The 245,000-nt window shown below is 47.0% G+C and overlaps 8 protein-coding genes and 1 non-coding gene across 16 annotated transcripts in view; 4 read left to right on the top strand and 5 right to left on the bottom strand.

Annotated features, from left to right (window-relative positions):
• The window catches only part of LOC130125064 (rho guanine nucleotide exchange factor TIAM2), a 60,247-nt gene extending 60,018 nt beyond the window's left edge, over positions 1-229 (top strand). For all 5 annotated transcript variants that reach the window (XM_056294500.1, XM_056294502.1, XM_056294499.1 and 2 more), the window contains one exon: positions 1-229. This exon is cut by the window's left edge and continues 1,321 nt beyond it. The gene's annotated coding sequence lies outside the window, so the exon portion shown is untranslated.
• A 19,016-nt stretch (positions 230-19,245) lies between these two features.
• Positions 19,246-20,094, top strand: LOC130125507 (claudin-20). Its single transcript, XM_056295086.1, has one exon. The coding sequence runs from the start codon at positions 19,246-19,248 to the stop codon at positions 20,092-20,094; it is 849 nt and encodes a 282-aa protein (XP_056151061.1).
• Positions 20,095-38,240: 18,146 nt separating this feature from the next.
• On the top strand, positions 38,241-120,685 carry arid1b (AT rich interactive domain 1B (SWI1-like)). Its single transcript, XM_056294062.1, has 22 exons — positions 38,241-38,995; positions 47,583-47,771; positions 56,220-56,360; positions 68,309-68,419; positions 79,582-79,825; positions 81,355-81,444; positions 81,796-81,951; positions 89,010-89,325; positions 90,110-90,237; positions 90,855-90,964; positions 98,218-98,358; positions 102,657-102,866; positions 103,184-103,403; positions 104,814-104,952; positions 105,913-106,085; positions 107,569-107,719; positions 108,659-108,760; positions 108,932-109,013; positions 109,286-110,060; positions 111,534-111,664; positions 116,597-117,323; positions 118,366-120,685. The coding sequence occupies exons 1-22, from the start codon at positions 38,258-38,260 to the stop codon at positions 119,394-119,396; spliced, it is 6,105 nt and encodes a 2,034-aa protein (XP_056150037.1). The 5' UTR covers positions 38,241-38,257; the 3' UTR covers positions 119,397-120,685.
• An 11,766-nt stretch (positions 120,686-132,451) lies between these two features.
• Positions 132,452-141,097, bottom strand: tmem242 (transmembrane protein 242). The gene is made up of 4 exons (XM_056294061.1): positions 140,819-141,097; positions 138,581-138,681; positions 136,583-136,720; positions 132,452-132,591 (listed from the first exon to the last, which is right to left on the bottom strand). Exons 1-4 carry the CDS (start codon positions 140,907-140,909, stop codon positions 132,478-132,480), a joined length of 444 nt encoding a protein of 147 aa, XP_056150036.1. The 5' UTR covers positions 140,910-141,097; the 3' UTR covers positions 132,452-132,477.
• Positions 141,098-141,867: 770 nt separating this feature from the next.
• Positions 141,868-190,012, top strand: LOC130124728 (palmitoyltransferase ZDHHC14-like). The gene is made up of 9 exons (XM_056294059.1): positions 141,868-142,056; positions 154,343-154,503; positions 159,063-159,215; positions 170,231-170,368; positions 174,006-174,054; positions 176,065-176,167; positions 182,777-182,886; positions 186,491-186,593; positions 189,086-190,012. Exons 1-9 carry the CDS (start codon positions 141,977-141,979, stop codon positions 189,479-189,481), a joined length of 1,293 nt encoding a protein of 430 aa, XP_056150034.1. The 5' UTR covers positions 141,868-141,976; the 3' UTR covers positions 189,482-190,012.
• Positions 190,013-195,806: 5,794 nt separating this feature from the next.
• lgals8a (galectin 8a) lies at positions 195,807-224,212 on the bottom strand. Of its 2 annotated transcripts, XM_056294303.1 has the most exons (9): positions 224,123-224,212; positions 214,212-214,300; positions 213,395-213,605; positions 211,449-211,568; positions 210,057-210,107; positions 209,749-209,775; positions 206,545-206,633; positions 205,691-205,859; positions 195,809-196,983 (listed from the first exon to the last, which is right to left on the bottom strand). In XM_056294303.1, the coding sequence occupies exons 1-9, from the start codon at positions 224,159-224,161 to the stop codon at positions 196,834-196,836; spliced, it is 945 nt and encodes a 314-aa protein (XP_056150278.1). In that variant the 5' UTR covers positions 224,162-224,212; the 3' UTR covers positions 195,809-196,833. The 2 variants fall into 2 exon arrangements, with proteins under 2 accessions (XP_056150279.1, XP_056150278.1); XM_056294304.1 differs by lacking the exon at positions 210,057-210,107 and having other exon boundaries at positions 195,807-196,983.
• Positions 224,213-224,731: 519 nt separating this feature from the next.
• LOC130125123 (ribonucleoside-diphosphate reductase subunit M2) lies at positions 224,732-233,243 on the bottom strand. 3 transcript variants are annotated; one of them, XM_056294584.1, is made up of 10 exons: positions 233,078-233,243; positions 232,896-232,964; positions 230,619-230,762; positions 227,350-227,466; positions 227,096-227,229; positions 226,745-226,839; positions 226,496-226,629; positions 226,303-226,407; positions 225,955-226,068; positions 224,732-225,367 (listed from the first exon to the last, which is right to left on the bottom strand). In XM_056294584.1, exons 1-10 carry the CDS (start codon positions 233,171-233,173, stop codon positions 225,215-225,217), a joined length of 1,161 nt encoding a protein of 386 aa, XP_056150559.1. In that variant the 5' UTR covers positions 233,174-233,243; the 3' UTR covers positions 224,732-225,214. The 3 variants fall into 3 exon arrangements, with proteins under 3 accessions (XP_056150559.1, XP_056150560.1, XP_056150561.1); XM_056294585.1 differs by lacking the exons at positions 232,896-232,964; positions 233,078-233,243 and adding an exon at positions 231,521-231,567; XM_056294586.1 differs by lacking the exons at positions 232,896-232,964; positions 233,078-233,243 and adding an exon at positions 231,473-231,531.
• On the bottom strand, positions 225,483-225,619 carry LOC130125845 (small nucleolar RNA SNORD94). Its single transcript, XR_008811680.1, has one exon. It is a non-coding gene; the product is annotated as a small nucleolar RNA SNORD94 (small nucleolar RNA).
• Positions 233,244-238,932: 5,689 nt separating the features above from the next.
• Positions 238,933-241,086, bottom strand: klf11a (Kruppel like factor 11a). The gene is made up of 3 exons (XM_056294235.1): positions 240,868-241,086; positions 239,670-240,486; positions 238,933-239,399 (listed from the first exon to the last, which is right to left on the bottom strand). The coding sequence occupies exons 1-3, from the start codon at positions 241,084-241,086 to the stop codon at positions 239,104-239,106; spliced, it is 1,332 nt and encodes a 443-aa protein (XP_056150210.1). The 3' UTR covers positions 238,933-239,103.
• Between the last annotated feature and the right edge of the window lie 3,914 nt (positions 241,087-245,000).

Below are 245,000 nucleotides of genomic sequence, written 5' to 3'. Positions count from 1 at the left end.
GTTTTGTGTATTTCGGTCAGTTTCTTCTTTCTCGTCCCATCGAAGAGATGGAGTGAGGACGTTGTTCGGAGCGCCCCGGTAACTCTGCTCAGTGAGGTTACGGATCACTGAACATAGTATGACTGTTTCATACCTGTCATGACTTACTTAATTTATTTTATTAAATATTTGTGTACATCTCGTTGATGACTTTGATGATGAGTCAAAATAAACGTAATATTTAATTTAATCCGTCGAACCACCGGTTTCTTCCTGATTGATGAGATGACGGTGACTCGCTGAGCCACGTGGGGAATTGAACCCTAAACCCTGCAGGTGTTCACCTGATCACTTTATTTCAGACTGACTGAGTGATTATGAACCAAAAGGATCTGATGATGCAACGGCTGGCCTGTCTTCAGAACTGGAACCAAGGCTTCCCTCCTTCCAGAAAAACCTAAAAACTCGCTTCCTCCAAGTTTTCCTTCAACCTTAGATGATCACTTGTGGCACTTTACAGAGAGTATGAGTCATCTAATACTACTTTATTTGTTTTTCTCCCCAACTGTATCTGGCCAATTGGTGAGGAATTTCGGTAACACTTTAGTATGGGGAACGTAGTCACCATTAATTAGGTGCCTATTAGCATGCAAATTAGCAACATATTGGCTCTTAATTGGTCATTATTATGTACTCATTAATGCCTTATTCTGCATGGCCTTATTATACAACCAGTAATCCATGAACTATGAGTTTTCCCTCTATAACCTCAGAAGTATTGCTTATTAGTAGTACCATCTCAATATGCTTTGCTTAGTATGGACTTTATAAGGTGGTAGTACCACAAGAAGAGTTATTCTCCCTTACTAACACTTAATGATTATGGGGTAACACTTTAGTATGGGGAACATATTCTAAGTAAAAAAAACTTAATTACTAGTGAATTAGTAATGATCAAGATGTCACTTTAGTATGGGGACATAGTCACCATTAAGTAGGTGCTTATTAGCATGCAAATTAGCAACATATTGGCTCTTAATTGGTCATTATTACGTACTCATTAATGCCTTATTCTGCATGGCCTTATTATACAACCAGTAAGCCATTAACTATGAGTTTTCCCTCTATAACCTCAGAAGTATTGCTTATTAGTAGTACCATCTCAATATGCTTTGCTTAGTATGGCCTTTATAAGGTGGTAGTACCACAAGAAGAATTATTCTCCCTTACTAACACTTAATGAATATGGGGTAACACTTTAGTATGGGGAACATATTCTAAGTAAAAAAAACTTAATTACTAGTGAATTAGTAATGATCAAGATGTCACTTTAGTATGGGGACATAGTCACCATTAAGTAGGTGCTTATTAGCATGCAAAGTAGCAACATATTGGCTCTTAATTGGTCATTGTTACGTACTCATTACTGCCTTACTCTGCATGGCCTTATTATACAACCAGTAAGCCATTAACTATGAGTTTTCCCTCTATAACCTCAGAAGTATTGCTTATTAGTAGTACCATCTCAATATGCTTTGCTTAGTATGGCCTTTATAAGGTGGTAGTACCACAAGAAGAGTTATTCTCCCTTACTAACACTTAATGAATATGGTCTGTTCTTACATAACACACAAAACTACAAGTGTTCATAGTGTTAAATTACTGTAAATTAAGTTTTTGTTACTTAGAATATGTTCCCCATACTAAAGTGACATCTTGATGATTACTAATTCACTAGTAATTACGTTTTTTTATGTTCCCCATACTAAAGTGTTACCGGAATTTCACCAGGGGGGCGTAGGGCGTGGGAGGATCACGCTATTCCCCCTCCGACCACATGAGGCGCTAGTACAGCGACCAGGACACACACACACACACACACACACACACACACACACACACACACACACACACACACACACACACACATCCGGCTTCCCGCCCGAACACACGTCCCCGCGTTGGTAGGCAACGGAATAGACCGCCACGCTACCCGGACGCCCCATCACCCCCCACTAACTGGTGTAATGGTTTTCCTGTACGATTTGCTGGCTTTTATCCGGAAATCCCGAACCCAGTTGCACGTGTAGCGGATATGGCGACGTGCTGGCGACGCCCGGAGTTTCCGCGGGTTTAATCGTCCGTAATCCCTCAGGTCGGTATGGGTGGTTGTTTTGATCGCTCTGGGCTTCCGTACTTTTCCTGAGTGTGGGGGGGCGGGGCGTGTTATTCGCGCCTAATTCCTTAACGAGACTTCTACAACCCCGCCCATCGTGTGCGCGTCGCTCCTTTGTGTCGCCTCTTACAGGTAAACACGACGCGTGTAAAACGCGTAACTGTGTGGACGTGTTGCCATGGCGACAGTGAACAACGCGCTGATGGTAAAGCACACGTGTCGGCTGCCATGTTAGTAAGCGAAGCCGGTCGGAACGTGAAGGTGTTAGCTCGGCGGTAGCATGCTTGCTAGTTCGGGCGAGGCAGCGGACCGTGATGGGGGCGTGTCCGGGGCCGTTGGGTAAGACCGACTGTCTATTCATCGTTACTGTATTCACACAGTTAAGAACCGTGTCGTGGGGCGTCCGGGTGGCGTGGCGGTCTATTCCGTTGCCTACCAACACGGGGATCTCCGGTTCGAATCCCCGTGTTACTTCCGGCTTGGTCGGGCGTCCCTACAGACACAATTGGCCGTGTCTGCGGGTGGGAAGCCGGGTCCTGGTCGCCGCACTAGCGCCTCCCCTGGTCGGTCGGGGCGCCTGTTCAGGGGGGAGGGGGAACTGGGGGGAATAGCGTGACCCTCCCACGCGCTGCGTCCCCCCTGGTGAAACTCCTCACTGTCAGGTGAAAAAGAAGCGGCTGGTGACTCCACATGTATGGCAGGAGGCATGTGGTAGTCTGCAGCGCTCCGCTGATCAGCAGAGGGGGTGGAGCTGCGAGAGGGGGGTAATTGACCGAGTAAAATTGGGGGGAAAAAGGGGGTGAGAGTGTTACAGTTTCGGGAATGCAGTGGTTGTTAAATGTGTGGGTGCATACCTGCTGCTGTACGTGTGACGAAGTTAAAGTAGGAGTGAAGTAGTCAAGGACCAACGTGTCTACTTATCTCTGCACGTTACAGTATTGTTTATAAGGGTGGGGACACCTGCAGTCAGTGTATTGTTTATAAGGGTGGGGATACCTGCAGTCAGTGTATTGTTTATAAGGGTGGGGATACCTGCAGTCAGTGTATTGTTTATAAGGGTGGGGATACCTGCAGTCAGTGTATTGTTTATAAGGGTGGGGACACCTGCAGTCAGTGTATTGTTTATAAGGGTGGGGACACCTGCTGTCAGTGTATTGTTTATAAGGGTGGGGACACCTGCAGTCAGTGTATTGTTTATAAGGGTGGGGATACCTGCAGTCAGTGTATTGTTTATAAGGGTGGGGATACCTGCAGTCAGTGTATTGTTTATAAGGGTGGGGACACCTGCAGGTAGTGTATTGTTTATAAGGGTGGGGATACCTGCAGTCAGTGTATTGTTTATAAGGGTGGGGACACCTGCAGTCACTGTATTGTTTATAAGGGTGGGGGTACCTGCAGTCAGTGTATTGTTTATAAGGGTGGGGACACCTGCAGTCACTGTATTGTTTATAAGGGTGGGGGTACCTGCAGTCAGTGTATTGTTTATAAGGGTGGAGACACCTGCAGTCAGTGTATTGTTTATAAGGGTGGGGATACCTGCTGTCAGTGTATTGTTTATAAGGGTGGGGATACCTGCAGTCAGTGTATTGTTTATAAGGGTGGGGATACCTGCAGTCAGTGTATTGTTTATAAGGGTGGGGATACCTGCAGTCACTGTATTGTTTATAAGGGTGGGGATACCTGCAGTCAGTGTATTGTTTATAAGGGTGGGGGTACCTGCAGTCACTGTATTGTTTATAAGGGTGGGGATACCTGCAGTCAGTGTATTGTTTATAAGGGTGGGGACACCTGCTGTCAGTGTATTGTTTATAAGGGTGGGGACACCTGCAGTCAGTGTATTGTTTATAAGGGTGGGGACACCTGCTGTCAGTGTATTGTTTATAAGGGTGGGGATACCTGCAGTCAGTGTATTGTTTATAAGGGTGGGGATACCTGCAGTCAGTGTATTGTTTATAAGGGTGGGGATACCTGCAGTCAGTGTATTGTTTATAAGGGTGGGGATACCTGCAGTCAGTGTATTGTTTATAAGGGTGGGGATACCTGCAGTCACTGTATTGTTTATAAGGGTGGAGACACCTGCAGTCAGTGTATTGTTTATAAGGGTGGGGATACCTGCAGTCAGTGTATTGTTTATAAGGGTGGAGACACCTGCAGTCAGTGTATTGTTTATAAGGGTGGGGCTACCTGCAGTCAGTGTATTATTTATAAGGGTGGGGACACCTGCAGTCAGTGTATTGTTTATAAGGGTGGGGATACCTGCAGTCAGTGTATTGTTTATAAGGGTGGGGATACCTGCAGTCACTGTATTGTTTATAAGGGTGGAGACACCTGCAGTCAGTGTATTGTTTATAAGGGTGGGGATACCTGCAGTCAGTGTATTGTTTATAAGGGTGGGGATACCTGCAGTCAGTGTATTGTTTATAAGGGTGGGGACACCTGCAGTCAGTGTATTGTTTATAAGGGTGGGGATACCTGCAGTCAGTGTATTGTTTATAAGGGTGGGGACACCTGCAGTCAGTGTATTGTTTATAAGGGTGGGGACACCTGCAGTCAGTGTATTGTTTATAAGGGTGGGGACACCTGCAGTCAGTGTATTGTTTATAAGGGTGGGGATACCTGCAGTCAGTGTATTGTTTATAAGGGTGGGGACACCTGCAGTCAGTGTATTGTTTATAAGGGTGGGGATACCTGCAGTCAGTGTATTGTTTATAAGGGTGGGGACACCTGCAGTCAGTGTATTGTTTATAAGGGTGGGGACACCTGCTGTCAGTGTATTGTTTATAAGGGTGGGGACACCTGCAGTCAGTGTATTGTTTATAAGGGTGGGGACACCTGCAGTCAGTGTATTATTTATAAGGGTGAGGATACCTGCAGTCAGTGTATTGTTTATAAGGGTGGGGACACCTGCAGTTAGTGTATTGTTTGTAAGGGTGAGGATACCTGCAGTCAGTGTATTGTTTATAAGGGTGGGGACACCTGCAGTCAGTGTATTGTTTATAAGGGTGGGGATACCTGCAGTTAGTGTATTGTTTATAAGGGTGGGGACACCTGCTGTCAGTGTATTGTTTATTGGGGACACCTGCAGTTAGTTGAGACTGAAGAGGTCACTTAGATGAGTGATGAAACGTTTCTGTCAATGAATGAAAAACTGGAGTGGGTACCAAAATCAATGCAGACCAGCTACACTCAGGGGGGTGGGGGTGGGGGTACAGTTACGGTGATGGTAAACGACACAGAAGCGAGTCGAGTTGAGCCGGTACCATGTGGTGGAAAAGGGACATAAGTGACCCCTTCTGTCTCAACTGACTGCGGGTATCCCCACCCTTATAAACAATACAGTGGCATAACGACCGAAACCAACGATCGGTTTCATATGCAAGTATGGGTGCGACCATTAACTGGAGTTTCAGTGGCCAGAGGCAGAGATGTGCTCACACTAAATCTACTCCTCATATGACATGTTGTCTTTGCTGTGACATGATTAGTCTACTACAGTGTTTCTCAACTCAGTCCTCAAGGACCCCCTATCCTGCAGATTTTCATTGTAACCCTGCATAGGTAGCTCTGCTTGTACTTACTCAACCAATCATCTCACATCACTTAATTATGCAAGGTGTGCAAACTCTGACATTCACTGCTGAATTACTACAAACAGGTACCTATTCAGGGTTGCAAAGAAAATCTGCAGGATAGGGGTTCCTTGAGGACTGGGTTGAGAAACACTGGTCTACTATGTCCTACTACTGCTACTTCATATAGTACTACTATGATATGGTTACTACATAGCAAGTGTAGTACTGCTGCTACTACTACTTCATGTAGTACGACTATATGATTATGTAGCACTCTGTGATGCCGGTTAGTGACATTGGAATTGATCTGTTAGCTGCTGACTGGGATGGACGCGTCTGAATGAGTAGATGTCAGGTGAAGGTTGACTCCGTCAGTAGGACGGGCCTGGTTGAATGACTGACTCTCAGCAGCTTTACAAGATGTATGACTGGGTCTGTCTGTCTTTCGGGAGGCTAGGCATTCAGTTCTGTGCGAGCTCGGCTCTTTGGGTTCATGTCTTCGCGACAGGAAACAGCGAAAGAATGGTTCAGCAGAAACGTTCAGTTTGTCAGAACAAAGGAAGGGATTCTGTCATTCATCACCCACCTACTTTTGAATTTAAGCCAAACAGGTTGTTAGGAACCCGGATGTCAGAAAAGCAAATGAATGATTGTGTGGCGTCAGCTGCCCAGACCTGAGATGAAGCTTAGAAACAGAATGAACAGAGATGGCAGATGGCGGGGGGGACTGGCCGCCACACTGCCAATCTTGACTGACAGGAAGTCGGCCGAGTTGTCATGTAAACCAGCACTTCAACATCCGAGTGTTGCTGATGAACCGTTGAGGGAAGCCGCGGTAACATCGCCACGGCAATGCGTCGGCAGTGCAGGTGTGAGTCACCAAAACAGATGGTTAGTGTTTCTGTGACAGAATGACATTTCATCCATGTTGCCTACCAACACGGGAATCGCTGGTTTGAATCCCCGTGTTACCTCCGGCTGACACAATTGGCCGTGTCTGCGGGTGGGAAGCCAGGTGTGGGTTTGTGTCCTGGTCGCTGCACTAGCGCCTCCTCTGGTTGGTCGGGGCACCTGTTCAGGGGGGGAGGGGGAACTAGTGGGAATAGCGTGATCCTCCCACGCGCTACGTCCCCCTGGTGAAACTCCTCACTGTCAGGTGAAAAGAAGCGGCTGGTGACTCCACATGTATGGGAGGAGGCATGTGGTAGTCTGCAGCCCTCCCCGGATCAGCAGAGGGGGTGGAGCAGCAACCGGGACGGCCCGGAAGAGTGGGGTAATTGGGCAAGTACAATTGGGGAGAAAAATGGGGGGGAACTATAATGACATTTCATGGCTGCCATTAAGCAGCCACATGACTGAGTTTCTACACCGCTGGTCTGAAAGTGAATCAACTTTTATTGAGTTCTTAAACACGGTACCCTGCTTCACAACCACACAGACAGACAGACAGACAGACAGACAGACAGACAGACAGACAGACAGACAGACAGACAGACAGACAGACAGACAGACAGACAGACAGACAGACAGACAGACAGACAGACAGGAAGCTTGACCAATGAGCAGAGACACTGACAAGACAGGGAAGCAGACAGACAGATGTTCAGATAGACTGACAGACAGGTGAGCAGACAGAAAAACGGACTGACGGACAGGCAAATAGACGTACTGCAGAGAGACAGAGAACGAGTTCGGGGGGTTCTTGTGATTATGTGCCGTTGCCATAGTAACACCTGTCTGAACAACTGTCAAAAAGCTCATCTATTAATACACACAAAACGTACATCATATACACCACACACAACATAGCCACAAAGTACACAAAAAGTACATTATACACACAATATACACTTAATCTTCATGTATCCAAACATGCATGTACAAAACAAATACATACAATATACTAAGAAGAACCCATTTACACACACACACACACACACACACACACACACACACACACACACACACACACACACACACACACACACACGTTTACGAAGTGCAAAACCAAACGACACAACGTGATGAAGAAAAGTGAGGCAAGGAGAATAAAAGTGAGTAGAGCGTATGAATGTGTATCTACTTTGGTTGTGTTGGGTGTTAGGGTGTATGTGTGTGTGTTGTGTGTGTACATGCATTGCGTCAGCTCCTTTGGTTTTGTGTTAATCACGTTTGATATCGTCCCTGTCGGCAGACATGGCCGACGTGCTGTCGAGGTTTTGGAGGTGTGCTCGAACCAGAAACCTCTCTCTGCTCTGCCCTACACATGAATATAAACTACACACACATAAATATAAACTACACACACATAAATATAAACTACACACACATATAAACTACACACACATATAAATATAAACTACACACATAAATATAAACTACACACACATATAAACTACACACATATAAATATAAACTACACACACATATGAACTACACACATAAATATAAACTACACACACATATAAACTACACACACATATAAATATAAACTACACACATAAATATAAACTACACACACATATAAACTACACACATATGAATAGAAACTACACACACATATAAACTACACACATAAATATAAAGTACACACATATAAATATAAACTACACACACATATAAACTACACACATATGAATAGAAACTACACACACATATAAACTACACACATAAATATAAACCACACACGTATAAATATAAACACACATAAATATAAACTACACACACATATGAACTACACACATAAATATAAAGTACACACATATAAATATAAACTACACACATAAATATAAACCACACACATATAAATATAAACTACACACACATAAATATAAACTACACACATAAATATAAACTGCACACATATAAATATAAACTACACACACATAAATATAAACTACACACATATAAATATAAACTACACACACATAAATATAAACTACACACATATAAATATAAACTACACACACATAAATATAAACTACACACATAAATATAAACTACACACACATAAACTACACATATAAATATAAACTACACACATATAAATATAAACTACACATATAAATATAAACTATATCAACTGAAATAGATGTGGAGTTTCACTCTCAACGTTCTCAGTTTGACTCTGAACCAAACTGAGCCCTTTTTCACATGGCCGACGTACTTTTGCTTCATCTCAGTCGGGGGAAATCGCATCTCATTGTTAAAAAGACAACTTTATGTTGCCCTCGATTCTTTCTGTCATAACTTACTTTGTGTTGCAACGTGATGTATAACACACAGAGGCGTTTTCATATATCTGTGTCTGCTGGCAGATGACTGCAAAACTAAGTGATTTGATTCAGGGGCATAAGTTGCTTACATCATTACATTACATCATTACATCACTACATTACATCATTACTTTACATTATAACCACTACATTACATCATTACTTTACATTATTACATCACTGCATTACATCATTACTTTACATCATTACATCACTACATTACATCATTACTTTACATTATTACATCACTACATTACATCATTACTTTACATTATTACATCACTACATTACATCATTACATTACATGACTGAAAGGGTGCGATTGCGGGTACAAGCGGCTGAAAGGAGTTTCCTCCGTAGGGTGTCTGGGCTCAGCCTTAGAGACAGGGTGAGGAGCTCGGACATCCGGAGGGAGCTCGGAGTAGAGCCGCTGCTCCTTCGCGTCGAAAGGAGCCAGTTGAGGTGGTTCGGGCATCTGATTAGGATGCCTCCTGGGCACCTTCCTTTGGAGGTTTACCAGGCACGTCCAACTGGGAGGAGACCCCGGGGTAGACCCAGAACTCGCTGGAGGGACTACATGTCCAGTCTGGCCTGGGAATTCCTTGGACTCCCCCAGGAGGAGCTGGAGGGACTACATGTCCAATCTGGCCTGGGAATTCCTTGGACTCCCCCAGGAGGAGGTGGAGGGCGTTGCTGGGGAGAGGGATGTCTGAAGTGCCCTACTTAGCTTGCTGCCACCACGACCCGACCCCAGAGAAGCGGCTGATGATGAATGAATTACATTGTATCATTACATTTCGCTAGCTGGTTAGTAACCGGCTAGCGAAATGTAAATGCTAACGCTGTCATGTAACTATTGAAGCGTTTCGATCCACTAAGAGGTCAGGACCACGTAATCTCAGTTGATAAAGTCTGGTTTATTGCCCTTTTGTTTACAGTCACGACCAGCACTAGCTGCTTACCGCTCAATCCCAATCACAAGACCCCCCCCCTCCCACTTCTGCTAAACACCTGCTTAAAAATCCCACCCCTAGTGGTAGCCCACCCCTAGTGGTCGCCTAGTTACCATATCAGAAAGCCGATATAAATGCTAATGAAATGTAAATGCTAATGCTGTAAATGCACCCCTGATCAAATCACTCCCACGCTTACAATCATCTGACAGCAGAAACATAGACATGTCAATGACAACACCTGTATTCTGTTATACTCTATTTTGAAACACAAAAGAAGTGATCACAAACACAATTGAAGATGACAAAAAAAATAATGTTTTTTTGACATGGCCGGCAATATGGAGATGATCTTTTTGTTTCTGTTTCTATTTCCTTATTTTCTTATCTTGTATCATGTTAGTTTTTAGTTATTAGAGCGTGAGTGTCTGTAATAGAACCCAGTTTCCCCTCGGGGATGAATAAAGTGTTCTGATTCTGATTCTGATCTCTTAAGATGAAGTGGCAGTATGGCGGCCATGTTTGTGACAGAGGTCTATTCTCTTCAGAGGTTCAAATGGTTTGCTGAGTACGCTCATTCTTTGTATCACAACTCTGCTTTACATTCCTGCAGTGCCACACATTCACACCTGGGGGCTGACCAGTCAAACCACAGTCTTCTGCTGTTGCTCACTGGGAGCTGACCAGTATGACCCATCCGGGAGTGGAACACTGTGACTGGGAGCGGAGCTGATGGAATGTGCTGTGCTGGACTCAACCTGCATTCAGCGGACAACCAGGCCCCCGTCTCTATACCTGAGGCCCTACACCTGAGAGACAGACAGGCAGAGAGACAGACAGACAGTCTGTCTGGCTTCACGTTGGACCGCTTCATTGGATGCTGACAGTAAGTACGAGAAGCTTCTCAAATGTCTCATTAGGTATTCTGGGTAATATGAATGAAAATGTCACAAAATGCTATAATGACTATAACGAAGGAAAACAATCAGTAGCTAAGTTTGTGTCCAACCATCACCCAGTTTGGTAAAACAACATGTAGTCTGGTTCACCTTTGACCTGCGAAGCGGTGGTGTTCAGCTGATGGGGGAGATTGGGCGGGATGAATTCAGAATGGAAGAATGGGGCTGAACACCGACTTGTTCGTGTTTGTTTTGTATCTGAAATTGTTGAATAAAATGTAAAGGAGCGTTAACCGGGCACTAAAGGGTATAAATAAGAACGTCGTACCCTAATAATATGAAACATACGTACAAATTTAGAAAGCAAAGTCACATTTTGACTTGTTAGAACAAAACGTTTGCTACGGTCAGTCTTCACCCCGTAACAGATGTCGGCTGTTGAAAACACCAGCAGCTAGAGGAGCTATCCGTTTTTACGGTGGCTGAAAACACAACCAGAGGTCTGTCAGAAGCTGCCATCTGGAAAGCAGACGTACAGAGGACATGCAGTTGGAGTGGAAATGTGGCTTGTTTGGGACGGAGGTTGATAAGAAGTCAATTTATATTCCTGTCCGTCTCATGATGGATGGCTGCTGCCGGAGGGCCGACTGCCTCCTGCAGAGACACAATGAGCCCTGTTTAAACCCACATACGCTCTGGTGGTTTGGCTCCGTGTTGCTAGTTTGCATATCAAATGACCCTACGGACGACAGCATTCAAGCGCAATTAATCGACGTTAATTTGCGTGTTAATTTTAGCAATAGACTGTTAAAAGCACAGCCCTTTTGTTTGGCTGTTTGTTCTAAGGAAGTTCGTTATGGTTTAAAGCACAGTCCTGGATCCACATGACGCCCCGCTACCATACTGCAAACCACAGGGCAGGAAGCAGCTGTCACTCCCAGAATGATTGACAGGTGTGTAATACAAAGACTAACGGTAAACAACAACGAAATGTGAGTTTCTCATGTTTTCTCATGCTAGAAGGTTTGTTCACATCACTGATGGTTGTAAAGATGGGAGTCAAACAGACCCGCGTGTTGTGTTTCCATCTGATGAGAAAATCAAATTGTATATCAATATGGAACAACAATATTAATTACAGAATTGTTTCTCTCCAAGTATTCATAGAGATTCGTAGACTTTGGGACCCTCGAAAGAGAATGGACAAAATCTTTTCTAGTCAGAAATGTTCCCTTTCTCTGTAGGGATTTGACCTTTGAGCTTTAATGTCCACAAAGGGCCTCGTCTAAAGACTTTATCTGGAAGCCTCCAGGCAAACCCAGCCACTGAGGATGCACAAGCCAGTGCATTCTTAGTGCCGGTCCCAAACCCAGATAAATAGGGAGGGTTGCGTCAGGAAGGGCATCCGGTGTAAAACCTTTTCCAGATCAAACATGTGGATCATAAATATCCGGCGGCACAGTGGCGCATTGATTAACGTGGTCGCCTCACAGCAAGAAGGTCCTGGGTTCGAGCCCTGGGGTAGGCCAACTGTCGGGGTCGTCTCGGGTCGTCCTCTGTGTGGAGTTTGCATGTTCTCCCGGTGTCTGTGGGTTTCCTCCGGGTGCTCCGGTTTCCTCCCACAGTCCAAAGACGTGTAAGTCAGGTGAATAAGCCATCCTCAATTGTCCACCTGGAAAATCCGCTCAAAGAACAAAACATATTCACCCAGTAGTCAAATGTGCAACCTATGTCTAACTGAACAATATTTTATCATCTGCAAACCAGAAATGTCCACACTGAATAACAGGAAGGAACTGGCCAGCAGTTGCAGACATAGTGCATATAAGCACCTATTTTGTAATTATAAATAAATCATACCAAAAGCAAATACCCAAATACACCCCCCCTGACCCCCCCGGACCATTAGCGATCACGTGTTTTTGAATTTTTGAATGTTGCGCCTCTCCTTTCCCCACGGGACGTCGTGCAGGTGATGAGCATGACAAGGCAGTAGATGGTGTGTTCTTTCCTCCAGTAGCTTTACTGACAGCCGATGGTGCTTATGGCACAAAACAGGCTTGTACCGTCTCATGTGTGTATGTATGTATGTATGTATTCAGGACAAAGCATAGAGACGGAGCATGCATGTTGTGTTCTAAAGTAAATGAGCCGTCATCACACACCCACCGCTATATTAACCTCAAGTCCGACTCCACTAAATCAAAATGTCTGCTTTCCATGTGAAAGAACAGAACGATCTGTGTCACCACTAAACGTCCGGCGCCTGGAGGCGTTGTGGACAAATCCTTTGGGTCCAGTGTAAATAGCCTGCCTCGTCCTCTCGTGTCCCGGGTCCTTCACCCGGGACACGCTGTGTTAATGAACCTCCTCCGGCCATGTGTCGCAGTATTTGGGGCGCCGAGCGTCACGCTGTAGAGCAGGCTGAGAACAGCACCTCAGTCTGTAAAGACCATAAAACAAGCTAGCACTAGAGAACCAGGCTAAAAACACCATCCTGGTCTCACACATGCTGCTCACTCACAGCGGGTCCACCAGAAGGTCCTGTTCTGTCCACCCTGTCCTGCATCTGCAGAATAAACATGTTGGTTTTTATTTTGTTTTGTTCTATCGATTATCAGATTGCTTATTTGGGATTTATTTACACGTTGTTTGCTGTGAAAGGTCATTTAGGTGTGTTACACTGACACCAGTTTTATTTTCCTGGTAACTGTTGAACACACTGCTTATATATATAGATATATAGATATAGATAGATAGCATGTATGTATATATTTTGAAAATATATACAAAATATATATGTATAGAAATGTATGTATGTTTATGTGTGTGTGTGTATGTATATATATATATATATATATATATATAAACATGTTTAAAAATAACTAAAACTGCACACCTTTACTATTGAAAAATACCAAAACATAAGTGTGATTAGCCTACAGTGGTGGAGGTACCCAACGATCCAATCAATCAGTCAGTCAATCAGTCAGTCCATCAGTCAGTCAGTCAGTCGGAATCAGAATTCTTTATTTTGCCAGTACAAGGACTGTGTCTTGGTGCGATTACATTATACGAACAAACACTAACATGTTGACACACTAAATGATGGACATGACATAGAGGATGAGAGATGAGTGGACATGATAGGATTAGAGACGGGTGGACATGATAGAGAGGATGAGAGACGAGTGGACAGAATAGAGAGGATGAGAGACGGGTGGACATAATAGAGAGGATGAGAGACGAGTGGACATGATAGAGAGGATGAGAGATGAGTGGGCATGATAGAGAGGATGAGAGACGGGTGGACATGATAGAGAGGATGAGAGACGAGTGGACATGATAGAGAGATGAGTGGACATGATAGGATGAGAGATGGGTGGACATGATAGAGAGGATGAGAGACGGGTGGACATGATGGAGAGGATGAGAGATGAGTGGGCATGATAGAGAGGATGAGAGATGGGTGGACATGATAGAGAGGATGAGAGATGAGTGGACATGATAGAGAGGATGAGAGATGGGTGGACATGATTGAGAGATGAGTGGACATGATAGAGAGGATGAGGGACGAGTGGACATGATAGAGAGGATGAGAGACGAGTGGACATGATAGAGAGGATGAGAGACGGGTGGACATGATAGAGAGGATGAGAGACGGGCGGACATGATAGAAAGGATGAGGGACGAGTGGACATGATGGAGAGGATGAGAGACGGGCGGACATGTTAGAGAGGATGAGAGACGAGTGGACATGATAGAGAGGATGAGAGACGGGCGGACATGATGGAGAGGATGAGAGACGGGCAGACATGTTAGAGAGGATGAGAGATGAGTTGACATGATAGAGAGGATGAGAGACGGGCGGACATGATAGAGAGGATGAGAGATGGGTGGACATGATAGAGAGGATAATAGAGAGGATGAGAGACGGGTGGACATTATAGAGAGGATGAGAGACGGGTGGAGATTATAGAGAGGATGAGAGACGGGTGGAGATTATAGAGAGGATGAGAGACGGGTGGAGATTAAAAAGGGATGAGGGGTCAGACGGTGTGTATGAAAAGCACCTTAGGAAAGACTTAACATTATATAAGATATTGAGTATAGCAGCGGTTATTGGTGCTGTGGGAATGTCAGTGGGTTGTTGATACTGACAATACAGCCAGTACCATCGTTGTTTGGTCCTGAATGGGGAGTTTGTTGGACAGACAGAGACAGTATGACGTGAGCACAGGAGCTATGAGCTGTAGTGATGTACTGTAATTTATTTAATGTCCACTCTGGACGTGTATTTTTGTTTTTTGGGGGGGGGATCCCCCCCCCCCGTTTCCCTCCCCAGTTGTACCCGTCCAACCACCCCACTCTGTCGGTGATATGGAAGTAGAGGTAGTCCATATGAGAGAGACATGATCAGTTCTGTTGCTTTCGGTGTAAAACAAAAGCCTCATGAAGAAGCGATGGTTTTAACATCGGTTTTATTTCTGCTGAGGGTGTTTTGAACCAGACCGGGAGCTGCAGGACTGATGAGGTCTCTGCTGCCATGTGCATCACGAGGGGAGGCTCTGGGCCTCGTGAGTGTCAGACATGACTCCTCCGTGACTGCTGGTAGGAGGGAGTTTGCAGTGGAGGTTTTTCACCAGGTCTTCAGAGGAGCCGTGGGACCGTCGTCCTCCAGCGTTTCAGTAGACCACACATTGGACTACACAGTAGACCACACAGTAGACCACACAGTAGACTACACAGTTGACAACACAGTAGACTACACAGTAGACCACACAGTAGACTACACAGTAGACTACACAGTAGACCACACAGTAGACTACACAGTAGACCACACAGTAGACTACACAGTAGACCACACAGTAGACTACACAGTAGACCACACAGTAGACCACACAGGCTGAACACAGTGTCGGCAGTCATTCCTCTCCTGGTGATTTTATGATGTTTGGGTCAGGGTGAGATTTTGCCATTTTGGGGCGTAGGGCTAACACAGGCAGGGGGCCTCCACATCCCTTGTTCTCCCCCTTTTTCAATCCTGATTTATCTCAGGAAGACCTTCCTGTAAGGTCTTCTGTCCACCAGTCTTCACACAGCAGCGATGTCCAGCCGTGGAAAAAAACACAACAACATGTATTCGGTTGAACAAATGGACCCACTGTAAAGTCTTGTTGTCATAAACATGTGACCCCTGTCCCATGAGGTTTGACGTTATCGTCCATTCACATGGAAGCTCTGTCGGTGGTTGTCATCATTTGCCAGGATTTTCCGGCAGCTTCTCTGACAGAACCTCCTCGCTGGACCTGCTGGCTGCTGCAGACTGGAGAAGTGGTGCGTGGTCTTCTGTCTTCTGGTCTTCTGTCTGTCTTCTGTCTGGTGCTGCTGAAGTCAGAAGACAACACACAAGACAATAAGAGGTCAGTTATGGAGATGCAAAAATAATAAGCATAAGCGACTGTTAAAAATGTCTTTGTCGGGGGGGGGGGTCCGGGTGGCGTAGCGGTTTATTCTGTTAGCTCCCAACACGGGGATCGCTGGTTCAAATCCCCGTGTTACCTCCGGCTCGGTTGGACATCCCTACAGACACAATTGGCTATTCCTCCCCAGTTCCCCCTCTCCCCCCTGAACAGGTGCCCCGACCGACCAGAGGAGGCGCTAGCGCGGTTACCAGGACACATACCCACGTCCGGCTCCCACCCACAGACACGGCCAATTGTGTCTGTAGGGATGCACGACCAAGCCGGAGGTAACGCGGGAATTCGAACCGACGATCCCCGTGTTGGTAGGCAATGGAATAGACCGCCACGCCCCCCGGGCACCCTGACACCATGTTTATTGAGAGAAACGTGTCGTCACTCAACTAAGTGTGTTTCGCTCTCAGTGAACGTTGTGTCCAGATGGACCCAGTCGTCTTTCTGTGGTTTCTCGCCTGCACTGTGGAGCGTGCGTCAACACGACACAGTTCACTAGAAAAAAGTCGTCCGTTTTATTTGTGTAGTCCAATATCACAAATTACAAATGTGCCTCAGGGGGCTTTACAGCAACACAACATCCTGTCCTTAGACCCCCGCATCAAGGAACAACTCCCTAAAAGCCTTTAACAGGGAGGAAGAACAGGAAGAAAGCTCAGGGAGAGCCGCGAGGAGGCTGCCTCTCCCAAGACGCACAACGTGCAATGATGTTGTCTTTACTCCATCCATCCATCCATCATCCAACCACTCATCCTGCTCTCAGGGCCGCGGGGATGCTGGAGCCTGTCCCAGCAGTCACTGGGCGGCAGGCGGGGAGACACCCTGGACAGGCCGCCAGGCCATCACAGGGCCAATTTACACAGCACAACACTGAAAGAGGATAACACAATTATAATGGAGGTATGAAATACATGAAGAATGTGATGAGCAGGATGCCGAGCCGTGTCCAGACGCCGCCGGAACAGCCCAGCACCCGAGCCACGTGACCACCGCCACCATGTTAAAGAAAAAAAAAGAAACATACTTTCGTACGGGCGTGTTACGGGGCCCTTGGTGGCTTGGGGCCTAAGGCGGTTGCAGTTGCCGACCTTTGCCTCATGGTGGTCCGGCTCTGGTTTGTGCGTCGCTTCACAGAGGAGATATGTTCTGCATGAGGAGAACGAAGCTCAGCCTTGTTTTTCCACTCATGTGGTGTTTTCCAGCAGAGGAGGGGGAGGAGGAGGAGGAGGTGGTGGTGTTGAATGGCGGCAGGCGGGGAGAGGCTGATAAAAGCCGGAGAAAAAGAGGGAAATGATTGTTGTGTGTTTTACGGCCGGTGGTAATTGCTGCGGTGCCTTGCTCACAGAGGGAAGGCAGACAGGCGGAGGATTAGATGGAGGGGCGGCGAGGCGGGCATGTCGGGGCCTTATCAGTCTGCTGCAGGACGCCGCCAATCACGTGACGCACGAAGGGCGACCTCCTCCGTCAGGCTGCACCTGATAAAGGGAAATCAAAATGTGGCTTTTTGTTTTCCGGACACCACGAACAATCCGGTGAAACCATGGCAACGTAAAACAATCCTCTGAAACCATGGCAACGTAAAAGATAACAGCAGCTAAACAGTCTGAATGATGTTCAGTTATATACCGGCCGGTGTTTCCTCAGCACACCTATCTACCTGCATATCTCTCCTGCTAATCTCCCTTTTGGTGTCTCTCCTTCTTCTCAGGTCGTATCTCAAAACGCCAGGGACGGCCACAAATGTCCGAAGGCGCCATTTCCTCACCAAAAACGCATTTTTCCAGGCGAGCGGCTCGTTCCGCAGTGGTTTCGATGACGACGAAGGTAAATGATTTGTCCCGCATGACGCGGCCGCGTCGTGCCCACCCCCCACCCCCCACCCCACCCCACCACCACCACCACCACCACCGCCGCCTGGTCTGATAAGAACGGCGCTCTGCGGCTCTTTCGACCGAGCCGGTGACCTTGAAGGTTTTCAACGAACCAAATTCCGGGAAGCCAAACCGCACAAACGAACACGGGCCGCTTTCAGTGAGTCGCCGGCCCACGACTCGGTTCTGAGTAGCGGCTCCACCGGCCGGAGGGACGCCTGTAGCGTCTTGTACAGGACGTAGCAAGAGAAAGACTTGTACGAGCAGTTGCCAGGGAGACAGCAGGAAGGGGTCGTTGCGGATTGTTAACACGCACACACGCGTCCTACATATGTACACTGTATTTTGTCTTGCAGGAAGCACGTCAGTAGTCGGATGCGACCCTGACCCCGTCCAGACAGCAGCCGAGGTGAGGCGGTCTGTCTGCTGCACAAATGCAGTGATTTGTGTTTGCGGGTAAACTTTGTGCATGCAGTCAGTGTTCGAGGAAAGTGGTTCAAATTTCACACCGCCTGATCCAAGTTTTGGTCCAACGAGGACTTTTCTCGTGCCGTTGTCGTGTGCTGTGTGATGTTTTCACGCGCTGTGTGATTCTGTGTTGCGTTGTGTGGTGTTGAAAGAGTAAACCCACCTTGCGTGGAGGGGCGCTGCCGCTTTAAGTGGACATAATTGAGTGGCAGTGATCACCACATCAGCTGGAATGCAGAAAAACTAAAGCGGGCGATCAATCAGCGAGCTCCCATTCACATGTGCTCGCCCCCCCCTAAAAAACATCAGAGAACGGGGGAGGAAGAGAGAGAGAGAGAGAGAGAAACGCAGCCCCCATCAGCGTTCCCGGTGCGTCAGCTGTGTGATCGTCACGCTTCCCTGCTCAGTTCAATTCTCATTTTGCTTTTATTGCAGCCCACCGGAGCCTGCACTGAGGAATTATCTCCTGTCAGGAGCCAGAGCGACGGGAGAGTTGAGGATCGGCGGCGGCGGTGGGAGGGCGGTGAGACGGTGAGAACTCCGGCCACTGCGAGGTGAGGTGGATGGGCTGAACCATGCTGTCGTCTGCGGTCCAGATCCTCGCCTTCGCCCTGGCGCTCCTGGGCGTCCTTGGAGCCACAGTGGCCACACTGCTGCCCAACTGGAAGGTGAGCGCAGATGTGGGCGCCAACATCATGAGCGCCTTCTCCCAGATGCAGGGGCTGTGGATGGACTGCACCTGGTACAGCACCGGCGTCTTCAGCTGCACGCTCAAGTACTCAGTGCTGGCACTGCCCGCCTATCTGCAGACGGCACGGACCGCCATGGTGCTGTCCTGCATGATGGCATCTCTGGGTCTTTGTCTGGCCAGCCTGGGGCTCAAATGCACCCGCTGGGGGGGCAGTCATCGTGCAAAGGGACACACCGCCATCGCTGCAGGGGGATGCTTCGTCCTGGCCGCCATCCTCTGCCTGGTGCCCGCCTCCTGGTTCACCAAAGAGGTCATCACCACTTTCTTGGACGCCAACGTGCCAGAGAGCAGCAAATACGAACCGGGGGGCGCAGTGTACGTGACGTTCATCTCCGCTGGGTTTCTCCTTGCCGGGGGAGTCATCTTTTGTCTGTCGTGTCCCGGGAAAAGAGCAGGAGCACTGGACTCCTCCTCCTCCTCCGTGCACCCTGATAAACTCCCGCAGCCGCAGTGTCGGGAGCAGCTGGACCAGGATCAGCGGGAGCAGGAGCGGCGGCAGGAGGAGCGCCTGGAGCAGGAGGACAGCGAGGAGACCGGCCAGGACAAAATGAACCAGCCAGAGAAGCGCTCTCAGGACAGTGCCTACCAGGGAAAGGAGCAGCAGTACTACTCTCCGTCTAAACTCCCTCCCAAAGACATCAAGGCTGGGTACAGCCTGAGGCACTACGTCTAACCTGTCTAAACCTAGCTTAGCCTAACTAAACCTAACCCACGCTAACCTACGCTAACCTAATTTACCCTAATCAACCCAAACCTGGACTCAGCCTCCATCCAGCCTCCTGCTGCTGTTGTGAGATGTGGAGTTTCCACTGAGGCTCCGTGGCGCTCTGCCTTCTGTGGGAGGGGGGAGTGTTTGGTGTGTGCGTGTTGTAGTGTGTATGTGTGTGAGAGAGAGAGTGTGTGTGTTGGGGGGGTTGCAGGGAGATGAAGAGGAGGAGGAGGAGGAGGGTAATGACTTTGACAGCCTTATCTCCCGGTGTCCCACGCAGGAAGGTAATTACAGAGTGGTGCAACAGACACGTTGTGCATGGCGGGTTTGCGGGTGGAGCGTGTGAGGCGCTGCTGTGGGCGAAGCAGATAAGCGGAGGAGAGCGCTCAGAGAGAGCGAGCTGCACCGCCAAAATGCAAACGCAGGAAACACTTTAAATCGTTCATAGGCTCCTCTGGAAAACACACCAAAGGTCTGAAAGCGTGAAAATCACTGAGGACTGAGAAACCGGACAGATGGTGAAAAAATAGAAAGATGCTTTGTATGAATTCATCCTGCTTGAAGGGGAGAGTTAAAAGCCATCATTTTATTCACTTTTAGAGACTTCTTGCCGGGTGAGATTAATCCTCGTGTTCACTTTCCAAAACAGACAGGCGGGTTGCTTTCCATTTTCCAGGCCGTGCATGCCGCCACCGCCGCCGTGTTTAAAATGCTGCTTTCTGCTTAGTCAGTACGGTCCAGCTAGCAGGAGACTGTGCCCAGTGTAAAGAAAAACACAGTCACACATGGCTTGCTTTACGATTCAGCCTTTAGGAAAGAAAGAAAAAAAAAAGATACGGATCCAAACAGTCTCCACAAAGAATCCAGTCCGTGTTTTCCCGGGAGCCGGGCTGCAAATCAGGTACAAACAGCGGAGAGGGAGAGAGGTAATGATGCTCTTTACTCTTCCATTATCGCTCGCCACGGATGGTTGCACACCGGTCATTCAATCTACACATGCATGCGCACACGCGTGCACGTTCACACACACACAGTAACACACACCTGCCACACCGCCCGTTCTGCCGTGAGACGTTTGCTGTCATTTTTCTGGTGGTGTGCAGCTTTACATTATGTTGGCGGGGTTAATGTCCTTTGATATGAGCTGACCCGTCAACGGCAGCAGGACTCAAAACGTGTGGCTCTGCATCTCAGGAAGCCTTGCATCCTACACACACTCGTTTATAGAAACACCCCCACTTGATCAGGTCCCAGATAGCATCCGGATGTGGGCCACTTCAGGCAGTGATGCGGCACTGATGGCCTTCTTCTGGTCCTGACAAAAATGGATGTGAGCCTGAAGTGGCCCACATGTATAACAGCAAATATGGCCCAAATGTGCCAAATCAGATGTGGGCCTTTTTTGGCAAAGATGCGGTGCTCTGGGCAACATGTGATCCGGATGTGACCCTGAAGTGGCCGTGTGGTAAATGGTGAATATGGCCCAAATATCACAAAACAAATATGGGCCACCTTTGGCAAATATGTGGCACATGCAGCATTGCTATGGCTTGGTTCTGGCCCAGATCTGGCAAATGGGAGCGGACCGCCCAAGTGCCATCATTCCATGTGGTATGTGGGCCGGATGAAAGTGTCAGGTATGGGGCGGGTCCGCGCCACAGCAATTTTGCTGTCTGGGGTCTATCAGTGCTTTGTTTGGATCTCGCATTCAAAGCGAGGACGGAAAACGGGACATCGATCATGGACCGCTCCGAACTCGTGTTCAGCTTTCCATTTTTGACAAAAGCAGCAGCACAGCACAAACAGCAAATATTTCCTTTGTTCTTTACGGCACACTGTGTACCTTCTGGCTGTGGGTCTACCTGGGGGGTAGTGTGACATGAAATTAATTTGGATTTCTGTCAGAGAGGAGCAAGGAGTCAGTTGATGGAATATAAACATGAAAACCTATTAAAAGGTTTTTAATCTAAGAAATCATAAGTGTGGGCGGCACGGTGGCGCAGTGGTTAGCACGGTCGCCTCACAGCAAGAAGGTCCAGGGTTCGAGCCCCGGGGTAGTCCAACCTTGGGGGTCGTCCTCTGTGTGGAGTTTGCATGTTCTCCCCGTGTCTGCGTGGGTTTTCTCCAGGGGCTCCGGTTTCCTCCCTCAGTCCAAAGACATGTAGGTCAGGTGGGGCAGTTTTCCACAGATAGGTCCCAGAATAGATGAAAAAAAAAAAAACCTTCAAGGGCTACGTCACAGTAAACGCAGGTTTTCATTCCGGCGTGCTTCTTATCCATTCTTGAAAACCTTCTGATGTTCATTCTTCAACATCTTAACTGATGACAGGTTAAGTAATCCTATTACTAAATGTAAATGTTGAGCCTCGCTAGGAAAAGTTTCATCCTGAACGTTATGTTTGTTTTTTTTTTTTTAAATTACTAAGTTTCATTTCACAACAGTAACGTGTTGTGAGAGTGGATATCATGTTTAGTTTCATCTCACTGTGGAATGAAGCCCTTTAATGTCATGTTCATTTATTTATTTTTCACAAAACTGAACTCATTCAGAATCTGAATGTATCGTGTCGAATGGCCTGGTGGTCTTTTCTGTAGTCGTACTACCGCGGTGTTGGCTCTGAGACGATCAGCATGTGTGAATTCAAACAGATTGTGCTTTGCCAATAAACATGCTTAGAGAACATGTGCTCACCTGTGGTTGAACTTTTAAGCAACAGAGTTACTGAAACCTTTACCAGTACAGTTTTGACACCTCTCTTCAGAAATATAGGCATTTTCTTGTTTTTCTGCGGCGGGAAGATGTGATTGGTGCCTTCGAGCACACGATATGAATGGTATTCAAGTGGTAGTGTTGAGAACGATGTGGAGGCTAACGTTAAAGCTAGCTAGCTAGCTTCATAACAGTGGGTCAGTTTCATTGAATTTTACCTAAACTTAATCTGACCTACCTTAACCTGACTTAACCTCAAGCTGTACCTAACCCTAACCTTAACCCAGTGTTTCCCTTAACCTAACCTTAACCGATAGCTAACCTCTTCGTTAGCTAACCCAAAGGGCTGAACCCGGTCAATGCAAAGGCATAACTACAGAAGGAAAGCAGACTGTTTGGGATATCAACATTTTCCTAGAAAATATTATTGAATTACTAAAAAAAAAACTATATGACTTAACTATAATATAATTGTAGTCATCCACTGCAACAGACATTCATGGGCTCTGCCATTTTTTTAAAAATTATTTCTGATTTTTCCCTTTTTTCTCCCAATTTAGTGGCCAATCGATCCCTGTTTTAGTTCAAACGCCCACCCTCGTACTGCATGAGTTTGCCAACTGCGTCTCTCCGGCCGGCAGTCTCAAAGGAGACGCCTCCCCACTTTCGTGACGAGGCGACTCCAGGCTGAACCACTGCTTTTTCCCCACACACACAGAGACGCATTCATGTGACGAACACAAGGCGACTCCGCCCCCTCCCGAAGACAGCGTTGCCAATTATTGCTGCTTCGTCAAGTCCGGCCATAGACAGATCTGACGAGACCGGGACGCAAACCCCGGTCCCCAGTGGGCAACTGCATCGACACAAAGCCGATGCTTAGACGGCTACACCACCACGGACCCAGGCTCTGCCATTTTTTAAGGAAAATGTAATAATCACAAGTTAACTAACAAATCACACTGCTTCCAGTGTGGGAAGATGGCTGCGCGAATTCACATTTGCAGCGGCCTCTCCCAGTACCAGTATGGGAAGATGGCGGCGCGGACTTACTTTTGCGGCGGCCTCTCCCAGTACCGTCTACGCAGTGTCTTTGTCCCCGTCTACATCTAAGTTTGTGTTTTTGGTTTATGGCTGGGAGAGCTGGCACTGGATTGGCTGGGAGAGCTTGGTCTGCTGCGTCATGTGGGCCCAGGGACCACGGCCCTGCCTGGAGCTGCGCCCGAGGAGGAAACACCAAGAGCAGTCTGACAGGATGCGGAAGCGGGGCAGGCTAAGCTAACTGCTAGCCCATGCAAACCGGCAGTTCCGATAACACTGAGGGCGGTCTGGCGGCAGCCTCACCTAGCGTTGACTGTGTTTTTGGTGTCGTTGTGTGGAGTGTGGGGAGGTGTGCCAAAGGTGTTTAGCTGGGGAGCCTGGTCTGCTGGTGCCTGGACCTGCACCTAAGGAGGAAATGCCGAGGGCAGTCTGACAGGACGTGGAAGCAGGGCAGGTTAAGCTAACTGCTAGCCAATGCAGACCGGCAATTCCGACAGTCATCCTGGTGTTCACTCTCTTGGACAGTGAAAAAAAAAAGTTATGTTAGATATATGTATTTTTGTAGGGTTTTTTTTTTTCCCTTTGTAGTTTGGCTATATGTGTTGTAGTTTGGATGTGTTTTTGTGTTTGTGTGCATATGCGCAGGTGCATGGAATGAAATGACAAATAAATGTTCCTGATTCCTGAAATGCTGCCTTCAAATGGAACTCGTGAGTTAGTGGGTATGATATGGTAAGTTGTGTACATGATATGCCTAGCGTTTCAAGTGGTTGAGTCATAAGAACACTGCTAGGCAACATGGACGCCAAAAGACTCCTCGTGTTCTCTTGTCATTCTTCGCTACTTGCCAAGGAATGTTGACCTACTTTGTATTTAAATGCCACGCAGAGAAACAAGAAAGACGACAAAGGTGACGAATTTATATATACATTTATATCCCTCTCACCCTTTTTCAGCTGGTGTGTGTCTTCCTCAAGCTCAGGTCCTCTGCCAGAGGCCTAGGAGGTTGAGGGTTCTGCACAGTATCTTTGCTGTTCCTAGGCCCACACTCTTCTGAACAGATACCTCAGATGTTCCTGGAATCTGCTCTGAGAGGTTCCACAGGATCTTAGCTCTGCCATTCTCAACCACCTTTGGTGGTGTCTCCCATTTGGATTTGGGGACTTCCAATGTGTATTCAGTACAGATATTCCTGTACTATCCCAGCCACTTGGTTATGCCTTTCAGTGTATGCTTTTCCAGCTAGCAATTTACACCCTGCTACTAAGTGCTGCGCTGTCTCAGCCGCGTCTGCACAACATGCATCTTGGTTCATGTCTGGTGTGGTAGAGCCCTGCCTTAATTGATCTGGACCTGAGTGCCTGTTCTTGGGCTGCTATGATCAGAGCCCCTGTGCTGTCCTTCGGTCCAGCCTTTTCTAGCCACTGTCAGAATTTCTTGATCCCATGGAGCGGCTTGATCTTCCATGATACCGCCTCTTCTTCTTCTTCCTCTGCTCTCTGTCTTCTGCTGCCTGACGTACTCACTCAGCAGTTCATCCTTGGGGCCTTCTTGCTGATGTATTCGTGGATGTTCCTTGTTTCATCCTGGATAGTGGCCCTGACACTCACTAACCCTCGGCCCCCATTTTTTCACTTATTGTACAGTCTCAGGCTGCTGGACTTCAGGTGGAAAACTCCGTGCATTGAGAGGAGTTTTCGTGTCCTGGTATCTGTGGCCTTTATCTCCTCCTTTGGCCAGCTTATTATTCCAGCTGGGTATCTGATGACTGGTAAGGCATATGTATTGATGGCTTTGATCTTATTCTTTCCATTGAGCTAGCTCCTCAGGACCTGCCTCACTCTCCGGAGGTATTTGGGTGTAGCTGACCTCCTTGCTATCTCCTTGTGGTTTCCATTTGCCTGTGGAATATCCAGGTACTTGTAACTGTCCTGTGTGTCTGTTATCCTGCCATCTGGTAATTCAACCCCTTCAGTGCTCACCACCTTTCCACTTTTTGCCAACATTAGACCGCACTTGTCCAGTCCAAATGACATCCCGATGTCGTCGCTGTAAATCCTGGTGAGGTGGATCAGTGAGTCAATGTCTTGCTCATTCCTGGCATACAGCTTGATATCATCCATGTATAGGAGGTCGCTGATGGTAACTCCACTTCTGAACCTGTATCCATATCCACTCTTTGTGACGATCTGACCAAGGGGGTTCAGGCCTATGCAGAACAGAAGTGGCGACAGTACATCACCTCGGTATATGCCACATTTGATGGTTACCTGTGTGATTGTCTTTTAGTTGGCCTCCAGTGTTGTTTTCCACTGCCATACTGAGTTCTTGATGAAAACTATTAGCGTCCTTTTGGCTTTGCATAGTGCCAAGCAGTCCAGTAACCAGGTGTGGGGCATTGAATCGTAGGCTTTCTTGTAGTCAATCCAGGCTGTGCCCAAGTTGGTCTGTCTGGTCTTCAAGTCTTTGGGTGACTGCTCTATCAACCAGTATCTGATAATTTGACCTTCTGGTGTTGTTCCCAATCCCTTTCTTGAGTTTTGCTCATGTATTGACTCATATGCCCATTCAGTTTAGCTGCTATGATGCCTGACAGGATCTTCCATGGTGTGGAGAGGCAGGTTATCGGTTGGTAGTTTGAAGGCATTGTACCCTTGTGGGGATCCTTCATGATCAGTATCGTTCTCCCATGTGTTAGCCAGTCAGGTTGAGACCCTGATGTTAGCAGCTGGTTCATCTGTGTCTCCAGGCGTTCATGGGGTGCCTTTAGCTTCTTCAGCCAGTAGGCGTGAATCGTGTCAGGACCTGGTGCAGTCCAGCTCTTCATGTTTGAGACTCGTCGTTGGATGTCAGCCTGAGATGATAACTCAAAAAAGGTTGAATCAGTTCATCTGGATACATCGTTTATTGACAGACACGTTTCATCACTCATCTAAGTGACCTAAACTGACTGCAAGTATCCCCACCCTTATAAACAATACAGTGGCATAACGACTGAAACCAATGACTAGTTTCATATGCAAATATGGATGGGTGTGACCATTAACTAGAGTTACAATGGCCATGTGTACTATTCAAAGAGGATTGGGGAATAGTTGCAATCATAGCATTGTAAGATGGCGACAGGTGTACTGATTCAGGGGCAGTCGTTCCCTCTTCACATATCTGGCCTCTTTGACTCCCCATTCAAACCAGCGTTCCTCCCTATCAAGGATGTGCACATCCTCATCCTTGAAAGAACGGTCGCCATCTTACAGTGCTGTGATTGCAACTTTCCCTAATCCTCTGTGAATAGTACACATGGTCACTGAAACTCTAGTTAATGGTCACACCCATATTTGCATATGAAACTGGTTGTTGGCTTCAGTCGTTATGCCACTGTATTGTTTATAAGGGTGGGATACTTGCAGTCAGTTGAGACTGAAGAGGTCATTTAGATGATGATGAAATGTATCTGTCAATAAACGTTGTGTCCAGATGAACTGATTCAACCTTCTTTGATTTTCTTACCTGGATTATTGAGCATGCATCACGGCATGTGATGATAACTGGTTCTTGTTCTGGGATATGGCTGTGGTCTGCTCTTAGGCCCACCAGCCACTGGGCATTGGTGTTATGTGATGCCTCCTTTTCCCATATATCCTTCCAGTATCACTCAGTCTCTGCCCTGGGTCAGTCTGATGGTTTCCCCTTGTTACTATCGATCTATCTATCTATCTATCTATCTATCTAGATAGATAGATAGATAGATAGATAGATAGATAGATAGATAGATAGATAGATAGATAGATAGGTGTGTGTGTGTGTGTGTAATTTAATTTATTTAATTTTATTATTTAATTTACTCAATGTAGATAGAAACTCTGGCTGTAGGGGATTTTCCTCAGACAAATTGTAAAATTACTAAGAAAAACCCTGTACGACTAAGATACAATATATTAATTTATCCACCAGAAAATTAACCTCCATGGGCTCTGCCATTTCTGAAAATGTCAACTCGTGAACTCAGAGCTTTCAGAAGGTTTCCACTTCAGAAGTCATGAATACCCCAAGAGGGGGGCGTACGGCTTTAGTTCATTTCTACAGGATGTCACACATTCAGTTCTCATTAGTTAGAATATAAATCCTTGATATCAGAAATTCAGTTGTAACAAGTTATAATGTGTTTTTCTGATATCAGAAATTCTATTTTAAATAATTAAAATGCATATGATATCGTACTGAAGTGGTGGCTGCAGGCGCATCAGCCTCTCCACATAAAAAGCTGGCACCCGCAGGCGACCCTCCATTATGCGGCTCCGGGATCGGCCTCTACGCCCACCTGAGGTCCCAGAAGGAGGACGGTCATGCTCAATCCCGAGTGACCGCTGATGATGAGAGCTTAATATTCAAAATGCATAGATGAGCCTTGTGTAGCCTATTTCAGGCTGACATTCCATTTCAAACCATACAAACTGAAGGGAATGTATGTATGTTAAATATGTACGTATGTTAAATATGTATGTTAAATAATCACACTTGCGTTGCTCAACTGTTGGATTGTGACACAGAATGTGACCCATTAGAAAAGACAGAAATCCCTACTTAAGGCCTTAACTGTGGTGATGAATGCTGATATCCTCTTTGGATAAACTGTTCCACATCAGGGTGCATCCAGGTAGCGTGGCGGTCTATTCCGTTGCATACCAACACGGGGATCGCCGGGTCGAATCCCCGTGTTACCTCCGGCTTGTTCAGGCGTCCCTACAGACACAATTGGCCGTGTCTGCGGGTGGGAAGCCGGATGAGGGTATGTGTCCTGGTCGCTGCACTAGCGCCTCCTCTGGTCGGTCAGGGCGCCTGTTCGGGGGGGGGGGCTGGGGGGAATAGCGTGATCCTCCCACGTGCTACATCCCCCTGATGAAACTCCTCACTGTCAGGTGAAAAGAAGCAGCTGGCGACTCCACATGTATGGGAGGAGGCATGTGGTAGTCTGCAGCCCTCCCCGGATCGGCAGAGGGGGTGGAGCAGTGACCGGGATAGCTCGGAAGAGTGGAGTTATTGGCCGGATACAATTGGGGAGAAAAAGGGGCGGGGACTTTTCCACATCAACTAGTTGTCAGGAATCTGACAACACTGACCAAGTGTCTCTGCTCCTAAAGCTGTGTCTTCAGTTCTTGTACTTCACATAAAGGGGGCAGTACTATAGGCAGAAGCATGGGTGTGCTATGGGTTCTCCAGTCTCACCTGTAGTGGCTAACTTGTATATGGAGGAGGCTCTGATGTCCTATCCAGGGACACCACCTAACCATTGGTTCAGATTTGTGGACGACACCTGGGTTAACATTAAATCTCAGGTTGTACCACATTCCACCGACCACATTAACTCTGTGGACACCACATCCAGTTCACCAGGGAGGATGTGGAACATGACAGGTTGGTCTTCTTACACTGTGAAAGTGCAGTTGGTGATGGGGGACATTTGATCGTTGATGTTTACCGTAAACCAACACATACTGATCAGTACTTAAGGTCTGACTCTCATCATCCACTGGAGCACAAACTAGGAGTCATCAGGACGCTGGACCACCGAGCTGACAACGTCCCCACCGACACAGCAGCCGGGGAAGGGGAGAAACCCCACATTAAACAGGCCCTGGTTAAGTGTGGTTATTATCCTAACTGGGCGTTTGTCAAAGCCAGGAAGACGCCCAAACAGTGGACCAGCCGATCGGAGAGGAGAACCAGAGCTGTCTAAGAGTAAACCAGTGGTGAGTCCGTATGTGGCGGGAGTATCGGAACAGTGGAGACGCGTATTTTCCAAACACTGCGTCTCAGTTGCTTTCAAACCCCAAAACACACTGCACCAGAAGTTGGTCCACCCCAAGGATCAGGTCCCCCGGCACAAACAGGGCAATATAGTGTAGCTGTTAAGTGCCAGGAGGACTGCCATGACTTGTACATCGGGGAAACTAAACAGACGCTGGCCAAGAGGATGACACAACACAGGAGAGCTAACACGTCAGACCAGGACTCCACAGTCTACACCATCTACAGCCCAGGACTCCACAGTCTACACCATCTACAGGCCAGGACGCCACAGTCTACACCATCTACAGGCCAGGACTCCACAATCTACACCATCTACAGGCCAGGACGCCACAGTCTACACCATCTACAGACCAGGACTCTACAGTCTACACCATCTACAGGCCAGGACTCCACAGTCTACACCATCTACAGGCCAGGACGCCACAGTCTACACCATCTACAGGCCAGGACTCCACAGTCTACACCATCTACAGGCCAGGACTCCACAGTCTACACCATCTACAGGCCAGGACTCCACAGTCTACACCATCTACAGTTTCTCCTCGTGCCACTTCTAAAAGGTAGTCGTCCATATGACATAGTAGCTCACCGGACCTCTTATCAGACACATGGGCCGCCTATCTCCTTTGTTTTACTTATCTGGCTTCTTGAAACACACGTGCCTCTTGTTTAGACCACCTGTTGATTGACAGGCGTTCAGTTCCCTGTTATTTCCAATTAGACTTCAGCCCCATCTACTGGTATAAATGTGTAATTACGTCTCAGCCCGTCTGAGGCCACAGGTAAGATAAACAAGTTGCTGAGGTTTCCCAAGCCACATAATAATAATAATAATAATAATATATCGTTGTTATTATTATTATTATCATTATTATTATTATAAATTATTATTATAAGAATTAGAATCAAGTTTTCTCTCAGTGTACTTAACATAGAATAACAACACTACAACACAACAATATTCGGATATATACACAAGGATTGACTTATACAGGTGAAATAAGACGTGATAAAGTGCAGTGGTGCAGAGAATATATCCGAGATGTTGAAATACATGTTAGCAGGTTATTTACATGGTAGATGGACATGACAGTGTACCAGTATACCTACAATGTACAGTACAGTGTATACAACACGGTTGGATTTATTTGACAGTGTTAAGCATTCATTTGAATGACAGCCCGCAGAAAGAAACTGTTTTTATTTGTCACCCCCCCCCCCATTTTCTCTCCAATTGCACCTGTCCAATTACTCCACTCTTCCGAGCCGTCCCGGTTGCTGCTCCACCCTGACCGTGAGGACCGACCGATCCAGCTTCCCACCCACAGACACAGCAAATTGTGTCTAGGGACGCCCATCAAGCCGGAGGTAACATGGGGATTCGAACTGGCGATCCCCGTGTTGGTAGGCAACGGAATAGACCGCTACGCTACCAGAATGCCCTATATCTGGTAGTTTTGGAGTACAGTGCTCTGTAGCGCCTACCAGAGGGGAGGAGTTGGAACAGGTTGTGACCAGGGTGTGATGGGTCTGCAGTGATGTTGCCTGCCCGTTTCCTGAGTCTGGAGGTGTATAAGTCCTGAATGGAGGGCAGGTTGGCACCAGTGATTTTCTCTGTAGACTTACCAGTTCATTGTACTCTGTCCCGGTCCTGTTTGGTGGCCGATCCAAACCAGACATTGATGGATGTGCAGAGGACAGACTGGATTATTAGAGTGTAGAACTGAATCAACAGTTCCTGAGGCAGGTTGAACTTCTTGAGCTGGAGGAGAAAGTACATCCTCTGCTGGGCCTTTCTGATGATTGTGTCTATGTTGGATGCCCACCTGAAGTCCTGAAGTCCACTGTCATCTCCACTGTTTGGAGCGTGTTCAGCTCCAGGTTGTTAGGGCCGCACCAGAGGGCCAGCTGATCAACCTACCGTCTATATGCAGACTCGTCACCATCCCGGATAAGGCCAATGATGGTTGTGTCGTCCGCAAACTTCAGGAGTTTAACAGACGGGTCACTTGTGTAGAGGGGAGAGCACACATCCCTGGGGGGGGGGGGCAGTGCTGATTGTCCGGGTGCTGGATGTAATTTTCCCCAGCCTCACCATCTGCCTCCTGTCTGTCAGGAAGTTTTTAATCCCAGATAGCAAAATTGGTGTGACCCGGACCCGTCCAGCACCGACACTTTCATCCAGCCCACATACGACGTGGAATGATGGCACTTGGGCGGTCCGCTCCTGTTTGCCAGATCCGGGCCAGAACCAAGCCATAGCAATGCTGCATGTGCCACATATTTACCAAAGGTGGCCCTTATTTGTTTTGTGATATTTGGGCCATATTCACCATTTACCACATGGGCCACTTCAGGCTCACATCCATTTTGTCAGGGCCAGAAGACGGCCATCAGCGCCGCATCATTGCCTGAAGTGGCCCACATCCAGAGGCCATCTGGGACGGGGGCTGGTACGGTGAGCTGGGTGAGTTTGGAATGGAGGATATCTGGGATGATGGTGTTGAACGTTGAGCTGAAGTCCACAAGCAGGACCCTTGCGTTTGTCCCTGGGGATTCGAGGTGTTGGAAGATGTAGTGCAATCCCGTGTTGACTGCATCTTCCACTAACCTGTTTGCTCGGTAGGCAAACTGCAGGGGGTCGAGCAAGGGGCCTGTGATTTCCTTCAGGTGGGACAACACCAGTCTCTCCAAGGTTTTTATGACCACAGACATTACTAATAATAATGATAATGTAACGTACATGGATAAGAAGACACGCTGGCCGCTGGCTGGCGGGTCGGACCCTTTAGTCGACTGGTTAACGTTGTCGCTTGCGGAGTGGGACACATGGGTTCGCGTCCCGGCTGTGGCGACGGTCTCCCAGACTGCCCCCCGAATTCGCTACATTTGGTGTCAGAAGTGGGATGGAGCGACCGTAAGGCCATCGGAAGCGTAGGCGCCCTGAGGCGTGAAGGAGGGGGGTAGTGTAACGTGCATGGATAAAAAGACACGCTGGCCGTTGGCGCGCGGGTCTGACCCTTTAGTCGAGCGGTTAGCGATGTCTCCTGCGGTGCGGGCGATACGGGTTCGCGTCCCGGCCGCGGCAGTTCCAGTGTTTGCGTTGTCCCCCGAATTCGCTACAATAATAATAATAATAATACCTCTAGAAGACTTCTCAAAACAGAGTTTCAAAGTTCTGTACAGAGAAAAAATGTGAATAATGAAGACAAGTAACAGTGAAGATGCTGTTAAATTTTCCCTCTGTGGAGTTAGAAAACAACGAGACAGGAGACGTGAGAGTAGACGTAGTCGAGGTAGTTTACTAGCTCCAACTTTGCATGTCATACGTTCGACAACGACACTGAACTCTGTACCGGAAGCGGAAGTGCATTATCTGACCCCTCACCTCTTCCCTTAAAGGTACACTGTCCTCTTAGGTGAATGTCTCTAGTTATATAGATGTGGGTCACCACACCTCATTATTTTCCGAAGTACTGAATGACATTCCTTCTAATTTCGGGTCAGTGTTACTGCCTCAGATGATTCTCTCTAAAACTCTTCTCTCCTGCTGCTCTACCTCCTGTCTGGTCTTTATCCTCTTTCGTTCTTTTATCTATTTCTTGTGTTCTTTTATTTGCTTTGCATGTTTTGTTATATATGTTTGAGAGACTTCCAAAGCGTTATGGAAAATAAAGGAAATATTATTATTGTTGTTAAATGGTCATTTAGGCCAATACAGGTCAGATGAACCTTGAATGATCACTATGGGTGACAAACAAATATCCATATTGTCTTTGAATATAATCCATATTCCTGCCTTCCCTGAACCCAAAGGAGTGACGGACCTTACTGTAGGAAAAGACAGGCGTCTGTGAAATAACCCGGTGCCCTTACCAGCTGATCCGCTAGGGGGCGCTGAGAGACAAGCTACGCAGCCTGGCCTGCTGTCGGAGAAGACAACACACATAATAATAATAATAATAATAATAATAACGTCACTCCTCAGGTCTCTGAAACCTTGCTGGCTTGCAAAACAGTGGAGCTGTGATGAAGGAGGGGTATGACGGAGCTCATGTATAGTGAATGTTTTATCTCGTGGTTTCAGCGTGATAGAGAAGGAACCACGACTCTGCTGAAACCTGCTGAGGGCTCACACCACAACATGTGTTAGAGGCAGACTGGCCCACTACAACGACCAAGGCCGTCATTTTGACGGTTTGGGATTTTCAGTGTGTGCCCTGTGATGGTCTGGCGGCCTGTCCAGGGTGTCTCCCCGCCTGCCGCCCAGTGCCTGCTGGGATAGGCTCCAGCATCCCCGCCACCCTGAGAGCAGGATAAGCGGTCCGGCTAATGGATGGATGGATTTTCAAAGTTTAATAACTGAGAAAAAAAGATACGGACTCACCGCTCCCTGAATGCTCCTAAAATTGTTAGTTAAATAAATGAGTTTTAGATCAATTGACCAAAAAAAGTTATAAGATCTACCTGAAACGACCACGGGTGGTCAAAATGACCGTACGTAATTTGCGCGTGATGGTGCGCGTCATGTCAGTACTTATGACGCGTGTTGGTGGCGTCATTTCCTTCGTGAAGTTCGTTGCTCTGTCCCAGAAACACACTCTAGCGCCCTCCAGTGCACAGAAATAGTCCAGACTTGATGTTTCCAACGTGTCTGGTTACAGACGCACCATGACTACCACCGACGCCTTGCGGTATTTACAGGCGTTGGACAGCCGCCATTTTAAATGTTGTTGTTAAAATGTTAATTTTGGTGTCAAGTTAGTTTCATAACAGACATACTAACATATGTAATGCATCAATATCTCAACTGGGTATTTATCTTGACAGAATATAAAGTTTAAAAACCGGCGGTCATTTTGACCGCCCATGGTCGTTGTTGGTAGGCGTGAAATCCCGGTCGTTCTAGTGTGAAGGGTGGAACCTGGTGTACAATTGTGGAGTAAGTAAAATATGATCGCATAAGAACGATCACATGGGACAGTTCTTGATTGCCAACATCAAATGAAAATCTGTCAGGAAGTACTGGCTCCTGGACGAGCAGCAGTCAATTCCCAGATCTGTCTGACAGAAGACACGCCAGCCCCACGATATGTACTTCAGTCACCAGAGATTAGATGCCAAAATAAAAAAAGATGAAAAGGAACAGCGGGTAAAAAGAACAGAAGCAGAAACCGCTGGTACCGGCCCAGTTCTCAGGTTGGTGTGGAATCAGACCATCTTAATAACCGTTATGATGGGCTGCTTTTCTCAGTCTAGTATGGACATGAATTTAAAGCAGATCGCTACCCCCCCACACACACACACATACAGGAAGGTCAGAGGTCAGGATCAACTGCAGCACTGCAACAACTCTTCTCCGGGGCCCCAGTCCCCAGCGGGTCCTGAAGGCCCCGGGTTCACCATATATCAGCTGTTTTGGGATAAGGTGGGATAACGTGACCGTTTTTATTGGACTTCTCCACCTTGCCGTGGTGCAGAAGCTTTTGTATACTAATGATCCCAAGAGCTACGCCGTCCGGAGCTCGGCTCCTGGCAGGGTCACCCAACGAGGATAGGTCAAGGGGGAGGTTCCAGACGAAGCGCGATCCAACAAAGACCTCAGCGGCGGAAGACAGTGGCAGTGAAGGTGGACGAAGGCTGCAGCGGAGGGTGGTCCCCTATCGTCTTGGTTCTCCATGTCGTTGGACTCTGGCCGACCCCCTGCCAAGGTCAAGGACCATGTGGTGGCTGCAGGCACATCAGCCACTCCACATAAAAAGCTGTCCTCCCGCAAGGATACCCACAAGGACCTAGAAGGAGGGCGGTCATACTCGACCCCGAGTGACCGCCGATGATGATTTCTGTCTGAGTTTGTCCGGCTTTCCACGCTGTGCCGTTGTTTGAGGTTGAAGCTCAAGGATACACGCTTTTAAAGTCGAAGGTCTTTTGTGAAAGGATTGCTTTTTAAGTCATGTTTATAACACTTCAGCCTTTGTTAGACAGGACCATGAAGGTAGACAGGAAGCAGAAGGGAGGAGGAGAAGACATGTAGAAAGGTTTCTGTCCCAGATTTGAGCTGTTGGGGCACCACATGACATGAATGTTAGTCAGGAGGTGACCTGTGTTGTGTGTTTAAATCACCATGGTGTTGATAACGTGTTGGGAAGAGGGTTGTTCCATGTTATCCAAGCATGTTGTATTGTAGTGTGTGTGTGGGGGGGGTGCAGCATCATGGTCCAGTTACATGAACAGATGTTCAGGGGGGGGGTCACATGACAGGAGTGTTGATATGAACCCTGATGAGCCCTCGCAGCTCATCCCCGGTCACATGACGTGAGCCCGTGGACACGGTCGTTGTCGTCCTGCGGACACACCGAGGCCTCTCGCAGGCTGATCGCACCACGGGGGCCTCTCGGTCCATTCTCGCAAAACCTATCTGAACATTTGTACTAACATGTCCCTGAAACACGACGGGAGCGGTTGTGTTCGAGAGTCCTCCACCTTCATCCCCCAGCTCAGTCCACGTTAGGAACAGTCCCAGAACCGCGGGTTTGATTCCCGTTAAAAAAGAACCGGCCGGCGGCAAGCTCGCTCAACTCCAGATGAGAAAAGACGTCTACCTACCGAGAACATCTGCTTGTAGGCAGACGGAACAGATGTTCTGTTGTCTTTCTTCTTTTATCGTCACCCTCGTTTTTTCTGTGCAGCCCCCCCCCCATATAGAGCACGCTGCACTTTGATGGTGCAGCCTACAGGTCAAGAATCAATCAGAATCAGAATCAGTTTGCTCATTGCCATCTCGGTACCCAGACCGCATCCGGATGTGGGCCACCTCAGGCAATGATGTGGCACTGATGGCCCTGACAAAACAGATGTGAGCCTGAAGTGGCCCACATGTATAATGGCCCAAATATGCCAAATCACATGTGGGCCTTTTTTGGCAGAGATGCGTTGCTCTCGGCAACATGTGATCTGGATGTGACCCTGAAGTGGCCCCGTGTGGTAAATGGTGACCATGGCCCAAATATCACAAAACAAATATGGGCCACCTTTGGCAAATATGCGGCATTGCTATGGCTCGGTTCTGGCCCAGACCTGGCAAACGGGAGCGGACCGCCCAAGTGCTGTCATTCCACGTGGTATGTGGGCCGGATGAAAGTGTCGGTGTCTGGAAGTGTCGGGACGGGTCTGGGCCACAGCAGTGTTTTGCTATCTGGGTAGGCGGGCGGGCAGCTGTCGGTGTGCTGGCCTGACTGACTGTTTCCACACAGTCCACCCGGCCATGTAACGACAGACTGGCCCGGCGTCATTCAGATGGGCCTGACTCCAGTCCACGCACTGTAAAGAACATGTTTGGACCCTGAACAACACGGCATCACCTGCCACAGCCTCCGGGGAGGGACGGAACCGACGAAGTTTCCAACAAATCGTTCAGAGGTCATCCACAGACGATGGGTTTGAATAGTCTCGAAGGGACAAATCGGTCTTACTTCGACTGGGTTCTACTTTGTTCTCGGTATTCTCCATATTTCCCATCCACACGTGGAGCGCGTTATCCAGCACGCTGCCCTCTGACCAGGGCCCCGGTGCGCCGGCTGCAGCGGCTCCGGGGCCCTGGTCCCACAGGAAGTCTGGCGTTTAGTACCGGACGGAGGTTTCTGTATTTGGACTCCGCAGAAACTGCGCCATCAACGCCTGGTTAACATCTGACAGGGGGACAGAGTTCTGGCCGACAGCTGGTGTGGTTTTCTCACGGTCACCCCCCTCCTCCTCCTCCTCCTCCCCCTCCTTCTCCTCCTCCTCCTCCTCCTTGGGTCCGCTCAGGAGGTGTGAGGTGCCAAACTGCAGTTCACCGGGCGCCCCGGAAGGAACCGCCGCGGAGATGGAGACCTGACCATGGCCACGCTGGTGGCACCAGCCGCGGTACCGCACAGTTAGAAGAGGTGGGCTGTTTCAGCAGCCAGTCAGCACCACCTGAGAACAGGGGTGGGGGTGGGGGGTGGAGCTGTATCAGCGGCAGGACTTCGCAGCATGAATAATGTAGACCACCATCCTCGAGATGCACGCCTCGCCAGCGTCCACCGCTCGCCCGTGGACATGAATCCTGAGCCGCGCCGCGCCGGAGACCCGGACGCGGAAGCGGAGGGGGGCGACAACAGGACGGCTCGTCGCTCGGCCGCGGCTGTTAACGCGGTCGGCGTGGAGACGAGGATGCTCGGCGGTCCTAAGGTGAAGAGTCTCTGCGGCGGCGGCGGTGGAGGAGAGCGTCTTCCTCCTCCTCCTCCTCCTCCTCCTCTTCCTCCTCCATCTCACCGCGCGCCTCCACAGCAGCAGCCGCCGCCGCAGCCCCTCAACCAGTTCCTTCACCAGCGACAAGCGCACAACGGCAACAAGAGCGCTAACAAACAGGGCGAGGAAGGTGGGACTCGGCCACATGGGGGGAAGGAGAACATCCTGCACGGGAGCCAAGCGGAGCGCCATCAGCTACCGCCGCTGAATAAAAGTGGGGAAGTGGGGGAGGAGGAGGAGGAGGAGGAGGGGGAGGAGGAGGAGGGGAGTCGGCGGTTCAAAACGGAGGACCGGATGGACGGCAGGTATGAGCATGCCAGCCTGGGATCAACCAACAACAACCGCGCCAACCCTCCTCCGGGTGGGAGCAGCTCCGTCCTCGGGTTTAATCATTATTATGGGAATGGGAGAGGAGGGCCCTGCTTCGATCAACATGGCGGACAACAAAGCCCAGGGACTGGGATAGTGCGCTCGGTGCACAACACCATGGATCAGGTCCAAAACTCCCACGACGGGTACAGCAGCCCGTACAACCACTACCCGAACTATCGACCCGGCTTCGGGAACAGTGGGTACGGAGGAATGATGAGCCCCTCCCGGCAGGGGAATATAAACCTGGCCGGCCCTGGCAGCAACACGGCAGCGGCTCATCTCGGCAAAGTCGCTACCGCTTCCCCTGCCGGCGGTGCTGGCAACGCCGGTGGGTTCCAGAGATTCGCCGCCCCGACTCAGCAGCAGCAGCAGCAGCCGCAGCCGCAGCAGCAACAGCAGCACCCATCAGGGGCCACCCCGACTTTAAACCAGCTGCTGACCTCCCCGAGCCCCATGATGCGGGGCTTCGGGAGCGGTTATCAGGATTTTAATAATAATCCCGCGGCGCAGCAGCAGCAGCAGCAGCAGCCGGGTATGGGCCCGGGCAAAGACACGGGCTCCCGGTACGGCTCCGCCGCTCACGGCTGGGGAGGAGGGCAACAAAGGAGTCATCCCGCCATGAGCCCCGGCAGCACTGGGCAGGGCACCGGGAGGTCCCAGGTAACGAATAAAACGCCACAGTCTTTAATTAAACGGTAATAAGGTCGTTTGGTTGATCGGTTAGCTTGGAGGCGCTAATCTGTTAGCAAGCGTCGTGTCGCCGTTAGCTGCTACGCTAACCTCGCTAGCTAACGTCAACCGCTACGCCAGCCTGTGTGTCTAACGTTAGGAGCTACGCTAACCTCGCTAGCTAACGTCAACCGCTACGCCAGCCTGTCTGTCTAGCGTTAGCTGCTACGCTAACCTCGCTAGCTAACGTCAGCCTGTCTGTCTAACGTTAGCAGCTACGCTAACCTCGCTAGCTAACTTCAACTGCTACGCCAGCCTGTCTAGCGTTAGCAGCTACGCTAACCTCGCTAGCTAACGTCAACCGCTACGCCAGCCTGTGTCTAACGTTAGCAGCTACGCTAACCTCGCTAGCCAAAACTAGCTAACTCCGGCGATCGAGTTGGTTTATGTCAACGGCGAATTGTCTGTAGGGCGAATTTTAACTGGTAGTCGGGACAAATTTCCGCGTCAAATCTGCCTCGTTATTCTTGGCAGCGATCGGTAATAGCCAAAATAACGTAACGCAAGCTTGGTAAAGTTGACCGGAGTCGTGATGTTGTGTCCAAGGTGACTTGTCCGTTTTTTTTTTTTTAGCTCGCTATGCTAAGCTAACGTTAGCCGGCTAGCCGTTGTAGCCGAACCCAGGCCCGAGCGGGCTGCGGAGGAGCAGATTTGTGCCGAATGGGGGCAACGCTATAATTATGAAGTTATGAAATCATTCAAAAGCTGACACGTTTGAGAATATCCAGACTTGTAACGTAGACGTGCGTTTGTTACCCCCCCCCCCGAAAGCTCGGAGGAGAGGGGCGCCGTTTGACTGGCTCCCCGTCACTTCGGGCATTTTCTCGGCACTAAAGTGCAACCGAGGCGTCACCGTTGGTTGACTCATGTGGCGTTAATGATAATAAACACGCTTTAACTAAGCACCTTTCACGCATGTGGTGGGCATAAAGTGCTGCGCGTTTAGAAAGCATCCGGTAAATTGAAACTGTCGAAAAACAGGAAGATTGTTTAAAAGTGCTTTAGAATCAGTCAACAACTAGAAGCCATTAAAAAGCACATAATACAAGTTAAACACTACAACTTGCGACCCTCTCTTTTGTGGTGGACCTCGTTGCAGAGAGGGATCAAGCCTTGTTAACGTTTTGCATTGATGAAGCCTGCCTCTGATATGGCCTCAACTTTGCTGGCAGGGAGCCCATTATGGTCCCATTTCCACAGGAGGCCTGACTTTCACGCATGCAGATTAGCCATGTGCTTGTTACCACTGGCATTATGCTGGACCCAAACACCCAATCTACACTTGAAGTTGCTCCATACACCCAAGCAGGCTCCATGCCGACTACCATTCTTATCTATCAAACGCAGTCAGCTTGGGCCCCACGTCTGTTAAACTGTGCTGGGAATCCGGATGCTGTCTGTGTTCGATACCTCTGCTCCTCTACAACTGGATGGGTTAAATACATATATGTCATTGTACCCGAACAACTACAATGGCAAAATGAAGTGGCTTTCTTCTTCTTCTTCTTTCGTCACGGTCATTGTTTACATAAAAATCCTGGTTATTCGAAGTCAAGGTTGCAGAGAGGTTGGTGTTACGGAATCCTGGTTAAGCCACTTAAAGTTCTGTCTATCTTTTCATGTTTCATATCAACCAAGTTTGAAGTTTTATTTATCAAATGCACAACAATACGGCGGTGGCAGACATTGCTGGCGATGAAATGCTTAGACGTCAGGCGAACCTCAAAAAGGTAGAAAAGATGACGTATAAATTCAAAGTTAAGCTAAAATCTCAAAATGTTAACATTTACAGGCCAAAAAACTTGAAATCAAACAAAGATCTCAAATTTAAAATCAAATATATAACATTTAACAGTTCTGAACTGTAACAGTATTTACAGAGGTAAGTACTAAAGTAGCAGTGAGAATAACATAAAGATGTATAAGTGAGAAAATGAAAGACCATGTTGCTGGTCTCATGATGAAACCTCTCACATTCTCACCAAAGCTCCTTTCCAGGCCAGATTCCTAGATGGGGCCTGATCCTTTAGTTTATTAAATCAACATCTCGTGGCTTGTATGAATGCTATATTAACCTAAAGGTAGATATTTTCAGAGAGGTTTGAGGTTGAATTTCATCTAATGTAGTTGAGAGGATGGTGAAGGTTTTAGGCTAAGCAGTCACAAAGAGAAAAGTCACATTACCAAAACACAGAGAAGTCTTGCTATGTTACGTATCTTAGCTGGCTAATGTAAGCTTAGTTTTCTGTGTGGTAAGTCACCATTCAGTAGCTGTCCCTGACCTCTACGCCATCAGGTTGTTTGTTTACGTTGACAGGGAAACCCCAATGTCAGTCTTTATGTGATCAGACCTCATGTTGTAGGATTATGGGTAGTGTAGTTCGTCACCAGGAATTTGGGAATAAAACACAATTTCTTCAAAACCAAGATGAAATCAGACTGACTTATGTCTTCTACAGGAGCATTTACCATTATTTCAAAGTCTCATAGCTCATAGTAAGTCTACCCTTTGTACTGTTAATACATTATGGCTATTAAACTGTAAGTGGTACTTCTGGAACGTGACATTTCAGTTCCATTTACCTGCCAACATTACACCCATGCTGATTGATCTGTGCTATAGGTGTGGAGTCTTGAAAACGTATGTGCCAAAATAAACAGCAGAAAAAATGACTAATATCCGGCACATTGATCAGAGAGAGAGTGATCCCAACCAAACCAGCCGCTCCCCTTTTCGTTGACCCGCCCCCCTAAAAAAAAGCTGATAGTGGAGGAGACTCACTAACTTATTGTTTGGATAGAGGAAAAATATTCATTGGATATGCATATTCATATACAGTATGTCTTTATGCATGTTCAATTATCCAGGAAAGGAGATCATAGAAAGTTGAATCAGCTCATCTGAACACAATGTTTATTCACGCATCTCAATAAACGTTGCGTCCAGATTAACTGATTCAACTTTCCGTGATACAAGTCAGTAATTTTAAAACTCTTAAATGCATTTTATATGGCGTTATATTTCTCCAACCAGCAGCACTAGTAGATCTCGTGAATTTTTGTTGTGATATCAAGAAATAAATTGACCTGTCAGCTTGGACTTGTTTGCAGGAAAAGTGGAAAGGAAGACCACTCAAGCCTCAAAAATACCCCTAGTTCTCAGGGATGTTGATGACCATGCTATTTGTCTTTATGAAAATATAATAATATAAATAAATAAATAGAGAGGAAGCGATGTTCAGAATCATTTTTCCTGCGGATCTTCCTGAGGTCATCACTGATCCCCCCCACACACACACACACACACATACATACACATACATACACATTAATATATATCAACTCATCATCAGCCACTTCTCCGGGGTCGGGTCGCGGTGGCAGCAAGCTAAGTAGGGCACTCCAGACGTCCCTCTCCCCATTAACACCCTCCAGCTCCTCTTGAGGGATCCCAAGGCGTTCCCAGGCCAGATTGGACATGTAGTCCCTCCAGCAAGTTCTGGGTCTACCCTGGAGTCTCCCCCCAGTTGGACGTGCCCGGAAAACCTCCAAAGGAAGGCGCCCAGGAGGCATCCTAATCAGATGCCCAAACTACCTCAGCTGGCTCCTTTCGATGCACAGGAGCAGCAGCTCTACTCTGAATGCCCTTTAGATGTACGAGCTCCTCACCCTATCGCTAAGGCTGAGCCCAGACACCCTACAGAGGAAACTCATTTCAGCCACTTGTATCCATGATCTCACCCTTTCGGTCATTACCCAAAGCTCATGACCATAGTTGAGGGTTGGAACGAAGATTGACTGGTAAATTGAGAGCTTTGCCTCCCGGCTCAGCTCCCTCTTCACCACAACGGTCAGGTACAACGTCCGCATTACTGCTGATGCTGCACCGATCTGCCTGTCAGTCTCCCGCTCCATCCTACCCTCACTCGTGAACAAGACCCCGAGGTACTTGAACTCCTTCACTTGAGGCAACAACTCATCCCCAGCCCGGAGGGCGCAATCTGGCACTTTCTGGTAGAGAACCATGGCCTCAGACTTGGAGGTGCTGATTTTCATCCTGGCCATTTCACACTCAGCTGCAAACTGCCCCAGTGTGCGCTGGAGGTTGCGCTGTGATGAAGCCAACAAAACCACATCATCTGCGAAGAGCAGAGATGTAATTCTGAGGTTCCCAAAATGGACACACTCCTCACCTTGGCTGCACTTGAGTATCACAAACAGAATCGCAGACAAGGGACAACCTTGGAGGAGTCTGACACCCACTGAAAATGTGTTTGACTCTGTGTCGAGGATGCGGACACAACTCTCACTTTGGTTATCCAAGGACCGGATGGCTTGTAGCAACTTCCCCGGTACCCCTTACTCCCGCAGTATCCCCCACAGAGTGGCCCAGGGTACACGGTCATAAGCCTACTCCAAGTCCACAAAACACATGTAGACTGGCTGGTCAAACTCCCATGCCCCCCTCAGCACTTCCCCAAGGGTAAAGAGTTGGTCAGTTGTTCCACGGCCAGGACGGAATCTGCATTGTTCCTCCTGGATCCGAGGTTTGACAGTCGGTTGGAGCCTCCTTTCCAGCACCCTAGAGTAGACTTTCCCAGGGAGGCTTAGCAATGTGATGCCCCGATAATTGGAGCACACCCTCTGGATTTTATATATACATACATATATACACTACCGTTCAAAAGTTTGGGATCACCCAAACAATTTTGTGTTTTCCATGAAAAGTCACACTTATTCACCACCATATGTTGTGAAATGAATAGAAAATAGAGTCAAGACATTGACAAGGTTAGAAATAATGATTTGTATTTGAAATAAGATTTTTTTTACATCAAACTTTGCTTTCGTCAAAGAATCCTCCATTTGCAGCAATTACAGCATTGCAGACCTTTGGCATTCTAGCTGTTAATTTGTTGAGGTAATCTGGAGAAATTGCACCCCACGCTTCCAGAAGCAGCTTCCACAAGTTGGATTGGTTGGATGGGCACTTCTTTGAGCAGATTGAGTTTCTGGAGCATCACATTTGTGGGGTCAATTAAACGCTCAAAATGGCCAGAAAAAGAGAACTTTCATCTGAAACTCGACAGTCTATTCTTGTTCTTAGAAATGAAGGCTATTCCATGCGAGAAATTGCTAAGAAATTGAAGATTTCCTACACCGGTGTGTACTACTCCCTTCAGAGGACAGCACAAACAGGCTCTAACAGGTACTATTTAATGAAGATGCCAGTTGGGGACCTGTGAGGCGTCTGTTTCTCAAACTAGAGACTCTAATGTACTTATCTTCTTGCTCAGTTGTGCAACGCGGCCTCCCACTTCTTTTTCTACTCTGGTTAGAGCCTGTTTGTGCTGTCCTCTGAAGGGAGTAGTACACACCGGTGTAGGAAATCTTCAATTTCTTAGCAATTTCTCGCATGGAATAGCCTTCATTTCTAAGAACAAGAATAGACTGTCGAGTTTCAGATGAAAGTTCTCTTTTTCTGGCCATTTTGAGCGTTTAATTGACCCCACAAATGTGATGCTCCAGAAACTCAATCTGCTCAAAGAAGTGCCCATCCAACCAATCCAACTTGTGGGAGCTGCTTCTGGAAGCGTGGGGTGCAATTTCTCCAGATTACCTCAACAAATTAACAGCTAGAATGCCAAAGGTCTGCAATGCTGTAATTGCTGCAAATGGAGGATTCTTTGACGAAAGCAAAGTTTGATGTAAAAAAAATCTTATTTCAAATACAAATCATTATTTCTAACCTTGCCAATGTCTTGACTCTATTTTCTATTCATTTCACAACATATGGTGGTGAATAAGTGTGACTTTTCATGGAAAACACAAAATTGTTTGGGTGATCCCAAACTTTTGAACGGTAGTGTATATATATGTATTGTACACACAATTTGCTTTTAACTAAGGACACATTTTAAGTCAATTCTAGTAGGAATTATTGACCTATTGACAGTGAATCTTCAGAGGGGACATGAAGCATCAGAATGCTTGTTTTTTAGAGTTCTGGGTCCCTGACCTCTCATTGTCCGAGACCGTTTGGCCTCCCTGATATGTTTTGAGTGTAATTGTTGACCTATGTACACAAAGATAAAGATGAAGGCGTGCTGTCAGGTATATGATCCAAATTATTTTTCTGAGCTAGTACTAGAAAGGTGCAGGAAATTGTCCGGGTGACTTTTGTGCAGAGACAAAACATTCTGTTGGGGCATCCGGCTAGCGTAGCAGTCTGCTCTGTTGCCTACCAACACGGAGATCGCCGGGTCGAATCCCCGTGTTACCTCTGGCTTGGTTGGGCGTCCCTACAGACGCAATTGGCCATGTCTGCAGGTGGGAATCCGGGTGTGGGTATGTGTCTTGGTCGCTGCACTAGCGCCTCCTCTTTCCGGTCGGAGTGCCTGTTGGGGGGGGGGGGACTGGGGAGAATAGCATGATCCTCCCACCTGTACGTCCCCTGGTGAAACTCCTCACTGTCAGGTGAAAAGAATCGGCTGGCGACTCCACATGTATCGGTGGAGACGTGGTAGGCTGCAGGCCTCCTTGGATCAGCAGAGGGGGGTGGAGCAGCGACCGGGACGGCTCGGGAAGGGTGGGGTAATTGGCTAAGTGCAATTGGGGAAGAAAAAAAAGGGGGGGGGGACCCCAAAAAAAATTCTGTTGTAGTGGTACCTGCATATGAAGTGCAGGGGTTACATGACAGCTCTCATTCTTCATAAAACACAATCTGTCACTTTAATTTCTCCTGGGAAATACTATTAAGACAGCTAAAGTGTCAGGAACTGTGTTTTGGCTGTGAGGGGATCTGCTTTTGGCCTCTTCGTTCACCAGTGGATTACTAACATCACCCACCGCCAGCCAGTGGAGCTGGAAAAGCTTTGGTCACATTGTTCGTTTGGTTTCGTTTGGGCTGTTGGAAATTCAACATCCTACCCTACTGATTGTGAAAGGGATTTGAAATGTGTGATTTTGATTTTTTATTGTTGCAAAATCCAAAAACTTTTTTTTATAACCATACGTTGATCCCACTGACTTGTTGCTCTCACTTTCTATTATGTCGTAGTTTCAAATAGTGTGTGCGTGTGTGTATGTGTGTGTTAATACTGGATATTGGAGGGAACCCAGGGGTGACCACTGACTCGAGTTCAAAGTGGCCTCGCAGGCATTCTGAACAGCTCACATTTTCTGTAAGTGCTGCCTCAATTGCCCTGAACCCAGTAGTGACATGAGCAGATTAGCCCTAACCGCTGTGTGGGTACTGGAACAGTATGGCCCCAAGAACAAACCAAAACCTAATCCTCCCCAGAGGTTCTGATGGTATATTACATCCCCATATGTTCACATCAGCTGAGACCACCGGCTGGCATCCGTGTGCTTCACTGACAGACTCGCAGGTTGACTCACATACTGACTCACAGACTGATCAGTACTGGATTTCGATGTAAACCCAGAGCCGACTGGGTTTATGAAGTGAAAACAGTAAGGAAGACCACCACAGGAAAATAAATGAACCTACTGCTACTACTTTTGGCTGCTCCCGTTAGGGGGCGCCACAATGAACCTCCACTAAATATGTAGGGCAGCCCCGCTGTTTAGAAAGTTATTTGAATTGAATTACGACCAAGGACCCAAAGAAGAGGGCGGTATGGCGGTACAGTGGTAAGCGCAGTCGCCTCATAGCAAGAAGGTCCTGGGTTCGAGCCCTGGGGTTGTCCAACCTTGGGGGTCGTCCCCTGTGGGAAGTTTGCATGTTCTCCCCGTGTCTGCGTGGGTTTCCTCTGGGTGCTGCGGTTTCCTCCCACAGTCCAAAGACATGTAGGTCAGGTGAATGGGCCATGCTAAATTGTCCCAGTGTGTGTGTGTGTGTCTGTGTGTGTGTGGGCCCTGTGTGATGGCCTGGCGGCCTGTCCAGGGTGTCTCCCCGCCTGCCGCCCAATGACTGCTGGGATAGGCTCCAGCACCCCTGCGACCCTGAGAGCAGGATAAGCGGGTTGGATAATGGATGGACCCAAAGAACAATAGTTTGGACACTGCTGACAGACCCATAACCAGAAGTGGGGCAATAAAGAGAGACAGACATGGTACCAAAACTACACTGAACCCAAACAACTGTTAGAGAAAATCAGAGACTTGTAATAGGTCTAAAAGTTTCAGAATCTCTTACGTCCCATTTCCACCTGGTATTAACATGAGGCGTGTAGCTGGATGATGAACAACCCCATCATATCCTTGGTGTTTACTTTTGGTATTTAAAATGTCTTCTGAATACTTCTAAAGTGTGCATTATGTTGACATCTCATCTTTCAGTTGTACTTTACTGAAAAGTAATAAGGTTTGAAGGCGGAAATTCTGTCTTTTGTCATCAATAACAGTCACAACACTTGTGTGGCAGGTCTGTGTGTTTACACCGTGCGTCACTTTGCCCTTTTCCAGACAAGATATCCGGATACAGATCACTTGTAATCACATAAATTGGTTCAAAAAAGGATTTGGGTTACTCATCCAATCCTCTCTCTCCTAGGTGCCACCAATGGATGCCATGGCAATGAAACGCTCCCAACTCTATGGCATGAGTAGCAACCCTTACTCCCAGCAGCAGGGGGCGCCCTACCATGGCCAGCCCTATGGCTCCCCTTCCGCTCACCGGTATCCGATGGTAATGCCCAGCCGAGGTCAGATGACCATGGGAGGGATGCAGTACCCTCAGCAGGTGGGCTTCCTGTCTTGATGAGTCTTCAGATGAGCTTGTTCATGTAGATCCCCCGCTGCCTGGTCTGTGCTCTAGTCTGAGCTGGAAAAGATGAGCAAGTTTTTGTTGCTCCTCCTATATTATCCGTGACAGTCTTTCTTTCTTTCTCTCTTTTCCCATCTCCCATGATCATCCTTTCCACTCTATCGTTCTCTCTCTCTCTATCGTCCTTTCTCTCTACTCTCATCATCCTTTCTATTTCTCTTTTGCCTCTCTATCTCTCCTGCTTTCTATCATTCATAAATTTTATGCAATGAGAGGATTATTTCTTCTTCTATCTATTGTCTGGGTGCAGTGGTCCTGACCTTTGACCGCTCTTTTTTTTGTGTACTCTAATTGACTCAGTTGTATAGGCTGAGGAGGTTTTCATGCCGTCGTCATTTAGTGAGGGCTCGAGGGATCCTTAAAGTTTAGCTCTTTCTGAAAGGTGTAAACACCCCATACACACTGATGCAGGCAAAACTTCTCCAAAACATTCAGCTGAAAATGGGGATGTTGTTCCCCTTCTCCTTGGATCAGGGCAAAAGCGGTCTCTGGTTTGAAAAGAGTTTCTGAAAAGTTCGCGCCCAGATAAAGATATGGTGACATGGTACAACGTGCTCTTTTTACATAATTTGGTCAAGTGTCTGTCCTTACCTCTATTTTTGCTCACTGTGAGCCTGATGAAAAATGACGAAAATCCTGCACTTTGTCCTCATCCCCGTCAGAGAGTCAGCAAGCTAAGCGGGCGGCACGGCGGCCCAGTGGTTAGCACTGTTGCCTCACAGCAAGAAGGTCCTGGGTTTGAACCCCAGGCCGTCCCAGGTCCCTTCTGTGTGGAGCTTGCATGTTCTCCCCGTGTCTGCGTGGATTTCCTCCGGGTGCTCCGGTTTCCTCCCACCGTCAAAAAGACACGCATGTTAGGGTTGATACTCCTGCCTGTGCCCCTGAGCAAGGCAGTGGAAAGAAGAACTGGAGTTGGTCCCCAGGTGCTGCAGCTGCCCACTGCTCCTGTACAATAGGATGGGTTACATGCACAAAACAAATGTCTTAGTACTCGAATAACTGTACCATGACGAAATAAAGTGGGCTTCTTCGTCTAAAAACAACCAAACCATCTCTCTCTGAACCCACAATGAATTGCGCTTGTATTTTAATTCCCTTGTTTTGGGTCTGACTTAAGCCGAAAGGTACATTTGGTATTTTGTAGTGTGAAGCTAACAGAACCCCTGCAGTCTTACAGAGTTGGGTTTGGACAGAGACTTAAAAGAGAGCTGATGTCAAAAGGTCCTCAATGTACTTTGGCTCACTGTCTGTCTCTCTGGATGAGATGGCCAGCTAAATGACTATGTAAAGTGATATCAGAGACTGAAGACCAGCCACACCCTCCAGTAACAGCTGTAGTTCTGCCATGCAGGACTTCCCCCAGACGTTCTTCTCGGCAGGACACAGCAGACTGAGGCAGGGTCCACCAGACCATTTCACATGGTCCATGTAAGACACTCCATTCAAACCAGAGAGCCACACTTCCACCAGCCGAATGCAGGGAAACCTGGCAGTGGCTGGTAAATAAGTTTGCTGTACCGGCTGTTTGTACGGGTCAACCGATGGACAACAAGTTATTTTCTCACCCGGATTGAAACCACGAATAATTTTGCTCTTTAAGGTTAAGCGGAAGCTGTTTCAGGGTGGGGTGGCCTGTGGTGCTTATCCAGCATTAAGGGCACTGGTAGGGCACCTGGTCACTGTGCAGATGACTGGGGCTCCGCGGATAGCAGAGCCTGGACTGTGACATGCTACATGGCCTTGGCGGAGCTGGCCAAGGCAGGCCGGCCTGGGTCAGACTATTCCTGGTGTAGACTGTGCAGTGGCTATTTTTAGTGTCTGCTGCTGGTTTGGGTCTGATGCATCTTCTGAGAGCAGGCAGACGGTTACCAAGAAGCCAGACCACTGCGCTCCGATGGTTCTGGCTGCATACTTTCCAATACCAGCACAGCCTTTCATAGCTGACATTGAACACTGGTGATGAAACAAATATAAAAGCAAATATTATGGATATATGATTTGTTAGCTCGTGTGTTGAAGCACATGTTTTTTGTCATTTGTATATTTGACCTCTGTGTGATAACTGCACTTCAGACCAGCTTGAACCCCCATACTTGATCAGGTCATGTTCAAGAAATTTTCTTAAAAGGGAACAGATTTAGGGCGTCCGGGTTGCGTGGTCGCCTACCAACACGGGGATCGCCGGTTCGAATCCCCGTGTTACCTCCGGCTTGGTCGGGCGTCCCTGCAGACACAATTGGCCGTGTCTGCAGGTGGGAAGCCGGATGTGGGTATGTGTCCCGGTCACTGCACTAGCACTTCCTCTGGTCGGTCGGGGCGCCTGTCCAGGGGGGAGGGGGAACCGGGGGGAATAGCGTGATCCTCCCACGCGCTACGCCCCCACTGGTGAAACTCCTCACTGTCAGGTGAAAAGAAGCGGTTGGCGACTCCACATGTGTCAGAGGAGACGTGGTAGTCCGTAGCCCTCCCCGGATTGGCAGAGGGGGTGCAGCAGAGACCGGGACGGCTCGGAAGAGTGGGTAATTGATTGGAAAGAAAGAAAAGGGAACAGATTTTAGTGATATTTAACGTTGTCGTTGTTGGAACACATCATTTTAAGCCACGTGATCCGTTAACATCTATATTAGCGTAGCTGTCGAACAGCTTCGGGCGCCCAGGCCTGTGCTCTGGAAAGATGGCTGTTCTGTGCTGCGATTGTCCTCTTAATTCAAGTGAAATCATTGTGTCTTTTTACTGCTGCAGACTGACTGGAACAACGCTGCAGTCATGGAAACTCTGGAGTTGAAACCCAGTTGGTATTAATTCATAGTGTATTGTCCTGGCTTGCCTGCACAGGTCACACACACCCCATCTGTTAGTGTGAGGACTCACAGATGATGGAGGATGAGATAGTGCCGTCTAGATGGAGGGTTGCGATATTGTAATTAAGTTCATTGCATGGCATAAAAAATAACAGGCCATTAGGAACAAAATGGATGGGCGTATTTTTCAGTTCTGGGGATGCTCACGTAATATCCGCAAATCTTCTTCGTTTTCTAACCACATCAGCCGCGCTTGATAAATGACGCTATAATGGTAGTGTTGCTGAACAGGCTGTCTGAGATAATCACATATAGAGACATTCACGACTTAACCTGAGCCTGTGGACATGCTGAAATGTCCAAATGAAACTAGATGGACTTAATTCTCTAGTTTGTTTTATTTGTTGCCCTTTTTGAGTTTGATGTGGATTTAAGCTGATTTTACACAGGCAGATGTTGTGCTAATGGGCGGCGCGGGGGCCCAGTGGTTAGCGCTGTTGCCTCACAGCAAGACGGTCCTGGGTTTGAACCCCAGGCCGTCCCAGATGCTTTCTGTGTGGAGGCTGAATGTTCTCCCCGTGTCTGCGTGGGTTTCCTCCCACTGTCCAAAAGACATTCATGTTAGGGCCCAGACACACCAAACCGACTAGCGGCGACACAGGCCGACTGTTGCGTCACCTCACGTCGCCTGCCGTCTGGGCCAAAAAGTAGCAATTGAACACACCGCAAAGACTACAGCCGACGGCCAACTAACATGTGTGTTCTGCTCTGAGTCACTAAGCTGAACAGCCAATCAGAGTGATCTCTCTCACCGACGGGCTCCGCCGATTCAACACGCTGAATCGGCCAAAAAGCTGCCGACAGGGGTCCGACTAGTGCCGACGGTGCAGGACACACCGCAAAAACTGGGGTCACAGACGCTCACCGACGTCCCGACATGGGCTGGTGTGTCAGGGCCCTAAGAGTTAATACTCCTGTCTGGGCCCCCTGAGCAAGGCAATAGGAAGAAATAGCTGGAGTTGGTCCCCGGATGCTGCACTGTGGCTGCCCACTGCTCCTAGCTACACAGCTAGGATGGGTTGAATGCAGAGAGGAATTTTCCCACGGGGATTAAATGTATTTTGGGGTCATTTGTCATTTGCTTCTGAGGAAAGTACCACAAACATATAACATTTTGATCTTAAAGAGTGAATATTAAGTGAATATGTGAGTGAATGTCGACCAAGAAAAATCTTTTCAACGGGCATCCCAAGCTTGCCCTTCGTGCTCTGCTAAACTGACTAAGATCTCCAGCTAATGTGCAGCAGTGAGCTGCAGGAAGAGGCTTTTCAGTCATCCCCGCAGCCACCGACATTTCAAGTAACTTTTACTTCTCTTGGGTTTTCTCTTCCAAATACATGGTTCAGATAACTGGGTTAAATTGGACTCGTTAGGGCGGCACAGTGGCGCAGTGGTTAGCACGGCTGCATCACGGGAAGAAGGTCCTGGGTTCGAGCCCCGGGGTAGTCCAACCTTGGGGTCGTACCGGGTCATCCTCTGTGTGGAGTTTGCATGTTCTCCCCGTGTCTGCGTGGGTTTCCTCCCACAGTCCAAAGACATGTAGGTCAGGTGACTCGGCCGTACTAAATTGCCCCTAGGTGTGAATTTGTGTGTGTGTGTGTGTGTGTGTGTGTGTGTGTGTGTGTGTGGGCCCTGTGTGATGGCCTGGCGGCCTGTCCAGGGTGTCTCCCCGCCTGCCGCCCAATGACTTCTGGGATAGGCTCCAGCATCCTCGTGACCCTGAGAGCAGGATAAGCGGTTTGGATAATGGATGGACGGATGGATGGATGGACTTGTTGAAACATGTCTGATACTCATATTCCGTTGTCCCATAAGACACCGTTGTAAAGCTGAGTCCAGTGGTGGTCCTGTGTCCAAAATCTACAAAATGAAGCCGGTGAGAGAAATGACATAATATTCAATATGCATGAAGGAAGAAAAAAACTATGAAAATAACACCCAGGTTGTAAAAAAACAAAACAACACTGGAACCACTCTTTAAGCACCTCGCCCAGTTACACATCAGCGATGTATACCGCTGTTGACTTCTCCCATGCTGATTTTATCAGCCAGCCTTCGGATTAAAGTCGACCACCTTTGGGTCTTCAGTTAGCTTTTAGAACGACCCATCTGTGAGTTTGATAATGTTGATGGTCTATTGGAGGCTGAGGGGACCAAATGCCATGACCTGATGATCCAGGACCGGAAATTTCTGTACTTGCTAAGCGTCTGCCGTCCTTTAAATCCCTCCAGTCACCTTCAGGGAGACAGTTCTTTACTTCTGACCTCTGACCTTCAAAGAAAAGGGAAATTTTCTCTTTTAAAAGTTGAATGAAGACGTTCGCTTCATGCCCCGGTGTGGTCATGTCCGTTGCACTTCCACCACACAGACGGCCTGAGATGATAGATGATGACTTTACCCTCCAGAATCTCCGAAAGGAATGTTGTCATTACCAGGTTTTGGTGGTATCGACCAGTAGTCCGGCTGGCCCTGAGAACGTTTGTACACCCGTCATGTCAACACTGTTTACCTCACTTGGTGAGAGCGAGATGGGAATGACTTGTATCTGTGTGACCCCCTCAGGGATTCTTCCATTATTACCTGTCATATTTTGAAGTGATCTGTCTGGGCTGGCCAGGCACCAGGGACCCTGCCAGCTCAGTCAGGTTGTGTTTTCGGTATCCTGGCATGTTGCTTGTTCACCCCAGTACTGCACGCTAGGAACTCTGCTGTGTCTGAAGGGGTGAAGGGGTGTGTAGGGGGACAGTTATTTGGCCCTTAAATGTCCGGTGTCGATTTACACACATTCACAAGTGAGCGCTCCCCCCTCTGGTGAGAAAGAAGTTGCCACGGAGGCCTCAAAATATCCCAAACTCCACCTACAGTGAAACGGTATCTAGAAGAGATGCACCTCTTGTGAGTCTAGATTAATGTCTGTTCAGAGCTGATAGGTCTTAAACACACCTCACCCACCTGCTGAAACATGACGAGCCTCCTCCAACTGGACACCGTCCAGCAGGCAGAGTAGAAGATAATGCTGCTTATTATTCATAAGTCACTGCAGCGAGGGGCTAAGTGCCTTGTTTTTGTTTTTGTTTTTACAAATTTATTTCTGATTTTTCCCTTTTTTCTCCCAATTTAGTGGCCAATTGATCCCTATTTTAGTTCAAACACCCACCCTCATACTGCATGTGTTTGCCAACTGCATCTGTCCGGCCGACAGTCTCGAAGGAGACGCCTCGCTACTTTCGTGACAAGGTGAATCCAGGCCGAACCGCTGCTTTTTCCGACACACACAGAGACACATTCATGTGACGAACACAAGCCGACTCCGCCCCCCTCCCGAAGACAGCGTTGCCAATTATTGCTGCTTCATCGAGTCCGGCCATAGTCGGATCTGACGAGACCGGGGCGCGAACCCCCGGTCCCCAGTGGGCAACTGCATCGACACAAAGCCGATGCTTAGACCGCTACACCACCGCGGACCCAAGTGCCTTGTTAAAGGATACCTTAATGTAGGGGGGCGTCCAGGTTGTGTGGCGGTCTATTCCACTGCCTACCAACACGGGGATTGCTGGTTCGAATCCCCATGTTACCTCCGGCTTGGTCGGGCGTCCCTACAGACACAATTGGCCGTGTCTGCGGGTGGGAAGCCAGATGTGGGTATTTGTCCTGGTCGCTGCACTAGCGCCTCCTCTGGTTAGTCGGGGTGCCTGTTCAGGTGGGAGGGGGAGGGGGAACCTGGGGGGAATAGCGTGATCCTCCCATGCGCTATATCCCCCTGGCGAAACTCCTCGCTGTCAGGTGAAAAGAAGCGGCTGGCGACTCCACATGTATGGGAGGAGGCATGTGGTAGTCTGCAGCCCTCCCCGGATCGGCAGATGGGGTGGAGCAGCGACCGGGACGGCTCGGAAGAGTGGGGTAATTGGCCGGGTACAATTGGGGAGAAAAAGGAGAAAAAGGATACGGTACTATAATTAATCTGTACGGAATGTTAGTCTCTTGCTCAGGTTCTCTGTCTGAACAACCTTCAAACCAGCAATTTTTCAGTCACAGGCATATGTTGCTAAGCTCTCACGTACTTTTACTTTCATGAGAAGTTGTAAATTTTAGAATCGTCAACATTATTTTTTTTCTAATCTTGCCTAAATTGAACTGCACAAAGCTTGATTGTTTGGCAGGTTGAGGACCAGAAGAAGAGCCACGTTGTGTTATCATTCAAATAGTTCCAGGGAACTGCAGCCAGTTATGCCAACTTGGAACTGAGTTTGTCCAACATATTTCAAAACCAAGTTGCCAAGGTCTTTCCAGGCGATGAAGAAAAATAAATGGAAAGCAGTGGGTGTAAAGTCAGGTTGTTAATAGCTGAGGTAATCCTTAATGTTCGGCACGCCGGAATGCTGGATGGATTGTGTGTGTATGCCGGGATGCGGTTTAGGTCACTGCTGCCTGTGAATAGAACGGGTTAGAGATATGAGCTCATCTTCGATCATTTCCAGTCACATTGCTCCTCCTGGAGTCGTATTTCTCAAGCTGCATACTTTCAAGTTACGTATATATATTGTATGTTTACAGCCTTAAATCCTAGGTCCTATCTCGGAGAGCTTTATACCCGCGCAGAGAGAAAAGAGTAGATACAATAGATGGCAATGGACAACACCCCATGTTGTCTTCTGACTTAACACCCTGCAACCTTGATTTACTTTACTATCAGGGCCATTCTTTTTTTTTTGTTTTTGTTTTTGCTTTTTGTTGGATTCCCCCCCCCCCTTTTTTTTTCTCCCCAGTTGTACTGGGCCAATTACCCCACTCTTCCGAGCTGTCCCCGGTCGCTGCTCCACCCCCTCTGCCGATCCAGGGAGGGCTGCAGACTACCACATGCCTCCTCTGATACTTGTGGAGTCACCAGCCACTTCTTTTCACCTGACAGTGAGGAGTTTCACCAGGGGGGGGGGGGGCGTAGCATGTGGGAGGATCACGCTATTCCCCCCAGTTCCCCCCCCCCCCGAACAGACGCCCCGACTGACTGACCAGAGGAGGCGTTTGTGCAGCGACCAGGACACACCCACATCCAGCCTCCCACAGACACGGCCAATTGTGTCTGTAGGGACTCCCGACCAAGCCAGAAGTAACACAGGGATTAGAACCAGCGATCCCCGTGTTGGTAGGCAACGGAATAGACCGCCATGCTACCCGGACGCCAGGACCGTTCGTATAGCCTAATGCCCTTCTCCAGAATACAACAGTAGAGTAAGCCTCAGGTCATAAATCATACACATTACCACTTAGTAATAGGTCAAAGTTCAGAGTAACAAGACCCTGATAAATAACAGTTCCTGTGACCCTGGAATGAACACGGATGATGTCGTAGTGACAGGGAGAAAGAAATAGATGATAGGTGAGTGACAGGTAATGCAAAATGACCCAAGTTTTCCAAAAGTTAAAGGTAAGATTTGAAACAGCATCTTATTTGGAAGGGGAACATCTGTACACATCTGTATCTTGTTTCCTCGCTCTGGACAGATGACGTCCCAGTATGGACAGCAGCAGGGCATTGGGGGATACTGCCAGCCGGGCCAGCCCCCTTACTTCAGCCCTCCCCAACAGCAGCCTGCAGCCCCCAGCCAGCCGCCTTACATGCAGCCTCGCCCCCTGCCCCAGCAGGTAAGACCATGACCCCACCATGCTGCCCCAGTCAAGGACATTCAGGACAGGTGGCAGGAAAACCTGTGATTGCATGAGTCACTTTATGGGTGGTACACAAGCAAGTCTGCAGCCTGGTGAAGGGCTGAACCACAGTTTTTATAGTAGAATTGTTTGTTACAGATATCACAGGTTTCAGAGCAGTGTTTGGCTGTGGGTGGGAAGTCTGTGTGGGAAACACCAACAGAGAATGATCATCGTCTCACCGATGCCTATTAAAAGCTAGTATATTACCCAACCTGTAGGGGTGTTGGTGAGATTTTCCCCACGTCATCCTGACTGTCATCCGTTTGCATCAGACTTCACACCCAAACATAAGTCCTCATGAAAACACGCGTATACACCCGCAGATGAGACTTCTCTCCTGTTTTCCTGGTGAAACGATTCCCCAGATGGAGCCGGCTTTTCCTGTGTTTATATGACTCTGCTGTTTAGTAGGTGCCATTCAAGAACTGGGGGAACCTGTGCGTCATTAAAATGTGTCCTGCGGGAAATGTTTATTATAGTTTCTGCTTCCTGTCTTAAAAGTTAACTTGTATGATAAGGTCACCAGGTAAATTACTGTGTAAGTAGAAGTTATTTGATGTTTTTAAGAGTAGATTTAGATTTGCTCACATTGTACACTCCATACTGATGAGCGGATGAACAAGAGTAGGTTATCTTTCAATGAAACCGTGGCCAGCGGTAATGTGAAAACACGTGGTCCTTTGTTTGTCGTCGTATTCTGCAGAACAGGCATCTAAATGCTGGTGGGTGCATGGTCCACAGCGAGAGAGGGCCCATTTCAAATCCCCCGCGGTTTTATGGGCGAAATATCATTACTGGATAGAGTATTACTGTAACCTATATTATTACAGTGTATAGCGAGACGGTGGGTGGAGATCACTTATGAGGTTGAGCAGGGAGTTATGGGTATTGTAGTCCATGGGCAGTGTTGGTCCGTACACTCTCGTCCAAATACAGTCACGTCCGGTTTCAAAAAACCAAGATGGCGATGGGAAACTCGAGCAAGTATACCTGGCTGCAGCCTGCAGAATGGGGTGGGGTTCAATGTCGAGCGTTTAATCCCACCCACTGTTTGATTTGAGTGGTTTAACTGTTGAATTTGGGCGGGATTAAACGTCGATTTGGGCGGGGTTAAACATCGATTTCATTGGTTTGGACTTGGCTTTGGGTGGAGGAAAAGAGAGTTAGGGTTAGGGTTAGGGATGGCTGAGTGGGAGTAAATGTTCAGTGTTGAACCTCGCCCCATGCTGCAGGTTGTTCATTCATACTGGGCCTAAACATCATTCTCCAGTGCTGGGTGTAGATGTCCACACCATTGGGAGTACTAAGCAGGTGTATATACACAAACGCCCTCAGTTCAGGTCGTATCGTTGTGGTGTCGCCGTGGTGTGTGATCGTATTTGTTACAAGCTGAAAAAACATGCTCTACTATTAACTCGGTACGGTGTAGCACTGTTGCCTCACAGCAAGAAGGTCCTGGGTTCGAACCCCAGGCCGTCCCAGGTCCTTTCTGTGTGGAGTTCTCATGTTCTCCCCGTGTCTGCGAGGGTTTTCTCCGGGTGATCCGGTTTCCTCCCACCATCAAAAAGACATGCATGGGGCATCCAGGCGGTGTGACGGTCTGTTCCGTTGCCTACCAACACGGGGATCGTCAGTTCGAATCCCCGTGTTACCTCCGGCTTGGTCGGGCGTCCCTACGGACACAATCGGCCCTGTCTGCGGGTGGGAAGCCGAATGTGAGTGTGTGTCCTGGTCGCTGCACTAGCGCCTCCTCTGGTCAGTCGGGGCGCCTGTTCGGGGGGGAGGGGGAACTGGGGGGAATAGCGTGATCCTCGCACGCGCTACGTCCCCCTGGTGAAACTCCTCACTGTCAGGTGAAAGAAGCGGCTGGTGACTCCACATGTATCGGCGGAGACATGGTAGTCTGCAGCCCTCCCCGGATCAGCAGAGGGGGTGGAGCAGCGACCGGGGCAGCTCGGGGGAGTGGGGTAGTTGGCGAGGTACAATCAGGGAGAAAAAGGGGGGAAAAAAATCCACACAAAAAAAGACATGCATGTTAGGGTTAATACTCGTGTCTGTGCCCCTGAGCAAGGCAGTGGAAAGAAGAACTGGAGTTGATCCCCCGGTGCTGCAGCCACCCACTGCTCCTGTACAGTAGGATGTCTTACATGCAGAGAACACATTCCTTGTAAGAATACACTTCGTTGTAAGGTATGATGACAAAATAAAGTGGCTTTCTTAACTGCCGACTGTTACATGTGACCCCTGGCAGGTGTAAATGTGTAAGGCTCCATGTAAGAACTAGTGGATGCATTGAAACCTGTTTGATTTTAGTATGGTGTAAGTCTGGACTTGCTAAATCCTTTCCTTACAGTTAGGAAGGCTTTGTGCTGAGCAACGGAGGGTGCAACTGGCTGCAGGTACGACGGATTTGCAATGATACCAATGTAACCGTGGCATGCCAGGCATATAACATTTATATTTCCTCATTCAGCAGACACTTACAAGAGAGTCAGCCATTAACAGATAAGTTTAACTGTTACCGGGCAGCATCATGGGGCTACATAGTAATCATATGATAGTGGCGTTATATGAAGTAATAGTAGAGCTAGTAGTAGTACATTTGCTATATAGAAGTCATATAGTAGCACTATACGAAGTAAATAGATAATGACATCTCCTTTATTATTATTATTATTATAGCAGTCAGATTGCATATATAAAATATATACATAAAATCACATGAGTATGATTGCTAGGGTTGGGAACCGAAACTCCGTTCCAAGTTAGAACCGAGTAAAAATGCCGGGTACCGGGTACCCATTAAAAAAAGTTGAATTTCGGTTCTGCTTATCGGTTCCTAAGAGAGATGTAAATCTTTATCATTTCAAACAGCAGCTACATATGTCTGCAAGGACCTGGCGGCTTTTTTATATATATATATATATATATCTGCCAGGACCTGTCTACTTTACGCATCACCGCAGCCGCGCCTGCGTGTCCGTGTCCATTTATTCTGATACGAGCTAGCGGTTAGCATGTTTGACTAGCATCGCAGCAACAGTTTGAAAGATGGACCGCAGTAAACGGTCCAAAGTGTGGCTGTACTTTGCCAAAGAGAGCGACAACAAGGCTGAGTGCAGTAACTGTGGGAGGTTTTTTACTGCAAGGCAGGCTGCACCTCACATCTCACACCTCACACAAGGCAGCACGGCATCGATGTGAAAGAACGTACAGCGTTTGACGTCCTGCGGTCTCCGACCGTGAGTGTGTCAGACTCAGACAGCGCCAGCACGTCAGGAGCACCTCCAGTAGAGCCCAGGAAGACAGCAAGCACTTCCAGTAGAGCCCAGGAAGGCAGCAAGCACCTCCAGTAGAGCCCGGGAAAACAGCAAGCACTTCCAGTAGAGCCCGGGAAGGCAGCAAGCACCTCCAGTAGAGCCCAGGAAGACAGCAAGCACCTCCAGTAGAGCCCGGGAAGACAGCAAGCACTTCCAGTAGAGCCCGGGAAGACAGCAAGCACCTCCAGTAGAGCCCGGGAAGACAGCAAGCACTTCCAGTAGAGCCCAGGAAGGCAGCAAGCACCTCCAGTAGAGCCCGGGAAAACAGCAAGCACTTCCAGTAGAGCCCGGGAAGGCAGCAAGCACCTCCAGTAGAGCCCAGGAAGACAGCAAGCACCTCCAGTAGAGCCCGGGAAGACAGCAAGCACTTCCAGTAGAGCCCGGGAAGACAGCAAGCACCTCCAGTAGAGCCCGGGAAGACAGCAAGCACTTCCAGTTGAGCCCGGGAAGACAGCAAGCACTTCCAGTTGAGCCCGGGAAGACAGCAAGCACTTCCAGTAGAGCCCGGGTAGGCAGCAAGCACCTCCAGTAGAGCCCGGGAAGGCAGCAAGCACCTCCAGTAGAGCCCGGAAGACAGCAAGCACTTCCAGTAGAGCCCGGGAAGGCAGCAAGCACCTCCAGTAGGCCCGGGAAGGCAGCAAGCACCTCCAGTAGAGCCCGGGAAGGCAGCAAGCACCTCCAGTAGAGCCCGGGAAGACAGCAAGCACCTCCAGTAGAGCCCAGGAAGACAGCAAGCACTTCCAGTAGAGCCCGGGAAGGCAGCAAGCACTTCCAGTAGAGCCCGGGAAGGCAGCAAGCACCTCCAGTAGAGCCCGGGAAGACAGCAAGCACCTCCAGTAGAGCCCGGGAAGGCAGCAAGCACCTCCAGTAGAGCCCGGGAAGACAGCAAGCACCTCCAGTAGAGCCCGGGAAGACAGCAAGCACTTCCAGTAGAGCCCGGGAAGACAGCGAGCACCTCCAGTAGAGCCCGGGAAGACAGCGAGCACCTCCAGTAGAGCCCGGGAAGACAGCGAGCACCTCCAGTAGAGCCCGGGAAGACAGCAAGCACTTCCAGTAGAGCCCGGGAAGACAGCAAGCACCTCCAGTAGAGCCCGGGAAGACAGCAAGCACTTCCAGTAGAGCCCGGGAAGACAGCAAGCACTTCCAGTAGAGCCCGGGAAGACAGCAAGCACTTCCAGTAGAGCCCGGGAAGGCAGCAAGCACCTCCAGCAGAGCCCGGGAAGGCAGCAAGCACCTCCAGTAGAGCCCGGGAAGACAGCAAGCACTTCCAGTAGAGCCCGGGAAGGCAGCAAGCACCTCCAGTAGAGCCCGGGAAGACAGCAAGCACCTCCAGTAGAGCCCGGGAAGACAGCAAGCACTTCCAGTAGAGCCCGGGAAGACAGCAAGCACTTCCAGTAGAGCCCGGGAAGACAGCAAGCACCTCCAGTAGAGCCCGGGAAGGCAGCAAGCACCTCCAGTAGAGCCCGGGAAGGCAGCAAGCACCTCCAGTAGAGCCCAGGAAGACAGCAAGCACTTCCAGTAGAGCCCGGGAAGACAGCAAGCACCTCCAGTAGAGCCCGGGAAGAGAGCAAGCTGCAAGACGCCGTTCTCTTTGGCAATAAAAGGAAGTATGACCAAGGAGAAAAGTGAGGAGTGCCACAGAGCGGTAACGGCTTTTGTGGTGAAAGGGCTACACCCATTCTCGGCTGTCGAATCCCCTTCATTTATGTACGAAAGGTCTAAAAAAAAAAGTTTGATGATGGTAGATTACTTGTGCAGTAACAGTTACTGTCAATTTGAAGTTTTATTTGCAGGGAGATGACCAGGGCCCTAAATTCAAAATACACTCCTCCCTCCAGATAGTTTGAGCAGTCAGCTGACTCCTGCATGGTCCAAGGTTGAAAAGTCCCAACATTTTAAACATCTGAGCTCAGTGATGTTAGAAGAGTTGCCTTAACCAGTGACAGCTGGACAAGCATTTCCCAGGATCACTGTCTTACAGTGACAGCACACTGTCTCACCGGGGGACAGATGAGACACAAAGTACTCAAAACAGAGGCGGTCTATACGTCACAAGAAGCACCAGCGATGGCTGAAGAACTTAGTGACATCTTGCAAGAATTTGGCATCTTGGATGAAATAGTGGCTGTCACAGCGGACAACGCCACACACATGGATGTGGCAATAACAAGGCTACAACTCCTAACGCTGGGCTGTGTTGCCCCACACTACATCTCGTCCCTGGCGAAGCCTGTGCTCCGGGAGAAGCTGCAAGTCCTGAGTAAGCATCCTACAGTTCACTTCATCTGACCTTTTTACCGGGCAGCTCATTTAAACTGAGCTATTATGTACATTTTACAGGAAAAAATACATTTGCTCAACATGTAGTTATCCACAGATGTTCAACTGGTCCTGCTCTCCACTGTGTTGCTGTCAGGTGGAAGGTACGAGAGATTACAGCATGTTCCACTACGTCAGGGGTCTCCAATAGGCGGCCCGCGGGCCACGTCCAGCCCGTGACGGTTTGATTTATGGTCCGCGAGAATTTTTGGAGAAATGCCAGAAGGAAGGTTTTTTTTTATTTCCCTACCAAAAAATTTTTTTTTTAAATTTCTTGGTAAAAGTAAGACTAGTAATATATCGAAAAATAGATGAAAAATCTCTCTTTAAATTATAATACCTGCAACGTATCGACACCAAAACAAACTAACGAACAACATGCTGCTGGAGGTTGAGTGGCCCGTGGTTTTAAAAGTGGCCCTAAAAGTGGCCCGCTATGAAAAGTAATTGGGGACCCCTGCACTACGTTATCTGCAAACGTGACTGTGTTGTTCCGACACCAGTATTTTCCTGGGATGAGGTGTTTATTTATATGTATTTACATCGTTTATGTTCAGTTAATGCTTAAAAAAAATAAAGATGCTTTTGTTATCTAAACATTTGACCTCTCTTTTTTTTTTCTTTTTTTTTTTTTTACCATATTGGAACCGAAACCGGGAATCGATAAGAGGCGGAATTGTTCAGCAGAATCTGAATCAGAATTGATGAAATACTGCTGCCTGTGTTATATAGCCTAGTCGTATGTGATCCTTTTATAATCTTTACTAGAAGAACCCCGCTACAATGCAGCGCTTTGGTTCTCCACCCGTCTAAATCTCCCTCCTCTTCATCCTGCCAGCTTAACCGCCTTCCCCCTGCCCCTAAACCCCCCCCACTCCAACTCCCTCCCCCCCAAATGCTCAGAATCATCTGAAATGCCGAGAAAAGTGGTTTTTAGCCATTTTTAGAAAAATGCATATTTTGCATATTTATGCGTAATTATGCATAATTTTAATTTTCTGGGATTTTTCCCCTTACTCTCTGAGACAATACCTACCACCTCCAAAAAGAATTAGGATCATAAGTGCTTTAGTTTTCGGTCCCGCTATCTACACTAACACCACACACACACACATTACGAAAATATATGAGTAGATTTACTGCTACTACTACTACTACTACTACTACTTTCGGCTGCTCCCGTTAGGGGGCGCCATAGCGGATCATCCATTTCCATCTCTTCCTGTCCTCTGCATCTTCCTCTGTCACACCAGCCACCTGCATGTCCTCCCTCACCACATCCATAAACCTCCTCTTTAGCCTTCCTCTTCTCCTCTTCCCTGGCCAGATCCCTTTATAATCTGCATTTATAATCTTTATTTACAAACTTGGATTTTTTCCATCTTGCCTGTGTAAATAAAAACCGGAGCCTCGTTGTGTGTGTGTGTGTGTGTGTGTGATGTCACTGTCCTACATTGTGTATTGTCTCTGTATATCTGATGTGTTAAGGCTGAATGTTGTCACGGTGTGATCAATACATGATCAATATATATGTATCTGCATTTTCAGTCAACCACCTGCTGACACAACTGTCAGAACAGCTGGTTGTCCTGTAGGTAGGAATTCCGTGGCAGGGCTCCAGACTACGTGTGTGAGTTAAGATTTCACGTGGTCGCATTTGTGCAGGTGGTACGAACGCCAGACACGGGCAAATCTGCCAACCGTCCAAATAGCTGTTACCATGTTACCATGTTCCAAAAATGAAACGGTTTATAGCTGACCCCCCTCCCCCCCCCGCCGCCGCCGCGATTTTTCTCCCCAATTGTACCCGGCAAATTACCCCACTCTTCTGAGCCGTCGCGATCTCCGCTCCACCCCCTCTGCCGATCCGGGGAGGGCTGCGGACTACCACATGCCTCCTCCCATACACGTGGAGTCACCAGCCGCTTCTTTTCACCTGACAGCGAGGAGAGGGGGACGTAGCGCGTGGGGGAAAAAAGGGGGGAAAAGAAAACCAAAAAGTTCAGCGCTGCCTGTAACATAGTGAAAGAGGAACTACAGTTCACAAAGTCAAATCCCAGGTCACACTGATGAAGAAGAACGGGTTGAATGTGAATCCAACCCACACCAGCGATGTGGCCTGTGCCCAGTTTGTAGTAGCGATATCAGACTGGTGACAAAATTGCCTCCGCCCTCTACCTGTCATTTTAAAAACTGATTATTGATTGGTTTAAAAATGGATTAATACCACGCTGTACCCCAAAAACAAAAAAAAAGGGCTACCAAGTCACGTGCTGGTGCAACCAGTTGAGAAAGCTGGTGGCACCAGTGCTACCAGTGGAAATGTTAGTCTGGAGCCCCGTGAGTTGTTCTGCAGCTTTTCACCTCCTCTTGCTCTCTTTCTCCAAAACAAAATCCATTCTGCACTCACACTGGTGTTCATTTATGTTAAAATCAAGTGTCACTTGGTTGTTTGGTTGTGAAGAGATTTCAGTTCCAGACTGAACCAAAAGTCAGATTGCTGCACAACAATGACACCGAATGTAAGGAAGTGATTGGTACTCAAGACTGGAACTTCTAAAACTAAGCAGCAATAAAAAAATAGAGAAGAATAGTTTCTAAAGTCCACTCTGAAAGTCTCTAGATGGACAATGGTGCTGCACTCCCAGGCAGAGCTGCAGCTCAGCAGCTGGTCCAGTGTGGGGCTGGACCAGCTGTGTGTGTGTGTGTGTGTGCACACACATGTGGTGGGCTGCATACCTTATCTCTGACATGTTTCCTTTGAGAACAGCACCGTCTGTGTGCTCCCCGGTGTTTGGGCGGAACAGCCCTTTATCTGACCACGGCGCTGGCGTCATAACAGACGGAGAACACTCACCTGGCCCCGAACGGGCCCTGATGTGGCCGCAACATGGCCCCGATCTGACCCAGATCTCCTAGCCTCTCTGCTCAGCCTCCACACACTCTTCTCCACTGGATTACTCTCGCTGTGTATGTAGTATATGTGTGTGTGTGTGTGTGTGAGCACACTGCAAGCTTTCTTTCCGAGTCATTTTGATAAACGAACTTCTGCAGAATAGTGTCAAATCTTTCAGAAGTAAAAAAAAAAACCCGGACTGGCTGGTATCTGACTGGAGATGGTATCATTCTAAAATGTCAGAATCAGTACTTATTGAAAATATGATATTAACAGCCCTGGTACGTGTGTGTGTGTGTTGGTTTATTTGTGAGTTTGTGAGTGTGCGTGTGTGTCTTGCACACCGTCTCTCACATAGCGCTGGTTAGCCACAGGCTGTTTTGGCGGAAGCTGAGATGCAGTCGAGAGTTTTCAGGAATTTTTTAAACTGCCTTCTACCCCTTCTCAAACACACACACACTAGAAAACACACTTTAAGATGGGTAGAAAGTACTTCTAATACACACACCAACACACAGTAGCGGTGGGCTCTGAATTCTTGTCTCTTCAGATGGCATTCACACAAAACCCAGTAAACACACATGTTGTCTGAGCTGTAGGTTTTGAGCGAGCGGTCAGTAGGGCTGGGGGATATGGACCAAATCAAATATGATGGTAACACTTTAGTATGGGGAACGTAGTCACCATTAATTAGGTGCTTATTAGCATGCAAATTAGCAACATATTGGCTCTTAATTGGTCATTATTACGTACTCATTAATGCCTTCTTCTGCATGGCCTTATTATACAACCAGTAAGCCATTAACTATGAGTTTTCCCTCTATAACCTCAGAATTATTGCTTATTAGTAGTACCATCTCAGTATGCTTTGCTTAGTATGGCCTTTATAAGGTGGTAGTACCACAAGAAGAGTTATTCTCCCTTACTAACACTTAATGAATATGGTCTGTTCTTACATAACAACACACAAAACTACAAGTGTTCATAGTGTTACATTACTGTAAATTAAGTTTTTGTTACTTAGAATATGTTCCCCATACTAAAGTGACATCTTGATCATTACTGATTCACTAGTAATTAAGTTTTTTTATGTTCCCCATACTAAAGTGTTACCGATATTTTTGATCATGATGATGATCCATTGCCAATAATCTGAAGCGACCAAAAAATCCCCACATCAACCTCAGCGAACAAATCTCCGTATGCATCAGATTACTTGTTACATGTTGGAAAAGGAGTAGGAGGAAGTATACACTTTTTTTTCCCTACCCCTTCTCACCTACTCTTAAGTTACTTCAGCTACTATACATTACAAACTCAATCCCCACTGTACTGTGTAGTTCACATTCAATGCAAGTTGTGCTGCACAATACAAACTCGTCTACTGTGAACAATAAGAGAAAAAAAATACATCAAAACACGTGAAAGAAAGAAAAACCCCTCCTAATGTCATGTACCAAGAATAAATTTAGAGATAAATAAAATTTGGTTAACTCTTTATCATCCCTATATCTCTTGATAGTCAGTCCTTTCTACTTCTTCTTGAACTGCGTAATGTTTGCACTTTGAGTTCCATGCTCAGACTTTTCCACAGTTTTACCCCACAGATTGAAATGCCCATGTTCATCAAAGGTGTTGGAACACATAATTTCTTGGAAGTTTAGTTTCCCTCTCAAATTATTTCCCCCTTCTCTATCTGAGAACAGTCATTCATTCATTCATCTTCAGCGCTTCTCCGGGGTCGGGTCGCGTTGGCAGCAAGCTAAGTAGGGCACTACAGACGTCCCTCTCCTCAGCAATGCCCTCCAGCTCCTCCTGGGGGATCCCAAGGTGTTCCCAGGCCAGATTGGACGTGTAGTCCCTCCAGCGAGTTCTGGTCTACCCCGGGGTCTCCTCCCAGTTGGACGTGCCCGGAAAACCTCCAAGGGAAGGCGCCCAGGAGGCATCCTAATCAGATGCCTGAACCACCTCAACTGGCTCCTTTCGATGCGAAGGAGCAGCGGCTCTACTCCGAGCTCCCTCTGGATGTCCAAGCTCCCTCCAGATGTCTGAGCTCCTCACCCTATCTCTACAGCTGAGCCCAGACACCCTAAGGAGGAAACTCATTTCAGCCGCTTGTATCCGCGATCTCACCCTTTTGGTCACTATCCAAAGCTCATGACCATAGGTGAGGGTTGGAACGAAGATTGACTGGTAAATTGAGAGTTTTGCCTTCCGGCTCAGCTCCCTCTTCATCACAACAGTCCGGTACAACGTCCGCATTACTGCTGATGCTGCACCAATCCGCCTGTCAATCTCCCGCTCCATCCTACCCTCACTCGTGAACAAGACCCCGAGATACTTGAACTCCTTCACTTGAGGCAACAACTCATCCCCAACCCGGAGGGAGCAATCCACCATTTTCCGGTAGAGAACCACGGCCTCAGAATTGGAGGTGCTGACTCTCATCCCGGCCATTTCACACTCAGCTGCCAACCACCCCAATGTATGCTGGAGGTTGCGTTGTGATGAAGCCAACAAAACCACATCATCTGCAAAGAGCAGAGATGCAATTCTGAGGTTTCCAAAACGGACACACTCCTCACCTGCGCCTTGAGATCCTGTCCATGAATATCACAAACAGAATCAGAGACAAGGGACAACCTTGGCGAAGTCCGACAGCCACCGAAGATATGTTTGACTTTGTGCCGAGAATGCAGATACAGCTCTCACTTTGGTTAAGCAAGGACCGAATATCCGAGAATATTTTGTGTATTTTACTCGATAATAGATTGTTTCTTGCTTTGAACATTATTTGTGCTGTGTTAAATTCTGTTTTTGTAGTACACATAATGGTTGTAGGTTGGTGTTGTAGGTGTTACCTCCACACAGTAATTCAGAAATGGTAAAATAAATGAACAATACAGAGTGTACAATGATTTATGATCCAGAATGTGTCTTGGTTTTCCCATGACCGCAGTGCTTCTTGCCAGCTTTGCTCACACACACATGTTATGTGAGGTTTCCAGCAGATTTTGAGGTCTAGTATCACACCTAGGAATTTATTTTCATATCCTCTTTCTAGTTGGACACTGTCTATCACTACTTTCATTTAAGGATAATTTGTTTTTATCAAACTACCATTTTCATTTTTCCATTTCTATTGTGGTCACCTCCAAAAGCTGCTGTAAATTCTGAGACTCTGTTTTACAAAACAGCCAAAACCATAAAGATTACATTGTTGTTGTTGTTGTTGTTGTTATGGGGACAGTGATAATAGTGATGATGATATCTTTCCAGTGTTGGTCATCTGATGTCCCTTTTACCTTCTCTCTCATTTCCTTCCTTCGTTCCACCTGGCTTGTCAGGAGGTGCCCCAGGAGGCGTATGGGGGCAGGGGGCAGTCTGCTATGACCCCGGGCAAACCAAACCATGATGACGTGGGACTGAGCCAGCAGGAGAGACCCTCCAGTCTGCCTGTAAGTCCACCTCCACCCTGTTTCAACACAACCGCACTTTCAGATTCAAATGTTCTTCCATCAGCGGGTGTCAAACCAAATGTGTCCTCATTCAAGTACAGCAGATGTTTGGTTATTTTCCTCGGTGACACATGAAACGAAGGATCACAGGACTTAGAATGTGACGGATGGGACGTCCGGGTAGTGTAGCGGTCTATTCCGTTGCCTGCCAACACGGAGGTCGTTGTTTCGAATCCCGGTGTCACCCCCGGCTTGGTTGGGCGTACCTACAGACACAATTGGCCGTGTCTGCGGGTGGGAAGCCGGATGTGGGTGTGTGTCCTGGTTGCTGCACTAGCGCCTCCTCTGGTCAGTTGGGGCCCCTGTTCAGGGGGGAGGGGGAACTGGGGGGCTTAGCGTGATCCTCCCACGTGCTACGCCCCCCCCTGGTGAAACGCCTCACTGTCAGGGGAAAAGAAGCGGCTGGCGACTCCACATGTATTGGAGGAGGCATGTGGTAGCCTGCAGCCCTCCCCAGATCAGCAGAGCGGGTGGAGCAGCGACCGGGACGGCTCGGAAGAGTGGGGTAATTGGCCAAGTACAGTTGGGGAGAAAATGGGGGGAAAATCCAACACAAAAAACAATGTGACAGATGACTTTTAACACAGTTTTTTCTGAAATACTACCATGTTCTGCAATTTTTCACATTTCATTTACTTGTTGTCATCTCACATCAAGCTCACGCATGCTCCTGTCAGTCCTGCTGTCAGTCCTACTGTCAGTCCTACTGTCAGTCCAACTGCCAGTCCTACTGTCAGTCCTACTGCCAGTCCTACTGTCAGTCCTGCTGTCAGTCCTACTGTCAGTCCTGCTGTCAGTCCTACTGCCAGTCCTACTGCCAGTCCTACTGTCAGTCCTGCTGCCAGTCCTGCTGCCAGTCCTGCTGCCAGTCCTACTGCCAGTCCTACTGCCAGTCCTGCTGCCAGTCCTGCTGCCAGTCCTACTGTCAGTCCTACTGCCAGTCCTGCTGTCAGTCCTACTGTCAGTCCTACTGCCAGTCCTGCTGTCAGTCCTACTGTCAGTCCTGCTGTCAGTCCTGCTGTCAGTCCTGCTGTCAGTCCTACTGTCAGTCCTGCTGTCAGTCCTGCTGTCAGTCCTACTGTCAGTCCTACTGCCAGTCCTACTGTCAGTCCTACTGTCAGTCCTACTGCCAGTCCTGCTGTCAGTCCTACTGTCAGTCCTGCTGTCAGTCCTGCTGTCAGTCCTACTGTCAGTCCTGCTGTCAGTCCTGCTGTCAGTCCTACTGTCAGTCCTACTGCCAGTCCTACTGTCAGTCCTGCTGTCAGTCCTACTGTCAGTCCTACTGCCAGTCCTGCTGTCAGTCCTACTGTCAGTCCTACTGCCAGTCCTGCTGTCAGTCCTACTGTCAGTCCTGCTGTCAGTCCTGCTGTCAGTCCTGCTGTCAGTCCTACTGTCAGTCCTGCTGTCAGTCCTGCTGTCAGTCCTACTGTCAGTCCTACTGCCAGTCCTACTGTCAGTCCTGCTGTCAGTCCTACTGTCAGTCCTACTGTCAGTCCTGCTGTCAGTCCTGCTGTCAGTCCTACTGTCAGTCCTGCTGCCAGTCCTGCTGTCAGTCCTGCTGTCAGTCCTGCTGCCAGTCCTGCTGTCAGTCCTACTGTCAGTCCTGCTGTCAGTCCTGCTGTCAGTCCTACTGTCAGTCCTACTGCCAGTCCTGCTGCCAGTCCTGCTGCCAGTCCTGCTGTCAGTCCTGCTGTCACTCCTGCTGTCAGTCCTTGTAAAAGGTTTTTCACACATAGATCAGGTTTACTCCACATTTTACCAGGAGAATCTTGCTCCAGATGGCAAGAGATTAACACACGTCCGTTTTTACAACTTTGTTGTTGTCAACGTCCTAGAGAAGGGGAAGTGGTGCGTCAGCAAAACGTGTTGTATGTGGAACTTGAGTTCTAGTTTCTGTTCCTCCCATTTCACAAGTGTGGCAGAACAAAATGCAAACCAAACGGGCCTGTTGATCAAGATAGGGTGTAGTTACTGTTAAGCTGGATTTCAGAGGCCTAACAGCAAGGAATCTATCTATCTGTCTGTCTGTCTATCGATGTCTGTCTGTCTATCAATCAATCTGTCTGTCTTTCTGTCTGTCTGTCTGTCTATCAATCTATCTATCTGTCTCTCTGTCTATCGAGCTGTCTGTCTGTCTGTCTATCGATGTCTGTCTGTCTATCAATCTGTCTGTCCGTCTGTCTGTCTATCAATCGATCTGTCTGTCTGTCTGCCATTAGAATCACTTTTTGACTGTTTTGACTTGTCAGAAATTTACTTAAAATTAGATTCATGGAGTTATGTGTCCGTGCTCTCTTATTTTTTGATCGTGTGTGTGTGTGAGTGAGAGACAGACAGACAGACAGACAGACAGACAGACAGACAGACAGACAGACAGACAGACAGACAGAGACAGCGAGACAGAAACATGACAAGTTGAAAGTTGGTTGTTTGCATGTTGTCACTTTGTGCACGATAAGATAGAATTCTACAGGTGTCTGATTGAACTCCTATGTATAGATATATTGTTATCAATATATATGTATAGATATGTTGTTATCTATATACGTATGTATAGATATGTTATCTATATGTATATCTGTAGATATATTGTTATCAACATATATGTATAGATATGTTGTTATCTATATATGTATAGATATGTTATCTATATGTATATGTATAGATATACTGTTATCTATATATCTATATATATATATTGTTATCAATCTATATGTATAGATATGTTGTTATCTATATATGTATAGATATACTCTTATCAATATATGCATAGATATGTTGTTATCTATATATGTATAGATATACTCTTATCAATATATATGTATAGATATATTGGTATCAATATATATGTTGCCTTTAATTGACATTGGTCACCTTGTTACTGAACTATGAACCATCAGACAGTGTCTTCCCATCAGTTACCATTACATACACACAGTGCATTACTTGCTACATACTACAAGTCTTGCAGATGTAGTTCACATTAGGACAAACTTTACCTACTTCACAGTATGAATACACTACATACTGATTTCACGCCATTGACAGTAATAGTAAAATGGGTTGTTTAAGTAGTATTTGAAGTATGGTGAGTCTGTTTAGTAGTATGAGTAGTGTTAGTAATAGAAGTAGTATGACTAGTATGTGGTTTCAGACATGGCCTCTGTCTCCCTCTCTCTGCTGGCGTCCCCTCTCTGTGTACGCCAGCTGAGTTGTCAGTACAGGATTGGAAGTTAGGAGTGTCAGTCAGGGTGGGCCCATGCTCCTGAACCAATCACAGGCCTCCAGTTCTACCAGGTTATCTTGTGATTCATAGAACTACAGTTTGATGTTTTATGATACACATGGTACACAAACAACAGTACCACTAACAGACTAACCTAGTACCACAGTACATACTGATACACATGGTACACAGACAACAGTACCTCTTACAGTATTACCATAGTACCACAGTACATACAGGTAGACATGGCACATGGTACACGAACAGCAGTACCTCTAACAGTACTAACATAGTACCACAGTACATACTGATACACATGGCACACAGACAACAGTACCTCTAACAGTACTAACATAGTACCGCGGACAGAAACAAAGCTGTGATGAAGTGCCGAGCATCATCAGTGTGATTGCTGTTTGCTCTCCTCTCCTTCCTCCTCCCTCAGCCAGCTTCTCCATTCCCTCATTTCTCTCTGAGCCTCCCACTAAAATTCCCCCCTCTTTCCCTGTCTTCCTACCTCACTTGCTCTTTTCCTTTCTCTCCCTCTCCTCCCCCCTGTTCTCTCTATCACACAATCTTCTCCCTCCCTCTCTCACCCACCTTCTCTCCTTCTCTCCTTTTTCCTCACTCTCTCTCTTCCTCTTTCCCTCCTTCTCTCTCTACGTAAGTTCCGAGGCTGCCTGTAAAGTGGCGGTGCCGATAGTGTTGCCATGGTGACAGGCGGAGGAAGGAAAAATCAAGCAGTGGATGCTGAAGGCAGCGCGGTGGCTGTGATCACAGCCTTATCCCTCCTTATATTCAAGGTTAGGTTTAATACTGCCCGCCTTCTCCCCAGACCCCACCCCCCCACCTCCCCGTCTCTTCTTTTTAAATGCATCAGAAAGCCTGTCCAATCCATCTGATTGATTGGTTAGCGTTTGTTTTTGGGGGTTTTTTCGGGATCCCCCCCCCACCCCTTTTTATCCCCAATTGTACTTGGCCAATTACCCTTTTTTCCGAGCCGTCCCGGTCGCTGCTCCTCCCCCTCTGCCGATCCAGGGAGGGCTGCAGACTACCACATGCCTCCTCCAATACATGTGGAGTCACCAGCCGCTTCTTTTCACCTGTTTCACCTGACAGTGAAGAGTTTCGCCAGGGGAATGTAGCGCGTGGGAGGATCACGCTATTCCCCCTTGTCCCCCCCCCCCCCGAATAGGCGCCCCGACCGACCAGAGGAGGTGCTAGTGCAGTGACCAGGACACATACCCACATCCGGCTTTCCACCCGCAGACACGGCCATTTGTGTCTGTAGGGACGCCCGACCAAGCCGGTGGTAACACAGGGATTCGAACCGCTGACCCCGTGTTGGTAGGCAATGAAATAGTCTGCTAAGCCAAGATTAGATAGACCGCCAGCGCTTGTTTCTGGACGTTCAGGTAAATGTCCCTTTAATGTGACCCGTGGCTTACAGGAACGATGTGGGGAGGTTTGGGGGGGGGGGGCGCACACTGTTTTGGATATTGGCTCCAAATCTGGTCACTTGATGAACCCAAAGGTTTTAATGAAGATGTTACAACCAACCATATAAACCTCAAAGAGGATCCTTACGATGTGTCTCCTGGCAGAGCAGTTTGGCATAAACTGTCGATAAATCTGAAGCAGGTATAGAATAAAACCACTTATTCATCACGTGGCCCACAACCACAGCTACATAGATGGCTTTAGTAGCAAATAGATATTTTACTGAAATCACAGCTGAGGGTTTCAAGACTCTCTCTCTCTCTCTCTCTCGCTGGGTCTTTCACTTTCTCTCTCTCGCTCTTTATCACTGTCTCTCCCTCTCCAGGTCTTTCACTTTCTCTCTCTCGCTCTTTATCACTGTCTCTCCCTCTCCAGGTCTATCACTTTCTCTGTCTCGCTCTCTCTCGCTGTGTCTCTGTCCCTCTCTGTCCCTCTCTCTGTCTCTGTCAAATTCAAATTCTCTCGTTTGGTTATTACTTCTCTCTGCGGGTGCATCTCTGTTTAATGAGAACACACGTCCTGGGCAAGAAGGAGGTGAGGAGGAAAGGAAACGGGGGGTAGAGAACGAGAGGTGTGGGGGAGGGTTGATACTGCAGGCAGAACCAAATCTGATTGGCTCAGCAGTTTCGGTGGGGGTGGGGGGGGGGGCTTCTATCCTCTCATTGGCTAGCCCAGGAGCTGATGGGAGCGCTCAGCACACTGCCTTCTCTTCTCTTCTCTTCTCTCTTCTCTTCTCTTCTCTTCTCTTCTCTTCTCTTCTCTTCTCTTCTCTTCTCTTCTCTTCTCTTCTCTTCTCTTCTCTTCTCTTCTCTTCTCTTCTCTTCTCTTCTCTTCTCTTCTCTTCTCTTCTCTTCTCTTCTCTTCTCCTCTCCTCTCCTCTCCTCTCTTCTCTCTCCTCTCCTCTCCTCTCCTCCCCTCTCATTAGTAATGTTCTAACAATAGCATTATGACGGTGTGTGTGTGGTAGAGCTGGCTATGTAGCGATCCATTTCTCTATCCATCAGTCCGTCTATCTGTCTGTCTGTTTATCTGTTTATTTATGTCTGTCTCTATCTAGGCATAAGGATGTCAGTGAGATGCACTGTGGGTAGTCTGCGTCCTCTCCTACTCCCTATTCCCCAATATCTCTGTGTTTTAATTGGAGGCGGGGTGCATTTCTCCTTCCGTCACTCTGACTGCAGTTGTGCACGTTTGAAACTTGGGAGTGAGTGATGGATGAAGCCGTAAAGTTGTATTCGTCTGTGTCTGGCTCTGATGGCGAGGATTAATTAGAACCATAAATCACGTGCGCTGTTCAGAGCGGCTATGAAAACACTGAAACAGATCCGGTCCAACCCATCATTGTTTTCCCAGAACCAAACCTTCACATGTGTATTTTAGAAAACCATCAGGTTTGGGTGTCTGGGTAGCGTAGTGGTCTATTCGGTTGCCTACCAACATGGGGATCGTGTTGTTCGTGGGTTCGAATCCCCGTGTTACCGCCGGCTTGGTCGGGCGTCCCTACAGACACAACTTGCCATGTCTGCGGGTGGGAAGCTGGATGTGGGTGTGTGTCCAGGTTGCTACCTACCCCCTCTGGTCGGTCGGGGCGCCTGTTCGGGGGGAAGGGGGAACTGGGGGGGAATAGCGTGATCCTCCTTGGGGAGAAAAGGGGGGAAGAAATCCAAAAAGAAAAAAAGTATAGACTTAAGAATTAAGGTGGCGGGCGTCCGGGCGACGTGGCAGTCTGTTCCGTTGCCTACCAACACGGGGATCGCTGGTTTGATGCCCCGTGTTACCTCCGGCTTGGTCAGGTGTCCCTACAGACACAATTCGCTGTGTCTGCGGGTGGGAAGCCGGATGTGGTTGTGTCTTGGTCGCTGCACTAGCGCCTCCTCTGGTCGATCGGGGGCACCTGTTCGGGGGGGAGGACTGGGGGGTTGGAGCTCCTCACTGTCAGGTGAAAAGAAGCGGCTGGCGACTCCACGTGTATGGGAGGAGGCATGTGGTAGTCTGCAGCCCTCCTCGGATCAGTAGACTAGTTGATGCCGTATGCGCACTAGGTTTAAACCGAGTGGTTCATTGAGGTGAGCCTACTGTACATCTCATCGTCAGAGACAATTAATCAATGCTGACACATCTTTCTAGCCAACTCCAGCGTCCTGACTAGGCTGGCTTTTGTGATCTGTGATTGCGTCGTCCTGGTATTATTGCTGCCGACATGAATAACAATGTTGCTGAAAGTAGTGGTCCTTCATCATGTGAAGTCTGTACATGGATTTGCTGTCTGTGGTACACACATCCCATCTGGCCTTCACCTGTACACTTGGTGTTGATTTATGTTCTTTTTGCTTTCTGTCCACGCTGGGATCTCTCATCTCTTGTGTAATAAATACAAACCAGGCAAGGTGGAGAGAGAGTCTGTCCATCACACACAAAATAACATCTGGTGCAGATTACCAGCCAGGATGCTTCTGCAGAGCCCTCCTATTTTTACCTCCATGAAGTTGTCATCTTCTTCTGTCACTCTCCATTAAGAGGCACAGGTGGTGTTTGTGTCCACAATCTGATCTTTCCACCCAGTTTGAAGAGGCACAGGTGGTGTTAGTGTCCACAATCTGATCTTTCCACCCAGTTTGAAGAGGCACAGGTGGTGTTAGTGTCCACAATCTGATCTTTCCACCCAGTTTGAAGAGGCACAGGAGGAGTTAGTGTCCACAATCTGATCTTTCCACCCAGTTTGAAGCTCCTTCAGTGCTCCTTGTGAAGGAGCAGGATGAAGGGAGTCGTGACTCAGACCTGTCTTCTCCTCACACCTCATTGCTTTGCATTATCTTGTGTTTTTTTTTTTTACTCACACCGTTAAGTTTTAAATATCAGATGTAAACAGAATCTTTAGTTGAGGGAAGGGGAGGTTGTTGGTTCACTGGGTGGTAGGTCAGAGGTTACAGCCTGTCCCCCATATGGCCGTCAACTTAAAGTGGTCCCTTCATTCCAGCCAACTGTACATCACTGATGCTTGTTTAGACCACAGGGTTAGATGGTTCATATGCCTGAATGAATATGGAAACTGTTAATTAGTTGGAGATTAATACTCCACCTTTCCTCAGCAAATCCTACTGAGAGGTGCCCTTTAGCAGTGTTGTCACTCTACAGTGACGACACGGTCGGGGGGGGACCGGGCAGAGATCTGGCACAGTATCTGGCCTGGCTCAGTCTGGCCCAGTGCTGATGTGGTTCATAATGTTTCTGGTCTAATGACTGTAGGTTGCTGGTTAGCTTTCCATGGCAGGAGCAGGGCAAGAAAACCACTCCATCCACAGTAAGTCAAACCACCCCTGCCTCTTATTCTGTTTTACCCACCAAGAGGAAAGTTTGATACAGACAAAATGGTTGGTAACCATCCTCCATTACTGGTGGTGAAGACAAGGCAAACCTTTCCTGGCACGGACCGGTGATTTCCTAAACATCAGAGAACCAGTTTCTACTGTGGTCTGAAGATAAGAGCGTGGGAGCGTTGGCTCGACACGGTGCCAGTTTGAAAAACGGCTGCCTGGCATTTTTACCAACACTGGCTTGGCTGGAGTGGAACCGCTCTCCCTGGAGAAATTTAACATGTTAGACGGTTTTTCTTCCAGTGTGAATTCTGGGTAGTTTTACTGATAGCTGTTAGTAATGAAGTTCTTTCCTTCACTGTACTGTCTGCAGAGACTGATCATGTGTAGTCTATTGTCAGTATGTAGTAATACATTTAGTCTGTCTATATATAGTAATATCCAGCCATTATCCAAACTGCTTATCCTGCTGTCAGGGATGCTGGAGCCTATCCCAGCAGTCATTGGGCGGCAGGCGGGAAGACACCCTAGACAGGCCGCCAGGCCATCACACGGTGCCGACATACACACACACACATTCATACCTAGGGGCAATTTAGGCCGATTCACCTGACCTACATGTCTTTGGACTACCCCAGGGCTCGAACCCAGAACCTTCTTGCTGTGAGGCGACCATGCTAACCACTGTGCTGCCTTATATAATATGTATAGTCTATATGAAGTAGTACGTGAAGTCTGCTGTCAGTATCTACAACATCCTGTACCACGTGTCATAGTAATGTACTGTGTTACTGTGTTAGTTGTCATCATTTGTCTGTACCGGTACATCAGGACTAGCTGGTTGAACTGATTTAGATTCTGTCGGCGAGTATTGAGTTGTTGCCATGGCGCTGAGCAGCCCTCTGCCTCAGCACCAGTCCTGGGTGGAATAAGTGGGTACATTCTGGACTCCCTTATAACATTTTCCATCTCTTTGTTGCTGTTGGTCGGGCTGCTAATAAGCCTCGGCTCGGGCTAATGCAGACGGCAGCTTTCCACATGCCTCGGCTGATTTAGGAGCTGCTGAAAGCTTCACTAGACATGTCTGAGAACGAGTCAATGAGCTGCTTCACAGAGTGTGGCTGTGACATCATGTGTTTGGCTTTGGTGCCAGATTAAATACCTGATTGGACGTGCAGTTGGAACTAAAGGAGAGTTTGCCACCTAAAGCAATAAAACCTCAAGGTTCTGAGATTTCATTCCAAAACATATTTTATCTAATTTGACAGAAAATTTGCCGAATAAAGTTTAACCATCAGTATTTCAAAAGCATTTCAAAAGGACTGCGTCCTTTTAAGATGCTGAAGTTTTTAAAGTTTACATCTGTTAAGATCAGTCAGTCATTCTTTTTTATTTATTGGACCCCCCCCCCCTTTCTCCCCAATTGTGTCCGGCCAATTACCCCACTCTTCCAAGCCATCCGGTCGCTGCTCCACCCCCTCTGCCAATCCGGGGAGGGCTGCAGACTACCACATGTCTCCTCTGATACACGTGGAGTCACCAGCCGCTTCTTTTCACCTGACAGTGAGGAGTTTCACCAGGGGGACAAAACACATAGGAGAATCACGCCCCCCCACCATTCCCTGAACAGGCGCCCCGACCAACCAGAAGAGGCGCTAGTGCAGCGATCAGGACACATACCCACATCCGGCCTCCCACCTGCAGACATGGCCAATTGTGTCTGTAGGGACGCCCGACCAAGCTGGAGGTAACACGGGGATTTGAACCAGCGATCCTCGAGTTGGTAGGTAACGGAATAGACCGCTACACCACCCGAACACCCGGAGGATCAGTCATTCTATAGAAAAACATTTTATTTGATGTTTTTCAGATCGGCTGCATGCCTAATCAATTTCAGGATTTAAAAAAAGGGTCATTATGAAGCAAGAATCTAGATAATAACATACTTCCATGTCTATGACTGTGTTACCTCCAGCTTGGTCGGGCATCCCTGCAGACACAATTGGCCGTGTCTGCGGGTGGGAAGCCGGGTGTGGGTATGTGTCCTGGTCGCTGCACTAGCGCCTCATCTGGTCAGTCGGGGCACCTGTTCAGGGGGGAGGGGGAACTGGGGGGAATAGCGTGATCCTCCCACGTGCTACGTCCCCCTGGTGAAACTCCTCACTGTCAGGTGAAAAGAAGCAGCTGGTGACTCCACATGTATGGGAGGAGACGGGTTGGTCTACAACCCTCCCCGTATCAGCAGAGGGGGTGGAGCATGACCGGGATGGCTCGGAATAGTGGGATAATTGGCCAAGTGCAATTGGGGCGGGGAGGGATACAATTCGTTACAACAACACAATGAGGAAATAAAGTGGCTTTCTTTCTTCTTGGAGCCAGGCAACAGTTAAATAATATCATTTGTCATCTTTCACTGGTATTGTACCGTGATGGAGTTCGGACATTATAACATTATGATGTATAATTTTGTTGCCCAAACTAATGATACTGAGAATCTGTTACTTAAAATTTCTCCCAGAATGAGGTGTGAAATATTTGAATGGAGTATTATTTGAAAATTAGGCGGCGCGGTGGTGCAGTGATTAACACGGTCGCCTCACAGCAAGAAGGTCCTGGGTTTGAGCCCCGGGGCAGTCCAACCTTGGGGGTCGTCGCGGGTCGTCCTCTGTGTGGAGTTTGCATGTTCTCCCCGTGTCTGTGTGGGTTTCCTCCAGGTGCTCCGGTTTCCTCCCACAGTCCAAAGACATGGAGGTCAGGTGAATCGGCCGTACTAAATTGTCCCTGGGTGTGAATGTGTGTGTATGTGTCCAGGGTGTCTCCCCGCCTGCCGCCCAGTGACTGCTGGGATAGGCTCCAGCATCCCCGTGACCCTGAGAGCAGGATAAGCGGTTCAGATGATGGGTGGATGGATGGATTATACGTTACGTTGCCAGACACGTCAGTGTGATGAACCTCGGTTGGATTGATAAGCGGTATTGTCACAGATGGGAGTAGATATCATGATATGTATTGATATTGTGTATTGATCATATTTTCTATATCTCCCCCCTCTGTGTGTTCAGGATCTGTCTGGTTCTATTGATGACCTACCCATGGGCACTGAGGCAGTAATCAGTTCAGCGGTGAGTGGTTCAGGCTCCAGTAGCAGCCAGGGGGAGCCCAGTAACCCCGCCCAGTCCCCCTTCTCCCCCCACGTCTCCCCCCGCCTCCCCGCCATGCGCAGTGGCCCCTCCCCCTCTCCTGTTGCCTCCCCTGTGGGGTCCAACCAATCACGCTCCGGACCCATCTCTCCCGCCAGCGGACCAGGTAACACACACACACACACACATCATAAACTCATACGTACTTAATAAACATATACACTAACACATTCATATTCAGACATAGTTGCACAAAAATGCAAACATGTGGGACACATCAGACACACACACACACACACACACACATACACTTAAATCCCCCCCCTTCCCCCCAATTGTATCAGGCCAATTACCCCACTCTTCCGAGCCGTCCTGGTCGCTGCTCCACCCCCTCTGCCGATCCGGGGAGGGCTGCAGACTACCACATGCCTCCTCCCATACATGTGGAGTCACCAGCCGCTTCTTTTCACCTGACAGTGAGGAGTTTCACCAGGGGGACGTAGCGCGTGGGAAGATCACGCTATTCCCCCCAGTTTCCCCCCCCCCCCGAACAGATGCCCCAACCGACCAGAGGAGGCGCTTGTGCAGCGACCAGGACACATACCCACATCTGGCTTCCCACCCGCAGACACGACCAATTGTGTCTGTAGGGACGCCCGACCAAGCCGGAGGTAACATGGGGATTCGAACCGGTGATCCCCGTGTTGGTAGGCAACGGAATAGACCGCCACGCCACCCGGACGCCCGCACACACACTTTAATGGGGGTCTGTAAAGCGTTGGAACAGCTCTGTCACGCTCTATCTGTCTCCGCCCACTCAACTGCAGAACTCTGCCCCCTTGTGTCATTACCTACAAGGGCGTGTGCATGCATAAGTGTGTGTGTGTCCGTGTGTGTGTGTGTGTGTGTGTGTGTGAAAGGCGGCAGGGAATCATTAAAAGTTACTTAAGTCTTCTTGGAGTTTGTTGGTTTAATTTTCCAACACAGCTGCTGTCCTGCTGTCCTGTTGGATTGTTGTTGGACATCTTGGTTCCTGAGCTTCTTTTCTTGATAGTTTCTCCTGCTGTTTTTCTGTGTGTGTGTGTGTGTGTATGTGTGTGTGTGTGTGTGTGTGTGTGTGTGTGTGTGTGTGTGATAACAAGACCAACAGGGGGTTGTTTAGTCCTGTGGCAAGGTGAGCGGGCAGCCATTAGTCTATCACTACGGCAACAGCATCCCCTTGCCATGTGCTGCAGACACACACACACACACACACACACACATACACACAAGCACACACTCCAACCTCCGTGGCCTCATTACAGGGGTTAAAAACTGCTCCCAGGAGGAGGTGCGTATGTGTGTGATATTGTTTGTGGCAACTCTCTAAGTAAGAAAGTCTTTCCGTCTGTCTGTCTGTCTCTCGCTCTCTGTCTTTCTCTCTGTCTCTCGCTCTCCCTCTCTGTCTCTGTCTTTCTCTCTGTCTCTCGCTCTCCCTCTCTGTCTCTGTCTTTCTCTCTGTCTCTCGCTCTCTCGCTCTCTCTCTCGCTCTCCCTCTCTGTCTCTCACTGTCTCTGTCTCTCTCTGTCTCTTGCTCTCTGTCTCTGCCTCTTCTCTCTCTGTCTCTCGCTCTCTCTTTGTCTCGCTCTCTCGCTCTCTGTCTGCCTGTCTGTTTGTCTGTCTGTCTCTGTCTCTCTCGCTCTCTCTCTCTCTCAGGGCCACAGATGAGTGCCCAGGCCCCTGGAGGTGTGTCCGACGTGGGCCCCCACGGCTCGCTGACTCAGTCCCCCATGTCTCAGGACAGAGGTGAGCCCAGAGTCAGGATGAGCTGATGATATAGATCACCGGGCTGATCAAACATTATTACTAGTCTTCAGGATGTGAGTGCTAAAAAACATTTTATATCTTCTCAAAGTGACAAATCAACAAGAACAGAACTAAAACTTCATCTCCCAGAATCGTCCTCTGTTGTTTACACTGTTTGTGAGTCTTGTGTTTGTTTGAAGCTGAGATGATTTCCTGTTTTTATGACTTTTGTGTAAATACACTTTGGGTGTTTATTGATTGTTTGGGGGGATTCTCTCCCTGTTTATTCCAAGTAGTAGCGTTGTGTTCTCCTGCCTTGCCTCTGGTCACATGGCTGCTCCGTATTTGCAGGATTTCCTCCTGCCGTGCAGCGGAATGCCTCAGGCTCCCAGTTTGGCCCCCAGCCGCCGGGGCCCCCCATGTCTCCTCACTCAGCCCCAGGGGGACCGATGCACCACAGCTCCTATCAGCAGGGAGGCTCCTCCTACGGCCAGTATGGACCCCCAGGTACCAAATCACATCTGCTGCCACATGATCTAAACCCATAACCCGCCAGTACAACCACATTCTACTGGGAACTGTCTAGTACAACCACATTCTACTGGGAGCTGTCCAGTATAACCACAGTCTTCTACTGGGAACTATCCAGTATAACCACAGTCTTCTACTGGGAACTGTTCAGTATAACCACAGTCTTCTACTGGTAACGGTCCAGTATAACCACAGTCTTCTACTGGGAACTGTCCAGTATAACCACAGTCTTCTTACCCCCTCCCCCTCTTTTCTCCCCAATTGTATCTGGCCAATTACCCCACTCTTCCGAGCCGTCCTGGTCACTGCTCCACCCCCTCTGCCGATCCCGGGAGGGCTGCAGACTACCACATGCCTCCTCCGATACATGTGGAATCGCCAGCCGCTTCTTTTCACCTGACAGTGAGGAGTTTCACCAGGGGGACAGAGCACGTGGAAGGATCACGCTATTCCCTTCAGTTCCCCTTCCCCTCCCGGACAGGTGACCCGGCCGACCAGAGGAGGTGCTTGGTCATACGGTGCACAGTGTTGGGCCAGAGATATACTATATATTTTAACTACGCATTCACGTGCGCATGATGGCTGCCTCGCATATCCTGGGTCCGTTTGGAGCGTCGGTTGTACATGTCCTCAGGAATTAACGCTACGCGTCCGCAAGATGCAACGTGCACATGAACAGGAGGGGTAGCGTAGGGGCAGTATGGGGTCAGTAGGGATGTTAGCAGCAACAACAATAGCAGAAAGTTTTGACGAAAATAGGTCCGCAGTTACCCGCATCTGTATGATCTGCATGATGTGTCTTTGCCACTCCACAGTGACAAACAGCTGGTGTGAGATCAGTACCATTTTAGAAGGTGACGTGGAAAACCACAAAAATAAATGGAAACCAGTCTTATTTTTGCGTGTTTCTCTCATGGATCTACTTTTTTTGTCAGTTCTGATTCTTTGTCTGTATTGTGTTACTTTGCATTGAAGAAGATTGATTCCCTAAGAAAATCGCGTTGTGTTTGCAAAATGTATTGTTAGAAAAAAAATTTCTCAATAAAGTAAAAAAAAATATTCCAAGACCATTACGTGCGTGCATGGCGAAAAATGAAGTGTAGGGATGATGTGGTGCTGATGGCGTGTTTTGTCTAGTTCTCTGGTGTGCCATCTAGTGGAATCCTCCAGCAACGCTTCTACTACTACTTTTGGATGCTCCTGTTTGGGGTCGCCACAGCGGATCGTCCATTTCCATCTCTTGCTGTCCTCTGCATCGTCCTCTGTCACACCAGCCACCTGCATGTCCTCCCTCACCACATCCATAAACCTCCTCTTTGGCCTTCCTCTTCTCCTCTTCCCTGGCAGATCCATATTCAGCATCCTTCTCCCAAAATACCCAGCATCTCTCCTCCACACACGTCCAAACCATCTCAATCTTGCCCCTCTTGCTTTGTCTCCAAGCTGTCCAACCTGAGCTGTCCCTCTGATATGCTCGTCCCTAATCCTGTCCTTCTTCATCACTCCCAATGAAAATCTTATCATCTTCAACTCTACCACTTCCTGTCTTTTCCTCAGTTCCTCCGTCTCGAAACCATACAACATAGCTGGTCTCACAACCATCTTGTAAACCTTCCCTTTAACTCTTGCTGGTACCCTTCTGTCACAAATCACTCCTTACACTCTTCTCCACCCACTCCACCCTGCCTGCACTCTCTTCTTCACATCCCTTCTGCACTCCCCGTTACTTTGAACAGTTGACCCCAAGTATTTAAATTCATCCGCCTTCTTCACCTCTACTCCTTCCATCCTCACCATCCCACTGTCCTCCCTCTCATTCATGCATATGTATTCTGTCTTGCTCCTACTGACTTTCATTCCTCTTCTCTCCAGCGCATACCTCCACCTCTCCAGGCTCTCCTCAACCTGCACCCTACTCTCGCTCCAGATCACAATGTCATCCGCGAACATCATAATCGACAGAGACTCCTGCCTGATCTTGTCCGTCAACCTGTCCATCACCACTGCAAACAAGAAAGGACTCAGAGCTGATCCTTGATGTAATCCCATCTCCACCTTGAACCCATCTGTCATTCCAACCGCACACCTCACCACTGTCACACTTTCCTCATACATATCCTGCACCACTCCTACAAACTTCTCTGCAACTCCCGACTTCCTCATAGCTCTCTACCACACCTCCTCTCTCGGCACCCTGTCATATGGTTTCTCTAAACCACAGACACAATGTAACTCCTTCTGGCCTTCTCTATACTTCTCCATCAACATTCTCAAAGCAAACATCACATCTGTGGTGCTCTTTCTTGGCATGAAACCATACTGCTGCTCGCTGATCATCACCTCTCCTCCTCTTAACCTAGCTTCTATTACTCTTTCCCAAATCTTCATGCTGTGGCTGATCAACTTTATATCTCTGTAGTTGCTGCAGTTCTGCACATTGCTCTTATTCTTGAAAATTGGTACCAATATGCTTCTTCTCCACTCCTCAGGCATCCTCTCACTTTCCAAGATTGTGTTAAACAATCTAGTTAAAAACTCCACTGCCATCTCTCCTAAACATCTCCATGCCTCCACAGATATGTCATCTGGACCAACCGCCTTTCTACTCTTCATCCTCTTCATAGCTGCCCTCACTTCCTCCTTGCTAATCCACTGCACTTCCTGATTCACTATCCCCACATCATCCAACCTTCTCTCTCTCTCATTTTCTTCATTCATCAGCCCCTCAAAGTACTCCTTCCACCTTCTCAGCACACTCTCCTCACTTGTCAGCACATTTCCATCTCTATCCTTCATCGCCCTAACTTGGTGCACAACCTCTTCCTCTGTATACGTTGCTGTACTGCGTCATTCCGCCACCAAGTCTCCTTGTCTTCCTTCCTCTGTCCTGATGACACACCAAGTACCTTCCTAGCTGTGTCTCTCACTATTTCTGCAGTGGTTGCCCAGCCATCCGGCAACTCTTCATTACCACCCAGTGCCTGTCTTAACTCCTCCCTGAACTCCACACAACAGTCTTCCTTCTTCAACTTCCTCCATTTGATTTTCAGCATTTCCTTCACTCTGTTCCTCTTCTTGGTCTCCAAAGTCATCCTACAGACCACCATCCCATAATGCCTAGCTACATTCTCCCCTGTCACCACCTTGCGGTCTCCAATCCCTTTCAGATCGCACCTCCTGCATAAGATATAGTCCATCTGTGTGCACCTTCCTCCACTCTTGTACATCACCCTGTGTTCCTCCCTCTTCTTGAAATATGTATTCACCACAGCCATTTCCATCCTTTTCACAAAATCCACCACCATCTGTCCTTCCACATTCCGCTCCTTGACAACATACCCTACCCATCACCTCCTCATCACCTCTGTTCTCTTCACCAACATGCCCATTGAAGTCCCCTTCAATCACCACTCTCTCTTCCTTGGGTACCCTCTCCACTACTTCATCCAACTCACTTCAGCATTCTTCTTTCTCCACATCTAAATTTTTCCATCTCACGCCCAACTGGTGGGGCATATGCGCTGATAACATTCATCATCACACCTTCGATTTCCCGCTTCATACTCATCGTGTCTGATGCTCTCTTCACCTCCAGCACACTCTTGACATACTCTTCCTTCAGAATTACCCCTACCCCATTTCTCTTCCCATCCACACCATGGTAGAAGAGTTGGAACCCACCTGCGATGCTCCTGGCCTTACTCCCCTTCGGCCTGGTCTCTTGCACACACAGTATACCTACCTTTCTTCTCTCCATCATATCAGCCAGCTCTCTCCCTTTACCAGTCATAGTGCCAACATTCAAAGTTCTGACTCTCACCTCCACACTCCTACCCTTCCTCCTCTCCCGCTGCCTCTGGACATGCCTTCCCCCTCTCCTTCTTCTTCGCCCAACAGTAGCACAGTTTCCTACGGCACCCTGCTGGCCAACGGTACCAGTGCTGGTCATTGGTAACCCGGGCCTCAGCTGATCTGGTATGGAAATCTGATTTATGAGCCACATGTTTGATTTGGCAAAGGTTTTAAGCTGGATGTCCTTCCTGACACAACCCTCCCCATTTATCCGGGCTTCGGACCGGCACTAAGAATCCATTGACTTGTGTATACTCAGTAGCTGGCTTGGAATCCTCCAGTAACACACGAAGTACATGGGCAAGTATGTGAACAATTCTGTTGACGACACAGCCGGTTGTCGATGCAAACGCGTGGTTAAATATCAGCTATATCTCCAGCCTTATTTTGACTGGCTCAAGGACAGAGTCGCACTGCCAACCTCATTCATCAGTCTTCTGTTATTTCAGCTGACTGTGTGTGTGTGTGTGTGTGTGTGTGTGTGTGTGTGTGTGTGTGTGCGTGCGTGCGTGCGTGCGTGCGCACACATCTGGAGCATTGGCACATGGTCCCACTAGTACTTATGTTATGGTAATCCATCTTATGTTAGTTAGCATGCCTGTATGATGAATGCCGTGTGTGTGTGTGTGTGTGTGTGTGTGTGTGTGTGTGTAACTTTAAGCAGCCTGGAGCTGGGACAAGGCTCTGTTTAAGGGAAGCCTTGTGGTTAGAGAGACTGTATTGTATCAGAAAGGTCACAGGTTTGATTCCTGGTCACAGTTTATAACAGTGTGCTGGGGATCATGGCTAGTATCTGCACTTGGACAGCGTTTATAAATCATGTTTTTAGCTAGCCAGCTGTAGCCAGCTGAACAGGCGAGTCCAGTAAAACTATGAGGCCTGATTATTTTCACTTGTTTGTTAATTCCTCTTCTGTCATAACAGTTTGAAATTACATCCTACGTACTAACTACTACATATGTGTTCCATCTTCCAGCATGCTATTAGTATGTAAGTAAAAGTATAGTAGCGCTTCCGGGTAGCGTAGCAGTCTATTCTATTGCCTACCAACACAGGGATCGCTGGTTCGAATCCCCGTGTTACTTCCGGCTTGGTCTGGCGTCCCTACAGACACAATTGGCCGTGTCTGCGGGTGGGAAGCCGGGTGTGGGTATGTGTCCTGATCACTGCACTAGCGCCTCCTCTGGTTGGTTGGGGCGCCTGTTCAGGGGGGAGGGGGAACTGGGGGGAATAGTGTGATCCTCCCACGTGCTACGTCCCCCTGGCGAAACTCCTCAATGTCAGGTGAAAAGAAGCAGCTGGCGACTCCACATTTATGGGAGGAGACATGTGGTAGTCTGCAGCCCTCCTCGGATTGGCAGAGGGGGTGGGGCAGCAACTGGGACAGCTTGCAAGAGTGGGGTAAATTGGCCAAGTACAACTGGGGAGAAAAGGGGGGAAATCTCTGTAGAACCTGATAATGTAATAAATTCCCAATAATATAATAACCCCGTTATAATAAAAATCTGCTCTTGAGTCCATTGAAAATGCAATAAAACCTGATAATGTAATAACTTCCTGATAATGTAATAAAGTGCATTTCCCAATAATGTAATAAACTTTTTACCAATAATGTAATAATGTGTTACATTAACGGGACGTTATTACATTATCAGGTTAGCCTTCATTTCCCTGGTCCTGATAATGTAATAATTCCCCAATATTGTAATAATTTAACAGCAGACCACCCATAAATGGATTCAAGTGGTGATACTGTTTAAGCAACGCGAGCTCGAGAGGTCTAGCGCCACCGACAGGTCAAAGCTGGACGTGCATGAATGCTCTACTCTTCCTCAAAGCTACCTCCAAGCTACTTCCACACGTTTTTTCTCAGTTGGATCATTTTATTACATTATCAGGAAGTTATTACATTATCAGGTTTTACTGCATTTTCAATGGCCTCAAGTGAAATTTTTTATTACATTATCAGGGTTATTACATTATCGGGGTTATTACATTATCGGGTTCTACAATCCCCCCCCCCCAAAAAAAAGTATAGTGGCGGTTGGGATATACTACATACTTCATCATAGAGCTTCCTTTCAGCTGTTTGCGTGTTAATGATGACGTGCTATATATGAACTTCTACTTGTGTGGTGACCCACATCTTTTTTAAAAATGTGAGAAACAACTTTATCTACTCATTGCGTAGCCTAGTGAGAAGTGGTACTTACATTTAAACTGTTCCTCCGTTCTCCCGGTTTGGTTTTGTATCATCCTCTGCTATTGTTGGGTGCTATCGATAAGGATCACAGTGTATTGTGGAATATTCACGCCAGCATAATCTCCAGTGTTTCCGTACTTGGGTATTTTTCAGGATGTAGTGTGATGGCCGGGTACTTTTCGCGTACTACTTGATGCATACCATGGTTTCAGACAAACTAATTACACTCACATACTAGTTTGGTGTATCAAATAGTAAGCTAAGGTGGCACAGTGGCGCAGTGGTTAGCGCGGTCGCCTCACAGTGAGAAGGTCCTGGGTTCGAGCCCCGGGGTAGTCCAACCTTGGGGGTCGTCCCGGGTCGTCCTCTGTGTGGAGTTTGCATGTTCTCCCCGTGTCTGCGTGGGTTTCCTCTGGGGGCTCCGGTTTCCCCCCACAGTCCAAAGACATGTAGGTCAGGTGAATCGGCCGTACTAAATTGTCCCTGTGTGTGTGTGTGTGTGAGAGAGTCAGTGTCCTGTGATGGCCTGGTGGTCTGTCCAGGGTGTCTCCCCGCCTGCCGCCCAATGACTGCTGGGATAGGCTGCAGCATCCCCGCGACCCTGAGAGCAGGATCAGCGGGTTCGGTTAATGGATGGCTGGATGGAAATAGTATGCTAGTATGCGATTTCAGAAGTAGCCAGGGAGAATTTTACAATTCACAGGAAATGATGAACCTGGAGAGGAAGTCATTATTCATAAATCATTGTTGTCATTACATGTAACCATGACAACAGGGGAGAATGATTCACTTCCATAAACAAACTAGTTATTAGACTTGAATAAGTTTCCTAAGTGACTGTTGGCTAGCTGCCTTTTGTAGCTAACCTAATTTAGCAGTTAGCTAGCAGACAGGTACATTGTTAGCATTGTAGCTGGTGCTCATTTTCCCACTGTTTATTTTTGTAAACCCTACCTGACATCCAGTTTCTCTCCTCCAGGGAACTACCCCAGGCCCTCTCACTATGGCGGAGCCGCCAGTGCCAACTACAGTGGCCCGGGGCCCGGCCCTGGCCTCGCCAACAGCCTGGGGATGAATGCCAGCAGTCCCATGCATGGCCAGGGGCCCTCCACGCCTGCTGGCCGGGGCCTGGGTCCTGGGACAGGGGGTCGTCCTTTTCCTGGCGGCGCTAATGCCATGGCCCCCACCTCTCCGGGCATGCCACAGTCTGCTGGTCAGGGCATGGGGCCTCCGGCGCCCAACACCAGCCGCAAACCCCCCGAGGCAAGCCCCAGCAGCTCCTCCACCCAGGTCAGGTGAGTCAGGGTGAGGCCCTGAGGGGCCTGGACAGTCCCAGGGTTAACACACTGGGCTGGAAGCATGAAGAGTCTAGAAAATTATTATGTCAACAATTCCCAGGTGATTAAACGTCTGTAAAACCTCACTGTCCAGTCCTGATGATCACCGTCACTTCGCTTTCATCTGATTTGTTTCGAACGATGTTTTGTCTAGCAAAATCTTAATTTCATAAGATAAACTTTATTTATAGTGCGCTTTCCATAACCAGTTACAAAGAGAAATAAAAATATAAGAATAGATTTATACATATTGAAATGTGTTTCTGTGATAAATACTGAAAACGTTGAACTGAATTGTTATCCAAAACCTCCCAGGATCCCGGGCGGTTATCCAAAGGATAACATGGTGTGTGTGTCCTAGGGTGTGTTATTTTTTAAGGATCATTCAGAGTTTGACTCCAGTGCCTCCAGACCTCCTTACAGGTGCTCCCCCGACCAGTGCAGGTCTTCTCCTCTGTCCCAGCAGGCAGACGGTGGTGGTGTGTCTGTCCCAGTAGGCAGACGGCGGTGGTGTGTCTGTCTCAGCAGGCAGACGGCGGCGGTGTGTCTGTCTCAGCAGGCAGACGGCGGCGGTGTGTCTGTCTCAGCAGGCAGACGGCGGTGGTGTGTCTGTCTCAGCAGGCAGACGGCGCTGGTGTGTCTGTCCCAGCAGGCAGACGGCGGTGGTGTGTCAGACTGCAAACTGTGGCCGGAGCGTATTGAATTCTCTCTCATTAAATCAACCTTCTTCTGTTGTTTCCAGACAGGGCAGCTACCCAGGTATGGGGCCAATAGGAGCACTGGGTCCCTCAGGCCCCTATAGCCAACAGCCGGGGAACAACTCTGGGCGGATGACCCCGCAGAGCCTCCCCTACAACACCGCGCCACCAGGTAACATTCCTCCTGACAGGGAGGCCACACCCTCATACTAAATAATCAACAGCGCAGGGCTCTGGTGGTGTTGGTGTTGTTCAGTTACTGAAAGAAAAGCCCCCTGCTAAAGCTGGCTGACAGCATAGCTGGCAGTGCTGTTACAAGAATAGAGGTAAGGGCGTCCAGGTAGCATAGCGGTCTATTCCATTGCCTACCAACCAGGGGGTCGGCAGTTCGAATCCCCGTGTTAACCTTCGGCTTGGTCGGGCGTCTCTACAGACACAATTGGCCGTGTCTGTGGGTGGGAAGCTGGATGTGGGTAAGAGTGGGGTAATTGGCCAAGTACAATTGGGGAGAAAATGGAGAAACCCCCCCCCCCCAAAAAAAAGAAGGATAGAGGTAACTGAAGTTCTTGTTTGATAAATCATTTTTATTTTTGAGACATTATATTAAAGTCAACAAGTATCTACTGTTTCAACAAAAATAGGCAGTCCATCATCCTTAGTGAAGGGGACGGGACCGACAGTTCTTAGTCCACTTCAGGACTCAACCATTTAAGTGTCTGGTCAAATCCTCAGTTTATCTCCTGTCAACTCCTTCAGCTTTAAGACTCCGCCCCCTTTTATTCTGTCCAGGTCTCGTGATGATGTCATCAGAGGGTATTGGCGGTCCTCCTGATGCCAAGCAGAGGGCGGAGCTCAGCAAGGAGGGTGCCCCTACCACCACCGAACCAGCCAAGTCCAAGGTACACTTCATGGCTTCATTAACCAATCAAAATGGCCCTTCCCGCCGTCAGTCACCCCAGCTTCCTCCCCGCCGGTTTGCCCGTTGAGCATGCTTTAACAGAGCACGAGTGCCGAGAAGAGCGCAGGAATGAAGCATCTTAACGAGAGAGTCTCAGCGTGTCATATGTAAGGCCGTGTGAGGCCTCAAAATAAACCCCCCCCCCATCTCGGTTCCAACCATGAGAAGCTTCAGAAAGATCCCACGCCACCACTGGTGTTCTTTCCAGCACACACAAACTCCCGTCTACACTGTTGATCTGTTTGTTTCCGTACAGGTGTTCATTACTCCTGTCAGGGCTTCTGCTGCTTTCTGACTGGTTTGAGAGTGACGCAGGTCTCCCAAAATAACACGTTCGCTCCATTAAGAGTTTGGTGTCGCTCACAGCTTCTGTTTGTTTCCCGTCTCGTCCTCTCCTCCTCATCCTCTCCTCCTCCTACCATGTGTGCGAGTTGTTTTTTTTTCTTCTTTTTTTTTTTCTTACTGGGATTCCTTCCACGTTCCCTTCATCCTCAGTTCTGCAGAAGAAGTTTTGAAAAAAAGCGTTCCGACTTTCCTCCTCATTGCGTTGCTTTGACTCGCGCCTCCTCGCTACCTGGTAACGAGGAGGCGGCCTTGATCTGCATTGAGGGATGTCTTGTGTTTTGTCCCAGCGTGATAAGAGCTGCCGTGTGTGGCTGCTGTGTCGCAGCAGGACTTCTGATGCTCCCAAGAACGCAGAAACTGGGCTGTTGATTCCTGCAGCTTCCTTAAGCTTCCCGCTGGTGTGTTGGTGCTTGTCATAGCTGTGCTGGTCTCCACATCGCTCCTTCTGTCACAAAGCATCTGGCTGTTTTTGTTGTTGTTGTTTTAATGTCAGCTGGCTGGCTTCAAAACACCATCTGAACCTCAGTCTAAATATCAGCAAGGCAGAAACTTAAAGCTACAATCCTGAATACTGTGGGTGTAGCAGGGTTGTCAAATCAGTCTCATAGAATCAGTCATTACATTACCATTAATTTTGGTGTTCAATACTTGATAATTACACGAGAAAAATTGATGGCATAATCAAATCAGTCTCATGAGTCAGTCTCATAAAATATACTAAAATATCAATGTGGAACTCCGATTGATAATTAAATTAATAACTACAACCAAATTGACCATAGCAATAGCCATCAAAAGTTGGAGGTATTTGGAGTTGTCAGTAGTAGAGGTTAGCAGCATTCACTCTTGTGCAACTTTAAATAGACCAGCAAGTATAATCAGAAGCATTTATTTACAAAATTATTTATCTATAAACTCATCAAAATTAAAAACACATGAAATTTAATCTAACTAGGTGTATCTAACTGATGAACTATAAAGGGGAGAGAGTGTGTGTGTGTGTGTGTATAAAAGAGAGGAGTGTGTGAGACTCCAGCCCAGTTGGTGGCGGTAATGCGCCTTTAAGCTGGTTTGCCAACCGCCAACACTGAAAGAAGAAGAAAAGTCACGTGCACGCCAGGAAGAATTTGTGTTTCTTTGTGTCTTGCTGCATGCTCAATAATCCATGTGTGGACATCTCCGACACTTCAATCAGTTCATTTGGACACAAATGAAACCAGTCGTTGGTTGTAGGCATTCTGCAGCTGCTGTTTATAAGGGTGGGGGTGCCTGCAGTCAGCTGAGACTGACGAAGTCACTTAGATGAGTGATGAAATGGTTCCCCCATGGGCGGCACGCTGCCGCAGTGGTTAGTGCGGTCGTCTCACAGCAAGAAGGTCCCGGGTTCGAGCCCTGGAGCAGCCAACCTTGGGGGTTGTCCTCTGTGTGGAGTTTGCATGTAAAGTAACACACATCACAAGAATTATACCCAGTGTTACAATATTCAGTTGTGAGCGGAGTGTTGTTTGAGCTCTCTAAACAACTCTTAAGCAGAAACCCAGCAACACAAATATTCCTGCTCCCACTTCACCCACTGTCACCCAGAATTCCTCCCACACAACGCAGCCAGGTGTAACCACCGCCGGTCGGGAGAGAATCCAGACTTACAGCTACAGTCCTTCATAGCGTTATTTGGTGACTTGTGTCCTGTGGAGATGTTGGCAAAGCGAGACTTGTTTGGGTCCTACCAGACACGAACCATCAAATCAACGTCTGGTGAAGTCACAGACAAGCGTGCACGGAGACATTCTGCTGACGCCTTCATGGTTTGGATTTTTGTGGATTAGCTGTTGTCTGGAATACACAAGCGATATTTCTTTACATGGAAATCTTCAGTACTGAAACTAACTGTTCGGTTCACAGTGGTCGATCCCCATTAGTTCCCAACTCACGGGCCACTTTACAGAAATTACTTCCCAGATGATTGTGTTTGTTAAAAAGCGAAGAGTAAGCGGGTTGGAAGGGAGAGGATGACATGCAGCACAGCTCATGAGCTCAGTTCACACCCCTGACCTCGAGGTTAGCCTTGGTTTCAGCCTGTAACCCTTCTAGTTCATATCTTCTAGTTCAAATGTTCTAGCTAACCCTTCTGTCGTCTTCTGGGTAAAAATGACCCACAACAGTGTGTAACAGCAGAGAAAAGACTCTAAATGACCCACAACAGTGTGTAACAGCGGAGAAAAGACTCTAAATGACCCACAACAGTGTGTAACAGCAGAGAAAAGACTCTAAATGACCAACAACAGTGTGTAACAGCAGTGAAAAGACTCTAAATGACCCGCAACAGTGTGTAACAGCGGAGAAAAGACTCTAAATGACCCGCAACAGTGTGTAACAGCGGAGAAAAGACTCTAAATGACCCACAACAGTGTGTAACAGCGGAGAAAAGACTCTAAATGACCCGCAACAGTGTGTAACAGCGGAGAAAAGACTCTAAATGACCCGCAACAGTGTGTAACAGCGGAGAAAAAGACTCTAAATGACCCGCAACAGTGTGTAACAGCGGAGAAAAGACTCTAAATGACCCGCAACAGTGTGTAACAGCGGAGAAAAGACTCTAAATGACCCGCAACAGTGTGTAACAGCGGAGAAAAGACTCTAAATGACCCACAACAGTGTGTAACAGCAGGGAAAAGACTCTAAATGACCCGCAACAGTGTGTAACAGCGGAGAAAAGACTCTAAATGACCCGCAACAGTGTGTAACAGCGGAGAAAAGACTCTAAATGACCCGCAACAGTGTGTAACAGCGGAGAAAAGACTCTAAATGACCCGCAACAGTGTGTAACAGCGGAGAAAAGACTCTAAATGACCCGCAACAGTGTGTAACAGCGGAGAAAAGACTCTAAATGACCCGCAACAGTGTGTAACAGCGGAGAAAAGACTCTAAATGACCCGCAACAGTGTGTAACAGCCGAGAAAAGACTCTAAATGACCCACAACAGTGTGTAACAGCGGAGAAAAGACTAAATGACCCACAACAGTGTGTAACAGCAGAGAAAAGACTCTAAATGACCAACAACAGTGTGTAACAGCAGAGAAAAGACTCTAAATGACCCACAACAGTGTGTAACAGCAGTGAAAAGACTCTAAATGACCCACAACAGTGTGTAACAGCAGAGAAAAGACTCTAAATGACCCACAACAGTGTGTAACAGCAGAGAAAAGACTCTAAATGACCAACAACAGTGTGTAACAGCAGAGAAAAGACTCTAAATGACCCACAACAGTGTGTAACAGCAGCGAAAAGACTCTAAAGGACCCACAACAGTGTGTAACAGCAGAGAAAAGACTCTAAATGACAAACAACAGTGTGTAACAGCAGAGAAAAGACTAAATGACCCACAACAGTGTGTAACAGCAGCGAAAAGACTCTAAATGACCCACAACAGTGTGTAACAGCAGAGAAAAAGACTCTAAATGACCCTCAACAGTGTGTAACAGCGGAGAAAAGACTCTAAATGACCCACAACAGTGTGTAGCAGCAGAGAAAAGACTCTAAATGACCCGCAACAGTGTGTAACAGCAGAGAAAAGACTCTAAATGACCCACAAAAGTGTGTAACAGCAGAGAAAAGACTCTAAATGACCCGCAACAGTGTAACAGCAGAGAAAAGACTCTAAATGACCCACAACAGTGTGTAACAGCAGAGAAAAGACTCTAAATGACCCACAACAGTGTGTAACAGCAGAGAAAAGACTCTAAATGACCCACAACAGTGTGTAACAGCAGTGAAAAGACTCTAAATGACCCGCAACAGTGTGTAACAGCAGTGAAAAGACTCTAAATGACCCACAACAGTGTGTAACAGCAGTGAAAAGACTCTAAATGACCCACAACAGTGTGTAACAGCGGAGAAAAGACTCTAAATGACCCACAACAGTGTGTAACAGCAGAGAAAAGACTCTAAATGACCCGCAACAGTGTGTAACAGCAGAGAAAAGACTCTAAATGACCCACAACAGTGTGTAACAGCAGTGAAAAGACTCTAAATGACCCACAACAGTGTGTAACAGCGGAGAAAAGACTCTAAATGACCCTCAACAGTGTGTAACAGCGGAGAAAAGACTCTAAATGACCAACAACAGTGTGTAACAGCAGAGAAAAGACTCTAAATGACCCACAACAGTGTGTAACAGCAGAGAAAAGACTCTAAATGACCCACAACAGTGTGTAACAGCAGAGAAAAGACTCTAAATGACCCACAACAGTGTGTAACAGCAGAGAAAAGACTCTAAATGACCCACAACAGTGTGTAACAGCAGAGAAAAGACTAAATGACCCACAACAGTGTGTAGCAGCAGAGAAAAGACTCTAAATGACCCACAACAGTGTGTAACAGCAGAGAAAAGACTCTAAATGACCCACAACAGTGTGTAACAGCAGAGAAAAGACTCTAAATGACCCACAACAGTGTGTAACAGCAGAGCAAAGACTCTAAATGACCCACAACAGTATGTAACAGCAGAGAAAAGACTCTAAATGACCCACAACAGTGTGTAACAGCAGAGAAAAGACTCTAAATGACCCACAACAGTGTGTAGCAGCAGAGAAAAGACTCTAAATGACCAACAACAGTGTGTAACAGCAGAGAAAAGACTCTAAATGACCCACAACAGTGTGTAACAGCAGAGAAAAAGACTCTAAATGACCCGCAACAGTGTGTAACAGCGGAGAAAAGACTCTAAATGACCCACAACAGTGTGTAACAGCGGAGAAAAGACTCTAAATGACACACAACAGTGTGTAACAGCGGAGAAAAGACTCTAAATGACCCACAACAGTGTGTAACAGCGGAGAAAAGACTCTAAATGACCCACAACAGTGTGTAACAGCAGAGATTAGACTCTAAATGACCCGCAACAGTGTGTAACAGCAGAGATTAGACTCTAAATGACCCGCAACAGTGTGTAACAGCGGAGAAAAGACTCTAAATGACGCACAACAGTGTGTAACAGCAGAGAAAAGACTCTAAATGACCCACAACAGTGTGTAACAGCGGAGAAAAGACTCTAAATGACCCACAACAGTGTGTAACAGCGGAGAAGGAGAAAAGACTCTAAATGACCCACAACAGTGTGTAACAGCAGAGAAAAGACTCTAAATGACCCACAACAGTGTGTAACAGCAGAGAAAAGACTCTAAATGACCCACAACAGTGTGTAACAGCAGAGAAAAGACTCTAAATGACGCACAACAGTGTGTAACAGCGGAGAAAAGACTCTAAATGACCCACAACAGTGTGTAACAGCAGAGAAAAGACTCTAAATGACCCACAACAGTGTGTAACAGCGGAGAAGGAGAAAAGACTCTAAATGACCCACAACAGTGTGTAACAGCAGAGAAAAGACTCTAAATGACCCACAACAGTGTGTAACAGCAGAGAAAAGACTCTAAATGACCCACAACAGTGTGTAACAGCAGAGAAAAGACTCTAAATGACCCACAACAGTGTGTAACAGCAGAGAAAAGACTCTAAATGACCCACAACAGTGTGTAACAGCAGAGAAAAGACTCTAAATGACCCACAACAGTGTGTAACAGCGGAGAAAAGACTCTAAATGACCCGCAACAGTGTGTAACAGCAGAGAAAAAACTCTAAATGATTATTTCAACCTGAAATTTGGTGACTTTTCCTACAGTGACCCCAACATTAGAAAAAGTGAAACATGGTTTTTGTTCATATTTCCATGAAAGCTGTACACCACCAGGGTACTAAGATTGTCTTCGGGTCATGTCTGGGTCATGTGACCTATAAAAGCGAGTGTTGTCCACTGATTAAATGCAGTCTTTCTGCACTGTGAAGAGGGAAAACCCAGATAGTCACACAGTTTGTGATGAATGACAGGTTGTTTCTTCGTGCAACATAGATTTGGGGTTTAAAATTAAATTAAGTTCGTCCGGGTGGCACAGTGGTATATTCTGTTGCCTACCAACACGGGGATCGCTGATTCGAGTCCCCGTGTTACCTCCGGCTTGGTCGGGCGTCCCTACAGACACAATTGGCCGTGTCTGCGGATGGGAAGCTGGATGTGGGTATGTGTCCTGGTCGCTGCACTAGCGCCTCCTCTGGTTGGTCGGGGCGCCTGTTCAGCGGGGGAGGGGGAACTGGGGGGAATAGCATGATCCTCTGATGTGCTACGTCCCCCTGGTGAAACTCCTCACTGTCAGGTGAAAAGGAGCGGCTGGGGGACTCCTCATGTATCGGAGGAGGCATGTGGTAGCCCGCAGCCCTCCCCGGATCGGCAGAGGGGGTGGAGCAGCGACCGGGACGGCTCGGGAAGAGTGGGGTAATTGGCCGGATACAACTGGGGAGAAAAAGGGGGGGGAATAAAAAAAAAGTTGTTTTAATGTAGAAGTTTAATGAAGGCGGGGCATAAATGACCCTTCAGACAAGGGCAGGAAACACAAGGGTGAAGATTTAACAGCCACCAGCAGTAGATGGCAGCAGGTGATGTGTGAACGGACCTGTGGTAAAAGGTGAGTATAGTCCAGCTGGTGACCAGTCACCAGCTGTCCCCACTGCTCCGGCGGAGACCAGCTGAAGCTTTACACAACTGTCAGAGCACCTCTGTGTGTGTGTGTGTGTGTGTGTGTGTGTGTGTGTGTGTGTGTGTGTGTGTGTGTGTGTGTGTGTGTGTGTAACTCAGTAAGTACAATAAGTAAAAGAAAGTTTTCTTTCCCCAGCTCTGCTGTCTCTCACCTCATGGCTTTGGTGTGTGGGTGTTTATGTTTGATGGTGTGCGTGTGTGTATGACATTTCTGTGTGTGTGTGTGTGTGTGTGTGTGTGTGTCTTATTCTGTGTCACAGGACAGCTACGGCTCTCAGTGTCTGTCCCAGCCCCCCACCCCCTCCCCCCTGTCCCCCAGTCCAGCTAGTCTGTCCTCCTGTCACGGGGAGGACAGTGATAGCATTAGCAGCCCCGCCTGGCCCAAGACACCTGCCAGTCCTGTAAGTGGCTCTAAGCACGAAGCGGTTCCCGTTGACGCCGTTCATTGTCAGGGCTCTGCGGTGCTTGTCGTTGTGAATCACACAAATGCCACAAACAAACGTAGATTCCTTTGCTAGTTGCTAGCGATTGCTGCTGGTGTATTTATTAAGGAGGAATTTGAGTTCTAGGGACTACTCACCGCAGAGTCCTGACCATGGCTGTCCACTGAAAACCTGCAGAAGCCTCATCCTGCAGATATAGACCACTTTCTGTCCATCAGTTTTCTGCAGTCATCCTGTATCTGCAAGTAAGACCCCGTCAAACCCTGGAGAAACGCTACGATTTGAGTCGTCCCTCAAGTTTGAAGTATTTTTCTTATCATGAAAAGTGAATAATGACTGTTGGAGATGCAGGATTTCACTGGACCAGCGATCTCTGGCTTGTGTGTTGTTGTATTGGTTTATCTAGTCTGTGTGGTACAGTATTCAGTCCTGAAACTGTTACCCCGTCCTGTCCTTGTCCCTGTTCTGTGTCTCAATGTAATCATGAATATTTTTGATGTCATCAAAGAGCAAAATGTCCTTCAGGTTTAACGCTAAACCCTCTGGAGTGTAACTTCACTCATCCACGCTGGCCTTCTCAGTGCCTGATGGGTACAGCTAAGTGGCTAGCGTTACCGTTACTAGCCAAGTGACTAGCGTTACCGTTACTAACTCGTAACTTCCACCACTTCTTTCCAGTCTGAGCACAGTAGACAGACATTCATCCATCTAACAGATACTTTTATTCAAAGTGACTTAGAAAAGAGTCCTCAATTCAACACAGTGATCCCATCATAGTAGCACAAAGTGAAGTAGTAGTAGTAGTAGTAGTAGTAGTAGGGGTGGGACAACACTGGATCGAATTCCGAATCATTTGATACAGTCGTCACGATTCGAGACGCTCCCCATTTCGTGAGATCATGTGTTATTAACACTAGAACGACCGGGATTTCACTCCTACCTAAAACGACCATGGGCGGTCAAAACGACCGCCGGTTTTTAAACTCTATAGTCCGTCAAGATAAATACCCAACTGAGATATTAATGCACTGCGTATGTTAGTACGTCTGTTAGGAAACGACTGACACCAAAATGAACATTTAACAACTTTAATACTGTAGCGAAGTCGGGAGGCAGCCGGGAATCCGCTGCAGCCAGGACGCGAACCCGGGTCACCTGCACCACGGGCGAGTACGTTAACCAGTAGACTAACAGGTGCCTTCTGTTAGCTAGCAGGCTAGCGAGTCTACACATCCATGATCGTTACACTACTATTTTTTCAAACAATTTAAGTTGGCGGCTGTCCAGCTCCTGTAAATACTGCAGTGCCTCGGTGGTAGTCGCGGCGCGTCTGAGACGGCGGCTGTGCCCAGACACGTTGGAAATAATAACCTGAAAAACAAAATGGAAAACACATGTTGCTAATCTGACAAACGTAACAAGGCCGATACAACGTGACACGTAAAAAAAGAACTGAACGTTGCGAAGGAAATGACGCGACAACACACGTCATAAATAGCGACACGGCGCGCATGATGACGCACAAATTACGCACGGTCATTTTGACGGCTCATGGTCATTTTAGGTAGGTAGATGTCCTCGTAATGGGTTTTTTTTGCGCAATTGATCTAAAACTAATTTTAATACAAATATATGCAGTTTTAGTAGCATTCGAGAGCAGCAGGTCTGTATCTTTTTTCACAAAGTTATTAAACTTTGAAAATCCAAAACGGTCAAAATGACCACCTTGGTTGTTATAGTAGTTTTTTAAAGTTTTAAAGTAAAGCAGTTGTGTTACACAACCAGAAGAGACGGCACAAAATGTTGTTAGAACTTTTGCACTTGCATTACGTTTGAATACGTGCCTTGATAATGCCAACGTGCTGGGCCTGATTCTTAGAATAAAGGAAAACTCGAACTGCGGTGGTGTTTTGTCTCTTACCATTGCGTCCACTGTGTCGCGCTGAATCGAACTCACGAGCCCCAAGTCATGAGACGTATCGAACCGTGAGATGTGTGAATCGTCCCACCCCTAAGTTGTAGTACATTTGCTATGTAGTGATAATCACAGTAGTACTGCATGAAGTATTGATAGTACATTTGCCACTATCATATCACAGCCAGGAGTGTGTGTCATGTTGGTGTGTCTTCGATCATCAAGAGGAGGAGACGAGGAGAGTCAGAGTACACAGTAGATTTACACTGACACACGTCAGTAAAACAGAATCATGTCATCACTATAAATGTAAATCACATCCAGTACAGGTACTTATGACAGTACACAGCCAAACATGTCACCGTATTTACATGATCATAGGCTTACTTGACTCCCTGGTAGATGTTGCGGCTTGATTTACCAACAGTCTGGCCAAACAAAAAAAAAATCCATTGGATGTTGAGCTATGATTGGACATGGGTGGGGTTTTTTTACGCAGAGAGGCGGGGCTTAGGGGGAAACCACGCCCAGGTAATTTGTGTCGATGAGAACTAGGTTCTAGTATTCTGACCTCTGCTCATATGGCCGACCAACTGCACCTTTTGGTGTCCCCGGCTAAATTACACCAAACATGGGCTTCCCAGGACACTTGAAAACCTGGAGAAATCAGGGAATACTTCATCCATGTTTTAGGTTTTAGGTCTGTAGATGTTCAGGATTGGAGTCCAGTGAAAATCCAGTGCAGCGAAAGCCGGCTGTGGTTCTGTCACACATCATGGAGCCACATGAACAGCTGCTCCTCTTCTCCATTCAGACTGGAGCTGCATGGTGTGGCCAGCCCTCTGGCTCGGCACTGCTTTTCCCAGTAATGCCACATGGGAATGGGAACCCCTAAAGCCTCCTACAGACTGTGCGATTTTAGCGGTCCTGTAAGTTTATCGCAAGCCACACTGTGCGATATGGCTCTAATAAACTTGGGTACGACATCAAGTTTGATGTATGTAGACTGTACGATGACAACACCTACTGAATCGCAGGCTACGACACAAGTCCATAAAAACGTCATCAGCGTGTGTGCTGCATCAGCGCGAGTAATCGGTCTACGCTGCTGGTAGAGCAACATGACGCCAAGCAGGAATCGAGTCCTTTCAATAGTCGCCGCAGCTCGTTTTGGTGAATCCACCGCATTTGGGTCACAGATGCTAACAGTCTGTTTGTTTGTGTTTAGCGCCAGCAAAGATTGTGCGTTGCGTTGATCAGTTCGTCACTCCGTGCTGCATTTCTATTGGTTGGTTAGTAGACGTAGGTCGTAGCAGCAGTCACATTGTGAGATGGTCATCCTAAATTTCTGACACTGTCAGACTTTTGTCCCAGATTGTCTTCGGTCGCAAGACCGTAATAACGGCCGTGTCTGAACCTGTGTCACAGTGCGACGTAGGACCACCGTTTTGGAGCCACGACCAAAGATATCGTCACATTTAATCATCTTTCGTCTGGGACGGCCCACATCACACAGTCTGTAGGGGCCATAGCGCAGGCGGCGTCAGTGCCTTGCTCCACTCATCAACCTCCGCAGAACCAGGCTTGGCTATAAAAAAGCTGTCAGAAGGGTGATGATGCTTTAGACAACTCTAAGCAGATCCCCTGTTTAGGAGAGCTTGAGATCATGGGCCGAAACCAGAGAGAAGCATCATGAAACCATTTAGTCCCACTGGACTGAGTGCTGTGAGGTGTTTATTACTCTCCATGTGTGGAGAGAGATGAGCATCAGGTAACACTGATGTGTTGTTGTCATGTTGTGATGTGTTTTGTGTGCTGTGTTTCTTTGTGGTGTGACTAGGTGATTATAGCTGTTGTAGTGCTGCACAATACGGACAAAAACAACCATGTGTGTTTTGATGTCCTTGTCCGGATGTTATTTTAGTGCTCTGAATTTCATCACACGGAATGATTTTCCATGGATGTAAATGGGCATGTTGAAGGGAGTGACATTTAAACCTTCAGGTCCAGTGATCTCTCATAGAACAAGCTGTTGGGAACATGTGCCCCTTGTTGAAAAACACCTCCTTTACCCAGACGCTGTGAGGCTGGTTAGCTGGCCTGTGCTAGCACGGAGGTTAACAGATAACCAGCGGTCATTCAGAAGTCTCCTCTGGTTGGTTAATCAGTGGAAGTGGAAGTTTCTCTGGTGCACCAGACACTGGATGGACAGGTCACTCTCCTCCATGTTAGTCAAAGATCTGTCAGGGTTTTTTGGATGTATTGTGCAGCGCTGCTGTTGTACAGATAAAGCAGCAGTGTGTGGACACTCTGATTGCTTTCTTTGTTCCCGTTTCTCCAGAAGCCCAGTGTGGCCACCATGACCAATGAAAATATCACACGGCTGTACGAGATGGGCTCGGAGCCGGAAAGGAGGCTGTGGGTGGACCGATACCTGGCCTTCATGGAGGAGAGGGGCACACCTGTGCCCAACCTGCCCGCCGTTGGCAAGAAGCCTCTGGACCTATGTCGACTCTACCTGTGTGTCAGAGAGATAGGAGGCCTGGCCATGGTGAGTATGTCTGGAAACGAGCTCAAATGTATGACATGATGGGTGTGGCGCCTGTTACTCACGGCCTGGCGGGTGTGTAGATTCCAGTGTCCAAAATCCAAAAGGAATTCGTACACCAGGTGTGCAAGTTCCTTTTAGATTGACTAGGTCTGGAAACCAGCCACTGGGAGCTGACCAGCACAACCAGTCCTCTACTGTAGGTTACTGAGAACTGACCAGTACAACTACAATCTTCTGCTGAAGGTCATTGGGAGCTGCCCAGTATAAACACAGTCTTCCACTGGAAGTCGTCCATGACTGTGTGGCTTGTCTCTCAGGTGAATAAGAACAAGAAGTGGAGGGAGCTGTCCAGTCATCTGAACGTGGGGACATCCAGCAGCTCGGCCAGCTCCCTTAAGAAACAGTACATCCAGTATCTGTTTGCTTATGAATGTAAGGTGGAGAGAGGAGAGGAGCCTCCGCCTGAGGGCCCGGGGCCCACAGGAGACACCAGGAAACCAACACCTCACCAGGCCAAGATTCAGCCACCTTCTCCTGGTGAGCACCACACCTCCACTCTGTCAACCAACTTGTCTTTCCATCTAGCTGACCTGTCTTTCTGTCTGTCTAGCTGAGCTGTTTCTAACTAGCTATCCTGTCTGTCTTTCAAGCTGACTTGTCTGTCAGTATAAGAAACCACTATGACTGTATATCCAGCCAACGTATCCATCTAGCAAACCTGTTGTCTGTTTCCGTCTGTCTTTCTGTTGGTTTACAAAGCTAATCTATGCAGTTGCGCTGTCAGACAGGCTGGTGGTTGGAATCCCCAGATACACATGCACGCACACACGCACACCAGGAATCAGGAACGCTTTATTTGTTATCTCATTTCATGCACTTGCGAACATGAAATGAAGCGAAATGCCGTTTCCCCCAGCGCACAGCAGTGCAACACAAAGACACAAACACATCCAAAAGCTACAAGAGCACACATATCCAAACTAACACATATATCCAAACTAACACACATATCCAAACTAACACGTATATCCAAACTAAACAAAAATCCCTGTCCAAGAGAACGAATGCCAGCCAGGATGACTGTTGGAACCGCCGGTCTGCATGGGCTAGCAGTTAGCTTAGCCCGCCCCGCTTCCGCGTCCTGTCAGACCGCCCTCGGCGTTTCCTCCTTGGGCGCAGCTCCAGGCTGGGGCCGTGGTCCCCGGGCCCACCGGACGAAGCAGACTAAACTCTCCCAGCCGATCCAGCGCCAGCTCCCCCAGCCAGTCACCCTCGACACGCCTCCTCGCACTCCTCATGATGACATTAAAAACACCACAGTCAACACCAGGTGAGGCCGCCGCCAAACCGCCCTCTGTGTTATCGGAACTGCCGGTCTGCATGGGCTAGCAGTTAGCTTAGCCTGCCCCGCTCTCCCAGCCGATCCAGCGCCAGCTGTCCCAGCCATCAAACGAAGACAAAACTTAGATGCAGACGTGGACAAAGACACTGCATGGACGGTACTGGGTGAGGCCGCCGCAAACGTGAATTCACGCCGCCATCTTCCCGCACCGGCACTGGGTGAGGCTGCTGCAAATGCGAATTCATGCCGCCATCTTCCCACACCTCCGCCATTCAAGAGAGAGAGAGAGATGGCAGGGGGCTAATGATGATGAGAACAGAAGTAGAAGTGGGCTCAATCTGACCTACTTTGACACCACACACACACACACACACACACACACACACACACACACACACTATTACATATAACACACACACACTAATACATATACACTAACACACACACACACACACACATACACTGTAGTTGCAGCAACCCACCACAGACCTTACCATTACAAAAACCCGTTTGTCCTCTCTGTTGACTTGCTTATCATCAGTTGGTCTCCCCCCCACCTCCCTCCCTCTCTCTCTCTCTCTCTCTCTCTCTCTTGCTCTCTCCAGCCAACTCAGGTTCCCTGCAAGGGCCCAACACCCCCCAGTCAACAGGCAGTGGCTCGCTGACTGAGGCCCCTGGTGACCTCAAGCCCCCTACCCCCGCATCCACCCCCCACAGCCACATGACACCCCAGCTGGGCAGCAGGTAGGAGAGACGCATCTACTGACCGGTCTCCCTCGGTGTTCCTGCTTGACATCTTCTGTATGACTCGTTCAAAGCTGCAATCCGAAATATTCTCACCGTTTTTGATACTTTGAGTATCTGGTATAGTTAAAACAATTACCACTGTCCACATCCTGCAGATGATAGCAGTATGAGATGTGGATGGTTGGTGTCTGGTAGTACTTTGCCAGGAAATTATAGGCTGCATAGTGTTTTCCATCTTCATCACAGCAGCCAGATGAGGAAGAGGAAGGCAGGTAGTGTTGAGTTAGAAGAAGTGAAGTTGTTGTGTCTAACCAACAGATATGACAGAACAAGCTGGTAGACCTTTACCAACACATAGTACTACATCAGTAAGTACAACTCAGGTTCGGCCATGCCATTACCAACATCTACAGAAGAGAGGGTGAGTTAAATAATCATCTTCAGGGTTGGAGCTTGCAGTCTAGATTCTCTCCACACCAGTGGTGGTTACACCTGGTGGCTTAATGTGGAATGATGGTTCACGGTGAGAGAACTGGGGGCAGGAGGATTTCTGCTGGGTTTCCAGCTCCTCGAGGGAAGGGATGAGCAGGGTCATGTTTAAAACACGATTTTGGAAATAGTAAGCTGTAGAGATAGTGCTTAGAAGGAAACTTTCTGTTTTTAGAAAATATCCAAAGAACCTTGTTTTCAGACCAGTAGCCTGAAGCAGAACCAGAATTGGGACCAGAACAGGGAAATGATGCTAGACTCCAGTCCCCAAACACCAGAACATGGTGACAGGACTTTTAAAACTCTAAGGCGTAAGTCATGTTGTATTCATACAAGTTACTCTACACATTTGTTATCAGAGAAACACAAAGTTCAACTGAACCAAAAAACCCAAAGAAAAAGCAAAACTGGAGTTCCATCCCATTGTGCCCCAGTTCTGACCGGGTCTTGACTCGGTTTGTCTTCCAGGACCAGCGGAGTGAGCGTCCAGGATCCTTTTTCAGAGGGCAATGATCCCACGCTCCATGGAAAACGTGGCCCTGGGCCTGCCGGAGGTCCCTACCAGCAAGGAGTTGGTCCAACCGAACCCTCCATGAGGATGCAGTATGAGGTCAAAGACCCGTATGGAACACCCCGGAAGGGTGAGGAGGAGGCTGAACACATCAGTGTTGTTGACTGGACAGATCAAGGACAAGATGCTGCATAATATTCATCTATTTTTCATCCATACCCCTTGTCTTTATTGAAAATTGTTTTATGAATGATGAATTCTAACTTTAGAGAAGAAGCCATGATGGGACTGTTGTTCAGAATAGATTCAAAGTGGTGCTGGACATCTCATTTGGCTTTGGAACAGTCACTTCCCAAAATGTTCTCTGAAAGGAAAACATTTCCAGCGTTGTCTTTATCGTGTGGGTCATATGATTGGTGTGTGACCCATAGTGGTGTGAATGTGACTCACAGGAAAAGAGGCTCTGTTCTGAAAAAGTTATGGATCTAATTTAGATGTTTGTTTGTTTTTTATTCAGTGCAGTATTTGCATTAATAGCAGAATAAAATCACAGCTAGCAGGCCACAGTGCAGTATTTGCATTAATAGCAGAATAAAATCACAGCTAGCAGACCAACAAGGTTGGGCAGCCCGGTGGCACAGCGGTTAGCACGGTCGCCTCACAGCAGGAAGATCCAGGGTTCGATCCCTGGGGTTGTCCAACCTCGGGGGTCATCCGAGGTCGTCCTTTGTGTGGAGTTTGCATGTTCTCCCTGTGTCTGTGGTGGGTTTTCTCCAGGTGCTCCGGTTTCCCCTACCATCATAAACACATGCATGTTAGGGTTAATACTCCTGTCTGTGCCCCTGACCGAGGCAGGCAAGACGAACTGGAGTTGGTCCCCGGGTGCTGCACGGCGGCTGCCCACTGCTCCTAGCTACACAGCTAGGATGGCTTAAATGCAGAGCGTAATTTCCCTGCGGGGATCAATAAAGTATCTCAAAATCAAAAAGGTGATTAGGAAACTACCAGACTTGATCAGTCCTTCTTATTGATCAGTCCTTCTTATTGGCTTTTTCACGGCTGTCAGAGAGGATTAATCCACTCCAGATGGAAGCCAAAGCCGACAGTTGTTTCTGGTATTGGACCCTCTCCTGCTGCGGGCGGTTCAGTGTCTTGTGGCTGTTCTGCCTCCCAGTGGTCAAAACACAAACTGCCTCGTTATCAATCTCAATAAATCACCAGGGCAGGAAGTTGCAAAGGGGACATCACACTAAGCTCAGGACTTTTGACATGAACTCTGATAATGGCCATCATGGTTTGGCAGGAATTGGCCTGTGTAAAAAAAGGAAAAATCACTGTTTCCCTTCCCCCCCTTTTTTTCAGGCCAACTCCTGCCAAGTCATAATGGCCTGTTTGAAAAAAAAGGGGGGGGTTAGGCTTTTTAAAGGATAGTATGGGGTTTAGAGTAACTCTTACTTCTTTTTCTTAGAAAAAGAGAAAAAACCCTGAACCATCCCTTTAGGAACTAGAACTGCCATGATCGCTAAAGCATTCAGAGATTTAAATGGTAGCTGTGAACCCTCCATTATCCTGGACTTGTCTGCTAAAGAAGCTGTTGCGCCTTCTCTCTGCAGGTCCAGGGCCCACGGAGTCCTACGGGCCAGGCCAGATGCCTAGCGGAGCCATGCAAGACATGTACCCCTGCGGGCCTCCCTCCGGACCCCTGCCTGGGATGGGGGTGGGCCCCAGGACCCAGTATCCCTATGGTCCTGGGTACGAACGCAGGTGGGCGTTGACTCTGCCACTCGCTGCTCTGTCTGCTTTGCCTCAAAACAAATCCGAAGTATCTAAACCCTGTCTGTACCTGGACCTGTTCCAGCACTGAGGATGGCACGCTGTAAGACTGGAGAGGAGAGACAGATGGCTCTCTGAAGCCCAACTGTCATAATTGTTTTTTGGAGGGGGTGTTTTGTATGTAGTGTGTATGTGTTCCCATGTATAAAGCAATGTAGGGTTGTTCCGTTTATGTTTAAAAACGTTCTCATATGTGTGTAGCTTGATTGATTGATTGAAACCTCCCTAAGTGGTTTGTTATGTCCGTCTAGTTTTACTGTCTTCATAAAGAGGACAAAGAAGGTGATTGGCTGGGTAGCGTAGTCTATTCTGTTGCCTACCAACATGGGGATCACCGGGTCGAATCCCCATGTTACCTCCGGCTTGGTCGGGCGTCCCTACAGACACAATTGGCTGTGTCTGCGGGTGGGAAGCCGGATGTGTCCTGGTCGCTGCACTTGCGCCTCCTCTGGTCAGTCAGGGCGGCTGTTCGGTGGGGGGAGTGGGGGGAATAGCGTGATGCTCCCACGTGCTATGTCCCCCTGGTGGAACTCCTCATTGTCAGGTGAAAAGAAGGGCCTGGCGATCCCACATGTATCAGAGGAGGCATGTGGTAGTCTGCAGCCCTCCCCGGGTCGGCAGAGGGGGTGGAGCAGAGACCAGGACGGTTCGGAAGAGTGGGGCAATTTGCCTGGTACAACTGGGGAGAAAAAGGGGGTTAAAAAAAAAAAGGTGATTGGTTACTGAGGTGAGATGTGAGGAGCAAACCAGAGAACCAGTCAGAGCTGTTGGTTCGGTTCAGCAGTGGAAATAACTTCTCCAGTCAGATTCTACCAGGATTGTGTGTGCGGGACCGTCAAGCTTACCTGTACTGTGTGTTCCTGTCCTCAGGCCCGACCACGTGTTGGGACCAGAGGGAGGTATGGCGCCTCCCAGTGGACCCTCTGGAAATGACCCCAGCATGTATCCCAGCACCAGATACCCACCTCAGAGGTAGACAGCTTCCTACTGATCTAAAACACCAGTATGGCAAAGTATGATCAAGTCTTTCTGCAGTCCGTGAAACGCAGTAAAACATTCCAGCTAGAAGTAGTTTTTTGTTAGAAGACAGTAATAGGCTCTGCTTCTCTTCAATTCTTTTTGTTTTGTCTTCCTCATTCTCAGACATGGACATGATGGCTACGGACAGCAGTACCCCCACAATATGCCCTACAGCCCCCACCAAACCCCCATGTACCCGCCTCAGGTCAGCCAGACCACAGGGGGGTGCTACCACTCATCCTCACACGCTTACCAGTCCTTTTTATCAGTTTATGGATGAACTTGATTCTTGATCTTGAATCTTATCACAGTGCTAATACATTTAATATTGCACTAGAGGGGGTTGTTGCCCTTTTCTTATTGTCCGTTCTGTTTCATAATGATTAAAAGTTTGAGAACTGTAACTGTGGCTCTCTCTGACAAGTCTCCAGATGACAAGATGTTTGATATATGCTGTGCTTGTGTTTGTGTTGGCAGGGTTATAAGCGGCCTGTAGAGGGGATGTACCCACCGGCCAAACGCCATGAGAGCGATGCTTCATGGCTGCAGCAGTACAGCGGGCAGCAAGCTGACCTGTACGCTCAGTACGGAGGGACGGGAGGGTACATGGGCCCCGAGCGCCGGCCAATCCAGGGCCAGTTCCCATACCCTTACAGCAGAGACCGCATGCCCCCCGCTGCACAGGGCCCCACCCAGCATGCCATGATGAGCGGGGGGCCTCCTGCTGTCTCTGGGGGCTCGGGGGAGGGGCCCCCGGCCAACATGTGGCACCCCAGGACAGACGTCGGCTACCCTTACCCTGTCCGGCAGGGCCAGGGGCCGCCCTACCCCAGCCTGAGCAAAGTAGAGGAACCAGAAGGAAGGGCCCCTCTGGACTCCCAGTGGCCCTCCAGTCACCCGGGCCAGCGCCAGTCCCCCTACCCGCCCCCATCCTCCTCTTCCTCCCCATCTTCCTCCTCCATACCTCCCCTGCCCTCCCGACCGCCCCTCTCCTCCTACCAGTCCACCCCTCCCATCTCTAACCACATCTCCCGAGCGCCCAGCCCCTCCTCTTTCCCCCGCCCCATGGGAGGCTCTCTGTCCCCCAACGGCGCCACCTACATGGCCTCTGTGAAGAAGGTGGGTTTGGCTGGCTCTGTGCCCGCCCAGAGCCTCCCCCTCATCCAGAGAGACGTGGTGTTCCCGCCCAGCTCGGTGGAGGCTACCCAACCCAAACTGAAGCCCAAACGAAGACTCACCAGCAAGGATACAGGTCTGAATCCTGTCTCGTCAAAACACACATGATGGTCTCCATAGAACAACTCATCACCCCATACAAACCTTGTGACAACACATTGATGGCACTTGGATGAAAATTATATTTGTTAAAGGGTGATAAAAGAACACCGACTGTTATTAAAATGAGCACTGAGTGCACTGAAAGTGAGGATCTTAAGAGAGTTATAGATCTGTTTTACCAGGAAAACTGATGTTGCACTGAAAGTGAGGCTCTTAAGAGAGTTATCGATCTGTTTTACCAGGAAAAGTGATGTTGCACTGAAAGTGAGGATCTTAAGAGAGTTATAGATCTGTTTTATTCAGGAAAACTGATTTTGCACTGAAAGTGAGGATCTTAAGAGTTATAGATCTGTTTTGCCAGGAAAACTGATGTTGCACGGAAAGTGAGGATCTTAAAAAAGTTATAGAACTGTTTTACCAGGAAAACTGATGTTGCACTGAAAGTGAGGATCTTAAGACAGTTATAGATCTGATTTACCAGGAAAACTGATCTTGCACTGAAAGTGAGGATCTTAAGACATTTATAGATCTGATTTACCAGGAAAACTGATCTTGCACTGAAAGTGAGGATCTTAAGAGAGTTATCGATCTGTTTTACCAGGAAAACTGATGTTGCACTGAAAGTGAGGATCTTAAGAGAGTTATAGATCTTTTTTACTCAGGAAAACTTATTTTGCACTGAAAGTGAGGATCTTAAGAGTTATAGATCTGTTTTGCCAGGAAAACTGATGTTGCACGGAAAGTGAGGATCTTAAAAAAGTTATAGAACTGTTTTACCAGGAAAACTGATGTTGCACTGAAAGTGAGGATCTTAAGACCGTTATAGATCTGTTTTACCAGGAAAACTGATCTTGCACTGAAAGTGAGGATCTTAAGAGAGTTATAGATCTGTTTTACCATAGAAACTGATGTTGCATTGAAAGTGAGGCTCTTAAGAGAGTTATAGATCTGTTTTACCAGGAAAACTGATGTTGCACTGAAAGTGAGGATCTTAAGAGTTATAGATCTGTTTTACTCAGAAAAACTGATGGTGCACTGAAAGTGAGGATCTTAAGAGAGTTATAGATCTGTTTTACTCAGGAAAACTGATGTTGCATTGAAAGTGAGGATCTTAAGAGAGTTATAGATCTGTTTTACTCAGGAAAACTGATGTTGCACTGAAAGTGAGGATCTTAAGAGTTATAGATCTGTTTTACTCAGAAAAACTGATGTTGCACTGAAAGTGAGGATCTTAAGAGAGTTCTAGATCTGTTTTACTCAGAAAAACTGATGTTGCATTGAACGTGAGGATCTTAAGAGAGTTCTAGATCTGTTTTACTCAGGAAAACTGATGTTGCATTGAACGTGAGGATCTTAAGAGAGTTATAGATCTGTTTTACCAGGAAAACTGATGTGAGGTCAAACGTCATCCAACTGTTGGTGTTTTTATTTGAACCACTCCAACCAGGAACCCCGGAGGCATGGCGTGTGATGATGTCACTGAAATCCGGCCTATTGGCAGAGAGCACATGGGCTCTGGACACCATCAACATCCTGCTGTATGATGACAGCACTGTCGGCTCGTTCAGCCTGTCGCAGGTCAGTCCCTCGTAACGCAGCTGGCCTCAACGCACTGCACGACATGTTAACACAAACACACATCCCCTGTCTCTTGTCATTGCTGTGCGTCCACTGCTGTCTAAGTGGGTCTGATGACTTCCTGTTAGGAGGACAGGTCATCTGGACTCACTGTTATACAGCTTGAAGAACCCAAAATTGTTGAAATTGCTTATGGTGATCACATCCGTCCAGGCTGATATGACCCCACAAGCAGGCAATCATTTTAGGCAAGGTCAAGGGTTTTGGGGGGGGGTTTTTTGTTGTTTTTTTTTTGGATGACCATCTTACTGGACATGTACACTTATGTGATAAAAAATGTCATTAAACAGAAAACTTGTCTCTTTTACCGTATTGATTAAAAGTCAGTACTGTACTGTCGGTTATTGTACTGTAATAAAAGATCAGCTGCTTCAAACAGGAATTTAAAGATAGGCTAAGCGTTGTCTAAAGTACATTTTAGGGTTAGTATTATTAGGGTTAATACTCCTGTCTGTGCCCCTGAGCAAGGCAATGGAAAGAAGAGCTGGAGCTGGTCCCTGGGTGCCGCTGTACAGTAGGATGGGTTACATGCAGAGAACACGTGTCGTTGTAACCTGTACAGTGACAAAGTAAAGTGGCTTTACTTCTTCCTTCTTAATAACTGTAAAACGAAAGTCCGTGACACGTTAGACTGTCTGTGATTTCAGAGGCGGCTTTTCAGAGCAGAGGCGCTGCTCAGTATCTTGGGAGTGAGTGAGGAAAAAAAACATTTGAATGTGAGATTTCCTGCATTACGTTGGCTCAGAAATAGTTTTTAATTTCACGTTGAATGAGTTGAAATTATGTCTTCGTGTAGACCAGATTTCGCCTGCCAATGCAACATGACTTGAGAAATACCTTCACACTAATCAATAGTGGCGGTGTGTGGCGCAGTGGTTGGCGCGGTCACTTTGCGGCGAGTGGGGGGGGGGGTCCTGGGTTCGAGCCCCAGGGTGGTCCAGCCTTGGGGGTCGTCCTGGGACGCCCTCTGTGTGGTGTTTCCCTGTGTCTGCGTGGGTTTCCTCCGGGGGCTCCGGTTTCCTCCCACAGTCCAAAGACATGTAGGTCAGGTGAATCGTCCGTACTAAATTGTCCCTAGCTGTGTGTTTGTGTGTGTGTGTGATGGTCTGGCGGCCTGTCCAGGGTGTCTCTCCGCCTGCCGCCCAGTGACTGCTGGGATAGGCTCCAGCATCCCCGCGACCCTGAGAGCAGGATAAGCGGTTCGGATGATGGGTGGATGGATGGATGAATGTATAAAAGTCCGAAAATTATCACTTTCAGCAGTTCGTTTGATCACATGACCAGATTATTTACACAGCGTTTGAATAGGACTGATTCCATGTGATGACTTGCGATCAGCATAAGCGATTCCTGCTGTGTTTTGTCTTTTGTCTGCATCGGCTCGCACAACCTCAGATGAACTTCAGTGTTTGAGCTGTCACACTGTCTGACCAGTAAATAAACAACAGGTCCAGTTTAACACCATATTTACTGTCTGTGGTGGTTCTGATAAAAGTGGCTTTAGAAACACTATGGTGACATCTGAACCATGTCTGAAATCAATAAAACCCTCTTATGGATATCAGTTGTTTTTGCCTGTGGAGTTCAGAGCAGCAGCGTAATATAATTAATGGCCCCGGGCAAGTTTAATGTGGGGTTTCTCCCCTTCCCCGGCCGCTGTGTCGGTGGGGACGTTGTCAGCTCGGTGGTCCAGCGTCCTGATGACTCCTAGTTTGTGCTCCAGTGGATGATGAGAGTCAAACCTTAAGTACCGATCAGTATGTGTCGGTTTACGGTAAACATCAACAATCAAATGTCCCCCACCACTGACTGCAATGTCACAGTGTAAGAAGACTACGCTGTCATGTTCCACATCCTCCCTGGTGAACTTGATGTGCTCGTTCACAGAGTTAATGTGGTTGGTGAAATGTGGTACAACCTGAGATTTAATTTTAACCCAGGTGTCGTCCACAAATCTGAACCACTGGCTAGGTGGTGTTCCTGGATCGGACATCAGAGCCTCTTTTCCACTTCCTCCATATAAAAGTTGGCCACTACAGGTGAGACTGGGGAACCCCTAGCACACCCATGCCTCTGCCTGCAGTACTGCCCCCTGTATGTGAAGTACGTGAACTGGAGACACAGCTTCAGGAGCAGACACACTTGGTCAGTGTTAAGGGTGGTCCTAGGGCTGCACGATAATGGGCAAAATGATAATCACGATTAGTTTGATCAATATTGAGATCACGATTATTCGTTGATTTTAGGGACAAAATATATTTTCTTTTAAAATAATTCTCCTGTGTGGTCACCATCGCTGTAATGAATTGCCAGGTTCAAGTGCGGCTCCATTGTTCTGCTTGACCGTAGGTCAGTGGTAGTCGCAAAGTACTCGACAGCTGTGACACCCCTGTCTATTTCCCCTCGACGTTTTGCATACAGCGCAGGTAATGCCACTTGGGGAAAATAGTTGCCTGAGGGGATCACATATCTTTTGTCCAGTGTGTTGACCATTTTCCTGAAGCCTCCATTGCTCAGTGTTTAATGGACACATATCTTTGGCCAAATGTAGTGCGACTGCATTGGTTATTTCAGTCTGTCTTTGGGAGCTGGATGGATGCGGTGACGTGCTGTACAGGGTTGCTGTTATGGATGTCTGAGTTGACGTTGTACAGGGACAGGGATTCAGTGAGCTGACGTTACCAACGTTACTCCTCTTGGCTTTCGTGCATTCATCGTACTGCAGTTTGTGGTGTTTTTTCAGGTGGTTGAAAAGATTAGTTGTGTTGCTTTGTGGCGCACACACAACTCTACGGCACTCTTTGCATATGACTTGTTCTTGGTTGACATCACTTGCCCTAAATCCACACTATTTCCAAACAAGGGATGATGATCCGTTTCGAGGGACTAGCTCTTCGCCTTCTGCTCCAGACATCTGATACTTGTTTTGCCCTTACTCGTCTACTCTGGACTGCAGCCGCAGCAACCAGAACATTTTTGCACAGGCTGTTACTTCAGGGTTGCCGCTTAAAGGGAACAGCTGTGATTGGTCAGGCAGGTAGTTTAGGAAGTGCTTGATTTGATATGCAGCAGAGTGTTCCATGAGCGGAGCACGCATTTTAAACGTCAGTATCGTAGTCGATCATGTTCATTTAATTGCGGGAAGCCAAAATTGCGATTGCGATTAATATTCGATTAATTGTGCAGCCCTCGGTGGTCCTATTACTAAGGGTGGGGTCATTCTGTAATTTCATACGGACTACGTCCACTGCTTCATCACCATTAATACACATGAAGAGAGACTTCTTTGGCAGTCCATTGAAATTGATGATGACTGTGACGCAGTTTAAGCTCGGCAAGCATGCAAGCTCTCCTCGCAAGTGCTTTTCCCCTCGAGCTCTCCTCACATCACGCCTTGCACAGTAGTTAAGACAGTCGGTGTCGTGCCCCCGCCAGTCTCTCTGGACCTCAGAACCCATTCCTAAGCGGTACACCGTAGTGCAGCGGGCTCAGTAGATACAGAGGTTGCCCCGCAGTGACAGTGTACTTGTCAAGTGATGCCATCCATAGACCAACAGAGTGGTTCCTCTGCATGCCTTCTGATGTTTGTGCCATTGGTCCGATAGGGCTCATGATCCTATTGGGCTCCTCTGCTGCCAGCGCCTTCTTGCATTTGAATTCGGAGTTAACTTCCCCTAGCCTTTGCCTAAAGAGGCAGATCTACAAGGCAGTAGAAACGGATAGTGCCATCTACTGTCATAATGGTAGCAGCAAAGACTGCCCTAACTTGGCACCATTTAACCCGTAGCTGGGGCTGGTTCGTAGGCATCAGGGAATATCCACACACCGGTGGGCCTGCGTACTGCACGTCTAGGGGCCAGACCTCCTCCGAGTCCCTTGTAGTTCAACCAGGGTCCAAGATCCCATTTACCGTTTGTTGCCACGAGGAGGCACTACATAGCAATTGCTGTTGGAGAGGCTATGTACTGGCAGGGAGAGACTTGCGTGCTCAGGTCTCCTGTTCACACTTCTGCTAGCCAGCGGTGTGGTTTGAGAGTGAGACGTGACCGACACAGAAGTGAGACCTAACATAAGAGACCATTGGGCACCGCAGTTTGCATATGAAACCGGTCGTTGGTTTGGGTCGTTATGCCACTGTATTGTTTATAAGGGTGGGATACCTGCAGTCAGTTGAGACTGAAGAGGTCACTTAGATGAGTGATGAAACGTTCCTCTCAATAAACGTTGTGTCCAGATGACCTGATTCAGCCATCTGTGATTATGCTGCTAACTTATCGTCCATTTACTGAAGAACTTCCTTGCTAAAAGGTTGAGAAAAAAAATTGACGTCCAGCAAGTTTAACACAAATGACAGGGAGCAATGTCATTGGACAAATTAGCATTTCCCAGCAAGCTATATGTGGTGGGTAGAAATTATATTTATTTTTAGTAAAACATGCAGTTTTGGAACATATCAATAAGGACAATAAAAATATGACTCAAAACCATAGGGGTTATACACAAGGTGGGAGGGTGGTATATATAGCTGTTATAATTATACATAATTTTTTAACGTTATCGTTGGTTACTTTGAAGATTGCATGAAATGGTCAGTGCGCAAGAGGGCCTACCTACAATAGTTAATCAGCAAAAAAAAGAAAGAAAAGGCCTTCCTTCATGGTTCAGAGCAAGGCATTAATACCACCAGGGTTACAGGTTCCATTCCCAGTTGGACCATCAGCGTTAAGACTTGTTTCCATTCAAGGTGCTGTAAAACACTTAAGATAAAAGAATCAACAAAACATCAGCTGTTAATGCCCAAGATAGAGAAACGTTTTCCTCCACTGGGAACCAGTTTAAGTGAAGATGGTTTTTGTTTCTGTCTCTTTCTAGCTTTCTGGTTTCCTGGAGCTGATCGTGGAGCACTATCGTCGCTGTCTGATCCAGATCTTTGGGATCCTGGAGGAGTATGAGGTGGGCAACAAGGGCCAGCGGACCCTGCTCGGGCTGCAGCACCACCCTGCCAGGGACCAGACACCAGGTGAGGAGCAACCGGGGAGTCCCCAGCCCGAGACCCAACGGCAGGAGGAGCAGAGTATACCCAGCAAGTCTTCAGAAGAGAAGGAGGAGTCACTCCTCACAGCAACACCTCCCTTCAAGAGCACAAAGGAAGAGGAGAGGGATGGAAAGGAGGAAGCTGCTACTGTTACAGAGGAAGAGTGTGGAGGGGGAGAAGAGGAGGAGGAGGAAGAGGTGTGGGGGGGGTTGTCCTCAGAGCAGCCCGATCCTGACCAGAGCCGGGAGCTGGCGGAGCCTCCGCCCCAACAGGCCAGTAAGTTTGACAAGTATCCAATCAAAGTGGAGGAAGGGGAGGAGCGGTGGGCGGAGCTAAACCTGACGGTGGGCTTTACCAGTGGCCTGCTCCACTGGCAGGCTGGCGGAGGAGACTCCACCACTCACATCCAGACTCACCTGGAGCTCCGCAGTGGGGGCGCCAACCTCCCCGACCCATTAAGGAGAGGACAGAGCCTGCAGGAGGAGATCAGGGAGCTGCTGGAGGGAGAAGCAGAGAGCCTGACGGCCCCCCGCGATGACGGCGTCCGGCCCGACTCCCAACAAGGTAACCAGTGCCTCCTGTTGGGAGCATTCAGTCTTTACTGACAGTTACACCTCACTTCAAATCATTTCCCACATTTCACTGCAGACACATTACAGTTTGTAAATGTTACTACGCCTTGGTCACAACTTTACGTACTGTCGGTTTGACGGAAACCGGCTGAACTCAATGTCTGACCCTGGAACAACACCGTAACGCTCAAATTCTGGTGTTGGATTTCTACGAAGCTCGGATTTCATGTCGGAGGAAACGTTCCTCTCAGCGGAGTAACACAACAAAATGTTTACTGGCATGACAAATACACCTGAATTGGTAACTGTGGTAGGCAGGTATGAAAGGCTCACTGTCTATCAGAATTTAATTAAAACGTAGGCTTATCATCAATCCCATTCAGGTCGATAATCAGAAAAAATTCCCAATGATTATTGATTTATGTATCAACAAATTTCAATGAAAATACTGCTTATGACTGGAAACCAGTGTAGCGCATAAACTTACTAACTAGCCAATATTCTGGTTTATATAATTATAAAAAGGAGACAAATCCTCATGTCATAAAAATGTTTTATTAAAATAAAATAAGTTGGGCATCTAGACTGCATTTTGCCCCACATGTGGAGTGCACCATTCGTTTTGTTTTTATATAAATGAAACAAGCCGATTACCGACTGAAGCAAATCCACTGAGTTAAGAGACGTGTACAGGTGGCGGTTGGAGGTCCCGAAATGTATGAAATTACACAAGCGAATGGACTGAAAAACAAGGCATCAAAAAATGTGGTTTTAATGTAGCGATGCATGAAGATGTTCTGGTTACAGCCATGTGTAACTCAGTAGTCAGTGTACTGATAGTCTATGACATACCTATTAAAAAGACTAGCAGGCTACTGACAGTCCAATCTCGCACCCTCGAGGGTGCCACTGCTGTACTGATGAACAACCACTCTGATCTGAGTCTCCACAGATGCATGAGGTTCAAATCTGTGAAAGTAGTGAATTAAAGTGAAATTAGCCACAAAACTGAACTTCTTATTTCCTTTTGTCAGGTCCGCTGTGGGGTGGTGGCTCCACCCTGAGTCCACTCGCCCAACTGGAAGATGAGCCGCGGTGCAGCGACCAGGCGCCGCTCTCCACTGCCGAGGCCTGGCAGGATGAGCTCGCCCGCCGCTGCGTTTGCATTTCCAATGTGGTGCGCGGCCTCTCCTTTGTCCCCGGAAACGACGCAGACATGTCGCGCCACCCGGGCCTGGTTTTGATCCTGGGCCGCCTTATCCTGCTGCACCACCTGCATCCCCGCAGGAAAAGGACACCTCCTAGCTACCAGCAGGAGGAAGAGCAGGGCCTGGCCTGCAGCAGGGATGAGTGGTGGTGGGAGTGCCTGGAGGCGCTGAGGGAGAACACGCTGGTGACACTGGCCAACATCTCGGGTCAGCTGGACCTGTCACTCTACCCGGAGAGCATCTGTCTGCCCATCCTGGACGGGCTGCTCCATTGGATGGTCTGCCCCGCTGCCCGGGCCCACGACCCCTTCTGCTCAGCGGGGGGCTCCTCCTCACTCACCCCCCAGAGGCTGGTCCTGGAGTGTCTGTGCAAGCTGAGCATCCTGGATGCCAACGTGGACCTGCTGCTGGCCACGCCCCCCTTCAGCCGCCAGCAGAAGCTGTTTGCCACACTGATGCGCCACGTGGGTGAGCGTAAGAGCCCAGTGTGTCGTGAGATGGCGGTGGCCGTGCTGTCCAACCTGGCGCAGGGTGATCCCATGGCAGCACGCGCCATCGCCTTGCAGAAAGGCAGCGTGGGAACTCTGATCGGCTTTCTGGAGGACAGCAAGGCCGCGGCGCAGTACCAACAGAACCCGCACAGCCTGCTTCACCCAGCGGCTGGACCGGAACCGCCCAGCATTAGCATGATGTGCCGTGCGGCCAAAGCCCTGCTGGCGCTGGCCCGGGTAGAGGAGAACCAGCCGGAGTTTGTTCTCTATGAGAGCCGCCTGCTGGACCTCTCTCTGTCCCCAGCACTCGACTCCTCTGTGGCTGCCATCTTGTGCGAGGTACTGTTCAAACTCAGCCGCTCGTGACACGCACACAGGCACAGAGCGCGCTCAGTAGGCAGGGTTCGGAAGAGCCCCACCCACCTGCAGCGAGCACTAAGGCACCGTCTGGTATTATATTTTTATTTAAAGAAGAGAACAGGAAAATGTTTTTAAATACAAATGAATATATAGAGAATATATATGGTTCCTCTGCTCCATCCACAAAGGTTTATTTGGGATTTTTAAGTAATTTTAATACAAAAATATTTAATACTTGGTATTTTTAATTTTTTTTCTATTTTTATTTTGTTGGTTTTATTCATTTTGTTTGGTTTTCGCCAAAGTCGGCTCATCGGCGATGGAGAACGCTGGTCTTGGGAGCTCTCTGGGTGTTTTTAAACGGATGTGGCGGTTTGGTTTCTTTCTTCGTTTTTCTGTTTCTGCGGTTCTGTCGGCTCTGGTGTTCTGTTTCGGGGACTGCGGGGTTCATCCGGTTTATTTAAATAGCGACATGTGTTGTACATAGACCTCCTCTCTTTTCATGTGGTATGGCAGGAAACACTGAGCTCCTCACAATATTCAGTCCAGGTTTCTTGTTCTGGGTAAAATCAACTGCTGTGCAATAGGGTTTATTAGGCTCGGGTTGTTTTTCTTTTGTTTGTTTGTTTGTTGGGGGGGGGGTACTAAATGTGAATCATTTGACCATCAGCAATTAGACCATCAGTATTGGCGAAGCATACCAGTGTGAGGTGAAGGAGAATCCCTCACTCTGACTTCAGATCAACGTCTAAGAGGCAGTCCGGTAGTCCACTTCTCTACCGGTCTCTCATCAATCTGGTTGTTTTGTCATCGTCTTCGTCTCAGCCCGGCGTGTAAATACAACTTGTACATTCAACCGCAAAGTTTGTTTTGCTCGGAGGGACGGTGGCAGGACCGTACCATCCTCTGTGACGGTAGTGGATCATCCAGATCAACGGTCGTCTTCAGAATCACGATACTGTTCGTCTGGATCGGGATGTTTGGTCACGCTCTGCAGAGGAGGCGAGGACTGTTTTCTGTGTCGGATGAGGGGTTTGTGGAGGTTTTGGGGGGGGACACCTCAGCTGTTTTTATCACGAGGACGAACACGGGATAAACTTGTTGGACAGAAAAGAGGTCACCTTAACTGACGCAACTTAAAATCAGTTGTAACGCAATTATTAAAAAAAACAACAACTATCTCCATCCAGCTCGTCTCCGGTTTACTCTGACGAACATGGTTTCTTCAGTATCAGATGTTTATACTCGATGTGCCACAAGAAAACGAATAAAACATACATGAAATCTGGTCGAGCACTGGGAACGCTGCTTTCAACTCTCTTTGTCCACATGTGGGATGATGGAGGTGGGCTGTTGTCAGAAGGACCGGGCGCTGGGAAAGTACTGAAAGTGTTAAAGGTTCAAAATGTGGCAACCTCAAGACCCTGTTTACACCTGGTGTTAATAATCTGGATCCAGATCAGTTATCTGGCTGAGGGAAAGCTGGAATTAATTCAAGGTGTAACAACACAGTACGCAGATCAGAAGGTGGGATGTCTGCCAGCAGTCTGAGTCACACTGTGGTCACATCCAAACCAGGAATCTGGTATAGCGTCCGGGTGGCGTGGCGGTCTATTCTGTTGCCTACCAACACAGGGGTCGGCGGTTCGAATCCCCATGTTACCTCCGGCTTGGTCGGGCGTCCCTACAGACACAATTGGCCGTGTCTGCGGGTGGGAAGCCGGATGTGGGTATGTGTCCTGGTCGCTGCACTAGCGCCTCCTCTGGTCAGCTGGGGCGCCTGTTTGGGGAGAGGGGGAACTGGGGGGAATATCGTGATCCTCTCACATGCTACGTCCCCCTGGTGAAACTCCTCACTGTCAGGTGAAAAGAAGCGGCTGGCGACTCCACATGTATCGGAGGAGGCATGTGGTAGTCTGCAGCCCTCCCTGGATCGGCAGAGGGGGTGGAGCAGCGACCAGGACGGCTCGGAAGAGTGGGGTGATTGGCCGGATACAATTTGGGGAGAAAAAGGGGGACCCCCCCCCCAAAAAAAAAGTAGGGATAAATTCAAACAGACCTTGCCTTTGGTAAGACAGAACCATCCAGGAAGTTGAAACAAAGTGAACATGGGCTTTATGACCTGGTTTTCTCATTTCTCCATCATATTATGCTCCTATTCTACAACTTGTGCCAAAAAGTAAATCACAAAACTACTTTACTTGTTTTACATAAAAACCTAATCAGCTTAACTTCCTCTAAAACAGAAACGTTTTTGTGATTGCGTCACCAAGTCGGGCAGGCCAGCGACATTCCAACCAATCATATCGTCAAAGGTTTTGCACCGTCCAATCAAATCACATCCCTCCCTGTTTAGTCCCGCCCTAATATCCTGTTTTACTTGGAAATACGTCACATGACAGAAGCGAGGTATGACGTTTCATGTTGTCTCAAACTATAAAACATATTTCAACTCGTTCTATAGTTCGTCATTTACCCATATTCAGCTGTCAGTAGTTACATTCAGCTGTCTGTAGTTACCTTCAGCTGTCTGTAGTTACCTTCAGCTGTCTGTAGTTACCTTCAGCTGTCTGGTTACCTTCAGCTGTCTAGTTACCTTCAACTGTCTGTAGTTACCTTCAGCTGTCTGGTTACCTTCAGCTGTCTGTAGTTACCTTCAGCTGTCTGTAGTTACCTTCAGCTGTCTGTAGTTACCTTCAGCTGTCTGTAGTTACATTCAGCTGTCTGGTTACCTTCAGCTGTCTGTAGTTACCTTCAGCTGTCTGGTTACCTTCAGCTGTCTGGTTACCTTCAGCTGTCTGTAGTTACCTTCAGCTGTCTGGTTACCTTCAGCTGTCTGGTTACCTTCAGCTGTCTGTAGTTACATTCAGCTGTCTGGTTACCTTCAGCTGTCTGTAGTTACCTTCAGCTGTCTGTAGTTACCTTCAGCTGTCTAGTTACTACCTTCAGCTGTCTGTAGTTACCTTCAGCTGTCTGTAGTTACCTTCAGCTGTCTGTAGTTACCCTCAGCTGTCTGGTTACCTTCAGCTGTCTGTAGTTACCTTCAGCTGTCTGTAGTTACTACCTTCAGCTGTCTGTAGTTACTACCTTCAGCTGTCTGTAGTTACCCTCAGCTGTCTGGTTACCTTCAGCTGTCTGTAGTTACCTTCAGCTGTCTGTAGTTACATTCAGCTGTCTGTAGTTACATTCAGCTGTCTGGTTACCTTCAGCTGCCTTGTTACCTTCAGCTGTCTAGTTACCTTCAGCTGTCTGTAGTTACATTCAGCTGTCTGGTTACCTTCAGCTGTCTGTAGTTACCTTCAGCTGTCTGTAGTTACCTTCAGCTGTCTAGTTACTACCTTCAGCTGTCTGTAGTTACCTTCAGCTGTCTGTAGTTACCTTCAGCTGTCTGGTTACCTTCAGCTGTCTGGTTACCTTCAGCTGTCTGTAGTTACCTTCAGCTGTCTGGTTACCTTCAGCTGTCTGTAGTTACCTTCAGCTGTCTGGTTACCTTCAGCTGTCTGTAGTTACCTTCAGCTGTCTGTAGTTACATTCAGCTGTCTGTAGTTACATTCAGCTGTCTGTAGTTACCTTCAGCTGTCTGGTTACCTTCAGCTGTCTGTAGTTACCTTCAGCTGTCTGGTTACCTTCAGCTGTCTGTAGTTACCTTCAGCTGTCTGTAGTTACCTTCAGCTGTCTGGTTACCTTCAGCTGTCTGTAGTTACCTTCAGCTGTCTGGTTACCTTCAGCTGTCTGTAGTTACCTTCAGCTGTCTGTAGTTACCTTCAGCTGTCTGTAGTTACCTTCAGCTGTCTGGTTACCTTCAGCTGTCTAGTTACCTTCAACTGTCTGTAGTTACCTTCAGCTGTCTGGTTACCTTCAGCTGTCTGTAGTTACCTTCAGCTGTCTGTAGTTACCTTCAGCTGTCTGTAGTTACCTTCAGCTGTCTGGTTACCTTCAGCTGTCTGTAGTTACCTTCAGCTGTCTGTAGTTACCTTCAGCTGTCTGTAGTTACCTTCAGCTGTCTGGTTACCTTCAGCTGTCTGTAGTTACATTCAGCTGTCTGGTTACCTTCAGCTGTCAGTAGTTACCTTCAGCTGTCTGTAGTTAGCTTCAGCTGTCTGGTTACCTTCAGCTGTCAGTAGTTACCTTCAGCTGTCTGTAGTTACATTCAGCTGTCTAGTTACCTTCAGCTGTCTGTAGTTACCTTCAGCTGTCAGTAGTTACCTTCAGCTGTCTGTAGTTACCTTCAGCTGTCTGGTTACCTTCAGCTGTCTGTAGTTACATTCAGCTGTCTGTAGTTACCTTCAGCTGTCTAGTTACTACCTTCAGCTGTCTGTAGTTACTACCTTCAGCTGTCTGTAGTTACCTTCAGCTGTCTGTAGTTACCCTCAGCTGTCTGGTTACCTTCAGCTGTCTGTAGTTACCTTCAGCTGTCTGTAGTTACTACCTTCAGCTGTCTGTAGTTACTACCTTCAGCTGTCTGTAGTTACCCTCAGCTGTCTGGTTACCTTCAGCTGTCTGTAGTTACCTTCAGCTGTCTGTAGTTACATTCAGCTGTCTGTAGTTACATTCAGCTGTCTGGTTACCTTCAGCTGCCTTGTTACCTTCAGCTGTCTAGTTACCTTCAGCTGTCTGTAGTTACATTCAGCTGTCTGGTTACCTTCAGCTGTCTGGTTACCTTCAGCTGTCTGTAGTTACATTCAGCTGTCTGTAGTTACCTTCAGCTGCCTGGTTACCTTCAGCTGTCTGTAGTTACCTTCAGCTGCCTGGTTACCTTCAGCTGTCTAGTTACCTTCAGCTGTCTGTAGTTACATTCAGCTGTCTGTAGTTACCTTCAGCTGTCTGGTTACCTTCAGCTGTCTAGTTACCTTCAGCTGTCTGTAGTTACCTTCAGCTGCCTGGTTACCTTCAGCTGTCTGTAGTTACCTTCAGCTGTCTGGTTACCTTCAGCTGTCTGTAGTTACCTTCAGCTGTCTGTAGTTACCTTCAGCTGTCTGTAGTTACATTCAGCTGTCTGGTTACCTTCAGCTGCCTGGTTACCTTCAGCTGTCTGTAGTTACCTTCAGCTGTCTGGTTACCTTCAGCTGTCTGTAGTTACCTTCAGCTGCCTGGTTACCTTCAGCTGTCTGTAGTTACATTCAGCTGTCTGGTTACCTTCAGCTGCCTGGTAACCTTCAGCTGTCTGTAGTTACTACCTTCAGCTGTCTAGTTACCTTCAGCTGTCTGTAGTTACTACCTTCAGCTGTCTGGTTACCTTCAGCTGCCTGGTTACCTTCAGCTGTCTGTAGTTACCTTCAGCTGTCTGTAGTTACTACCTTCAGCTGTCTAGTTACCTTCAGCTGTCTGTAGTTACTACCTTCAGCTGTCTGTAGTTACCTTCAGCTGCCTGGTTACCTTCAGCTGTCTGTAGTTACCTTCAGCTGTCTGTAGTTACTACCTTCAGCTGTCTGTAGTTACATTCAGCTGTCTGTAGTTACATTCAACTGTCTGTAGTTACATTCAGCTGTCTGTAGTTACATTCAACCGTCTGTAGTTACATTCAGCTGTCTGGTTACCTTCAGCTGTCTGTAGTTACATTCAGCTGTCTGGTTACCTTCAGCTGTCTGTAGTTACCTTCAGCTGTCTGGTTACCTTCAGCTGTCTGTAGTTACCTTCAGCTGTCTGTAGTTACATTCAGCTGTCTGTAGTTACATTCAACTGTCTGTAGTTACCTTCAGCTGTCTGTAGTTACATTCAGCTGTCTGTAGTTACATTCAGCTGTCTGTAGTTACATTCAGCTGTCTGTAGTTACATTCAACCGTCTGTAGTTACATTCAGCTGTCTGGTTACCTTCAGCTGTCTGTAGTTACATTCAGCTGTCTGTAGTTACCTTCAGCTGTCTGGTTACCTTCAGCTGTCTGTAGTTACATTCAGCTGTCTGGTTACCTTCAGCTGTCTGTAGTTACATTCAGCTGTCTGGTTACCTTCAGCTGCCTGGTAACCTTCAGCTGTCTGTAGTTACCTTCAGCTGCCTGGTTACCTTCAGCTGTCTGTAGTTACCTTCAGCTGCCTGGTAACCTTCAGCTGTCTGTAGTTACTACCTTCAGCTGTCTAGTTACCTTCAGCTGTCTGTAGTTACTACCTTCAGCTGTCTGTAGTTACCTTCAGCTGCCTGGTTACCTTCAGCTGTCTGTAGTTACCTTCAGCTGTCTGTAGTTACTACCTTCAGCTGTCTGTAGTTACCTTCAGCTGTCTGTAGTTACATTCAGCTGTCTGTAGTTACATTCAACTGTCTGTAGTTACATTCAGCTGTCTGGTTACCTTCAGCTGTCTGTAGTTACCTTCAGCTGTCTGTAGTTACCTTCAGCTGTCTGGTTACCTTCAGCTGTCTGTAGTTACCTTCAGCTGTCTGGTTACCTTCAGCTGTCTGTAGTTACCTTCAGCTGTCTGTAGTTACCTTCAGCTGTCTGTAGTTACATTCAGCTGTCTGTAGTTACATTCAACTGTCTGTAGTTACCTTCAGCTGTCTGTAGTTACATTCAGCTGTCTGTAGTTACATTCAGCCGTCTGTAGTTACATTCAACCGTCTGTAGTTACATTCAGCTGTCTGGTTACCTTCAGCTGTCTGTAGTTACATTCAGCTGTCTAGTTACCTTCACTGCAGGTAGACGTGACGGCAGAACTACTGGCTGCTGAATCTAAAACGTGAAATGGTTCTATTGTTGGTTCTGATCATACTTTGTCTTCCCATCCACTGGTTTCCTTTACATAGTTCCACTGAAACATGACACCTGATCACAACACGACACACACACACACACACACACACACACACACACACACACACACAGATAGATAGACAGACAGACACATAGACAGATAGATAGACAGATAGATAGACAGACAGAGGGATAGACAGATAAAGGGATAGACAGACAGACAGACCTCTCTCTCCCTCTGTCTCTCAGAAAAGATGGAGGGAGAGACAGAATGTTTTCAGCCTCCCATCATGACAGTTTCAGATCGGGAACAACGAGTGACTGTAATGAACTACTGGTAGGATTCTGTCTGTCTGTCCATCTGTCTGTCTGTCTGTCTGTCTGTCCATCTGTCTGTCTGTCTGTCCATCTGTCTGTCTGTAGTTACCTTCAGCTGTCTGTAGTTACTACCTTCAGCTGTCTAGTTACCTTCAGCTGTCTGTAGTTACTACCTTCAGCTGTCTGTAGTTACCTTCAGCTGCCTGGTTACCTTCAGCTGTCTGTAGTTACCTTCAGCTGTCTGTAGTTACATTCAGCTGTCTGTAGTTACATTCAGCTGTCTGTAGTTACATTCAACTGTCTGTAGTTACATTCAGCTGTCTGTAGTTACATTCAGCTGTCTGTAGTTACATTCAACCGTCTGTAGTTACATTCAGCTGTCTGGTTACCTTCAGCTGTCTGTAGTTACATTCAGCTGTCTGGTTACCTTCAGCTGTCTGTAGTTACCTTCAGCTGTCTGGTTACCTTCAGCTGTCTGTAGTTACCTTCAGCTGTCTGTAGTTACATTCAGCTGTCTGTAGTTACATTCAACTGTCTGTAGTTACCTTCAGCTGTCTGTAGTTACATTCAGCTGTCTGTAGTTACATTCAGCTGTCTGTAGTTACATTCAGCTGTCTGTAGTTACATTCAACCGTCTGTAGTTACATTCAGCTGTCTGGTTACCTTCAGCTGTCTGTAGTTACATTCAGCTGTCTGGTTACCTTCAGCTGTCTGTAGTTACCTTCAGCTGTCTGGTTACCTTCAGCTGTCTGTAGTTACATTCAGCTGTCTGGTTACCTTCAGCTGTCTGTAGTTACATTCAGCTGTCTGGTTACCTTCAGCTGCCTGGTAACCTTCAGCTGTCTGTAGTTACCTTCAGCTGCCTGGTTACCTTCAGCTGTCTGTAGTTACCTTCAGCTGCCTGGTAACCTTCAGCTGTCTGTAGTTACTACCTTCAGCTGTCTAGTTACCTTCAGCTGTCTGTAGTTACTACCTTCAGCTGTCTGTAGTTACCTTCAGCTGCCTGGTTACCTTCAGCTGTCTGTAGTTACCTTCAGCTGTCTGGTTACCTTCAGCTGTCTGTAGTTACCTTCAGCTGTCTGTAGTTACATTCAGCTGTCTGGTTACCTTCAGCTGCCTGGTAACCTTCAGCTGTCTGTAGTTACCTTCAGCTGCCTGGTTACCTTCAGCTGTCTGTAGTTACCTTCAGCTGCCTGGTAACCTTCAGCTGTCTGTAGTTACTACCTTCAGCTGTCTAGTTACCTTCAGCTGTCTGTAGTTACTACCTTCAGCTGTCTGTAGTTACCTTCAGCTGCCTGGTTACCTTCAGCTGTCTGTAGTTACCTTCAGCTGTCTGTAGTTACTACCTTCAGCTGTCTGTAGTTACCTTCAGCTGTCTGTAGTTACATTCAGCTGTCTGTAGTTACATTCAACTGTCTGTAGTTACATTCAGCTGTCTGTAGTTACATTCAGCTGTCTGTAGTTACATTCAACCGTCTGTAGTTACATTCAGCTGTCTGGTTACCTTCAGCTGTCTGTAGTTACCTTCAGCTGTCTGTAGTTACCTTCAGCTGTCTGTAGTTACATTCAGCTGTCTGTAGTTACATTCAACTGTCTGTAGTTACCTTCAGCTGTCTGTAGTTACATTCAGCTGTCTGTAGTTACATTCAACCGTCTGTAGTTACATTCAGCTGTCTGGTTACCTTCAGCTGTCTGTAGTTACATTCAGCTGTCTAGTTACCTTCACTGCAGGTAGACGTGACGGCAGAACTACTGGCTGCTGAATCTAAAACGTGAAATGGTTCTACTGTTGGTTCTGATGATACGTTGTCTTCCCATCCACTGGTTTCCTTTACATAGTTCCACTGAAACATGACACCTGATCACAACACGACACACACACACACACACAGATAGATAGACAGACAGACACATAGACAGATAGATAGACAGATAGATAGATAAAGGGATAGACAGACAGACAGACCTCTCTCTCCCTCTGTCTCTCAGAAAAGATGGAGGGAGAGACAGAATGTTTTCAGCCTCCCATCATGACAGTTTCAGATCGGGAACAACGAGTGACTGTAATGAACTACTGGTAGGATTCTGTCTGTCTGTCCATCTGTCCATCTGTCTGTCTGTCTGTCCATCTGTCTGTCTGTCTGTCCATCTGTCTGTCTGTAGTTACCTTCAGCTGTCTGTAGTTACTACCTTCAGCTGTCTAGTTACCTTCAGCTGTCTGTAGTTACTACCTTCAGCTGTCTGTAGTTACCTTCAGCTGCCTGGTTACCTTCAGCTGTCTGTAGTTACCTTCAGCTGTCTGTAGTTACTACCTTCAGCTGTCTGTAGTTACATTCAGCTGTCTGTAGTTACATTCAACTGTCTGTAGTTACATTCAGCTGTCTGTAGTTACATTCAGCTGTCTGTAGTTACATTCAACCGTCTGTAGTTACATTCAGCTGTCTGGTTACCTTCAGCTGTCTGTAGTTACATTCAGCTGTCTGGTTACCTTCAGCTGTCTGTAGTTACCTTCAGCTGTCTGGTTACCTTCAGCTGTCTGTAGTTACCTTCAGCTGTCTGTAGTTACATTCAGCTGTCTGTAGTTACATTCAACTGTCTGTAGTTACCTTCAGCTGTCTGTAGTTACATTCAGCTGTCTGTAGTTACATTCAGCTGTCTGTAGTTACCTTCAGCTGTCTGTAGTTACATTCAGCTGTCTGTAGTTACATTCAACCGTCTGTAGTTACATTCAGCTGTCTGGTTACCTTCAGCTGTCTGTAGTTACATTCAGCTGTCTGGTTACCTTCAGCTGTCTGTAGTTACCTTCAGCTGTCTGGTTACCTTCAGCTGTCTGTAGTTACATTCAGCTGTCTGGTTACCTTCAGCTGTCTGTAGTTACATTCAGCTGTCTGGTTACCTTCAGCTGCCTGGTAACCTTCAGCTGTCTGTAGTTACCTTCAGCTGCCTGGTTACCTTCAGCTGTCTGTAGTTACCTTCAGCTGCCTGGTAACCTTCAGCTGTCTGTAGTTACTACCTTCAGCTGTCTAGTTACCTTCAGCTGTCTGTAGTTACTACCTTCAGCTGTCTGTAGTTACCTTCAGCTGCCTGGTTACCTTCAGCTGTCTGTAGTTACCTTCAGCTGTCTGTAGTTACATTCAGCTGTCTGGTTACATTCAGCTGTCTGTAGTTACATTCAGCTGTCTGTAGTTACATTCAGCTGCCTGGTTACCTTCAGCTGTCTGTAGTTACATTCAGCTGTCTGTAGTTACATTCAGCTGTCTGGTTACCTTCAGCTGTCTGTAGTTACCTTCAGCTGTCTGTAGTTACATTCAGCTGTCTGTAGTTACATTCAGCTGCCTGGTTACCTTCAGCTGTCTGTAGTTACCTTCAGCTGTCTGTAGTTACATTCAGCTGTCTGGTTACCTTCAGCTGCCTGGTTACCTTCAGCTGTCTGTAGTTACCTTCAGCTGTCTGTAGTTACCTTCAGCTGTCTGTAGTTACCTTCAGCTGTCAGTAGTTACCTTCAGCTGTCTGTAGTTACATTCAGCTGTCAGTAGTTACCTTCAGCTGTCTGTAGTTACATTCAGCTGTCAGTAGTTACCTTCAGCTGTCTGTAGTTACATTCAGCTGTCTGGTTACCTTCACTGCAGGTAGACGTGACGGCAGAACTACTGGCTGCTGAATCTAAAACGTGAAATGGTTCTACTGTTGGTTCTGATCATACTTTGTCTTCCCATCCACTGGTTTCCCTTACATAGTTCCACTGAAACATGACACCTGATCACAACACGACACACACACACACACAGATAGACAGATAGATAGATAGATAGATAGACAGACAGAGGGATAGACAGATAAAGGGATAGACAGATAAAGGGATAGACAGACAGAGGGATAGACAGATAAAGGGATAGACAGACAGACAGACAGACCTCTCTCTCCCTCTGTCTCTCAGAAAAGATGGAGGGAGAGACAGAATGTTTTCAGCCTCCCATCATGACAGTTTCAGATCGGGAACAACGGGTGGCTGTAATGAACTACTGGTAGGATTCTGTCTGTCTGTCTGTCCATCTGTCTGTCTGTCTGTCCATCTGTCTGTCCGTCTCCCCGGTGAACAGAAAACCAGCAGCGTTGGTGGTATCTGAGGACCTGACTGAGAACCACTGCCATGAGCCGTGTCTGCAGTGATGGACGGTGTAAACGACAGACCAGGTTTTGTTCAGCTCCCGTCAACATAACGCGTCTCGGCGGTTTCTCAGAAAGCGGCGCCACCGTGTGCGGGCTAGCGGCTGCACACCCTGGCGGACTTTTCTCGACCCGGCGAACAGAATTCAGTTCAGTTGGGCCGACTCGGTTAAGATAACGGGTGGATGGATGGATGACTCGTGTGTTTTTAGACCTCCCGGGCCGAGGGGGACCGTGCGGCATCGGTCCCCAGTTCTGACCCGAGAGGTGTGACCACGTCAGCCCCCTGACATGTTCGGAGAAACAAAGACTCACACAGAAAACTTGTGACTTTACGAGTCAGGCGAGAGACTGACACGCCGTCTTTATTCCCTGCTGGGACATCCGGCTGGCGAGGACCGTTTTAATTCCCAGCACCATCAGCCAACACCACGAAGAAGAACCCAACTCCTTCATGTGGGCAAAACAATTGTCTTGATGAAAGTCTCTGAAAGTGAAAATACAGGAAGTCCAAGACAGACATCTACTAAAGGACACCAAGTCTGTCTCCAGTCTCTCCAGACGCCCCGTCAGTCGTGAAGCTTTCCAGGAAACGGCAGCTTACAGTTCATTTCCCGTTTTACACCACTTTTAAAGCTACACCCTTTCACAGCCAGAGTCTGTCGACACGTCATCTTTCACAAACATTCTTCGTTAAGTCGTTCCTCTCCCTCGTTAAGGCCGAGGACCTCGTCCCTGTGTCTTCACCTCTGAAGAGCCCGTCTCTTATTCAGAGGCCTCGAAATGTCCTGCGTTCAGCAGACGGATGAGGACAGAGTCGTATGAGCCTCTCGGACAGTCAAACTGCAGCAAGTCCAGATCCAAACGGGGGTCCTGTCGTTCGTGGATCTGCTGCTGGGAAAATAGGACCAGTAAAGAACCGGTCTTACTGGTGTGGCGGAGTCTCCCACCTCCGCCACACTCACTGACACTGCCGGTGATGGTGTTCAGCAGCAGCGTGGAGGAAACGGCAGCCTCCACCCATGTTCCAGCTGACCTGCGAGAACACTGGTCTGAAACCAGAGACCAGCTGGGGTGAGTCTCTCTCAGTCTCTCTCTCACCAGAGACCAGCTGGGGTGAGTCTCTCTCAGTCTCTCTCTCACCAGAGACCAGCTGGGTTGAGTCTCTCTCAGTCTCTCTCTCACCAGAGACCAGCTGGGGTGAGTCTCTCTCAGTCTCTCTCTCGCCAGAGACCAGCTGGGGTGAGTCTCTCTCTCACCAGAGACCAGCTGGGGTGAGTCTCTCTCAGTCTCTCTCTCACCAGAGACCAGCTGGGGTGAGTCTCTCTCAGTCTCTCTCTCACCAGAGACCAGCTGGGGTGAGTCTCTCTCTCACCAGAGACCAGCTGGGGTGAGTCTCTCTCAGTCTCTCTCTCACCAGAGACCAGCTGGGGTGAGTCTCTCTCAGTCTCTGTCTGTCTCTCAGCTATTTCACAGACAACTGATGAGGTGCTCTTGAGCAACGCTGCAAACCAAAAACTGCTCAGTGGGCAACAGTAGCTATGTGTGTGTGTGTGTGTGTGTGTGTGTGTGTGTGTGTGGTAGGGTGGGTGACTGTGTGTATGTGTGTATCTATGGGACTGTGTGTGTGTGTTTGTGTGTATCTATGGGACTGTGTGTGTGTGTGTGTGTGTGTGTGTGTGTGTGTGTATCTATGGGACTGTGTGTGTGTGTGTGTGTATCTATGGGACTGTGTGTGTGTGTGTGTGTGTGTGTGTGTATCTATGGGACTGTGTGTGGATGGACAGCCGTGTGGCTCTGAAACACAAAGCTGCACGGCAAAGCTCCGCTGGATGAATCAAAACGAAACAATGGTCTGGTTCTGATCAGCTGGCCAGTCACGTGACTTCCTGTTTGGTCGAGGCGGCGGCGAGCTGGCTGGGCTACTTGGACCTGAACAGAGATTCCCAGTCCAGAGCTGCCGCGTCACTCTCAGCCGGGGTGTTCTTTGGGATGGATGGGAAGAAAGACTGCATCTTCTGGCGGAATTCAGACAACTGAAAGGAACCAGAATCACAAATGAGAAGTTTTTCATTTTTAACCCCCCCCCCTTTTTCACCCCAATGTACTTGGCCAATTAGCCCATTCTGCCGAGTCGTCCCGGTCGCTGCTCCTCCACCCCCTCTGCTGATCCGGGAGGGCTGCAGACTACCACATGCCTCCTCCTCCTCATGGGAGGAGACATTTGCTTTTCACCTGACAGTGAGGAGTTTCACCAGGGGGACTTAGCGCGTGGGAGGATCACGCTATTCCCCCCCCCCCCGAACGACCAGAGGAGGCGCTAGTGCAGCAACCAGGACACATACCCACATCCGGCTTCCCACCTGCAGACACAGCCAATTGTGTCTGTAGGGACGCCCGACCAAGCCGGAGGTAACACGGGAATTCGAACCAGCGATCCCCGTGTTGGTAGGCAACAGAATAGACCGCCACGACACCCGGACGCCCTCATAAGGCATTTTTAATTTGACCAGTTGTCACTTATTGCCCTGGATTACAGGGACACCAAGCCACAAAAAGTAAGTGATACGAGGTGAAGTGTGTATTTACCTTCTGTAACCATGGTAACAAAATAAACAGAAGTCAGATTTAAATTATTACATGATCATTATAACACGTGGCCAGGCAGTAATTCAGTGTCATCATTTATCATCTTATTCAGGTATTGTCACATCATGATTCAGTGTTGTCTAAATGATGATGAGAATCTGTGACCTACAGCGTCTCAGTAAAGGAGGTGTGGACAATGTGAGGGAGTATTGTGGACCATGTGAGGGAGTAATGTGGACAATGTGAGGGAGTATTGTGGACCGTGTGAGGGAGTATTGTGGACCGTGTGAGGGAGTATTGTGGACCGTGTGAGGGAGTATTGTGGACCATGTGAGGGAGTAATGTGGACAATGTGAGGGAGTATTGTGGACAATGTGAGGGAGTATTGTGGACCATGTGAGGGAGTAATGTGGACAATGTGAGGGAGTATTGTGGACCGTGTGAGGGAGTATTGTGGACCGTGTGAGGGAGTATTGTGGACCGTGTGAGGGAGTATTGTGGACCGTGTGAGGGAGTATTGTGGACCATGTGAGGGAGTAATGTGGACCATGTGAGGGAGTATTGTGGACCATGTGAGGGAGTAATGTGGACAATGTGAGGGAGTATTGTGGACCATGTGAGGGAGTATTGTGGACCATGTGAGGGAGTAATGTGGACAATGTGAGGGAGTATTGTGGACCATGTGAGGGAGTAATGTGGACAATGTGAGGGAGTATTGTGGACCATGTGAGGGAGTAATGTGGACAATGTGAGGGAGTATTGTGGACCATGTGAGGGAGTAATGTGGACCATGTGAGGGAGTAATGTGGACAGTGTGAGGGAGTATTATAGACCATGTGAGGGAGTATTGTGGACCGTGTGAGGGAGTAATATGGACCATGTGAGGGAGTAATGTGGACCATGTGAGGGAGTAATGTGGACCATGTGAGGGAGTATTGTGGACCATGTGAGGGAGTAATGTGGACCATGTGAGGGAGTAATGTGGACAGTGTGAGGGAGTATTATAGACCATGTGAGGGAGTATTGTGGACCGTGTGAGGGAGTAATATGGACCATGTGAGGGAGTAATGTGGACCATGTGAGGGAGTAATGTGGACCATGTGAGGGAGTATTGTGGACCATGTGAGGGAGTATTGTAGACCATGTGAGGGAGTATTGTGGACCATGTGAGGGAGTATTGTGGACCGTGTGAGGGAGTATTGTAGACCATGTGAGGGAGTATTGTGGACCATGTGAGGGAGTATTGTAGACCATGTGAGGGAGTATTGTGGACAGTGTGAGGGAGTATTGTAGACCATGTGAGGGAGTATTGTAGACCATGTGAGGGAGTAATGTGGACCGTGTGAGGGAGTATTGTGTGAAAACAAGTTCTGGCTGATAATATACTTTACATACTTTGCCTCACACTTCAATGGGATGAACCTCAGCTGGATTCTTACACATGGTGTTTTACATAAGAAAGCAGATATGATAGTATGTACAGATGAGCCAAAACATTAGAACCACCTCCCTAATATTGTGTAGGTCCCCCCTCATGCTACTAAAACAGCTCTAAGTCTTCAAGGCATGGACTCCACAAGACCTCTGAAGGTCCTGTGGTATCCGGTACCAAGACGTTAGCAGCAGATCCTTTAAGTCCTGTAAGTTGGGAGGTGGGGCCTCCATGGCTCGGACTTGTTTTTCCAGCACATCCCACAGATGCTCGATCAGATTGAGATCTGGGGAATTTGGAGGCCGAGTCAACACCTTGAGCTCTTTGTTGTGTTCCTCAAACCATTGCTGAAGAGTGTGTGCAGTGTGGCAGGAAGCACTATCCTGCTGAAGGAGGCCACTGCCATCAGGGAACACCCCTGGCATGAAGGGGTGTACCTGGTCTGCAGCAATGTTTAGGTAGGTGTCACGTCTGAAAGTAACATCGGCATGAATTCCAGGACCCAAAGTCTCCCAGCAGAACATTACCCAGAGTCTCACACTGCCTCCACCGGTTTGCCGTCTTCCCATAGTGCATCCTGGTGCCATCTCTTCCCCGGGTAAATGACGCACACGCACCTGGTTGTCCACATGATGTAAAAGAAAACGGGATTCATCAGACCAGGCCACCTTCTTCCATTGCTCCATGTTCCAGTTCTGACACTCATATGTCCATTGTAGGCACTTTCAGCCATGGACAGGGGTCATTATGGGTACTGTGACCGCCCGGTGGCCACACAGCCTCTAACATACCAGCGCTGTGTGTTCTGACACCTGTCTATCATAGCCAGCATGAACTTTTTCAGCCATTTGGGCTTCAGTAGATCTTCTGTGGGATCGGACCAGACGGGCTAGCCTTCGCTCCCCACACACATCAATGAGCCTTGGGCGCCCATGACCCTGTCACCAGTTCACAGGTTGTCCTTCCTCGGACCACTGTGGTAGGGTCTGACCACTGCTTACCAGGAACCCCCCACAAGACCTGGAGTTGTGGAGATGCTCTGACCCAGTCATCTAGCCATCACAATTTGGCCCTGGTCCAAGTCGCTCAGATCCTTACGCTTGCCCAGTTTTCCTGCTTCCAACACATCAACTTCAAGAACTGACTGTTCACTTGCTGCCTGATATATCCCAGCCCTTGACTGGTGCCACTGTGACGAGATAATCACTGTTATTCACTGACCTGTCAGTGGTTTTAATGTTTTGGCTGATCGGTGTATATACTGATATCATGTAAAATTGCTTTTGATTATCATCATATTTTCCATGTCGCTCAGCACCACAACATAAAACATTACATAGGCAGAACTTTCCAGAATGTCCCAGTTTAGTGCTACAAACACAAAGATGAGCAGTTATCTTCTACTGACTGTCTTACTGGATGTGTTCAAACAACAACACTTAAAGACCTACTGACCAAACTCCCAGTACTCTGACTGGCTGTCCGTATGTTCAAACTCCCAGTACTCTGACTGGCTGTCCATATGTTCAAACTCCCAGTACTCTGACTGGCTGTCCATATGTTCAAACTCCCAGTACTCTGACTGGCTGTCCATATGTTCAGAATCCCCCCTGAACAGGTGCCCTGACTGACCAGAGGAGGCACTAGTGCAGCAACCAGGACACATACTCACACCCAGCCTTCCACCCGCAGACATGGCCAATTGTGTCTGTAGGAACACCCGACCAAGCTGGAGGTAACACGGGGACTTGATCCGGCGATCCCCGTGTTGGTGGGCGGCGGAATAGACCGCCACACCACCTGGACGGCCCCTGCTACACCTTGTTTGTAGTCCCAGAACATCAGAGTCAACAGGTCTGTTTCTCTTTGCCTCCTACGTCCACTATATCACAACACTGTCCTACTAGAAGACTGACTGTCTGTCCAACACCACCTGTAGAATGGATAGAATAACAACTTATAAACAGAGGAAAGTCTCAGAATGCAGCTTTAGCAGGAATACATACATTGTGAACACCGAGGGCCTTCCATACTGTGAGGCTGAGCAGGCCCACCCCACACCAGGCGTACAGGGACCCCCAGCCAAGGGCCCGCAGAGCCAGAGAGGCCCCACTCTCCGGGACCGCCGCTGTGGGCAACATTCCCTGAGGAGACAACACCAGTTAAACGTCTTTCAATGAGAACTTTCATCATTTCATCCTTTTTACTGGCTTAACGGTGTGGAAAACGGTTTAGTCCCAACAGCAATGCTTGCAAACTCCCACAGAGTCCACGCTCATTAGCCTCATGTATTTTCATACTAAATGTAGACTGATGTTTGGCTGTACAGTGATATGAAAATCACATCCGTGTTGTAAAAGATCATGGGTTTTAAAAATGTGTTTGGGGCTTCTGAAGAAAAACCACCATTGAAGGTTTACTTCCTGTTTGAAATGGCAAACTCATCGCCCAGCTATCTTCAGAGACAAAGAATCCATACGTCCATCCTGCTGGACAATTCCTGCCCCCAGTACTCCTGTCACATGATCATTCTCCGGTCACATGACTATTTTAATACGTCTGTCGGGGTGCTGTGGTTCTGACCCTTGACCCCTTGTGGCTTGTTGTAATGTTGGCTCAAGGAAGCGCCGCTCATCCTCCTGTTTTTCCCCTGTGCTGAGTTCTGCTGGACAAGAGATTCAATCAGAAGCCTAAAATGAACATTTAAATGCTGCAGACTTTCTCACTTCAAGTTCAGCTTCTTTCTGAACGTGTCTAAAGTGGAGAAAAGGGCAGAAATGTGTTTGTCTGTTCCTTGACCACGCTGACCTCAGAACCCCACGCCCCTCGGCGCTAAATCTAATCACAGCGTTTTTTCACGGCCTGTTTGGATGCCGCAATGCCGACATCAAAGAGATGCCCTGTGATAAAAATAGGCTGCGGAGACAAACGCTCCTTTCAGCCGACACGCCGAGTATAGCTACCAAACACAGCGCCTGAAAACGCCGTCGTCCATGTGCGTCATTTTAATTATCTCCATTTAGGACTCAATAAGCAGGCAGCTCCAGGCCAGTTAGCAGAAAGAGAAGCGGACCAGCTCGCATGCGTTTGCTACCAGAAATAAACAGGGAAAAAAAAGAACATGGAAAATTCAGACTAGATGTGCCTTTAAGCACCAAGATGTTTCATTAAAGCTACAATCCTGAAGATATTCACACGAAGACAAATGTCCTTTATGACATTTTCTGTCTCTGACGTATTAAAGACAAGAACTAATCTGCAAATATCAGATCCTGCAGACTGCAGCGGGATGAGATGTGGATGTCTGGTGTCTGGTAGGACTTCACCAGGAAAAATGACAGGGTGCATGGGGTTTTCATCTTCATCACAGCGGCCAGATGAGGGAGAGGAAGGCAGGTAGTGTTGAGTCAGAAGACGTGAAGGTGTTGTGTCTAACCAGCCGATATGACAGAACAAGCTGGTGGAAGACCATTACCAACACATGGTACTACATCAGTAAGTACAACTCAGGTTCCAGCGGGTTCTTTGGTTTGTTTCTGACACCACAGCCCTGCTGACCCTCATTCAGTCTGGATGGAGCTCACACGCCACTGACATGTTAACATTATCACACCAGGAGTCACTGAATTAAACAAGTGTTATTCTATAGAAACAGATTCAGTCCACACCAGAGCCTTTAAACGAGATCTGGGACAGCGTCTCTGCTGTAGTAAATTAGCCTTGTCCTCATTGAAACACCTCGTCTTTAGACCAAAATGTCCTCGGTCGCTGTACATAACGCACCGAAGCAGCTGTTCTCATTGAAACCAAAGCCGAGCTTACCACCTGGTACTGCGCAAGCTAATGGGCTGGTTCTGGGCTTCCGGTTCCTGAGACCACCGCTAAAATGCATTTACAGTGAAATGAAGCATCGCCACAAAAACCTTTTTTTCCCAACGCTGAAGAGGTTTTTGAAGTAAGTAAATCACTGGACGAGCACCGGAAATGTCAGTCCACCCCAATACCTTATTAAACCAGCCTGGGCTTTTCTTCTTGGCCAGCGCCAGTGTTGAGCCAAATCCTGCGAGTATCCCGGCCGACGCCACCGTGGAAAGGAAGGCTGCACCTGGAGAGGAAGAGGAAGAGACACGAGGTGATGGAACGTCATAAGACATACAACACGCAACCAGTGTCTGTCTGTAGAGACCAACATGTCAGGGCTGCAGTCAGACAACGGAGCAACATTTCACATGTCCATCCATCCGTTATCCCAACCGCTTATCCTGCTCTCAGGGTCACGGGGATGCTGGAGCCTATCCCAGCAGTCACTGGGCGGCAGGCGGGGAGACACCCTGGACAGGCCGCCAGGCCATCAGCAAGTAAAATGACATCACTTAGATGAACACTTAACATTTTATTCTTTTAGTTTATTAATTATATATAGCCTGTTCTGTACATACAAGTTTAGGCCATTCTATTCTGTCTTTCAACAACCAGAACTGAAGCTCAACCCTGTGATATTAACAAGCTGCTGCTGTGGAGGATTTGTGGGGGAGGATGAGGATGACGGAGTGATCTGCTGGAACGGGTCTGAAAACGGGAACAAGCTGAGGCCGAGTATGGAAACTCAGTCAGAATAAAAAAAACACTTTATTCACCAATAAACATGATTATGAGCTGCACCGGTACACACATGTTCTGTGCCCCCATCTTTCTTGGTGTCACTGATGCCGTGGGACAACAAACAGTTTACACACAAATGACACTGATTTGTTCCATTTATGTTGTTTGATTGTGTCTCCTCTGTGTATTGTCTAGGGTTTGTCTTGTCTGTTATGGACCCTGAGTCTGCAATAAAGTTTTGAATTGAACTGAATGGTGCAAAGACAGGGAGCGCTTCACAAGGCGCTTTCAACAGCCACACCAAGTAAAGCTGGGCAGTAATTCAATACCGCCGCGTATCTTCTCCCAGCGGTACCGTATTGGGATGAAATTCATTCACGACACAATTTTTATTGTCTAAATTAATGATGAGAACCTTTGACCTAACATACTGTAACGACCACGGGAAACTACGTCATTGAAGGGTCCGACCCGTTAGCCAAGGACTCGCGGGTCTGGTCATCGGTGGTCGTTACACCGCCCCCCTTCCTTCGGCCTCGGCACATCCGCTTCCTATGGCCTCACGGTCTCACCATCCCACTTCTGACACCAGTGTGGCGAATTCAGGGGGCAGCCGGGACGCGAACCTGGGTTAACCAGTCGACTAAAGGGTCCGACCCATTAGCCAAGGGCTGGCGAGCCTAGCCATCGGTGGAAGTAAGACATATTTGAGGGAGTACCATTTGAAAACTAGTTTTGGTTTGATATTATACTTTACATTACCAAACAGTTCAACATGATGAAGCTCAGATGGAGTTTACGCATGACAGCAGCGTATCATTACACTGGTCAACACAATTTTTCTTGCATGGGGTTTTTCAACAGATTCTAGCTCACTTTTGGGTGCTGAATCCAAATCTGGCATTAGTTTTTGCCTATCACATCAGGTTTTTGAGCTATGAAAAATCATTATTTTTGAGAAAACAGCAAATTTACTCTCGAAGTTAAAAAAAACACTGTTGCGTTAGAAGATCGATAGATGCAAAAATGATCACAATGAATGAATAAACACTCAGCCTAGCATGAAATTACTTAGGAAATGAATAGGGGTCATTTTTATCCCCACCAAGATTGCCAGACTAGATGGTCAACTTTTGTAAAATCCTGAATAAGGAGCGTAGAGATAGCACACAAACTTGATGTGACAGAGCAAATCTGAGCTCAGGTTTGGATTCAGCAGCCCAACTTTAGCCAAAAACAGTTTCCAAAGTACATGCAAGAAAAAAAACTATATTTTTCTAGACCAGTGTTATCAATACTGTGTAAAATGCCCCACGGTTATATTTTCCCTATCACCAAGTGCTAAAAGGTGGATGGGTGGATGGATGGATGGATTGATGGATGGATGGATGGATGGATGGATGGATGGATGGATGGATGGATGGGTGGGTGGATGGGTGGAGAGAGGACGACAGATAATCCAGAGTCCTCTCCTTATAGCAGTAAACTCACCAAGGGTCAACACACAACAGTCATGATGTGACCGACATGAACGGTTCAGAACTACCCGGAGGTCAAACCTGCGTTAAAGACACGACGGAGACAAAACGACGACAAAGACCTCCGCCGGGTTCGGACGACAGACTATTTCCTTCTCTTGCCTTTCAGGATCTGCAGTCCGGCCTCGGCGTCGTTTTCCCTCGCGGTCACAGGGGCGACATTCAACCCGGCGTCTTCTCCCTCGGCCGCCATCGTTGCGCTGGTCCGTCCGCCTAAAGTGACCGGGCGGAAACAGCGAACGTAGGAACGTCGGAACGTTACGAATATCTGAAGGGATTCGTTTGAAAATAACGTCGGTGTTCGTGCGGAGGTGCGTGGGGGTTTTAAAACGGCGTCTGAGGAGACGTATGAAACGTCCTGTGCGCCGTGTCGACGCACCGGCTTTATGGACCCGCACACAGAACCGTCCGCCGAGTTCGGAGAGCGCTTACGGCACTGGACGTGCGCCAAGCCCCGTGTTAACGAGAGTGCGCGTCCCCGCGGAGCGCGTCCCTGCGGAGGAGGGGGTGGGGGGGGAGGGTCGGCGCTGTAGTATCAGTACACAGACGTGGAGGGAAGAGGAGGAGGAGGAGGAACTCCCCCGGACACACACACACCCGAGCCTGCAGCACGGAGTCCCAGCACCTCCTCCAAACCGGCTCCAGACTTGGTGGAGACCCGGTCGGTCGGAGGTCTCGGTACTGCGCCGCGGCGGACGCGGCTGTGCGTAATTTGCGAGGCCGCTTTCTGGTTTCCTCGCCGCGACGCGTCTGTCCGCGCGTCCCGCTGGCGTTACCGGAGCACGTTTTGTCTCTCGGCCGGTTTCGGCGGGGGGCGCTGAAGGACGCGGACCCTCCGGTCCGCCCCGCTCGGAGCGCGGCGCGCCGCTCCTCCGCAAAGCCAAGAGGCTGCTTGTGTTGGAGACGCAGCGAGGGGAGGACCGAACGCATGGCTGAGAAGGAAGCCGCGCTGCGGTTGGGATGTGCGGCGTGAGGGATTAGTTCGCCTCGCTACGGTTCGCTGTTGGGAAGCCGCCGCCGCCAGAGCGCCGCTCCCTTACTTTTCCCTTCCTCCGCATCCTGGTTTTTGGTTTTTATATATATTCTTTACTGTTCCTGTCGTCGCTGCTTGTCGGACCTCATGTCGGTATGAACGTGGGGGCGGAGGCGGACTACCGGCAGGTGTGCGCGGCGGACGGTCCCGGCAGGAAGCGGAGGAGCGCCCGCCGGAAGTGGCAGGTTTTCCCCGGGAGGAACAGATTCTACTGTGACGGCAGACTCATGATGGCGAGACAGACGGGGGTGTTTTACCTGACCCTGCTCCTCATCCTGCTCACCTGCGGCCTCTTCTTCACGTTTGAGTGAGTCAACACAGAGTTAAACCCAGGTCTAGAAGTGAGTCGCCACAGAGTTAAACCAGGTCTAGGAGTGAGTCAACACAGAGTTAAACCAGGTCTAGAAGTGAGTCAACACAGAGTTAAACCCAGGTCTAGAAGTGAGTCAACACAAAATTAAACCCAGGTTTAGAAGTGAGTCAACACAGAGTTAAACCAGGTCTAAAAGTGAGTCACAACAGAGTTAAACCAGGTCTAGAAGTGAGTCAACACAGAGTTAAACCCAGGTCTAGAAGTGAGTCAACACAGAGTTAAACCAGGTTTAGAAGTGAGTCACCACAGAGTTAAACCCAGGTTTAGAAGTGAGTCAACACAGACTTAAACCAGGTTTAGAAGTGAGTCAACACACAGTTAACCCAGGTTTAGAAGTGAGTCAACAGAATTAAACCAGGTTTAGAAGTGAGTCAACAGAATTAAACCCAGGTTTAGAAGTGAGTCACCACAGAGTTAAACCCAGGTTTAGAAGTGAGTCAACACAGAGTTAAACCCAGGTCTAGAAGTGAGTCAACAGAATTAAACCAGGTTTAGAAGTGAGTCAACACAGAATTAAACCCGGTTTAGAAGTGAGTCAAGACAGAGTTAAACCCAGGTTTAGAAGTGAGTCAACACAGAGTTAAACCCAGGTTTAGAAGTGAGTCAACACAGAGTTAAACCCAGGTTTAGAAGTGAGTCAACACAGAGTTAAACCAGGTTTAGAAGTGAGTCAACAGAATTAAACCAGGTTTAGAAGTGATTCAACACAGAATTAAAACAGGTCTAGAAGTGAGTCAACACAGAATTAAACCAGGTTTAGAAGTGAGTCAACAGAATTGAACCAGGTTTAGAAGTGAGTCAACACAGAATTAAACCAGGTTTAGAAGTGAGTCAACAGAATTAAACCCAGGTTTAGAAGTGAGTCAACAGAATTAAACCCAGGTTTAGAAGTGAGTCAACAGAATTAAACCAGGTTTAGGAGTGAGTCAACAGAATTAAACCAGGTTTAGAAGTGAGTCAACACAGAATTAAACCAGGTTTAGAAGTGAGTCAACAGAATTAAACCCAGGTTTAGAAGTGAGTCACCACAGAGTTAAACCAGGTTTAGAAGTGAGTCACCACAGAGTAAAACCAGGTTTAGAAGTGAGTCAACAGAATTAAACCCAGGTTTAGAAGTGAGTCAACACAGAGTTAAACCAGGTTTAGAAGTGAGTCAACACAGAATTAAACCAGGTCTAGAAGTGAGTCAACACAGAATTAAAACAGGTCTAGAAGTGAGTCAACACAGAATTAAAACAGGTCTAGAAGTGAGTCAACACAGAATTAAACCAGGTTTAGAAGTGAGTCAACAGAATTAAACCAGGTTTAGAAGTGAGTCAACACAGAATTAAAACAAGTCTAGAAGTGAGTCAACACAGAGTTAAACCAGGTTTAGAAGTGAGTCAACACAGAATTAAACCAGGTTTAGAAGTGAGTCAACACAGAATTAAAACAGGTCTAGAAGTGAGTCAACACAGAATTAAAACAGGTCTAGAAGTGAGTCAACACAGAATTAAACCAGGTTTAGAAGTGAGTCAACAGAATTAAACCAGGTTTAGAAGTGAGTCAACAGAATTAAACCCAGGTTTAGAAGTGAGTCAACAGAATTAAACCCAGGTTTAGAAGTGAGTCAACAGAATTAAACCCAGGTTTAGAAGTGAGTCAACAGAATTAAACCAGGGTTAGAAGTGAGTCAACAGAATTAAACCAGGTTTAGAAGTGAGTCAACACAGAGTTAAACCAGGTTTAGAAGTGAGTCAACAGAATTAAACCCAGGTTTAGAAGTGAGTCAACAGATTTAAACCAGGGCTAGAAGTGAGTCAACAGTATTAAACCAGGTTTAGAAGTGAGTCAACACAGAGTTAAACCCAGGTTTAGAAGTGAGTCAACACAGAGTTAAACCCAGGTTTAGAAGTGAGTCAACACAGAATTAAACCCAGGTTTAGAAGTGAGTCAACAGAATAAAACCAGGTTTAGAAGTGAGTCAACAGAATTAAACCAGGTTTAGAAGTGAGTCAACAGAATTAAACCAGGTTTAGAAGTGAGTCAACACAGAGTTAAACCAGGTTTAGAAGTGAGTCTACAGAATTAAACCCAGGTTTAGAAGGGAGTCAACACAGAGTTAAACCAGGTTTAGAAGTGAGTCAACACAGAGTTAAACCAGGTTTAGAAGTGAGTCTACAGAATTAAACCCAGGTTTAGAAGGGAGTCAACACAGAGTTAAACCAGGTTTAGAAGTGAGTCAACAGATTTAAACCAGGGCTAGAAGTGAGTCAACAGTATTAAACCAGGTTTCGAAGTGAGTCAACAGAATTAAACCCAGGTTTAGAAGTGAGTCAACACAGAATTAAACCAGGTTTAGAAGTGAGACTAAAGGACCAGTCTGATTGTTTGGCTCTCATTGAATACTATTGTGCTAAAGTTGAAATGATCTTTTATTTCTCTGCTGTGACGCCGCAACCATTTTCTCTTTAACAGACACTTTCACCCAAAGTGCATTACAAGAGGCAGTAATTAAAAGCTAAATTCAGTAGCAGCTGGGATCATGTCGTAATCACATCGTAGTACTGTATGAGGTAGTACGTAGTAATCGCATCACAGCATCACAGCTAAGAGTGCATCTCATGTGTGAGTGTCTTAAATCATCAAAAGGCGGTGAATTATAATTTACATAATCTCACTCAGCGGACGCTTTTTTCCGTCTGTTTCTTTCTCTTCTGTCTCCACACACATCCATGCGCTCTAATGTCACAAAGGCCAAAGTCAATACGAAGCCACAGGCTTTCTCCCTGTCTGCTATAGCGAATTCGGGGGGGGGGGGGGGGGCAGTCGTGAACTGCTGCAGCTGGGACGCGAACCCAGGTCTTCCACATCATGGGTGACTACGCTAACCAGTCGACTAAAGGGTCCCACCCGTTAGCCAGGGGCTAGCAAGTCTATTCATCCATGGTCGTTACACTACCCCCCTGCTTCAGCATACCAGCTCCCTCACGCCTCTGGGCGCACGCACTTCTGATGGCCTCATGGTCTCACCATCCCTCTTCTGACACCACTGTAGCGAATTCAGGGCGCAGCCCGGGAACCGCCGGTGCCAGGATGGGAACCCGGGTCTCCCGAATTCGCTACACTTGTGTAGCATTACAGTTGTTGGCTAACGGGTCAGACTTTAAGTGGACTGGTTAACGTAGTCGCCCCTGGTGCAGGAGACCCGGGTTCACATCCTGGCTGTGGCAATTCCTGGCTGCCCCCCGAATTTGCTGCTATATATATATATATATATATACACACACACACACATACATCAAGTTGTGGCGGCACAGTGGCGCAGTGGTTAACACGGTCGCCTCACAGCAAGAAGGTCCTCGGTTCGAGCCCTGGAGTAGTCCAACCTTGGGGGTTGTCAAGTCAAGTCAATTCCATTTGTATAGCCCAATATCACAGATCACAGATTCGTCTCAGTGGACTTTGCAGCAAGACAACATCCTGTTCTTAGGCCCTCGCATCAGATAAGGAACAACTCCCTAAAAAAACCTTTAACAGGGAGAAAAAATAGGAAGAAACCTCAGGGAGAACAACAGAGGAGGGATCTCTCCCAAGATGGACAACGAACAAAGGATGTTGTGTCCCGGGTTGTCCTCTGTGTGGAGTTTGCATGTTCTCCCTGTGTCTGCGTGGGTTTCCTCCCACAGTTCAAAGACATGTAGGTCAGGTGAATCAGCTGTACTAAATGTTCCCTAGGTGTGACTGTGTGTGTATGTCGGCCCTGTGATGGCCTGGTGACCTGTCCAGGGTGTCTCCCCTCCTGCCGCCCAATGACTGCTGGGACAATGGATGGATGGATGGACATCAAGTTGCTTCCTCTGTTGTGAAGTAGCCTGACCACGTGTCTAAATGATATCCATCCATCCATCCATCCATCCATTATCTGAACCGCTTACCCTGCTCTCAGGGTCATGGGGATGCTGGAGCCTATCCCAGCAGTCTTTGGGCGGCAGGCGGGGAGACACCTTGGACAGGCCGCCATGCCATCACAGGGCCGACATACACACAACACCCACAAATTCACACCTAGGGACAATTTAGCACGGCTGAGTCTCCTGACCTACATGTCTTTGGACTGTGGGAGGAAACCAGAGCACCCGGAGGAAACCCACGCAGACACGGGGAGAACATGCAAACTCCACACAGAGGACGACCCAGGATGACCCATGAAGGTTGGACTACCCGGGGCTCGAACCCAGAACCCTCTTGCTGTGAGGCGACCGCGCTAACCACTGCGCCACTGTGCCACCCATGACATATTAATTATTAATGAGATGTTGGTCTTTACAGTGAAGAAACAGAATATTTAGTGTCTTTACATTTTTTTTTTTCTAAATTTATTTCTGATTTTTCCCTTTTTCTCCCAATTTAGTGGCCAATCGCTCCCTATTTTAGCTCAAACACCCCCCCCTCGTACTGCATGCGTTCGCCAACTGCATCTCTCCGGCCGGCAGTCTCGAAGGAGTCGCCTCGCCACTTTCGTGACAAGGCGACTCCAGGCCGAACCACTGTTTTTCCCGACACACACAGAGACGCATTCATGTGACGAACACGAGCCGACTCCGCCCCCCTCCCGAAGACAGCGTTGCCAATGATTGCTGCGTGTCTTTACATTTTAAACCCTCAGATCCTCAGGAGAATTATCTGGAAGAACACTTAACATGGCAGATGAACAGTCTTCCTAGATGGAGAGAGATATTACATTAGATAGATGATTGATAGATATTACATTGATCCGGAGGAAAACGCATTTGGACGTTAAACTCGTGTAAGAACACAAAGTCTCATTCCAGACGACGCTGGTCTGGTCAGCAGGCTCTAACTTGCGTGGTGGCAGTAATAAATGTAATGTAATAAATAGGAAGTACAGTTGTTTAAAAAGAGCCATCAAGTAACTTTAATATCTACAGTAAAACATCACTAACGTAAGAAATGTGCATGGTTAAGATACATTGTTCAGTCTTTCTTCATTCACTCCATACCGTTGATCCTGCAGGGGGTCTATTAATCGACCCTGCCCGCCGTTACTGATCTTAACTTCACATTCTAGATGGGAATCATCCGCTCCATCACAGCCGTCATGTTTCCCAGAAGTGGATATCTGAAGTTAGATGTGTAGGTTGAGGAATGACCAGCAGCCCATACACTCCTGAAACACCGTCACCATATACTCCTGAAACACCGTCCCCATACACTCCTGAAACACTGTCACCATATACTCCTGAAACTCTGTCACCATACACTCCTGAAACACTGTCACCATACACTCCTGAATCACTGTCCCCATACACTCCTGAAACACTGTCACCATACACTCCTGAAACACCGTCCCCATACACTCCTGAATCACTGTCCCCATACACTCCTGAAACACTGTCACCATACACTCCTGAAACACCGTCCCCATACACTCCTGAATCACTGTCACCATACACTCCTGAAACACTGTCACCATACACTCCTGAAACACTGTCACCATACACTCCTGAAACACCGTCACCATACACTCCTGAAACACTGTCACCATACACTCCTGAAACACTGTCACCATACACTCCTGAAACACTGTCACCATACACTCCTGAAACACTGTCACCATACGCTCCTGAAACACTGTCCCCATACACTCCTGAAACACCGTCCCCATACACTCCTGAAACACTGTCTCACCATACACTCCTGAAACACCGTCACCATACACTCCTGAAACACCCTCCCCATACACTCCTGAAACACTGTCTTGCCATACACTCCTGAAACACTGTCCCCATACACGCCTGAAACACCGTCACCATACACTCCTGAAACACCCTCCCCATACACTCCTGAAACACTGTCCCCATACACTCCTGAAACACTGCCCCCATACACTCCTGAAACACTGTCTCCCCATACACGACTGAAACACTGTCACCATACACTCCTGAAACACTGTCACCATACACTCCTGAAACACCGTCCCCATACACTCCTGAAACACTGTCACCATACACTCCTGAAACACCGTCCCCATACACTCCTGAAACACCGTCCCCATACACTCCTGAATCACTGTCACCATACACTCCTGAGACACTGTCACCATACACTCCTGAAACACTGTCACCATACACTCCTGAATCACTGTCACCATACACTCCTGAGACACTGTCACCATACACTCCTGAAACACCGTCACCATACACTCCTGAATCACTGTCACCATACACTCCTGAGACACTGTCACCATACACTCCTGAAACACTGTCACCATACACTCCTGAAACACTGTCACCATACGCTCCTGAAACACTGTCCCCATACACTCCTGAAACACCGTCACCATACACTCCTGAAACACCGTCCCCATACACTCCTGAAACACCGTCCCCATACACTCCTGAAACACTGTCACCATACACTCCTGAAACACTGTCTCACCATACACTCCTGAAACACTGTCACCATACACTCCTGAAACACCGTCACCATACACTCCTGAAACACCGTCCCCATACACTCCTGAAACACCGTCCCCATACTCTCCTGAAACACTGTCTCCATACACTCCAGAAACACCGTCCCCATACACTCCTGAAACACCGTCCCCATACACTCCTGAAACACCGTCCCCATACACTCCTGAAACACTGTCGCCATACACTCCTGAAACACTGTCTCACCATATACTCCTGAAACACTGTCCCCATACACTCCTGAAACACTGTCTCACCATATACTCCTGAAACTCTGTCACCATACACTCCTGAAACACTCTCACCATACACTCCTGAAACACTGTCTCACCATAAACTCCTGAAACACTGTCCCCATACACTCCTGAAACACTGTCTCACCATATACAGCTGAAACTCTGTCACCATACACTCCTGAAACACTGTCCCCATACACTCCTGAAACACTGTCTCACCATATACTCCTGAAACACCGTCACCATACACTCCTGAAACACTCTCACCATACACTCCTGAAACACTGTCTCACCATATACTCCTGAAACACTCTCACCATACACTCCTGAAACACTGTCCCCATACACTCCTGAAACACTGTCCCCATACACTCCTGAAACACTGTCTCACCATATACTCCTGAAACACCGTCACCATACACTCCTGAAACACTCTCACCATACACTCCTGAAACACTGTCTCACCATACACTCCTGAAACACTCTCACCATACACTCCTGAAACACTGTCACCATACACTCCTGAAACACCGTCCCCATACACTCCTGAAACACTGTCACCATACACTCCTGAAACACTGTCCCCATACACTCCTGAAACACTGTCCCCATACACTCCTGAAACACCGTCACCATACACTCCTGAAACACCGTCCCCATACAGTCCTGAAACACTGTCCCCATAATGTCTTTTCAAAAGAAGAAGTACAACTACACGTAACATCCCGTCATGTCTGCTGTCAGAGAATCTCCAACTTTCATACCAGACAAAACCTTTTCTTTTCATTCAGTCTTCACATTGTTTAGAATGGTTTGCGAGGCGTGAGTTCATATGAAATAGAACACACACTCAAAACCGAGACGGTAACATCAGACACCTAATGAACCACAACATCTCTCCCAGTGAGCTGGGTTATATTCTTGATTTTTTGTGGTTCAGATTTTTTTAAATACGTAAAACTGGTTTCAGGTTTGACGGCGGTTTACACTGATGTAAATTCAATAGTAAGGCTACTGTAAGGGAGGGGAACATGGAGCCCTTCCCCCACGGCATCCCGGTGTCGCTGTTTCCACGGTAACCTCTCTTCCTAGCCTCTGTCGCCATGGTAACAGGAGGGGGGGTGGCCCGGTGCCGTCCCAGCGCGGGTCTGACCGTCGGCAGGGAGCGAGGCGTGACGTGATTGATGTTCTGTGTGCGGCGGATGTAGAAACGCTCCAGCGTTTGCCTGAAGTGGATTTCACTCAGTGATTTATTTCATATTCAGCTAAAAGGACGGCGAGTGTTTGGCTGGAGATTTAACCAGAAAATTCACCATCGGGAGATTTGGTCAATGTGTGTAATGCAGAAATTAACAGGAAGTTACACGAAAGTGCAAGTTAAATGAACAAAGATTAGCAAAATATAAAATAAGTTGGTTTAACACACCAAAACAGCTGTGTGTGTGTGCGTGTGTGCGTGTGTGTGTGTGTGTGTGTGTGTCTCCTTATCCTCCTCCTCCATCACCTGCAGGGTGTTTGAGTCGTGTGTCTGTGTCCTCATGACAACACCTCTTCATTATTAACACACAATTCAAATAGGTTGAACACGTTCTTTCAGACTACATGAATTAATGGCAGATTCATTTCTGACAACACAGAAAACCTGCAGAATAGACACACCTAGAATAGACACACCTAGAACCAACACACCTACAATAGACACACCTAGAATAGACCCACCTAGAATCAACACACCTAGAATAGACACACCTAAAATAGACCCACCTAGAATCAACACACCTAGAACAGACCCACCTAGAATAGACACACCTAAAATAGACCCACCTAGAATCAACACACCTAGAATAGACACACCTAAAATAGACCCACCTAGAATCAACACACCTAGAACAGACCCACCTAGAATAGACACACCTAAAATAGACCCACATAGAATCAACACACCTAGAATAGACACACCTAAAATAGACCCACCTAGAATAGACACACCTAGAATCAACACACCTACAATAGACACACCTAGAATAGACACACCTAAAATAGACCCACCTAGAATCAACACACCTAGAATAGACACCTAGAATAGACCCACCTGGAATCAACACACCTAGAATAGACACACCTAGACTAGACACACCTAGAATAGACACACCTAAAATAGACCCACCTAGAATAGACACACCTAGAATAGACACACCTAGAATAGACACACCTAAAATAGACCCACCTAGAATCAACACACCTAGAACAGACCCACCTAGAATAGACACACCTAAAATAGACCCACATAGAATCAACACACCTAGAATAGACACACCTAAAATAGACCCACCTAGAATAGACACACCTAGAATCAACACACCTACAATAGACACACCTAGAATAGACACACCTAAAATAGACCCACCTAGAATCAACACACCTAGAATAGACACCTAGAATAGACCCACCTGGAATCAACACACATAGAATAGACACACCTAGAATAGACACACCTAGAATAGACACACCTAAAATAGACCCACCTAGAATAGACACACCTAGAATCAACACACCTAGAATAGACACACCTAGAATAGACACACCTAAAATAGACCCACCTAGAATCAACACACCTAGAATAGACCCACCTAGAATAAACCCACCTAAAATCAACACACCTAGAATAGACCCACCTAGAATCAACACACGTAGGATAGACACACCTAGAATAGACCCAGCTAGAATCAACACACGTAGGATAGACACATGTAGAATAGATCCACACAAGCCCACTCACAGAAATGGCTGGGCCCCTGAAAAGGTCCAGTTAAGCAACATGCGTGTGCTCTCTCTCTCTCTCCTACTTAACGCATACGTTTAAATTGACAGAGACTTACTCAGTAACGGGGTCTACATAGGCATGGGCACAAACACACCATAATATTCCTCTTAGACGCACTTAAACACACCAAGGTCAGCAAAGATCTGCTACACTTACACCACACATTTCTCAGTAGGAAATGACTGATGGGAAGGTGGCACGGGTGGCCATAGGATGACAGGAATCGGCGAACTTTAATGTGTGCACTGGAGTGAGGCAGGGGTGTGTGCTGGCACCAATACTCTTTAACATTTTCCTCCTGTGTGTCACAAAGCTTTTTAATATAGATCTGGAAGGCAGTAGTGGGATCACAATAAACTAGGCCAGATGGAAACCTCTTCAACATTCAAAGGTTCCAGGCAACTACCACGTTGTCAGCAGTGCAGATTCTTGAGGTGCAGTACGCTGATGACTGCACTCTTGTAGCTCACACGCCAGAAGACCTGCAAACCATCCTTGTCGCAGTTGTGAATGCCTACAGCGGTCCGGGTCTATCGGTCAACAAGAGATTCAAGATTCTTTATTTGCTACACGTGACGTGGCGTGACCGTGTTCCCCATGCCGAAAATCTCACTAGGACAAACTGCGAGAGCATAGAAGCCATGGTCACTGAACCCCAACTGCGCTGGCTTGGGCATGTCATCTGGATGCCTCAAGAACGCCTGCCGCGTCAACTCCTGTATGGACAGCTTCACCTGGGCCGCCGGTCTGCAGGTGGTCAGAAGAGGCGATACAAAGACCAGCTAGAAACATCGCTGAAGAAGTGTTGTATCGACCCCTTGAGACTGGAGCAAGCTGCCGTCAACCGTTCCAACTAGCGGGACATCTGCCTAAGGAGACACACAACCATGCCGGCCTCCACTAACTCAGACTTCATATGCCCAACGTGCCATAAAACTTGTGGATCAAGTAGTGGCTGCTGGGCCCCTGAAAGCATTTCTCTTCTTCCCCCCTTAAGGGTGGCCCTGGACACACCTAGAAGAGACACACATTGATTCATATCTACAGAATAGACACTTGGCAGTGTTGGAACTGATCCCGTCACAGTTTTAGGTCTTTCCCAAACTTTTTCAAATCCCATCAGTTAAAGAAAAGGTTAATTTCTTTCGTCATGGGTGTATTTTGTAGTCTGCAAATGTTTCCTGTAGACGTTGTGAACAAACAGAACTTGGTCATAATGGACGTAAATGGGTTGGAATAGAACAGCGGGGTTCAAAGTGGGTCTGAGGATCCCCGGGGGGTCCTGAACAGGTCCCTGTACAGTCAGTTTAATTATAATTGAATGTAATACTATAATTAAGCAGAAAAGATCATATTTAGGGAATATGACATGTAATTATTCTTATCACAGTTTTCATCCCTATCACGTCCTCACGTACAGCGTCAACGGTTTTCTACTCAATACACAAACTGAAAATCTTTACAAATTGGACTTAACGTACTAATGAACTTTGTATTAAGAGCAATTTTAATATCACTGTTTGCAAATGCTTGAGAAATGGATAAAGTATATGGTTAAAATTATAAAAGAGTATGTGTCCTGGTCGCTGCACTAGCGCCTCCTCTGGTTGGTTGGGGCGCCTGTTCGGGGGGGGGGACTGGGGGGAGTAGCGTAATCCTCCCACACGCTACGTCCCCCTGGTGAAACTCCTCACTGTCAGGTGAAAAGAAGCAGCTGGTGACTCCACATGTATGGGAGGAGGCATGTGGTAGTCTGCAGCCCTCCTGGATCAGCAGAGGGGGTGGAGCAGAGACCGGGACGGCTCGGAAGAGTGGAGTAATTGGCCCAGCACAATTGGGGAGAAAAAAAAGGGGGGGGGGACCCCCAAAAAAAAAAAGGAAAAAAGATTGGCGGCCCTGTGATGGCCTGGCAGCCTGTCCAGGGTGTCTCCCCACCTGCCGCCCAGTGACGGCCGGGAGAGGCTCCAGCATCCCCGCCGCCCTGACAGCAGGACAAGCGGTTCGGCTAATGGGTGGATGGAAATAGGAAACCAACTCGTGAAGTAGTCGACATGAGGACGTCACATTTATCTGCCGGTGTTTCAAGATCGTGTGACGTGGCCGGCGGGATTTATAGAGCGATGAAATGACAAAGGTGAAGATTTACATTCAAACAAAGAAGCGAAGAAGATCAGAGTTTTAATCTGCGATGTTCAGATCAGGAACACGTGTCTGTTGGGTCGTTTTCATCCCGTAGTCGCTCGGGGATGGTTGGGTTGAGACTCGTCCGTAGGAAACAACAGGGACACGGAGCGTTTTTGCGGGTCTGCAGTGCGACTGAACACACGCCGTCTGCTGCGAACACGCCAACATCACCGACGTCCGTAACATCGCTGACACTAGTAACACCAGACGGCGTGTGTCTGCTTATTTCTGTCTGTTAACCACAAACAGCCTCTTCTTTCAGCCTCGTCACAGCTATTACACACAGTGTGTGTGTGTGTGTGTGTGTCGTTAGGTCCCAGTCTCACATGGTTAAACTTATTTTTACACACATATATATTCTCATTACTTAAAGTTAATGACGGGTGTGTTTACCAGTCCAATGGAACACTGTGTGTGTGTGTGTATGTATGTTCGCTCAATGAATGTTTGTGTGTTCACTCAGTGTGTGTGTCTGTGTGTGTGTTGTATCTGCCTTGCAGCTGTCCATTCCTGGCGTCTAACCTGACCCCGGCCATCCCGGCCGTTGGGGGCATTCTTTTCTTCTTCGTGGTTGGAATGCTGTTCAGGGCAAGTTTCAGTGACCCCGGTGTTCTCCCCCGCGCCACGCCGGACGAAGCGGCAGACCTGGAAAGACAGATTGGTAACCATGACAACACACCCACACTTACACTGATAAACACCCTTGCTTGCTGGTTGGTAGTCCATCGAGTCTGATCATGACGTTCCTCCTCTTTAACGGTGTGTTCTCTGACGACTTGGGCATGTGAAGTCTGATTTAGTGGGGCGGGCATTGTTGTGTGTCTCCTTGCTCTTTTCTGTTGTCCTTTCACATTCCTCTCCATTTCCAGCTGTTCTATACATTTGTGGCAGATCTCTTGCCAGTCAGAACGGTTGACGGCAGCTTGCTCCAGTCTCAAGGGGTCGCTGCAACACTTCTTCAGCGATGTTTTTAGTTGGTCATTGCATCGCTTCTTCTGACCACCTGCGGACTGGCGGCCCAAATGAAGCTGTCCATACAGGACTTGTTGCTGTAAAGCCCACTGAGGCAAATTTGTAATTTGTGATATTGGGCTATACAAATAAAATTGACTTGACTTGACTTGACATGACATGGCAGGCATTCTTGTGGCAGCCTGATGACACGCCCAAGCCAGCGCAGTTGGTGTTCGGTGACCGCGGCTTCTATGCTCTTGCGGTTTGTCCTAGCAAGAATCTCAGCATGAGGAACACGGTCACGTCACGTGATCCCCACGATTCGCTGCAGACACCTTATGTTGAACCGCTCCAGCAACCTTAGGGGGCAGCTGTATGTGACTCAGGCTTCACGGCTGTATAGGAGAGCTGTGATGCAGACGGCTTTGTAAATGGCAATTTTGGTGAGCATGTGGAGGTGTTTGTTTTGGAAGACCTTACATCGGAGTTTGCCAAAGGCTGCAGAGGCTTGTTTGATTCTATTGTGAATTTTGTGATCAGTGTTGCAGCCCTCAGTAAGGATGCTGCCCAAGTATTTGAAAGATGGAGCAACTGAGAGTGGCTTGTGTTCTGTGGTGAACACAGGCGTAGTGGGTGGGGGGCTGGACCTCCACTGGCATAACACCTCAGTCTTGGTGGTGTTGACTGATAGACCCAGCCTGCTGTAGGCATTCACAACTGTGGCAAGGATAGTTGGCATGTCTTCTGGTGTGTGCACTACAAGAGCGCAGTCATTCTATAGTGAACACAGGCATAGTGGGTGGGGGGCTGGACCTCCATTGGCATAACACCTCAGTCTTGGTGGTGTTGACTGATAGACCCAGCCTGCTGTAGGCATTCACAACTGCGGCAATGATAGTTTGCAGGTCTTCTGGTGTGTGAGCTACAAGAGCACAGTCATTAGCATGCTGCAGCTCAAGGACCTGCACTGCAGACAATTTGGTGGTTGCCTGGAACCTTTGGATGTTGAAGAGGTTTCCATCTAGCCTAAAGTCGACTTGAGATCCCACTACTGCCTTCCAGATCTATATTAAAAAGCTTTGTGACACATAGGAGGAAAATGTTGAAGCCTGCCGGTGCCAGCACATACCCCTGCCTCACTCCAGTACATACATTAAAGGGTGCCGATTCCTGTCCTCCTATGGCCACCCGTGCCACCATCCCATCATGGAACTGTGATAGAATGTTCACAGATTTGCTTGGACAGCCAAACTTTCTCAGGATTTTCCAAAGTAGCTGTTGATTTACAGTGTCAGAAGCTTTGGGAGAGGTCGACAAAAGCCATGAAAAGGTCCTGATGTTGTTTGCAGCACTTTTCTTGTAGCTGTCTGTGAAAATCATATCCATAGTACTCCTGTTCTTTCTGAAACTGCACTGTGACTCTGGCAGCAGATATTCTGTCAAGTGCATCGCCATCCTGCATAGCATGACTTTTCCTAGGACCTTACCTGCAACAGCTAGTAGGGATATGCCTCGACTGTTGCCGCAGATTGACTCATCACCCCTGTTTTTATACAGGGTGACAATTTTAGCATCCCTCCATTGTTGAGGGACACTCTCCTGGTCCCAGACCTACAGGATGTACTGATATATCATTCAGGTGCACAAGTATCCTCCTTGTTTTAGGAGTTCTGCTGAGATACCATCACTGCCAGGGGACTTACTGTTCTTAGGGGAGTTAATGGCTGCAAGTACTTCTTGAAAAGTTGGTGAGTGGTCAAAGTCTGGCATCGGCGGATGAATTGGCAGCTCTTCTAGGATGGATTGGTCGGTTGGTGAGTGCTGGTTAAGTAGGGCTTCAAAATGTTCAGTCCATCTTGCCAGGATCTGCTTTTGGCCTTTCAGGGTTGTCGGTCCATCCGCTGACTTTAAGGGTGTGATAGAACAGTTCCTAGAGCCATATAGAGTCTTTATAGAGTTGTAGAAGTTGTGCATGTTTCTGGCACCATAAGATTGAATCTCGTGAGATTTGTTCATCCACCATGTATTTTGCAGAGTGCGCAAGGTTGTTTGTACCTTCTTACATGCTGTTTGCCACTGCTGCCGAAAGATAGCAGATGCAGGGCAGTTGAGAGTAGCCCCGTGTGCCCTACACATGGTTTCCAGCAGGGATGTGATGGTGTCAGAGTTCTCGTCGAACCAGTCCTGGTGTTTTCTGGTTCTGTAAGCCTATAGAGTCGATTGCAGCTTGATGTAGCAATGAGGTGAGGGAGGTCCATTTCTGATCCATGGAACTGTCAGAACTCAGAATGGCCTCAAACTGTAGTGCCATCGTGCCTACAGAGCAACAGAACTCATTCCGGGCTGGGGCTGACTTCAATTTAGCACAGTTCAGTTGCTTTTTTATGGGTTTCTTGAGACGCTGTGGGGGGCTCATTTTGATGTGGAGCCTGGTCATGATCAGGCGGTGATTCGTCCAGCATTCTGCACCTCTAAACACACACACACACACACACACACACACACACAGTGACTTATCCATTTTGCTTTTCTTTACAGTCCTGTTTCAGTGAAAAACATGATTTTCCTGCTATCTGGGAGGTTTTGAGTTTTTGGGCTGAATATCATTAACACAACAAATCAAACTGTGCAGCTTCAGATACTTAGAAAAAACAAAAGTTTTGCAGTTAAACCACTGCCAAACACAAGCAAGTTGATGTTGAACCTGAAATAAGTAAAAGCTCTGGCTAGATTCTTGGCCAACAGACTCCTCCCAATATCAGAGGAAATTCTGCCAGAATCCCCGGGTCGTTTTCATCCTAACAGCGGCACCATGGACATGATTTTTACCGCTCGCCAACTCCAGGAAAAACCCCAGGAACAGAATCAACCATTGTACATGGCCTTTATAGACTTAGCCAGCTTTTAATTCCATAAACTGCTAGGTCCTGTGGCTAGTTGTGTCAAAAATAGGCTGCCCTGACAAATATATCAGAGTACTATGACTACTACATGACAGTATGTCAGCTAGAGTACTCAGCAGTTATGGAGACCTTCAAGGTCCACACAGGAGTTAAACAAGGCTGTGTCATTGCCCCAACCCTTTTCTCTGTCTTCATTACCACCATCCTCCACCTCACATGTGCCAATCTGCCTCAGGGAGTCAGTATCATGTACAGAACTGATGGGAATCTTCTGAACATTAACAGATTCAGGGCTAAAAGTAAAACCACCACCACCTCCATCAACTGATCAGCAGTACGCTGATGACAACATCTTAGAGTCCCTTGTAGAAGAGGAACTACAGAGCAGACTGGACGTCTTTGCAAAGGCATGCAAGCAGCTTGGCCTGGGCCTTAACATAAAAAATACACATATCCTCTACCAACCCCCACCCAACAGAAATATGCCTCCTCTGCCTCCATCCATCTCTGTAGATAACATCAGACTCCAAAATGTGGAACAGTTCCCATATCTTGGCAGCCTTCTCTCCCCCACAGCCAACATTGACATCGAAATACACCATCGTCTCAGTTGTGCCAGCCAGGCCTTCTCAAGATTGAGAAAAAGGATTTTTGAAAACTGCGACCTTTGGGCCAGAACAAAAATTCTGCTGTACAAAGTGGTAGTGCTGCCCACCCTACTGTATGGGTCAGAAACATGGAACACATACGTATAGCAGGCACCTGAAGGCACTCAAGGCATACCAACAGCGATGCCTCAGAAAGATCCTTAAGATCAGCTTGGAGGATAGGCACATCAACTTGGGGTGATAGAAAGATATCATCAAGACCCACATCAAAAGGTTTGGTATTGACCTTAAAACCTGGGAACAAGAAGCAAAATACATGGAGACCTGGAGACTGGCTGCCCATAGGGGGGTTGCATGCTACAACCATGACATCCACCAGGCTGCTGAAAACAAGTGCAGACTCAGAAAGGCCCAAACCACATCCTCAACCATTCCTTCACACCCTTGCCAACATTGCCCCAAAATATTCACCTCCAGGGTTAGCCTCTACGCCCACCTGAAGACCAATAAGGACTCAGAAGGACAGTCATACTCGACCCCGAGTGACCGCCGATGATGATAATGGTGTGTGTGTGTGTGTGTGCGTGTGTGTGCATGCATGCGTGTGTGTTTGTGTTTGTGTGTGTTTCATAATGCCAGCAAAGCAAGGCCCGTTACTGGAGTCCAGCAGTTTCTATTAGCATCTAATCTATATGTCTATTCTCTGGTCTCTATTGAACTCTTGTCTTAACGTGTCTCTATTCTCTGGTCCCTAGACGTGGCTAACTGCCCCGGTGGGGCTAAACCTCCGCCCCGGACCAGGGAGGTGCTGATCAACGGCCAGACTGTCAAACTAAAATACTGCTTCACCTGCAAGATCTTCAGACCACCGCGTACGTCGCACTGCAGCCTCTGTGACAACTGTGTCGGTGAGAGATCCACTGGACATTTATCCACTTCACCTCTACTGGAGGGGAAATCTGTCTCTCTTGGGCAAGAAACAGAAAGTGACATAAAACATGATCTAAAGAAAATGAAAGACTTGTAAAAGAGGCCTTGGTCCGGAGTCCAGTCAGAAAGCCAGATGGTTGTGTGGTGGTCCAGGTCAGAGTAAGAATCATGTTTATTGGCCATGTAGGTTTGCACATACATGGAATTTGACTCCAGTTTCGTGGCTCTCTCAGTGTACTTAACATATAATAACAACACTATAACACGACGATCTTCACATATATACACAAGGATGGACTTATACAGGTGAAATAAGAGGTAATAAAGTGCAATAGTGCAGAGAATATATCAGAGATGCTGAAATAAATGTTAGCAGGTTACTTACATACATGCCTGAGGTAGATGGACATGACAGAGTGTACCAGTATACGTACAATATACAGTACAGTATATGGTTGGATTTATTTGAAGGTGTTAAGCCTTCATTTGAATGACAGCCCACGGAAAGAAACTTTTTATATTTATTTGTTTTGGGGTACACTGCTCTGTAGCGCCTACCAGAGGGGAGGAGTTGTGACCAGGGTGTGATGGGTCTGCAGTGATGTTGCCTGCCTGTTTCCTGAGTCTGGAGGTGTATAAGTCTTGAATGGAGGGCAGGTTGGCACCAATGATTTTCTCTGCACACTTAACTGTCTGTTGCAGTCTGTCCCTGTCCTGTTTGGTGGCCGATCCAAACCAGACAGTGATGGATGTGCAGAGGACAGACTGGATTATTGCAGTGTAGAACTGAATCAACAGTTTCTGAGGCAGGTTGAACTTCTTGAGCTGAAGGAGAAAGTACATCCTCTGCTGGACCTTTTTGATGATTGTGTCTATGTTGGATGCCCACTTTAGGTCCTGAGAGATTGTGGAACCCAGAAATCTGTAGGTTTTCACCGTATACACCATGCTGTTGAGTATGGTGGGGGGGGGGTGCAGTGTTGGGGGGCTCCTCTTGAAGTCCACTGTCATCTCCACTTTTTTGCGTGTGTTGAGTTCCAAGTTGTTGTGGCTGCACCAGAGGGCCAGCTGATCAACCTCCCATCTATATGCAGACTCGTCACCATCACAGATGAGGCCAATGATGGTTGTGTTGTCCGCAAACTTGCAAGAGTTTAACAGATGGGTCACCTGAGGTGCAGTCATTTGTGTAGAGGGAGAAGAGTAGAGGGGAGAGCACACATCCCTGGGGGGCACCGGTGCTGATTGTCCGGGTGCTGGATGTGATTTTCCCCAGCCTCATCAGCTGCCTCCTGTCTGTCAGGAAGGTTTTAATCCACTGGCAAACTGAAACTGGTACAGTGAGCCGGGTGAGTTTGGAGTGGAGGATATCTGGGACAACATGTTCAACATGGCATTATGTCTTGGTGGCCTGCAGGACATGAACTTAACTTTTTACTATAGTAATAAAGTAAGAATAATGCTGAATCTTGGTTAATGACCTTTAATGTCAGTTAGTTTACCCTATCTACAAATGTGAAATTGCCTCGGGGGACACGTCCCCCCCAATGTACGAAAGAGAGGGAATTTGAACCCCCCAAAAATTGTCATCCATCGATACAGGTTCATGCTTATGAAACTGCACTATGTCAGTTACTTTTCTGTGTTTAAATACACTTGGGTGGAGGCAGCATTGAGTCTAAGCTTACCTAGTGGCGTAGCCCAAAAGGAAGAAATGAAGATACTCCACGCATGTGCATGTTTGCGCATACCTTTTGGTACAGTGTGATCAGAGCGAATGTGCACTGATGGGGGGAAATTGGAATTGTACTACAATTTTTACATTAGACAGAACAGGAGAGGAACCCCACTTACAGTCATCCACCATTTTATCACAGGTGATTTCAGAATCAGGTGTAGTAGATGTATGGAGGGTCAAACATCCCCAGGTTAGGCGGTATACATGGGTTAAGGTGCTAGATGGGAATGTGAGTGCAGCCAGGCTGGATAGGGTTTACATATCGCATGGGTTTGAAACAGGTTATTGAACAGTCACATTCACCCAGAAGGTTTCACTGACCATCACTTACTCATTATAGACTTTCACATCTCACCAACCACTAAATGTAGCTCATACTGGCACTTTGATGTTAAGCTGCTTCAGGACAGTGATTTCTGTCAGAAATTTTGAGACGTTCTGGGGAATCTGGAAAGAAAGGAAGAGGGACTTTGCATCCCTGAGTCAGTGGTGGGAAGTGGGCAAGGCACATATACGAGTTTTCTGTCAACAGTATATAAGTCATTCCACAGTGAGAGTCAAAAGAGTAATTCAGGATTTAGAAAAAGAAATCAGGGATTTGGACGTCTATTCACTCACAACAGCACAGATAGTCCCAGGCTTCAACTAAAGAAACAGGAATTAGGTTCTTTTTTACCTGAAAGAGTTAAGGGGCTTTGGTCAGGTCAAGGTTCAGCAGCGTTAGCGACATGGGTGCTCCCACCTCTTCTTTAACCGGGAGAAGTCTGTCTCTCACACCAAACAAATGGTCTGCCTCCGCCTCCCTGGTGGCACAGTGACGACTGACCTGGTCGAGATGAGACAACATGCCATAGAGTTCTACAGTGCCCTCTTCAGGATGGAGGACTGTAACAGAGTGTGCAGATGAACAGCTGCAGGGGCTTCCTCAGTTGAGCCCAGATGACAGAGCCGTCCTGGATGCCAACATCTCTCTGAGGGGGCTGTTTTCAGGGTCCAGCTCTTGGATTTTTAGTGCTTTGAATGGAAGTGTGTCTTTTGGACTTGAATTTAGACGTGTCCAAAATAATAATAATAATAATAATAATAATCATTACATTTATATAGCACTTTTCTAGACCAAATCAATGAAACAAGCAAATATTTCCCCTTCCTTTTTGTGGTGGACATGGTTGATAATTAAACCGTGTAAGGTACGTATATATTTGATTGGCGGTTGGGTAATTTTGAAGAAAGCCAATTTGACATTTACTAATATGTTTTTTTTTTTCTTGAATAAAGGCCTTCATCCCTAAATTATTTTTATCCTGGAGTTCAGGAGACTACAGAATATTTTCCCAAGGTTGCTGCTGACGCAGATCCCTCTGTCGTTGTTAGGGTCTAATTTATTTCCGTTTTTATAGATTGCAGTGGTCAGCCCCTTATTCCAGATACCAGATCTGTCAACTCTTTTTGTGTAATTGGGTAATATAATGGATTTTGGTTATTCTTGATGGCTGATTCAGGGTTGTCTAAATTTGTTTTAATTTCAGTTTGATTTAGGTTCAGATCTTTAGGTGGGATACTTTTATAGAGGTCATTAAAATAGTTTTCTCAAATGTCACCATTTTTTATGGCTAATTGGGCACAGTGGTCCAGTGGTTAGTACTGTTGCCTCACAGCAAGAAGGTCCTGGGTTCAAACACCAGGCCGTCACAGGTACTGTCTGTGTGGAGTTTGCATGTTCTCCCCGTGTCTGTGTGGGTTTCCTCCGGGTGCTCCATTTTCCTCCCACCATCAAAAAGACATGCATGTTAGGGTTAATACTCCTGCCTGTGCCCCCGAGCCAATGGAAAGAAGAACTGGAGTTGGTCCCCGGGTGCTGCAGTTCCCCCTGCTCCTATACAACAGGATGGGTTAAATGCAGAGAACACATTTCATTGTACCTTAACAACTGTACAATGACAAAAATAGTGGCTTTCTTTCTTTCTTGTCGTGGCTTTGTAGTTTCTAAGCTGTTCAGCATGTCCCAGAACCGGCCCTGATCTACTGCGTTTTCAATCTCCTGAAGCGTTTCGTTGGTGTGGTGGAATTTCTTTTGTGTAATGGTCTGTTTATACTCACAGAAAGGTGAATCAGTTCATCTGGACACAAAGTTTATTGACGGATACATTTAATCACTCATCTAAGTGACTTCGTCAGTCTCAACTGACTGCAGGCATCCCCACCCTTATAAACAAGACAGTGTTATAACGACCAAAACCAACGATCAGCTTCATATGCAAATGGGGGTGTGACCATGAATTAGTTACAGCGGCCATGTGTACTATTCACAGAGGGTTGGGGAATAGCTGCAATCACAGCACTGTGAGATGGCGACAGATGTACTCTTAGCCCCCCCCCCCCGGTTCAGGGATGGTCGTTCCCTCTTATAAATTGGTGGATGAGGTGAGGGTCTGTTTATACTGTTTTAGAGGTTTAAAATATTCATGTATTAGTGTTGGGTCATGTTGGTGTCTGCTTTTGGTTTGACAGCTGTCTAAAGTGTTTTGTCATTTCTTTACATTCATTGTCAAACCCTTTTTTTCCTGTTTTTTTTTTCCTGTTTCAATGGTGGGGTTTCTTTGTTTTCCCAAGCTTTGTATTTAATGCAGCTTTTAGGAAGATATGGTTAATATCGTTCATCGCTTTATGAACGCCTTCAGAGTTATTTTGGCAGTGTGAATTGTTGAACGTGTTAATTGCATGTTTTATTTAATTTAAATTCAGAGTTTGCATACATTGTTCAGCGCTGTTTGGAGCCCATCTATATGACTGGTTTTGATCGTACAGCTTACTGGGCTGGTTCTTAATAGTACCTCTAGTGAGTTTTCTCAAGTAAATATCAATCTGGTTGGCTGTGATCTGAAGGGGGGTTTGTGCTCGAACACTGAACGCACTGAAAGAGGAGGGGTCCATGTCTGAGACGGCATAGTCCACTAACTCCACTTGTCCTGAGTTGAACAGTATGTGAACTGTCCCAAACTGCCTCCTCTTATCCTCCTATTTATCATATACTGGCCTGAGGCTCTGCAGAGGTGCACTAACTCTTTCCCATTTCACTTTGTTGTTTTCTCAAGGTTGTTCCTCACGGCTGTGGGTAGAGATGGAAATGTGCTGACAAGTGAGGAGTGTGTTGAGGAAAGGTGGAAGGAGTACTTGAGGGGCTGATGAATAAAGAGAGAGAGAGAGAGAGAGAGAGAGAGAGAAGGTTGGATGATGTGGGGATAGTGAAGCAGGAAGTGTGGTGGATTAGCAAGGAGGAAGTGAGGGCAGCTATGAAGAGGATGAAGAGTGGAAAGGCGGTTGGTCCTGATGACATATACCTGTGGAGGCATGGAGATGTTTAGGAGAGATGGCAGTGGAGTTTTTATTCAACATAATCGGTTGATGTTCTGCATTAGGTAGACACGGTCACTTTAAGAGTTTCTGCAGGAAATGGAGCTACCCATTTTACACCAAAATTGGCGTGTATAAGCGGGTTTAAAAATAGGCAATTGACTCCTTTCACAGTGCCAGCAGACTCGGGTCTGACTGCCAGCAGACGAGTTTGCCTTTCTTTTCTTTTTTTCTTATGTGGCGTCATATCTGACGTCATCACGAACGTGCCGGAAAACAGGGAAGTTTTTTTAAAATATATTTTTATTGAACATTGTTCATATTCATGTACAGATTCTTGAAGAAAGTTCATTATAAAACAAACATGGCAAATATACATTCCATCCAAAAATACATAGAGATATCCAAAGTGCCAAAGGGAACAGTATGTAAACATTTCTATACAGCATATCAGGAAGTGCATAGAGATTGAATGTCACATGACAAATATACGGTAATGTATTATGAAAATAAGGGTACAAACAATAATAAATTAAATACATGACATACACTAATTGAAAATAATAAAACATAGTCCCTCATGCAAGGGGGAATTAATAAGGATATCAGTCTTCTGATTCAGTGGGAAAATGTCTTAACGCCTCATAAACCTTCAGAGCTTTTGTATCGGTCATTAGTTTTAAAGATTTCGAGTATGATCTAAATTCATTTAAAAAAAAAACCAACACATTTGGGTGATGACTTAAAGTATCTATTTTTATGAATAAGCTGTACCCACAAACACAATACATGGTTTTCCTCAGCTGCCGGCGCGATTTGATGACGCACGGACGACGGCGCCACGTCATCGCGCAAATTAGCGCGCCCACCCGGGGTGTCGCGTTTACGCAATGCCGATGGGGGGGGGCGGAGCCGATAAATACCCGTGACTGCTGCCGAGTCATGTGACCCGGGAGTGAACGCGGGTCGCACCCCTTTACGTTGAGCGCCGAGGCGGAAGTTGACGGGTGTTGGCGGGCTTTTTTTTGGCCGGTGTGAAACTGATCGTCGGAGCGGCGCCATGTTGCTCTCGTTGTTTTGTAGGACAAAAAAAATGAATGACGCGCGTTCGTGTAGTCAACGAGAGACATTACTGGTCTCTACTCTCCTGCAGTCCCGGCACTGTGTTTGTTCATTTGGAGCCAAATGTGGGTTTTGCTGGGTTTCGCGGTTGTGGTGTGTTTGGTGAGCGCCGCTTTGAGCTAGCTAGGTCGTCAAGTCTGTGGCCCGGTGCACCGTGATGCCCCTGTAGCCTGAGGGACCCCGCCCGCCGGGACCCCGCCCGCCTGGCTGGCTATCAGCTCCGCCGCACCTTCTTCTAGCACAGTGGTTCTCAACCTTTTTGGGGTCCTGGACCCCCTGCGTATTTTTGATCTACCCTGAGGACCCCTCCACCTGATCTTGGGGGAGGGGGGTTGCAATTTGATAGAAACAGTAGAAACTGCATTTTAAATTGCATTATAGCATTTATTCACTCTTTGGGGCAAAAATAAGAGCTTTCAGTTGTAACTTAGATATAGTTAACGAAACAGAATATGTATGCAGTAACTTTCAGATATATGTAACAAAACAGAATATGTATTCAGTAACTTTCAGATATATGTAACAAAACAGAATATGTATTCAGTAACTTTCAGATATATGTAACAAAACAGAATATGTATTCAGTAACTTTCAGATATATGTAACAACAGAATTTTTATGCAGTAACTTTTAACAATGCAAACGGGAGCGAGATCTCTTATTAAAATACAACAAATTACACTTGTGAAACAGATGTAATTAGAGAAAAAAGTCCTGTCGCCCTTTATAGTTTAGGTAGATAAAGGTCTCAGTCACATTTGAGTAAAATAATCCTATTTCTATAAATGTCATAGGATCTTTTTTTTAAAAGATATTTTATTTTCACGGACCCCTTGCAATTACACCACGGACCACTAGGGGTCCGCGGACTCCCGGTTGAGAAACACTGTTCTAACACAACCAAGACATCAGTATCCTTCATGTTACCGGAGGAGTCAAGCCCTGTGGTCTCAAGACCAAAAGGGCTAGAGTACAAACTCTGGCTAATCCAAAAAAACCTTTCGTGAAAGATTTCATTTCTGAGAAAAAGAAATAAATTCAGCCAAAACATGAACCAAATGAGACAGAAGAAAGACCAACCCGGTGCAGCCAATTTGCAGGAAAGTTAATACATTTACACTAACCTTGTATTTGTGTGTGTGTTTCGCTCTCCCTTTCTCTCTCTCTCTCTCTCTCTCTCTCTCTCTCTCTCTCTCTCTCTCTCTCTCCCCCCCTGCCCCCCTCTGCTTTTTGTCAGTGTTTATGTTCCTAATATTTGGCATGAGAGAGTTCTGTTTTTAGAAACTCTAAATAACTGTAACTCTGCTGATTATTTATACATGGGGGGGGATTTTAATGGCACCCAAAATGATAGTTCAGGCAGGAATCATATTGAGCCCTCATTGTCCTTCGCAGCTGGGTGAGTTAATTCAAACACATGACTTAGTAGATATATGGGGAGGATTTCACAGCAATAACAGACAATATACATGGGCTCATACTAGGGATCGCTTCATTTCTTTGGCTAGGTTAGATAGATTTTACTGTTTCAAACATCAGTTCAGTGTTTTGAAAATGTGTAAGATCGTACCTGTAGGTTTCACTGATCGTTCCCTGGTTATTTGTGATGGTTTAATTGTAAACATAAAACCAAAGAGTGTGTACTGGCGTTTTAACACCGCTTTGACTTGTTCTCTTAATTTCAAGGCTGTGTTTAGAGTCTTGGAGTAATTTCAGAACAAGAAAACAAGATGTCACATCATTGGGACAGTGGTGGGACTATAGTTAAGTAGAGATAAAGCAGCTCTGTCAGCTCTGTCAACAGTACACTCTCAATGTTGCTAGAGACATTACCCGGTCTTTGAGTAATCTGGAGATAGAAATAGTGGAACTTCAAAGAATAGTAGAATCCACAGGAAATCGAGGACATATTGAGGTCCTCAAACAGGAAAAAAACTATTCTTGCAGATCTACTGGGCACTAAGGCTCAAGGCGCTTTAGTCTGATCAAGATTTCTGAGTATGAATCAGATGGATGCGCCATCCAAATTCTTCTTTGGTCTTGAGAAGAAGAATTTGTCAGAGCAGCTTTATTCATGCACTTCACTCTGACACAGGAAGGGAGTTAACAGAGCCGAAAGAAATACGGTGACAAGCAGTGGAGTTTTACTCAAAGCTGTACAGCAGTGAGTGTGAGGAGAATGAGGAGATGTTTGCCTCTTTAGCTGAGGGCTTGCCAAAGATCTCCAAAGAAGATCATGTTCATCTGGAAGAACCGCTGGTGTTGCCAGAACTGCATGCAGCTTTGCAGGGGATGGATGGAGGCAACGCGCGCCTTACACTGATCATCTTTCAGTGGGATTTTCTAAAACTTTCTGGAATTAAATTAGACGAGACTTGTCTGTGTTGAATGAAGGTTTTAAAAATATGTTGTTGACTTTAAGCTGCAGTAATAACTTTACTACCAAAGAAAGGAGACCTTCATGACATTAAGAACTGGCGTCCATTTTCGCTCCTGTGCTCTGATTACAAGCTCCTGTCCAAAACTCTGGCCAATAGACTGAAAGAAGTGATGGATCAAGTCGTTCATCAGGATCAGACGTACTGTGTGCCTGGTAGGTCTATCTCAGATCATGTGTTTTTAATTCGAGATGTTTTGTAAGTCTCGGTTTCATTGCATTTTGATATTTGTCTCGTTTCATTGGATCAAGAGAAGGCATTTGACCGGGTTGAACACCTCTGCCTCTGGAAGACTATGGAGCATTTTGGCTTCAGCCCAGGTTTTATTGCCATGATCAAGGTTTTGTGCCAGAATATTGAGAGTGTACTGAAGATAAATGGAGATTTGAGTGCCCTTTTCAAAGTAAACAGGCATTTGTCAGGGCTGCTCTCTCTCGGGAATGTTATATGCTATTTCTATTGAGCCATTGTTGTACAAAATTAGGAATTGTGTTGAGGGATTGTCTTTACCAAACTGTGATACAAAACTGGTTTTGTCAGCTTGTGTAGTAGTCCTTGTAAAAAAATCAAGCAGATGTTGACAGTCTATATAAGGTTGTTAATGATTTTGGTATGATTTCAGCTGCAAAGGTTAATTGGGAAAAACGTGAAGTTAGTAGCTGGAAATTGGAATGGTGGGTTTTTTACGCCTGCCAGGGAATTTGCCATGGAAAAGAGGTGGGTTTAAATATCTGGTAGTCTTCCTTGGTAATGAGTTAATGGTAAAAAAAAAAGTTGGGAGGGTGTGCTAGAAAAAATTGAGAGGAGACTGAAAAAATGGAGGTGGACATTGCCTCAGATGTCCTTTAGAGGCAGGGTGCTGGTAGCTAATAGTTTAGTAGCCTCTGCAGTGTGGCATAGGTTGGCTTGCTTGGAACCACCTGCTGGGTTTATACAGAAACTTCAAGTGTTCTTAATAGATTTTTTTTTTGGGACAGACTACATTGGGTACCCCAAAGTGTGTTTTTCTTGCCCAAAGAAGATGGAGGTCAGGGTCTGGTGCACTGGGCAAGTAGAGTGGTGGCTTTCAGGTTACAATTTGTGCAAAAATATCTTACAAGGTCTGTTGATATTGTGTGGAAAGGAGTAGCAAGTGCTATTCTGAGGAGAACTAATGGTTCGGGTCTTGATACAGGTTTGTTTCTGATGGATTCTAAATGTTTAAATTTGTCTGAACTTCCTGTTTTCTATCAAGGAGTCTTCAAAGCATGGAATCTGTTATCATGGAAAAGAAAGGGACCTACTCTTTCTCTATACTGGTTATTGAAGGAACCTCTCATTCATAGAGCCAGGTTGGACATACAGGACAGTTCAACACCAGGCCTCACTCTAACACTGTGCAGCACTGTAACTGTAACATTAAAAGACATAGTGGATGTGGCTGGACCTGGTCTGATGGGCACAAAGTCTGGCTTCTCATCCGAGGCAGAAGTCTCTTCGTAACACTCGGACGATACTAACTGGTTGGGTTGAGAGACAGACGGACACTGCACGGGAACTGTTGCAGGACTACTGTGCAAAGGTGGAAACTCCTGATCAGGATGATCCCTTTCCAGATTTGGAACTTTCTCCTGAGTGATTGCACTGGAGATTTTTTAAATGTTAAAAATACTGATAATCTGGATTTATATTCAGTAAAATGCAAAGAAGTTTACAAGTGTTGTGTGAAAGTGTTGAACAAATACACACTAAATGGGAAGACTGACACAGTGTGGAGGGAAACATTAACTGTTAATGATGATGTTAAACCTGTATGGACAGAAGAGTGAATATGACAAAGTGGACACTTCTAAACTTCATAATAGGAGAAGCAGAAATGTCCATATCCATCAGCAGAAGGAATAAAGCAGAAGGAAGGGCAGGACAGGACGTGATCCCGTTGCTTCCATGGTGAGACCAGAGTCTGGGTCGGTTTCAGGTTTGTTTCCTTGGTGAGACCAGAGTCTGGGTTGGTTTCAGGTTTTATAAAGTGATGAGGAATCTGGATGCTGTTATTCAACAGTGGTGTGCAATGATGTGGTGTGTTGTGTGCAGGATGATGATGATGGGGTGTTTAATAATCATGTTTTATGATGAAATGTGTGAAATCAAGTGGTGGGTGTTAGTGAGTGATGACTACACATTCTTTTTATGGAAATTGTCTCTGTATAATCACAGAAGTCATTTAATTTTTTATGATCACTCTGGGATCTATTTTTTTAAATAAAATGGAATTTTAAAATTCAATTCTCTCTCTCTCTGGCTCTCTCTGTCTCCCTCTCTCTCTTTCTCTGTCTGTCTCTCTCTCTCTCTCTGTGTGCAGAGCGGTTCGACCATCACTGTCCGTGGGTGGGGAACTGTGTCGGACGGAGGAACTACCGCTTCTTCTACCTCTTCATTCTGTCGCTCTCCCTCCTCATCATCTTCATCTTCGCCTTCGTCATCACACATGTCATCCTCAGTGAGTAAGGGGTCCGGGTTGTTCACGCCTCTCCACGACATACTGGTTCACACTTTCTGAGTTTTATGTCTGAACGTTCGCCCAAAACCAGGTGTCCCAGCCTGGTGACCAGTGGGACTGGTGGCTGATGTGAGAGCGGTTTCATTAGGGTCTGGACTGAATGAAGGAAGTGATGAGGTGATGCGGTGATGCGGTGTAGGGTTGAGTCGCAGCAGGATGCTTTGATTGGTTCAGACATCATGAATCTACAACATCAGAACCACAAGATGGGATGGAGCGATGCTGGCATTTTAAACTAACTATGTATTTTTACAGTCGCTTACATTTAATCTCAGGACTCATGATGATAAATTGTTATTTTTTTAGTGGATTTTTCCCCATTTTCTCCCCAATTGTACTTGGCCAATGACCCCGCTCTTCTGAGCCATCCCAGTTGCTGCTCCACCCCCTATCCCCTCTGCTGATCCAGGGAGGGCTGCAGACTACCACATGCCTCCTCTGATACATGTGGAGTCACCAGCCGCTTCTTTTCACCGGACAGTGAGGAGTTTCACCAGGGGGACGTAGCACATAGGAGGATCACGCTATTCCCCCCACCCCCCCACCCCCGAACAGGCGACCCGGCTGACCAGAGGAGCGCTAGTGCAGCAACCAGGACACATATCCACATCCGGCTTCCCACCCACAGTCATGGCCAGTTGTGTCTTTAGGGACGCCCGACTGAGCCGGAGGTAACACGGGGATTCGAACCGCCGATCCCCATGTTGGTAGGCAGCATCTATCTGTCTGACAAACTCTTTCTACTCTGTGGCATAAAAGCAGCTGAAAAACTCTGCTTTCTGGGCATCCAGGTAGCGTAGCGGTCTATTCCGTTGCCTGCCAACACGGGGATCGGGGCTTCGAATCCCTGTGTTGCCTCCAGCTTGGTTGGGCGTCCCTACAGACACAATTGTCCATGTCTGCGGGTGGGAAGCCGGATGTGGATATGTGTCCTGGTCACTGCACTAGCGCCTCCTCTGGTCGGTCGAGGTGCCTGTTCGAGGTGGAGGGGGAAATGGGGGGAATAGCGTGATCCTCCCACGCGCTACATCCCCCTGGTGAAACTCCTCACTGTCAGGGGAAAAGAAGCGGCTGGTGACTCCACATGTATGGGAGGAGGCATGTGGTAGTCTGCAGCCCTCCCCGGATCAGCAGAGGGGGTGGAGCAGCGACCGGGACGGCTCAGAAGAGTGGGGTAATTGGAAGAGTGGGGTAATTGGCTGAACACAGTTGGGGAGAAACCCCCCCCCCCCTGTTTTCTGCTACCCACAATGCATTTCCTTCACCTTTTCATTTCCTGATTTTGTGTCAGATTGAACCCAGAACCTTGTCTTGGTGTTTTTCATTGTGAGAGGAACTGGACCGATACCACAACACATCGCTGTGGATTCTGGTTTGGGCTTTTAAAATAGAGTCACATGAATATGAGCGAGTTTTAAAGGGTTGTGTGAATGGAATTGACTTCTTTAAGAGCGTTATATGAATATACCAGAGTGCTCTGCACCGTTGTTCACTGTGTGATAGATTCAGATCTGCTCCTCTCTGCAGAACCAGATTGGAGTCCATCAGGGTTCTTTTTGAGTGTGTAGGTTATTGTGACTATAAAGGTGGTTCAGATGGACAGTAGCCTGCTGGTCACATTCAAAACAAAAGAATTGTTCCCAAGGTCACAGTACTGAGTATGTAGTACTGCGGTAGACGGTGTGCTGTAGTTTTAGCAGTAGTATCTTGGACAGTTTGAGGTCCTGTGGCTCCACAGAAGAGCCTTTCTAGATCCTGTAAATTTACAGCCAGCTCAAAACCCTCATCTGTTTAATGGAGGAGACAATTGATCACGCATAAACAGACACACACACACACACACACACACATACACACAGCTCTGCCCCCTCCCTGAGTAACAGCCTGTCAGCAAACCTGCTGACTTGAGCTGGTAGATGGAGGCTGTGTGTGTGTGTGTGTGTGTGTGTGTGTGTGTGTGTGTGTGTGTGTGTGTGTGTGTGTGTGTGTGTGTGTGTGTGTGTGTGTGTGTGTGTGTGCGTGCTACTGCCTCCCCCTTTCCTGTCATCAATTAATCAAAACTGGAATAAAACAACCTGAGAGACAGTACTTCTATAAATATTTACTACCATGTATGTATTGTGGTACTGTGTTAGTACTGTTATAAGTACTGTTGTCTGTGTACCATGTGTATCAATATGTACTGTGGTACTGTGTTAGTACGGTTATAGGTACTGTTGTCTGTGTACCATGTGTATCAGTATGTACTGTGATGCTATGTTAGTACTGTTAGAGGTACTGTTGTCTGTGTACCATGTGTATCAGTATGTACTATGGTGCTATGTTAGTACTGTTAGAGGTACTGTTGTCTGTGTACCATGTGTATCAGTATGTACTGTGGTACTGTGTTAGTACTGTTAGAGGTACTGTCTGTGTACCATGTGTATCAGTATGTACTGTGGTACTGTGTTAGTACTGTTAGAGGTACTGTCTGTGTACCATGTGTATCAGTATGTACTGTGGTGCTATGTTAGTACTGTTAGAGGTACTGTCTGTGTACCATGTGTATCAGTATGTTCTGTGGTACTGTGTTAGTACTGTCAGAGGTACTGTCTGTGTACCATGTGTGTCAGTATGTACTGTGGTGCTATGTTAGTACTGTTAGAGGTACTGTCTGTGTACCATGTGTATCAGTATGTTCTGTGGTACTGTGTTAGTACTGTCAGAGGTACTGTCTGTGTACCATGTGTATCAGTATGTACTGTGGTGCTATGTTAGTACTGTTAGAGGTACTGTCTGTGTACCATGTGTATCAGTATGTTCTGTGGTACTGTGTTAGTACTGTCAGAGGTACTGTCTGTGTACCATGTGTATCAGTATGTTCTGTGGTACTGTGTTAGTACTGTCAGAGGTACTGTCTGTGTACCATGTGTATCAGTATGTACTGTGGTACTGTGTTAGAGGTACTGTCTGTGTACCCTGTGTATCAGTATGTACTGTGGTGCTATGTTAGTACTGTTAGAGGTACTGTCTGTGTACCATGTGTATCAGTATGTTCTGTGGTACTGTGTTAGTACTGTCAGAGGTACTGTCTGTGTACCATGTGTATCAGTATGTACTGTGGTGCTATGTTAGTACTGTTAGAGGTACTGTCTGTGTACCATGTGTATCAGTATGTTCTGTGGTACTGTGTTAGTACTGTCAGAGGTACTGTCTGTGTACCATGTGTATCAGTATGTTCTGTGGTACTGTGTTAGTACTGTCAGAGGTACTGTCTGTGTACCATGTGTATCAGTATGTACTGTGGTACTGTGTTAGAGGTACTGTCTGTGTACCCTGTGTATCAGTATGTACTGTGGTACTGTGTTAGTACTGTCAGAGGTACTGTGTAGTTCCTTCATGTGGTCTCTGGGGGTCATGTTTGTCAGTATGTTCTCTGGGTTTTGTGTCTCTGTGATGATTGTACAACGACATCTTCAGTCCAGTTAAATGTGTTAAGTTGTGCTCCTGGGTGTTCTGAATCACTTTTACACAAATCACCTGAGCTGAACTGAACAGTAAATCAACCAAACTTAAAAGTCCTGTGTCTGTCCTGCAGGATCCAACCAGACGAGCTTCCTCAGCGCACTGAAAGACAACCCAGCAAGATATCCTTTCACTGTGTGTCTGTGTGTGTCTGTGTGTGTCTGTGTCTGTGTGTCTGTGTGTTGGAGCAGAGTTATGGAGTAAATGGTAAAAACAAATCCTTTTTTGTGTCCTTTTGTAGGACACACACCTGTCACTCGACTCCGTCGCTGCTCATTTGCATAAAGTTGAAATCGTTCAACTTTACTGCCAGGCGACTCGCCGCGCCACGTACACAGAGACCGTCGGAATCGACTCTGTGCATAACTGTAGTCCACCGGCTTCCGGTTTCTGCTGCAGTGGTCATACCAGTTTCCTGTTTGTTGGCGTGTGCTGTTGATAATGGCATATTTTGGCGATGCCTGCAAGAGTTACCATGGATACATGTCGACACCATGCACACAACTGTCCACAGCTATGTCCACAATTATGAGGATGAGGATCCTCATCCTCATAATTGTGGACGTAACTTGATATGTACAACGTGAAGCTTTTCACCGTGTGCTGGTAGGTGCAGGTGGAAGTGTGTGGACAGTTGTGTGCATGTGGTTGACATGTATCCATGGTAACTCTTGCAGGCATCGCCAAAAGTATGCCACTGTCAACAGCACACGCCAACAAACAGGAAACTGGTATGACCGCTGCAGTAGAAACCGGAAGTCGGTGGACTACAGTTACGCACAGAGCGGACTGACTGACTTCCGGCTGCTTTGTCGCTCGTTGTCGCTGCCGGTCCATGGTGTGAGTACAGGGTTATGCAAATGAGCAGCACCGGAGTCAACGACAGCCAATCAGAGGACAGATGTGTTCCTCTTTTATTCTTTCAGTGTGAAACGTTGTTCCCATAGCCGACATGGAGGAGGAACTGATGGCAGCTGTTGCCATCTTTCCTGTCACGATATGTTGAACGTGAACCTTTTCAACCACAAGTTGGATCACCTGATATGTTTTAATTGGAAATGCATTCATCACGGTGTGACTTGATCAGGCAGTTGGTGGTTGTTGTGTTCTGTACAGGCGAACTGCTGGTGCTTCATTAATATATATATATATATATATTATATAAATATATATTTATTTATTATATATATTATTTTTTATATATATATAATAAATATATTCCGCTCCTCATTTGTTGAGCACTTACACCATTGATGGTTTCCGAAAAAAAACTGCTATATATATATCCTTACACAGAAGGACACACATAGAAAGAAACACACATATGTGCATACATTCACACAGACACATGTAAGTGCAGACACAGGCTGACCTGCAGACACACACAACACTGACTGCTCGGGGGTCAACAGAAGGGACTGCCAACCCACTGGGGCTAAACCATGACCTAGAATAGAGAGACAGATAGATGGATGGATGCACTGAATTCTCTTTCTGTTCCCCTCTCTCCTCTCCCTCCTCCCTCTCTCTCTCCATCTCTGTTAGGAAGATGTGTTGTCAGTAGTTTGGTATGTTTGCTAGCAGGCAGGTTGGAAGACCGTGTAGAGGACACGGTATTAGTATGATCCATGTCAGATCAATCCCTCCAATTCAGTCAGCATTCAGCTCTCAGTATATCCCACAATGCACTGCCAAGATCAACCTCAGCCAATATCAGACTCAGACAGTGTGTGTGCATGTGTGTAGAGCAGTGTGTTTTACTTTACAGTCATGTTGTGATATTAGTTGTAGAATAAAGGCAAGAAGTGATGCTCTGAATAAAAGGGAATTAGGAAAGGACAGCATTGTATATGTACACCACTATCAACATGTTTTAACAGAGATGTACCCAGTCCTGGATAAGCATCAGTACTGTGTTTATGGGTCTTAATGGGTGTTCATGGGTCTTGATGGGTGTTCATGGGTCTTGATGGGTGTTCTTGGGTCTTAATGGGTGTTTATGGGTGTTCATGGGTCTTGATGGATGTTCATGGATCTTGATGGGTGTTTATGGGTGTTTATGGGGCTAGATAGGTCTTTATGGGTCTTTATGGATCTTAGTGTCTTGATTTCCCCTTGACGGCAGTCTGAACCGTGTTGGAGGTGGTGGTCTGTTTCTTCTCCATCTGGTCCATTGTGGGACTGTCTGGTTTTCACACCTACCTGATCAGCTCCAACCAAACCACTAATGAAGACGTGAGTACAGCACCGCCCGCCTGGATGGTCAGGACTCATTTTCACACACACCTGTTTTTCTGTAGTTGTTGTGTTGTTGTTTAAGCTTTTAAGCGTTTTAAACTCAGCTTGTCTTAGCGGAATATTTTTTTCTGATACTCATAAAGTCATTGGATACTTACTTACATACAGCCAATCAGGTCAAATCATCAAAATATGAAACCCCGCCAACCCTTGCTTGTATCTGTCACTCAAAGGTGAGCTCATGAATATTAATAAGGACTATGCCACACCTTCACAGTTCTAGAGACAGTTGAGAGCAGTTATGGATGAAGGAATAATAACACAACTTTTCACTTACTGTAAAACCCTCTAAGACTGGAACTTCCGGTGACACCATGTTCGAGGCAACAGCCTAAAAGTTGAGCTCCATCCATCTAACTAATAATTTCCTAACAAAACTACTAAAAACTCGGCAAAACCGCAAAAATTCAACATGGCATCATTTGTCAAGAGGTAAAAGTACAAGTAAACAGGATAAGAACGAAAATTTGAAGCAACAAATTCAAACTCCTGTAAGCGATACAGCTAATGCTAGGCCACACGGTTCAGAATCCAAAATATTAGCTGAGCTGAAGAAACTTAAGGAAAGAAAACCCGGAAGGACACAGCCAGACCAAGTTAAGGCTGACAAGGCTGGAATCATCAATGCAAGAATTGAAAGGCAAAATGGCAAAACTTGAGAAAATAACCACAGAGGCGGAGGGACGTATTAGTGCCACGGAAGACAATGGGAGGAGACATGAGGAGACACGAGATAGCAATCCGATACCTGCTGCACCGGGAGATGGATCTGACGGCCAGATGTGAAGACCTGCAGAACAGGTCTAGACGAAACAATCTGAGAATTTACCAAGTACCTGAAGAGAGTGAAGGAAAGGATATGAAGGTGTTTGTGAAGGAGCTGATTCAATCAGTCCTTGAACCAGTGCCCGAAGTGAATCTACAAATGGAGAGAGCCCACCGTTCTCTTAACAACCAAACCAAGAAACCACACAGCTCCCCCGAGGTCCATAATTGTTAAGTTTGTGGACTATTCGGTGAAAGATGCGATCCTAAGACAAGCATGGAGTCAAAAGCAAAAGAAGAGAGCACAGGTACGGGATGTAATCAAACAGCTAAAGCAGAAAAACATCAAAGCCAAACGCATGTATCCAGCACAGCTAAACATGTTCACGGAGTCTGGTGAGAAGACCTACCCGATGCTAACGGATGCTGTGCAGACACTTCAGGAGTTCAATATCCAGGTCCGGGTGGACAAACGGGAACAGATGGAGAGGGAGCTATCCCGCTGCAGGTGGAGCAACGCAGGAGGAAGACGAGGGAAAGACCCAGCGGTACTGTCGGGCACGGATGTCAAGGCTTTCTTCAACGGAGCTGAGTGATCTCAGCGCACGCCCAGTTTTACTTGTGGAACTCAAAACAACCAACATTAGGATCGGGACGACAACTCCAAGTCTTAAATATAATACCCGCATTTCGAGCAGCAACCGCTCCATGAGCCGGACGACACTAGCACCGACACAGTGTGCCAGGCTACACCGGGAACTGGTTTGTGCTTAAGTTATAAGTAATTAACAACAAAAAGTAATACTGAAAAACCAGTTGGGTGTGTGGAAGTTCACTTTACTTTGTTTGTTTTACTTTACTTATATTACTCTATATTATCTGTTCTGTTTAGTCTACCTTGTGATTTTTATTTGGCCGCTGTCATGCTGTCAAACTTCTGCCTTACTTGACTTTATATGTCTTTGGATAAACCTAAGAGGGGAGTATACCAACAAATTTACACCAACAATACATGGATAGTCTAAATTGTATTAGTTATAATGTTAAGGGTATAAGCAGTCCAGTTAAGAGAAAAAAAATATTCAGTCAACTTAAAAAACTGCATTGCTCTATAGAAATGATCCAGGAGACCCAGTTGTCAGAAAAGGAACATTTCAAACTAAAAAGAGAATGGGTGGATCAAGTGTATAGTGCTTCTTTTAAAAGTGGGAGGAAAAGGGGAGTTGCCATCCTATTCAATAAATCAGTCTATTTCAACCATGAAAAAACAATTGATGACAAAGATGTGAGGGTAATAGGGACTATTGGAGGTACTAAAATAACAATGCTCAATTTGTATGCCCCAAATGAAGACTGTATGGATTTCTTTAAAAACGTAGCATCTTTATTAGCAGACAAATCAGAGGGTACTATTTTGATAGGGGGAGATTTCAATTGCATTTTGAGACAAACTATGGATAGGCTCGCAGCAGAAGTAGGCCGCTTGTCCAAAAAAATCTACTACTCTGTTAGCAATGATGGGTTAACTGGGCTTGGTGGCTATCTGGCGCCACTTCCACCCCAGAGAAAAAGACTTCACCTTCATGTCACAGGTGCATGGCAGTAACTCTAGGCTGGGTATGTTTTTGATATCTGGAACAGACAGCTACAGGACTAGTGACTGTAATATAGAACCAATTACCATATTAGACCACGCCCCTGTCACCTTAAAAAAATAAAGATAGGACCAAATAAACAGTTTAGATACTGGAGACTTAATGTCTCATTGTTAAATGACGAAGCAATTCAAGAAGAAATACGTAAAGACGTCACAGAATATCTTGCCTCTAATGATGATGACAATGTCTCTCTCCCTCTATTCCCTGGGAAGGGGCCAAAGTAGTGATGAAGGGTAATATTATTGCAATTTCTTCAAGATTAAAAAAGCAAAGGCGGAGAAGGTGAAGGAAATCAAGAAACTAGAGACAGAGCATCAACTATCAAAAAATATTGGACTTATTAAAAGAAAAGAGACAAAAACTGAATGATCTATTAACCTATAAAGCAGAGGGGGCACCACGATTCATAAATAGGAAATACGACAAAATGGGTAACAGAGCAAGCCGCCTACTGGCTTTCCAGTTACGTAAAGCTCAGTCCAACAGAGTAGTGCACAAGGTAAAATGCCCAAACAGTGACCAGATGCTCACCCAACCAAAAGATATTGCAGAGGCATTTGCTACTTACTACAGAAAGTTGTATAAGGAGTAAGATGAGCCTCGTAAAAGAGAAGAGATTGAATCCTTTTTTAATTCAACCAACCTGACTAGATGTCTGTGAATGTTCTCATTCATCCAGGTCACGGTTATCCAAAGGAGTTGAATCAAGTGCAACTGGACGTGGTATATATACCAAGTCCAGTTGCACTTGATTCAACTCCTTTGGAAAACCTGACTAGATTAACAGCAGATGAGGCCGATATGATGACATCTCCTATTAAAGAAGAAGAAATCAAAGCGTATTCTCAGACTTAAAAATAATAAATCTCCAGGGGTAGATGGCGTTCCTGGAGAATACTACAAAACATTTGTAAACGAGTTAACCCCAGTTCTACATTGAGTCTATAACTATGCCCTAACAGAGGGGAATCTGCCTGGGTCATGGTCAGACGCAGTAATAAGGACAATAAAGACCCGACTCAATGCATGTCCTACAGGCCAATCAGCCTCCTCTGTGGATTTAAAAGTTTTGACCTCCATTATAGCAAATAGAATACAAAAACACATCAATGAACTTGTAAAGCCAGATCAGACAGGTTTTATTAATAACTGACAGGGAATTGATAATGTCGGAGGAGCCTTGAACTTACAATCAGTTGCAGCCAAGAGGAACACCCCGTCAATGCTTCTCAGCTGAGATGCTGAGAAGCATTTGACAGGGTTGACTGGACCTTCCTAGAACAGACTCTTAGCTATATGGATTTTAATGATACATTTGTTCAGTAGATTAAAATATTTTATAAAAACCCTAGAGCTAGAGTTAGGGTAAATGGACATTGCTCTGAATTTTTTCCTCTGAGAAATGGGACACGCCAGGGGGACGCTCTATCTCCATCCTTGTTCGCACCCAGCATCGAACCACTGGCTGAACTAATAAGAACTAATCCCCACATACAGGGAATATCTGATGAAGGTAATCTACTACTACTACTTTCGGCTGCTCCCGTTAGGGGGCGCCACAGCGGATCATCCGTTTCCATCTCTTCCTGTCTTCTGCATCTTCCTCTGTCACACCAGCCACCTGCATGTCTTCCCTCACCACATCCATAAACCTCCTCTTTGGCCTTCCTCTTCTCCTCTTCCCTGGCAGCTCCATATTTAGCATCCTTCTCCCAATATACTCAGCATCTCTCCTCCACACATGTCCAAGCCATCTCAATCTTGCCTCTCTTGCTTTGTCTCTAAACCGTCCAACCTGAGCGGTCCCTCTAATATACTCGCTCCTAATCCTGTCCTTCTTCGTTACTCCCAGTGAAAATCTTAGCATCTTCAACTCTGCCACCTCCAGCTCCACCTCCTGTCTTTTCGTCAGTGCCACTGTCTCCAAACCATATAACATAGCTGGTCTCACAACCATCTTGTAAACTTTCCCTTTAACTCTTGCTGGTACTCTTCTGTCGCAAATCACTCCTGACACACTTCTCCACCCACTCCACCCTGCCTGCACTCTCTTTTTCACCTCTCTACTGCACTCCCCGTTACTTTGGACAGTTGACCCCAAGTATTTAAACTCAAATGCCTTTGTCACCTCCACTCCTTGCATCCTGACCTGATGAAGGTAATGATCAATACAAATTAGCACTATTCGCAGATGATATATTATTATTCTTGGAAAACCCTGTTACCTCTGTCCCCGCCCTCTTACATAGCCTTAATGAGTACAGTGCAGTGTCAGGGGATAAGGTCTGTACAAACAAATCCGAAGCCATGATGATAGCTGGGGATTGGCCTTCCCAATTAGATGACCTGGTCTCTTTCAGAAGATCCAAACAGGGATTCAGATATCTTGGTGTAGTTATCACACCTAAAATTGCACAGCTATTCTCCTCAAATCACAACAAATTGATTAAAGAAATTAATAAAGACTTAAACAGATGGGATATACCGCCTCTGTCTTTTTTTGGCAGGATAGAATCGGTGAGAATGAATATTCTACCAAGATTACTTTTCTTATTTCAATCCCTCCCTGTATTAGTACCACAATCCACATTTAAGCTGTTAGAAAAACGAATATCAAAATTCCTTTGGCAAAACAGGAGACCAAGAGTCAGCTTAAAAATACTTATGTCAACAAAAGGGAGAGGAGGTCTGGTTTTACCCAACCTAAAACTTTACTATTGGGCAGTCCAGCTGAGAGCAGTAGTGGCCCGGGTTTTTAAGGATCTAGAGACTGGATGGGTTTCTATTGAACAAAACTCATTACCAGGAGCATCGTTATCTACTCTTCCATTTCTTAGCCAACAGTCTCAGAAAAAGATCAGATAAATAATGTATGGATTAAACATACACTGAAGGTCTGGACTTCAGTCCAAAAGCAACTAAAGGGAGCTGCAGCTTTGTCAAGGGCCATGCCCATAGTAGGAAATTTAGAGTTTCTCCCATCTATGTGGGACAATGCTTATAGAAGATGGGCTGAAAGTGGATTGAAGACAATTAATCAACTGTTTGATGGGAATACATTTAAATCTTTTCCACAACTCCAAGACAAGTTTCCTCTACCCTCAAGTGACCTATATAGAGATTTACAAATTAGACACCATATCATAGAAAATACAGACCGGGATGATAGTAAGAGAACCAATAAATATAGAAACCCACTTCATACAGCTGTTTGAACACCCTGTATTAACAAAAAAACAAATATCCCATAGAAACAAAAAGCTAGTACTAGACACATCAGATACCACTACACATATCAAAGGACGATGGGAACTGGAGTTGAATACAATAGTGGACGATGACGATTGGGAAGACATATGCTCAAGTTGTCATAAGGGGATTGGGAGCCAGTTATGGAAAGAATTTGACTGGAAGGTTAAAATGAGGTTCTTTAGGACCCCACTGACAGCTTGTGCCTTTAAAAACAACTCCACCAACAAATGCTGGAGAGACTGTGGTAAAGGTCGGAGACCATACTCACATATTCTGGGACTGCCCGAAAATACAGACATTCTGGAAAAATGTCAAAGAAGAAATGGAGAAAATCCTGGAAACGGACATTCCCTGGGACCCGCTGTTGTTTCTATTGGAAATATCACATAAGCACTTGTTTACCACAGACCAGTGCTATATACTGCATATTTTGTTGATGGTTGCAAAAAAAACAATAAATTGGATGAAGCCTACCCCCCCCCCACCACAATGACTCAATGGTCGCAAAAAGTCAAACATGTCTGCATGATGGAAAGCATGACTGCCCAGCTACAACTTAAACTGCCTATTTTTACAAGGAGATGGACACCAGTTATTAGCTGCCTTAGCTAGGAAACTTGTACTGTATAGTACTGTATTGTTTTGATGTATAATTTATGTAGGTATATGTATGTGTGTGTTCTAGCCATGTATTGTCTCTCTCTCTCTCTCTCTCTCTCTCTCTCTCTCTCTCTCTCTCTCTCTCTCTCTCTCTCTCTCTCTCTCTCTCTCTCTCTCTCTCTCTCTCTCTCTCTCTCTCTCTCTCTCTCTCTCTCTCTCTCTCTCTCTCTCTCTCTCTCTCTCTCTCTCTCCCCCCTCTCCCTCGCTCCAGATTAAAGGTTCCTGGTCAACCAAGAGAGGGAAGGATAACTACAACCCCTACAGTTATGGAAACATCCTGACAAACTGCTGTGCTGCACTGTGTGGACCCTTACCACCCAGGTCATGACCTCTTCCTGTCTGTCTGCCTGTCTGTCTACCTGTCTGTCTGTCTATCTGCTTCTTTCAGAAGTGACAGAGATAGAATGATGAGGCATGATAGATGTGAAACTGAGATAGAGGAGAGGATTTATTTGTGGGTGAACATATGCAGACAGAATGTCGTCACATGAACTGTTGTCATGGGGCAGGCGGTACCTCTTATTCTTTATTCGCAAGAGACGGTGTTTTTGGTAAACAGGCGGGGCTTGGGTTTGCCGAGTTCCTTCCCTATCTTCTAGTCATTCCTTTATCGGCACCCTAGTGTAAGGTCAACAATATCAGCTGAATATTATTCTAGTTATTTAGTTGTGGCTCACTACCCTCTGGTTGTGGGGTCGGGTAACTTTTGGTGTTTAATCCAGGCCGAGGTACACTTGTGCAGGGAGAGGTCATAAACCTCTTGTTACTCATTCTAGCATAGTCTCTTTTATGGGTATGATATAATCTAGTAGGAGGAGGGGGGCTTGAGTGGTTAATCAGAATAAGTGGTTTGTGGTTGCTTGAGCTTTAATGCTTGCCAAGGGGTGGCTGCTTTTAGGCCTACTTGGGTGGTATACCTTGAGGTAAAGAGATTGTTACCCTCCCAGGAAGGTTGTATCCCTTTCAAGAAAGCTGAACCTCTCCTGACTAACTCCCCTATAGCACCTGGCACTAGTTGGGTGTGATTTATTCTAGCGGGGGTGGGTAGGGGGCTGAACTAATATTCATTTCCTAGATAACCAGCTATTACCAGGCTCAGTAGGTTTGTTGCCTCTACTTGGAGATCTTCCCACTCTTTTGCCACAGAGATGGGTTAGCCCCGTATTGGGCGGTCTCAAAGTAGCTCGCCTAGTTTCGGGGTGTCAGACTAAAGGGCGCTTTGCCTGAGTCTATCTAGCGAGATCATGATGCAAGAGGTACGAGGGGGTGACTCTGCTGTTCCTTGCTTGGATGGCTGTTTCATATCTCTTTCAGCCTTCTCTTGCGGTGCTATCTCTGTTGCTCTTGGTTCTATTTCTGCCGCCTGTACTTGAGGGGGAAAATGGTTTGTTCTCATTTTTAGGGGGTGTTTGGTTGTGATGATATTTGTGGGTAAGAATGTTGGGCTAGCTGCTTGGCTCAGGGCTCAGGGTCAAGCTACTCGATTTGCACGAATAGCTTCTCGATGTAGGGGAGATGCTTGATTGTTTAGCTTCACCTTGATTTCCCAAGTTCACCTTCTGGTAAACTTACCTTGTTACGACTTGCCTCCCCTAGGCTGGTGCACTATCTCTTAGGTAGTTGGGCGTTGCGGGTGCTTGGGGAGAGTGACGGGCGGTGTGTGTGCACCTTAGAGCCGGCTTCAGGGGAACACTCTGCTTTCCCCTTACTGCTAAATCCTCCTTTAGGGGTATGTTTCAACACACCTTTCGTATATTCTTGGTTAGAGAATGTAACCCATTGCTTCCCATCCCATTCGCTACACCTCGGCCTGATGTTTTTGGTTATACCATTATACCAGCGTACTCTTAGCCCCTCACGGGGTAGGCCGATGGCGGTTGAGGCTAGGGGTGGTGAGGTTAGACGGGGAGCATCAGTTCTAGAGCAGGCTCCTCTAGGGGGGTCTAAGGTACCGTCAAGTCACCTCCTCTCTCGGCACCCTGTCATATGCTTTCTCTAAATCCACAAAGACGCAATGTAACTTCATAGCTGCCCTCACTTCCTCCTTGCTAATCCACCACACTTCCTGATTCGCTATCTTCACATCATCCAACCTTCTCTCGCTCTCATTTTCTTCATTCATCAGCCCTTCAAAGTACTCCTTCCACCTTCTCAACCCACTCTCCTCGCTTATCATCACATTTCCATCTCTATCGACCTAACTTGCTGCACATCCTTCCCAGCTCGGTCCCTCTGTCTGGCCAATCGGTACAAGTCCTTTTCTCCTTAGTGTCTAACCTCTCATACAACTCACCATACGCCTTTTCCTTTGCCTTTGCCACCTCTTTCTTCACTTTACGCTGCATCTCTTGTACTCCTGTCTACTTTCTTCATCTTTCTGACCATCCCACTTCTTCTTCGCCCTCTTCCTCCGTATACTTTCCTGTACTTCCTCACTCCACCACAAAGTCTCCTTGTCTTCCTTCCTCTGTCCTGATGACACACCAAGTACCTTCCTAGCTGTCTCCCTCATTATTTCTGCAGTGGTTGTCCAGCCATCCGGCAACTCTTCACTACCACCCAGTGCCTGTCTTAACTCCTGCCTGAACTCCACACAACAGTCTTCCTTCTTCAATTTCCACCATTTGATCCTTGGCTCTGCCTTCACTCTCTTCCTCTGCTTGATCTCCAAAATCATCCTACAGACCACCATCCGATGCTTAGCTATGTTCTCCCCTGTCACCACCTTGCAGTTTCCAATCCCTTTCAGATCACGCATCCTGCAGAAGTTAAAGTCCACCTGTGTGCACCTTCCTCCACTCTTCTACATCACTCTGTGTTCCTCCCTCTTCTTGAAATATGTATTCACCACAGCCATTTCCATCCTTTTTGCAAAACCCACCACCATCTGTCCTTCCACATTCCTCTCCTTGACAACATACCTACCCATCACCTCATCAACTCCGTTCCCTTCACCAACATGCCCACTGAAGTCTGCACCAATCACCACTCTCCTCCTCAGGTACACTCTCCATCACTTCATCCAACTCACTCCAGAATTCTTCTTTCTCTTCCATCTCACACCCAACTTGTGGGGCATATGCGCTGATAACATTCATCAATACACCTTTGATATCCAGCTTCATACTCATCACTCTGTCCGACACTCTCTTCACCTCCAACACTCTTGACATACTCTTCCTTCAGAATTACCCCTACCCCATTTCTCCTCCCATCCGCACCATGGTAGATGGGTTTGAACCCACCTCCGATACTCCTGGCCTTACTCCCCTTCCAGCTGGTCTCTTGCACACACAGTATACCTACCTTTCTTCTTTCCATCATATCAGCCAGCACTCTCCCTTTACCAGTCATAGTGCCAACATTCAAAGTTCTGACTCTCACCCCCACACTCCTAACCTTCCTCCTCTCCCGCTGCCTCTGGACATGCCTTCCCCTTCTTCACCCAACAGTAGCATAGTTTGCACCGCCACCCTGCTAGCCAACAGTATTGGAAGCGGTCATTGGTAACCCGGGCCTCGGCCGAGCCGGTATGGAAATCTGATTTATGATCCGCATATTTGATTTGGCAAAGGTTTTATGACGGATGCCCTTCCTGATGCAACCCTCTCCATTTATGCGGGCTTGGGACCAGTACTAAGAATGCACTGGCTTGTGTATCCTCAGTGGCTGGGTTGAAGTACTACAAGTTGTAATCATCATAAATTTGACAAATCAGAGAAATAAATGTGTGGATCAGATTCAGACATTTTAATAATTCATGGAACAAAAAAAAGCAAACTAAAGATGAGTACAAGGTGAACGTAACCGAAAAAAAGCGGTTCATCAAATGAACAAATATTTTCTCGTTCATGTCAAACAGATAGCTGCCTCTCTGTCTCCACACTAAAAGTCTGTCTGTCTCTCTTTCACTCTCTCTCTGCAGTCTGATTGACAGAAGAGGTCTCATCCAGTGTGACACCCCACAGACCGTGTTGCAGTGTAACGGATCCACTTCATACACACCAACACAGCTGCACACACGCATGGTGAGTCCATCCACCTTCACTCTGGCTGGTCCTGTATGAAAGTACATCACTCCACACAGAAAAACAAAGTGGTGTGTCAGAATCATGTACATGGAATTTGACTCTGATTGCAAAAAGGGCCCTAGCTGGATTCGAACTCTGCGTTAAGGACTCAGCCTTATGTGGTACGCACCCTCCAGGTGAGCCACCAGGGCACCCTGCCTGTAGTCATTTAATCCTGTGATACGGGGTTTCTTGGGGACTGGGATGATAGTGGAGCTGTTGAAGTAGGAGGGGACTTCACACAGCTCCAGTGACCTGTTGAGGATCGGTGTGAAAATGGGGGCCAACTGGTCAGCACAGACTTTCAGACAGGAGTGTGACACGCCATCCGGGTCCAGTGCCTTCCTGGTCTTCTGTCTCTGGAAGAGCTGGCACACGTCCTCAACACAGATCCAGAGTGCGGGTGGGGGTTTGGTGGGGAGGGGGGAGTGGCTGGCAGGGGGTGCAGTTGGTTGTGCATTGTGGCTGGAGAGGGTGGGGGATGTGAAAGTTTGCTTTTCAAACCTGCAGTAAAACCCATTTAGGTCGTCAGCCAGTTGATGGTCCCCTGCAGGGTGGGGGGATGGTCTCCAGTAGTTGGTAATGTCTTTCAAACCTCTCCAGACTGATGATGGGTCGTTGGCAGAAAACTGTTTTTCAACTTTTCAGAGTAGCACCTTTTTGCCACTCTGATCTCCTTTGTGAGTGTATTTCTAGCTTTTTTGTACCGGATCCTATCTCCACTCCTGTAGGCTTCCTCTTTGGCCTGACGAAGCTGCCTGAGTTTAGCTGTTTTGTTGTTGTATTGTTGTTGGAAGGTACAGAAGGTTTTGGTGGACACACACATGTCCTCACGAAAGCTGATGTAAGATGTCATGGTGTCAGTTATTTCATCCAGGTCTGTAGCTGCAGCCTCAAAAACACTCCAGTCAGTGCAGTCGAGGCAGGCCTGGAACTCCAGTTTTGACTCATTGGTCCATTTCCTCCCAATTTTAACCACAGGCTTTGCAGATTTTAGTTTCTGCCTGCAGGTTGGGAGATGAATCAGACAGTGATCAGAGAGGCCCAGGGCTGCCCAGGGGACAGAGTGATAGGCATCCTTTAATATTGTGTAGCAAAGATCCAGAGTGTTTTTGTCTCTGGTGGGACATTTGACATGCTCTGTTAAAATCCCCAAGGATAATGAGTAGGGAGTCTGGATATTTGCTCTCCTTGTGTGTAATTTGATCAGCCACCAGAGTAAATGATGAACATTCCCACAGTGAATGGAATGGTTTACAGTCAATGAATAAGGTCTCTAAGTGAGGGCTGCATGATTTCCTCAACACTCTGACAGCCGTACACCCACCTTCGTTTATGTAGAAGCATACACCGCCACACCGCTTTTTTCCCTGATAGCTCCATATCATGGTCCGCCCAGAGGAGTTGGAACTGCAGCAGATGAAGTGTACTGTCCATGATATGCTCACTTAGCCAGGTTTCAGTAAGACACAAAGTGGCAGATCTGGAGAAGTCCCAAGTTTTTCCTGTTTAGGAGTAGCAGTTTGTCCATCTTGTTGGCCAGAGAGTGGACATTCACCTGGTGAATTGAAAGGAGCGAGGTTCTAAATCCCCGCTGCCGCAGTTGAACAAGCGCTCTGGTTCGCTTCGGCGTCTTCGGCGTAGTCCGCACAGGGCTGTACCGATCAAGACCTCGGCAAGTCGGTAAAAAAGTCTGTTCAGATTGTCCAATGGACAGTTAGAGACTTAAAGGTTCTTCCCTGCTGTATGTGATCCGTGAGTAGGCGCTGGAAATTAAAAAAGTAAACAGAAACAGAAAAAGTACAAGAGAGCACCGAACCGAGGCTACCGTCCATCACGGCGTGATCTTGATGAGAAAAGATAGGTTACTCAAACCCATCTTTCTGGAACAGAAAACCCAGAATTTCCCTCATCTCAAGGTTAACAAAGTTTGACTAAACACTTTCTGGAAAACACCCAGCTGTTTTGGAAAACGTGTTTTTAGCTGTATTCAGGTTTCCTGTTTGGAGCAGAGGTTAACTTCACCTCGTACACGAGAACATCTGGAAAGAATCTGAACATTACCTTCACAAGCGAACAGCATAGCATGCGAACAAATGGCAGTGTGCGATGAATGTTAATTATGCTCTAATCAGAATCTATGGTAATGTGGTGTAATTGTAGAATTGTAGTTTAATTTTTCAATTTTTAAAGGTCTGTGTCATGTCCTTTGCATGACAAGGTGAAACAAGGTTAACATTTATTAAACCACATGGTACATACTTCATGAAACTACATTTTTATGAAGTTCTTCTTTTATTGTTTACAGTATTTTAATGAGTATCTCTATGATTTCATGGCATTTTTTGGATTATTTTATGAAGCGCTTTAACAGTTGACACATGCTTTATAAATGCAGTGTATTATTATTGCTTTAGCTGACAGTCTCTCTCTGTCTCTCTCTCTGTCAGTGTGATCAGGACCAGTGTATTCAGAGCACCAAATTCGTTTTGCAGGCGGCTGCCACTCCTCTGCTCCACAGTGACCCCGTGGTTTTAGCTCCGCTGCCCGGGAAGGGCTCTCTGGGCGGCCCCTGCGCCTACCTGGCCCCCGGCCAGCCCTCCCCCCTCCCCAGCCTCACCTGTGGTGGTGACGCACTCACGCTGAGGGACTCCGAGGGGCGTTGTCAGCACCACCACTTCAGCCCACAGGAGACCCCGCCCCCTCCGCTGCCACCGGGGGCCCTGCCATGCCCTGCCCACATGCACCCCCCACACTTCCTTCCTCCTCCGCTGTATGATCCCGCCAGTCAGGACTCCCTGCACGAGGACTCGGTACGAGGTCTAGTCAAACTCAGCTCCGTTTGACCTCCGGTTGACCCCTGCTCAAGAAAGGACAATTCTGTGATTTTACAACAACCTGGGTCTTATTGTCATAGTTTTTTCCACCATGCATTTCAGTTATGATGTGATTTTACTCACCAGCTTCATTTAGTAGATTTTGGACATAGGACCGTCACTAGACTCAGCTTTGCAACGGTGTCTTATGGGACAACTGAACAGGAGGGTCAGACATGTTTCAACAAGTCCAATTTAAGCCAATTATCTAAACCACGTATGTGGAAGTGCAAGTTAAAAGTCATTATGTGAGATGTCCAATGTGATCAATGGTGGATGACATGGCTGATCCACTTAACTGGGATTACATCAAGGATCGGCTCCGAGCCCTTTCTTGTTTGCAATGGTGATTGACAGGTTGACGGACGAGATCAGGCAGGAGTCTCCGTGGACTATTATGTTTGCGGATGACATTGTGATCTGTAGTGAGAGTAGGGTGCAGGTGGGGGAGAGCCTGGAGAGGTGGAGGTATGCACTGGAAAGAAGAGGAATGAAAGTCAGTAGGAGCAACACGGAATACATATGCGTGAATGAGAGGAAGGACAGTGGAATGGTCAGGATGCAAGGAGTGGAGGTGATGAAGCTGTATGAGTTTAAATACTTGGGGTCGACTGTCCAAAGTAACGGAGAGTGAAGAAGAGAGTGCAGGCAGGGTGGAGTGGGTGGAGAAGAGAGTGCAGGCAGGGTGGAGTGGGTGGAGAAGAGTGTCAGGAGTGATTTGCGACAGAAGGGTACCAGCAAGAGTTAAAGGGAAGGTTTACAAGATGGTTGTGAGACCAGCTATGTTGTATGGTTTGGAGACAGTGGAACTGATGAAAAGACAGGAGGTGGAGCTGAAGGTGGCAGAGATGAAGATGCTAAGATTTTCACTGGGAGTGATGAAGAAGGACAGGATTAGGAACGATTATATTAGAGGGACAGCTCAGGTTGGACAGTTTGGAGACAAAGCAAGAGAGGCAAGATTGAGATGGTTTGGACATGTGTGGAGGAGAGATGCTGGGTATACTGGGAGAAGGATGCTGAATATGGAGCTGCCAGGAAAGAGGAGAAGAGGAAGGCCAAAGAGGAGGTTTATGGGTGTGGTGAGAGAGGACATGCAGGTGGCTGGTGTGACAGAGGAAGATGCAGAGGACAGGAAGAAATGGACACGGATGATCCGCTGTGGCGCCCCCTAACGGGAGCAGCCGAAATTAGTAGTAGTAGATTGCTGATCTACTTCCTGGTTCACCTAGCAGCCTATACTCACCGTAGGTAGTAGTAACCATCCATAAACTAGCCAGCCAGCCATAGAGAAGTCATAGATGATGGACAGTTATGGACACAGTCTGGCGGACACACTAGGGGGGGTTTGTTGTTTAAACACTCCTGTTCACTTGTCCCATAAGACACCGCTGTAAAGCCAAGTCCAGCGGTGGTCTATGTCCAGCATCTACTGAATGAAGCTGGTGAATAAAATGATATTATCACTAATATGTATGATGGAGAAACTATGAAAATAAGACCCAGGTTGTAAAAAAAAATCAGAAATATCCTTTTTAAAAACCCAGACGTTCTCCTCCTGCCTTGGTTGAGAGCTCATACACTTAATCAGCTGGACAGACAAGTCCAAAGTGGGCTTCCTACAAGTATCTTTAGACCTGAGTTCAGCGAGGGGGCGTATCCCATAGTGAGACGTCTCACTCATGCTACTCAGAACCGGGGTTACGGAAGTAACCTAAAGTTCATCTTTGTCCTGTAGAGAATGAAAGTAACATGGAAAGGATTTGGGGGTTAAATGTTCAAAAAGGCCCCTATTTTTAAAGGTGTCCACCAGACGTTGTCTTAAAGAGCCTGTTTACACTCGGTGTTTTATGTGACTTGTATCTGGATCCAGTTCATCCAAGCTGAGTTGACACCGGTTAACAAACAAAACTTTTCAGAAGCTGAATAGAAACCTGACTGCACTCCTGCCATATACAACAAATCCTCTTTCTGAACATCTCTTTTTTACCCGTCTGGGATCAGAGACGTGCCATCCGAGGTTAAACACATCCGTTTACACTCCTCAGGAGGTGCAAGTGTTCAGATTACAGTGTCCCCGATGCATCTCAGGTGAATGTACACCTGGATCTTTATGTAAATGAGCAAAAGATCAACTCACATCATTCGAAACACATTTTAAATGTGAACGGGGCCAAACGGGCATCGAGACGCTGTCGGGGAAGCCCAGCCAACGAGACGACAGGATGTTGTTTACATGGTGTGATGTATCCCAAGTCTGGCAATGTTTCATCGTAGCCAATCAGCACACGCTGTGGAGGAAGACTTCCTGTTCCTGTGCTGCTAACGTTCCGATTCAGATGTAATTAAAACCATGTGCCAAGAATCTGTTGTCCCCTTCAAGCTGTTGTATAAAATACTGTGGATATGAATAAATTCACAAATTTCTATGTACAAGTCTGTTACTGGTTCATTTCCTCCGATTTGGATTAATTAAGTTTTCGCCTGACATCTTTAATAGGTGTCTTAGCAGCACCAGATTGTTTTGTCATTGCGTGGTTATTAAGTCCCCATGAGGAACAGGGTCATTTCTGGACTAGCGGATGGACAAGGTTGACAGTAGCGGACGGTGCATTTCAGACCTAGGCCTTCGGTGAGACGTCACCTCCTCATAATGACCCAAAGACAGCCGTCATATCGCCACGCTGCAACGTTTTAGTCGCAAAAGTGTTTATCATCACCATCATCATTATTTGATACTTTTCACTTTCACAACAGCGACATCGTGTGGCGACATGGTGTAACAGCCTTACTGAAAGTAATCCCGCTGGGCATATAAACATGCTGTCAAGAAACTCAACAAACACGTCCCCGCCGGGCCGCTGGGCAGGACAACAATCAAACAGTAAGCAAAGCACATTTGACTCAGCAGTGTTGTCTATTTGAAGACAAAATCCGTTCCCCTTTCTTTCAGGATGAAAGGGTCCATCCCACGGCCGTACAGCACTCCTTCGGCTTTGAAACGAGACCAGCCAGGTTGTGGAAGCCTGTGTGGCTCCACGAGCCCTTCCCTGACCAGAACAGCAAGCAGGCCCAGCAGCAGCAGTTCTCCGCCTGGCTCGGATCCAGGGAGCCACGGGTACCTTTCGGAGGTGCCTGCCTGGAAATGCCGCACATCCGTCTTCCCCGGTGGGGTCAGAGCCGCTACCTGTGGGGTCGGTCTGCCCGTCTCCACAATCCTTTGCTTTCCCCCAAACGATCGTCTTGAAAATGGCGTGACTAATAAATCTGCCACCGCATCGTTCACCACTTCTCCTTGAGACATTGTTCTCGTTCACGGCTAGCTAGCTTAGCTAGCTAAATCAAAACCACAAATGCTAGCTAACGTTAGCTGCCACCCACCGCGACCTAGACGCTGCTGCTGATTGGCTGAACAATCGGTCACGTGGCTATATGCAGCGAAGGTCCTTTGACGCTGTGTAAGAATACGCCCATTCGCTACACATCCAATCTGATTGGTTGGGTAATCTATCAATCCCGTATTGACGCCTAGCTTATTTAGATAGCGGAGAGCTTCACCCGAGGCGCTGGCAGGAGGAGTCTTCTCACACGGTTACAACAGGGGGAAAAAGCTGATTGGATGATTTTTTTTGGCCGAGACAGCAAGCAGAGCCTCCCGAATTCGTATGTGTAGTTGAAATCGAAATGTAATGCGATTAGAAGATTAGAAGATCGTATTATATTTACGAAAGTGTTTTCCTTTTTTTGTGGAGTCTTGGGCCTTCACCGAAGGCCTAGAAGGCCCTGACGGTTCGCCACGAAGTATTACCCCTGGGTTTATGGTTTGGCTTGGATCTAGTATTAAATCTGAGCATTAGAATGTGACTCCGGGCTGTCCGGGTAGCGTGGCAGTCTACTCCGTGGCCTACCAACACGGGGATCGGTGGTTCGAATCCCCGTGTTACCTCCGACTTGGTCGGGCGTCCCTACAGACACAATTGGCCGTGTCAGCGGGTGGGAAGTCGAATGTGGCTGTGTGTCCTGTTCGCTGCACTAGCGCCTCCTCTGGTTGGTCAGGGCATCTGTTCAGGGGGGAGGGGGGAATAGCGTGATCCTCCCACGCGCTACGTCCCCCTGGTAAAACTCCTCACTGTCAGGTGAAAGGAAGCAGCTGGCGACTCCACATGTATGGGAGGAGGCATGTGGTAGTCTGCAGCCCTCCCCGGATCGGCAGACGGGGTGGAGCAGAGACCGGGACGACTCAGAAGAGTGGGGTAATTGGCCGGATACAATTGGGCAGAACCCCCCACCCCCCCAAAAAAAACCAGAACACACCACCAAGCTTCTTTTACACATGCACCCGTTCTCCAGCAGCTCTTCGGTCTTTCCTCCTGGACTCTTTGAAATTTAATGAAACGGGACTCAAACCTGTAAGTTCAGTTCCTTTGTGTGAATGTTCGACCCACTGAGCCAATGAACTGAACCATCTCTTTCTGAGGCTTTTCCAAGCGCCGCGTCTCGGTTCTTTCAAACCCCAAAGCACGCCCCACTTCCAGTTAGTAAGTTTTGGCTCGTGTGACATCTGTACTTTGGCATTTACCATTAACTCTCTGATGGCCCACTGGAGAGTTTTAGTGACGAAGCTCCAGTTTTAACAAACAGTCATTTAAAGACAAACAGTGGAGAGCGGCTTGACCGACCAGAGGAGGCGCTAGTGCAGCGACCAGGACACATACCTACATCCGGCTTCCCGTCCACAGACACGGCCAATTGTGTCTGTAGGGATGTCCGACCAAGCCGGGGGCAACACGGGGATTCGAACCGGCGATCCCCGTGTCGGTAGGCAACGGGATAGACCGCTACGCCACCCGGACGCCCCCAGAAAATGGCTTCTAATCACACCAAGTAAAGCACTGACGCGTTTCTATGTTGGAAATGTTTTGACGTTTTACGAATCATTTATTGAAATCGATGATTTATTAAAATAATCAGCACGACACGGGACACGGCCTTCCATGACAGCTTTACTCGGTGAAGTCAGAACAGGAAGTCCGGCGTTGCCATGGATACTTGGTACAGGTTGGAGGACTTTACTCATCCTGCTCCCGTGAAGGATCTGACAGCAGATCGGGTTTAGGTCAGGGGACGGATCGACAGGAACTGGGGCTCCGGGGCGCTCGCGTCCATGTAAAGGCCGATCGGTTAAATAAGATCGTTCTTCGTTTCCTGCTTTACACGCGTCACACGCTAACGGACCAGAAGACCAGTCACTCATTATTTCAACATTTTCTTACCATCAGGGCCCGTGTGGCAACTGTTAATCGAGAGTTTAAGTCCCACAACTTGGATTTCACCCTCAGCAGTTTACTGAATACACAGAGAAACGTCTCACATCTAAAATAAACTACTTCCTGTCTGTGACAGCACCGAACCAGCCGCAGTGAATTTACACATCACACATTTAAACCAAACATCTGACAATAAGACGCTTTAAAGCTTTTCTTTACTCTCCCTGCTCATTTTAATTGCCGACATGGGGGTCAGGGGTCAGAGGTCAAGTCACCAGGAGATGTGAACTTTCAACAGATCACGTTGATTTTCTGTTCATTCGCTAAACACAGCATCAAGCTAGTTTAAGTGCACATATGCTTTTAGATTTGCAACAGACAAAAAAATAGAATTATATCTTGGTTTTCATTTAGTTGTAAGAAAAAGCAGTTAGAAATATTTATGAAAAACAGCAAAAACAGATCAAAACCTTCTTTCTAAACAATGGATATTAAAAGCTTGTTTCAAGACATTCAACGTACAAAATTCACCTCCCGTCAGAAGCAGGAACAGCTTTTCTATTTCACCACAACATGCCATGTTGGGGGGGGGCTGGGTTTGAGGGGGCTGGGTTTGAGGGGACTTGGGGGTCAACTGTCCAAAGTAAAGGGGAGTGGAATGGAATGGACAGTGGAATGGTGAGGATGCAAGGAGTAGAGGTGACAAAGGCGTATGAGTTTAAATACTTGGGGTCAACTGTCCAAAGTAACGGGGAGTGCAGAAGAGAGGTGAAGAAGAGAGTGCAGGCAGGGTGGAGTGGGTGGAGAAGAGAGTGCAGGCAGGGTGGAGTGGGTGGAGAAGAGTGTCAGGAGTGATTTGCGACAGAAGGGTACCAGCAAGAGTTAAAGGGAAGGTTTACAAGATGGTAGTGAGACCAGCTATGTTGTATGGTTTGGAGACAGTGGCACTGATGAAAAGACAGGAGGTGGAGCTGGAGGTGGCAGAGATGAAGATGATAAGATTTTCATTGGGAGTGATGAAGAAGGACAGGATTAGGAACGAGTATATTAGAGGGACAGCTCAGGTTGGACGGTTTGGAGACAAAGCAAGAGAGACAAGATGGAGATGGTTTGGACATGTGTGGAGGAGAGATGCTGGGTATATTGGGGGAAGGATGCTGAATATGGAGCTGCCAGGGAAGAGGAGAAGAGGAAGGCCAAAGAGGAGGTTTATGGATGTGGTGAGGGAGGACATGCAGGTGGCTGGTGTGACAGAGGAAGATGCAGAGGACAGGAAGTAGTAGCAGTAGTAGTAGGGTTTGGGGGGGACTGGGTTTGATGGGGAGACTGGGTTTAGAGGGACTGGGTTTGGGGAGACTGGGTTTGATGGGGGGGGGGCTGGGCTTGGAGGGACTGGGTTTGGGGGGACTCAGTTTGGAGGGACTGGGTTTGATGGGGGACTGGGTTTGATGTCTGGCTCAGACAGTAATGGAGGTCTGGACCGAGGGGAGAATGAATGAGTGATTTTACTGTAATTCACAATAAAATACTCTCAAGGCCAAAGTCAGGAGCCTCCCCGTGTTTACTTCTATATCCCTCTATGGCTTTCTGTGAATAATGAACATGGTGAAGTGTTGTTTGTCAGTATCCCAGATTTAAAGAAAAACTTATTCAACAACATAAATCCTGTCGTCAGTTTGGTAAACATGCAGTCTGATGCAACACACTGACATGGAAGTATAATTCTGTTCTAGAACCATTTTAAAACATGAACTCAAAATAAAACCAAACCTCCACTCACCTTTTAGTTCAACATTCACAACAGGAAGATTAGAAGTGTGACAAAACATCACACACACACACACACACCTGTCCGTCTGAGACATGTGCGACAGTTAGACAGGGGTCATACAGGGGTCACGCAGGGGTCACACTGGGGTTAACTCTGGGAGCTGACTTGTTTCAATGACACCGTCCTCTTCTTCATGTCTTCTGTCCATTCCAGTTCTGCAACATCGCTCTGCCTGAGGAATGTGTGTGTGTGTCGGTGGGGGGGGTGCTGTAGAAGGTCAGAGGTCACCACTGCTTGACGTCGAGCAGCTGCACGTCCCCGAGGACCTCCAGCTCGCTGACTTGCTTCAGATCCTGAACACGGTGCTTATACACAAACTGGTGCAGACCGTTCACAGCTACTTTATACTGGCGCGCCTCACACAGGACGATCATCTGGGGACAGAGAATTGATTTTTAAAATTCCGTTTCATTTAAAAAAATAGATCTCATACTGATCATAACAAAATCAAATGACTTCCATGATTATGCAGAGACAATTTCCATAAAAACAATGTGTAGACATCACACACTAACACCCACCACTAGATTTCACGCGTCATCATAAAACATGATTATGAAACACCTCATCATCATCATCCTCCTCCACACAACACACCACATCATTACACACCACTGGTGAAGGACAGCATCCAGATTCCTCATCACTTTATAAAACCTGAAACCAACCCAGATTCTGGATCTCACCAAGGAAACGAACCTGAAACCAACCCAGACTCTGCATCTCACCACGACACTAACCTGAAACCAACCCAGACTCTGGATCTCACCACGGAAACGAACCTGAAACCAACCCAGACTCTGGATCTCACCACGGAAACAAACCTGAAACCAACCCAGACTCTGCATCTCACCACGGAAACGAACCTGAAACCAACCCAGACTCTGGATCTCACCAAGGAAACAAACCTGAAACCAACTCAGACTCTGGATCTCACCACGGAAACGAACCTGAAACCAACCCAGACTCTGGATCTCACCAAGGAAACAAACCTGAAACCAACTCAGGCTCTGGATCTCACCACGGAAACAAACCTGAAACCAACCCAGACTCTGGATCTCACCATGGAAACGAACCTGAAACCAACCCAGACTCTGGATCTCACCAAGGAAACAAACCTGAAACCAACTCAGACTCTGGATCTCACCATGGAAACTAACCTGAAACCAACCCAGACTCTGGATCTCACCACGGAAACTAACCTGAAACCAACCCAGACTCTGGATCTCACCAAGGAAACAAACCTGAAACCAACACAGACTCTGGATCTCACCACGGAAACAAACCTGAAACCAACCCAGACTCTGGACCTCATCACGGAAACAAACCTGAAACCAACCCAGACTCTGGATCTCACCACGGAAACGAACCTGAAACCAACCCAGACTCTGGACCTCATCACGGAAACAAACCTGAAACAAACCCAGACTCTGGATCTCACCACGGAAACAAACCTGAAACCAACCCAGACTCTGGACCTCACCATGGAAACGAACCTGAAACCAACCCAGACTCTGGATCTCACCACGGAAACGAACCTGAAACCAACCCAGACTCTGGATCTCACCACGGAAACGAACCTGAAACCAACCCAGACTCTGGATCTCACCAAGGAAACAAACCTGAAACCAACCCAGACTCTGGATCTCACCACGGAAACTAACCTGAAACCAACCCAGACTCTGGACCTCACCACGGAAGCAAACCTGAAACCAACCCAGGCTCTGGATCTCACCACGGAAACAAACCTGAAACCAACACAGACTCTGGATCTCACCACGGAAACAAACCTGAAACCAACCCAGACTCTGGACCTCATCACGGAAACAAACCTGAAACCAACCCAGACTCTGGATCTCACCACGGAAACAAACCTGAAACCAACCCAGACTCTGGATCTCACCACGGAAACTAACCTGAAACCAACCCAGACTCTGGATCTCACCACGGAAACAAACCTGAAACCAACCCAGACTCTGGACCTCACCATGGAAACTAACCTGAAGCCAACCCAGACTCTGGACCTCACCATGGAAACTAACCTGAAACCAACCCAGACTCTGGATCTCACCACGGAAACAAACCTGAAACCAACCCAGACTCTGGACCTCACCATGGAAACTAACCTGAAACCAACCCAGACTCTGGATCTCACCAAAGAAACGGACAGACCACATCCTGTCCTGCCCTTCCTTCTCTTTTATTCCTTCTGCTGATGGATATGGACATTTTGCTTCTCCTGTCATGAAGTTTAGAAGTGTCCACTTTGACATTTTCACTCTTCTGTAACATACCCCGAAAATAAGGGCTGTTTTCCACCACCTTTCATCAAAACACTGGAACAAAATCCCCTACACATCAAACACATCTTTAAGTCTGTTGCAGTCCATAAAACAGTGAAAAACTGTTTACATCATTCCACAAAACAGACCTGTCCTGGAAACTGTAGGATGATTCCACAAAACAGACCTGTACTGGAAACTGTAGGATTAATCACGGATAGAAAGGCATTCACAGCAACAGCCCCGTGTAGGATTCTCCACTGACTGTCCCCTTTTTTTTTTTCAAGGGTGGCTTGTACAACACTCTCCATACAGGTTTAACATCATCATTAACAGTTAATGTTTCCCTCCATACTGTGTCAGTCTTCCCATCTAGTGTGCATTTAAACACTTTGATACAACACTTGTAAACTTCTTTGCCTTGTACTGAATATAAATCCAGATTATCAGTATTTTCAACATTTAAAAAATCTCCAGTGCAATCGCTCAGTCTAGGAGAAAGTTCCAAATCTGGAAAGGGATCATCCTGATCAGGAGTTTCCACCTTTGCACAGTAGTCCTGCAACAGTTCCCGTGCAGTGTCAGTCAGTCTCTGAACACAACCAGTTAGTATCTTCCTAGTGTAACGATTTACGGATTTACGACAAATCCGTAAACTAGAACGCTTCCACCAGCAAAAACTGAGAAGTATTCTGGGAATTTCCTGGCAAGAACGGGTCACCAACAATCAAGTTCTCGAAAGGGCCGATCTCCTTTCCATCGAGACAACTGAATGTCACCAGCTGTCCAGAGGATGCCAAACGACAGACTCCCGAAACCAATTCTACACTCCGAACTGACTGACAACAGAAACAAAAATACCTCACCTACTGGAACACAAAACCACAAACACACAAAGTAAAATGCAATGTTATCTGGCCCTAAAAAGACAGCACACTGTGGCAACCTACCTGAGCACAGCGACTGACGTGAAACACAGACACACGTGAACACAGTACAGACTGAGTGTTCATAGCCTGGCCATACAGACAGGCCGGTATCAGAAAACATGGCTGCCAGAAGAGGGGCGACGGTGCCACCAGTGTGGAGGAGCTGCTGTAGAGACGCAGCAGCACTTCCTCACACAGCGCCCAACACTTCAACTTATTAGGGAACAAAATTCAGCAATAAACACCCACATTTTATTAAACCAGATAAGGAAAAGTGATAAAAAAGTGATACTGGGGGAAATGGAAGGAAGTTGTGTTCCCGCAGGACAGTTTATCTCTGCATGCCACCACACGAGGGACTCAGCATGACCTGCCGGTCTACATCAGGCCTAACTGATATTACTGTCTTCTTCCTGTATGTATACTTGTTAACGTTTGTTATTTGTACAACGCTCTGGCAATACTGTATTGTGTTATGGTCATGCCAATAAAGCCATTTGAATTTGAATTTGAGAGCGAGACAGAGAGAGACAGAGAGAGAGAGAGAGAGAGTGAGAGAGAGACAGAGAGTGAGAGAGAGCGAGAGAGAGCGAAAGAGAGCGAGTGTGCGAGAGAAAGCAAAAGACAGAGAGAGAGAGACAGACAGAGAGTGAGAGAGAGACAGAGAGAGAGAGACAGAGAGTGAGAGAGGGAGAGACAGAGAGTGAGAGAGAGCGAAAGAGAGCGAGAGAGCGAGTGTGCAAGAAAAAGAAAGAGAGCATGCTAGAGAGCATGTGAGCGGAAGAGAGAGCATGAGAGAGAAAGAGAGAGTGTGCAAGAGACAGAGCGAGAGACAGACAGACAGAGAGAGAGACCGACAGATAGAGAGACAGAAGAGAGAGAGAGAGAGAGAGAGAGAGAGAGAGAGAGAGAGAGAGAGAGAGAGAGAGAGAGAGAGAGAGAGAGAGAGAGAGAGAGAGAGAGAGAGAGAGAGAGAGGAGACAATTAACAATTTCCTTTAACAGGTTTTTATCCATATGAAGTACGTGTGAGAGCTGGTACAACAGCAGCCAGGATGTGGGCAGGACAGAACACCACCAGTAAGGGCCATGAAGCTGAGGTGGAGTCCAACAGGATGCAGATGCAACAGGCAGTGCACTGAGTGCATAGAATGCACGGAAGCAGACTTTTTTTTTTCAGTCCATCGAGTGCAGAGGTGTTCAGGAAAGAGCTGGGTGTCTTAGTGTTTTCTTACAGACCGACAGAGAGAAAATAGACCTTTATTTACAATGCACTCATTCATCTTCAGCCACTTCTCCGGGGTCGGGTCATGGTGGCAGCAAGCTAAGTAGGGCACTCCAGACGTCCCTCTCCCCAGCAACACCCTCCAGCTCCTCCTGGGAGATCCCAAGGTGTTCCCAGGCCAGATTGGACATGTAGTCCCTCCAGCAAGTTCTGGGTCTACCCCGGGGTCTCCTCCCAGTTGGCCGTGCCCTCCAAAGGAAGGCGCCCAGGAGGCATCCTAATCAGATGCCCAAACCACCTCAACTGGCTCCTTTCGACGCGAAGGAGCAGCGGCTCTACTCCGAGCTCCCTCCGGATGTCCGAGCTCCTCACCCTATCTCTAAGGCTGAGCCAAGACACCCTGAAACTCATTTCAGCCGCTTGTATCCGCGATCTCACCCTTTCGGTCACCACCCAAAGCTCATGACCATAGGTGAGGGTTGGACGAAGACTGACTGGTAAATTGAGAGCGTTGCCTTCTGGCTCAGCTTCCTCTTCACCACAACAGTCCGGTACAACGTCCACATTACTGCTGATGCTGCACCAACCTGCTTTTCAATCTCCTGCTCCATCCTACCCTCACTCAGAAACAAGACCCCGAGATACTTGAACTCCTTCACTTGAGGCAACAACTCATCCCCAACCCAGAGGGAGCCAAAGCTGCTACAATGTGCTCATGCTATCCAAACCAAAGTGCCTGTATTTAAAAGAAAGAAAAAGGAAAAAAAACAAAACAAATAAAACCAAAAATTTTTACAAAAATGAACGAACAACAAATCCTCAACAGAACACACCTCCCCAACACCCCAGATGTTCATGGAGACATCTGTGTTGTCTTGTCACTTTATAGAAGCTAAACTCCACTCCGAGTTGTGCAGCCGTCGGTCCAGTCGTTATCACAACAGGGCCCACTGACCCTGACCCCTGACCTGGTTATTTCTGCTTTTCCAAACTGACAGTTTAGCCACTCCCAACACCATGTTAATAGGCACATGCACGGAATTTTTGGGTTAAGGGGTTAAGTATAGGAGTAGTACCTTTCCTAGGTGGCCTTTCGTGGCTTCCTAGACTGGTCTCCATACACCCTAGCATCATGTGAAGCACAAAATATAGCCTCTCCATGATGAATGACCGTCCATGCATGATGAAGAGCCACACACCCCTCGCGGTAATCCTGTTCACATTGTCAGGAGACAACAGAGCAGAACACGGCGGATCTAGAGGAGTAAACCTCGATAATAAATCCTGCTGCTCCGTATGGGTAGCAGTAGTCCTCGGTGCATTCATCGATAGACGGATGTTATGGACCGGGGGACATTGTGGCTTTGCAGATGATCAGTGCAGCTTGACAACGGAAAGGCACAAAATCTCCAGTTAGCGGAGAACCACAGAACTGCATGTGGAGTAGCGCCCCATGCTTTAAACATGAGCAACCGAAACCCTTTGGGGCATCCTGATGGACGACCTAGGTGAGGAAGAGGCGAGATGAAAATTGTGGACCATAAATAATATCCAAAAAACAAACTGTCCCCTAGACCCTGAATCCACGAAACTATTCGACTAAATAAACCCTGAAGTCTAGGACGCCAGACGAAGAGGTGCTGTAATGACTCGCTGCTAGAAGAGGAAGGACATCCCTCCCCTATGCTAGGATCCACGTGCACCTTTGTAGCTATAGCCCCTCGTACGATCCTCCCCCGGAGCCCCCCCATCCGCTTGTCAACGGGGGGCTTGTACAACACAGCCAATGGCCCTTTGGGGAAAAGTCGGGGCCAAAACAACTCAGTCCACCTCGATGCCTTTATCTCTGCTAGAGAGCGAGACGCTTTAACCAGGCATGCAAACCAGTTAGCATGCATGAGCAGAGAAAAACACAGACCCGCTGGGGGGGTCCGGGGGTCTGTGCCCCGTAGTTTTTTTGTTTTTTTTTAATAAGCTACTTAACGCTAATTTCTGATGTCTTTTAGTATTACTCTGGTGCTGGTCACAAGCTAACGGCCCTGACACACCAGGCCGATGGTCGGCCAATGTCGGGCCGTCGGTGACCATCTGTGACCCTAGTTTTTGCGGTGTATCCCGCACCGTCAGCACTAGTCGGACCCCTGTGGGCAGCTTTCGGCTGACTCAGCATGTTGAATCGGCGGAGCCCGTCGGTGAGAGAGGTCACTCTGATTGGCTGTTCAGCTTAGCGACTCAGAGCAGAACGTACATGCTAGTTGGCTGTCGGCTGTAGTCTTTGCCGTGTGTTCAAGTGCTACTTTTTGGCCCAGATGGCAGGCGACATGAGGCGATGCAACAGTTGGCCTTCGTCGCCGCTAGTCGGTTTGGTGTGTATGGGCCCTAACAGAATTACAAGATTGAGCAGAATAAACTACAAAATATTAATTTATTAAGTGCAAATGTACCTTCACATATGATATGATCATGTTCACAAAGAAAATCAACAAAGGGCAGCCCCAACAGGTACACAACTAACTACAATTACTTTCAGAATTATTACTGCCCATATCCGCTCTGTGCCAGAAGCCATGTTAAAATGTGAAATTACAAATGTCAGTATGAAAGAGGATCCTATGCGTTAGGACTGGTGGGGGGGGCAGAGGGGTCTGTCCTTGTTGTTTCTTCTCAGCCTGGGCCAGTGTCTCAAGGGCCCACCGTTGCTGCTTTCCGCATGCCTCGGCCTTGCCCTCGTCTCTTCAGCCGTCAGCCTTTTGCTCTCCTGAGCTCGGCCAGGCGGTTGGCAGACATACCTGCTCCGCTCCAGTCGCCTTTCTAGCAGACTGGCGTCTGTCGGTGGTTCCTGCTGGCCGGATGTTCTTACGGAGTGTGCGGTCCACGTCTCTGTACCTGATATCCTCCCTTAACAATGCTAGCTAGCTGGCTAACAACTCATGTTTCCTCCAGTTTGATCTCTTACCTCAGGGCTTTCCGACTGGCATTTCTGTTTTCAGGCGGTGCCTTCTCTGTAGTTTTTCTCCACAAAGCCGGTCATGGACCAACGGTCTGGTCTCGCGCTCTACTGCGACTAGAGAATTGATTGGCTGCTGCCTTCTGTTGGCAGTTGATGCATCTGCATCCGCAGCATCAGATGTTAATGCTCCATTGTCCTTCTATGGAAGTCACTGAGTAGGCAGGCGTTCGACCCCCCCCCCCCCCCAATTATTTCTCAGCGGATCTGCACGAATCACGTAGCGGACTTATTTTGGGTTCAAAAAGGCGAATTTTGCTGAAAGGTGACAAGTTTGCACACCTGCTGAACACAGGTGTAGTAAGCTGCTTTCTAACTTCCATGACACACTGACAGATAAACACACATGGCTCGTGACAAAGTAAAAGAAGGAGCCCATGTAGGATACCTACAGGAAACCTGTTTAAACGATAAGGAGCATGGAAAACTAAAGAGAACGGCCTCACTAGTTGTTCTTCTTCTTCATACGAGTCAGCACACAGGAGAGGAGCTGCTGTTCTCATTTCCAGCACGCTACATTTTGAAACAAGTATTTCAAATGAGCGATAAGGAGGACAGATATATTCTAGTAAAGGGGGGGGGGTATAGATGGGAATCCAGTTACTCTATTGAATATATATGCACCCCCAAGGGGCGATATTAGTTTCTTCCAGAAAAATCTCTAATATTATGACGATGGAAACAGAAGATGTCCTGACATGTGGGGCAGATTTAAATCTACAAATAACAACCACCGTTAGACTAACCCATGAAGTAAAACCCATGAAACCAAGTCCCCACATGAGAACGGTAACACACTTTTTGAGGATGTTGGTCTGATATATGGAGACTCGTTCCCTAACAGAAGGGATTACACCTGTATTCTACCCCCCCCCACCCCCGTATATACAAGAATACACTACTTCATAACATCTGGACAACATGAAGACAAAATAACACCTGTGGAACTGGGACAGTAGAGTCAAGTGACCATGCACCTATATATTTATATATTTATCTGTTGACCCCCCCCCCTTCCTCCCCAATTGCACCTGACCAATTCCCGGTCTCTGCTCCACCCTCTCTGCCGATCCGGGAAGGTTGCAGACTACCACATGCCTCCTCCCATACATGTGGAGTCGCCAGCCACTTCTTTTCACCTGACAGTGAGGAGTTTCGCCAGGGGGACGTAGCACGTGGGAGGATCACGCTATTCCCCCCAGTTTGCCCCCCCCCCGAACAGGTGCCCCATGACCAGAGGAGGCGCTAGTGCAGCAACCAGGACAACTGGTTTTCCACCCACAGACAGGGCGAATTGTGGCCGTAGGGATGCCCGACCAAGCCCGAGGTAACACGGGGATTCGAACCGCCGAATCCGCTACCCGGATACCCATGTGTGCCTTTCTAAAAACTTCTACAAACTCAAAGTTGAATGAAAATATCTCACGGCTTGTGAAATTTTAAAAACGAGAAGAAAAAAAAGACTTTTGGCCCACAGGAAGTGGCGTGGTGAAAAAGAGACCATACATCCTGCTGACGGCAACCAGCCCATCAGCTGACTCGGACACATCTACATCCGTTTCTAATGTTGACTAAGGTACACTGTCCCTTCCCAAATAAACGTTTAACCTACACCAAACCTGCGTCTTCCAGGACCCACCTCGAAGTACTGGCCGGGGCAGAAGGGGAACGCAGAGGGCAGGCCGGTCTCCTCCGGACCCCAGCCCTCCGACAGGAAGGAGTTCCTCACGAAGACCGCTGCCTTCAGGCGGGGGTTCAGGTGCAGCGCGATGTCGCTGCTTTGAGCCACTCTCAGGTTCACACAGAAACTAACACACACAGACACACACAGACACACACAGAGACACACAGACACACACACACACACACAGTGTTAGACGGTTGTTTTGCTTAAGCAGCATGCTAATGCTAATTTCCTGGAGAAAGTGTGTGTGGTCTGACCCCATCTCATCTGTGTTCAGCCTTCACATACTACACCCGATGAGGAGTTTCCCCAGGGGGATGCAGCGCGTGGGAGGATCACGCTATTCTCCCCCCCCGAACAGGCACCCCGACCGACCAGAGGAGGCGCTAGTGCAGCGACCAGGACACATACCCACATCCGGCTTCCCACCCGCAGACACGGCCGATTGTGTCTGTAGGGACGCCCGACCAAGCCGGAGGCAACACGGGGATTCGAACCGGCGATCCCTGTGTTGGTAGGCAACAGAATAGACCGCTACACCACCTGGACGCCAACATCAAAAAGATGGTGGGAGGAAACCGGAGCAAACCCACGCAGACACGGGGAGAACGTGCAAACTCCACGCAGAAAGGACCTGGGACGGCCTGGGGTTCGAACCCAGGACCTTCTTGCTGTCAGGCAACAGTGCTACACCACGGGGCCGCCGTACCGCCCACACCATGCCGCCCATGTACCCCCCCCCCTTCTCTCTCCCCTTCCCAATCCAGAGGCTTCTTCCACCTGAAAGTGTCCTGACTGGTCTGCCGTACCTGTGTGGGAACAAACTGGTCTTCCCTTTGATGGTGATGGTTTGTCCAGCACGCAGCCCCTTGGTCAGCTGACCTCGAAATGGAAGAGTCTGGAAAACAGTTAAACCCAGAACATGTATGTAAAGGCCTGCTGTCTGTGTACCATGCGTATCAGTATGTACTGTGGTACTGTGTTAGTACTGTTAGAGGTACTGTTGTCTGTGTACCATGGGTATCAGTATGTACTGTGGTACTATGTTAGTACTGTTAGAGGTACTGTTGTCTGTGTACCATGGGTATCAGTATGTACTGTGGTACTATGTTAGTACTGTTAGAGGTACTGCTGTCTGTGTACCATGGGTATCAGTATGTACTGTGGTACTGTGTTAGTACTGTTAGAGGTACTGCTGTCTGTGTACCATGTGTATCAGTAAGTACTGTGGTACTATGTTAGTACTGTTAGAGGTACTGTTGTCTGTGTACCATGGGTATCAGTATGTACTGTGGTACTATGTTAGTACTGTTAGAGGTATTGTTGTCTGTGTACCATGGGTATCAGTATGTACTGTGGTACTATGTTAGTACTGTTAGAGGTACTGTTGTCTGTGTACCATGGGTATCAGTATGTACCGTGGTACTGTGTTAGTACTGTTAGAGGTATTGTTGTCTGTGTACCATGGGTATCAGTATGTACTGTGGTACTATGTTAGTACTGTTAGAGGTATTGTTGTCTGTGTACCATGGGTATCAGTATGTACTGTGGTACTGTGTTAGTACTGTTAGAGGTACTGTTGTCTGTGTACCATGGGTATCAGTATGTACTGTGGTACTGTGTTAGTACTGTTAGAGGTACTGTTGTCTGTGTACCATGTGTGTCAGTATGTACTGTGGTACTATGTTAGTACTGTTAGAGGTACTGTTGTCTGTGTACCATGGGTATCAGTAAGTACTGTGGTACTGTGTTAGTACTGTTAGAGGTATTGTTGTCTGTGTACCATGTGTATCAGTATGTACTGTGGTACTATGTTAGTACTGTTAGAGGTACTGTTGTCTGTGTACCATATGTATCAGTATGTACTGTGGTACTATGTTAGTACTGTTAGAGGTACTGTTGTCTGTGTACCATGTGTGTCAGTATGTACTGTGGTACTGTGTTAGTACTGTTAGAGGTACTGTTGTCTGTGTACCATGTGTATCAGTATGTACTGTGGTACTATGTTAGTACTGTTAGAGGTACTGTTGTCTGTGTACCATGTGTGTCAGTATGTACCGTGGTACTGTGTTAGTACTGTTAGAGGTACTGTTGTCTGTGTACCATGGGTATCAGTATGTACTGTGGTACTGTGTTAGTACTGTTAGAGGTACTGTTGTCTGTGTACCATGGGTATCAGTATGTACCGTGGTACTGTGTTAGTACTGTTAGAGGTACTGTTGTCTGTGTACCATGTGTATCAGTATGTACCGTGGTACTGTGTTAGTACTGTTAGAGGTACTGTTGTCTGTGTACCATGGGTATCAGTATGTACTGTGGTACTGTGTTAGTACTGTTAGAGGTATTGTTGTCTGTGTACCATGGGTATCAGTATGTACTGTGGTACTATGTTAGTACTGTTAGAGGTGCTGTTGTCTGTGTACCATATGTATCAGTATGTACTGTGGTACTATGTTAGTACTGTTAAGAGGTACTGTTGTCTGTGTACCATGGGTATCAGTATGTACCGTGGTACTACGTTAGTACTGTTAGAGGTACTGTTGTCTGTGTACCCTGTGTATCAGTATGTAATGTGGTACTATGTTAGTACTGTTAGAGGTGCTGTTGTCTGTGTACCATATGTATCAGTATGTACTGTGGTACTATGTTAGTACTGTTAAGAGGTACTGTTGTCTGTGTACTATGTGTATCAGTATGTACTGTGGTACTATGTTAGTACTGTTAGAGGTGCTGTTGTCTGTGTACCATATGTATCAGTATGTACTGTGGTACTGTGTTAGTACTGTTAAGAGGTACTGCTGTCTGTGTACCATGTGTATCAGTATGTACTGTGGTACTGTGTTAGTACTGTTAGAGGTACTGTTGTCTGTGTACCATGTGTATCAGTATGTACTGTGGTACTGTGTTAGTACTGTTAGAGGTACTGTTGTCTGTGTACCATGGGTATCAGTATGTACTGTGGTACTGTGTTAGTACTGTTAGAGGTATTGTTGTCTGTGTACCATGGGTATCAGTATGTACTGTGGTACTATGTTAGTACTGTTAGAGGTACTGTTGTCTGTGTACCATGTGTATCAGTATGTACTGTGGTACTATGTTAGTACTGTTAGAGGTATTGTTGTCTGTGTACCATGGGTATCAGTATGTACTGTGGTACTATGTTAGTACTGTTAGAGGTACTGTTGTCTGTGTACCATGGGTATCAGTATGTACTGTGGTACTATGTTATTACTGTTAGAGGTGCTGTTGTCTGTGTACCATATGTATCAGTATGTACTGTGGTACTATGTTAGTACTGTTAGAGGTACTGTTGTCTGTGTACCATGTGTATCAGTATGTACTGTGGTACTATGTTAGTACTGTTAGAGGTACTGTTGTCTGTGTACCATATGTATCAGTATGTACTGTGGTACTATGTTAGTACTGTTAAGAGGTACTGTTGTCTGTGTAACATATGTATCAGTATGTACTGTGGTACTATGTTAGTACTGTTAGAGGTACTGTTGTCTGTGTAACATATGTATCAGTATGTACTGTGGTACTATGTTAGTACTGTTAAGAGGTACTGTTGTCTGTGTACCATATGTATCAGTATGTACTGTGGTACTATGTTAGTACTGTTAAGAGGTACTGTTGTCTGTGTACCATGTGTATCAGTATGTACTGTGGTACTATGTTAGTACTGTTAGAGGTGCTGTTGTCTGTGTACCATATGTATCAGTATGTACTGTGGTACTATGTTAGTACTGTTAAGAGGTACTGTTGTCTGTGTACCATGTGTATCAGTATGTACTGTGGTACTATGTTAGTACTGTTAAGAGGTACTGTTGTCTGTGTACCATGTGAAAAAAAAGAAAAAAAAAAGCACTTGACTTGCAGAATATATTTCCAACAAATATATTTTGTTGTTATGAAAAGGTTTGTTTTTGCTGGAACCCTCCAGTGGGTGTGTCACCTTGGACACAAAGGTCCAGTCAAAACAGCACGGCCCATAATGCACCGGGACAACTCACCAGGTCACCGTACGATGACAGGATCGCCTGGGGAGAAAACAGAAGAGACGTTTCTTTAAAGCTTCAAAATACAAAATCCACCATCTGACCCACATATTTTCAGATACCTAACCCCTGAAAACACTTCCTTCAGCCCCCAAATGAACCATCATGCAGGAGTTTGCTGAGAATTCTTCATATGTCTTACAACGACCCGAAAGCCCGGACAAAACCGGGTCGAACAAATACAGCAGTGAAGCAACGTCGGTAGCTGAACACGTCTCCCTCGGCCCGGACAAACCGGGCCAGACGGTGGAAGTGATGCTTACGCTCGGCTGTGCGTCTCTCTTGGGGATGCTGGGTGGAGAGGGCGCTGCAGCCTGGAGCAGAATAACAAACAGAATCACATCTTTAAACCGAACACCGGCCGCACACCCTTCTGGATAAACCCACATGTTACACTACCGTTGTTTGTTTCTTAGGCCAACGTCATGTTTCCACTGTCATGTGCAACTCAAGCCAACCAATCATCTGCAAGGGGAGGGGTCTATGTGAAAACTCCAACGATATATGAAGACACGCCCTCTGCTGTTTAAACGGGGTATCTGCATTGAGGGGGAAGTCCATCAGGTGCTAGGGACCTGGTCACACTGACCCCTAAATATGAGACGGAGGATCCACCTGCATGAGATACAGGAAGGTAACCTCCAGTGGTCTCCTACCTGACAAAACCGCCTTCATATATAGCAGAGAGGAGAATTTAGTTATCTGTTGAGACAAGTTCTGTGGCCTTCGCCAGCATCACCCAGCGTGTCACATGTCCCTCCTGACTCTTCCTCTCCCTGCCTTCATCAAACCTACGTCATGTGCTGTCACAGCAGTACCAACTGCTGACACTTCATGTTATTATTATTGATTTAAAAAAATGTTGGGGGGGGGGGTTCCTCTCTTTTCTCCAAATCGTACCTGGCAAATTACCCCACTCTTCCGAGTCGTCCTGGTCTCTGCTGCTCCTCCCCCTCCGCCGATCCGGGGAGGGCTGCAGACTACCACACGCCTCCTCCCATACACGTGGTGTCACCAGCCGCTTCTTTTCCCCTGACAGTGAGGAGTTTCACCAGGGGGTGCATAACGCATGGGAGGATCACGCTATTCCCCCCAGTTCCCCCTCCCCTCTTCAGCAGGCCCCCCCGACCGACCAGAGGAGGCGCTAGTGCAGCGACCAGGACACACACCCACATCCGGCTTCCCACCCGCAGACACGGCCAGTTGTGTCTGTAGGGACGCCCGACCAAGCTGGAGGTAACACGGGGATTCGAACCGGCGATCCCCGTGTTGGAATAGACCACCACGCTACCCGGACACCCCCGTTTCACATTAATTTTAAAGACAACCCACTGTGTGTCCCGGCACATAGGAAAAGGCAAAGGGAGGGTCTGTCCAACAAGGTCAGTGTATTTCATCTTTCAAGAGACGAGGAACCTGAGGGACCTTTTTCAAAGGACTGAGGCTGATGTCGTCACTTAAGAGGTCTAGGCTCTTTATTTTTCCATAATTATTATTTTCATTTGCACATATACATATTTTTCATCTGACACCAGTGAAGAGCAGTATTAATACCACACTAACATCACTGTCTCAGAAAAATACTCCCAACTTGAATCCGAGCACGGCATCGCCTACCCAGATAAAGGTACCAAAGCAGAGGAGTAGTTACTCACAGGGTTGGGGATAAAGGCGATGGCTTGAACTTTGACCTTTCCAGATATGGCCAGGGTGTCCACTCGGTACAGGTCCAATCTGTGTTTATACTGCAGCAGGTGAGCTCCATTCACGGCCACCTTGAAAGGAGACAAAAACAAAAACAAGTATTTAAGACTAACGCCAGCAGCCATACCAACATGGACCCCCGGCTCTGCCAAATGACGGACGCTAAGCAGGTGTGGGCTTGGCTAGTACTTGGATGGGAGATCTCCCGGGAAAACTGAGTTGCTGCCGGAAGTGGTGTTGCTGGGCCAGAAGGGGGCAGTCTTCCCACCTAATAAAATCAACAATATCAAATCCCAGTGCAGTGACGGCGGCACTGTGCTGTAGGAGATGCCGTCCTTCGGATGAGACGTTAAACCGAGGTCCCCGGTGTCCTGGCAACACTCCCAACCTGGCTCTCTCCATCTGGCCACCTGATCATCCCCCCACGTAATTGGCTCAATGACTCCTCCCTCTCCACCTCAAGCTGATGTGTGGTGAGCGTTCTGCCGCAAGATGGCTGCCGTGCATCACTCAGGCGGTGCTGCACATGGGTGGTGGTTGAGGTGAGTTACCCCCTTCACTGTGAAGCACTTTGGGTGTCTAGAAAAGCCCTATATACATGTAATCCATTATTATTATTATTATTATTATTATTATAATGCTAATACATTATCTTACATGAAGCTTCTCGAGCTACTCAAAGACACCATACAGAAAAGCCAGAACATCTTACAAGCAAATACATAGAAGTTGTGTGCAGGTATCAGCGAGTTAAATATGATACTTACAGATTTTAAGACCAAATATAAGGAAGTTTAAGATCAGTTTTGGGACAAATAGGTTTTCGTAGACACGTATCACAAGCACAGACAATTCCAAGATATTTTAAAAATCGGGGGCCACAAGTGCTTTAATTTTTGTCAAGCGGGCTCAACTTGTGTTACCGCCAGCTGCACACTAGGGCTGCACAACTAATCGAATATTAATCGCGATCATGATTTTGGCTCCCCACAATTAAATGAACACGATCAACTGCGATACGGACGTTTAAAATGCGTGCTCCGGGGGGTCCGCGGTGGTGTAGCGGTCTAAGCGTCGGCTTTGTGTCGATGCAGTTGCCCACTGGGGACCGGGAGTTGGCGCCCCGGTCTCGTCAGATCCGACTATGGCCGGACTTGATGAAGCAGCAGTAATTGGCAACGCTGTCTTGGGGAGGGGGGCGGAGTCGGCTCGTGAGTGCGTGTCTGTGTGTGTGGGGAAAAAGCAGCGGTTCGGCCTGGACGAAAGTGGGGAGGCGTCTCCTTCCAGACTGCCGGCCAGAGAGACGCAGTTGGCGAACGCGTGCGGTACGAGGGTGGGGGTGTTTGAACTGAAATAGGGATCGATTGGCCACTAAATTGGGAGAAAGAAGGGAAAAATCAGAAATAAATGTAACAAAATTTTGACAAAAAAGGCCCGCTCCACTCGTGGAGCGCGCCACTGCATATCAAATCGAGCGCCTTTTATCGACCCGCCTGACCAATCACAGCTGTTCCCTTTAAGCGCCAACCCCGCGGCGGCAGCCGGTGCAAAAAAATGTTCTGGTTGCTGCGGCTGCAGTCCAGAGTGGAGGAGGAGGAGGTGCAAAACGAATATCAGATGTCTGCAGCAGGAGGCGAAGAGCTAGTCCCTCGAAACAGATCATCATCTGAAGACCATAGGTTTCATTTAATGTATTGTTCATTCATTCATTCATTCATTCATTCATTCATTCATTCATTCATTCATTCATTCATTCATTCATTCATTCATTCATTCATCTCAGCCGCTTCTCCGGGTCGGGTCGCGGTGGCAGCAAGCTAAATAGGGCACGCCAGATCTCCCTCTCCCCCAGAAACACCCTCCGGCTCCTCCGAGACCCGTGAAGAACTCCTCTTACCTTGAACATGTCTTTCTGAACCATGACAATGACTTCGAAGGAGGCCCCGGGGGTAAACGGCATCTCGCGGTGGATCTCCTCCTTCCCCCAGCGCTCCTTCTCCAGGGTGTTACAGACGATGTACGGTGAGCGCTGAAAGCGTGGGTTGAAGTGAAAAGCCACGTCTGCTCTGGGCTTCACACTACTGCCACATGTCAGGTCAATCTGGAACCTGCAACACAGCACACGGGGGAGCCATTTCAAGGTGACTTATTCCCCCGAGCAGTAGGATTTTTCAACAAAAAGTACATAAATAAATACAATACCAGAATAAATTGTTGTGTAGTGTGTGTGTGTGTGTGTGTGTGTTTCTGATAGCCAACTAAACCACCTCCCTCATCCCATCCCCTTCTCACAGTTCAAACAGATCTGGTCAGGATCTGGACATGATATAGATATGTTGATGGATGGATGGGTGGGTGGATGGGTGGATGGTATTTATATAGCGCTTTTCTAGCACCAACAGCCCTCCACTGAATACCATATTTGATTTTGTCACGCTCACCTAGTCCTAAGTCGAAAATCTAATGTTCCCATTTTGTAAACCACACAGACTAATAACAGACGGCAGCCTCAGGGTGAAGCCGGTCAGCTGCCACAGTAGCTGACCGGGCCACAAGCTACTCAACACGTGACGTCGCTAACGGACGAGTCATTTCCTGCCTTTCTACGGACAGTCAAGATAACCTTACATGTAGATCATCTACTACCTATCACCTTTTATGACGTCATCTTCCGTGAAAAGAGGATGACCTTTGACCTCTGCTCCTACACCCACCTATCAGCATCGCTGGGGACTGAGCCTTGAACGATTACCATCTCTCCCGGTAGCAGACCTCCCAGGATAGTCCCGGCAAACGGGATAACCTGAGATAAATATTGAAAATGCATTAGTGATGCAAGCAGAAAACGTTGGCAGGCAGGAGGAGGGAAGAAGGGGGAGGAGAAGACACCTCGTCACCAGTTTTATTATATCACCCAGGAACATTCAGACAAGCGAGGGACACTGGTTAGAACGGGAAGTGAAAGAGGACATCTACACTACCGTTCAAAAGTTTGGGATCACCCAAACAATTTCGTGTTTTCCATGAAAAGTCACACTTATTCACCACCATATGTTGTGAAATGAATAGAAAATAGAGTCAAGACATTGACAAGGTTAGAAATAATGATTTGTATTTGAAATAAGATTTTTTTTACATCAAACTTTGCTTTCGTCAAAGAATCCTCCATTTGCAGCAATTACAGCATTGCGGACCTTTGGCATTCTAGCTGTTAATTTGTTGAGGTAATCTGGAGAAATTGCACCCCACGCTTCCAGAAGCAGCTCCCACAAGTTGGATTGGTTGGATGGGCACTTCTTTGAGCAGATTGAGTTTCTGGAGCATCACATTTGTGGGGTCAATTAAACGCTCAAAATGGCCAGAAAAAGAGAACTTTCATCTGAAACTCGACAGTCTATTCTTGTTCTTAGAAATGAAGGCTATTCCATGCGAGAAATTGCTAAGAAATTGAAGATTTCCTACACCGGTGTGTACTACTCCCTTCAGAGGACAGCACAAACAGGCTCTAACAGGTACTATTTAATGAAGATGCCAGTTGGGGACCTGTGAGGCGTCTGTTTCTCAAACTAGAGACTCTAATGTACTTATCTTCTTGCTCAGTTGTGCAACGCGGCCTCCCACTTCTTTTTCTACTCTGGTTAGAGCCTGTTTGTGCTGTCCTCTGAAGGGAGTAGTACACACCGGTGTAGGAAATCTTCAATTTCTTAGCAATTTCTCGCATGGAATAGCCTTCATTTCTAAGAACAAGAATAGACTGTCGAGTTTCAGATGAAAGTTCTCTTTTTCTGGCCATTTTGAGCGTTTAATTGACCCCACAAATGTGATGCTCCAGAAACTCAATCTGCTCAAAGAAGTGCCCATCCAACCAATCCAACTTGTGGGAGCTGCTTCTGGAAGCGTGGGGTGCAATTTCTCCAGATTACCTCAACAAATTAACAGCTAGAATGCCAAAGGTCTGCAATGCTGTAATTGCTGCAAATGGAGGATTCTTTGACGAAAGCAAAGTTTGATGTAAAAAAAATCTTATTTCAAATACAAATCATTATTTCTAACCTTGTCAATGTCTTGACTCTATTTTCTATTCATTTCACAACATATGGTGGTGAATAAGTGTGACTTTTCATGGAAAACACAAAATTGTTTGGGTGATCCCAAACTTTTGAACGGTAGTGTATGTCACCATCTTACAATGCTGTGACTTTTCTGCCGACGAGATTATAGCCTATAGATTACGACTAATCGATGACTTAACTGATTATGACTAACGACCATCGCAAACTGTTCTCTTCTCTCGCATGTCTGTTCTCTCTCTGGATGATGTTTTCTCCTTTCTCTTCTCCTGTGTGTGTAAATGGTGTGATGTGAGTCTCCCTTGTGTGCCCGCGCCGTCGGTCCTCCTACCAGGTCTCCATGGTGACGGTGGTCGCCGCCTGGACGCTGCTTGTCATTCCCCTTGTCACGTTTTCTTTTTATATATATCTTATAAATCCATATAATTTTGTTATCCTGTTTCGTTTTGGGTTTTTTTTTTAAACATGGCGGTCGCGTGGCTCGAGTCCTGGGCTGTTCCGGTGGCGTCTGGGCACCGCTTGGCATCCTGCTCATCACATTCTTCATATAGTCTCTAATTCCATGATAATTGTGTTATCCTCTTTCAGTGTTGTATTGTGTAAATTGTGTGAACACAACATCCATTGCACGTTGTCCATCTTGGGAGAGAGATCCGCCTCCGGTGCTCTCCCCGAGGTTTCTTGCTGTTTTTTCTCCCCGTTAAAGGTTTTTTTTAGGGAGTTGTTCCTTATCCGATGTGAGGGTCTAGGGACAGGATGTTGTGTCGCGGTAAAGACCCCTGAGGCAAATTTGTAATTTGTGATATTGGTGTATACAAATAACATTTACTTGACTGCAACTATCAATCTTCAACAGTCAGTCTTGGTTCCAGCCCTCCCCTATGGTCATGAGCTTTGGGTAGTGACCGAAAGGGCGAGACCGTGGATACAAGTGGCTGACATGAGTTTCCTCCGTAGGGTGTCTGGGCTCGGCCTTAGAGATAGGGTGAGGAGCTCGGACATCCGGGGGGAGCTGGGAGTAGAGCCGCTGCTCCTTCACGTTGAAAGGAGCCAGTTGAGGTGGTTCAGCATCTGATTAGGATGCCTCCTGGGCGCCCTCCTTTGGAGGTTTTCCGGGCACGTCCAAGTGGAGGGAGACCCCAGCACTCGCTGGAGGGACTAAATGTTCAGTCGGGTCTGGGAACACATTGGGATCCCCCAGGAGGAGCTGGAGGGCGTTGCTGGGGAGAGGGACGTCTGGAGTGGCCTACTTAGCTTGCTGCCACCACGACCCGACCCCGGAGAAGTGGATGATGATGAATGATGCAACTATTCCCCCAATCCTGTTAATAATACACAATGCCATTGTGACTCTAGTTAATGGTCACACCAGTATTTGCATATGATACTGACCGTTGGTTTGGGTCGTTTTGTATTGTTTCTAAGGGTTTTTGTATTGTTTCTAAGGGTTTTGTATTGTTTCTAAGGGTTATGTATTGTTTCTAAGGGTTTGTATTGTTTCTAAGGGTTTTGTATTGTTTGTAAGGGTTTTGTATTGTTTCTAGGGGTTTTTTATTGTTTCTAAGGGTTATGTATTGTTTCTAAGGGTTATGTATTGTTTCTAAGGGTTTGTATTGTTTCTAAGGGTTTTGTATTGTTTGTAAGGGTTTTGTATTGTTTCTAGGGGTTTTTTATTGTTTCTAAGGGTTATGTATTGTTTCTAGGGGTTTTGTATTGTTTCTAAGGGTTTTGTATTGTTTCTAGGGGTTTTGTATTGTTTCTAGGGGTTTTGTATTGTTTCTAAGGGTTTTGTATTGTTTCTAGGGGTTTTGTATTGTTTCTACGGGTTTTGTATTGTTTCTAGGGGTTTTGTATTGTTTCTAAGGGTTTTGTATTGTTTCTAAGGGTTTTGTATTGTTTCTAGGGGTTTTGTATTGTTTCTAAGGGTTTTGTATTGTTTCTAGAGGTTTTGTATTGTTTGTAAGGGTTTTGTATTGTTTGTAAGGGTTATGTATTGTTTCTAAGGGGTTTGTATTGTTTCTAAGGGTTTTGTATTGTTTGTAAGGGTTATGTATTGTTTGTAAGGGTTATGTATTGTTTGTAAGGGTTTTGTATTGTTTCTAAGGGCTTTGTATTGTTTCTAAGGGTTTTGTATCATTTCACTGTATTGTTTCTAAGGGTTTTGTATTGTTTCTAAGGGTTATGTATTGTTTCTAAGGGTTTTGTATTGTTTCTAGGGGTTTTGTATTGTTTCTAAGGGTTTTGTATCATTTCACTGTATTGTTTCTAAGGGTTTTGTATTGTTTCTAAGGGTTATGTATTGTTTCTAAGGGTTTTGTATTGTTTCTAAGGGTTTTGTATTGTTTCTAAGGGTTTTGTATTGTTTCTAGGGGTTTTGTATTGTTTGTAAGGGTTTTGTATTGTTTGTAAGGGTTTTGTATTGTTTCTAGGGGTTTTTTATTGTTTCTACGGGTTTTGTATTGTTTCTAGGGGTTTTGTATTGTTTCTAAGGGTTTTGTATTGTTTCTAGGGGTTTTGTATTGTTTCTAGGGGTTTTGTATTGTTTCTAAGGGTTTTGTATTGTTTCTAGAGGTTTTGTATTGTTTGTAAGGGTTTTGTATTGTTTCTAAGGGTTATGTATTGTTTCTAAGGGGTTTGTATTGTTTCTAAGGGTTTTGTATTGTTTGTAAGGGTTATGTATTGTTTGTAAGGGTTATGTATTGTTTGTAAGGGTTTTGTATTGTTTCTAAGGGCTTTGTATTGTTTCTAAGGGTTTTGTATCATTTCACTGTATTGTTTCTAAGGGTTTTGTATTGTTTCTAAGGGTTATGTATTGTTTCTAAGGGTTTTGTATTGTTTCTAGGGGTTTTGTATTGTTTCTAAGGGTTTTGTATCATTTCACTGTATTGTTTCTAAGGGTTTTGTATTGTTTCTAAGGGTTATGTATTGTTTCTAAGGGTTTTGTATTGTTTCTAAGGGTTTTGTATTGTTTCTAGGGGTTTTGTATTGTTTCTAAGGGTTTTGTATTGTTTCTAGAGGTTTTGTATTGTTTGTAAGGGTTTTGTATTGTTTGTAAGGGTTATGTATTGTTTCTAAGGGGTTTGTATTGTTTCTAAGGGTTTTGTATTGTTTGTAATGGTTATGTATTGTTTGTAAGGATTATGTATTGTTTGTAAGGGTTTTGTAATGTTTCTAAGGGTTTTGTATTGTTTCTAAGGGTTTTGTATCGTTTCACTGTATTGTTTCTAAGGGTTTTGTATTGTTTCTAAGGGTTATGTATTGTTTCTAAGGGTTTTGTATTGTTTCTAGGGGTTTTGTATTGTTTCTAAGGGTTTTGTATTGTTTCTAAGGGTTTTGTATTGTTTCTAAGGGTTTTGTATTGTTTCTAAGGGTTTTGTATTGTTTCTAGGGGTTTTGTATTGTTTCTAAGGGTTATGTATTGTTTCTAAGGGTTTTGTATTGTTTCTAAGGGTTTTGTATTGTTTCTAAGGGTTTTGTATTGTTTCTAAGGGTTTTGTATCATTTCACTGTATTGTTTCTAAGGGTTATGTATTGTTTCTAAGGGTTTTGTATTGTTTCTAAGGGTTATGTATTGTTTCTAAGGGTTTTGTATTGTTTCTAGGGGTTTTGTATTGTTTCTAAGGGTTATGTATTGTTTCTAAGGGTTTTGTATTGTTTCTAAGGGTTATGTATTGTTTCTAAGGGTTTTGTATTGTTTCTAGGGGTTTTGTATTGTTTCTAAGGGTTTTGTATTGTTTCTAGGGGTTTTGTATTGTTTCTAAGGGTTATGTATTGTTTCTAAGGGTTTTGTATTGTTTCTAGGGGTTTTGTATTGTTTCTAGGGGTTTTGTATTGTTTCTAAGGGTTTTGTATTGTTTCTAAGGGTTTTGTATCGTTTCACTGTATTGTTTCTAAGGGTTTTGTATCATTTCTAAGGGGTTTTGTATTGTTTCTAGGGGTTTTGTATTGTTTCTAGGGGTTTTGTATTGTTTCTAGGGGTTTTGTATTGTTTCTCTTAGGGTTTTGTATCGTTTCAATGTATTGTTTCTAAGGGTTTTGTATTGTTTCTAAGGGTTATGTATTGTTTCTAAGGGTTTTGTATTGTTTCTAGGGGTTTTGTATTGTTTCTAAGGGTTTTGTATTGTTTCTAGGGGTTTTGTATTGTTTCTAGGGGTTTTGTATCGTTTCAATGTATTGTTTCTAAGGGTTTTGTATTGTTTCTAGGGGTTTTGTATCGTTTCAATGTATTGTTTCTAGGGGTTTTGTATTGTTTCTAGGGGTTTTGTATCGTTTCTAAGGGTTTTGTATTGTTTCTAGGGGTTTTGTATTGTTTCTAAGGGTTTTGTATTGTTTCTAGGGGTTTTGTATTGTTTCTAAGGGTTTTGTATCGTTTCACTGTATTGTTTCTAAGGGTTTTGTATTGTTTCTAAGGGTTATGTATTGTTTCTAAGGGTTTTGTATTGTTTCTAAGGGTTATGTATTGTTTCTAAGGGTTTTGTATTGTTTCTAGGGGTTTTGTATTGTTTCTAAGGGTTTTGTATTGTTTCTAGGGGTTTTGTATTGTTTCTAAGGGTTATGTATTGTTTCTAAGGGTTTTGTATCATTTCTAAGGGGTTTTGTATTGTTTCTAGGGGTTTTGTATTGTTTCTAGGGGTTTTGTATTGTTTCACTGTATTGTTTCTAAGGGTTTTGTATCATTTCTAAGGGGTTTTGTATTGTTTCTAGGGGTTTTGTATTGTTTCTAGGGGTTTTGTATTGTTTCTAGGGGTTTTGTATCGTTTCACTGTATTGTTTCTAGGGGTTTTGTATTGTTTCTAAGGGGTTTTGTATTGTTTCTAGGGGTTTTGTATTGTTTCTAAGGGTTTTGTATTGTTTCTAAGGGTTTTGTATTGTTTCTAAGGGGTTTTGTATTGTTTCTAGGGGTTTTGTATTGTTTCTAGGGGTTTTGTATTGTTTCTAGGGGTTTTGTATTGTTTCTAGGGGTTTTGTATCGTTTCACTGTATTGTTTCTAAGGGTTTTGTATTGTTTCTAAGGGTTTTGTATTGTTTCTCTTAGGGTTTTGTATCGTTTCACTGTATTGTTTCTAAGGGTTTTGTATCATTTCTAAGGGGTTTTGTATTGTTTCTAGGGGTTTTGTATTGTTTCTAGGGGTTTTGTATCGTTTCACTGTATTGTTTCTAAGGGTTTTGTATTGTTTCTCTTAGGGTGGGGATACCTGCAGCCAGTTGAGGCTGAAGAGGTCACTTTTAGACGAGTGATGAAACGTTTATCTCAGTAAAGGTTGTGTCCAGATGACCTGAGTCAGCTTCCTGTGATGGTACCGGTACCAGTGTGTGGCAGAAGGCCATTCGGTGTGTGTGGGAGCATCCAGTACAGTCCAGTTCGAAAGACACCCGAACTCTTTTGTAGACCAACTACTTTTAACAGTCAACACCGAGTCATGTTAGTGTTTGCAAGGGAACATCGTGGAAATGCCCAGGCAGTTAACCTTCTCCGTGTTTCTGGGGTTGATCCATCACAGCAGTTATATACACCCCCGTTATATACACCCCAGTTATTTATATACACCCCAGTTATATACACCCCAGTTAGTTATATACACCCCAGTTATATACACCCCAGTTATTTATATACACCCCCGTTATATACACCCCAGTTATTTATATACACCCCAGTTATATACACCCCAGTTAGTTATATACACCCCAGTTATATACACCCCAGTTAGTTATATACACCCCAGTTATATGCACCCCAGTTAGTTATATACACCCCAGTTATATAAACCCCAGTTATATGCACCCCAGTTACAAGTGGGGAAAATAATTATTTGACCCCTTGCTGATTTTGTAAGTTTGCCCACTTACAAAGAGTGCAACAGTCTATAATTTTAAGCGTAGGTTCATTTTAACAGTGAGAGACAGAATATGACCAAAAAAAGTGGAATAAGACGTTGTATGAATTTTATGAATTTATTTGCATATTTTTGGTCCAAAATAAATATTTGAACCCCTGGACGAACACTATGTTAATACTTAGTAGAAAAGCCATTATTGGCCAGCACAGATGTCAAACGGTTTTTATAGTTTCTGACAAGGTTTGTGCACATTTGGGCAGGGATGTTGGCCCACTCCTCCCTGCAGACAGCCTCCAAATCATTCAGGTTTCGAGGCTGTCGCCTGGCAACCCGAATTTTAAGCTCCCTCCGAAGATTTTCGATTGGATTCAGGTCTGGAGACTGGCTAGGCCATTCCAGAACCTTGATGTGCTTCTTCTTCAGCCACTCTTTGGTTGCTTTGGCGGTGTGCTTTGGGTCATTGTCGTGTTGGAACACCCATCCACGACCCATCTTCAGCGCTCTCACTGAGGGAAGGAGGTGCTGGTCCAGAACTCCACGGTACATGGCCCCGTCCATCCTCCCCTCAATGCGATGGAGTTGTCTGTCCCCTTGGCTGAAAAGCACCCCCAAAGAATGTTGTTGCCACCCCCGTGCTTGACGGTGGGGATGGTGTTCTTTGGGTTGTACTCCGTGTTCTTCACCCTCCAAACATGGCGAGTTGAGTTGAGCCCGAAAAGTTCTATTTTGGTCTCATCCGACCACATCACCTTCTTCCAGGCCTCTTCTGAGTCGTCCAGGTGTTCATTGGCGAACTTCAGACGGGCCTGTACATGTGCCTTCTTCAGCAGTGGGACCTTGCGTGCGCTGCAGGATTTTAATCCATGATGGCGTCGTGTGTTACTAACCGTTTGGTTTGTAACTGTTGTCCCAGCTGCCTTCAGGTCATCAACCAGTTCCCCCTTGTGGTTCTGGGATGATTCCTCACCGTTCGCATGATCAGGGACACCCCACGAGGCGAGATCTTGCATGGAGCCCCAGACCGAGGAGGGAGGTTGGCGGTGGTGTGGTGTTCCTTCCATCTCCTGATACCTGCACCGACAGTTGTTACTTTCTCTCGAAGATGCTTTCCAATTCTCTTGTAGCCCATCCCAGCCTTGTGCAGGTCTACACTCTTGTCCCTGGTGTCCTTAGACAGCTCTTTGGTCTTGCCCATGGTGGAGATGTTGGAATCTGATTGATTGGGTGTGGGCAGGTATCTTTTGTACAGGTAACAAGGTGATGCAGGTGTATTTTATGTGGGTAATTAGTTGGGATTGGGGGTGCATCTTAAAGAAAAACTAACTGGTTTGTGGGAGCCAGAATACTTGCTGTTTGGTAGGGGATCAAATACTTATTTTTCTAAATCAGGTGGTTATTAATTTTTATAAATTCATATGATGTGATTTTCTGGAATTTTCTTTGGGATTCCGTCTCTCACTGTTAAAATGTATATATGATTAAAATTATAGACTGTTGCATTCTTGGTAAGTGGGCAAACCTACAAAATCAGCAAGGGGTCAAATAATTATTTTCCCCACTGTATATACACCCCAGTTAGTTATATAAACCCCAGTTATATACACCCAAGTTATTTACACCCCAGTTAGTTATATACACCCCAGTTATATAAACCGGTTATATACATCCCAGTTAGTTATATAAACCCCAGTTATATACACCCAAGTTATTTACACCCCAGTTAGTTATATACACCCCAGTTATATAAACCCGTTATATACACCCCAGTTAGTTATATACACCCCAGTTATATAAACCCCAGTTATATACACCCCAGTTAGTTATATACACCCCAGTTATATAAACCCAAGTTATTTACACCCCAGTTAGTTATATACACCCCAGTTAGTTATATACACCCGTTATTTATACACACCCCAGTTAGTTATATGAACCCCAGTTAGTTATATGAACCCGTTATATACACCCGTTATTTACACCCCAGTTAGTTATACACACCCCAGTTAGTTATATGCACCCCAGTTAGTTATATACACCCCGGTTAGTTATATGAACCCCAGTTAGTTATATACACCCCAGTTAGTTATATGAACTCCAGTTAGTTATATGCACCCCAGTTAGTTATATACACCAGTTAGTTATATGAACCCCAGTTAGTTATATGAACTCCAGTTAGTTATATGCACCCCAGTTAGTTATATGAACCCCAGTTAGTTATATACACCCCAGTTAGTTATATGAACCCCAGTTAGTTATATACACCCCGGTTAGTTATATGAACCCCAGTTAGTTATATACACCCCAGTTAGTTATATGAACTCCAGTTAGTTATATGCACCCCAGTTAGTTATATACACCAGTTAGTTATATGAACCCCAGTTAGTTATATGAACCCCAGTTAGTTATATACACCCCAGTTAGTTATATGAACCCCAGTTAGTTATATACACCCCAGTTAGTTATATGAACCCCAGTTAGTTATATGCACCCCAGTTAGTTATATGAACCCCCGCATGCCACCCTTACGGCCCGCTCGTCTCACCCAGAACGGCGACAGGCGCGCTTCTGGGGCGCGCAGCGTCAACACACAAGGCCACGTTATTGGTCAGCAGTTATGTGAAAGGCGCCTCGCGGTCTCTGACTGACACCAACACATAAATAGGATAATAAAAACACACAAGTTTAGTAACTACGACACAACACAGAAAGCCACCTTACCGGGCTTGGAATGGTCTGTTTCGCGCTGGTGAACGACATGTTGAACCGCAACGTCCGGTGTGTGTGTGTGCGTGCGGAGTGTGGAGGGGGCGTGGCCTAAATAAAGTTTACTTCCGCTACGCCCACGTGTGCGGCGCCCAGCTGACCTTTCTAACTAGGTCAGCGAATGAAGTCCGTATAATCTTTAATCACGTCCTCCGTTTATCAGCCGCACCCACGAGTGTAATAGTCTAATATCCTGATTAGTTCAGTGTGCTTATCCATCAGAGGCGCTGAGCACTTTGACACAATTTACGGTTCTGTTTGTCCGCTTCAAACTGGCCACCACCCTAGGCTCCATTGGGAGTGATTCGATTTCATTCACAATGACGTAGCGCCGGCTGCGCATGCGCCCCTCACAGCCCAGCTACATACCACACCAGTCTTGTGATGATGTTTGTCTCACACACACACACAAAACCCAGTTAAGAAGCTTGGAAAACAAACATTTCACCTCAACAAAAGCATGTCATCCCCCCCACCCCAAACAGACCCTATTGACCCTCCTTGGCACCTCAAATGGAGGCAAATTGAAATCTAACCTGTACTAATGAAACGCAAAAGGCACATATAATAAAACTTTAATTACAAAGATGGTCTTAGAGAAAAAAAACAACTATGTATATCAAAACAGGTAACAGACATGCTAAAAAAAAAAAGAAGTCATTTACAAGATAGTAGCATTACTGTTAAGACCGAATATTTGAGCCGTTGCCGTTTCAGTTAGTCTCCATCGCCAGCCACTGGTTAAAAGGTCCTGCTTCTGTGAAATGCTTTGAGAGAATAAAGTAAAAACAGTGATTTGTAGCATTTAGCTGATAGAAAAAGTATTCCTCCCGTTGACAAGCCCACATCTTGGCTTTGCTTACACCATTTCGTACCAACTAAAAACCTGTCTCAGAGTGGCACAAAATGGCTGCCACCAAATGGTAACCAGATGTAAGACTTCATCTGATGAGGAGCACTGGAGGATGGGCCAAATGGATACAATGGGCTGCCATCCCCTTCAAGTGTTCAATTTTATTAACCCCCGCCCCAAGGTCCTGGCGCCCCTCAAAAGTCAGCATCTAGCCTGAAGGTGTTGTCTGTAGCACCAGACATCACCCCCATCCTCTGGTACTCTCCAACGCGCTTCTCAAAGAAGTTGGTCTTCCCCTCGAGAGAGATGTTCTCCATGAAATCAAAGGGGTTCTCCACTTTGTAGATCTATGATAAAACAATGGAGAAATCCAATCAAATTAACTGCACACTTTAACTAGCTGGTTACATTATTTTAATTTGATATCGACCGCCCCATTGCTGGTTCAGCTTATTTCAGTCTCAGGCTCAGACGGGCGTCTTTATCGTGTCGGTGCCTCCCTGCCCGCAGGCCACACGCCTGCTGAACAGGACCAACACCAACACTCAGCCCCCATTGCTGGCTGAGGTCCGTACCCCTGCGCCTCTCATCACAGCCCACATTACATTCACTCTCGAGGCCCACATCACATCAGTGATTCTCACAGCGGCATCACACACACTTGATTTACTGTTTTCTCAAGTATGTTGACAATAGCAAATCGGTGGTACTCAAACATGTGCAGAGGTCCATGTGTTTAAATGTTCCCTTTCCTACCAGCTGATTTCTACTCAGTACACCTTTAACAGGACAGGATTAATTGGTAATATCACCTGGTGTAGTCTTTGGTTGTAGAGAAAACAACACACATGGCCATCCAAGGCACATGACTCAGTACCACCAATGCAAGTTTTTTTTGGGAAAATCGTATCCATCTCAAAGAGGGGAAACATACCTTGTCAAAACCGAGTTCCAGCATCAGTCTGTCAGCTACAAACTCGATGTACTGCTTCATGAGGTCGCAGTTCATCCCGATCAGCTTCACAGGCAGGGCCTGGGTCAGAAACTCCTGAGGAAGAGAAATCATCTTTTAAGGAACAGAACTAATGCAACGATGACAGTTTCATTATCACATGACGCCTAACCCTGCAGACGCAGATTTTGCAATATCCGTTTGTTCCATGACTAAACCCCTCATCAGAAATGTGGTCAGAAAGGACTACATCTATCTTTTGTGTCTTCACAAGTTGGCTAAGAACCTGCTTTCTGACGATAGATTCCAGTTTAATCACCATCAACCAACCTGTTCGATCGCCACAGCGTTCTTAATGATGTTTTTCACATTCTCCTCAGAAGGCTTGTTCACCAGGTGTTTGAACATGAGGCAGGCAAAGTCACAGTGAAGGCCCTGGAGAGACCAAAACAAAGCCAATGGTTGACTTGAAAATAACTTATATTTATCATAGACACAGGACACAGTGGAGACCTGCTCTTACCTCATCTCTGCTGATGAGCTCATTCGAGAAGGTCAGACCGGGCATGAGGCCCCTCTTCTTCAGCCAGAAGATGGCAGCAAAGGAACCAGAGAAGAAGATGCCTTCAACTGCAGCAAAGGCCACCACACGCTCTCCTGGAACACAAATGTAAAAACATGTATTCAAGACCCCACCATGCAACAAGTGCCCCCAAATCAGCCGGGATGACCAAACATCGGTTATCTCAACAGGTGATAAGATTGGATTTACCATAATTAGCTTTTTTGTTGCCGATCCAGTTGATTGCCCAGTCGGCCTTCTTCTTCACACAAGGCAGAGTCTCAATAGCATTGAACAGGTACTCCCTACAGAGAGGACACCAAGGGGAAAAAAAACTAAGTCTGATAAAACTCTTCTTTAATTAAAAAATATAGTCACGTAAAGATGTCAACACACCTTCTAAATTTCTATTGTAATAGAATACAATAGTTCATTTTAATATAGCATAACCGATGTTATACCACAATAAAAACAATCAGCATATTTCACAGCTTGGGGATAAGACAAAATTAATGTGATTTCAGCAGTCTCAGATAAGAAGAGTTTGCTGATAGAACTCACCTCTCTTTGGGGTCTTTTATGTAGGTGTCGATGAGCAGGCTGTACATCTCAGAGTGGATGTTCTCCATGGCAATCTGGAAGCCATAAAAGCACCGGGCCTCTGTCACCTGCACTTCCTGTGTGAAGCGCTCCACCTAGTAGTAAGGAGGAAAGATGTCAAAGATCATGTCTGAACATGGTCCTGCCCAGATAGAAACTGCAACAGGGGATTCAGTAGCTGAATCAGGATCTCAATCGAGTAAAGTGTCACTCACCAGGTTTTCATTGACAATGCCATCACTGGCAGCAAAGAAGGCCAACACATGAGAGATAAAGAACCTCTCCTCATCCTTCAGTGACTCCCAGTGCAGCAAGTCCTTTGACAGGTCAACCTGAAGATGATATAAAACCAATATTAACACATTTACAACAACATGTAACCCACATGATTACATGTACCCTGTGACGTATGTAAGTTCCACGAGTTGCCTCTAGGAGGCACACGAGCTACAGAGTTTAAACCATGCAAACAACCGTCGACAATAGAGAAGAGAAATACGGATATTTAGAAATACGGACAACTTTGACTAGGGATACCTGAATTATTGATATTTGAACTACGGATATTTGAGCTACAGGACATTTGAACTACGACAAAAAAGATCCCTCCCACGAAGCTTCCTTAACAGATGATCTCCTGTTGAAGGAAGACTCTTTTCTCTTGTGTTTTGTACGCTGCTGGAATCCTGACTGGTTTTTTTAGTACCCCGAACAACCCCCCTTGCTACACCGTTTGGCACCCTTGGATACCCCCTTTGGATTGCCCCCATCATCGCCCTGGATTTGGATTCATCATCATCGCCTCTACATTAACTTGCCCGTGATTGTGGTAGGATCTGGACATTGCACCTTGCACAGATTGGAAGACTGAATCATTCCTTTTCTTTATTATTTTCTTTGAGTGCATTCATACTTTATTTTGGATTATTTTCTTTAATTTGTTAGTGTAGAATATGGCTGCATAAGTAATATATTAGAAGGGTATAAAATAGAATATAGATAGATATAGACAATAAATAGAATATTAGGAAGAACTTTTAAAAAGTATAATAGAGTAATATATATATATATATATATATAAAACACATCTAATTTAGTATTGATATTGAAATAACTTTACTTCGAACTGTTGAAATAAATTGGTTTTTTTTATTGTAAACTATACCCACGAGTGTGTGTTGTCTTTGGGGTGAGTACTAGAATCTGGTCTAGAAAAAAACCTACACCAATCTCCACTGAACTTAGACATTAAGACTGTAAACTGTCCCTGCGCAAGCATAGGCCCATTCCCCTGTCGTGCAGGTTACAAACACATGATGGAAATGTTCATGCAAGTGTTTGACATACCAACAAGATACCAATTTTTAATATTTCCATTGTTGAACGATTTATACTAAACACCATTATTCATTCTTTGTTTTTGTATCTGCAACCCACCAAGAACAGTTTCTTCTATATATAAACTTGTGGTTAATCTACACCAGGGGTCTCAAACTCAACTTACCTGGGGGCCGCTGGAGGTAGTTTGGGTGAGGCTGGGCCGCAAGTATTCCAAAAAAAAAAAAAAATAAATAAAAAAATACAACCGATCCAATGTTGTCTTTTTTTAAATTTTATTTATATATACAGGTGATCAAAACAAGACAGGTAACAGTACAAGTGCAGGAACAAAAACGAACAGTATGAGACAAAAAGGGGACACCAGGTTCTGTTATGACAAGATGGAATACTAATAAGCTAAAAAAAAAAAAAAAAAAAAAAAACAAACAAACAAGCTATCAAATAAGCTCATTGACCTGCACTGCAAGTCAATGAGCTCCATTTGAAGCACAGGAGGGGCATCTTGCACATCAAAGGAGAAGGGGCCAGCAAAAATTTGTCAACAAGGAAAGCCAAGTCCATGAGCCATTTGGGATCACTTAGCACAGGAACAGCCATCCCAGCCTTCTCCATGAAGGCTTTCACTTCTGCTCTCAACTCAAAAAACCTCTTCAAGACGTTTCCCCTGCTGAGCCAACGTACCTCAGTGAAGTAGAGCACATCCCCATATGCTGACTCTATTTCCTCCAAAAAGGTGCAGAACTCCCGGTGCTTTAAACCCCTGGATCTGATATGGTTGATGCATTTCACAACGACAGACATCACATTGTCAAACTTCAGGCATTTGCTGCAAAGGGCCTGCTGATGGATAATGCAGTGCAGAGCAATGGCCTCCTCCACACACCATTTCTCCTCCCTGTCACTGATGGCGCGCCGTCAGTTGTTATTCCAGCAAACCTATTCCATGGCAAACCCGCATCCACAATGGCATCACACAGCTGGCGGAATATCTCCTGAGAGGTGGTCTGGCCATGCATTGGAATCACTGTGAGCAACTCCTCCATCACTTCAAAACTGTCGTCAACACCACAGACAGACTGCGAGCTGCGCAGTGTCAATGATGTCTGTGCTCTCATCAAGAGCAACTGAGTATGCACAGAAACGTTTGGCTTTCTCACGCAGTTGATCATATATGTTACCTGACGGGTCAGAAATGCGCTCTGCCACTGGGTTGGCTGCAAGGCCGATGTTGCTAAACTGACCCTTCTTTTCCGGACAGACTATACTTGCAGCCTGTAACATGCACTTTTTAACAAACTCCCCTTCTTTGAATGGCTTTCCCGACTTGGCAATCATCTCACTCACCACGTAGCTAGCTTCAACTGCTGCATCATTATCTTTGCTAGCTTTCTTGAAGAAATCTTGTCGCTTCAGTAAACATGTTTTAAGATTGGCGAGCCGTTTCTCTCTCTCTCATCTCCCTGGTATTTTGTATACTCATCAGCAGCAGCATGTCTAGTCGAGCAATGACGTCTGATGTTGTATTCCTTGTGCACCGTAACTTTCTCGGTGCATATAAGACACGTCGGGCTGCCTCTGTGCTCAACAAAAAAATATGCCGTCTCCCACTTTTCCTGAAATTGTCTGTGCTTGTCACCAACTTTTCTCTTCACGGCAGGTTTTGAGAAAGACATAACTGGGGCTTGCTGACAGGATATATTTTCCTTCCACTCGGTGTCGCTCCGGAATCAAGTGTCAACCGTTGCTAATTCGCGCTGCCCATTATGGTGCGTTCAAGTTGTGCTCGGAAGTCGGACTTTCTGAGCTCCGAGTTGGACATTTCAACTGGAAGTCTGAAATCCGAGTCGTTCCAATTTACAACTTCCAACGTAACGGGAACGCACCATGACTTGACAACAAACGCGACACCGGAAGCTGTCATGAGCCTGCGCTATGGTAGCTCACAAGTGAAAAATAAAAGCCCAGGGAAAGCGCGGGCCGCACTAACACTAAACTTTGATGTCAAGTAAGGGGCCACAAAATAACGTCCCGTGGGCCGCAATTGGCCCGCGGGCCGCGAGTTTGAGACCAATGATCTACATAAAGGGAGATTGTCGTTCAACTTGCAAATTAAACATCTATAAGAAAAGGCGTGTCACTGTACCTCCTCAGCAGTCCAGAAAGAGGCCTCGGCCTTTTTGTACATCTGCCAGATGTCATGATACTGGATAGGAAAGATAACGAAGCGCCTGGTGTTCTCCTTAAGGAGTGGCTCCTCCTCTGTGTTGTCTTTCTTCGGTGATTTGGGCTAAGTAACATGAAAACATAAGAAATGTCATCTTTGAGATTAAATTGACAAAATTAAAACGTCAACGTTCATCTTCATATCAAGTACATGTTGTCCAAGCTGACCACATCAGCATCTATGCTACAGAAAGGAATGAACAACCGAACTGGGGACAGATGGCACACACATTCCACACACCAGTGCAGAAGTTTTGACCAAGCAATGTGCTTTTGACAAATGAACTCCAAAAGCAAATATGTGGTCTGGTTGCATCACCTGATTATGAAAAATCTACCCTGCTGTTACCCTGTGATGGACAACCCCAACTTGCAGCGCCCTGTACAGAGAACCTGTGGGCACTCACCGTCTTTAACCAGGACTAGTACTCGATCTCGACCCCACACCACATTAACAGCTTGATGAAGCTGAATAATCAGGTATAGATCACCTAGTTTGTATAATTCATACAAATTACAGACGAGTAACTCTGCAGAAATCGTCAAGTCAGTTGAATAATGTATAAATTACTGAGACAACTGCAGAAGAAGAAATAAACTGCGTGCAGATGAGTTTGTCAGGTAACAACTCGGCAGCCTTGTGTTGGACAAACGAGGTGAGTCCGTGTGGACAGGAAGTCGTCCGAGGCGGTTCCGTTGGCGCCAGATTTGCAGAGGACGTTTCACGTCCCTCGCCGGCTTTTAAACACACTGTCATATACTAGACTTTATCACCTTAGTATAGCTGTAAAATAATAACGAGGCCAGAGACGAGCGCCGTACGTTTTCAACTCCTTTCTTCGTCATCTATCACTTCTTCCTCACTCCCAGCACCGTATTACACTCAGCAACAATCATTAGGCTACTGCGCCCTCTGGTGGCGTGGCGGTATTGCCATGCGTGAACAATGAATGGACTGACTACACCAGTGTTTCTCAACCGGGGTCCGCGGACCCCTAGTGGTCCGTAGTGTAATTGCAAGGGGTCCGTGAAAAAATATCTTTAAAAAAAAAGATCCTACGACATTTATAGAAATAGGATTATTTTACTCAGATATGACTGAGACCTTTATCTACCGAATCTATAAAGGGTAACATGACTTTTTTTAATCTAATTACATCTGTTTCACAAGTGTAATTTATTGTATTTTAATAAGAGATCTCGCTCCCGTTTGCATTGTTAAGTTACTGCATAAAAATTCTGTTGTTACATATATCTGAAAGTTACTGAATACATATTCTGTTTTGTTACATATATCTAAGTTACAACTGAAAGCTCTTATTTTTGCCCCAAAGAGTGATTTGGGGTCCTGGACCCCCTGCGTATTTTTGATCTACCCTGAGGACCCCTCCACCTGGTCTTGGGGGAGGGGGGTCGCAATTTGATAGAAACAGTAGAAACTGCATTTTAAATTGCTTTATAGCATTTATTCACTCTTTGGGGCAAAAATAAGAGCTTTCAGTTGTAACTTAGATATAGTTAACAAAACAGAATTCTTATGCAGTAACTTTCAGATATATGTAACAAAACAGAATTTTTATGCAGTAAAAACTTTTAACAATGCAAACGGGAGCGAGATCTCTTATTAAAATACAATAAATTAACACTTGTGAAACAGATGTAATTAGAGAAAAAAGTCCTGTCACCCTTTATAGTTTAGGTAGATAAAGGTCTCAGTCACATTTGAGTAAAATAATCCTATTTCTATAAATGTCGTAGGATCTTTTTTTTAAAAAAGATATTTTATTTTCACGGACCCCTTGCAATTACAACACGGACCACTAGGGGTCCGCGGACCCCCGGTTGAGAAACACTGGACTACGCAACACCCGCTAAGAAAATAAGATACACAACATAATGCTGCACGTGTTCATTATTCGTCGTTGTGCTGTTTGGATTTCAACTCCTTTCTTTGTCATCCATCACTTCTTCCTCACTCCCAGCACCGTATTACACTCAGCAACAACCATTAGGCTACTGCGCCCTCTGGTGGCGTGGCGGTATTGCCGTGCATGAACAATGAATGGACTGACTACACAACACAGACTAAGAAAATAAGATACACAACATAATGCTGCACGTGTTCATTATTCGTCGTTGTGCTGTTTGGACGTGTGTTAACTCGACGTTACAGACGGGCACCAAACGTCAAACTCACCGTCGGGTCGTCGAAGATTTTCCGCGCCGTTTTCGACGCCAGAATCCGGGAGGCGTTCAGACTGGGAGGCTGGACCCGACCAGTTCCCCAGGGCACATTAGAGACAAAAGAGAAATGAAGGTCAGCACCAGCCGCCGGATCGACACAGCAACCAAGCTCCGTTAACCTGGGCGCCGCCTTACCGTGTTCTCTTTGTTCACTTTGAGGGACAAGCCGCTGATCTGGGCGCTGAGGACGTTTTCATTCTTCTTGGCGAGAGGGGAGCGAGCGGCCAGCATTGTCGTCGGAGGTCTGAGAAAATAAACAAATTAGAAATACAGAAATAAAGCGCTAAAATGACGGACGAAGACAGACTGAAGCGGCGGGAGGAAAGAGAGAAGGCGGAGAATGGCAGCGCGCTGCCGGCTCCTCGGTTTTATTCGAGCGTTGGCGGCAGATCCCACCGACCACTGAGAGCGAACTTCCGCCGGCTATTTAACTTCCGCCGGTGCGCTTTAGCCAATCAGATCGCAGCCCTCGTCCGACGTCACTCCGAGGATCGCGGGAGATTCAAAAGCTGCGTTTCTGCCAGGTTACAAAACCCAGGAGCTGGGGGGGGGGGGGGGGTGGTGGTTACAAAACGCCGAAAGGGCGCGTTTACCTAAATACACGTTTGCAACCGCAGTTCCGGTCACATTTAAAACCACTTCAAAATAAAACACGACTTAAAGTCGTCGCATTAAATAAACCCACGCGCGGAAAGCCGAATCAGCTCATCCGGACGCAAGGTTCCATCACTCAATCTAAGTGACCAGCAAAACTCAAGTCAATTTTATGTGACTGGGGGTGCCCCCCCCCCGCCCTTATAAACCACGCTGCGGCAGAAGGAGCGAAAAATGCCCTCATTTGCATATGCAAATCGCCGCGACCATTAACGAGTTTCAGCGGCAAGGTGCGCTGTTCACAGAGGGTTGAGGAATAGCTGCAGCCGCAGCTCAGTAAATGCTGTGTGTCCAGACGAACTCATTCAACTCCCTGGCAGAGGTGGGAAAAACCCGGTCCAGAAAGTAAAAATCCTAACCGGGTCTTTAATCCATCCATGTATTAAACCAGCTGATTTGGGAAACTAGTCGGCGCAATCTGATGGTTTAGTAAAGACACGGTTATTCTGGACCGGGTTTTTTCCCACCTCTGATTATTGGGGCACGTGTCAAGGCATTAAATCGACGACAATATAGACAATAAGTACACGCGAATGTATTAGTTTAGTAACAGCGCCGACGAGCTTCTTCTGGATGAGACAACATCCAACATGCCGCTGAATGACAAGAGAAATCCTGCATAATTCACTTTTGGGTGTAGTCGCCGTCGCTGACGAACGCAGCGCGGTTCCTGCTCTTTAAACCAACCTTTCCCGCCGCCGCCTCGGGTCAGTTTAGCGCCAAAATCCAATGACGTCACGCAATATTTGAATTTGATAATAAACGTAAAATGCGTCTATTTAATTAATAGCACTGCCGTCAGCTAATTTGGCAGCTCCAATATGTTGGATAAACCAACGAAATGATAGTGTAGCGAATTCGGGGGGGGGGGGGGCGGCAGTTCCTGCGGTTGCGTTTGCCCCCCCCCCCGAATTCGCTACAATAGTAACAAGCTGCGATGGTGACGTAAGGCGGGTTCACTTTGCCTCGGTAGTCGAGCGAAGGCAAGAGCTGTCTCGACGAAAGCGGGGTCCTATGGCCTGCTGACCACGTCCGAACCAACGTTCGGTTCGGCCACTTTACAGACCAACGTCACCGTCAGTATTTCCCCCTGTGACACGTTTGGTGGCGTCGAGCCATTCTCTGACCAGGAGCAAAGTGGCTTTTTCAGCTGTTTCCGCTTTGGAACAGCTGAACAAAGACGACCCGGATGCATAATGAAGGGTCAACGTCCGCCTCCGCTGACAAGGTGCGCCATCTAGCGGCTGGACGGAGCAACACGCTGCATTCAAACATACAGAGCCGGCGCTCCCGTCCACTCTCAGGCACCGCGTACCAGCTGCATTATTTTAGCCAAATTCTATATTGGAAGAAGTTACCAGCTTATATAACATTTAAACAGACAGATCTAAGCTCTACTACGGTTCTTCAAACTCTACTACTTCAAACTCTACTACTACTTCAGACTCTACTACTACTTCAGACTCTAGTACTTCAAACTGTACTACTACTTCAGACTCTAGTACTTCAAACTCTACTACTACTTCAGACTCTACTACTTCAAACTCTACTACTTACTTCAGACTCTACTACTTCAAACTCTACTACTACTTCAGACTCTACTACTTCAAACTGTACTACTACTTCAAACTCTAGTACTTCAAACTCTACTACATTTAAATACCTGTAATAAGGAATTAACAAAAACTATCAATGTATGCAAACTCTTCAGGATTATACCCGATTAAGTAAACCCCTTGTGTGGGTCCATATGTTATTGTTTTTGTTTGTTTTTTGTTTGTTTGATCTTGTTTTATTGTTTGTACATTTCGGGTATGGAACTAATTACCCTGGTCTTTGTTCTGTTCTACTTTTTGTCAAACCGAAATGTTAGAAAATATTTCTCAGTAAAAAAAAATTTTTTTAAAAGAAGAAGAAGAAAAAGAAGAACAACAACAACAGGTAGCAGCTGCACTGCCGGGTCAGTCCAGGTCTAAAACCTTCCCAGTTGAAGGCCGAATAAGTGGAGCAAGAGATGAACGTAATGAACTACCCGGAAGAATAGATAATCAACAGTGGTGGTTCAGCTGAGGACCTGAATGAGACCAACTCGTCACTTGCCTTCAGGTGAAAGTCAGCTGTGTCACAGCAGGACCGGCGGCTTAAGTCTGTGTTAATTATCGATTCCAGTCTTTTCATGCAAAATGCATGAACACTTTCTTGAGACTGACAACGTATGCAAATTTCGTATCTATATAGCGTTAGTAAATTAGTGATTAGTGTGAAACGTATAATAGAAATAATATATCAGTATAATTCATTAGTAGATTCCATCCATTACCCGAACCGCTCATCCTGCGGTCAGGGTGGCGGCGGGGGATGCTGGAGCCTATCCCAGCAGCCACTGCGCGTCAGGCCGCCTATCCCAGCAGCCCCTGCGCGTCAGGCCGCCTATCCCAGCAGCCACTGCGCGGCAGGCCGCCTATCCCAGCAGCCACTGCGCGTCAGGCCGCCTATCCCAGCAACCCCTGCGCGTCAGGCCGCCTATCCCAGCAGCCACTGCGCGTCAGGTCGCCTATCCCAGCAGCCACTGCGCGGCAGGCCGCCTATCCCAGCAGCCACTGCTTCTATCCCAGCAGCCTCTGCGCGTCAGGCCGCCTATCCCAGCAGCCACTGCGCGTCAGACCGCCAGGCGCTCACGTTTACATTTCATCATCATGTTTGTATAGTCTGTTATGCAATATAGTCAATAAGTTTGATTTATAATTTATGTAACTTTAAAAGCATGTTTTGTTTATTTGCTTCTAACTGGCTGCTACATGTAAAGTTCGCTGCGGAACCACGCGGTGTCCTATTCTAGTTTCCGTCGTGTAACGTGTGGTTTCTGCTTGTGACCACCAAACGGCGCTGTCGTCACGGTTTTAGCGGCGCTTTATTTTCCTCCTGCGTTGAATGTCGGTCAGTAAGGCAAATGGGCGGGTCCCCCGTCAGCCTGCTTCCAGTTCAATGTCGGCGTCTCCCATTGGTCACACCCCCTCAACGCTGCGCTGCGATTGGCCGAGCGTTGTTACCGGGTGGCGTGGGGAGACCGGCGAGGCCAGCCTTTTTTCTTTCCCTTTTTTTGTTTTTTTAATCCTTTTTTTTAAATGTTGAAGCTTAAAAAGTCCGCGGCTTCCTGGGAAGCTTATCAAAGACTAATTAGAAGACTGGGCACAGTCAACATGGCGGACAAGCTGGAATAAGTAAATAAAACAGGACGGTATGTGTATTTATATAACCAGCGCTTTGCGGTTGTATAATGCCCCTTTTCCACTGCATGGTACCTTATGCCCCTTTTCCACTGCATGGTACCTTATGCCCCTTTTCCACTGCATGGTACCTTATGCCCCTTTTCCACTGCATGGTACCTTATGCCCCTTTTCCACTGCATGGTACCTCATGCCCCTTTTCCACTGCATGGTACCTCATGCCCCTTTTCCACTGCATGGTACCTCATGCCCCTTTTCCACTGCATGGTACCTCATGCCCCTTTTCCACTGCATGGTACCTCATGCCCCTTTTTCACTGCATGGTACCTTATGCCCCTTTTCCACTGCATGGTACCTTATGCCCCTTTTCCACTGCATGGTACCTCATGCCCCTTTTCCACTGCATGGTACCTCATGCCCCTTTTTCCACTGTATGGTACCTCATGCCCCTTTTTCCACTGTATGGTACCTTATGCCCCTTTTCCACTGTATGGTACGTTATTCCCCTTTTCCACTGTATGGTACGTTATTCCCCTTTTCCACTGTATGGTACCTCATGCCCCTTTTTCCACTGTATGGTACCTTATGCCCCTTTTCCACTGTATGGTACCTTATGCCCCTTTTCCACTGTATGGTACCTTATGCCCCTTTTCCACTGCGTGGTACCGGCTCGACTCAACTCGCTTTTTTTTGGTTTTCCATTGGGCAAAAGTTAGGGATCGTCCCTGGTACCAGGTACTTTTTATTCGGTACCACCTCCGTCGAGGTTCCAAGCGAGGAGCCGATACTAAACGGTGGCATGAAAATACCACTATAAATAAATAAAATAAATCTTATCTAAATATAAATAAAATCTGAAAAAACAGAAACAAAAAAAATAATTTAAATATAAATAAAATTTTAAATAAAAAGAGGTAAATGAAATATAAACAAAAATGTAAATACATTTTATTTACATTTATTTAAATATAGATCAAATCTGACCACTGATTGGCCAGGGTGAAATTGAACAGCTCCGTTTATAACCAGGAGATGCCAAAGCGAGTCTTATGAAACTTGTGTTATAGTGGAAAATCTATATAACAAATTATTTGCTGGCAGCGGATCTCTCAGTTACACCAATGTTGTTCTTCTGAAAGCTAAACCCTCGTGTGGAGAGGAAAAGCTAGTCAAATGACTAGCGGGGCTTCGCCGTGAGGGGGCGCTATCTGCAGTGCAAAAAAAACACACCCCAAAAAGTAAATGAAGCGAGTCGAGCCAGTACCCTGCAGTGGAAAAGGGGCATACAACGGCTCAGCATCCGGGACGAGGACGGCCAAAAAGACCACCCGGAAACCCGAAGTTTATTTCCTGGTGCATTTTATTATAAAACCCATACTGTTTTATAGTTGCTTACAGGCAAGTGATCATACATGGGATTACTCAGATATACGCCGTTATTAAGTATAACATTTAATAACATGAGGTATTTTCTTACTGGCTACACTATAGGCCAAATCAAGCTATTAAAAACAGCACTTTATAAACAAAGTTTATTAAATAATTAATGAATAATAATAATAATAATAATATGTAAAGCAAGATAATAGGTAGTATCACAGTGAGGAATACTGTCCACTGACATTTTTAAAATATCATTAAGATAACTCACTTACCGTCATTAATACAAACTGGAATACACAACATTCATATAGATATGAATATATGTACAGTATTTACAGTCGAACAACCGAAGTGGGCTAATAGAAGCACGATACAGAGGCTTTGGCAAAAAGAGTGCATACATATGCTAACCATAAACATATACACATGAAGTAAACATGATTACATTGAAGAGTACAAAACGAGCAGAATAAAAAAATCCAGTGCAATGTCAGGTTTGTTGTGTGTGTGTGTGTGTGTGTGTGTGTGTGTGTCCATGAATGAATAGCAGCCTGTTTCAGGTGAGTAGTCCCTTCCCTCCATGTTGTGTGTGTGGTTTGTGAGAAACTGTCCTGAGAAGGGCAGGAAAACCCCGGCAGCCACTGGATTCCAACAAACACCAGCAGTTTTCACTATTCCCCCCCCCCTTCCCCTCCCTCCCTCCCTCGACCAAACTCCAATTTTTTATTTTTGAATAGAAAAAAAAGAAAAAAGGGGAAAAACTCCAGATGATGGTTGGTCACCCGCCGGAGCGGCTGCTAGAGGCCGGTGTACAACTGTCCCAACAGCTTTTGGACGGCTGGCAGTCGTTTCCTACCCCGGGTCCTGAGGTGGCCTTCTGGGGGCCACAGACTTGAGTTAGTTTGAGGTCGGTACAAGCACACCAACGGGAAGCGTGGCGCCTCTGGACTGGCCCTTGGGAAGCGCCACTTTGTTGAGGTCACGGTTTTCAGCGGGCCACGTCGACGTCCGCTTCGTCGTCATGTGCCGCCGGGCGTGCTTAGTCAGGTGGTCGCTGCGCATGAAGCGGCGGTCGCACACGTTACACACGAACTTCTTCTCGCCGGTGTGAGTCCGCCGGTGGCGCGAGAGCTCGTCGGAGCGGGCGAACTTCTTGTCGCAGCCCTCCCAGTGGCAGCTGAACGGTTTTTCGCCTGCAGGAGGAGAGAGAAGGAACAGGTGTTCTTACGGCACAAAAACAACCCCACAGAGTCGGAATGTTCATCCTGGAACAACAGACTTCCAGTTTAGCCAATAAGCCCACGCTGCTATCAAGAGACGACCGACTGGTTGCAGCCGCCATCGCAATCAATCACCTAAGGAGGTGAAGGGTCAGAACTCTGCAACCTGACCACAGAGGGAACAAATGTGTGGCCCTTAACTGATGGCAGATGGTGGAGAAGGCGTATTGAGGTTCTCCTTACCTGTGTGGGTTCGGAGGTGAGCCTTGAGGTGGGAGCTCTTGAAGTAGGTCTTCTTACACCCGGGGAAGTTACAGACGTAGTTTCTCCTGCGGGAGAAGTCGGCCTGGGAGGCGCCGGCGTTCTGTCCAGACGGCATGTAAACGGGGGCGGGGGCCAGGGGCAGGAGCTTGGTGTTCCCCAGTGTCATAACAGTCTGTGGGCCCTGGGGGGCCTGGGTCACCTGTGGCTGGGGGACCACCAGCATCACTGTCCCCTGTGGGACAGGGGAGCCCACCAGAAGCTGCTGGGAGAAAGAGGAGGAGGAAGTCTGAGAGAGGATTGGCTTGGGACCGCACGGAGAGGACATCTGGACAGGAGCCTGGACGAAGGCGGAGATCATCCCTGTCCTGCCGCCCACTGGGAACACCTGGCACAGCACCGGGGAGGAAGAGGAGGAGTAGGAGGACGACGCAGGGGCAGGCGGAGAGGAGGGCAGGGAGGTCGGGGGAGTAGAGGCGCTGTCAGGAGACAAAGGAGAAACCTCTTTCTCCTCCTCAGCGCACACACTTCCTCCACCTCCACTCGGTTGCTCCATCTCCATGGAGACAGTCTCCGGGGGCAGGACTGTGTGTGACTCCGTCTGTGTGGAGGCGGGGTTTGGAACACTGCGGCAGGGGGCGGAGCTATCCGCGGTGTGTCTGATGACACTGGTGGCCATCGCTCGGCCGGGCGGCGCCATGGACGGCTCCATCAGAGGACCCGATTGGAGCCGGACCCGTGGTAAGACGGGTCTGGGACCGGTCTCAGCAAAACTAGGACTGTGAGGAGGGGTCATGCACTGAAAGAGGGAGTGGAGAAAATGTCAGATATACTTTTCTTTTTGAAAATATGAATACCCCTCCATTTCTTCAGTATTTCTTTCAAACCTTTGCCCCCCCCCAAAAGGTTCAGTTTCTTGCCATGCACTACACAGTGTAACCAGAGCAATTAAAGGCCAACTTACAACTGCCCTCGAAGTTAAAAGAAAGGGTGAAAAAAGAATGAAAGCAATAACGACCGAAGGAAAGGAAAAAACAAAAAAGTACAAAAAATGAAACAAAGAAAGAACAAAAGAAAGAAAAGATGAGGCCTAAGATAAAGGGAAAACATCAGTAGAAAAGGTTTAATCAAATCAAGGAAACCACTCAGAGGAGGAAACCTGGCATTTTGTTGCTCTTACCAGGGAGGAGAGGGCGATCAGGTCCTTGGGAGTGTCGGCGCCTTCAGGGGGGAGCTGGATGGAGTCGCAGGAGTCGGAGGTAGGGGTCAGTGGGCGGGGCTTGTGTGACCTTTGACCCCAGAAGCTCATGCTGACCAGTGCCTCTGCAGCCTCCAGGTCATGATATTCTACGGTGCCGCTGCACGGCGGCAGGTTCTGGTACGGTCTGGTCGTCTCCATCGTGGTCATGTGCTCAGCCTGAGGAAAGGAGGAGGCGGCGCATTAGTCATTTCAGCGCGTTATGCCTCCATTTTGGAGGTTCATCTGCCAATTCATTGTGTTTAAAGGTTTAATTCTATTTGAATTCAGACTTTTGTCATGCGGCGATGTGAGTAAGAGCTACAAATGAAAACCGACTAGACAACCCAATTCAAACAGAGAGGGAGTGGCTATATGTCATGTTTACTGACATCTGCCATGTCTGAATCATCTCAATAGATGGGTCATAGGTGCTTCAAGGATGTCAAAATATTGCAAAAAGCGTTAAAATCCTTCAGCAGCATAAATAACCAATAAGTCAAGCTTCCTGGCCACAGTAAGAACAAGCGTCCCTTTATTCCTAGAAAGCCTGCGAAGTCACTTGAGGATACAGTTCCCATCTGCAGCTAATCTGATTAGTTATTTGGCATCATTCTGTTGAAGAAATCACTTTGTTTAACCTGGGGACGGGCACCAAATGAGAGGGAAGGAAAGAATCCCTGCCTTCTTGGTCCCCCGCATGTCAGCTTGGTCAATTGTCACAACGGGTCGCAGGGTTACGAGATGAAAACCCGCCTCTCAGACCGCTCGCCTCAAATTTACATCCCACGCTGAACGAATAAAATCCTATTTTTCTCATTTTCTACGCCACTTTTTCCCCCTTTCCTTTTCTTTTTTTCTTTAAAAGATGCTTTCGTTCAACAAAAACCTGCTTCATTTGATGACCTGTTGTCTGGTTGTAAAGTAACCAGCAGACTGGAGAACAAAGTCCATCACGTGAGTCTTGTTCTCGGTCATGACAGCTAGCTAGTGTGAACTACTAATAAGACCCGTTAGCCCCCTAGCTAACGGGTCTGACCCCTTAGCCCCCTAGCTAACGGGTCTGACCCCTTAGCCGAGCGGTTAGTGATGTCGCCTTGCGGTGCAGTACACCCCGGATCGAATCCCGCACCGGGCAAGAAAATAACCGGTGGCAGCGGTGGGACACCAGAAGTGTGCGGATCCTCAGAAGTCTCTTCGGAGCGCGGGAAGAACAAAGCGCGCGGGCGGAGGGTGACGACTGTAAACTACTAACAAGGCACGTTAGCCCCTAGCTAACGGTTCTGACCCTTTAGCCGAGCGGTTAGTGACGTCGCCTTGCGGTGCAGTACATCCCGGATCGAATCCCGCACCGGGCAAGAAAATAACCGGTTACGTTGGTGGCAGCGGTGGGACACCGGAAGTGTGCGGATCCTCAGAAGTCTCTTCGGAGCGCGGGAAGAACAAAGCGCGATCCCGCCGCTGCCACCAATGTAACCGGTTATTTTCTTGCCCGGTGCGGGATTCGATCCGGGGTGTACTGCACCAGAAGGCGACATCACTAACCGCTCGGCTAAAGGGTCAGACCTGTTAGCTAGGGGGCTAACGGGTCTTATTAGTAGTTCACACTAGCTAACAGCTCACTGGCTAGCTGTAATGCACCAAGACCGACACCGGTACCGCACGTTGGGCCGATACCAGGCTAAAATAAAGAATCGTCGTCGCAGATTTCACCCAAGACTAAAATCTGATACTACCAAAAGCCAGGAGCAGACGTCATAAATAAAAGCAAAACGGTTCAATTTCCTGAATCTTGGCACGTGGAGGCCTGCATTTCTTTAATGGTGGAAAAAGATGATTCTCCCCCAATTATTTCTTCCACCCACCAAGCTAATAGTCCAAGTCTGCACTGTTCAGTAAAATAGACTGGATCTGCAGTTGGTATCGGGACCACTCTAAAAAGGTCCGTACCCAGAATAAGCAGTAGAAGAAGTAAACCCCAGTGAGTGTCCAGGAGTGACCTGCGACGTTCCACAGGTTAGTTTGGGCGCCAGGGTCAGAAAACGGTAAGACAACGTCGTCTGCAGAGAGGAGCACTACACTAACTCTCCATGGCCGTGCACCATTACAACAGAGACTACACCCATCTAACGGCCTCCTGGTGTATGATGACAGATTGCTCCCACACACACACCCCCACCCCCCAAACGTGTTCACGTACCCTCCCTCCAACTCCCACTAGTCCGAGGTAAACATCGCCGCCACTCAGCCGGGGAAGCGAACGCCGCATGTTCCAGTGTAATTATCAACCAGAGGCCGGCTGAGGTGGAGAGAAATGTAGGTGGAAGGTTAGGGGGAACAAAGAGCTCCTAGGTGGACTCAACGGCCAGAAGTTAACGGGCACCAAGTGTGAATGCACAGCTGCACATAGAGAGGGGTGGAGGTTGGGTGGGTGGGTGGATGGGGGGGGGGGCACTGCAGCACAGCCATTAGTGTGGGTACACCCAGTGTCTCGCATAGCATTGGACTTGAGAGGGGAACCTCCCCTAACCAAGAATAGACGGAGAGTGGTGTGGTGCTGGATCAACCAAACCGCCCCCCCAACCCCAACCCCCCCCGCCGCCTCCTCTGCCACACATACACACACACACACCACCTTCCTCCACCCCCACCCCCCTCCCCGACTGAAATTAACATGCACAGACTGGTGCACGGAGAGAGGAAGCTCGCACCAGGAAGTAGTTGAGAAAACAAAGTCAATCTGTTGGAGCAGTAGTCCGTCTCTCACGGTCTCATTACCGTACAGCAGGGACGCGAACACCACCACAGCTGTGCGCCCACAAAACAAAGGAGGGTCTGCGCAGGTGATGCAAACACGTCCGCTCAAAAATTGTTTAAAGTGCGCAAAATAATGACACTCTTGACAAATACAGACCAAGCCTAGTGTGTCATGACAGCAAAACATAGAAACCCATTATTCTAAAAAAACAAACAAAAAAAAGCTACCCTTGTCTTGCAGCATCCCCTGTCAATCAATATTCCATAACGTTTTGTTGGCTGCACTTCCACGCAGCCTACTTTTCCGCGTCAGGCGCCCCCCCCCCCCCAACAGTTCACACAAGGCAGGAAAACCAGGAAAAGGTGTCATGGGGGGGGGGGAGACCCCGGGGCCGCCGCGTCTCCGGCACATCTCTCGGCTCGTGGCGGGTTTATTGCGGTGAATGATTCAAGCAAACTTTTGGCTCGCGGCGCTGCAGCGCAGTGATGCAACTGTCGGGGCTTCGCAGCATCGCGTTGTTTATCCACAGGCTGTTGCACCGCGGCGTGCACACACACACACACACACAGAGAGAGAGAGACCTGGGACCCGTGTGACCTCAAATAAACCGGCGCCACCTCCGACACGAAGGTGGTGAAACGCACCACGACCCGCCGCCGCGACTTCCAGCGCTGACAGCGTCCAAACCCAGCCAAGCCGGCGGGGATGACGGGAGACGGTGCTGCTGGTGCTGTTACGTGTGCTCGGCGGCCAACAACTGACTGAGAAACAAGTTCATGCAGAAATGGAGCAGACAGCCAAGAGGGGAAGCCGGTTTTAAACGCGCTTACCTGGCAGGACGGGTCCGGGACGCTGTGAGCCGTAAAAGTGCGCATACGGAAAGTGTAAATAAAACACAAATAAAGAGAGAGAGACAGGGGGGAGAGAGAGAGAGAGAGAGAGCAGCAACGCCACCAGTCTATAATAAAGCCCTGATCCTGTGCCAATAAGAGGAGCCTGGCTTCAGCTGAGCGATTCACACACACACACACACACACACACACACACACACACACACACACACACACACACACACACACACACACACACACAGAGCCGCGTCTGGCGGGTGGTAACATGTCACCAATCAAAACAAAGGTGTAGCGAATTCCGGCCAATCAGGGCGCAGGGGCTGCGTGATCAGGACGTGACCGCGCTCCCATTGGCGGAGGCGGGGTGCGTGGCCAACGGGGGGCGGGGCGCGGGAGTCAGCGGTGTCAGCGTGAACCCGGTGAACCCCGCGCGCACCAACTGGGGGAAAGGTTGGAGCGGCGCGCGC

Source organism: Lampris incognitus, chromosome 15 (genome assembly GCF_029633865.1).
Source record: "Lampris incognitus isolate fLamInc1 chromosome 15, fLamInc1.hap2, whole genome shotgun sequence".
Lineage (NCBI taxonomy): Eukaryota > Metazoa > Chordata > Actinopteri > Lampriformes > Lampridae > Lampris > Lampris incognitus.
This window is presented reverse-complemented; position numbering and strand designations above follow the sequence as displayed.

What these genes read in the sequence shown, in the direction of transcription:
- LOC130125123 (XM_056294584.1), bottom strand. Translation starts at nt 233,173, where the DNA reads ATGCTGGCCGCTCGCTCCCCTCTCGCCAAGAAGAATGAAAACGTCCTC. An exon ending in AAGTGAACAAAGAGAACACG is followed by an intron (nt 232,965 to 233,077) that starts GTAAGGCGGCGC and finishes GGTCGGGTCCAG; the next exon opens with CCTCCCAGTCTGAACGCCTC. An exon ending in TGGAACTCGGTTTTGACAAG is followed by an intron (nt 225,368 to 225,954) that starts GTATGTTTCCCC and finishes GTTTTATCATAG; the next exon opens with ATCTACAAAGTGGAGAACCC.
- klf11a (XM_056294235.1), bottom strand. Translation starts at nt 241,086, where the DNA reads ATGGAGACGACCAGACCGTACCAGAACCTGCCGCCGTGCAGCGGCACC. An exon ending in TGATCGCCCTCTCCTCCCTG is followed by an intron (nt 240,487 to 240,867) that starts GTAAGAGCAACA and finishes TCCCTCTTTCAG; the next exon opens with TGCATGACCCCTCCTCACAG. An exon ending in TCACCTCCGAACCCACACAG is followed by an intron (nt 239,400 to 239,669) that starts GTAAGGAGAACC and finishes CTCCTCCTGCAG; the next exon opens with GCGAAAAACCGTTCAGCTGC.
- lgals8a (XM_056294303.1), bottom strand. Translation starts at nt 224,161, where the DNA reads ATGTCGTTCACCAGCGCGAAACAGACCATTCCAAGCCCG. An exon ending in TGTCATCGTACGGTGACCTG is followed by an intron (nt 206,634 to 209,748) that starts GTGAGTTGTCCC and finishes ACTGTTTTCCAG; the next exon opens with ACTCTTCCATTTCGAGGTCA. An exon ending in ACCAGTTTGTTCCCACACAG is followed by an intron (nt 205,860 to 206,544) that starts GTACGGCAGACC and finishes TGTGTGTGTTAG; the next exon opens with TTTCTGTGTGAACCTGAGAG.
- tmem242 (XM_056294061.1), bottom strand. Translation starts at nt 140,909, where the DNA reads ATGGCGGCCGAGGGAGAAGACGCCGGGTTGAATGTCGCCCCTGTGACC. An exon ending in CGGACTGCAGATCCTGAAAG is followed by an intron (nt 138,682 to 140,818) that starts GCAAGAGAAGGA and finishes CTTCCTCTCCAG; the next exon opens with GTGCAGCCTTCCTTTCCACG. An exon ending in AGGCCCTCGGTGTTCACAAT is followed by an intron (nt 132,592 to 136,582) that starts GTATGTATTCCT and finishes GGTTCCTTTCAG; the next exon opens with TTGTCTGAATTCCGCCAGAA.
- LOC130125507 (XM_056295086.1), top strand. Translation starts at nt 19,246, where the DNA reads ATGCTGTCGTCTGCGGTCCAGATCCTCGCCTTCGCCCTGGCGCTCCTG.
- LOC130124728 (XM_056294059.1), top strand. Translation starts at nt 141,977, where the DNA reads ATGATGGCGAGACAGACGGGGGTGTTTTACCTGACCCTGCTCCTCATC. An exon ending in AGACCTGGAAAGACAGATTG is followed by an intron (nt 154,504 to 159,062) that starts GTAACCATGACA and finishes TCTGGTCCCTAG; the next exon opens with ACGTGGCTAACTGCCCCGGT. An exon ending in CCTCTGTGACAACTGTGTCG is followed by an intron (nt 159,216 to 170,230) that starts GTGAGAGATCCA and finishes CTCTGTGTGCAG; the next exon opens with AGCGGTTCGACCATCACTGT.
- arid1b (XM_056294062.1), top strand. Translation starts at nt 38,258, where the DNA reads ATGGACGGCAGGTATGAGCATGCCAGCCTGGGATCAACCAACAACAAC. An exon ending in CGGCCAGTATGGACCCCCAG is followed by an intron (nt 81,952 to 89,009) that starts GTACCAAATCAC and finishes TCTCTCCTCCAG; the next exon opens with GGAACTACCCCAGGCCCTCT. An exon ending in ACCAGATACCCACCTCAGAG is followed by an intron (nt 108,761 to 108,931) that starts GTAGACAGCTTC and finishes CCTCATTCTCAG; the next exon opens with ACATGGACATGATGGCTACG.